This window comes from Rhinopithecus roxellana, chromosome 18 (genome assembly GCF_007565055.1).
Source record: "Rhinopithecus roxellana isolate Shanxi Qingling chromosome 18, ASM756505v1, whole genome shotgun sequence".
In the NCBI taxonomy this organism is placed as follows: Eukaryota; Metazoa; Chordata; class Mammalia; order Primates; family Cercopithecidae; genus Rhinopithecus; species Rhinopithecus roxellana.
In genome coordinates this window covers 13,781,534-14,069,891 of record NC_044566.1, presented here as the reverse complement: position 1 = coordinate 14,069,891, position 288,358 = coordinate 13,781,534, and the positions used below count along the sequence as shown (strand labels likewise).

General features: G+C 40.9%; 3 protein-coding genes, 1 long non-coding RNA gene and 3 pseudogenes across 11 annotated transcripts; 5 read left to right on the top strand and 2 right to left on the bottom strand.

Moving 5' to 3' along the window:
- The first annotated feature begins 4,274 nt into the window (after nt 1–4,274).
- On the top strand, nt 4,275–5,123 carry LOC104668452 (annotated as a pseudogene).
- A 9,056-nt stretch (nt 5,124–14,179) lies between these two features.
- LOC104668453 lies at nt 14,180–21,886 on the top strand (annotated as a pseudogene).
- A 10,007-nt stretch (nt 21,887–31,893) lies between these two features.
- On the top strand, nt 31,894–40,130 carry GGCT (gamma-glutamylcyclotransferase). 2 transcript variants are annotated; one of them, XM_010371163.1, is made up of 4 exons: nt 31,894–32,173; nt 36,063–36,208; nt 38,840–38,995; nt 39,516–40,130. In XM_010371163.1, exons 1-4 carry the CDS (start codon nt 32,033–32,035, stop codon nt 39,571–39,573), a joined length of 501 nt encoding a protein of 166 aa, XP_010369465.1. In that variant the 5' UTR covers nt 31,894–32,032; the 3' UTR covers nt 39,574–40,130. The 2 variants fall into 2 exon arrangements, with proteins under 2 accessions (XP_010369465.1, XP_010369464.1); XM_010371162.1 differs by lacking the exon at nt 38,840–38,995 and adding an exon at nt 37,826–37,961.
- Nucleotides 40,131–53,530: 13,400 nt separating this feature from the next.
- NOD1 (nucleotide binding oligomerization domain containing 1) lies at nt 53,531–102,754 on the top strand. Of its 4 annotated transcripts, XM_030922224.1 has the most exons (15): nt 53,538–53,708; nt 55,806–55,993; nt 72,553–72,700; nt 73,348–73,436; nt 75,574–75,895; nt 77,304–77,478; nt 79,588–81,412; nt 84,236–84,319; nt 85,562–85,645; nt 86,384–86,467; nt 88,836–88,919; nt 90,434–90,517; nt 93,343–93,426; nt 97,081–97,164; nt 101,565–102,754. In XM_030922224.1, exons 5-15 carry the CDS (start codon nt 75,695–75,697, stop codon nt 101,635–101,637), a joined length of 2,862 nt encoding a protein of 953 aa, XP_030778084.1. In that variant the 5' UTR covers nt 53,538–53,708; nt 55,806–55,993; nt 72,553–72,700; nt 73,348–73,436; nt 75,574–75,694; the 3' UTR covers nt 101,638–102,754. The 4 variants fall into 4 exon arrangements, with proteins under 4 accessions (XP_030778086.1, XP_010369466.2, XP_030778084.1 ...); XM_030922226.1 differs by lacking the exon at nt 55,806–55,993 and having other exon boundaries at nt 53,531–53,708; nt 85,562–85,597; XM_010371164.2 differs by lacking the exon at nt 55,806–55,993 and having other exon boundaries at nt 53,531–53,708.
- A 47,441-nt stretch (nt 102,755–150,195) lies between these two features.
- LOC104668450 lies at nt 150,196–153,376 on the bottom strand (annotated as a pseudogene). Its single transcript, XR_004054669.1, has one exon. The product of XR_004054669.1 is annotated as a 26S proteasome regulatory subunit 8 pseudogene (transcript).
- A 367-nt stretch (nt 153,377–153,743) lies between these two features.
- ZNRF2 (zinc and ring finger 2) lies at nt 153,744–244,069 on the bottom strand. Of its 2 annotated transcripts, XM_030922093.1 has the most exons (5): nt 242,560–244,069; nt 199,021–199,116; nt 167,330–167,435; nt 160,984–161,063; nt 153,744–157,385 (listed from the first exon to the last, which is right to left on the bottom strand). In XM_030922093.1, exons 1-4 carry the CDS (start codon nt 243,017–243,019, stop codon nt 161,006–161,008), a joined length of 720 nt encoding a protein of 239 aa, XP_030777953.1. In that variant the 5' UTR covers nt 243,020–244,069; the 3' UTR covers nt 153,744–157,385; nt 160,984–161,005. The 2 variants fall into 2 exon arrangements, with proteins under 2 accessions (XP_030777953.1, XP_030777952.1); XM_030922092.1 differs by lacking the exon at nt 160,984–161,063 and having other exon boundaries at nt 242,560–243,675.
- Nucleotides 244,070–248,000: 3,931 nt separating this feature from the next.
- On the top strand, nt 248,001–287,159 carry LOC115894558. 2 transcript variants are annotated; one of them, XR_004054667.1, is made up of 5 exons: nt 248,001–250,690; nt 251,976–252,045; nt 264,334–264,403; nt 273,962–274,130; nt 285,863–287,159. It is a non-coding gene; the product is annotated as an uncharacterized LOC115894558 (long non-coding RNA). The 2 variants fall into 2 exon arrangements; XR_004054668.1 differs by lacking the exon at nt 248,001–250,690 and adding an exon at nt 251,031–251,066.
- Nucleotides 287,160–288,358: the final 1,199 nt, after the last annotated feature.

Here is a 288,358-nt window from a genome sequence, read left to right as displayed (position 1 = left end):
AGGTGGTTTGGAGGGTGCCGACGAGGACTCCAAAATGGCAAACAGGAAGACCCCAGACAGGGTCAGGAAGTGGAGGAAAGTGTAAGTAAAATTCTGCATGGTGAGGTACAAGGAAGAGGGTGATTCTTCCAATCATGTGGGAAAAGTGAGTTTTTTTATGGCAAAGGAACCTTATTTCCAATTATGCTGCTTTAGGAAAATGTTCCTCTTCCTTGACACAGGTTCCCGCTGCACCATCCCAGAGCATTGTTTGTGCATGTGAGCTCTATGTGTGGGCTTCTGCCCAAGGGTTATCCTCGTGGGACTGGGAGACTGTCTGCAAAAGGAAGGGCTGTGACTTCGCTTTGCCCGGTGTGAGAGAGCTAGAAGGTCCCCACCCTGAGGTGTCTGTGCCCACCCTGGACCTCTGTTGGAGCTCCTCGGTGACATTCTAAACTAAAGTTCCGCTCTGGGAAAAGTATTCCTGCATGTTGCTGGGCTCCACTACGGGCTGTTCAGGGTATAGGGACGGAGGCCAGGACAATGCCCGCCTGTCAGGGAGGGCTGTATGCTTCCCTCACATGGCCCATGGAATCGAAGAGAGCCAAATTCGAAAAACCCAAAGCAAGGCTAAACTTAGTTATGCGCATCAGAGAATCTTCACCAAGTATTTGACGTTTTTCCTCCTTTGATTCGGGGAACCATATCTGGTATCCAGTTTAAAGGTACTTTTTATATTGTGGAAATAAATGAAGATGAACCAAATGAAATCAAGCAAAGCCTATTTATTGAGAGCCTGCTCTAACAAGGGAGTCACACGCCATCGCTTGTATTTTGGAAGAGATGCGAAAGCAGGCAGAGGAGTGGGAAAACTTCCTAACGGAAGAAAGGGGAGGCTTTACCAAACCCCAGAGCCACAGCTTCTTGCACTACCCTGCACTGTCCTCTACTGTCTCTGTCCTCAGGTCCTCTACTGTCTCTGTCCTCAAGTCGTCTTTGTATGAGAGCTGAAACAAGATCGAGGTCACCTTATTTGACCTTAGCTTGGGACGTGTGCAAGGAGTGACAGAGTTTTCACTATTGTGTATCTATCCAGGAGCCACTTTGAAAGCTCCACAAGTATTAATTTGGGGATTACTAGCAAGTAAGCAAATTTGCAAATATGGGATTCACAAATAATGAGGGTCAACTGTATTTGTAAGTGACTACTAGGACCTGTTTCATGGTAATCCCTTCCCTCAAGACTGTGGAATGTTTCTTTAGCTTCTTTGATAGTTTATTTATTCATTCAAGTCTTTATTAAATACTTACTATAAGCCGGCCTCTGCTTTAATCTGTGATGAACAAATTAGAGATTAGGGTCCTGCCCTGTGGATTTTATATTAGAGTCTGAAAGACAGTTAGCTAAGTCTAGAGCTCAGGGGGTGAGGCCCAGTTTGGAATTATAGATTCACTTGACCAAGGTGAAACCTGGTGTGCCACCTCCTACTTCACATCCCCAGACATACTTCCAGAACATTTCTGTTCTATTCTTGTGTATAAACTCTTCCTTTTGAGCCTCTCTCCATTGATGCATGTCAACTTCTACTTGTCTTTTGTTGATTTTGAGGCCACTTGCCCATGTTACTGGCAGGATATTGAAGAAGAATCATACTGACCTGGTTCTGCTACCTACCAGCTGAGTTACTTTGGTCAAGCTCTTGGACTTCTGAGCCTGTTTTCTAATTTCAGAAGTGGTGATACGATGTGTTAGGCCCTGGTGTGTTGCAAGGAAGAGGCACACACATACCACCTTTGGTGGTGAGGGCCGAATGTTAACGGGTGGAAAGTCATCCAAGCAGCCATATTGTCTCTGGCCCTAGTACTTTCAAAACCTCACAGAACATTAATTTAGCAGTATTTAGGATTGGATTTGAGTTCTGAAGACCTATAGTGTGGTTATTTGTTCATATGGCTGTTTTCCATACTAGATCATGAGCTCCATGAGGGCAGGGTCTACAGTTTCATCTTTCTATCCTAGGCATTCAGTTCAGTGCCTGATACATAGTAATAAAGGCACAAATGTTTCAAAAGTTGAGGAATTTTCAACTCTTCCTGAAAGAATAGGAAGATATAAAGGCTTCTCAGAGATGGTATTATTTAAGTTTTTTGTTGTTTTTTTTTGTTTGTTTGTTTTGGTTTTTGTTGGAGATGAAGTCTCATTCTGTCACCGAAGATGGAGTGCAATGGCACGATCTCAGCTCACTGCAACCTCTGCCTCCCAGGTTCAAGCAATTCTCCTGCCTCAGCCTCTCAAGTAGCTGAGATTACAGGCATCTGCCACCAGGCCAAGCTATTTTTTGTATTTTTAGCAGAGATGGGGTTTCACCATGTTGGGAAGGCTAGTCTTGAACTACTGACCTCAGGTGATCCACCTACCTTGGCCTCCCAAAGTGCTGGGATTACAGGCATGAGCTAGCATGCCCGGCCTATTTAAGCTGATTCTTTAAGGGTGAGTAGAAATGTTTTCCAGGTGAATAAAACCTTGAGACATTATTCCAAGCAGAGACCAGCAGGTGCAAAGACACAGGGATATAGAGATGTTGAAGTTTACCAAACACTGCTAGATGAAGAAAACAAAAAAGAAACAATCAAAATCAAAACTTAAAATTAAAAATCCCATAAAAAAATTATGAATGGGCTTGGCAAGAAGTCACGTCGCAATTGCGTTAACTATGACCGTAGACACTCAGTAATGGATGGAAGTTTTAGAGAAAAAACATAACATTCTCAGGTTGTTGGCAGAGTATCTAGAACAATTTAGAAATACAGGTATTGAATTCTGGGAATAATTACACTGTAGTGAAATCATTTCCTTGTCTGCGTATGAAGCATGTATGTGTCACACATTGTTCAAGGTGCTGAAAGTCAGACTCTTCTCAAGCAGCTCATGAGCAATCAAGGGAGATAGATGGGTGAGCAACTGATTATCATATGACAAGTGAGGTAATAGAGATATGACTAAAATGCTATCTAAAGAAGAAGAAAGGAATTATTAATAATATATGGAGTGCTGAGGAAAGATTTCAGAAATGAAGCCGGCCGGGCCTGATGGCTCACACTTATAATACCAGCACTTTGGGAGGTGGAAGTGGGAGGATCCAGGAGGATTTAGGAGTTCAAGACCAGCCTGGTCAACAGAGCAAGACCCTGCCATTTCTATATTTGAAAAATAAATAAATATTTTTTAGTGAAGTGTTATTTGAGCACTCTGGAGCACCATACAAATATAGGACAGACTGAAGGAATATATGCAGCTTAATTTAATGTTTTTTGAAATTTTATATTGCAGAAGTAGTACGTATTTACTGTTGTGAAATTAGAAAGAATTGATCGGCAAGGAGGGCGGTCTGCAAAGTACTCCATAGATCTACCATACTGAGACAATGCTTAATGCTTTGATGGATTTATTTATTTTGTACTTTCTATGCATATGCATGTATTGTATACATATGTATGCATAGTTAAATAGAAATGGTTCTTCTTGGTGTTCCATTTATCCATTTATTGTTATGAATGTACCCCAAAGAGTATGTTTGCTTTGTCCGAGGGAGTCTTTTGCTACATACTGCTGTACATAATGAAAACTAAAAAAGGGGCTAACTTTTCAGCCTCATGACCTTGTGGTGATTCAGAGGCTTCATCAAAGGCAGATTCAGAAATGAACTTGGTGTGTGTAGGTGGTTATGCTTGGCATTTCTGTTTGTAATAGTATGATAGGGATGATTTTAGTAAAATAGGGATGGTATCAGTGTCTGCCAACAGGAAAGTGGTTAAGTAAACTGTGGTACATCCAAATGATGCATACTGTGCAGTTGAAAAAAGAATGATAAAGACCTCTGTACTCATGTAGAAGAACTCGGATATATTGTGTGTGTGTTTAAAAAGAAGAGGAAATGGTATCGTATGTATGGTATGCTACTTTTTGTGTTGAAAGAGAAGAGTAGGGGTGCGGGGGGACGGAGGGACGGAGGGAAAATGGCGGCAGAGGCCAGATATTGGCGCCGCCTCCCCCAGTCCCGGAGCCGGCTCAGATGAGGCAGCTCGGCTGGGGCCAGCGGCGCTTTGGAACCCGAGGTGGGGGGACCCTGGCGGTGGGGTCTGGTCCCGCTATATGCCGGCGCCTACGCTAGAGTGAGTGGCGGCGACGCCTCTTTCCTCCGGCCACCACGTCTCGGCGCAGTTCTGGTTCATCTTGCAATTCTACACGACGGGGTACTTTTAGTGATCAGGAACTTGATGCACAAAGTTTAGATGATGAAGATGACAATATGCATCATGCAGTATACCCTGCTGTTAACAGGACAGGTTTTCACCATCACCACGCAATTCACCTCGACCGTCACCCAAGCAGTCACCCAGAAATTCACCTCGTTCACGATCTCCTGCTCGGGGAATAGAATATAGTAGAGTGTCCCCACAGCCTATGATTAGCCGCTTAACAGCAACCTCGCCTTTCACTTCAAGGCCATCCCACAGATTTACAGACAAGCAATGTTAAAAATGAAGAAAAACTAAGACGCAGTCTTCCAAACCTGTCTCGAACATCTAATACACAAGTTGACTCAGTGAAAAGCAGCAGAAGTGACTCAAATTTTCAAGTGCCAAATGGAGGAATACCTCGCATGCAACCTCAGGCTTCAGCCATACCTTCTCCAGGCAAATTCCGTTCCGCTGCAGCACCATCTCCTTTGGCTCTTCGGCAACCAGTGAAAGCATTTAGTAACCATGGCTCTGGTTCTCCTGGTAGCCAAGAAATAACACAGCTCACACAAACCACCTCCTCACCTGGGCCTCCTGTGGTTCAGAACACAGTCTCAGCAAATCCTCCCAGCAATATCAACAGCGCTACTCTAACCAGACCCGCAGGGACAACTACAATGAGAAGTGGCTTGCCCAGACCCAGTGCCCCCTCTGCTGGGGGCATACCAGTGCCTCGCAGCAAACTTGCACAGCCTGTTCGCAGATCCTTGCCAGCTCCTAAAACCTATGGTAGCATGAAAGATGACAGTTGGAAAGATGGCTGTTATTGACCAGCAAAGACAAGAATGCAGAAGTCCACGGCTTCATGGATACCCTTCACCGGGCTAAAAAACAACTTTTATATGCAGACTGTTCAGATAAGACTCTTGGGATTTATAAAATCCCAGCCCTCTCTGTCTTAATTACCACAAACTGACAGAGATCATCAAACAGCACTTTAATGATATTTAACATCAGATGTGTTTGGTAATCATACAATCACTCTCCATAGAATCACTTCTAGTTTTGTTTAATAGAAACTAGGTTGATTTTTTAAAAATATTTGACAGAGGCCAATATCTGGGCAAATACTTAATGGATGCCAAAGAGAAATGCCCATTTGTAAATGAGAAAAATGCCCATTTGTGCACAAGAAAATGGTGAATTCAAGCTATCCAAAACTTCACATTCAACCTAATTTACTGTATAAATAGTATCAATAAATATTTGTGTTAATGAGAAAAAAAAACAATTAAAAGCGTTTGGCTGTGGAAGGAGAATAAGACTGTGAATGGGATTTTGCCACATATTTTATAGTTAGATTTAAAAATTTTCTAGACTATGTATTTATACACATGACCCTTTTAAAAATAAGTGAATGAAGGAACGAAGTAGGATTATGAGAAAGAGATAAGAAAAAAGGATCTAAGGAGCTGCCCATCTTTTTAGTGTCCAGTGAATATTAATACATAACAACAGCAGCAAAAATTGGAAGAGTAGCCCCAGTAGGGTAAGGAGTCAGTCTTTCCTTTGTCTTTTCCTCAATTTCATGTATTTAAAAAATACTATAAATTTTTTATATTTATAATATAAATTTGAAATAAAACAATAAAACAATTTGAAATAAAAATGTCTTAAGAGCTCTTAAAATAAAAGGAAGATGGGGCAGCTTTATATAGTGCACTTCCCAGAAATGGGCTTGTTTCCCTCAAGAGGCAGGGATGGGGCCTACATGGGATACCTAAGGGAGAAAATATAAGAAAAAGAAAAGAATTTTAAAAATAAATAAATGAAAATAACGCTTCTCCCTGATTATAAAGGAAATCACATTCTTTTTGTAATAATTTGGATGACAAATATTAAGAAAAATCTTTAATTTGCCACTCAAAACATTCTGGTTTGTTGCTTTTTATACTTTTTTATGCATGTAAACATTTTAAAAAGTAGAATCATAATAGATAGTCTTTTGTCACTTACTAAATTTTGGGCATATTTCTGTGGCAGTAAATATATCCTGGCATTATCATTTTTAATAGCTGGATGTATATTAAGTTAATCATTGCCACCACAGAGGTGAATTTTCTTATATATACATTTTAATGGACTCAAGCAAGCATTTTTGGACTGAATTCATAGAAGCAGAATTTCTGGAGGGTAATAATTTTTAGGGTCTGTAATAGAAATTTTCAAATTTTATCCTCCAGGAAAAGTGGCTCAGTTTATACCCCCACCACGAGGGACAGAGCTCCAGCTTCTGCCTTCCATTTGTCATCTTTGCTGGCTTTATACAGAAAATATCATTGTTTTCATGACATTTCCTTGATATCTAGTGCTTTTGAATCTTTTTTATCTACCTATTGGCCATTTTGTGAGAAAGGCCTGTTTCTCCATATCCCATTTTCTGTTGAAAATCATTTGGTTTTTTTCTGAGTAATTTAAAAGATTTCTTTATAGGCTAAGGATACAAATCTTTTATTTGTCATTGAGGTTACAAAAACTCCCAGCCTTGTGTGAAATTCAGGTAACAAGCAGTACACAGTGACATAACACAATTCTTGGTTTTCGTGATTGCAAGTCATAGCCAAGTATCAAGTGAGAAATTCAGTTTCATTTGCAAGGCTTAAAGAAGCCAGGTGATTCTAGAAAAATAGGCCTTCTATTTGTTTTAAGTTGTTAAAGAGCTTTGAGTGCTTATTAAAAGCAAAGCTTTTTAAATTTATTTTGTATTTTATTTATGTATTTATTTATTTATTTTTTTATTATACTTTAAGTTCTAGGGTACATGTGCATAACGTGCAGGTTTGTTACATATGTATACTTATGCCATGTTGGTGTGCTGCACCCATCAACTCGTCAGCACCCATCAATTCATCATTTATATCATGTATAACTCCCCAATGCAATCCCTCCTTCCTCCCCACTCCCCATGATAGGCCCCAGTGTGTGATGTTCCCCTTCCCAAGTCCAAGTGATCTCATTGTTCAGTTCCCACCTATGAGTGAGAACATGCGGTGTTTGGTTTTCTGTTCTTGTGATAGTTTGCTAAGAATGATGGTTTCCAGCTGCATCCATGTCCCTTCAAAGGATGCAAACTCATCCTTTTTTATGGCTGCATAGTATTCCATGGTGTATATGTGCCACATTTTCTTAATCCAGTCTGTCACAGATGGACATTTGGGTTGATTCCAAGTCTTTGCTATTGTGAATAGTGCCGCAATAAACATACGTGTGCATGTGTCTTTGTAGTAGAATAATTTATAATCCTTTGGGTATCTACCCAGTAGTGGGATGGCTGGGTCATATGGTACATCTAGTTCTAGATCCTTGAGGAATTGCCATACTGTTTTCCATAATGGTTGAACTAGTTTACAATCCCACCAACAGTGTAAAAGTGTTCCTATTTCTCCACATCCTCTCCAACACCTGTTGTTTCCTGACTTCTTAATGATTGCCATTCTAACTGGTGTGAGATGGTATCTCATTGTGGTTTTGATTTGCATTTCTCTGATAGCGAGTGATGATGACCATTTTTTCATGTGTCTGTTGGCTGTGTGAATGTCTTCTTTTGAGAAATGTCTGTTCATATCCTTTGCCCACTTTTTGATGGGGTTGTTTGTTTTTTTCTTGTATATTTGTTTGAGTTCTTTGTAGATTCTGGATATTAGCCCTTTGTCAGATGAGTAGGTTACAAAAATTTTCTCCCATTCTGTAGGTTGCCTGTTCACTCTGATGGTAGTTTCTTTTGCTGTGCAAATCTCTTTAGTTTAATTAGATCCCATTTGTCAATTTTTGCTTTTGCTGCCGTTGCTTTTGGTGTTTTAGACATGAAGTCCTTGCCCATGCCTATGTCCTGAATGGTACTACCTAGATTTTCTTCTAGGGTTTTTATGGTATTAGCTCTAACATTTAAGTCTCTAATCCATCTTGAATTAATCTTCGTATAAGGGGTAAGGAAAGGATCCAGTTTCAGCTTTCTACTTATGGCTAGCCAATTTTCCCAGCACCATTTATTAAATAGGGAATCCTTTCCCCATTTCTTGTTTCTCTCAGGTTTGTCAAAGATCAGATGGCTGTAGATGTGTGGTATTATTTCTGAGGACTCTGTTCTGTTCCATTGGTCTATATCTCTGTTTTGGTACCAGTACCATGCTGTTTTGGTTACTGTAGCCTTGTAGTATAGTTTGAAGTCAGGTAGCGTGACGCCTCCAGCTTTGTCCTTTTAACTTAGGATTGTCCTGGCAATGCGGGCTCTTTTTTGGTTCCATATGAACTTTAAAGCAGTTTTTTCCAATTCTGTGAAGAAACTCATTGGTAGCTTGATGGGGATGGCATTGAATCTATAAATAACCTTGGGCAGTATGGCCATTTTCACGATATTGATTCTTCCTATCCATGAGCATGGTATGTTCTTCCATTTGTTTGTGTCCTCTTTGATTTCACTGAGCAGTGGTTTGTAGTTCTCCTTGAAGAGGACCTTTACATCCCTTGTAAGCTGGATTCCTAGGTATTTTATTCTCTTTGAAGCAATTGTGAATGGAAGTTCATTCCTGATTTGGCTCTCTGCTTGTCTGTTACTGGTGTATAAGAATGCTTGTGATTTTTGCACATTAATTTTGTATCCTGAGACTTTGCTGAAGTTGCTTATCAGCTTAAGGAGATTTTGGGCTGAGATGATGGGGTTTTCTAAATATACAATCATGTCATCTGCAAACAGAGACAATTTGACTTCTTCTTTTCCTAACTGGATACCCTTGATTTCTTTCTCTTGCCTGATTGCCCTAGCCAGAACTTCCAACACTATGTTGAATAGGAGTGGTGAGAGAGGGCATCCCTGTCTTGTGCCAGTTTTCAAAGGGAATTTTTCCAGTTTTTGCCCATTCAGAATGATATTAGCTGTGGGTTTGTCATAAATAGCTCTTATTATTTTGAGGTACGTTCCATCAATACCGAATTTATTGAGCGTTTTTAGCATGAAGGGCTGTTGAATTTTGTCAAAAGCCTTTTCTGCATCTATTGAGATAATCATGTGGTTCTTGTCTTTGGTTCTGTTTATATGCTGGATTACGTTTATTGACTTGCGAATGTTGAACCAGCCTTGCATCCCAGGGATGAAGCCCACTTGATCATGGTGGATAAGCTTTTTGATGTGCTGCTGAATCCGGTTTGCCAGTATTTTATTGAGAATTTTTGCATCAATGTTCATCAGGGATATTGGTCTAAAATTCTCTTTTTTTGTTGTGTCTCTGCCAGGCTTTGGTATCAGGATGATGTTGGCCTCATAAAATGAGTTAGGGAGGATTCCCTCTTTTTCTATTGATTGGAATAGTTTCAGAAGGAATGGTACCAGCTCCTCCTTGTAGCTCTGGTAGAATTCAGCTGTGAATCCATCTGGTCCTGGATTTTTTTGGTGGGTAGGCTATTAATTGTTGCCTCAATTTCATAGCCTGCTATTGGTCTATTCAGGGATTCAACTTCTTCCTGGTTTAGTCTTGGGAGAGTGTAAGTGTCCAGGAAATTATCCATTTCTTCTAGATTTTCTAGTTGATTTGCGTAGAGGCGTTTATAGTATTCTCTGATGGTTGTTTGTATTTCTGTGGGGTCGGTGGTGATATCCCCTTTATCATTTTTTATTGCGTCTATTTGATTCCTCTCTCTTTTCTTCTTTATTAGTCTTGCTAGCGGTCTGTCAATTTTGTTGATCATTTCAAAAAACCAACTCCTGGATTCATTGATTTTTTGGAGGGTTTTTTGTGTCTCTATCTCCTTCAGTTCTGATCTGATCTTAGTTATTTCTTGCCTTCTGCTAGCTTTTGAATGTGTTTGCTCTTGCCTCTCTAGTTCTTTTAATTGTGATGTTAGAGTGTCAATTTTAGATCTTTCCTGCTTTCTCTTGTGGGCATTTAGTGCTATAAATTTCCCTCTACACACTGCTTTAAATGTGTCCCAGAGATTCTGGTATGTTGTATCTTTGTTCTCATTGGTTTCAAAGAACATCTTTATTTCTGCTTTCATTTCATTATGTACCCAGTAGTCATTCAGGAGCAGGTTGTTCAGTTTCCATGTAGTTGAGCGGTTTTGATTGAGTTTCTTAGTCCTGAGTTCTAGTTTGATTGCACTGTGGTCTGAGAGACAGTTTGTTATAATTTCTGTTCTTGTACATTTGCTGAGGAGTGCTTTACTTCCAATTATGTGGTCAATTTTGGAATAAGTGTGATGTGGTGCTGAGAAGAATGTATATTCTGTTGATTTGGGGTGGAGAGTTCTATAGATGTCTATTAGGTCCACTTGGTGCAGAGATGAGTTCAATTCCTGGATATCCTTGTTAACTTTCTGTCTCATTGATCTGTCTAATGTTGACAGTGGAGTGTTGAAGTCTCCCATTATTATTGTATGGGAGTCTAAGTCTCTTTGTAAGTCTCTAAGGACTTGCTTTATGAATCTGGGTGCTCCTGTATTGGGTGCATATATATTTAGGAGAGTTAGCTCTTCCTGTTGAATTGATCCCTTTACCATTATGTAATGGCCTTCTTTGTCTCTTTTGATCTTTGATGGTTTAAAGTCTGTTTTATCAGAGACTAGGATTGCAACCCCTGCTTTTTTTTGTTCTCCATTTGCTTGGTAGATCTTCCTCCATCCCTTTATTTTGAGCCTATGTATGTCTCTGCATGTGAGATGGGTCTCCTGAATACAGCAGACTGATGGGTCTTGACTCTTTATCCAGTTTGCCAGTCTGTGTCTTTTAATTGGAGCATTTAGTCCATTTACATTTAAGGTTAATATTGTTATGTGTGAACTTGATCCTGTCATTATGATATTAACTGGTTATTTTGCTTGTTAGTTGATGCAGTTTCTTCCTAGCCTCGATGGTCTTTACATTTTGGCATGTTTTTGCAATGGCTGGTACCGGTTGTTCCTTTCCATGTTTAGGGCTTCCTTCAGGGTCTCTTGTAAGGCAGGCCTGGTGGTGACAAAATCTCTAAGCATTTGCTTATCTGTAAAGGATTTTATTTCTCCTTCACTGATGAAACTTAGTTTGGCTGGATATGAAATTCTGGGTTGAAAATTCTTTTCTTTAAGAACGTTGAATATTGGCCCCCACTCTCTTCTGGCTTGTAGAGTTTCTGCCGAGAGATCTGCTGTTAGTCTGATGGGCCTCCCTTTGTGGGTAACCCGACCTTTCTCTCTGGCTGCCCTTAAGATTTTTTCCTTCATTTCAACTTTGGTGAATCTGGCAATTATGTGTCTTTGAGTTGCTCTTCTCGAGGAGTATCTTTGTGGCGTTCTTTGTATTTCCTGAATTTGAATGTTGGCCTGCCCTACTAGGTTGGGGAAGTTCTCCTGGATGATATCCTGAAGAGTGTTTTCCAACTTGGTTCCATTTTCCCCCTCACTTTCAGGCACCCCAATCAGACGTAGATTTGGTCTTTTTACATAATCCCATACTTCTTGCAGGCTTTGTTCATTTCTTTTTCTTCATTTTTCTTTTGGTTTCTCTTCTCGCTTCATTTCATTCATTTGATCCTCAATCGCTGATACTCTTTCTTCCAGTTGATCGAGTCGGTTACTGAAGCTTGTGCATTTGTCACGTATTTCTCGTGTCATGGTTTTCATCTCTGTCATTTCGTTTATGATCTTCTCTGCATTAATTAGTCTAGCTGTCAATTCTTCCACTCTTTTTTCAAGATTTTTAGTTTCTTTGCGCTGGGTATGTAATTCCTTCTTTAGCTCTGAGAAGTTTGATGGACTGAAGCCTTCTTCTCTCATCTCGTCAAAGTCATTCTCTGACCAGCTTTGATCCGTTGCTGGCGATGGGCTGCGCTCCTTTGCAGGGGGAGATGAGCTCTTATTTTTTGAATTTCCAGCTTTTCTGCCCTGCTTCTTCCCCATCTTCGTGGTTTTATCTGCCTCTGGTCTTTGATGATGGTGACGTACTGATGGGGTTTTGGTATAGGTGTCCTTCCTGTTTGATAGTTTTCCTTCTGACAGTCAGAAGGACTGTCTGTTGGTCTGTTGGAGATTGCTTGAGGTCCACTCCAGACCCTGTTTGCCTGGGTATCAGCAGCAGAGGTTGCCGAAGATAGAATATTGCTGAACAGCGAGTGTACCTGTCTGATTCTTCCTTTGGAAGTTTCCTCTCAGGGGTGTACTCCACCTTGTGAGGTGTGGGGTGTCAGACTGCCCCTAGTGGGGGATGTCTCCCAGCTAGGCTACTCAGAGGTCAGGGACACACCTGAGCAGGCAGTCTGTCCATTCTCAGATCTCAACCTCCGCGTTGGGAGATCCACGGCTCTCCCCAAAGCTGTCAGACAGTCTTTCGCATCTGCACCAGCCCCCGCTGCTTCCCCTGTTGGTCTTCAGCTTTGCGCTGTCCCCAGAGGTGGAGACTACAGAGACAGGCAGGCTTCCTTGAGCTGCTGTGAGCTCCACCCAGTTCGAGCTTCCCAGCGGCTTTGTTTACCTACTTAAGCCTCAGCAATGGTGGGCGCCCCTCCCCCAGTCTCGCTGCTGCCTTGCGGATAGATCTCCACAGACTGCTGTGTTAGCAGTGAGGGAGGCTCCGTGGGCATGGGACCCTCCCGGCCAGGTGTGGGATATATTCCCCTGGTGTGCCTGTCTGCTTAAAGCGCAGTATTGGGGTGGGAGTTACCCGATTTTCCAGGTGTTGTGTGTCTCAGTTCCCCTGGCTAGGTAAACGGATTCCCTTCCCCCTTGCGCTTCCAGGTGAGGCGATGCCTCGCCCTGCTTCAGCTCTCACTGGTCAGGCTGCAGCAGCTGACCAGCACCAATTGTCCGGCACTCCCTAGTGAGATGACCCCAGTACCTCAGTTGAAAATGCAGAAATCACCCGTCTTCTGTGTCGCTCGCGCTGGGAGTTGGAGACTGGAGCTGTTCCTATTCGGCCATCTTCGTATTTTATTTATTTTGAGATGAAGTCTCACTCTGTCACCCAGGCTGGAGTGCAATGGCGTGAGCTTGGCTCACTGCAACCTCTGTCTCCCAGGTTCAAGTGATTCTCCTGCCTCAGCCTCCTGAATACCTGGGATTACAGGCACCCATCACCACACCTGGCTAGTTTTTGTATTTTCAGTAGAGACTGGGTTTCACCATGTTGGCCAGGCTGGTCTCAAACTCCTGACCTCAGGTGATCCACCACCTTGGGCTCCCAAAGTGCTGGGATTACAGGTGTGAGCCACTGCACCTGGCCCAAAAGTTTTGTGTTTTTACAGATATTAGACATGTTTCTTGTTTAAGAAAAAATATCTTAACAATAATGTAAGAAAATAAGAGAAATGTTTTTCCAGAAAAAAGAAATCAGTGTGATTATTTCATCTTATTGGAATGTTGGATAATATAGTCTACTTCATTAATCATCAAGCGTGCTATAGATTTTCCATTTTTATAGGATCTGTATCTCAGTTAAGGTAATATGGGTATTTTTGCACTGTATTTGAAGATGAAAAATACAGGCCAAAATCATAGACCTTGCATAGAAGCTGGGTAATGAAGAAAGCTCTGGAAGAACACATAGATACACATACACAGACACACACGGATATATATATATATATATATCACACATATATTTTTTAAAGTTTCAAAGCTTTTAAAGCAAAAGCTGGTCCCTTCCCTCTCCCAGAGTGGGTGGGGACAGCAGTTTCATGGGCAGCTTTCCTTGTGAGCCACAGGTCCCCCTGGACACACTGCTGCCTGGCCATGCCCCCTTTCCCTTTCATCTTTCTCATTGACCAATGGGCTTGGAGCATTAAGGCCACGCCCCTATTCTGCATTCTACTGGGGCCCTGTTTACACCTCCTCTGGCTCAGTCTCGCAGCTGCCTGGTGGGTGACTGGAGGCATTATCAGTGCTGGCTGGGATTTCGCTGACATTGCCCCAACCCTGCCTCTCTCCCCACTCCATGATGGCAGAAGAAACTCGACAGAGCAAATTGGCCATAGCCAAGAAAAAGGTAAAAACACACCACAACCCAGCCACAGATCCCCTCCAATGACAAGACCGCTGCCAGAGTCCACACAACTCCTGAGGCACACTGGACTGGGCCCCCAACCCTGGTGCCTCTGGGCTCCCCCCACCAAAGTCTTGTCAGTCAGCTCCATCCCTTCAGCAAGCAGCCCAGTCCCTGCCCTCACCAATCACCCCAGAGTGACTTTGGGTAGGTGAATCCTGGGGCTTCCCGCTCCATTACTGTGCCCTCACCTCCTGCTGCCCCAAACTCGACCACCCTGGGCTCTTTGGGCTTTTGTCTCCAAGGACCTGGGTACCCCAGCCCCAGGCCCTCTCCTCACCAGTTGTCCCTGCATGACTTTGGGCTGGTGGCTCCTGGGGCTCCCTGCTGCAGACTCTGCCCTTCCCTCCTACTACATCATGGTCGACCTCCCTGGGCTCTTTGTGCTGGCGTCTCCAAGGACCTGGGTCCCAACCCTGTGTTTCCCTCCCCCATCATGGAGCGGCGACTTGGACAACGCACTGATGTGGTCCCTCCCGGCAACCAGGAGGAGTGGAATGTAGTGATGTCACAATCTGCCTAGGAACTGTCATTACTGCAAGACCGGCCTTTGATCTTACGACCCAGTCCCCTAAGTGTTGTCACCTCATTTCTGGTTCCTCTGGTCACAGCACAAATTTCCAGCTGGAAGGGGAATGGAGACTATGGGACCTAGGAAGAAGAAGTTTCAGGCTGCCTCACTCCCTTAACATAGATATTGACAGTGGGAAAAGCCTACACTTCCCCCAAGAGCTCAAAACATTGACAGTATCTCTGGGTGGCAATGGGAGAATGGGTTGGTTTGGTTTTCTCCCAGGCTTCTACTTTCCAGGGAAATCTTAACATTTTCTTCTGAGTTCTCCACCTCATATTCTAATTCTCCATGGTTCTGGGACGAGACTGCCCTTCAGTCAGTGGTCTCTGAAGTGAGATTTGCTCATCTTCTGTGGAATAGACCTTGGGAAACTGAACTTGATAGCTTGAATCTTCCTCATACTATCTCAACCTGGGGTACTTTGAGTGCCACAGGATAAATGTGGGACATCTTTCTGAAGCTTCGGTTTCCCTTGATTCTCTTGAGATCAAGAGAAAAACATTAATATACTTAAGGATAACAGTCACATAGGTTTCTAAGAGTATACCAGACTTCTCTCTGAAATGAGGCCTGGGTTGTCCTCTTTCTGATAAATACCCAGATTTATCAGAAAGGCTGCCTTCTGCCATGAGGACACATTGATATAAAAGTTTGAGAGGTACTGGTGCACTTCTTCACACTAACAGACGTGTGAGGATGTATGACTCTAAATCACATGGCATACAGTTCCTGCCTACTTAATGTTTAGTTTTCTACCTCTGCCTCTGGTTTTGGTCCTTGGCAGCTGCTGATTCTTGGCAAAACTGCAGAGCTTGGAGTCAGAAGACTGGGTTCCAAAGTTCCAGTATCGCCTTTTTCTTTTTTCTTTTTTCTAGCCATGATAGCAATCCCTCTCAGTCACTAAATGACTGTGACAACACCTTGTACAGTTGTTGGTATCATTAAATCAGATGGTGTATAAGAGTGTTTTGTAAAAACTGTAAAGGAGGATGTGGCTGTAGGAGTTGATAGTTCTCATGAGTATTACTGCTCTTCTTTCCCACAGTTAAAAGAATATTGGCAGAGAAACAGCCCTGGTGTTCCAGCAGGAGCAAAGAGGAACAGGAAAACAAATGGCAGTAGCCCTGAAACAGCCACTTCTGGTGGTTGCCACTCACCTGAGGATGTGAGTCTTGCCTGGCCAGGCTCCTGGAGACAGGGGGCCCAAGGGGCAGTAGAGGGTAATTGTTAAAATTGTGGATGGACTGTTGGGTACTGGTTAAGAATTCTGGGTTTGGCAAGGCACAGTGGCTCACACCTGTAATCCCAGCACTTTGGGAGACTGAGGCAGGTGGATCATGAGGTCAGGAGATCGAGACCATCCTGACTAACACAGTGCAACACCGTCTCCACTAAAAATACAAAAAAATTAGCCAGGCATGGTGGCGGACACCTGTAGTCCCAGCTACTCGGGAGGCTGAGGCAGAAGAATGGCGTGAACCTGGGAGGTGGAGCTTGCAGTGAGCTGAAATTGCACCACTGCACTCCAGCCTGTTAGACAGAGTGAGACTCCATCTTAAAAAAAAAAAAAAAAAAAAAAAGAAATCCTGGGTTTGAATCCTGCCTTTCTGTCTGCTAGGGATATGATTTAGGGCAAGTTGCTTGAGCTCTTTGGGCCTCTCTTTTTACATCTGTATAGTAGAGGTGGTATTGTTTGACTTCCATTTGTGAAGTTTAAATGAGATTTGTTATTGTTGTTTTTATGTTAATCCCTAGTACATGGCCTGCTGTAAACACCCAGGATACCCAGATATGGTCATTGATGTTTGATTTTCCTCATCCCCAGTCATAAGGGGAAGCCAGGACAATGAGAAGAGCCACTTGCCATCAGGAGTCACCGAAAGGGCCCGAGGGTGGGATGGTGGGGAGATAAGAACCATGAGAGAAGTTGGCACAAAGGAGTTATGGGACAAAGCGTCCAAGATAGGCAGAAAAGAAAATGTTGTCAGTTGATGGGGAAGTAAGGAAGTCAGAGGGCTTAAACACTGAGGGGGACAGAACATCTCCATGTACACTCTCATCTCCTGTTGTCAGCAACAGGTATCCATGGGAGGACCCTACATCACCTGCTACCCTGAAGGATCTGGAGGTAAGAGGCTCTGGGTGGAGGTGCAGTGACCCTGCCGGCCAACCCTCCAACCTCCTCCCACAGCGGGGAATGGGTGCCCCTCTGCCAGCTGAGAAAGCCCACACACACCTCAGCCCTAATGATTGTTCTCTCTACCTCTCCCCTACTCCTCCTCCACCTCCTCCTCTCTGCATGAGCCTCAGAGCCTGTGCCAAGAACTAGCAGTAGTCCTGGACTCAAGGTCCATAAAAATCAGTTAACTGAATAACACTGTAACATTTTTGGTACGAGTCCAGTGGGGCCCCCTGATTCCATGCTGCCAATCCTGGGCTCCAGTTTCCCCTTGGGACCCTGAAGAAAGGGGCTGGGGGCCCCTGGTGCCAAGGACAAATAGGGAGTTGGGGTACCCAGGCCTCACCTGGAGGGACCCCAGAGCATGCAGCATGACTTTTCTTTTGCTGCCCTCTTTGCTGACTCTCTCCTCTCCAGACACCCCTGCTCGAGTCCTTGCTACACACACCCTGAGGTGGTTGCCTCTCGGGGAAGTGCTAGCTTGACTGGTTGTCAGGGGCCCCATATTTCTGCCATGACTCAGTCCCTAATTTGCTCTTTGATTCTGGACAAGCCACCTCTCCTTTTTGGGTTCATGTTTCCAGAGGAGGTAGTGAGTATCAAAGGTCTCTGTTAGCTCTGAGAGTCCAAGATTTAAAGGACCCCTAGAATGGAAACCTCAGGGACAAGGGCTCCTGTCTGTCCTTTTCTGTCCTATATCTGCTGTGAAGAACCATACCTGGCCCATACATTCTCAGTAAATATTTATTGAATGAAGGCACTTTTCTAAATCAAAGCTGGCAGAAGCGGGGGGCCTTTCTCAAACTCCATCTCTAGAGGTTTATGTTACTGTCCTCTCAAGAGATTCCAGATTCAGACTGAGTTCTGTGGCTGTGGGCAAAAACTAACAAAGACCCAAATCCTCTGTCCTTGGGAGCCTGAGGAGACTTTACCAGTTCATGTTCCCATTATGTCTGAGAACTTTGCCTTTAAAATCCATTCCTGGCCCCTGCCTACCGCTTCCTGGTCTGGGGAATAGAGTTGAGGGGGCTACCCTCCGTCACTTTAATTTGACTCTCCCCACAGAAATAACAGAAGAAACAAGTGGAACATCAGCTGGAAGAAGTAACGTGATTTATTTGTTTCCTCACGACATGACTGCTGGGTTTAGGGGGCACTCAGATGTAGAGGCCCCAGTCTTGTCTCGCCCACTCCCAGCCTGGGGAAGAAGGCTCACCCCTCAGATTCCACCCCATCCCCATCCCCATCCCCACAGAGTCTCTGATAACCTGGTCCCATGGGTGGGCCTGTCCTGGGGCACTGGTGGCATTCCAGGGGCGTGTCTCTTGCTGTGCCATCTCTGCTTCCCCCTGGTAAGAGCTCTGCCTTCTTCTTCCTATAGGAAAAGAAGGCAAACAATGAGAAACAAAGCTGAAAGGGAGCTAGATGTGAGTGGAGGGTGTGAAGTTTTCTCCTGTCCTCCGGAGAATGTTTCTTTCCTTCTCTTTCAGCACTTGCTTGGTTTTTCTCCCAAAGATTCAAATCCAGAGATTGAATATACAGAAAGAGAAACTAAATACAGACCTGTATCACATGAAACGTTCTCTCAGATACTTTGAAGGTGGGAATCTGGGCACCCTGTCATCCTTCAATCTGGCACTTTGGCAGGTCTTTAGGGAGAGTCCTTTAGGCCCCATCTCAACTCTCTCATTACAGAAGAGTCCAACGATCTGGCCAGCCCCCTGCAATATACATTGCAGTGTATAGGAGAGTTAGAGAGGGCTCTCTCTGCTGTCACCGCTACACAGGAGAAGAAGGAGACCAGTGTGAGTTCAACCACTTGCCCCATGCCCTGGGAGCCCACTTCACAGATGGAGGAGTGAGCCTAAAGGTCCCGTCTGCAGGATGGAGTGTCCTGCCCAGAAGGCAGTATGGCTATTTCTCACTGCTTTTGTGTATGGTTGTTAGAGGCAGCCTGGGGCTGAGTCAGCTACTGTGGGTGAGCTGGGGGGCACTGTGGGGAGAGAGCACTGGACACAGAGCTTGTAGGTCAAGTGCCTGCCCTGTCCTTACCTGACCGTGGTCTTGGCCAAGTCCTAGATGGGGTATTGGGTACTTGCACTGTGAAGATACAGAAGAGTACCTTTAGTATGTTACCATTTCTGTAGAGACAGGAAAAGTGTGTGTGTGTGTGTGTGTGTGTACATACTATGATAACATACATAAAACATGTCTGCAAGGGTTCATAAAAAATTCAGGAGAGAGCAACAGGGTGACTGGGAGATACTTCTCTTCTGTACCTTCTGAGTTTTGGACTATGTGAATGTATCATCCTTTCAAAAAGTGAACAAAAGATTAATTTTCCCCTTCCTGTCTGTGCCCCCATCCCCAGCAAGAAAAATGGGCTTAGAGAATTGGATAGACCTGGGTGTTCAAATCCCAGCTCGGCCTAAGTGATCTAGACAAGCACTTACCCTCAAATACTCCATGTTTTTTCATCTACACAATAGACGTAATCATAGTAACTGCCTCCTATGGTGGTTGCAAGGATTAAATGGGATTGCTAGCATGGTACCTGGTGAAGCACTCCATAAAGGTTCAAACAGTGGTAATAATAACAGTAACAACAATAGCAACAGTATCTGATCTCTCTGCACCTCTGTTAGCCAGCTGGAAATTTGATCTCTTTCCCTGTCCCTTCCAACTTAACTGAGTTCTTTTAAAAACCAGACCATGGGCTTGGAAATGCCTTGATCTTTACTGACCGAGCTGTATATTGAGCCTAGCCCTAGCCCTTTTAAGGGGCACTCTGTGGAATGGCCCAGGCTCCCCAGATCGAAACTTCTCACTCTTCACCATCCAGTTCTCGAGCCGCAGTAAAGCACTTATTGAGTGGCAGTTAGAGCAGTCCATACAGGAGAAGGCATGGCTGAAAGCACACCTGACACGGGTGAGGTTTTGCAGAGGGTGGTATGTGGAAGGAAGATGACCCCGGGTGGCCAGGAGCAGGAGAGGACCAGTGACAGCCCTTCCTAACTTCTGTGCCCATTCTTGCAGTTGAAGGAGTTGCTTAAACAAGTCCAGCTAGAGAGAGATCAATATGCTCAACATATAAAAGGAGAGAGGGCCCGGTGGCAGCAGAGAATGAGGAAAATGTCACGGGAGGTGAGATCTGACCCTTCAGCACGCCCCCCTGCCCCACCCCCACTTAGATAGGTCACTGGATCGTTCTGGGCATCTGTAAAATGGGAATAGTACAGCCAGAGGTGATCATGGGTCTAGGCTTTGTGGAGGTGGCGGCAGAGAGGGAGATGGTAGCCTGTCCAGCCACCAGCCCCTCTCTCCAGGCCTCTTTCCCTCTGTGCTTTGGGCAGGTTCACACATTGAAGAAGGAGAAGCAGCATGATATGCATCAGCTAGAGAAGCTGGAGAGGAGCTTGTCCAAACTCAAAAACCAGATGGGTAAGATGGAGCTAGTGTGACCTGGGAGCAGGACTGGCATCAGAGGGCCCTGGGGGTGGCTTAGAATGCCCCAGGGAGGTGGGTGGATGGAAGGGCTTTGAGGCAGAGGGAAAGAGGTCTGTGCCAGGAGATGGCAAGTCTTGTCATCTACATGAGCTTCAGTGTCCCCATCAGCAAAGAGGGCCCATTGTCAGCCACCCACAGGGCTCTCTATCTGAAAGTGGCTTGGAAGATTGGCTACCATCTGGGTGTGAGGAATCATTAGCCGTGAGGCCAAAGTTGGGGAGTCTGAGAGGAGCTGTGCACCAAGAGGAGGGTTTTTTTTTGTTTTTGTTTTGTTTTGTTTTGTTTTGTTTTGTTTTGTTTTGTTTTGTTTTGTTTTGTTTTGAGAACCAGAGGCCCTTATTGTCGGCTTCCTTTCTCAGCTGAACCCCTGCCCCCGGAGTTCCCAGCAGTGCCCTCTGAGGTGGTGGGACTGTGTCTGGGTGGTATAGTAACATTTTGGTTCTTAAAAGTAAAAATAAAGAACAGAGGCTCATTCCTCTCTGGGGAGGGGCTGGCTCAGGGTTACATAGTGAGGGTGGAGGCAGAGGTGGGCCCACAGTACCTCCCTTATTGGGTTGTCTGGGGACCCCTCTGGTCACCTGCCACCAGGAGGTGGAAGAGGGCATCTGGACAGTGAGGAGGAGGAGGCACCTTGTTCCATGCCGAGCGTCCCAGAGGACCTGGAGAGCTGGGAGGCCATGGTGAGCCTAACTCCCCCTGCACCCCTTTTGCCACCTTCCTCTGTGGTTCCTCCAAGACCCCTTTATGCTCTTAGTTTCCCTGCCTTCTGATTTCTCTAGACCCTCACCCCTTCCGGGAGACAGTGGTCAGACACCATTTAACCTGTGACCAACAGGTGCACTCTCTGAGGCCCCAAGGGAAGGGGCTGCACTCCACCTCTCTGCCCCATTTGTTCTGTATATGCCCCTACAAGAATGCTTACATCTTGCCTTCCAGTGGCATTTTTCAAGTCCGCTGGAGCCAGTGCCCAGGAGGAGCAGGCACAGTTATGAGAGCAGGTGAAAGAGCAGACGGTGTGCTGCCAGCACCTGGTTCACCTGGTGGCCTTGGCCCAGAAGGAGCCAGAGGCAGCGGTCCCAGCCCCAGGGACTGGGGGCAAGTCTGTGAGTGGGGAGACCCACCGGGCCCTGCAGGAAGTCATGGAGAAGCTAGAGGTGAGTGAGTCCTGGCATGGGCCAAGAAGCGCAGGGGTGGGGCAGGTCGCTGCCGAGATGCGACCCCATTATGTTGACTCCAGAGTGGCTTTATGGAATTCCCAGAGGAGAAGGCAGACCTGAGTGAGCTGGTGGAGAAACAAGAACTTCAATTCATCCAGTACTGGAAAGAGAGACGCCATCAGTGAGTGGGAGGCCAGGGCACGGCAGGGGTCTTGCCATTTGCCTAGGCTGGTGTCAAACTCCTCAAGTCATCCTTCTGCCTCGGCCTCCTAAAGTGCCAGGATTATAGGCATGAGCCACTACACACCGCCTGGAATTTTTTTTAAAAGAGTCAATTAAAGTGCTTCATTTAAGTGTATGTCTCTAAGACAATTTAATAATTGATTAAATATTGTTGAATAGACTGAAAACACAACATCCAAGCACATTAATTAAGCAAATAATGCAAGTGTAGCTCTCACACTCCATAAATGTTTTCTAGGTGTCATTCCAAAGCCATTCTTTTTAGAGGATCTTTAAGAAAATGCTTGGCTGTCATCTAATTATTATACAAGATATTAAGAATTTACTGAGTTTACAGTTCTTTCTATGAAGGAAAGAATGAAGTCTACACCCGAGAGAAACATTGGAATTTTCATTTAAGTAAATCTCTATTCTCATTTAAAATGTTACTAGTGCTCTTGTCGGCAATAGACACATGAAGCAAAAATTTTCCTTTTACATTTGAATTTCAACTGCATTTAAAGTGCTATAAATACCATGAATACATAAACTAAGGGAATGAATGTATTAACTCTGATCCAGTTTGTCAGGTTTTAACAGTAGTGAATCTTGGGATCGGTACATCTCAATTCAGTATAGCTATGGTAAATGACATAGAGATCGCTGAATTGTTGTATTTCCAGGACTTTTCAAAAGTGACTATTAAGGTTGGCCATGGGATCTAGCAAGGTATTGTCCTAGAAGATTTGTGGCCTTCTCCTAAACCAGACTGGGAAAATTCTGGTTCTTCTATTCACTGACATCTGAAAGGGCAAAGAGGGAGGCACCATGAGATTCTGCAGTTGCAGGCCTCTCAGGATGAGACTGTATTTTTCCATACAGCAAGGTTGATTTGATCTGGCCTAATTCTCTGATTGATGTGCTGAGAGGCAGGACTACTTGGGAATGTATTCACTGTGCCTGATTTCTCTCTGGGCAGTTTATTTGGCCATCAATCTTTTTATCCTCTTGACATTTGATTTCTAGATATTGGCCCAAATTCCATAAGATAGAAATTTTTGTTCTGAATTTTAATAATATACATATTTTAATTAATAGTATATTTTAAAATAAAATACAACAAAAAGAAAAAAAAGACAAAAAGAAACCTAAGAATATATGCTCAAAAGTGCCAAAAATACAAAAGAATACAGAATTTTTAAAATAAAAGCTTTTTGTTCGACTTGCTGCTCTTCTTCCCACTTCTTCAATTCCATTTCTTTTCCTATAGGTGATCATGGCTAACATTTTGGTATTTGTCTTTCCAAAGTGTATAGTTATAGATCTGAATAGAAATGTAGATACAGAGTTATCAAAGACGAGCATGGGCCAAGCACACAACAATAAACTACGTTGGGTCTACTTTTCAAAGTTACTTTCAAAACAAGAATACAGATTGTCTGTTAAATATACTGGAATTTTAATACATTCTTTTTTTTTCCTCCAGAACATTTCTGATTTCATATATTCTGGCATGTTTCCTGCCATGTGGCAAACCATAAGCTGAAAGAGATATAAATATAAATAACACTATGTCTAACAAAATTTGTTCAGTATATGCTAAAGCATTAGTATAAATGTCTACATCTTAAGTCAGAGCTAAAGAACAAGTTTCTCTCAGTAAATCAAGGAAAGCTGGGGGAAAAGACCATAGAGAAAAAGGATATGGGTGCCTGTATGAAGCAAGGGAGGTTTTTGACTCTGGTTCAGCTAATTAGCAAACATGTATCATTCATCTGTGCTGTGGTAGGCACTGTAGTATGCATAAATAGAAGGTGTGGTCTTTGCCTCCAAAGGGCTTACCATCTACTGAGAAATCCGACTAGTCAGACAGGAGAGACTCAGATAATGAAGGCTTGCGTAAGAGCCTGAATTTGATAAAGTAATGAACAAAAGACAGCCTTTACAGGTTTTTATAGATATGAGTGAGATGATAAAATCAAATTTAAACAATGTGTCTTTACACCCTTCTGGCCTTTCATTTCCATTCCATGAGTGCCACCCTGGCTTAGGCTTCCATGACTTTGCCTATTTGCAGTGACCTTGTATTCAGCACTCTGCCATCTCTCCCACTACTTCCTCCCAAGCCATCCTGAACACAGCCACATGTTTGATTTTCCAATGGTGCACAAGGGAATGTCTCTGTTCAAAAGCCAAAAATGACTCTTCTTTGGTCACCAAATAGTCCGAACTTTTCCGTGCGAAACTCAAGAGCCTCCCAGAAACGATGTTAATTTCCTTCCAGACTGTCTCCCATTTCCTAATATTAACTCCTTGCTCTGTTGAAATTGAAGCCATTTCCCAAGGCCACCTCTGTGATGTCCTTATGTGATTCCCACCCTCTTCTTGTCCTCACCTTCAACCCCATCTCCATAGAAAAGCAGTCAGAAAAACCACCTCAGAAACTGTTGCAGTAATCCAGGAGTGAGATGAGGATAGGAGGGAGAGGGTGAGCGTGTGGGGATGAGGAGGAGGGTGGCACACAGGAAGTAGCCACAGACCTCATTGACTGATGGCAGATAGGGTGTGAAGGAGAGAGGTGAGTCAAAGGTAACTCATTTTCGGTTTTAGGCAACAAATACAAGTCTTTCTCAATAACTGCTCATCCCACATCCCTGTGGCTATTAGAGGTTGATATTTATTTCATACTGCCCGTAAACCTGGGACCATATATAATTAATGATGATTTCTCTGTATTCTAGATCACGAATATATATATATGTGTGTGTGTGTGTGTGTGTGTGTGTGTGTGTGTGTGTGTGTGTGTGTACCTTAATGCAGGCATAACCAAATACTTTACTTTGGGAGCCAGATGTCTTTAAGATACACTCTAAAATATTATTGTGGAATTAGATACAGTGCTTTCCACATAAACCATTAATAGATACATTGAGTAAGAATCTTTATTCCATTCCCAGTGTGATTTGGAGTGTAAGACTTAGGAAAGTGTCTGTGAAATCCACAGTGAGAAATTCCACTGGGTATTGACAGCTGGAGTGGGCACTCAAATGTGCCCAGGACTGTTTCTCTCACTCCCTTCTCTGCTTGAGCTGTGGTTTGCTTTCTCCTTCTCTGTAGCTCAGATCATCTTCCTCCACTTCTCAACCCACATGTCTAACATGACTGGGACCAGCTCTGAGTGTTTCAAATGTGTAGGTGCTCAGAGAGAGAGGGCCCCAACCCTCTTAGACTCAGGTACACATTCTCAGGGAAGAAAACTGGAACCAGCAGAAATATCAGATCCCTATGTTCCCTGACCAGTGCTTCCTTCTCTAGAAGGAAAACCTACCAAGAAGAAAAATTACAGCTGGAAGGTTGTTTGATAAGCAGGGAATCACCTATTTAATCTCTCAGCAAGTCTCAACTGCTCTACAATTAAAAAAAAAAAAAAAAAAAAAAAGGCAACCCAAATCCATCCTTTTCCCAGCTTCACTCCCTAGTCCAAAGCCACCATCCACTCTTGTCAAAACCTCTGCAGCACACTGTCTTTGCTTCTTTCTTTCTTTCTTTTCTTTTTTTTTTTTTTTTTTTTTTTTTTGAGACGGAGTCTCACTCTGTCGCCCAGGCTGGAGTGCAGTGGCGCCATCTCGGCTCACTGCAAGCTCTGCCTCCTGGGTTCACCCCATCCTCCTGCCTCAGTCTCCCAAGTAGCTGGGAGTACAGGCACCCGCCACCATGCCCGGCTAATTTTTTATATTTTTAGTAGAGATGAGGTTTCACCGTGTTAGCCAGGATGGTCTCCATCTCCTGACCTCGTGATCCGCCCACCTCAGTCTCCCAAAGTGCTGGGATTACCGGCATGAGCCACCGCGCCCGGCCCCGTCTTTGCTTATTTCTTAACTCTTATTTTTATCCCCTTAGAATTGATTTTCCACTCAGCATGCAGAATTATTCCTTTGAAATTCAGATCATATTCCTACCTAAACCACCCCCAATAGTTTGTGATCTCTTAGAATCCAGATTCCTTAACATGGCCTCAAGGGCCCACATGACCCGGCCCCTGCCTATCTCTCTACCTCATCTCCCACTGCTTCTGCTTTTATTCCTTCCACTCTAATCATTTGACCTCCTGACCTCAATCATGCTAATAAACTCATGCCTCATGTGGATTTATTTTCCTAGTGGAAGAAAATGCATTGATCTGTGAACACAAATACATGGTTTATCTGTTACAGTTCTCATTGCACATCAACAAACTGACATTCTGATGTGTACACCCATCTCTTAAGAGTTGGCTTAGTGTGAATCTGCCCCCTCTGGCAGAACCAACAAGATTGTGTTTCTCAGCCCACAGAGGTAAGACACAGACTCATGAGACCCAGTCTGTGTCTATACCACTAGAGTTCTACTGCCCCTGAATGGCATTGCCTGCACAGGTAGCTGGCCCTCCTCAGCAGACACACAGCCTTTGTACCATACAACTCTTCAGACATGCTATGATGTACAAATGTCTTTCCTTGAAATGCTCTTCTGAAAATGGCAAATGCTAAAACTGATTACAATGCTATTGAAAGTGGATGAGCAAGTTGATCTGAGATGTGAAAACAAATTCTATTTTAATTTTTAATCTAAAATATTAGAAAGAATTTTGCTTTCCTATACTTTACTATATTTAGTAAATAAACACTAATATAAGAATTTTGCTTTACTATAACAGTAGAACCGTCAGTTAACCAGGCAGTCATCATCTGTCACATAAAATGTATCCTGAGGAGGAATGGGAGTGCCTCCCCTGGGGAAGAGGCTGATGGTGGCTCTGGCTCTCAGTCAGTCACTTTCCTTATCTCAGTATTTACTGTCATTTATCTGTGCTTAGCTAAACAGATTTATAAAGAATTAACTCTCACAAAACAGGAACATAAAAGATTTCTGCAAAGAATTGGACAGGCACTCCTGTTAAAATTGCAAGCAGAAGAAAAGAAAAAAGAAAGGGACAGAGTCGACATTTCTCATACTTCTGGTACAAGCTCCTCATCATATTCACTATGGTGTAAAAATAATGGTGATCTAGTAACATCTGACAAGGTCAGCCAAAATGATACATATAAGAATTTAGTTCTCCACCTGGGAGGGCTATTAGCAATACAAATTTCCATCTACTATAACTTGTAATTAACTTTGACCTATATGTGTATTTCCCTTGAGATTGGCCAATGACTGATTGAAATTACCACAATTAATGACAGATAAAATAGCTTTTTTTATTTTAAAATTTCTATTTTGTGGGTATTATAGAATGTATTTTATATATTAACATACACATAATTATATACTATCATAATCATATATTAATATTAACATATAATTATGTGTGTTCAAAAATTTTTAATGGCACAATCAAAAAACTTTAAAGCCCACTGGATTAAAAGATGGCATTTGGGGCCCAGCACGATTGCTCAAGTCTGTAATCTCAGCACTTTGGGCGGCTGAGGTGAGGGGATCGCTTGAGCCCAGGAGATCAAGACCAGCCATGGGCAACATGGCAAAATCCCATCTCTACAAAAAACGCAAAAATTAGCCAGGCGTGTCGCACCTGTAGTCCCAACTGCTCAAGAAACTGTGGTGAGAAGATCACTTGAGCCTGCAAGGTCAACACTGCAGTGAACCATGATTGCACCACTGCACTCCAGCCTGGGAGACAGAGCAAGGTCTTGTTTCAAAAAATAAGAATAAAAGATGACATTAAGAAGAAATCTGGGCCGGGCGCAGTGGCTCAAGCCTGTAATCCCAGCACTTTGGGAGGCCGAGACGGGCGGATCACGAGGTCAGGAGATCGAGACCATCCTGGCTAACACGGTGAAACCCCGTCTCTACTAAAAATACAAAAACTAGCCGGGCGAGGTGGCGGGCGTCTGTAGTCCCAGCTACTCGGGAGGCTGAGGCAGGAGAATGGCGTAAACCCGGGAGGCGGAGCTTGCAGTGAGCTGAGATCCGGCCACTGCACTCCAGCCCGGGCGACAGAGCGAGACTCCGCCTCAAAAAAAAAAAAAAAAAAGAAAGAAAGTGGGCTGTTAATCACTAGATAAATCTAGAGCACCAAGGTTTTACAACTGTTAAAAATTTGACTTAGAGTCAGACTGCATGGCTGAATTTCTGCTTCAGTCATCGCTAACTGCAACCTGGGGCAAGTTAGTTGACCTACTATGCCTGTTTCCTCACTGTAAAAGGAGAATAATATCAGTACTTTCCGTATAGAACTATTTTCAGGATTAAATGAGCTAATACATTTAAGAATTTAGGCCAGTGCCTGGCATTTAAGAAGTGCTCAATGAATGTTAACTAATATTAACCAGGCTTTGGTTAAATTTGAAAAAACAAACACAAAAACACAACTAACTTTGTTACCTACTGCCCCTTGCTGGCCAACCCGGGTTAGTACACTGCAGTCTATGTGGGGAAGCTAAACAAGTGCTTGGAGTAAGGAAAGATTTTCAGTGTTGAGGGTAATATCAATGCTAAGCTTATGAATATTTTTGCAAAATAGTCTTGAGAAAAATCAATTGTCATGAAATTAAGTAATTAGCAAGAAGTATAGGAAGAGAAATTAAATATCTGTAACAATAATTAAATAATAAGCACATTTAGATTCTTAAGAGCAGTTGAAAAGCAAGACATTTGAAATTGCAGTGCTCTGAAATAGGACCCTTGAGAATTTATAGTGCAATAGAACATGATTCATCAAGAAAAGCAGCTTGCTGCCTGAAATGACCAAGTATGTGTTTCAAGTTCTGCCTAGATGTTTGAGGGGTGGGAGGAGGTATTATCTTCCTATTCGCAGATTATATAATAATAATAATGCTATTGCTTATTGAGTGCCCACTATATGGCAAGGGCTTTTCATATATCACTTTTTTCCTTGTTCTTTTTTTAACATGAAAATATTCAAACATAATATAATGAACATCTGTGTTCATAACTCCGTTTAACATTTAACACTTTCTATATTTTTTGTTCTGAATTATCTTAAAATATAGATATTAAATATTTCAACCCTATATATGCCAGTATGCATGTCTAAAAATAGAGACATTTTTCTACTGAAGCACAATACCATTATCACACCTAATAACAATTGCCTAATATCATCTAATACCCCAGTGAAAACTCCGATTTCTTCAGTTGTCCCCGAAATATCTTTTGTATCTGGCTTATTAAACCAGAATCAACAGAGGACAAGCCATGCATTTGGTTATTATGTTTGTTTGTTTATTTATTTATTTTTTTTGAGATGGAGTCTCGTTCTGTTGCCAGGCTGGAGTGCAATGGCGCGATCTTGGCTCACTGCAACTTCCGCCTCCCAGGTTCAAGCGATTCTTCTGCCTCAGCCTCCCGAGTAGCTGGCACTGCAGGCATGCACCACCAGGCCCAGCTAATTTTTGTATTTTTAGTAGAGACAGGGTTTCTTTTTTTTTTTTTTTTTTTTTTTTTAGGCGGAGTCTCGCTCTGTCGCCCAGACTGGAGTGCAGTGGCGCAATCTCGGCTCACTGCAAGCTCTGCCTCCCGGGTTCACGCCATTCTCCTGCCTCAGCCTCCCGAGTAGCTGGGACTACAGGCGCCCGCCACCTCGCCCGGCTAGTTTTTTGTATTTTTAGTAGAGACGGGGTTTCACCATGTCAGCCAGGATGGTCTCGATCTCCTGACCTCGTGATCCACCCGTCTCGGCCTCCCAAAGTGCTGGGATTACAGGCTTGAGCCACCGCGCCCGGCCTAGAGACAGGGTTTCACCTTGTTGGCCAGGAAGGTCTCCATTTCTTGACATTGTGATCTGCCCGCCTCTGCCTCCCAAAGTGCTGGGATTACAGGCATGAACCATCACGCCTGGCCATGTTTTTAAAATTTCTTTTAATCTAGAGCAGCCATCCCTCAGTCCAGCTTTTTTTTTTTTTTTTTTTTTTTTTTTTTTTTTTTTTAATGACACTGACTTATTGAAGAGACTGGGCCATGCGTTCAGTAGGGTGTTCCACCATTTATTCTAGGTTTTTCTGGTTGTTTCCTCTTGATGTCATTTTATTCTTCTATCCTTGCAGTTCCTGAGACAGGAAGATAGATTTCAAGGCTTAATGATGTTGAGGTTAAAATTTTTTGGAAACAATACTTCAAAGATGATGCTGGAGCTTCATACTGCATCAAATTGGGAGACATTTAATGTCAGGCTGGGTCACTTTTATGGTGATAAGATTGATCTGGGTTAAAGTAGGAGGGGCAAGATTTTCCTGTGTTGTAAAAATGTAACCAGCAGTAGGCTGGACGCGGTGGTTCACGCCTGTAATCCCAACACTTTGGGAGGCCGAGGCAGGCAGATCACGAGGTCAGCAGATCGAGACCATCCTGGCCAACATGGTGAAACCCTGTGTCTACTAAAAATACAAGGGTTCCTATAGTCCCAACTACTCGGGAGGCTGAGGCAGGAGAATGGCATGAATGCGGGAGGCGGAGCTTGCAGTGAGCCGAGATCAAGCCACTGCACTTCAGCCTGTGTGACAGAGTGAGACTCTGTCTCAAAAAAAAAAAAAATTGTAACCAGCAGTAATCCCTGGGGGAACAATTTGGCATCAACTGAATATCCTGTTCCTTATCACCTTTTCATCAAATGATATCATTGATGATCCTGGCATGAATCAATTATGAAATTCCATTATTCATTTATGATTACTTAGTTGGCATACTTTTGTAAAGAGAACTGTTCCCTCATCAACTAGTGCTCATCTATCAGCTGTATTTCGGTTAGCCCGAAATACAGCTGCTACTAGAAAGGTGAATACCTGTTGGTTTTCTTAAATTATCATTTTGCAGAGTAAAGAGTTAGTGTAATAGTCATCACCAATAGTGTGGCAAATGAAGTTAATTTTTTAAAATTTGGATTACTCTTTGGGGGCAGTGACTTTTTTATGTTTAAAGTTTCCAATCATTTTTCAATTTGCAGTCATTGTTATTTTTGATTCTCAAATTGTTCTAATTTTGGCCAGTTGGCGACTTCAGGCTGGCTCCCATGTCCTTGCTGACACAAATTGTCCTCATTCACTCCCAGCTTCTGACCTGGCATCAGTCATTTCTCAAAGGAGCGCTTGGTACCTTTTAGTGGGGGGTGGCATTTAGAGATTAATAGCTGGATGTCAAGGATAGACAATGCTCCTACACCCTTCATATTCATATTTTCATTCAAAAATTAACAATATAGGTTTTTTAAAAAAATACACTCAGGATGTGTGTGGGGGGGAGGGGGAACCAAACACAATATAGGGGTTTCTACTGTGACCCTAACTTATATTATGATCCCAATTTTTAAAAAGAGGAAACGGAGACCAGAGGTGCCCAAGGTTACTTGGCTAGTAACTGGCAGCATCGGAATTTAAGCCCAGGCATGTTAATTCCATCAGGGAAGGGAGTCCCAGGGCTCCAGCAGGCGACGGATTTGTGGAAAGGGGTCAGGTTGATGACCAGGGCTCGGCATGAGGGAACTAGCAGAAAGGTTTAACGGACCGTCTGCCTGACTCCCCTAGGCCAGGAAGGCAGGACAGGGCGAGCTGCCGGGTGAGAGAGCCGTTGATGGAGTGGCCAGGGCCGCTGTTTCGCCTCAGATCTGACCAGAACTCCCTAAGGCGCAGAAAGTACCAGAGAATCACACGCGCGCAGCCTTGAGCAGAGAAACCAGTCACGCGCCGAGACCTTCAGCGGGTGCCCATCCGACCCGGCCTGTGAGGAGTGCTTGCCCACCCCTCAATCAGAGAATCAGAGGAAGCCTTGAGCAAGGAGGGGCGGGACATCACTGGATCGTGTCTAATGAGAAGCCAGCGCCGGGTCGCTTCGGGACAGAGTATTTCTGAGTCTCAGCGGAAGGCGGAGAGAAGGCCGTGCGGATGGCCAATCAAAGGGGGCGACTCAGGTAGGTGGGGACCGGCAGCCAATCAGGAGAGCGCTCGCTTCTGACCGGCCCACGCTTCCCGCCAGTCCCCTAACCCTGAGGCTGCGGCGCGGCTGTCACTGCGCCGGAGTAGTGGGCCGCAGTGCTGCGCTCTCTGGCCGCTCCTTACAGCTCTGCTCCAGGCTCCCGTGCAGACGTGTAGTGGGACATGGCGAACTCGGGCTGCAAGGACGTCCCGGGTCTGGATGAGGAGAGTTTTCTGTACTTTGCCTACGGCAGCAACCTGCTGACCGAGAGGATCCACCTCCGAAACCCCTCGGCGGCGTTCTTCTGTGTGGCCCGCCTGCAGGTGAGTGCCCCCGCCCGCGCTACCCACTCCGGGGCCGGGATGCCCAGAAGGCGCTTCCTCGGGGGCACACGTGGCCGATCGGGTCAGGCATGCAGTTCTTCCTGATGAGGGTAGTAGGACGAGGCTTCGGCCTCCTGGGCTGGTCCACCTCCTCCGCTGGGCCCACTGCCCGGCGCTGCCCCGGCCACGGTGCCTTCTCAGGCTGCCCGGAGCTTTCCCCCTCCTGGCCTTCGCACTGGCTGCTCGGTCTGCACCGATTTGGCCTCTCGTCCACTAACTTAACAGAGTGCATTCAGTGGGTACTTCTGAGGAGCCTTCTTTGACCCTGGTCTGGGAATTGGTTGCCTTCTGCTCTGTCCATACCTTTGTTACAGCACTTCTCACCTCGCATTGTGAAAATCCATTTACCTGCCTTTCGCTCCTCCTCTGAGAGGTCCTGAAAGCTGGGACCATGTCTTATTCGTAATAATGCTGTGCTCAGTTAGGTCAAGGGCCTGGATGAACTATTACCAGTGTTGGTAAATCATTGCTCTTCAGCCCAGTCCATTCATTCACTTAGCACATATTCTTCCAGCACTTAACACTAGGGGTATAAACATGATTGAGTAAAGTGACTGTTTTGAGGAACTCTCAGCCTGTAGGAGAGAGGTGCAATAGAGTATGTACAAAACTTTTTGATAGCGTCCAACCAGATAAACATGATCTCTGCTAACCTCGTCAGAGTTCTTAGTTGCAAGCAACAGAAACTGGCTGATTTAAGCAGAAAAGAAAAAAAAAAGAATGTGTTGAAAGGCTATTGGAGAGCTCACAGAATGACCAGGAAGGCAGGAGTACAAAGCTGACAAAACGGACAGGCATAAAGGGAGGCACAGCAACTGTAATACAGTGGGCATCACACAACAGAACCAGCCCAGGGAGCCTCTTCTGCACCACTGCTGAACTTAGTAAGCATGGATGCTGTATTGTCTACCACCACCACCACCTGCCCTGGACGCTGCCTGCCTCTGTACATCCCTGCAGTTCCTGAAACCCGAATGTGTCAGCCACTCTGGAGTCCCTGCTGTCTTGGGCACTAGCTTCTAATTGAAAGCCCCAGAATGTCTTGATTGGCTATGTTTTGGCCACATACCCATGCTATGACTTTAAGCAAAACTGAGAGAACCAACTTCTAGCCTTTGAAGCCTCAAAAATGGGAGTCAGGCTCTGGTACTCCCTATTCCCAAACTCGTAAAGTAGGGAATTTCCCAACTGTAGGAAGGGAGTCCAAATGCTTATAGTCAGGGCAGGGGGAAGAGATATCAAACAAGGGATTATTCAGTTACAGGTATATGGTCCATCTTTAAAAGGAGGCATGCGAAGTGAAATGGGGTGTATGACCAGGGTACCTGACCTAACCAGGATGCTCAGGAAAGCCCTGCCTGAAAATGTGACTTTTAAGCTGAGACCTGAATGATTGCAGAGGTGGGAAGCACACAAAACAGGGGACAGCATCTTCTGCAAAGGGGCTGAAGAAAGGAAGCTGGATCTTTCAGTCAGTGTGGCTGGAATTTAGTAAGGGGAATGTGGCATGAAGACTGGAGAGATGTGGAAGCGCCACATCTTCCAAGACCTCAGAAGCCAAATAAGACACACTGCAGAACTAAAGCACATGAAAGATGAGATTTCTATCTCCCAAAGCACATTCTGGTCACATGGAAAATAGATTTGAAGGAGGGAAGACTGGATATGGAGAGTTCAGGAAGTTTTTATAGCAATTTATGCCAAAGATAATGAATGGCATCTTGAACTAGGGTGGTGGCAGGGCAGGGTCGATGGATTTGAGAACTAATTTGGAGATAACATTGTTAAAGCATAGTGATTGAGTGTGAAGAGAATATCAAAGATGACTCAGGTTTTTGGCAGCAGATAGATGCAGGTGATGTTTGCACAGAGAAGAGGAAAATCCAGTTGGGGAGGAGAAAATTGTAAGTTCAGTTTGAACATTTTGAATTTGAAATGCTTGCTAAACAGTCAAGTGAACAGAATAATATTAGCGAACATTTATCAAGTGCTTACTGTGTGCTAGGCCCTGTTCTAAGCACTTCTTCTGAAGCTCAGAAGAGAGATCTAGTCTGGATTTAAAGATGATCAGAATATTTGAAGCCATTGTAGGGGATGAGAATGTCTTGGGCAAATTGCCAAATGAATAGAGAAAATGGCCTAGATCATGGGTGTCCAACCTTTTGCTTCTCTGGGCCACATTGGAGGAAGAAAAATTGTCTTGGGCCACACGTAAAATACACTAAAACTAATGATAGCTGAGCTGATGAGCTTAAACAAACAAACAAACAAACACAAAAGGCCATGCCTAATTTTCATGATGTCCGCCACCACAGGTAAGCAAAAAAATTCTTGCATTCAAAGGGTTGGACACCCGTGGCCTAGACTAAGCCTTGAGCAACTCCAACATTTAAAAATCAGGTAATAGAGGAGGAGTTGGCAAAGGGGATTGAGATCAAGGAGCAGCCTGAAAATCAGGAAAGAGGCAGATCAGGAGAATATGGTTACCTACATTCTACTGAGAAGTGGAACAAGATGAGAAATGAAAATTGTTTATTGGATTTAGCAATACACAACCAGTTAGTGTGAATTGTAACTTTTATCAGATCTCCTGGTGTCCTGCCAGAGACACATTGTCCTAGAAGAACATCTCTTATGCTGAATAAAGGTACTGGTCGCTCCAGCCAACCCTATGCCTGAGATGTCTGACACGTTTTTCGAGAAAATACAAGTGACAGGGGTAAAATATAAACCTGAAAAGGATCCTAGAATGATCACTTAGTTTAACCTTTTAAATTTGTCTATAAGGAAACTAAGCTCTGGAAAGATGGAAAGAAATCTTCCTAGGCCAAATAAGCCATATAAGGATTCTGTTTTGTATTTGTTTTGTTTTTGTTTATTTTTTATTTTGTTTTTTCACATAAGGATTTTTAATCTTCCCCAGGACTCTGTCCCCTGATTGCCCAGCTCTGTGAGGAAAGAAGTTAAGCTAGAAACCTAGTTTCATTACTTACTAGTTCCAAGACCTTAGGCAGGTTGCTTAATCTTTCTAACCCACAGTGTTTATTGCCGTAAAATGGGTATAAGAAAGTTGTTAGCAAAAAAAAAGGGAATGGTCCGTATAATGCCAATAGCACTGAGTATAAAAGGATCCACCCACCACGGCCTCCCAAAATGTTGGGATTACAGACGTAAGCGACTGCACCTGGCCCCCAAAACACACTCTTTTTATCCATGCCTTTGGGCATCCTCATCCCCTGCTTAAATGTCCTTCCCATTCGCAGTTAGTGTTAGCTGCTCTTATGATTATTGTAGATAAATTAGTATAATTCATGAGTATTAGTGTTCATAAATACACAAATCATTCATCCTCAAATGCCAGGTCTCTCAGGGCAAATTTGGTGATATACGTTGGTAGGATACTCCACAGACATAAAAGAAGAGAGAATATTATAACTCACATGTAGCCATCACCCAGCTTGTCTCTAAGTAAAAATTTACGTGTATGTAAGAAGACTGGGAAGTAATTTGCAAAAATGGAAACAGTTGTGTTAAGGCATTGGGGTTATGGGATTTTTTTTTTCTTTAAACTTTTTGTTTTTGTTAAGATGTCTGTACATATTCAGTATATGTTTCATTTTTAAAGAAAAATATAAAAAAAAACATAGTCCTTGGGATCTGGGTCCTTGTCTGTTTAACTTTATATTTTCCACAGCTTCTTAGGCATAGAAGGAACTCTGTTTATTGAATGTTTTAATTGTATGGAGTTCAAGGTAAATCCTTTTTATTTTGAGGAGGGAAATTTGGGTTCAAGTGGATATTGATCATATCACTTTGATTTCCTTTGTAGGATTTTAAGCTTGACTTTGGCAATTCCCAAGGCAAAACAAGTCAAACTTGGCATGGAGGGATAGCCACCATTTTTCAAAGTCCTGGCGATGAAGTGTGGGGAGTAGTATGGAAAATGAACAAAAGCAATTTAAATTCTCTGGATGAGTAGGTGGCTTCTAATTATAAGTTAAACAATAACTAATTCAGAAAGCAGATTTATATGTGAGGATGTGTATCTGTGTGTTAGTTTTTCAAAACCACATACTACAGACATATTCATTATACTTTTAGAGTCAACATAAAAGGAATGATAATGTGAGTTTGCTAAAAAGTCTAGAAGGGCTACACTTTCTGATAAAGATTTAGGGGGATGTTTGTAATCTCTTATGTAAAAGATGGAAGCCCTTATTTTTCATTCTATTATCTTTTATAATTTGTCTTTGTAGTTTCATACTGGGAAAAGGCATGATGATTTCTGTAATTGTTACATATTTTGTTGATTTTGAAAGTTACTTGAAATCAGTTTCTAAAGAACAATTATTTAAGATGGCAGGTGAATCAATAAATAAGTAATACTTTGTAAAAGCATTTGACAACATGTTAGAAATGCTTTGATACTTTTTATAACTACAGCTCTCAGAGTTGTGTGGCAGAGCATTTCATACAAAGAAAAGTTGCAGAAGAGGCCTTGAGAAGAGAGGGTTATCTGACATGCTGGATACTTTACCTCACTTGTGAAGGAGAATGAGCCATCCTCTATACCTTTTTTCTAGGTAGATACTCTCTTGCTGTCAGAACACCATCCATTTTTTGTAGCCCAAAGAACAATGTTTCAGGGGTATAAAGATGAAAAAGAAAAAAAAAACTACATTGAAGCCTCTTTTAAGACAAGATAAATATGGAGAGTTATGTTAGGACTGTAACAAGTAATATTATGTCTCAGGCCTTCTAATTGAAATGCTAAGCTAAGCTTACTTTTTTTTTTTTTTTTTTTTTTTGAGATGGAGTTTCGCTGTTGCTGCCCAGGCTAGAGTGCAATGGCACGATCTCGTGCTCACCCCAACCTCCGCCTCCCAGGTTCAAGCGATTCTCCCACCTCAGCCTCCCGAGTAGCTGGGATTACAGGCATGTGCCACCATGCCGGGCTAATTTTGTGTGTGTGTGTGTGTTTTTTTAGTAGAGATGGGGTTTCTCCATGTTGGTCAGACTGGCCTCGAACTCCTGACCTCAGGTGATCACCCGCCTTGGCCTCCCAAAGTGCTGGGATTACAGGTGTGAGCCACTGCATCTGGTCTTTTTTTTTTTTCTTTTTGAGATAGAGTCTTGCTGTCTCCCAGCCTGGATTGCCCTGGTGTAATCTCGGCTCACTGCAACCTCCACCTCCGGGGTTCAAGTGATTCTCCAGCCTCAGCCTATTGAGTAGATGGGATTACAGGTGCCCACCACCATGCCTGGCTAATTTTCATATTTTAGCGGAGATGGCATTTCACCATGTTGGCCAGGCTGGTCTTGAACTCCTGACCTCAAGTGATCCACCTGCCTCTGGCTCCCAAAGTGCTGGGATTACAGGTGTGAGCCACCGCACCCAGCCTAAATGCTAGGCTTACTTTTAATGTGGTAAATTTATATATTTTTTATCCCAAATACATAGGGAGCAAGTATGTTCATATGTAGTTAAATGTTTAATCCCATACCCCGTCTTGACTATTATAAAAAGACCTTACCCAGTGAGCTAAATTGGCTAGGTCAAATATGGTTAAAATTTGGCTGTTCTGGTTTCAGGCAAGAAGGGGTTAAAAGTGGAATGTATGTTGTAATAGAAGTTAAAGTTGCAACTCAAGGAGGAAGAGAAATAACCTGTCGAAGTTATCTGATGACAAATTACGAAAGTGCTCCGCCATCCCCACAGTATAAAAAGGTAAGCTATTTACAGACTGGTGGTGATTACTTTTTAAATTTCACTGAGAGAAACTAAAGAATATATTGTTTTTAAAAGACTTTAGGCCTGACGTGGTGGCTCACACCTGTAATGCCACACTTTGGGAGGCTGGGGTGGGCAGATCACCTGAGGTCAGGAGTTTGAGACCAGCCTAGCCAACATGGTGAAATCTCGTCTCTACTAAAAATACAAAAACTAGCAGGCCGTGGTGGCGGGCACCTGTAATCCCAGCTACTTGGGAGGCTGAGGCATAAGAATAGCTTGAACCACGGAGGTGGAGGTTGCAGTGAGCTGAGATCAGGTGATAGTGAGACGCTTTCAAAAAAATTTTTAAAAAAGAAATAAAAGGCTTTGTATGTTTTAAATTCTGCATATTTATTTTAATAAAAATGTCTTTAAATATAAAAATGATAGTTATTTACCTAATGTACAGATTCAAAAATATTATTATGTGTAATGATTGAATTATGTTTTTAAAACTATTTATTAAAAAGAATTTTAGAAATGTATGTGAGTCAGAATTCTATACATGTATTTTCTTCCTTTCTTTCTCTCTCTCTCTCTGTCTCTTTCTTTTGCCTGGCAATAAATTTTTGCTTCATTTTTATGATGTAGGCATGTATTGAAGTAGAAGAGAATATTTATAAGTGTATTTTAACAGATTTAGTATCTCTCTCGTGCTCTCTCTCTCTCTATATATATGTGTGTGTATATATGTGTGTGTGTGTATGTGTGTGTGTATATATATGCTTTTGTAATGTTTTTCTCCCCATAATACAGTATTTTATGAATACCAAGATTCATTTTCATAGGGGAAAAAACATACTCTCTACTGCTGAAATGTTTTTCATCCCTAGGTGGAGAAAGAAACATCACACTGCCTTTCAGAATCAGGGAAATCACCCTTGCAAGCACAAGACAAGAATGTGGGATAGAGACCCCAACATTCCTGTTCAGAACCCAAGCTTAGCTGTCTGTTGGCAGGCCCAATCAGGTCATGGCACCTGTAATAGGTAATCTGGTGTCTAGGCCTCGTCTGGAATTTTCTAATATGGAACCTAGAGAAATTAACCTGGTATAGATCTTGAAAGTATCACTGAACACAGTTGCCATTTATTCCCCCATGTCTAATTCAGAACAAGGGTAAACTCTGGCATTGTAACCAAAACTGCTCTCTGTAAACTTTAAATTTTTTTGGAAGAATGGTATTTTTTTTTTCTTAAAAGACCATACAAATTCTATATAGATATTTTTGTCTTAATATTAAGATATTTAAAATCACATATTGAGAAAGTTGATGTTCCATGAGGATGCTTCATTTGGCTTTGAAAACTCCATACGCATTCATGCTCAGTGTGAGAGGAATGGTTGTATTCTATTTGTTATATACCTGTTTATTCTAGAGTTATCTGAAAGCTAATATTTCATACCTTGAGAAGGCAAATAAAGCTGTGGTATGGTACATTATATTATATTCCTAACTAAAGGGTTTTTTTGTTTTTTTGTTTGTTTGTTTGTTTTAACCATTTCCAGATTATTTGCATGGGTGCAAAAGAAAATGGTTTGCCGCTGGAGTATCAAGAGAAGTTAAAAGCAATAGAACCAAATGACTATACAGGAAAGGTCTCAGAAGAAATAGAGGACATCATCAAAAAGGGGGAAACACAAACTCTTTAGAACATAACAGAATATATCTAAGGGTATTCTACGTGCTAATATAAAATATTTTTAACACTTGAGAACAGGGATCTGGGGGATCTCCATGTTTGATCCATTTGCAGCAGTGCTCTGAAGGAGTATCTTACTTGGGTGATTCCTTGTTTTCAGACTATAAAAAGAAACTGGGATAGGAGTTAGACATTTTAAAAGGGGCGTATGAGGGCCTGAAATGTGTGACAAGTGAATGTGAGTACCCCTTCTGTAAACACTGAAAGCTATTCTCTTGAATTGATCTTAAGTGTCTCCTTGCTCTGGTAAAAGATAGATTTGTAGCTCGCTTGATGATGGTGCTGGTGAATTGCTCTGCTCTGTCTGAGATTTTTAAAAATCAGCTTAATGAGAGTAATCTGCAGAGAATTGATAATAACATTTTGAGAACTGGAAAGATGGTATACTGTTTTTAGAGGAATAAACGTATTTGTGGTTTAACCTGTTGTCTCTACTAAAGTACTTCATTTCATTATGTTGTTAAATCATCACACATGCTGGGTCTGGTCTTGGCCATGCAGCATCTGTAGTAGAGTAGTATTGTACAGACTCTGGAGCCAAATAGCCAAGGATCAATTGTCTGTGCCACCATTTATTCTCTGTGTCTCAGTTTCTTCACATATAAAGTGAGGATAACCAAAACGTCTACATCTTAGGATTATTTTGAGGATTAAATGAGTATACACACACACACACACACACACACACATATATATATATGAAATCTTAGAATAGAAAGTGGCATATGGTAAGTATTAGCAATTCTTATTTTATTGAAGAATTAAATGTGTCCAGGGCCATCTTTGGAACAGGATTTTAAAGTAGGAGAGTCAGTACTATGATGAAAAAAATGTGGGGCGGCAGAGGCACTTGGATTCTTGGCTTTTCAAGAAATAGTGACCTTAAATTTATGTACTGAATAAATGAAGAAAAGAAGAGTCATGCATATTAGTTATCAAAAATTCTCTATGTCTCTGTGGAATGCAGTGAGCTGTGCCTTCTGAGCTGGAATGAGGCTGAACTAGTTGCAGGAGTATAAAATAAAAATGTGTTCTCTTATGAAAAATGTAAAAGGAATTTTCAGGTTACAGCTGCAATTCTGTAGTGAGGCTGTCATAGACTACAGGTTAGACCATATTTCATAGCTATCACAGTTCACTATTTCCCATATATCCTCTCCCATATTCTAGTTTTCTCCTCGTTCTTAATTCCTCCCAAGAAAACCAAGTTTGTCAGTGAGCAAGAACCCACTTACAAGGCTTATAGTAGTATAGTGAACAAGGCTCAGTTTTGCTGTAGATACTAAGAATTGAATATTATTCTAATAATCTCTCACATAAAATGACAACTTTGGCTAAAGAATTCAAAATGCTAACAATAAAAACCTTCATGTCTGCCTTTTAAGAAAAATCTGGGGCTGGGCACGGTGGCTTACACCTACAATCCAGCACTCTGGGAAGCAGACGTGGGAGGATCACTTGAGGATAGAAGCTCAAGACCAGCCTAGGCAACACAGCAAAAACTTGTCTCTACAAAATAGTTAAAAAATTAGGTATGGTGGCACATACTTGTAGTCCCAGCTACTCAGGAGGCTAAGTTGGGAGGATCACTTGAGCCTAGGAGTTCGAGGCTACAGCGAGCTATGATTGTGCCACTGGATTCCAGCCTGGGCAACAGAGCAAGACCCTGTCTAAAAAAAAAGATGAAGAAAGAAAAGCCTAATAATCATGAGAAATACTGGTTTTTTAAATTGTTTTCAAGGTAATATTTAAAATGCAAATGTTATATGTAGGAGGTTTCCCTTTCTACCAGTGATTTTGGCCCTCTAAACACAACACTGACAGATCCTGTATAAACTATAACAAATAGTTTTTGAAAACCACGTCTGGACTTGCAAGGAAATAAGGAAAATCTTCAGGGTGTACCAATTCCTCCTCCACAAAAAGAAGAAAGATGAACTGTGAGCTGGAAGGACAAAGTACTGGTAAACAAATGATCCTGATGTTCTTGGGCACAAATGCCAATAATAGCTCTGGATTTGAACTACTAACCCTGGAACGCCCTTGCTGCAGGACAGGAAAGCGGAACCTGAAGACTCTGTATGAAGCCAGGACCCTTAAAGAGAACTAAAATGGTCCCCAGTTGGTAGCCCCAGCAGCTCCTGGCAGAAACAGAAGCAAATCCTCTCTGGAGAAAGCTTAAATTTAGGTTCTCAGGACTATCCTTAAAAATGTAAAAGATAATAAGGAAAATGATACATCATTAATGAGAGCAGAAAAAAACTGATTTGTTATGAAAAAACACATTTAGATCCCCAAGGTTTTAAGATACTGAAATGATTGGCTGGGCACGGTGGCACACGCCTGTAATCCCAGCACTTTGGGAGGCCGAGGCGGGCGGATCATGAGGTCAGGGGATCGGGACCATCCTGGCTAACATGGTGAACCCCCATCTCTACTAAAAAAATACAAAAAAAAAAAAAAAATTAGCGGGTGTCATGGTGGCCGCCTGTAGTCCCAGCTACTAGGGAGACTGAGGCAGGAGAATGGTGTGAACCCAGGAGGTGGAGCTTGCAGTGAGCCGAGTCCGTGCCACAGCACTCTAGCCTGGGCAACAGAGCGAGCCTCCATCTCAGGAAAAAAAAAAAAAGATATTGAAACTATTTAAAACAATATGAAGTAAGTATGTATGGAGACTGGCTTCTGTGAAGATGAAATAGGTATGTTTTTCCCTATTCCTCTAGTTAAGAGCAACTAAAATCCTTGAACATTATATATAAAACAAACAGAAGAAGACTCTGAAAGGTGGAGAGAGGACACACTATTCAGGGATCTCAGGACCCAAGGCACAACATGATGCTGAATTCTCAGTTTTCTTTTGCTTCATATATCTTGTACTTGCAAATTAAGAAATCAGCAACTTTTACTCGGGAGGCTGAGGCAGGAGAATGGCGTAAACCCGGGAGGCGGAGCTTGCAGTGAGCCGAGATCGCGCCACTGCACTCCAGCCTGGGCGACAAAGCGAGACTCCGTCTCAAAAAAAAAAAAAAAAAAAAAAAAAGAAATCAGCAATTTGAAAGCACCAATGAGCACAGACACACACACACCCCAAAAGAAAAGCCTGCTCTCGTCAAAGAACCAGGAAAAGGACAACCTAGTATGACAAAGATTTTAGAGAATAATCTATTCCAGTTATACCACAGAAAAAATTGTGGATGCCAGTCTCCACTCATGCCAGCAAAGGTCAAGAGGAGAGCCTAGACTTCCACACTTGCCAGGCTATAATGAAGAACCCTAACCTCACCACCACCAGGTAGGGTCAGAAAAAGCTAAGTAGGGAGCCTTCTGGCAATAACAAGACTCCCTCCCTCAAGATGTTGGTGGAAACCATGTGGGGAGCCTGGGCTTATACCGCCATCTGGCAGTAATAGTACCCCTGGCCCTTCCTACTGGGTTGGGATCAAAGTTCAAGTAAACAGTCAGGACTTTCACTACCTCTCAGTGGTAACTAAGCCACTCTTTTTGTGGTGTTGGTGGAGGTCACATGGGAAGCAGTAACAAAGCATTCCCACTCCCAGCCAAGAAGGTATCATTAGAGAACTAGTGGGCAATTGAAAGTTCTACCCCTCCCACCCCTACTGTTACTCCTAAGTAACAAGGTACATTCCACCCACCCCACCCACTTTGGTGACAACAGAAATTGAGTGGGAAACCTGAACTTCTACCCGCACCTGGCAGTATTGAAGCAGTGCCCCCTCACTTTCTCCTGCTGAAGTGGTTTCAGAGTAAGCCAGGTAAAATAGTAAATTTAAATAAGATGTAGAATCTCATAACAATCTCCAAAATGCCCAGGTTTTGATTGAAAAATCACTCATTTCAACAACCAGAAACATCTCAAATTAAATGAAAAAAGACAATCAGTAGATGCCAAAACTGAGACAACATTAGAATTATCTGACAAAGATTTTAAAGCAGCCATCATAAAAATATTTCAGTGAGCAACGAGGAACATGCTTGAAACAAATGAAAATATAGAAAGTCTTGGCAAAGAAATAGAAGACATAAAGAAGAACCAAATGGAAATTTTAGAACTGAAAAAATATAATAACTGAAACTATAGACTCAACAGATGGGCTCAACAACAGAATGGAGGGGGCAGAGGGAAGAATCAGGGAACTGGGAAGATAGAGCAGCAGAAATTATCCAATTTGAACAATAGACATAAAATATACTTGAGGGAAAACAAAACTATGAGAGCCTCAGGGACCTGTGGGACTACAGTAGAAGATCTAATGCTTGTGTTATGGGAGCCTCCCCAGAAGAGAAAGGGCAGGCTGAGAAAGTACCCAAATAAATAATGACTAAAATGTCTCTCAAGTTTGGCAAAAGACATAAACCTACAGATTCAAGAAATGGAGTGAACCCGTAACATAAAGAAATTCACACCAAGTCACATCATAGTTAAACTTCTGAAAACTAAAGACAGAAAAATTCTTAAGAACAGCAAGAAATGACACCTTACCTATAGGGAAAAAAACTATTCGAATGACACCAGATTTCTCATCACAAACTGTGGTAGCCCAAAGGAAGTGGCACATTTTTCAAGTGCTGAAAGAAAAGAACCATCAACTAAGAATCCAGTAAAAATAGCCTTTGAGAATGAAGGAGAAATCAAGACATTCTCAGATGAGGGAAAACTAATAAAATTTGTTGCCAGAAACTTTCCCTAAAAGAATGGCTGAAGGCTGTTCTCTCAACAGAGAGAAAATAATAAATGCAGGAACATTGGAAATCAGAAAGGAAAAAATGATCATTGTGAGCAAAAATATGGGTAAATACAATAGACTTTACTTCTCTTGAGTTTCTTTAAATATGTTTGATTGTTGAAGGAGAAATTATAACACTAATGGTTCTAAATATATGTAGAGGTAATATTTTAAATGATTATGAAAGGGGAGAGCTAAGGGAAATAAGTTTTCTGCATTTTATTTGAACTGGTAAAACGATGATACCAGTAGACTGAAAAATTATGTATATATACTACCTAGAACAACCACTAAAAAAGTATACAAATAGATATACTCAAAAACACAACAAATAAATCAAAATGGAATTCCAAAACAATGCTCAAGTAACCCACAGAAAGGCAGGGATAAGAAAAGAGAGAAATTAAAAACAGAACAAACAGAACATAAAACATGAAATGGCGGGCTTAAACTCTAACATATTAATGATTACATTAAATGTAAGTGGTTTAAATACACAAGGTAAAAGACAGACATTGGCAGAGTGGACTAAAAATCATGACCCAAATTTATGCTGTCCACAGGAAACTTACTTCAACTATAACAATATAAGCAATTTGGAAGTAAAACTGATGGAAAAAATATACAATGCAAACATTAACCAAAGGAAAAAACAAGTGGCTATACTAATATCAATAAAGTAAATTTTACAGCAAAGAAAATTACCAGCGACAGGGAAGGATATATGGTAACCCCTACCAATTCATTTAATGAAACTTGCATTATCCTGATAGCAAAATCAGAGACAATACAAACACAAGTAAACAAAAATAAGCCAATGGATCAATATCTCTATAGATGCAAAAATCCTGATCAATATATAAGAAAATAGAATTCAGGAGTGAACAAAAACAATTATACATCATAACCAGGTGGGGTTTATTCCAGAGATACAATGCTGGTTCAATACTTGAAAATCAATCAAAATAAGCCACTTTTTTTTAATAGGCTAAAGCAAAGTTATATGATCACATCAATTGGTGCAGAAAAAGCATTTGGCATAATTCAACACCCATGCATGATAAAAATTCTCAGAAAAATAGGAATAGAGGGGAATTTCAATAACTTGATTAACATCATCTATAAATTACCTAGAGCTAACATTATATTAATACATAATAATAAAAGACTGAATGCTTTCTACCTAAAATTGAGAACAAGATGAGGATGTTTGCTCTCACCAGTCTTTTTTTTTTTTTTTTTTTGAGACACTCTGTTGCCCAGTCTGGAGTGCAGTGGCACAATCATAGCTCACTGTAGCCATAAACTCCTGGACTTAAGCAATCCTCTTGCATCAGCCTCCTGAGTAGCTGGGACTACAGGTGCACACCACCACACCTGGCTAATTTTAAAAAATTTTTGTAGAGATGGGTCTCACTATGTTGCCTACATTGGTCTCAATCTCCTGGTCTCAAGAAGTCCTCCTGCCTCAGCCTCCCAAAGGAGTGGGATTACAGGCTTGAGGCACTGCACCCAGCCTGCTGTTACCTATTTTATTCAACATAGTGCTGGAAGTTCTAGCCAGTGCAATAAGGTAAGAAAGGGAAATAAAAAGCACACAAATCAGAAAAGAATAAATAAAACCATCCCTATTTTCAGATGACATTATTATCTATATAGAAAATCCCAAAGAATCTACAAAACATATCCCTTAGAACCAGTAAGTAAGTTCAGCAGCATCATGGGATACAATATAAACACAAAAAATCAATTGTATTCCTATATATTAGAAATTAATATATGGACACCAAATTTTAAAATGCATTACCATTTACAATTGCATTTTGATTGTATATTTACTTATAAGATGAAATTCACGTCACATAACAAAATTAATTTTAAAGTAAACAATACAGTAGCATTTAATAAATTCACAATATTGTGCAACCACGACCTCTACCTACTCCAAAAATATTGTCATCACCCCTAAAGGAAACCACATACCCATTAAGCAGTTACTGCCCATTTCTCCTTTCCCCAGACCCTGGAAACTACTAATCTGCTTTTTGTCTCTATGGATTTAGGTATCCTGGGTATTTAACATAAATGGAACCATACAGTATGTGACCTTGTGTATGGTGTCTCTCACTTAGCATAATATCTTCAAGCTCCATCCACATTGTATCATGTATCAGTATTTCATTCCTTTTTATGGTTGAATAATATTCTGCTTTATGGGTATATCATAAATTGCTTATCCATTCATCTATTGATGGACATTTAGATTATTTTCACCCTTGATCATTGTGAATAGTGCTGCTCTAAACATTTATGTACATATGCTTGTTTCAGTACCTTTTTTCAATTATAGATTCGTACCAAGGAGTAGATTGCTGGGCTATATGGTAATTCTATGTTTAACTGTTTGAGGAACTCCCAAAATGTTTCCCACATTGGCTGAACCATTTTACATTCCTACCAGCAATATATACAATTGCTTTAATAAAAAAAAAAAAAAAAAGAAATACGTAAGTGTAACTCTCACAAAACATGTGCAGGACTTGTATGCTAAAAACTATAAAACACTGATGGAAGAACTCAAAGAAAATCTAAATAAATGGAAAGGCATGTCATGTTCATGGATTGGAAGTCTCAACATAGCAGAGATGTCAATTCTCCCCCAGATTGATATGCAGGTTTAACAAAATTACTCTCGAAATACCAGCATAATTATTTTTCTAAAATGTATATGGAAAGTAAAGGGAACTAAAACCATTTTGAAAAAGAAGAATAAATTGAGAGGGATCACTCTACCCAATTTCAAGATTTTATGTTATTAGCATGGAGATAAACACAGAGATCGATGGAACAGAACAGAGAATCTAGAAGCAGACCAACACAAATATACTCACCTGGTTTTTTGGAAAGGTTCAAAGGGAATTTAATGGAGGAGGGACAGTCTTTTCAACAAACGGTGTCAGAGCAGCAATTAGACATCCATAGTCGAAAGAAAAAGAAGAAGATAACCTTGACCTATGTCTCACGCCTTATACAAAAATTACCTCAAAGTGTATCTTGGGTTTAAATGTCTGACATAAAACTATAAAACTCCTAGTGAAAAAATAATAAATAAATAAACATAGTCAAAAATCTTTGCAATCTAGGGCTTGGCAAAGAGTTCTTAGATTTGACACCAAAAACATGATCCATAAAGGGAGAAATGGATAAATTAGACTTCATTAAAAACCAAACCAAAAACAAAAACAAACAAAAAAAACACCTTTGCTCTGTGAAAGAACCTAAGAGAACAAAAAGACAAGCTAGGAGTGGGAGAAAACATTTACACACCAAATATAGAACTCTCAAAAGTCAACAGTAAAAAAGTAAACAATCCAATCAGAAAAGGAAGCAAAGAGGCTGGGCATGGTGGTTCACGCCTATAGTCCCAGCATTTTAGGAGGCCAAGGCAGGAGGATCACTTGAACCTAGGATGTGGAGGCTGCAGTAAGCCATGATCATACCACTGCACTCCAACCTGGGTGACAGAGTGAGACCCAGTCTCAAAAAATAAAAAACAAAAAAAAATGAAGAAAAGCCACAAAGATACATTTCACCCAAGAGAAGACACAGCAAATAAGTGCATGAAAAGATGTTCAACATCATTATTAGCAGATTAAAACCACAATGATGTATCAGTAGCTCTATACATATATCAGAATGGCTAAAACCAAAAATTATGACAGCACCAAATGCAGGTAAGTATGCTGTGAAGTTGGATCACTCATACATTGCTGGTGGAATGTAAAATAGTACAGTCATTCTGGGAAAACGTTTGTAAGTTTCTCAACCCAGCAGTTGCACTTCTGAACATTTCCCAGGGAAATGAAAACTTATGTTCACACATCAACTTGTATATGAATGCCTATAGTGGTTTTATTCATAATAGTCCAAATCTGGAGATAATGCAGATGCCTTTCAACAAACTGTGGTAATTCATACCAAGCAATACTACTTAACAATAAAAAGGAAAGAACTACTGATACATGCAACAGCCTGAATGAATCTTCAAAGAATTATGCTGATGGAAAACAACTATTCCAAAATGTTACATAATGTATGGTTCCATTTATGTATGATTCTTGAAATGACAAAACTGTAGAAATGGATAACAGATAGTGGTTGCCAAGAGTTAAGTAGAGGATGAGGCTGTATAAAGAGCAACAATGAAGGAGCTTTGTGGTGATGGAAATGATCTGTATCTTGACGGTATTAAAGTCTATCTTCTGGTTGTAATATTGTATTATAACTTTGCAAGATATTACCACTGAGGAAAATTGGGTTAGGATACATGGATTTCTCTTTCTTGCAACTGTATGTGAATTTATAGTGATCTCAAAAAAGTTTAAAAACAAACCAAATACATATATGATGGAATACTATTTGTCCATAAAAAGAATGAGATCCTGTCATTTGCAGCAACATGGATGGAACTGGAGGTCATTATGTTAAGTGAAATAAGCCAGGTACAGAAAGACAGATACTGCATGTTCTCACTTACATGTGGGAGCTAAAAATAAGTTAGTCTCATGGAGGTAGAGGGTAGAATAGCATGAGAGTTACCACAGGCTGGGAATGTGGGAAGGACAGGTGGAGGGGTGATAAAGAGACATAGGTTAATGTGTACAAAAATAGGGTCAGAGAGAAGAAGTAAGTTCTAATGTATCAGAGTGGAGTGACTATAGTTATTGATAATGTATTTTATATTTCATAAGAGCTAGAAGAGAGGACTTGAAATGTTCCCAATACATAGAAATAATGAATACTCGGCTGAGTGTGGTAGCTCAAGGCTATAATCCCAGCACTTTGGGAGGCTGAGGCATGTTGCAGGAAGTCAGGGACCCTGAATGGAGGGACCAGCTGGAGCTGTGGCAGAGGAACATAAATTGTGAAGATTTAGTTTTAATATGGACACATATCAGTTCCCAAAAGTAGTACTTTTATAATGTTTTATGCCTGTCTTTACTGCAATCTCTGAATATAAATTGTGAAGATTTCATGGACATTTATCAGTTCCCAAATAATACTCTTATAATTTCTTATGCCTGTCTTACTTTAAGCTCTTAATCCTGTTATCTTTGTAAGCTGAGAATGTATGTCACCTCAGGACCACTATTATATCAAACTGTACAAATTGATCGTAAAACATATGTGTTTGAACAATATGAAATCAGTGCACCTTGAAAAACAACAGAATAACAGCGATTTTCAGGGAACAAGGGAAGACAACCATAAGGTCTGACTGCCTGCAGGGTCAGGCAGAATAGCGCCATATTTTTCTTCTTGCAGAGAGCCTATAAACGGATGGGCAAGTAGGGAAGATATCATTGAGATAAAGACTGAAATATGCCCCAGTCTCTTGCAGTACCCTCAGGCTTATTAGGGTGGGGAAAAAAACCCACCCTGGTGAATTTGAGGTCAGACCGGTTCTCTGCCCTCAAACTCTGTTTTCTGTTATTTAAGACATTTATCAAGACAATACATGCATAGCTGAACATAGACCCTTATCGGGAGTTTTTGATTTTGCCCTTTGCCTTGTGATCTTTGCTTTGCCCTTTGCCTTGTGATCTCTACTGGCCTCAGAAGCATGAGATCTTTGTTCTCCTTTTTGCCCATTGACGCATGTGATCTTTGTGACATACTCCCAGCTTGTACACTCTCTCCTCTTTTAAAGTCCTTAATAAAAACCTGCTGGTTTTGCAGCTCAGGTGGGCATCAGAGTCCTACTGATATGTGATGTCACCCCCAGAGGCCCAGCTGTAAAATTCCTCTCTTTGTACTCTTTCTCTTTATTTCTCAGCTGGCCAACACTTAGGGAAAATAGAAAGAACCTACATTAAAATACTGGGGGTGGGTTCCCCTGATAGAGGTGGGTGGATCACCTGAGGTCAGGAGTTCAAGAGCAACCTGGCCAACATGGTGAAACCCTGTCTCAACTAAAAATACAAAAAAACAGCTGAGCGTGGTAACGGGCACCTGTAATCCCAGCTACTTTGGGAGGCTGAGGCAGGAGAATTGCTTGAACCTGTGAGACAAAGGTTGCAGTGAGCCAAGATTGTGCCACTGCACTCCAGCCTGGGCGACAAGAGTGAAACTCTGTCTCAAAAAAAAGGAAACAAAGAAAGAAATGATAAATACTTAAGGTGGTGGACACTCCAAATACCCTGACTTGATTATTACAATCTATGCTTGTAACAAAATATCACATGTACCCCATAAAAATACAAACATTATGTCTCAATAATAAACTTTTTTAAAAGCAAAAACAACTATGAAATAGTTTTTAAATTATAAAATCAACAAAGAAAAGGAGACTATTAAAAATGACCAAGAAAGCTAGAAATAGACCAAAAAAAATCTAAAAATCCTAGAAAATAAAGATATTATTGTTAAAATTAAAAACTTAAATAGATGGTGTGTTACTTTCCTACTACTGCTATAACAAGTTACCATAAATTTAGTGTCTTAAACAATACAAATTTATTATCTTAGGGTTCTGGAGGCTAGCATTCCAAAATGGGTCTCAATGGGCTAAAATCATAGTGTTGGCAGGACTGCATTCCTTCTGGAGGGTCTGTGGTACAATCCATTTCCTTGTCTTTTGCAGCACTAGAGGCCACCTGCATTCCTTGGCTCAGTCTCATTCCTCCATCTTCAAGCCAGCAATGTTGGCCAAGTCCTTCTCAGGCTGCCATCTCTCTGGTTCTCCCTCTTCTGCCTCCTTCTTCCACTTTTTAGTTCCCTTGTGATTACATTGGGCCCACCTCAATAACCCAGGATAATCCCTCCATCTAGGTCAGCTGATTAGCAATCTTAATTCCACCTGCAACTTTAGTGCCCCTTTGCCATATTCACAGGTTCCAGGTGTAGGATGTGGACATCATTGGGGGGAGATTACTCTGCCTGCCACAGACAGGTTAAAAAACAGATTCAAACATCTACGAAATAATTACTGAGTCAAAAGACAGAACTGAAGTGACTCAGAATGCACCCAGAGAAACAGGATACGGAAAATAGAATGAGAAGTTACTACATGGAAGGTAAAGTTCAGAATCCTAGAGGAAAAGGAAAAACAAGTGTCTAATTTTTCTACCATAGTCTCATGTAAGGATAGACTGGAGGAATTAGTATCTGTGAAGGAAAATAAATCTTGGAGCCCCAAAATCACCAAGCTAAAGGGAAAAGTCAAGTTGGGGTATGCTTAGGGCAAACCTGCCTCCCCATTCTATTCAAAGTCATCCCTCTGGTCACTGAGATAAATGCATATCTGATTGGCTCCTTCGGAAAGGCTAATCAGAAACTCAAAAGGATACGTTTGTCTCTCACCTACCTGTGACCTGGAAGACCTCCCTGCTTGAGTTGTCCCGCCTTTCCAGACTGAACCAATGTTCATGTTACATATATTGATTGATGATGTCTCATGTGTCCCTAAAATGTATAAAACCAAACTGTGCTCTGACCACCTGGGGCACATGTCAGGACCTCCTGATGCTGCCTCAGGGGTAAGCATCCTCAACCTTGGCAAAATAAACTTTCTAAGTTAACTGAGACCGCCTCAGATATTTGGGGTTCACATATCCTAGCCATCATTCCAGTTCTTACTGTCACGCACGTCCATGTGAAGAGATCACCAAATAGGCTTTGTGTGAGCAATAAAGTTTTTTAAGTAAAGGGAGTTAGGGGTGAGGCTTTTTTTTTTTTTTTTTTTTTTTTTTTTTTCCTGAGATGAGTCTCGCTCTGTTGCCCAGGCTGGAGTGCAGTGGCGCAATCTTGGTTCACTGAAAGCTCCGCCTCCCCGGTGCCTGCCATTCTCCTGCCTCAGCCTCCAGAGCAGCTGGGACTACAGGCGCCCGCCACCTCACCGGGCTAATTTTTTGTATTTTTTAGTAGAGACGGGGTTTCACTGTGTTAGCCAGGATGGTCTCCATCTCCTGACCTCGTGATCTGCCAGCCTTGGCTTCCAAAAGTGCTGGGATCACAGGCGTGAGCCACCACGCCCTGCCAGGGTGGGGCAGTTTTATAGGATTTGGGTGGGTAGTGGAAAACTACTCTCAAAGGGGGTTGTTCTCTGGCAGGCAAGGGCGGGGGTCACAGGGTGCCGGGTGGGGGAGCTTCTGAGCCAGGAGAAGGAATTTCACAAGGTAATGTCATCAGTTAGGGCAGGAACCAGCCATTTTCACTTCCTTTGTGATTCTTCAGTTGCTTCAGACCATCTGGCTGTGTAAGTGCAGGCTTGGGCTCAGAGGCCTGACCTTCCAAGTTGGCACATTTGATCCTATCAACTTTACGTCTGCAGTTTCACATTTGATTTAAGAACATACTTTCTCTTTCTCAGAAAATAGCCTCTGATGGGAATTTTAATACTCACAAGCATTAGTGGCTATATGATTGAATGTACTTCTTCAGTGTGAATAAGTGACAATTTACCGTAGCATCAATATCCTTTATGGACAGGTTCCCCATTCAAAATGTTTTAAACTATTTTATTGGGGACATTTATTAGTACGTTAAAAACTCCTTTACAACTTATTACAGCATATACATAGAACATAAAATGTGCACTGCCAAGAACAAATTTAAGGATAGGAAGAAAAGCTTAGATTTTTAAAAAAGTATAAATTGAAATGTATGCAGTGTTATTAAAATTTGATTACACTAAGCTGGATTTCCTCAGGACCACGTGTCGCGTATTAACAAGTCTCCCTATCATGTCCAGGCCTTGGCTCTGGTTGCAGGTGCTGGGTAGGCACTTTTAGGGGGACGGGCCTGGCACGACGAATTCCCAAGTGTGTCACATCTGGGCGAACTTGGGCCTGTCCACTCGGCCTTGCGCGGTGGCATCGGCTGCTCACCCTCTCGCACCGGACGCCCCTCTGCGTGCAGCTTTTCTCGCCCCCCCGCGCCCGACCCGGACGAGCGGCAACAGCAACACGGTGGGACCCTGCCTTGACCGGCCCCGCCCGACCGCGGCCTCTGCCAGCAGCCGGCAGGCTCTTGGGCGCGCCGAGAGAGGGGCGCGGCTGAGGCTGTTGTCGCGGCCAGTTCCCGTTCCGGGCCCGCGAGGCGGCCGCCCTGGTCCTGCCCCTCCCTCGCGCAACTGCGGCCCAGCGCCCTCCCGGGCCACGGCGCTCCCTGGCCCCGGCGCCCCCGGACCACGGCGTTCTCTGGGCTCTTCTCTAGCTCTCAGCGGCTGCGAAGTCTGTAAACCTGGTGGCCAAGTAAGTCCCAGCGACTGGGGATTCGCGCGGGGCAGACGCTCTCTGGGATCCTGGGCGCTGCGAGCCAGGAGGCGCAGGGAGGCGGGATCTGCGTGCGGGCGGAACGCAGCGCGGCTCTGGAGGAGCTCTGGGTGGAACCAACCGGAGACACCCGCGAGTTTGAAGAATGTAACGAAAGTTGAGAGGGATGAACTTCACCGTCAGCGGAATCGTTTATCCCATTGTGGTCGAAGGCAGGGGTTCTCAATCGTGCCAGCATCTTAGAACCACCTGGGGAGCTTTTAAAATCCAGATGTCCAGGCTGCACCCTAGATCAATTCCGTCAGAATTTCACGGAGTCAGACCCAGGACTCCGTATCTTTTAAAAGCTCCCCAAGTGATTCCAGTGTGCAGCCAGCGTTGGAGGGTTTGTGACCAAAGGCTGGAAGGGCAGACAGGGGCCTTCATGGAGTCTTCATGGAGTCCCGCCTGCAGACGGGACAGCTGCTCCCAGTGTCCTGCTTGGTCCTGGAGACAGGGTGAGAACTTCCCTTTGGTTTCAAGCTCCACAAAGTAAGGAAATGAGACAATGCTTGGCAAGGTCGCCTGAATATCACATTCAAAAAAGCCTCCAATGTGCGCAGTGGTTTTTGCACATTGTGAAAAACATAGGAAATGACAGATGATGATGTCCCATTGGCTCTGCATTCTAGGAAAGGTTTCGGTTGTTGGTGTTTGAAATTAAGTCTGGGGAAGCTAGTAAACCCATGGCCTTGATGACTTCTGGCCTTTCTGCTTTAAGGGTGAAGCCAGGGCTGGGCGCGGTGGCTCACGCCTGTAATCTCAGCACTTTGGGAGGCCAAGGCAGGCGGATCACCTGAGGTCGGGAGTTCAAGACCAGCCTGGCCCAACATGGTGAAACTCTGTCTCAACTTAAAAAAATAAAAATAACAATAATTAACTGGGCGTGGTGTCACGTGCCTGTAATCACAGCTACTCGGGAGGCTGAGGCAGGAGAATTGCTTGAACCCGGGAAGCAGAGGTTGCAGTGAGCCGAGATCGCGCCATTGCACTCTAGCCTGGGCAACAGGAGCGAAACTCCGTCAAAAACAAACAAACAACAACAAAAAGTGAAGCCAGAAGCCGTGCTCGCCAATGTTGAAGATTGAACTATCACTTTCAGGGAAGAGTAAAAGAGTAACTCCACGATGCATCTTAGAGAGGAGTGGATACCCTGTTCTCACCCAGGCGTAGATGCCAGGGGCCAGGTAGCTGAAATCCAGGCAAGCCAGGCATTGACAAAGTACAGACTTCTACCGAATATGCCAGACAGATAAGCAAGCTATGTTTAAAACAAACAGCAGTGTGGTAGAAGAGGGGTCTTTCAAAGATTGTAAGAAGAGTAGGTTTTATTTTTGTGGAGTGGAGAAATAAGTTCACACTTTGGAACCCATCAAATCTGGATCCAAACTTGGATTCTATCACTTCTATGCTGTGCCTTTGGGCAAGTTCCTTGACCTCTCCAAGCCCCTGTTTTCCCACCTGTAAAATGAAGAGCAACTCTCTCCTGAGGCTAGCATAGTTCAGCGAGATGATGTGCATCACACACCTGGAAGGTGGTGGCACTGGCAGGTGCGCTGGCAGGTGCTCTGGCAGGGGTAGTTATTAGACACTGGAGTGGCAGTTTGTGCCTGTCAATTGTTTACTTAGTACAGCCACCATGAGGAAGAATGTTTGTATAAAATGTCCCCTTCAACGCTCCATTCCTTCTCCCACCCTGCTGCCCAGCTCAGGGCCTTAGCAGGCTTTAAGTCTGGAATCTTAGGCTGCAAATCCCCTCACTCCCCCAGGGCATATTAATGGCTCTGGAATACAGTTTTACTGCATGTGATAGAAATGAATGTTTTGACACACACACAGAAAAACTGTTCTTAATATTGAGACTTCCTCCCTTCTGTTGCCACATATATATCTTTTAAATGACTTTCCAAGAAAGCTGGGCTGTGGACAGGGTCTCAGAATTAGTGTATGTGCACACACACGCATGTTGCTCCCTGCTGGCAACATCCTCACACCACACCCTTGATGTTCCTGTTTTGCTCCTGACTCTTGGCCTAGGGACAGTGAATCTTTCTTCAATGACCAAGGACAGTCAGGGATCTGAGGAAGGGAGAACCCAAATTCTACAATTGCTGATGCCTGCGTCCCAGCTGGAACTTTACCCTGGTACATGCTCTGTGCATCACGGACGGTCACTTTGATCCTAACAGCAGCGCTGTTTGGATTAGACATCAGAAATAGAAACAGTAAGTAATATAGGCATAAAGATCAAGTGTTTTTCTAGTGTATGTGTGATCACTGATATTTGCTTACACAAGACTATCAAAGTCTTATCTCTCATTCAAAGAAAAGGATTCAATATTTGCTCAAAATCTAAGATATGAACGTAGAATTTAAGGTTTAAGTTACTAGTTTCTTCTATCATTCTTATTATTGGGGGGGTTTGTTTTAGGCGAGAAGAAATTAGAAAAGCTAAAGTGTGTACTTATGCTGAATTTTTGTCATGCAGAGGCTCTAGGTATCTTGCAAGTTTTCAGAACTCCTGTTTTCTTTTATCTTCTGGGGACAGTCAGTTGCATGTCACACAAAGGGCCTTCTTTGATTTACCCAAAAGGTCTGAACTGGTTTCTAGAAAAACTCTTTAGTGCATCAAATACTCGCTGAGGGCAAGTGTTGTTTCTAAACTTGACTCTTGTGGTAAGAGGTGAGTAGTCACTGGCATGTCAGTTAGTTGACATTTTTTACCCACACTAGAAAGTTCATCCAAGCAAGACTTCCTGGCTTGAACTCTTATTTAAACATGTGTTTTATCTGGAACTGCCACAGACCAAACTGTGGGCAAAGATTCCTGTGCAGAGTTGGCTAAGGCAGGCATGCCACCACCTCTTCCCTTTGCCATCCTCCCTGTCTCTGGAGCCATTGAGCCAACTGGGGATGATGCCACTCTGAAGGGATCTTACCTTGGTCCTCTAATGCGGCAGAGTTCCCTGATGAGGCATATCCTTAGAACCAACAAGGCAGTTTTGCATTATACTGTGTGGAAATTAATAGTTACTCTCTAGTAAACTGCCGCTTTAGAATTTGTTTTACTGAAGTGTCCTTTTCCTCCAAATTATAGAACACTGTAGTAAGGGCCCAGATAATTGCAAAGTGAATATCAGATTAGTGCCAGGTTTTGGCAGATTAAGATTTTAATAAAGCATGAACATCTACCATGATTATGTTTGTTTCAGAAAGTTGGTATCCCTTGGCCTTCTGTTGTCATTGCCACCATACAGGTTAGGGTCAGAATTGGGAGAATGTAGTCACTTGGTAGATATTTTCAGAGCCACCTGCAACTGGGCCTGGCAGTCACATATTGCTAAGTAAACTCCTTACATGGTAGCAGAGCCGAGAGCAGATGATGATTTACTTCGGAGAGTATTCTTGTTCTAATTCCCAAAAGATTAAAGGTCTAATGAGTAAGAACTTCCCCTGCTTCTTGTAATGCATGCCCAGATTGCTGCCTATGACCTCAAAACCAAACCTTCTTGGAGGGAATTGGGGGAAGCTAGGCTTTTTTGGCAGGGGATATCCTAACTCCTTACAAGACAGGCCCCTTCAGTGAGTGGGTCATTCCTGGACTCCATTTAACAAAGCTAGTGTTTATTCTTTTTTTTTTTTTTTTTGAGACAGAGTCTCACTCTGTCACCCAGGCTGGAGTGCAGTGGCGCCATCTTGGCTCACTGCAAGCTCTGCCTCCCACATTCACGCCATTCTCCTGCCTCAGCCTCCCAAGAAGCTGGGACTACAGGTGCCCGCCACCACGCCAGGCTAATTTTTTTTGTATTTTTAGTAGAGACGGGGTTTCACCATGTTAGCCAGAATGGTCTCGATCTCCTGACCTCGTGATCTGCCCGCCTGAGCCTCCTAGAGTGCTGGGATTACAGGCATGAGCCACTGTGCCCAGCCTAGTGTTTCATACTTAATATGAAAACAGGCATGTTGATGATTTCAAATAGAGATGTTGGATCTATAACGTATACCAGACATGTGGGGCTGAAATGGAAGAAACAATGGGTTTTGGAGTCAGAACCGGGATCAAGTTCCTATTTTATTCCTTAATTCAGGGGTCCCCAATCCCTAGGCCATGGACCAGTACCAGTCAGTGGCCTGTTAGGAACTGGGCCACACAGCAGGAGGTGAGCAGCAGTGAGCTAGCATTACTGCCAGAGCTCTGCCTCCTGTCAGATCAGCGGCGGCATCAGATTCTCATATGAGGAGAACAGTATTGTGAACTGCACATGGGAGGGGTCTAGGCTGTCCATTCCTTATCAGAATCTAATGCCTGATGATCTGAGGTGGAACAGTTTCATCCTGAAGCCATCTCCTGCATACCCCCATTCGCCCACCGTCTGTGGAAAAATTGTCTTCCACAAAACCAGTTCCTCGTGCCAAAAAGGTTGGGGATCACTGCCTTAACTAACTGTGTGACCTTCGCCAACATACTTAGCCACTCCAGCTCTGTGTCCTCCTTTGTAGTTACAATAATGCCTTTCTTGTTGGGTAGTTTTCAGTATTTGATGAGCTAATCTATGTAAAGTGCTTAGCACATCACCCACCTTCTAGTAAGTCATGATTATGATGATAAAGATTATGATGATTACTTTGGTTCCAGGGCTGGTCTTTCCTTCTCCTAGTTGTGTGACTTCAGATAAGGTTTTTAATCCTCTTGAGCCTTGGCTTTTGAATCTGTAAAATGGGCTAACTCTACCTATCTGGAAAGATTGCTTTGAGGCTTGATTTGATTACATGAAATGATGACAGGCCTGATCTGGTAGACCCTAAATAAGAATAGTATTTACATAGACTTCCTGTGTCCCACACTGGTCTAAGAGTTTAGGGTTTTTGTTGTTTGTTTTTTAGCGCATTTTATCTTCTCAGTGACCCTGTGCAGTGGTTATCATTTGCCCTGTTTTATAGAGGAGACAACTGAGGCTCAACAAGATTAAATAACTAGCCCAAAGTCTATCCCAGGACTTGAAGCAGAGTCCCTGTTCTTAACCACTGCCCCAGCTGCTCAGTGAGTACCCCAGCCCCTGCTTATTCTACCTACCTCCTGAAGCCCACCACCTGCCATTAATAGTCAGATGTGCTTATGCTCTGCGTAGGGCCGTATTTCTGGAAAACAGAGCCCCTGCTTCCAAAGAGCAGCTTACTTAGGAAGTGAAAGTGGAGGCTTACTCCTCCTGTCACCTCCTCCCACTTCCAGATAACGTTAAACCTCATCCATTGCTTAGGCTGGTTAATCTAATATCAACTGAAAAAAAAAAAAATCTGACACTGGTACTGACTAACATTATTAGAGTGGGTTACAATGTTAGTTTTGAGATAAATGTCATCTTGATGCACTGAGATTGTTAGTCTTTGTGTCATAAAACATGCCTTTACCCAGACAGATGTGGGGGGTATTTGGAAGACAGAAACCAGGCCTAGGAAATCCCAGGTTGAGACTCAGGTGGACAGCAACAGTATTGAAAACAATATTACATCGAAGGTGCAGTGGTCTGTTCTAAGTACACCACCTTTTTTGACATTCCTTACTCATCCTCCCTCTCCTTTACCCCAGTGGCTTTGGCCTCTTCTTGAGTTCTGGCAGTCTTCCCTGAGGTCTGGGTAAGTGTCATTTGGGGGCCCAGAAAGGCAAATTCTCTGTTGAGTGAGGTGTGGCTGCTTTAGCATTCCTGAAAATGAGGTAGTAATTGTTTTTCTAACTTTCTGTGGTTGTGAAGTGCTCTGCTGGCCCCTACCCTGGTGTGGAAGGCTGTTAGAAAGCTATTTGCAGCTCTTGGTTCCTTCTGGCATTATGGGGTTTCAATTCTGCAACATGTTGGTTCAACAAATATTATCAGAAAATCTTGCTGGTGCCAGGAGTCTACTAAGTACTTGGATTACAGCAATGAATGGAACAGACCCAGCCTCTGACCATATGGAATTTGTAGGCTGGGGGGTGGAGAGGATGTCCTAGTCAGCTTGGGTTGCTAAAACTATCATAGACTGGAGGGCTTAAGCAACAAACATTTATCTCTCACACTTCTGCGGGCTGGAAGTGTGAGACCTGGTTGCCAGCATGGGAGTTTGGTGAGGACCCTCTTCCTGGTTTGTGAAAGAGGTCTCTCATGTCTCTTGCTATAAGGTCACTAATCCCATCATTGGGGCTCTACCTCCCTGACCTCATTTAAACCTATTCACCTCCCAACAGCCCTATCTGTAAACACCATCAAACTGGGGGTTCTCCCTCACCATGTGAACTTTGGAGGGACATAAACAACAGTCCATAAGTAGGAGGTTAGGGCAGTAAGCACACAAGTAAATACATAATTATAACTTGTGGAAAGTGCTTTAAGTGAAAACAACAGCATGTCATGAGACAGGAGATCAGAGTGGAACTAGAATTAGGAGAGTCTGGGGATACCTCTCAAGGAATGAGCCTTTTCAACTAGGACTTGGGATGGAAAAAAGAGTGAAATCATGCTGGATGCAGGGAACAGTGGGTTCAAAGACCCAGAGGTGAATGGGAAGCATGTGGGTGTGTTGAATGGCTGGTGTAGTAAGGCCCAAGCCCAAGAGGGTACAGAGCTAAATAATGAGACATACTTAGGCCAAGCAGGGCCTCCTGGGCTGGGTAAGGATTTGGGGTTTTATTCTAAAGTGCAGAGGGAAACTTTGGGGGAATTTCCCCTCCTGACTTTTCCCTGTCATTCATAATATACAAGAAAAAGATCATTAACCACCTCTGTTTATTCAGATAATGAACAATCTGTACTTCTTAAGCTATATAAACCTTGTCTTAGTGTGTAAAATAATTCTGGAAAGTATGGTTTTCAATCTCCAGATGAGGGAACTGAGGCTCAAAACAAAGTGAAAGAAGGCAGAAGCAGGATTTGGAGCCAGTCTGCCCAGCCCACAACACCTGTTCCGTAGTTTTCTGGGACAGATGAGTGTAAATGGGTGTGGGCCTTCTAGGCACCCAGCATCCTTCATCTGGAACTTCAGTGGATGGACTAGGGTGGAGTCCAGTCCTTCCTGGCTCTTTGGAAACAGGAACAAAAGACCCCGAAGAGTGGAGGGAGGTTGGGCATGTGTAGGTCAGGGGTTCAGAATCTGCAGGCACCAAATGTCAGGGTCCCCTGACTATGGGAAGGGCTGTCAGTTTTTCATGCTAGTCTGTTCTGCTCCTCCTAGCTATTGCCCAGAAGTCCCAAAGGGGGTGCCTTCCAGGCTCTGTTCACCTTTGAAAATCGGAATTCATCATTTGCGTGCACTTGGGAGGCCCAGGGTTTGGAAAAAAGAAATTCTTTATTGGGAGCTTTCAGGTCACAGGAAAAGCCTCCACTGTGTGGGGCCCACATCCTTAGCACCGCATGCTGGCTGCTTCCAGGCATCTGCACTGACCCTGTTTCTCCTTCCTTGCTGTGAAGCGGTCATGAGGTTGCAGAGCCAGATGTGTTGCAGGCCAGGTGTATCTTGGCTGGTTGGGCCTTCTGCTTAACATGGGACCTCACTTAGTGAGGGAAGAGAGCAGTCTTGGCCCAGGGGGTGCCGTGTCTGGGGCAGATACTTTAGGGGTTATGGCTCTGTCATCTTCTCAACCTCTCAATGCCACTCAGGGTCACCACACATAAATCCCTGGGTACTCTCCCACTTAGCTCTGTGACAGGTTTGTGTCCTAGATGCTTGCTGACTGTGTATACATGTTCAGTGGGGTTAATAAAAGTCTTCAACTAAGCATTTTGGCCAGCGATCAGCAGAGTGTTTATTTGCTGCGGGCCCAGTTTCAACTCCCACTTCGGTGGTGACTAATATATTTTGTTCTTGTGGAGTGCTTTTCATTTGATGAGCCCCAGACATTTTCTGTGTCAGTCCTAAATTCCACATCCAGATGTCCTCCAGCTTCCAGATCGGCCACTTCTGTGGCACTTTCCTCTGCATAAACACTTCAGCCCTCTCACAGAGTGGAGTTCCAGGAAACCGGTTTCCACTTCAAGGTTCCGTTGTTTTCTGCTGGCTTTCTTCATTAAGATATTTTTATTCACTGGCCCCTCAGAGATGAATATCAAGTGCAGTGTTTTTAGAACTTTGTTTTTCATAGCCTGCATAAAACCAAGAAAGTGTCAAGCAGTAGGTGATTAAGTACCAAGTCGCACAGGCGATGCTTTTGAGATTGACAGCTGGGCTCTGGTTAACCTTTGAGCAATAGAAAATATTGGTGATGGAAAATTGAATTTATTCACCAATAAACTTGGTAAGTGGCATTCCCTAAGTGAGCCTGTGAATTATGAAAATCCACATATCAGTGGACATGATGAAGCACCTGCTATTCGCAGTGTACAGGGCCAGATTCATTCATTCGACGGTTCCTATCTAGCACCCTCTATGTGCTGGAGATATGGTGACTCACCAGATGGACACTCTCCCTTGTCGTCAGCGCTGGCCTTGAAGATGACAGATGGAAATGCTGGCCTAGGCCACCCTCTTGTAGGTCACAGCCAGTGCTTACTATGTGACCAGTGCTGTTCTAAATACCGTACACATGTGTATTAACTCATTGCATGCTCACAGAGATCCCTACATGGGGTAGGTGCAGTTATTATCTGTACTTACAGAGAAGAAAACAGAAGCACAGAAGAGAGCATTATTTGTCCAAGTCACATAGCTGGTGATTGGAACTAGATAGCCTGGCTTTAGAGTCTGTGCCCTTCACTGCCACTACCAACCAATGTGAAAGGGAAATAATCAACTTAGCACACAAAGTTTCACGCCCTCTGAAGCAGGTGGGGATAGAATACCATGGGCCCTCCCAGCAGGGAGAGATGGGCTTAGGGGAGAAACAGAGTAAGGTGGGAACCCTACCCTTTTCCCAATCTGACAGGTGATATCCCCGCTTGGGGGGATGGAGGAAATGTTTGGCTACTGAGGGGGCTACTCTGGCCAGAAGTAAACAAAAGAAGCAACTGTCTCGGGGCCAGGAGACTTGGATGCTAGTTTTGATTGATCCAGACAAGTTCAGGGCCCTGCCCAGGGCCTCTGTTTTCTCATCTCTAAAATAGGTGGCTTGGACAACATTCTGTATGACCTCAGGAGCCCAGGATTTCAGCAGAGAGGGGAGGAGCTGGCTCTCTGTGCACTCTGAACAGAGTTTCCTGACCAGAAGATGTTTGGCTCTGAGAGATGTGGGGGCAGGCATTGGACTTCCCAGAAGGCCCTGGCAGCTATGAAAGGACATATGCATTCCACTGTGGTCCCACCCCAAATGCTGACGTTGGCTGTGTCTGCATTCCTTTCTTTGTAGGCAGGGTGGCAGTGTCTGTGTGTCCGGAGCTCACACTATAAGGTACTTTGTATGAGAGACAGAGGGAACTAGAGGGAGGGAAGAGGGAGTAGGGAGGGGAAGGGAGCCGGGAGGGAGAAGGGAGATACCGAGAGGGACTGACTTCCATCTGCTTTCAAATTCTGAGGGATTAAGTGCTTTCAGATACTTAAAGTCAATGAGTGTTAATGGAGTTAAAAAGCTTCCAATAATAATTGTAGCTTCATCCATCTGCTAAATTTTCTCCAGAGTCGGCTGTCTATAGTATTCTGGTATGGCAGAGGCACACATGACCAGGCTTCTTTTCCAGGTTAAGTTCCTTAAGAAATTGTAAACCAAGCAAGAAAAACAAACAGACAACAACAAAACACAGATTGTTGTGGATTGTGCAGCAGAAAAAGTAGGACCCTGTTTGAGCTGACCAAGCGTGTGTGTTCTCCATGCAGCTCTGTCGAAGCTGTGTAAAATGTGTTCGGTGCTGACTCCTGCCAGATGCGGTTGGCATGGCTTCATCTGCCCAGCTGGCTGTTGGGTACCTTGCAGAATGATGAAGCCTGTTGTTCACGTCATCACCACAACCCTGAACATCCAAGCAGTGCATGTCAACGAGTAGAGTATAATTATCTTCTTTACTTGTAAAACTGTGGAGCCTGCGGATTAAATTCACCAAAATGAATCATATTCAAGAGAAGTCATTTCCCAAAGGAGAATTCAGATGTGGTCCCCACATTCATGGATATATGTGTGCAAGTTATGCTTGGGGTTGGTGGAGCCCACTCTAATTGACATTTACAATCTGGGTTATATCACCTCTGAGGTAGGCAGGCACCTACGTGAGGAATGATGGCTTTAACTTGGTTCATTCAATAAATGAATATCAGTTATCTATTCCTAATGTCCAGGATGGTGGTGGGCAGAATGTCTTAGAAGCCCATATTGTGTATAACAGGTTGTGACTTTACCAGAGATGGCATTTGCTGGTTAAACTTTAGTGATAGGATGTGTTTTTAACAGAAAGGGAAACAGAATCCGAGCTAGTTTTCTTAGTAATAATAACCATTTGGGTTGGGGAGCTGATACTGGGCGGGAGAATGTGAGGCCCCTTCGACATCATCCGTTTGCTGCTGAGAAATCAAAATTAAAACATCCTTGGTGTCAGAATGTTCCAGAAGGCAGTTGAGCTGCTAATGTGTTAAAGTGTTCAGAGGTATGTGTTATATGAAAAAAAGAGGAAATACAAGACAAAGGAAATGAAACGTTTGGCAATCATTGAGTATTTCTTCAATATGGTATTTCTTGTGGCTCTGGGATTTTAAAAATCCACTGGAAAGCCAGTGTTGTTGACTTTTGCTCTGTACTATTTTTGTGGGGACTGATTATTTTTCACTTTATATTCCTTATTTCTGACTAGGCTTAATGGTAACACCCTAAGTTGATGGCCTTCTACTAAATTTAAAACAAAATACAGGCCGGGAGTGGTGGCTCACTCCTGTAATCCTAGCACTTTGGGAGGTCAAGGCAGGAGGATCACCTGAGGTCAGGAGTTCAAGACCAGCCTGGCCAATGTGGTGAAACCCCGTCTCTACTAAAAATACAAAAATTAGCCGGGTGTGGTGGCAGGTGCCTGTAATCCCAGCTACTCAGGAGGCTGAGGCAGAAGAATCACTTGAAACCATGAGGCGGAGGTTGCAGTGAGCCGAGATCACGCCATTGCACTGCAGCCTGGGCAACAAGAGTGAAACTCCGTCTCAAAACAAACAAACAAACAAACAAACAAAAATAACAACAACAACAAAAAACTGTTCCTACCCACATTCCCATCAGATTTACTGTGATACTTTTGCCAAACAGGAAGAGCTTTTTATTTATGTACAGGTGCACAGAAAGTCTTAACATCTCATCTGAGTTTGTTTGGTCTTAATGAACCATCATTTAGTTTAATGAGACCAAACATTTTTTCTCTAGGGCAGATGGGCCCTTTGAGTTGAAAGTCACAGTTCCTCAAAAGAAGGCAGTCACTGAATGTTGTGCTGGCCTGCCTCGAGATGTCCTGAGATGCCCTCATGAGGAAAAGGCTCTAAAATATTTTAATCATGCAAGTGTATAGCCTTCTTATAAAAAATAAAACATTATGAATAAAAGTACTACCCTACTCCTGGTGTCCTCTACCTTTCCAGAAGTAATTTTTATTCTCACACCGTGTGTCTTTTCACAGATAGTTTTCTTGGCGTTTACATTCACGGACATATGCCTATGGAAAATGTGGAGTGCTTTGTGTATTTGGAGGGCAGGGGATGTGGGCAAGCCATATAAATGTTATTATACTCTATATTTCTTTCTGCAACTTGCATTTTTCAATTGACAGGATGTCTTGAGGATCTTTCTATGTCAGTACATACAGCTCCACCATGTTCTTTTTCATCACTGGTCTGCTTGGCTTTTATGGGTACCCACCCAATAATTCTAACAGAAATGATGGCTGTGGTTCTGTGGGGCCAAGTGAGGGGTGGAGTGAGGTGTCAGGACCAGGGACCCAACACCAGTTGGGAGAAGGTGAATGATGTAACCTCAGGACAAACAAAGAAGGTGCATGTTCTGCCTATTTTTCTTCCTAGTAAAGTAGTATCTCCCTATATAGATGACTGCTAAGTCTGAGGTAGACAGGGAATGGTGTTATATTTTATCCTCAATTTTGATTCCATAAATACTTATAGTATCTGAAAAAAGGTTGTAGCGACTTTTCTGTGCTAAGAGGGGTCCTTTACTGTAGTGGGCTCAAACAACCAAGGTTTTTTGTTTTGTTTATTTTTTAAGAAACAGGGGTCTCACTTGTCACCCAGGCTGGAGTACAGTGGTGTGATCATAGCTCACTGTAGCCTTGAACTCTGAACTTCTGGGCTCAAGTGATCCTCCTGCCTCGGCCTCCTGAGTCGTTAGGGCCATAGGCATGCGCCACCATGCCTGGCTATCAAACAATCAAGGCTGATTTCTTCCTCATATCTTATGTCCATTGCGAGTTGGCAAGAGCTACTCATTGTGGTTATTTGTGGGCCTGAGCTGATGGAGCTGCCCCCGTCTTGTGCTAATCATAGTGCCAGAAGAAAAAAAAAAAAAATTGCACATTGATAAATTATGCAGTGATGCCTAAAAGCCTCCTACCCAAAGCAACGCGTTCCACTTCTGCTCGTGATTCGTGAGTTAAAGCCTGTAACTTCAAGGGGGTAGGGAAGTGTAATCCTACCAGGTGTCTAGGAGAAGAACCTGAACTGTTTGATGAGCAGAGTACTTCTACCACTGTGCTGGTTTTCAAGGAAGGGGTGGGAAAGTCTCTGAAAACTCTCCTATGACCCATACAGTTATATCCTAGAAGCCAGTCCTTTCTGTGTACATAAAATCACTGGCCTTTACCTGTGGCCGCCAAGGTGGCAGAGAGCAGAACTGTTTGGGAACTCACTTCAAGAAGTGGTCAGAGCTTGAGGAGGGAGGGTCAGGACAGGAGCAGAGGCAGATGGCATGGCACTGGGCCAGGTTCCATATGACCTGGATGCCAGCAAAGCTGGCCTTGGTTTTGCATATGCTTGTATTTGTTTCCAACCTATATAGCAAGTATCACAGTGGAAAAACTTACAGAATGGCCTGACTACACAGAGCTCACTGGTGAAGAACACTGGGCTGTAACTCTAAGAGAGCATCTGCTACATTGCTACAGAATGTTTTACAACAGGGCTTAGATCTGTTAGGAATCTTAGCTGCTACTGTTGCAACACCAGTTTGTGGAAAGCTGTGTTATTTATTTTGAAATATAAACATTAAACAAAAGAGCAAATAATGATTCCCAACAATTGGATGCCTAAAAAAAGAGTGAAATCATGAGGCCAGTGTGGATGATGGGAAATGACTTTCTTGAGGTTTCTGTTCTCAATCTGGCCCCATCAGTTGGGATGGAGTCCAGTCTTGTCTGCTCATCCTGGGAGGAAGGCACTCATAGTCACACTGGAGCAGGGAAACCTCTGCTGGGTGATTCTGCACAGCATGAAGCTCCTGCTAAATGGATCATGTGTGCTAGTGTTTTTTAGGCTGCAGAGAACAGGGGCGCACTAGCCTCTCTATGTTCATGGGGGTTTATTATAAAGATACACAAAATAAGGGAAGCTGTGGCTGGTGGCCTCAGCTGTGGGAAGTCAAACCCACATGTACTGTGGGTTTTTGGGACTCAGCATCTCTCTAAATGGCTCAGATTTAAACTCCCTGAGAGAGGAACTCTAACCGTGTCTCCCTGTCACCTGCCATTACAGAGGGCTGCAGTGGAGCAGACTCCTGGCTGGAGCCCAAGGAAGCTCTTGAGAGCCACAGCACCCCCCCTGCCTCTCTCTGCTCATTTCTTCTACCACACATTCACTGTACTTGTGATTCCTTGTTCTGTGTATGTCGGTCTTGCCCGGTTGTAAACTCTGTGAGGGCAGGGAGCTAATTGACTTCTGTGTGCCTCGGTTTCCTCATGTGTAAATTGGTGGTAACAATGACCCCTGCCATCTAGGGTTGTTGCAAGAATTAAGACAATAGAAATTAGTAAATGATTCGCTCGTTACTGAGTGCCAGCCCTGGACTAGGCATTTTGTGCCTATTAACTCACTTAATCCTTACAGCAACATTTTGAGGTAGGAACTCTTACCTCGAGGCAATCACAGCACAGAAAGGATGGCTAACTTGCTAACAAGTGATGATCCTTATAATGAGTGATCTTATAATAAAGTCCCATGAACAGACATAACCTGAGAGTGCCCCTGTTCCCCACAGCCTAAAATCACCAGCAAACACGGTCCGTTTAACAGGAACTTTCCTCTAATTTGTTCATGAGTCAGAATTTGAGCACTGCTGTCTCTAGAGATCCCAGACACCACGGATGTAACCCTTATGTTGTCCTGCCTCTCACCATGTGTATAAAGCCTTAATATCCATGCTGACGCCCTAGTAAAACACTTGGTGTTAGCTATTATCAGACTAGGCCCTGCTGGAGCCCTTGCACAGCGCAGGCCCAGACATGAGGAAGTGCTCAGTGGATCTCTGTAGAAGGAGCGAACAAGGCTGCAACCTCATGGAGTTGTCCCACCACTCTCTGCCCCTGCCCACCCCGTCGCAGCTATCCCGTGGGTCACGCTGATGGTAGAGCACTGTCATGTGACTCGCAGCTGGCAGAGGCTGCTGGGCAAAATGTCCAGGTTTGCTGTAGCAGTTCAGGCAGGCAGGGCCGGGCCGAGGAAAGGGAGACCATTTGCCATTATCTTTGAGCCTCTCTTTGGCACGTAGAATTTCTCAGATGCAGAACTTTAAAGCAGCAGAGTGGCAGGTGAGTTCTTACCCTTTTTTATAAAAGAAAAACCAGGGAAAGCAAAGCATTCTGCTTTCTAGAAGCCAGGTCATCTGGAAGCCAGCTTCTGCAGCTCAAAAGAGGGCCTTAGCAGTTACAAAGAAACACAAGATAATGGTAAGAGTACAACAAAAACATGGTGTGATGTCAAACATGCAAAAAGTCAGTGTAGGCGCAAATGCATGCAGAGAAAAGCTGAGAGGAAGTGCTCCAAAATGAGAATAGTGGTTACTGCATATGGGTAATAGGGAACTTAATTTATTCCTCTAAATTTTTTTTTTTTTTTTTTTGCATTTCCCAAGTTTTCTACAGTGAGCAGGTATTGTATTATACTCACAGAAAAAGTTATTAAAACATAGAAAGGTACATGTAGAGAACATCTTTATAATTTTTTTTTTTTTAAATCTTAGTATCTCAGTTATAAGAAATGCACATCTCCTCTCAGAGTCCCCTGGGACAGGGCAAGGAAAGAAAGAAGCCTGGGGTGAAAGTGACACTGAGTGTGTGTGTATCTGTAGTTTCTCTGGGGCCACCCGATGATTTAGGGACAGAGTCCTGGTTGCTCTCCAGGAGGTGAGACTCCTTTTGAGGTCAATCATTTCCTGATGGGTCCTGGTGGCCTCACGAGATATTAATATAGTATAGTTTGGTCAGTACCCATTTCTGTTTCCCAGCTTATTAACACTTCCTATTGCTCATCACTTTTGTTTTTGTCTTGGGATCATTTTTCTTCTACCTGAAAAACTCTATTTAGTATTTATTTTAGTGCAGATATGGTAGCAACAAAGTCTCAGTTTTTACCTGGAAAAACTTTATTTTGCCTTTGCTTAAAAGAAAATCAATTTCATGGAAGTATAATTTCATACAATAACATTCACAGATTTCAAGCGTATGGGTTGCTGACTTTTGACAAGTTGTATGTATCTATATGTATATTCATACATACAGACACACATATGTGACTGTATAAAAGGGAGAGAGCAAGCACTGCAATCAAGACACAAAACATTTCTATCTCCCCAGAAATGACCCTTATTCCTCTTTGCAGTCAATTTCTCCCCCACTCCCATCTGCCCCCTGCCTCAGGAAACCATTGATCTGATTTCTAGATCAGATTTTCAGAATCACATGCATGAAATCTTTTTTTCTGAGATGGAGTCTCACTCTGTCATCCAGGCTGGAGTGCAATGGCACAATCTTGGCTCACCGCAACCTCCACCTCCCGAATTCAACCAGTTCCTCCTGCCTCAGCCTCCCTGGTAGCTGGGATTACAGGTGTGCGCCACCATGCCCTGCTAATTTTTGTATTTTTCAAGGAGACAGGGTTTCACAATGTTGGCCAGGCTGGTCTCGAACTCTTGGCCTCAAGTGATCCACCTGCCTTGGCCTCCCAAAGTGCTGGGATTACAAGTGTGAGCCACTGCACCCAGCCCTATGTACTCTTTTGAGCCTGGGTTCTCTTACTCAGTGTAGTATCTGTGACACTCATTCATGATGTATTCTTGTTTCATTGGCATTTATTGTTGAATTGTGTTCTACTGTATGAATATATTATACTTTGTCAATCCATTTACCGGCAGTTGTCCTCTGTGTGAGCCACAAGTTATTCTATTATAACCAGGACTGGAAGTCCCTTGTTTTTAAAAAAAAAAAAAAAAAAAACCGCAAAAAAAAAAAAAAAAAAACCCGTCAGAACCCCTGATTCTTTTCAAAAGGCGGGTTTCTAGAAGGGAAAGTTACTAAATAGAAAGTTTTCAGAGTCTGTTGACACATACTATGTCAAAGGACTTTCCAGAGACTTCCACAGATTTACATTTCCACCAGTGGTATAGGAGAGTCCTGACTCACCAAACATCAACAGCATTTTTGTATCTTACTCTCTGATCTTTGCAAGAATGCAAAGCTGCCAAATTGTATGCAGCAGTGAAGGGAATTTTACACTGAGTATAAACCAGTAGGTCCAGTATGTATTTTCTTCCTGAGTTTGCAGAATTTTCAGTGACCTCACGTCTTTAACCTCTGTCTCACTGAGTTGCCGATGAAACTGATCTGAAAAGCCAATTAAGATCATTCCTGGCCGGGTGCGGTGGGTCACGCCTGTAATCCCAGCACTTTGGGAGGTGGAGGTGGGTGGATCACGAGGTCAGGAGATCAAGATCATCCTGGCTAACATGGTGAAACCCCGTCTCTACTAAAAATACAAAAAATTAGCAGGGCGTGGTGGCGGACACCTGTAGTCCCAGCTACTGGGGAGGCTGAGGCCGGAGAATGGCGTGAACCCGGGAGGCGGAGCTTGCAGTGGGCCGAGATCGCGCCACTGCACCCCAGCCTGGGCAACAGAGCGAGACTCCGTCTCAACAACAACAACAACAACAACAAAGATCATTCCTGGCATCAGTATTTTAAATGGAAGGACAGCAGGCAGGAACTCTGACGTCTCACCACCCTAGCTTTTAGTGATTGCCCTGGAGTGGCGCTGTCCACTTAAGTAGCCCCGGTCACATGTGGCTCTTGAGCACTGGATATGTGGTTGATCCAAACTGAGATGTGAGGTTAAAACACATGCCAGGTTTCCAAGCCTTAGTATGAAGAAAAAGAATGTAAACTATCTCATTAATAAATTTTGTGTTGATGGGCTGGGTGCAGTGGCTCTCACCTGTAATCCCAGCACTTTGGGAGGCCGAGGTGGGAGGATCATTTGAGGCCAGGAGTTCAAGACCAGCCTGGGCAATATGATGAAACCCTGTCTCTACTAAAAATTCAAAAATTAGCCAGGTGTGGGGGTGTGCACCTATAATCCCAGCTACTTGGGAGGCTGAGGCAGGAGAATTGCTTGAACCCAGGAGGTGGAGGTTGCAGTGAGCCGAGATTGTGCTACTGCACTCCAGCCTGGGCAACAGAGTGAGTGAGACTTCATGTCAAAAAAATAATAATAACAAATACATAAATTTTGTATGGGTGACATACTGAAATATTTTGAGTGTATTAGAATTAAAATATATCATTGAAATTAATTTCACCCATCCATTTTTACTTTTATTAATGTGGCTACTAGAAAGTTTTAAATTACTGGGAAGCTGTGTCATATTTCAATTCATTAGAACTGCTCTGTGGTCTTCTTTTTCCCTTTGAAGATCCGCCATCCTGCAATCCCTGCTTCCTTTTCACCAGAGCAGCTTCCCTGAATCTTCTCCTGGAGGCTCTGCAGACCTTGTATTTAGTTTGGAAGATCACATTGCAGGATGGGACTTGGGCACTGGTTTCTGTGAGGAGCCTGGAGTGGTGAATTGCCCCTGGGATTCCCTTACCCTGGGAACTAACCCTCTCTGAGGGCAGAAAGCTAGAAAGAAGAGGAGTTGGGAGGAGATGCCTGTGCAAGCCCCAGCTCCCTTCAGGGCTCCCTCATTGCCCACAGGCTCTACCCCCACCTGTCTTAGCCTCAGGAGATGGCTTTTGGTGGTGGACTCACCCTCCTCTGATCTCCTCTGTTTCATTTTTCCAATTGGTGATCCATCTTTTGTTCTGCGGTGCGTCCTTTTTTTCTGGCTGCCTCCATTAGCTTGGTTTTTTTCTTTGGGTATTCCCTGGAGCTGCCTTACCAGGATCTCCAACTTCAGTCCCCATTGTCCCCATTGGTCTGCACCACTGGCCTGGGAAAGCCCCACTGAGGAGAGCAGACCCAGCTCCCAGATACCTGGCCCTGGTCCAACCTTGGTCTTCTCTTTGCCTGGAAGAAAGAACCAGACCCTCTTCATCAACTGGACCCACCCTTTACCAAGTAAAGAAAGGAAAGGATTGCCTGCCAGGGCCAGCAGATCTCTGGCTCTTTGGTGTTTCTGATAATAAGTGCCCATGAACTTTAAATTGATCTCCAGTCTCCCATGGTATGGTTTTGGTCTACCCTTAGATTCTGTTTACCAGGTCTGAGTTCAGTTTCTCTGCTTTCCTTTCCAACATCCATACCTTGTTACGTTCTGGCTGAATTGAGCTAACTCTGCACACTTGATTAAATCTTAAGCCAGGGCTCTAGAAATTATAAAGTAGCCTCCTTGCCAGATGGCTGTCATATAATATATTGCTTTATTTAGGTGATTGTAAGTCAGGAGACTTTCCTTCAGTTTCTGCCTTTGATGGCAAGAGGTGGAGATACCTGTCTATGGCGGCGATTACAGAAAACATCTGGGAAGACAAGTCGCTGTTTTTATGGGAATCGCAGGCTTGGAAGAGACAGAAGCAGTGAGTAAAATGGGCCCCTCGTGGGAGGCGGGCAAAGGTCGGGAAAGGAGGGATGAAGGAAGTTGTGCAATACCCCTTCCCAGCTTTCTAAAGAATGGAGCATGACGTTGAAAAACGCTAAATCACGAAGAGAGAAGCGACTTCTTTCCAGTTTTCTCTCAGCCTTGTGATGATCTTAAAGAGAAAGTCTCAGTTCTGTGCTACTGTGTCTTTAACATCTCTCAGATGCTTCCGAGAGAAAACAGGCCCCAACCGCAGCAGGACTAGCTGGAATACAGTAATATTGTTGTATTTCTGGTGAATTAATTTTTGTGTTACTTTCTATGCATTGCAAAGGATTTTTTTTTTTTCTGTTTCTAATGGTGACATAACATTCCTTTCAAATTATTAGCGTTTTCAAAACTCAATTGAAAACAAAAAGTTAAGCAAATAAAGTACAGGTGTGTCTCAATTATGGCAAGAACCACCAAAAAGTGACTATAGTGGGGATGTTGAACGTTTGGAAAACACTGTCCTAAAAGAATAAGGTACAGAGAGTAGTCTGATATCTGGGAATACTAGATTTTAAAATTATTCTCTTGCCAATTTTATTCATTCATTCACCATGTGCCACAATGATTTTTTTAAGTCTTTGTTTGATTTTGCAGATTCCAGAAAGAAATTGGAAATTGAAGATTTAAAGAATGTTGTTTTAAAATATTCTAACTTCAAAGAATGATCCCAGAAACTTAAAAAGGTATTATTAACTGCTAATTTAAGTTTAATATTGTCAACTGGTATGCTTTAAATGAGCCAATTTTTTAAAGCTAAGGATCCTAAAGTGGGTCATAGAATTGACCGCCATGGAAAATAGCCGGGTGTGGTGGCTCATGCCTGTAATCCAAACAATTTGGGTGGCTGAGGCAGGCAGATCACTTGAGGTCGGGAGTTCAAGACCGGCTTGGCCAACATGGTGAAACCCTGTCTCTACTAAAAATACAAAAATTAGCTGGGTGTGGTGACACACGCCTGTAGTTCTAGCTACTTGGGTGGCTGATGCAGGGTAATTGCTTGAGCTCGGGAGGCAGATGTTGCAGTGAGCCAAGATTGTGCCACTGCACTCCAGCCTGGGCCACACAGTGGGACTCTGCCAGAAAAAAAAAAAAAAAAAGAAAAGAAAAAAGAAAAAGGAGAAAAGGCTGGATTAGCATTTAATAACTTTTATTGGAACAATAACCAATATTTTCATACCTTTAAATTTTTTTGGTGAGGATCTCTTGCTCTTCTGTTGCTGATAATTTGAAATTGTACTCTTTCCTGCTCTATCATTTGGGTTCTAAAAAGAAAGCAATTGCGTGGGGTCTGGCATTTGATAGGTTAAAAAAAGAAAACATGGAAGCGTGTCAAAGAGCAGGAGACTCATGTGCCCTTGGTGGAAAAAAAATTGAGAACCACTGGACCTGAATGTTAACAGATGTGGCTTGTGAAACATATTAATGATGTGGATAGTGTTAAAAGACCTATGAACTTTTTTTTGAACTACAAAAAAACTTTTTTTTTAAAGTCTCTCTCTGAAATGCATGGGTTTTCCTGCCTAGACAAACGACAAAGTGGCCAATTCCAGGCCTTTCCGCTTCCAAGATCATTTTACACATGCAAGTATGCCTGGACAAGAAGAGGCTGAAGGGTCTGCTGTGGGATTTTTTTTAAAAAATTATTATTATTATTTGCTGTTACTGTTACAAGAAAGGTAGTGAGTTCAATTTTGGGATAACTCAGATAAACCCAAGTGTTTTTTAATGCCCAAATAAAATAGCTTGGGTCCCTGTTCCTACCCAGACAAGAAACTCAGCACTTGTTTTCAAGGGTTTCCAGAGAGATGCCTCTCTTGGGAATCTAATCCCGGGAACTCCGTGCCTGCTCTCCCTCTTCCTCCTGTACCTCTGCCCTCCCTCTGTCCCGCCTCATGCCACGTGGGGCCATTGCTTCTCCCTCCTTCCCCAGGGTGCTTGTGTATAACAGACTTTGCTGAAGGTCAAGGACACGGGGGAAGAGGTTATAGCACAAACCAAAATGGGCAACAGTGACTGAGACATCACTGTCCCCAGGTTCCTTGGCTCTGGCTACCACAGGAGACTTCATGCTGTGGTCTCTCTCCTTAGGCTATTTTGTGCTGAGACCCTGTCTCCCACCAAACCCCACAGGTCCTTCTTTCCCAGTTCTGGGCCTGTTCCCTGCTTGGGGAATGCAGAAACCTGCAAGCCCTGTTAACCTTATTATGTAAAATAATACACCTTTCCATCTCTATCTCAGTCTAAGATCGAAGCACACTTTTGCTTTATAGTAATAATGAAGAAGTTTTGATTTAAAAATAAAAAAGGGTTGGCTATCTCTGGTCACCTACTCTAGTGATATAACCCTCAAGTGCAAACAATTAAATTATGATTTTTTTCTCTTTAACGCATCTAAGATAAAAATTTTGTTGCAGACAGGACCTTGCTCTGTCACCCAGGCTGGAGTGCAGTGCTATGATCATAGCTCACTGCAGCCTTGAACTCTTGTGCTCATGTGATCCTCCTGCCTTAGCCTCCCCAATAGCTAGGACTACAGGTGTGTGCCACCATGCCTGGCTAATTTTTTTTATTTTTTGAGAGATGGGGGTCTCACTATGTTTCATAGACTGGTCTCAAACTACTGGCCTTACTTCAAGCTATCTGCCCATCTCAGCCTCCCAAAGCACTGGGATTACAGTCATGAGCCAACTTGCCTGGCCAGATAAAGGTCTTAAGCATGGCTCCTTCCTGCTCTAGGTAGAGAAACCCAGGACCAGTGGGAGGTGGGGTGGGCTCTTTCTGTAGCTTTTGCTTTGCTGATGATGTCATTGGTCTCTTCAGGATATGCACAGAGTAGCAGGGGCCCTGGAGGGTAGGGCCTGAATCCTGATTGCCCTACTGCTGGGAGGACACACGCAGCCGAAGATGAATTTGGGAAAAGTAGCCACTTGCTACTTTAACTATGGAAGAGCAGGGCCACAGTGAGATGGAAATAATCCCATCAGAGTCTCACCCCCACATTCAATTACTGAAAAGCAACCGGGAACTTCTGGTCACTCGCATCCGCAACACTCAGTGTCTGGTGGACAACTTACTGAAGAATGACTACTTCTCCACCGAAGACGCCGAGATTGTGTGTGCCTGCCCCACCCAGCCTGACAAGGTGCCCCGGGGACAGGGATGGGCATGGGCATTGTATGGACCCCGGGAGCTGGAAGAGGCCTCTCCCTGCTGATCTGAGTGAAGAGCGTGGGAGTTTAGTCCAGGGGGCAGGGCTGCACTTTGGGGTACTAATAGCACACAAATGCCTGGGTTAGCAGGTTGCACAATCAGGTCTTTCACTCCTGTGTTTGTGTCTGGAGCAAACCCTGACATCTCAGTTCTCATTGCTGTGTGTATTGGTTCCCAGACACTTCATTTTTGGATCCTCTTTAAATTAGGAGGGAAAAAGAACATAAGCATAAAAGCATCCCCAGCAGCGATGTTCGTTCAGTGCCTCTGAAGACTGGAGGGTGCTCGCTGCTGGGTGAGACTCGGAGGGGAACCGCCTCAGGTTCAGGAATGATGACATCCCACGGTGGTTCCACAGCAAAGGATCTTCCCTGCTCCACTGTGGGGTGCCTTAACAGCCCTTACTTTCACTGAAGTTTTGCATTATCTCCTGAAAAATAAAATGGAGACCACAAATTCCTTCTTGGTTAGAGGAATGACACAACCCGTTTATGACATGACCCCGCTGGGATTCAGAAGAGACCAGGACTGTTTCTGGGAGAAGCAGTAGCACACTCGTGTGCTTTGTTCTCTTCTCTTGATTTGTTTTCCTGCATTTTTAACAAGAAAAAAAGCCATTTTTAACGTATGGCTTGTCACCCTCCTGCTGTGTGGCCCAGGTACCCACCTCATTATGCCCAAGGGGCAGCTCTCCCCTCTCCATTCTCATTCCTGCATGGCAGTTGTGTCAGGTTAAGAGGGACAAGAAGGCTGGGCACTATGGCTCATGCCTGTAATCCCAGCACTTTGGGAGGCCGAGGCAGATGGATCACCTGAGGTCAGGAGTTTGAGACCAGCCTGGCCAACATGGTGAAACCCCGTCTCTAAGAAAAATACAAAAATTAGCCGGGTGTGGTGGCAGGTGCCTGTAATCCCAGCCACTTGGGAGGCTGAGGCAGGAGAATCCCTTGAACCTGGGAGGTGGAGGTTGCAGTGAACCAAGATTGTGCCATTGCACTCCAACCTGGGTGACAGAGATAGACTCTGTCTCAAAAAAAAAAAAAAAAAAAGGGAGAAGGAGGAAGAGAGAGAATTCCATAGCTACTTGTCTGTCCTTTTTATTTTTCGGCTCATGGAAACCTCCTGGTTCCTTAGAGCTGGGTGGTTTTATTTCTTGCTCAAGAGGTCATTTTACAGATTTTAGGGCTCCAGCATGTTGACTGTCACAGCAGCTGGGGGGATGGCATAGCTACCAGCTGTAGTAAGAACTCAGAGCCCTGCCCTGAGCCTGCCTGAGGGTCCTTACGGTAGGAGGATGCCTCTCATGCCAGCCCATGCCCTCATGCTTGTGTCGCCTCCAGGTCCGCAAAATTCTGGACCTGGTACAGAGCAAGGGTGAAGAGGTATCCGAGTTCTTCCTCTACTTGCTCCAGCAACTCGCAGATGCTTATGTGGACCTCAGGCCTTGGCTGCTGGAGATCGGCTTCTCCCCTTCCCTGCTCATTCAGAGCAAAGTCGTGGTCAACACTGACCCAGGTAGGAGTCAGCCCCAGCGAGACCGCAGGCACCAGTGCGAGCAGGGCCCTGGGGTTTGGTAATGGCTGGGCCAGCCCTGAGTGCCACCTCAAGAAGCAGGCCCAGGTGCTATTTTGATTTTAGAAAGGAACAGCTGAACCCTGTCACCCAAGTACAGCCCAGGTGGCTGCTATTGAACTGCCCACACCTCGATGGTCTGGTTTATAGAAGGGCCTGTGGAAGTGTGGGAACGGCCTCTGTTCTAACCCCTTGCTTTCTTCCTATTCTGACATATGTAGACATTTTAATGGTTGCACAAATTCAAGGTTGTATTTTTTTTTCTTTAAAAAAAATCTTTAGCTGGACATGGTAGCACACACCTGTAGTTCCAGCTACTAGGGAGGCTGAGGCAAGAGAACTGCTTGAGCCCAGGAGTCTGAGGCTGCAGCAAGCTGTGATTGTGCCCCTACACTCCAGCCTGGGTGACAGAGTGAGACCCTGTCTCTGAAAAAGGAAAGAAAAAAATTAAAAAGCCTTGCCAGTTTTGATTCTAAGCAAGGTATTCTGTCACCCTTGGGTGCCAGTCCTTATTTCCAAAGCACCATGGGAGACCCCATTAGTTAATTGATTCGTTCAATAAGTATTTTTTGCTGTACCCACCACATGCCAAGACCCTACCCTGTGCTGAATGTCAGGGAGACAGTGGTGAGCAAACACAGATAGGGTTCCTGCCCTCAGGGAGCTTCAAGTCTGCTGGAAGAGACCACCAGTCAGCAATCTCACAAATGTGCCCTTGCAAATGGCAGTCAGGACAGCAGCAGTCCAAGGCACATGAGAACATATCATTGGGGCCAGGATCTGCTCTGGGGCAGGAGTCTTCTTTCTCTGCTTTTGAACTCTCCACTTTGAGACAGCTGTTGGTAACATACCAGCACCAAGGACCCAAATCCTGCCTTTTAAAGAATCCAAGATGTCATTGGAAACAGAAGCACAAGACAGGTGTGTGCTTAGGGGAAACAAGGCCAGCCAACAGAGTGTCAGGGCTAGGCTCCGGCTTCCATGGTCCCTGCAGGTGCCTGCCAGCCACTGCCAGCTTCTGACTGTCTACTCCTTCCTGCCTCCCCTTGTTTCCTTCCCCCATGAAAAAAAAAAAAAAAAAAGGAAAATATTCCCATGAGGAATCATTCTTTTGAAAGACTCTGTTGGTTCCATTAGCCAGCTACTTTATTAGCTTTTAAAGCGTAATTCACTCTACAAGCAGCCTCACACAAAAGACTACATATTGTATGATTCTATTTATATGAAAGGCCCAGAAAAGGTAAATCTATAGACAAAGCATATCAGTAGTTGCCTACGGCCCAGGGATTGGCTGCAAATAGGCTCCAGAAATCTGGGAAAATGGTGATGTTCTAGAACTGGACTGTGGTGAGCTTTGTACAACTTTGTAAACTTACTAAAAATTATTGACGAATATATAACACTCCCTAACACTTTGGGAGGCCGAGGCGGGTGGATCGCTTGAGCCCAGGAGTTTGTGACCAGGCTGGGCAACATGGCGAGACCCCATCTCTACAAAAAACACAAAAATTAGTTGGGCGTGGTGGCATATGCCTGTGGTCCCGGCTACTTGGGAGGCTGAGGTGGGAGGATTGCTTGAGCCTGGGAGTTTGAGACTGCAGTAAGCTATGATTGGGCCACTGCACCCTAGCCTGAGTGACAGAGCAGGACCCTATCTCTAACAATAAAAAAGCGATGTTGGTGGAGGAGGGCCAGAATGGCCATCTGACCTGGCCCTCAAGTGGGAGGGCCTTCAGCGTTTAACTGCAGTTCAGTGATGACACCATGCAGAGGAATAAGGGTGGCCTGTCTCAGACACTGATCCCAGTTGAAGTTTGTCACCTTCTCTCTGGCTAAATCTGAGGTCAGGCAGAGGGGTGGAAGCCCAGGGCCCTCAGGGTCAGGAATGCTGGCTCTGTGATGCTCCCCAGGTCTGCATCTGAGGAGTGGCTGCGCTGGCCTCAGGGTCCAGGTTGTGAATTTTGTTTATGCACTCGCCTCTCCTCTTTGAGACCTCCCTGTCTGATGCTGTTTCTGCCTCTCTCCTTCTCACTCTGCTGCCGTGCCCTCCAGTGAGCAGGTACACCCAGCAGCTACGACACCACCTGGGCCGTGACTCCAAGTTCATGCTGTGCTATGCCCAAAAGGAGGAGCTGCTGCTGGAGGAGATCTACATGGACACCATCATGGAGCTGGTCGGCTTCAGCAATGAGAGCCTGGGCAGCCTGGACAGCCCGGCCTGCCTCCTGGACCACACCACGGGCATCCTCAATGAGCAGGGCGAGACCATCTTCGTCTTGGGCGATGCTGGGGTGGGCAAGTCCATGCTGCTGCAGCGGCTACAGAGCCTCTGGGCCACGGGCCGGCTAGACGCAGGGGTCAAATTCTTCTTTCACTTTCGCTGCCGCATGTTCAGCTGCTTCAGGGAAAGTGACAGGCTGTGTCTGCAGGACTTGCTCTTCAAGCACTACTGCTACCCGCAGCAGGACCCCGAGGAGGTGTTCGCCTTTCTGCTGCGCTTCCCCCATGTGGCCCTCTTCACCTTTGACGGCCTGGATGAGCTGCACTCGGACTTGGACCTGAGCCGCGTGCCTGACAGCTCCTGCCCCTGGGAGCCTGCCCACCCCCTGGTCCTGCTGGCCAACCTGCTCAGTGGGAAGCTGCTCAAGGGGGCTAGCAAGCTGCTCACCGCCCGCACAGGCATCGAGGTCCCGCGCCAGTTCCTGCGGAAGAAGGTGCTTCTCCGGGGCTTCTCCCCCAGCCACCTGCGCGCCTATGCCAGGAAGATGTTCCCTGAGCGGGCTCTGCAGGACCACCTGCTGAGCCAGCTGGAGGCCAACCCCAACCTCTGCAGCCTGTGCTCTGTGCCTCTCTTCTGCTGGATCATCTTCCGGTGCTTTCAGCACTTCCATGCCGCCTTCGAAGGCTCACCACAGCTGCCCAACTGCATGATGACCCTGACGGACGTCTTCTTGCTGGTCACCGAGGTCCACCTGAACAGGATGCAGCCCAGCAGCCTGGTGCAGCGGAACACACGCAGCCCGGTGGAGACCCTCCGCGCCGGCCGGGACACTCTGTGCTCGCTGGGGCAGGTGGCCCACCGGGGCATGGAGAGGAGCCTCTTTGTCTTCACCCAGGAGGAGGTGCAGGCCTCCGGTCTGCAGGAGGGAGACATGCAGCTGGGCTTCCTGCGGGCTTTGCCGGAGCTGGGCCCCGGGGGCGACCAGCAGTCCTATGAGTTTTTCCACCTCACCCTCCAGGCCTTCTTTACAGCCTTTTTCCTTGTGCTGGACGACAGGGTGGGCACTCGGGAGTTGCTCAGGTTCTTCCAGGACTGGATGCCCCCTGGGGGGACAGCGGCCGCGTCCTGCTATCCTCCCTTCCTCCCGTTCCAGTGCCTGCGGGGCAGCGGTCCATCGCGGGAAGACCTCTTCAAGAACAAGGATCACTTCCAGTTCACCAGCCTCTTCCTGTGTGGGCTGTTGTCCAAAGCCAAACAGAAGCTCTTGCGGCACCTGGTGCCGGCGGCGGCCCTGAGGAGGAAGCGCAAGGCCCTGTGGGCACACCTGTTTTCCAGCCTGCGGGGCTACCTGAAGAGCCTGCCCCGAGTTCAGGTCGAAAGCTTCAACCAGGTGCAGGCCATGCCCACGTTCATCTGGATGCTGCGCTGCATCTATGAGACACAGAGCCAGAAGGTGGGGCAGCTGGCGGCCAGTGGCATCTGCGCCAACTACCTCAAGCTGACCTACTGCAACGCCTGCTCCGCCGACTGCAGCGCCCTGTCCTTCGTCCTGCATCACTTCCGCAAGCGGCTGGCCCTAGACCTGGACAACAACAATCTCAATGACTATGGCGTGCGGGAGCTGCGGCCCTGCTTCAGCCGCCTCACCGTTATCAGGTGAGGCTGCCAGGCAAGGGGAGCAGCAGGTGGGCCGGGTGGGCCAGGCTCAGGGGGCACCAGGATTGGCATCATGGACCAGGATCCCGTAGGACTCACGACCATGGGCCTTGGAATGTCCAGACCTTTTCTCTCTCAGCGGGGCGGAGGGCAAGGTGCAAAACTTCGGGGCAGGTGGACCTGGATCAGCCACAGCTGGGTGCCCTTGAAGACAGTGCTTAACTCTCAGAGCCTCCCTGCCCTCATCTGGAAAAAGAAGATGCTCATAATCTTGTCAGTTATGGTCACAAGGACCAACGTTAATTGAGAATGGGTGAAGTACGTTACAAATATCACCAATGGAATGTTCTTTACAACCCTGTAACTTAGGTACTGTAATTGTCTCTATTTTGCCAGATGAGGAAGTGGAGGCACAGAGAAGTTAATAGCTTGATTTAGGTCACACAGCTCAGACATGGTAGTGCCAGAATGCATAAAGAACCTTCCTTTTAAGATTAATGTAAGGCTCCGAGATAGCCCTCAAAAAGTTTCTGGAATATGGGAGCTTTTATTACTGCAGCGAAAGCAGACCTTGTGCCAGTTGGCACTGGTGACTTTCTGTGATCAAAGCCAGCAGCCCTTCGCACTGCTAGAGATCTCAGTTAAAATGCTAACTCGTGGTTGTTTTCCTGTTTCATAGTTTAGGGGAAACAGAGGCCAGTCTGTTTTCTTCTATTAGCATTTCCTGTGTAAAATAAACCTTGTAAATTTCTACAGGGGGTTAAATTCACCATTACTTGACTCATGCATTTCTGAAGAGCAGTAGGGATTTAGAACTGACTCCCAGTGCCTGTCACACCAGTGTCAGAGTGTAAATTGCACGGGGACATGTGGTGCAGGGGGCCGAAGGCTGCCCTAACCTGGGAATTAGAAAACCTGCAGTCTGTTCTCTGTACTCTCAGCCAGTGACTCTCCTCCCTCTGTAGCCCTAGGCAGTCTCACACTCAGTGCTACCCTCTGTCCATCTTTTTTTTTCCCCCGCCCCAGATGGAGTCCTGCTCTGTTGCCCAGGCTGGAGTACAGTGGTGCGATCTCAGCTCACTGCAACCTCCGCCTCCTGGGTTCAAACGATTCTCTTGCCTCAGCCTCCCGAGTAGCTGGGACTACAGGCACACGCCACCACATCCGGCTAAGGTTTTTGTATTTTTAGTAGGATGGGTTTCCCCTTGTTGGCCAGGCTGGTCTCGAAATCCTGACCTCAGGTGATACGCCCACCTTGGCCTCCCAAAGTGCTATGGTTACAGGCGTGAGCCTCCGCGCCCAGCCCCTCTGTCCATCTTTTAAATGGGAAACTCCACACCAGTGTGGTGGCCCTGCCCTTCCTACTGTCCCCAGGTGAAGCTTTCATTCATACCAGTGAAAGAAAAAGCAGCTTGTAGGAAAGCAGAGGGTATGGGTAATCACGGGAAGCACGCTCAGCTCTCTAGCTGCATCAGTTAGGATTAATTTTAGCTGACAGAGAAAACCCCAAATCTTGGTGACTTACAAGCTTATTTCTCTCATGTAAAAGTCTAGAGGTAGGTAGTTCAGGACTGGTATGGAATCTCCATGACCCTCCGGAGCCCAGGCTCTCTGCCTTGCTGCTCTGCCATCCTCACTACCTGGCTTTCACATCTTGGCCCAAGAGGGCTGCTCAAACTCCAGCCATCTAGTTGACACTCTGGCTATCAGTAAGAAGGAAGGGCAAAGATTGAGGGCATGCCTCAAAGTTTTAAGAACACTTCTTGGCTATTACTAATTATACTGCTGCTTCGATTTCAGTACTTAATAGTATGGGCAGAACTTCATCAGATGGGCCCAGCTAAAATATGGGGGAATCTATTGCTAAGAAAGTATAGATATTGGGAATGTCCAGTAGCCTGTGCTATCTTGGGCTGGCCATGCCGTGTACATGCACGCTATTTCCCAGCCCAGGCTGGGGACTCTGAGGGGAAGGGTCCCGAATGTCTGACTTGATCATTTTGATGTGGCCTAAAAATCAAGCTTTTAATTGTTCAGCATTTTACTTGTTATCAAGGTCAGCTTGTGGGTCTAACTGGGCCCATGGCTTGTGTTTGTAAGTCAAGGTTTGTTGGAACACAGCCATTTATTTACTTACTGGCTGCTTCACACTACACAGTTGAGTAGTTGTGACAGAGACCACATGGCCCACAGAGCCTAAAATATTTGCTGTCCGACACTTTACGGAATGACATGAGCAGTCTCCTTTGACAAATGGACCCATAGCCTTTTCCAGTGACAAGTCAGGGTTAGCCCATGTGTTTCTGGATGGGGGGAGGCTGTTGGCATTTTGGGTGCAACAGTTCTTGTGAGACCTGTCCAGCATTTTGCAGGACACCTAACATCAGTGGCCCTGCCTGCAAGATGACAGGGCACTCCCTCCTCCAGTCACAACTGCTAAAAGCAGCCCCTGATGTTTCCAAACCCATGCCCTCCACCATATGAGAACCAGGTACAGGGTCTGGTTGACACATAGGCCACACGCAAAGGGTGGATGTCAGAGGTGGCTGGCCTCACGTGTCCCCCTTGTGTCCCTCATGGTTATGTGAGGAGCCAGGGGCTCTGCTGCAGCCTCACACATGGGCTGGTGCAGGACGGGTCTGGTGGCCCCACGTTGGCCAGTCTTTGTAAGGGGCTCTTTGGCTGATTGCTGCAGTCATTCTCCAGGGCCGTCTATACTGGGGAAAACTCCAGGGCCTGAAGGTTTCTGGATCTTTGTAAGATTAATGATCCTTCATAATGAGTGCCTGCCCTGACTCATAATTTTTTTGCTGTTTGTTTCAGACTCAGTGTAAACCAGATCACTGACGGTGGGGTAAAGGTGCTAAGCGAAGAGCTGACCAAATACAAAATTGTGACATATTTGGGGTATGTCTTTCTCCAGAACACTGGGCCAACTACCTAGTAATAATACAGAGCTGCAGGGAATTCACATTCCTATGGGTCTCTGGATGATCCGCATGGATGGGCCAGAGCTGGGGAGAGCACTGGCCCAGGAGTTGAGAGTCCTGGGTTCTCTTTGTGGCTTGGCCAGTCATGAAGTCTTGCTGAGCCTCAGCCTCCTAACCTATAAAATTGGGATCCCAGTATAGGCAAGAAGGTTTACAACTGGTTATTGGGGGATGCAAAGAGAATATAAGGGGATATGTTTAATAAATGTTAGAATCCTGTTTACATATTAGTCTGGACTATTTTGGGTCCAGAATCCCTCATCCAGAGCCTTTGGGGCAAGACCCGAAAGGGGATTCTGAGTGCATGCTACGGCATGATGTGGCCACAGGGGTCTATGGCAGTGCCCCATTTTCAAACACTCATATTTCTCTCGCAGAACGGATGAAACAGTCAAACAAAGTGTGGTAAGAAAGACTATAAATAGCTCCACATCAGTTGCCAAAAGAATTGTGAGAAACTCTGGGCGTTCAGAGCCTTTGAGGTTTTGGAGCCTGAGACAAGGGATTGTAGGTCAGCCCCACAGCACTGGTGGCTCTGCAAGCTGGAGCAGTTGTTCAGTTTCTTGGGGCCTCAGTGGCCTTCAATGTGAATGAGGACATGGATGCAAACGACCCCAGGCCACACTTGGCTCCAGGGCTCTGTGTGGCTGTGGAACCCTGGAAGCCTGAACTTAGCTGCCTTTCAACTTCCATCTGCTGTATTATTGAATTGGCATTGAGTGGTGAGATGGCTGAAAGGTAGACATCGAGAAGTTTCAATATTCAGAATCTTTTCTTCTCAAGATGCTGAATGTAATCTTAGTTGTAAATACCCACCACCTGCCAGTCACTGAGCACTCATGCACTAGGGCTTTGCGTTATGTCCTAAGATCCTCAGAACCACCCTGCAAGGGGGCTATCGTCATTACCCCTGTATTACAGATGGAGAAACTGAGGCACAGAGAGGTGAGGTGACTTGTCTCAGGTCATAAAGCTGGGGAAAGTAGTGGAGCTGGATTGAACCTGGGCCATGAGACCTCAGAGCCCTGAACTCTGGTGCCTGTGTGTTCCCCTTTCAACCCAGACTGGAAATCAGTAGACAGCATGTGCTTCAAAAAATAGGGGCTATTAAAATGACATCAGGAGCCAGAAAGTCTCATGGCTGTGCTTTCTCTTGAAGTTTATACAACAACCAGATCACCGATGTCGGAGCCAGGTACGTCACCAAAATCCTGGATGAATGCAAAGGCCTCACACACCTTAAGTAAGTGGGGTAGGGACCAGGTTCCTTAGTATCTTCTCTTGGTCACCCCCTTCTGCTGTTCAAAGATTACATGTCATGATAAAGAGCTTTCATCCTAAAGCCTCCCACTAGTCCCAGGGCCATGTTGGTCAAATAAGGATACCTCTGTGTGATCCGTGAGGCTTGGATTCTGGAAGAGCCACCTGTCGTTGGTAGGGGGAAAGGTTGGCATTTTGATTTCAGTAACTACTAGCCCGAAGAAAGGACTAACTCTCACCCTTTCTGGTGGTCTTTTTGCCCCAAGGGAGTTTCCTGTCTGGTTGCAAGAGCTTGGGCCCTTGCCCTGCTGTAGATGTGCCCTGCCCAGGGGGTGACAGTGTGCCAGGCTTGGAGCCTCTAGTCCTGCCCTGACAGTGGCCACATACCTTAACCCTTGGCAGTCAAAGTGGGACCTCTCAGGTCTCCCAAGGGAAGTCAGTGATGCTGCTGAGGTGATTAAGAGGACCCCAGGGAGGGCTCAGGTCCCTGAGCTTTTGCAGAGACTGTGGGCCAGCTCCTGGAGAGGAACCCTAACTGACTGTCCTCAGGGTTTCAGGTCCCTCCCTGACAGGAGGCCCAGGGCATGGCTCTTGTGGATCCCAGAAGAAAGTGCACAGTTCCCAAGATGGGGCTGGAAGGGGCTCTGTGCTGGGGAGGAGAGTGGCCCACGTTGGAGCCCCTGCATAGCTGGAGGCTGACTGTGCGTGACTCTCTCTGCAGACTGGGAAAAAACAAAATAACGAGTGAAGGAGGGAAGTGTCTCGCCCTGGCTGTGAAGAACAGCAAATCAATCTCTGACGTTGGGTGAGTACAAGGGGGCGGAAGTATGTGGTATAACCTGCTGTGTGTGTATGTGGGCCCCTGCTGTTCTTTTCATACATCAGTATACCAGAAGGACCGTTGGGGCTCGCTGTCAGGGAGAGACAGTGGAAAGTTTTCACCATGCTGCAAAACTGAAACCGTGCCCATTAAGCAATAACTCCCTGGCCCCCTCTCCCCTGCCCCTTGCAGCCACCCTTCTGCTTACTTTCTCTATGGTTTTGACTACTTTTCCTCATGTAAGTGGAATCATACAGTATTTGCCTTTTGGGGATGGCTGATTTCACTAGCATCATGTCCTCAAGGTTCATCCACGTTGAAGCATGGGACAGGATTTCCTTTTTTTTTTTTTTGAGAGTCTCACTCTGTTGCCCGGGCTGGAGTGCAGTGGCATGATCTCGGCTCACTGCAACCTCTACCTTCTGGGTTCAAGCAATTCTCCCGCCTCAGCCACATGAGTAGCTGGGATTACAGGCACCTGCCACCGATCCCAGCTAATTTTTATATTTTTAGTAGAGACAGGGTTTCACCACATTGGCCAGGCTGGTCTCAAACTCCTGACCTCAAATGATCCACCCACCTTGGTCTCCTGAAGTGTCAGGATTATAGGCGTGAGCCACCATGCCTGACCAGGATTTCCTTCTTTTTTAAGGCTGAGTAATACTCCATTGTGTGGCTATGCCACATTTTGTTTACTCATTCATCCAAGAACAGACACTGGCTTGCTTCTATGCTTTGGCTATTGTGACTAATGCTGCTGTGCACATGGGCATACAAATATCTCTTCAAGGGACTGCTTTCAATTCTTTTGGGTATATATCCAGCAGTGGGATTGCTGGATCCCATGGTAATTTTTAATTTTTTGAAGAATCATCATACTGTTTTCCACAGCAGCAGCACCATTTTACGTTCCCACCAACAGTGCATTCCAGTTTCTCCACATCCTTGCCAACACTTGCTATTTTCTCTTTTTGACAATACCCATCCTAATGAGTGTGAGGTAGTGTCTCATTGTGGTTTTGATTCTTGAGGCTTTTTAAAACTTTTTGTATCATTATAATTTTTATTGGATTATAAAAGGAACACAGGTAATTTTATTTGGAAACTATGAAAAATAATACAAATGATCTTCTCGGAAAATAATTCTTGTTAACATTTAAGCTCAGTTAAGCTCTCTCACTTTCTCTTTCTTCCTCTCTCTCTTTGTACCACTTTAAAAAAATATAGTAGGGGTCAGACTGTATGTACAGAGTTTTATCCTTCCTTTTTCACTTCATCTCATGCCTTGAGTAGCTTTCTACTTTATTAAAAATGTGATACCATTCAATCATATAGTAAATACATATATTTAAGCAAAACACTGAAAACGCTTATTCTGGGTTCCAGCAAGCCATTCCTGGAATGGTGTAAGCAGGTAGTTTGCTTGGTGCGAACGTGTTGTTGAGGCAGCCGCCATTGTGTTGTGAGTGGGCCACACGAACTTGCTTCGTTGTGTGTCGACAGTGCATGCTGATCCTATTGGGAACAACCAACACTTTGTGCAAACCACACACTGTTCTAAGTGCTTTGCATCTGTTAACTCAATGAATCCTCACAACAACTCCATGAGGGAATGCTCTAATTATCTCCATTTTATAGACGAGACACTGAGGTCCAAGAGACTACATAATTTCCCGAAGTTCGCACAGGTAGCAGATGGCAGAGCCATCTTACCATGCAGACTGTTTTAGCCAGGGCCTCTCCGGATGTGCTCTAGGGGAGAGAATACAGCTTTATTTCCACAACTCTCCACCAAGATGGCCACAGCTGCAGAGCTTAGTTGGGTAACGTCCTCTTTATGTGACAGGAACATTACTGATAGGGTTTCTGAAGGTACTTCCTGCTCTTTGTCTCCTGGAAGACCATGTCTTCAGGAATGTCTCTGACCCTGCCCAGAGTTGAGCAGTTGCTGGGAACCCAGCACCTGCACACAGCCTTCCCTCCAGGACTCTGCGGACCTCTGTGCTCCACAGGAGACATACAGTTGCTTTGTCTCATGAGTTCAGGCTCCCAGGCTGACCGCTCTCTGAAGCTCGTGGTGAGGCTCGGTCTCCAACTGTGCCACTTGCCGATGGCCTCTGTTCACAAGGCTTCCCCTGCTCTTCAGTCTTGCATCAGTCCTTGAATTTGAAATCCAGAGCAGCCCACTCAGAGGCCAGCGTGAGGAATTAGTGTCCAGGCCACAGATCCAGGGACTGGGCACAAACATCTGTCTGTTGAGGAGGAACTGAGCTGTGGCCATTGGCATAAAAGGAGGGGTGAGTGTGGCTGTTTTTGGGGGAGCTAACATTCACTATCTTGTCTTCTCCCTCAGGATGTGGGGCAATCAAGTTGGGGATGAAGGAGCAAAAGCCTTCGCAGAGGCTCTGCGGAACCACCCCAGCTTGACCACCCTGAGGTAACTGCGGCCCTACTGTCTCCAGGGGCCAACCTGGTCCCTCCTAGCTGCTCTAGGTTTGCTGGGGAAGGGTGATTGGCGCTCCTAATAGAAGAGGGATTGCATGTGTGATTTTCCTTACTCTTGTCAAACCTTTTTTTGATGCATAAGAGGCCATCTAGTAAAGCACATTCTTTTTTTTTTTTTTGTAACTTTAAGTTCCGGGATACATGTAGAGGATGTGCAGGTTTGTTACATAGGCAAACGTGTGCCATGGTGATTTGCTGCACCCATCAACCTGTCATCTAGGTTTTAAGCTCTGCGTGCATTAGGTATTTGTCCTAATGCTCTCCCTCCCCTAGCCCCCCACCCCCCGACAGGCCCGGGTGTGTGATGTTCCCCTCCCTGTGTCCATGTGTTCTCATTGTTCAACTCCCACTTATGAGAACATGCGTGTTTGGTTTTTTGTTCCTGTGTTAGTTTGCTGAGGATGATGGCTTCCAGCTTCATCCATGTCCCAGCAAAGGACATGATCTCATTCTTTTTTTTTTTTTTTTTTTTTTTTTTTATGACTGCAATGGAATACTTCCATGATGTGTATATGCCACATTTTCTTTATCCAGTCTATCACTGAAGGGCATTTGGGTTGATTCCAAGTCTTTCCTATGTAAATAGTGCTGCAATAAACATACGTGTGCATGTGTCTTTAGAGAAGAATGATGTATAATCCTTTGGGTATATACCCAGTAATGGGATTGCTGGGTCAAATGGTATTTCTGGTTCTAGATCCTTTAGGAATCACCTTAAGTATTTATTCAGCTCAGTGAATTCTGCATGTGTCCCACACCAGCCAACCACCACCCCCATCAAGACAGAGGACATTTCCAGTCCCTCAGCCATCCCTGCATGCCCCTTGCTGGTAGAGGGAGGGTTTCCTAAGTGCAGGTAAAACTTAACAAGATGCTGGCCAGCAGATTCCTGCCCCTTCCTTGTCCTCAGGATGATGCTAGAAAAGAGGGACTCTTCCTCTCTATAAACAGGGATGCTTCTACCCAGCCCCCACTTAGGCTGCTGGCCAAATCTTGAGGCCTTGGTATGTCCAAGGCTCTGCTGCTGTCCTTCCTACCACTGAAAAAGAGTCCAAGAAGGTGGGGTCAGTAGCAGAAGAGACTTCACCAGGTCTCGCAGATGGGGTCCCTTGATGGGACCAGCCTTTAGAAGCACAGCTTGCCAGGCCTCTCCAGCCTCCTGCCCATGTGCAGAAACCTGAGGCACCGACCCCAGCCCACCGTTGTGTGAGCAGGCTGTGCTGATGGCCCGGTTTTCATCCGGCCTCCCCTTGTGCTCTCTGTGTGGGCTCTGGGGCAGCAACGCCTGGGCACTGCCGCTTCAGCTGAGTCCTTCTGCATCCTGCCCCGAGGGAGTCTGGGCTGGGGCCACGGCCAGGCAGAGGCTTCCCAGCTGTTCTGATGTTGAAGCTAAGACTGAATGTAGATGTGTCTCTAATAATTCACCCCAAGCATGTTCCTTCCTAGTCTTGCGTCCAACGGCGTCTCCACAGAAGGAGGAAAGAGCCTTGCGAGGGCCCTGCAGCAGAACACGTCTCTAGAAATACTGTGGTAATAGCTCAAGTCCTTTCATTTGTTTGTTTGTTTTTCTGAGATAGGGTCTCACTTTGTCGTCCAGGCTTGAGTGCAGTGGCGCAATCTCGGCTCACTGCAGCCTCGACCTCCCAGGCTCATTCAAACCTCCCGCTTTGGCCTCCTGAGTCGCTGAGACTATAGGCACGCACCACCACGCCCAGTTAATTTTAAAATTTTTTGTAGAGATGGGATTTTCCTGTAACCCAGACTGGTCTTGAACTCCTGGGCTCAAGCAGTTCTCCTGCCCTGGCCTCTCAAAGTCCTGGAATTGCAGGCGTGAGCCACTGCACCTGGCACAGAGTCATTTTGGAGGGTTTGGGTCTTAGAAATTATCCCAGGGGCTGCAGATGGCCTGGAATCTTAACAGAAAAAATGTCTCCCAATTGGAAAGGCTCTAGGCCTTTCAGTTAAGTTGATAACTTAATTTCCTCCTAGAGAAGAAAATAGCCACTTCCACAAGCATAGACAGGTACAGGAGGGGGAAGTGGGCTCCAGGAGCCTGGGTCTGAGGCCTTGGCCTTCTAGGCCCCAGGAGAACCAGAAGGCTGGCCATGCAAGCTATCCAGGTATCCTCAGATACCTTCAGATGTGCTTGGCAGAGGCCAGCTTCCATGCACTTGGCTCAAAATTTTCTCCCTTCTTCCTCTTCACTTGCCTCCCCGCAGGCAGCCTCCTCCTTCCCCAGGTCTTCACATTGAGGTTTGGCCTTTGTGCTCCATCCAGCTCACCTGAAGCCCACAGTCCTCGCTCCCTCTCTGCACTCCAGGGCACTTACTAAGTGGATGTGGCCTCCTGAGGGTGTTTTTTGTTGGTGTTCCCTTTTTTATGGTCACTTAATGTTTTATTTTGCTTTATTTGAATTTTATTTACATCCCTGTATCATAAATTCCATGCAGGTGGCTGGGTGCAGTGACTCATGCCTGTAATCCCAGCACTTTGGGAGGCTGAGGTGGGAGGACTGCTTGAGGCCAAGAGTTCGAGACCAGCCTGGGCAATATAGCAAGACCCTCTATCTACAAAAAAAAAAAAAAAAAGGAAAGCAAAAAATTCCTTACAGGTTAGGTGAGGGAGCTGTATTACACCCCTCCCTATCATCTACTCAGAGCCCAGTGCTCATCTGATCTTGCTAAATTACTGAGAATAATGACAATGTCATCTTTAGGAGAGAGTTTTGACACTAGGCCTGCTGGCCAGTAAGTGCATTTTAAATTCTTTCCCCTCAAAAAATCATTTAACATTTTGAAAAGTAATATATGGTTTTTGGAAAAAATGTAAGACACTAAAGGAGGACGTGAAAGTACCTCCTAAAGTTCCTCCTAAAAGGAGGAAGTGAAAGTACCTCCCGTAGTGTTTTCCAAAATAACCTTTCCTTTCTAGCCTTTTGTTCTATGTATGTTCAAAGATATGCAAAATAGAATAGCATTCAACCAGTGACTCTAAAAATATCATAGTCATGGATTACACATATTTTACATGTCTCCTTTAGGGTTTCTCAATCTTGATGCTGTTGACATTTTGGTCCAAGTGATTCTTTGTTACAGTAGGGCTGTCCTGTGTAGGAGGTTTAGCAGCGTCTCTGCCCTGTACCTCCCAGTGGTGAGGATCAAAAATGCCTCTAGACATGGCCAGGTGCCCCATGGAGAGCGAAATCACATGGATAGCAGTAATGTCAACACCTAGAAGCCCTCAAGTGCTGACTACATGCCATGTGTTATTCTACACTTTTTCCCTGTGTTAACTCAGCCTCACAATCACTCTATACGATCTATACTATTAACATTCACCAGGGAGAAAACTCAGACCCAAAGAACTTAAGCCCCTTGCCCAAGGTCACCCTGCTCGTGGGTGATACAAACCTGCCCAGGCTGAGTCCGGAGCAGGTGTCAATGCTGTGTTCTTCTCCCTCTTCATTCTACCTCATTCTCCCTACTAGCTGCACATCATCCATTGAATAGATGTCACAATGTATTTCATCAGTTGTTTCTGATTTAAATTTGTTCAGATTTTACATTAGGATAATACTACAATGCATGCTGCAATGTGTAAAGCTTTGTGTGTATATCCTTGCACACTGTAGGGTAAATTTCTGGAAGTCTAATTGTCTTAAAATGAAACACATTTAAAATTTGGACAGGCACATCCAAACTGCCCTTCAAGGAATGATTTTTTAAAATGTTCTTTCTGTTCTATTCTTCCTAATGATTCTTTCGTCCACTGGCACAAGTGGGTCCTACCCTATTTACACTGAGGAACTTTGGTGCTTTATCCAGACCACTTCTGGTTCTAAGGGCCATTGAGAGGCTTCCTGAACTGTTAGTCACTTAACTTGGGTCCCTCACAAGTTAACTAAGAGCAAAGCACTGAACACATTTTAATGTGCAGGCTGTTTCAGGTCTTCAAACTGACTTGGAATAACACACTGTCAGTGGTGTTCAAGGGACCTTGGGACTAGAAGAGACCTGAGAAGCAGGCAGTGGGCCCCCATCTTTATTTTCTGTGGGCCCCCATCTTCCATGAAATCTGAGGGCTCAGCAAAAGTGGGGAGGGAAGGTGGGCTCCTCTACAGGTAGCCGGGCTAAGAAATAGGAGCCTGGGTACAGGATTTGCATTAGAAATGAGTCCCATTGACCTTCCGTGCAGCTGACAGGCTGGGCTTGGAGCCTGGCTGTTTTCTGGGTTCTCAGGGTGATCGTCTGTGTAGCTGGAGAGCCTTGGGCTGGGTTCCTGCTCCTGTGAACTCTAGAACAATGTCTGCCAAGTAGGCTCTCTTGAGTAAATACTTCCTTTTTTTTTTTCCCTAGGCTGACCCAAAATGAACTCGACGATGAAGTGGCAGAGAGTTTGGCAGAAATGTTGAAAGTCAACCAGACGTTAAAGCATTTATGGTAACTCAGAGAGCCTTAGAATTTCAGACCGTGTTGCTTTTCAAAAGTATTTTTTGAGATAAAATTTACATACTGTAAAATTCACTCTCTTAAAGTATATAATTCAGAGGTTTTTAGTGCAACCATCACCACCTAATTCTAGAACATTTTTACTTCCCCTCCCCACTCCAAAAAGCCCCTGTATCCATTAAGCAGTCACTCCCTATCTTTCTCCTTCCCAGACCCTGGCAACCACTAATCCGCTTTCTGTCTCTATGGATTTGCCTACTCTGGGCATTTCACATAAATGGAATCAAGCAATATGTGACCTTTTGTCTCTGTGTTCTAGCATGTTTCATTCCTTTTTATGGCTAAATGATAATTCACTCTAAGGAAATTTTGCAGTTTATTAATCAGTTGATGGGACATTTGGGTTGTTTCTACTTTTTGACTATTATGAATAATGCTACTGTGAACACTCCTGTTCACGCTTTTGGGTGAACATATGTTTTCATCTCTTTTGGGAATATACCTGGAAACAGAATTTCTGGGTCATATGGCAATTCTGTAACTTTTTGAGGAACCACCAAACTGTTTTCTAAAGCGGATATACTATTTTACATTCTCACCAGCAACGTATGTGGGTTCCAATTTCTCCACATCCTCACCAACACTTGTTATTGTCCATCTTTTAAAATCTAATTATACTAGTGGGTGTGAAGTAATACTGTGGTTTTGATTTGCATTTCCCTGATGACAACAATGTTGAATGTCTTTTTATGTGCCTACTGGGCATCTGTATTGCTTCTTTGGAGAAATGTCTGCATATCCTTTGCCTATTTTAAAATTGGGTTTGTCTTTTTATTGCTGAGTTATAGGGTTTCTCTATATATTCTGGGTGCTAGACCTTTACTAGATACAGGTTTTGCAAGTATTTTCTTTCTTTCTGTGGAGTTTTTCCTCTTTCTTGATAGTGACCTTTGAAGAACAAAAATTTTTCACTTTTTTTTTTTTTTTTTTTTTTTTTTGAGATGGAGTCTTGCTCTTGTCACCCAGGCTGGAATGCAGTGGCACGATCTCAGCTCTCTGCAACCTCCACCTCCTGGGTTCAAGCGATTCTTCTGCCTCAGCCTCCTGAGTAGTTGGGATTAGAGGCACGAGCCACCACGCCTGTCTTATTTTGTATTTTTAGTAGCGATGGGGTTTCACCATTTAGGCCCAGGCTGGTCTCGAACTCCTGACCTCAGGTGATCCGCCTGCCTCAGCCTCCCAAAGTGCTGGGATTATAGGCGAGGAGCCACTGCACCCTGCCAATAGTTTTTAATTTTGATGAAGTCCAATTTATCTATTTTTTTCTTTGGTTACTTGTGCTTTCACTGTCTTATCTAAGAAATGATCGCCTAATCCAAGATCGCAAAGATGTCCACACAAGTTTTCTGTTCAGTGTTATAATTGTTTCCCCTCACATATAGGTCTGCAATCCATTTTGAGTTGATTTTTGTGTATAGTGTAAAGTGAGGGTTAGCCTCATTCTCTTGCACATGATATCCAGCTGTCCCGGCAGCACCACGTGTTGAACAGATTATCTTTTCCTATTGAATGGCCCTGACACCCTTGTCAAAAATCAATTGACCATAGATGTATGGGTTTATTTCTGAATTCTCTGTTCTGGTCCATTGATTTATATGTCTCTCCTATGCCAGGACCATTGCTGTAGCTTTGTAGTACATTTTGAAATAGGAGGTATGAGTTCTATTTGTTCTTCTTTCTCAAGAATGTTTAGACCATTCCAGGTTCTTTGCATTTCTTATGAATTCAGACTCACCTTGTCAATTTCTGCAAAAAGACTAGACTCTGCTACATACTGGTTTTTCTTTGCTTTTTAGCTTGCAAAATTATTTGATCCCATTCCCTAAGTGCAGGCCAGCCTCTCTAGGGAGAGCAGAGCTAGGACAGGGCCAGAAAGATGGTCTCGGCTGCTTTGTGCATTCCCAAACTGCACTGGCCCTAGTGAAGGCAGCCCGAGTGGGTGGATGTGCCTGGACACTGCAGGCTTTTTAGGGGCATTAGGTGCTCTCCTTCCTGGCCTCCTACCAAGTCTTGGTTGGAGGCTGCTTTTCCTGTCTTCAACAAAGCCTAAGTGGTGACTGGAAAACAGCAGAGTGTTACTGAATATAGAACTCGGTGCCCACTTCCTGGTTCTATTTTTGTCCCTTTTGAAAGGGAAGGTCATCACCTCTGCCACTGAACCAAGGGGCCCTAGCCCTTGTGGATATGGCTGGGAGTACCAGGTCCTGGCTACAGCCCAGCCACCAGTGGTCCCGTGTGCTTGGGCAGTAAGAGTGACAAGAGCTCCCTTCCCCTGGACACTATGCCTAATACACACCCTCCTCTTGAAATCTCACACACCCAGTAGATGGGGGGCACTCTTACAGTTATTCTCATTTTACAGATGACACAACTGAGGCACAGACAGATATGTTTATTTCTTCAAGGTTCTGTAGCTGAAAAGTGAGGAGGGAGGGTTTAAGAGTAGCTGCAACTGCTCTGCGATACTGCCTCTCTCGAGGGAGTCCTCTTCACTCACGATAGCATAGGGCTCTCGTCTTCCTGGTAAGAGCTTCCTTCTTGGGTTAGTGCCAGGATTTCTAGGGGTCAGGTTTAGCAGGAGCCTATTCTACAAACAGCCAGGAGCAAGGAATGACTCTGTGATGAAGTGGAGACACCACAGCCTCTTGATGCATTTATTTCCTGGTTGGGTTGGAAGCATAGCTGCCCAGGGGAGCATTTCAGGAGAGGCCCGGCTTCCTAGCGATTGCTGAAACCTTTGTTTCATTTGAATCACTGCTACCCAGAACAATGGGGTGCATTCTCAGAGGCCCCATTATTAAAGCTTTTCCATTGAGCCCCATGAGAACTGTTCATGAGAACTATTTCATGGCAGCATAACTGTTTCTCCCTGCTCCCTCTTGCATGTTGGTAGCCTCTTAACTTTAAAACCTGCCTTGCCTTTCCCTTGCTACCTGGAAGGAGACGTCAGACTTCCTGTTCCCATGATGTGTTTCTTAGAATTTGTTGTTCAGATTAGTGGTCTCCAAAATATATATACATATTGAAACGGAGTCTCACTCTGTCACCTGGAGTGCATTGGCGCGATCTTGGCTCACTGCAACCTCCACCTCCCGGTTCAAGCAATTCTCCTGCCTCAGCCTCCCTCCTGAGTAGCTGGGACTACAGGCATGTGCCACCACGCCCAGCTAATTTTTTTGTATTTTTAATAGAGACAGGTGGGCCAGGATGGTATCGATCTCCTGATCTCGTCATCCACCCACGTTGGCCACCCAAAGTGCTGGGATTACAGGCGTGAGCCACCGCACCCGGCCCCATATATTTTGATTATGCACCTCTGCAATGAAAAATGCAAACACACACATCTGTTCATGTATTACATTATGTTCACTATAAAAACAAACAGAAAATTTAAAAAATGTCAAGCTATCCTTTACTCTAGTGGATCTGATCTAGACACTTTTAGCCAGATACAAAGTCACATGGACTCGGTTCTTCCCCTGACCAACTTGTCTCTTATCCCAACACACCCTTACAACTCCCTCACAAAGGGGTCAAATTTGATCCAGTATTATGGATTTTATACAAGCTATGTTCTTCTTTCAGGCTTATCCAGAATCAGATCACAGCTAAGGGGACTGCCCAGCTGGCAGATGCGTTACAGAACAACACTGGCATAACAGAGATTTGGTAAGATCCCAGCGTTTGTCACAGTAATAACACCAGTGACTGTTTACTCACCACCACTGACTATGTGCAAGGCACGATGCAGGGTGGTTTCTGTTTATTCCTCCAGCAACCCTGCACAGTAGTGGTATTACCTCTGTTTTACAGATGTAGACAGAGGCCCAGACTAGTGAAATAAAGTTACCCAAGGTCACCACAAGAGCTAGAATTCAGCCCAGGATGCCTGATTCCATGGTCTGTGCTCTCCTGCCCTGGGCCCCTGCCCCCATCTACCTTCACTGGGTGGGAGGGGGGAAGTGGCCAATGAAATGATTTCCTAGTGGAAGTAAATCCCCCTGGGACTCAGCGATTGAGAGATGGATGTGTTGGCCAGGAGTTTGGAGCTTGTTCTTCCCCTTTTCTGGGCTCCGTGAGACATTTCCAGGCTGACTTGAACTGACTCATGCTCTTTGTCTACTTCTTTTTTCTGCTTTGAGAACTTCCTTATGCTAAAAGAAGAAAAAAAGTTTGCTTTACTGTGACATTGAGTGCCATGCCACTTCTTTCTTGCCTCCCATAAGGCACAGACACTTCCCACTCAGCAGCTTCCTTAGCAACTTAATTGCCTGGGTGAGGTGGGACTGGGTGGATGCTGGGAGAGGCGCCTTGTATTAGTCTGTTCTCATGCTGCTAATAAAGACATACCCGAGACTGGGTCATTTATAAAAGTGAGAGGATTAATTGACTCACAGTTCTACATAGCTGGAGAGGCCTTACCATCCCATGGCAAAAAGCGAATGAAGAGCAGAGTCACATCTTACACGGCAGTGGGCAAGAGAGTTTGTGCAGGGGAACTCTACTTTATAAAACCATCAGATCTCATGAAACTTGTTCACTACCATGAGAACAGTATGTGGGAAACTGCCCCCATGATTCAATTATCTCCACCTGGCCTGTCCTTGACACGTGGGGATTATTATAATTCAAGGTGAGATTTGGTTGGGGACACAGCCAAACCAAGTCAATCCTGTAGTGCATGCATGGTGTGTCCAATAGAAACAACGGTCTCCATGTTTGTGCACCTGCTTCATGCCAGGCACTATGTTAGGGGCTGGAGATGCGGCAATTAATGTGACCAAAGTGCTGGCTGACCCAACCTGAGCATGGAGGGCTCAGGATACCTCAACCCAGACTCGTAAATGCTCTGGAAACTTGTTTTGAACCTCAGAGCCTGAGACACCCCTTCCCAATGTGAAGCTTCAACCCACGTGGAGACTGGCAGAAGGCAGAGCCAGTTTCTGGTAAGAACACAGGAGCTCCTGAGCCCACTGTGGCTTCTCTAAGCTCCAAGGGGCAGTCTCACCATGGACCCAAACCCTCAGCTCAGGTGCCCATTCCTCATTAACTATGTCCTCCTTTCATGACTGCGGAGAATTTCATAGCCAATTAAAAACAAAAAACAAAAAACGGCTCCTTGGCCAACATAGGCTCCTCATACAATGTTTTTTAAACTTTGCTTTAGAACTTGTTTGGAACTTGTCATAAAATCAGATCAGTTTGGTGAGTTGCAACCAACAATATTTAAAAAGAAAGCAGAACAGAACAGAATATCAGGATGCAATGTGCGTGGTGCGGAAGTATTTCATTCATCTTAGTTCATGCTTGCATGTGAGTGGGTATGTGTTTGCATAAGCGTTGGTTCACAATGTAAAATGTAATTCTTATTTGGGGTTGTAGACAAAAGTTTTTTGTTTTTTTTTTTTGTTTTTTTTTTTTTTGAAAAACATTGTTGGCTAGGCATGGTGGCTCATGCCTGTGATACCAGCGCTTTGAGAGGCCAAAATGGGCAGATCTCTTGAGCACAGGAGTTTGAGACCAGCCTGGGCAACATGCAAAACCCTGTCACTACAAAAATTAGCCCGACATGGTGCTCTGCGCCTGTAGTCCCAGCTACTGAGGAAGCTGGTGTGGGAGGATGGATGCTTGGGAGGTCAAGGCTGCAGTGAGCCAGGATCATGCCACTGCAGTCCAGCCTGGGTGTTTTTTGTCTTAAAAAAACAAACAAGAAAGAAAAAAAGAAAAACACCATCATAGAGAACAGAGCCCAGATCCAACCAGACACCATGGCCTGTGTGCCTGCGAGGCCCAGCCTGCCCAGCAGCCTGGGAAGCACTGGAGGGCACTGGAACTGTTTGCATGGGTCTTTGCCCTCAGGTCACTCCATTTTTGCTGATTCTTATGTTTTGAGGACAGCAGGCAGAGCGGGAGAGGAAGGAGACTGCCAGACTACAGAACAGTTTGCAGAGCAGTTGGCTTCCATTTTTCTCTGCAGCTGGTCAGGCGGGTCGTAAAGACCTACAGTTGCTTTAAATTCTGTCAAGTTTCAAAATCTGCATTGCGTCCCTCTTGAGGGCCACCATTCCTACACAAGGAACCATTTGAGTAGGGCCAGGAGCCTTCAGCTTCAAGGCCTACACCTGTGTCAGGGTGGAGAGGGGAACTGGCCATCAATTCAGAGAGGGCAGGACAGGTGGCCTGGATGTTGGTCTTGGGAGTGTCTTCACTTAGTTCCCTGGCTTGTTCTGGGAGCCTCCAGAGCATGCTCCTGTGTGTGTGACTTCATGGAACTGGGCTCTGAGAAGGCCGTGGCTTTGTTGGCCCTGCCAGGGACAGCCACACCAGGCCACAGGGCTGTGGTCGAGCTGGCCGGGGAGCCAGGTTCAGGGAGCAGCTCTGCTTGGAGCCAGCACTTACAGAGTGAGTCTTCTCCTTGGACTTACTATCTGTACTGACACTTATTTCTACCTCATTCCTTTCTGAAAATAACTTGGAAGTCTGAAGTCCCTTGGTGAGTTCTGCCTTTAGGAACAGAAATTAGAGGTGTACAATGAACACTATAAATTATAGAAATGTATCCCACTCCAATATAACAGCTCTCTGTGAGGCTACCTCCAGACTGTGGCTCTGGGAGGGTGGGGCCTGAGTCAAGGTCGTTGCTCCGGTCCTAGGGACTAGCACCGTGTCTTCATTTATTCCTTGAATAACGAAATGCTTGACCATCAGGGACTGTGCTAGCACCAAAAATCCAGTGGTGAACAACATGGCTTCATGGGTTCACTGTCTAGAAAGCGAGATGCACATTAAAAAAAAAGAAAATCATTTGCGTCATTATTTAATTACAACTGTGATGGGTACTATCACAAAGGGAAGGCCAAGAGGGAACCTGATTTAGATGAGGTTGCAGGGAAGGCCTCTCTGAGGAAGCAGCACTTACAGTAAGCCATGAAGGATGAATAGGAGCTAGACAGCTGAGGTGAGTAGGGAACAGCATGTGCAAAGGGTCTGGGGCAGGAGGGAGTGTGAAGAACTGCCAGAAGCTGCTGTGCCCTGGGGTTCAGACAGTGTGGAAGGGGGACTACAGGAGGCTGAGGAGATAGACAGGGACTGGACCATAAAAGATCTGTGGGTCATGATGCGTGTTTTGGTCTTTATCCTAAAAGTGATGGAAAGTTGGTGAACAGTTTGAAGCAGGAGAGGAATGTGATCAGATTGCATTGCAAAAAGACCAATTCTTGGCTCTTCTAGGAAACTGGACTGGAGAAGGCCAGAATACGTGGAAATGGCCTGTCAGTAGGACATTGTACTGATCCAGGGAAGAGATGATGGGTGCTCAGACCAAGACGGTCGGCTGAAGATATAGAGAGGTTCCAGGGAGGCATTCTAGATGCTTAGGAATTAGGACAGAACTTTGTGATACAAGGAACATGGGGATGAGAAAGAAGGTGTCCAGGTTGACCCCCAGGTTACTAACCTGCACAGCGGGATGAGAGTGGTCCATTCACTAAGCCAGGAGACCCTAGGACATGTGGCTACTTTGAGGTGTGGGGGAGAGGTCCAAGTGAGGATGCCAAGCAGGTAACTGCCTCCACTGACAGATGAACAAGACTGTGGCATTGATGAGATCAGCTGGGGAAAAGGGCTTAGCCCCAAGCCTGGAGGAAATCTCAGATGTCGAGGTCACATGGAGGAGAATATAGGAAAGGAAACGGAGGTAGAGTGCTCAGATGCGGGAGAAAAATCAGGGCATATAACCAAGCCAAGGGGAGGGAGTTCTTCAAGAAGGAGGGAGAGGAAAGGTTAGGATAGCCAAAATCCTGTGAGGGCCAAGAAAGCCAAGACCTGGAAAATGTCATTAAATTCAGGCTTATGGAGGCTACAGGTGACCTTAGTGAGACTCAGTGAACAAAGGGATGGCAGCTGGAGAGGATCCATGCTAATATGAAGGAACTATCTGAAAAGGGTATGTTCCTTAATTTCAGGGTTGTGTGATGCACGAGTGTGTGCTATGAACACACCTTGGGAAGGAGTGTGCCAGAGTCCTTAACATTTTATCTGTGTACTTTTGTCTTCCTCCTTTTCAACAGCCTAAATGGGAACCTGATAAAACCAGAGGAGGCCAAAGTCTATGAAGACGAGAAGCGGATTATCTGTTTCTGAGAGCATGCTTTCTTTCCTGTGCATGGGGTTTTTGCCCCAGAATCTCAACAGCGAATGCCACTCCGGGCAGTCTTTTGTGTCAGTGCCTTAAAGGGGCCTGCGGAGGCGGGACTATCAGGAGTCCCCCGCCTCTATGATGCAAGCCAGCTTCCTGTGCAGAAGGTCAGGTTGGCAAACTCCCTAAGTACCCGCTACAATTCTGCAGAAAAATAATGTGTCTTGTGAGCTGTTGTAGTTACAGTAAATACACTGTGAAGAGACTTTATTGCCTATTATAATTATTTTTATCTGAAGCTGGAGGAATAAAGCTGTGACCCGAACAGAGGAGGCCAGCCTCAGCTCATTCCAACGCCTGCCATAGGGACCAACGGGAGCGAGTCGGCCACTGCTGTTTTCATTGAAGAGTTGAGGATGTGGCACAAAGTTGGTGCCAAGCTTCTTGAATAAAAGGTGTTTGATGGATAAGTATTATACCTGAAATATTTTCTTCCTTCTCAGCACTTACCCATGTATTGATACTGGTCCCATTTCACAGCTGGAGACACTGGGGTATATGCAGTGTGGGATTTGACTCCTCCAAGATTTTGTGGAAAGTTAGTGTCAAGGAAAGGACGCACCACAAGCTTTTAATTTTAATCCTGGAGTCTCACTGTCTGCTGGCGAAGATCAGAGAATGCCCTCTTAGCTCTTAGCTGGTCTAAGAAGAATGACGATGCCTTCAAACTGCTGCTTCCACTCAGGGCTTCTCTGCTAGGCTACCCTCCTCTGGAAGGCTGAGTACCGTGGGCTACAGTGTCTGGCCTCGGGAAGAAATGATTCTGTCCCCGCAAAGAAACAGGGCATGGCTTGCCTTTGTGGCCCTGGCATCCAAATGGCTGCTTTTGTCTCCTTTACCTCGTGAAGAGGGGAAGTCTCTTCCTGCCTCCCGAGCAGTTGAAGGGTGACTAAACTGGTGCCAAGACTTGGGGGATCAGCTGGGAACGGGGCCAGCAGAGCATGTTGGACACCCCTCACCATGGTGGGCTTGTGATGGCTGCTCATGAGGGTGGGGTGATATTACTAGATCACTTGTCCTCTTGCCAGCCCATCTGTTAATAAAATACTGAAAACACTCTTACGGTTGAGTCTGGAGTTTTTGAAGGGACTCGGCCTGGTAAGCACTCTTTGACTCCTGAACCCCATGCTGACTCACTCCGCAGTGGGGAAGGGGCTCTGGGGCAATGTGCTGTGAGGAGAGCCTGACAAAGGCCAGAGGTGTTACCAGTTTGATCCTTCACAGGCCTCTCTGCCTACCAAGAGATAGGAAGAGGCTGCGGCAGCCTCTGAAGTCTCTCCATCTGGCCTCTGAATCTCTTCAGGTGGCTTCTCAGAGGAAATAACTTGTGAGTAGGGGGTGGCTGGTGCCAGGACAGGCCAAGTGAGCCAAAGTTCATGCCTTCATCACCATGCCATGGTAGGGCCAGCAGGCCAGGTTCGACGTCCACTACCTTCCTCGGCTGTTCACTGCTGAGTGGAGGACCCAGGTAGGCCTGTGGCAAGAAGCACCAAGCTGCCAGGGGCAGCACGTGAAGGGGAAGGCGTGCAGGGCCTCCAGTGGTCCACCTCTGAGTTCTTAGAGTCCAAGCCTGGCTTTGTAGAGCAGCCTCTTAGGAAGGGGACCGTTGCGGGGGGAAATCCTGTACAGTTAACAACTACATGGTGGCAGTTCCCTTAAAGGCTCAATTTTGGTGGTTCCTACCATGTCCCTCCCAACCCCAGACCTGAGTATTCGCATAATAATCACCCCAAGGCAGCAACTCTCTTCTTACTGCAGAATCTGGGCAGCAAATATGCCCAGAAAGAACGAGGGAATGAGTATGGCCCCACTGAAGGTCAAAGGGGGAATGCCACAGACCTCAGACTTGCCAAGTCTTACCACGAAGTTCACTTCTTAGCAGACGAAATTCACGTTTTATTAAACTGCTAAAACTAAACCCTTGAGAGTCTAAAATTTACTCAGAAACTACCAAATGTTATTGCTTCTAGAGACTATCAAAATTAAAACTGCTGCCTCTAGGGAATTAGAATTTGTGTGGTATTGACTTAAATTCTATTTGGAAATACTCTGATCGTCCAGATGGCAAATGGTAGATTTTCTTTTTTGTTTTTTGAGACGGAGTCTCGCTCTGTCGCCCAGGCTGGAGTGCAGTGACACGATCTTGGTTCACTGCAAGCTCCGCCTCCTGGGTTCACGCCATTCTCCTGCCTCAGCCTCCGAGTAGCTGGGACTACAGGCGCCCGCCACCACGCAAGGCTAATTTCTGTATTTTTTAGTAGAGATGGGGTTTCACCATGTTAGCCAGGATGGTCTTGATCTCCTGACCTCGTGATCTACCTGCCTCGGCCTCCTAAAGTGCTGGGATTACAGGCGTGAGCCTCCGCGCCCAACCGGCAAGTGGTAAGTTTTCTATTCCTCCTGTAAAACTGAGATCAGGCTCCTAATTCGATGGAAAGGTTCTCTTATTAGAAACAGCTGAGGCCGGGCGCGGTGGCTCAAGCCTGTAATCCCAGCACTTTGGGAGGCCGAGACGGGCGGATCACGAGGTCAGGAGATCGAGACCATCCTGGCTAACACGGTGAAACCCCGTCTCTACTAAAAATACAAAAAAATTAGCCGGGCGAGGTGGCGGGCACCTGTAGAACCAGCTACTCGGGAGGCTGAGGCAGGAGAATGGCGTAAACCCGGGAGGCGGAGCTTGCAGTGAGCTGAGATCCGGCCACTGCACTCCAGTCCCGGCGACAGAGCGACACTCCGCCTCAAAAAAAAAAAAAAAAAAAAAAAAAAAAAGAATGGTGGGATCCAAGATGGCAGCTCACTTGACCTCTGAAGAACCTCTAACTTCATTATAATCTAATTTCCATGCTAAATGACACTCCCCCCAGTGCCAAGACAGCAGACAATCACCATGACAATGGCCAGAAGAAGCCATAAAAGGACAAAAAAGGGGGACAAAAATTCTGGTTCTAAAAAGTTATCTACCTAATTCCCAGAAAAGACATGAATATTTTCCCCCTTGCTTTTAATTCCCCAACCCCTTCATTAAAGATGCTCCATATCTGTGACTTCCTGGCTCACATCAGGGATGTCCTATATTTGTGATTTCTTGGCTGTCATAGGGGGATGCCCTATCCCTCACAGGCTGAGAAGTTGATTTGTGAGTCAGGTTCCCACATCTCATTTCTATGGGCATCAAATAAAGCCTGCACTGCTAGACACACGCTTTCGATTTTGTGTATTGGCTTTGTGGCACCAAATAGGAAAATACTCCATTGTAGGGGGGATTGGCCTTGTCAATAATGTCATAAAGGGAAAAATGTTTATAATAACACAACACTAACACAGCTATTTTAATTTTTGTATGTAATCTTCCATGCTTTGCCTACTTTGAGACATCTTTTTACATAGCTATAATCACAGAGTACATTAGCAGTTATTTTTGTCATTTTCCCACATTGTTAGTCTTTATAATTATTAATATATTCTACCAGTTTCAGAATTTGCTTAATAATATTCCAGATATTCAGGTTAGACCTTCAAGTTTCCAGGCTGACTGTGGTGGTGGTCACTATAGACAATATTTCTATGGAATTAAAACATTCTTTATAGTGATTTCTTTGGAATAAGATTATCAAGGCAAAGATTCCTGCTATTAATTAGCTAGGTATGGTGATGTATAACTGTGGTCCCAGCTACTCCAGAGGCTGAGATGGGAGGACCGCTTGAACCCAGGAGGTCAAGCCTGTAAGGAGCCTGGGTGACAGAGACCCTATCTCAAAATACAAACAAAACCAGAAACAAAAAAACCCAGATCCTTGCTATGAAATATTATTTTTTTAACCTACATCAAGGGTGTAATAAGTTTGGAAGCAAGTGAAAATTAGAGACCAATGTAATGTGAAGCCAGCAGTGTCTCCTTTGAATAGAATAAAACTCCCTGCCCTAACCCTCACACTCATACCAGACTAGTGTTCAGGCACTGCCCACACACATACATGTGCTATGCCAATGACTGACTGCAGGGAAGAATAAATGAACACATCAACATCTGTTTTAAAATGGCACTGTTGAAGATAACCACTTACTAGTGGGCAAGTGTCAGAATCTTAAAAATCAGTTTTCCTTGATTTAAAACCTTTTTATTTATAAATATGTGTATGTGTCCTTGCTTTGCCTAAACAAACCCAGCCTGGCTAAACCCATGAACATCAGGCCAAATAAAAACTTCTTCCTCCCAACGACCCTGTGAAGTAGAATTATTTCCTGAATGAAGAAACTGAGGACTAATAATATGAATATGTATCTTATTAATCAGGATTTGTATAAAAATAAAAAAAGCAAAAAAAAAAAAAAAAAACTCTTCAGGGAAGGGATCTAGGCAAATGCAGAATGTTTTGCCTGGCAATATCTAAGTTTTCAATCTCCTCATTCTCCCAGTGAGGAAATTGGTGTCAGAGAGCAAAAGATACTCACTCAAGGTCACTTTAACTACTGGTAGAACAAGAACTAGAACACAGGTCTTCTGTCTGGTTTTATTTTCCCTCTGTTCTGATAGGGTTTGTGAACTTCAGTTCACTCTGCAACTGATCACCTTTCTGCCAAATCTATTACTTGGTGACACAGGATTTTTTTCTTGGCCACTTTGCAAGCCAGGGACCTCTAGCTGGAGATGCCCCACCTGGGCCTTGTTCAGTCATGGTACCTGCTGCAGAAGATGGCCTGCCTGGGACAAGTCTTGCTTGTGCACTGGTTCCCGAGTGCTTGTCCCATGCCCAAGAAGAATGAGGATATGCTGACAATCGGAGAGTGAGCAAGGCGAGGAGTTTGAGTGATGAAACAGCTTTCAGTGGAGAGGGGATACAGGGGTGGTCCCCCTACCCGAAGGTGGGAAAGCCCCCCTACTGTGACTGAGTCTGGGGCTTTTATGGACTCAGAATGGGAAAGGGGCAGGTCATAGGTAATATTGGAAAAGGCAACATGCGACTGGTTAAAAGGCATTATTCAGAAAGAATCAATCAGGAAAGGGCAGGCAAACAGGAACAGAAGTTCTCACTCTCGGTTGTGGGTTTCATCAGGGACCAGCAATCCAGTCTTTCACCCCTCAGGCCGTTTTTTGGCTTTAAGGTGGGGTTTCACCTGGGACCTGCCCCATTTGCCTAGGCATTTGGCTGCCTCCTGTCACTATCACTGGTTCCAATCTGCTAGGGCAAGTTAAGCAAGATGGAGCTCTTTCCCCAAGGACACAGATGGGGTCTCTTTAATGTTCCTTCAGGAAGCCTGATCTTTTCTCCTATATCCAGGTGCTAAAAGTTGCAGGACTCTGGGGTCAGGTCTCATGGCTGGAGTCACAGCCTGAGAGCACCCTGCAGAATGGCAGGTGACATCTTAGCTCTACAGAGCCAACAGCTTCATCACTGCTACAGATCCTCCATCCCCCAACCATGAGACTGGAACAAAGGAAGTAAGTGGGTGCATTCCAGAGAAGGAGAGGTTGCAATTGAGTGACTTTCATCACAAGAGGGCAGCATGTGTCCAGTAATTAATCCATTATGTAAGTGGCCAAAGGATTCAACTGTGCATGGGGTCTGGTGACTGGCACATTGTTCTATTTAAATAAGACTCAAACCAAAGTACATTGTGTTAAAAACAATTTTAAGCCCATTCATTCATGAGTTCAAAGATATCAATAAGTGCAAGAGTCGGCTGAGGGCACATTAAAAGAACACTATTGTGGCAAGTTCTCTGGAGACTGAGGATCTGGGTTCAAATCCTGGTGATACCAGAAGCCGTGTGACCTTGGACAAATGACTTAGCTTTTCTGTATCTGAGCTCCCCATCCATAAGAGTTTATAAAACAGTGCTCTCCTTGCAGAATTGTCTGGTTGTGAGTAAATGAATTAATAGGTGTAAAGCACTTTAAACAGCACTCGGTAGCAACTCCTATTACCTAATGAGACCTTTTTCCTCCAGCACTGCCTTAATGAGCATCAGGGATAGGGTAAGAAAAAAAGAGAGACTCTGCCAGGCCATCCTTCCTAACTTTAAGAGCCCCTCCACGACACTGCCATTTTCAAACTGATAGCAAAGTCTGGTCTTTTAAGCCCAGAGACCAGAAGTCATTTCCAAGGCTGAATACCTGTGGGACTGGAACTAACTATTGTCTATATTTGAAATTGTCTTCAGTCTTATTCTGTTGAGCCACGTGTCCCAGTGAACACATATCCAGAAACATAGATTAGGAAAGTCATAAACCGATTTGCATTTTGATTTGATTTCATAGATGTTAGAGTGTATCATCTGGCTTTCCACACTAAAATCATATGATTGAAGATTCTTTCTTTGATGTCAGAATGTGGTTCTCTTTCCAGCACTCCTTTCATTCACTGATGAACATTGCTCCTGATTTCCCTGCCTGTAGTAAAAATGAATGAGCAAGCTGGAGAGAAGACTAGGAAGGAGGGAGATGAGAACAGAACAGAAAGGGAAGAAGGAAGTGGGTGGGCTAATTCCTGGAATCTTAGCTTCCACCCTCTATTGCCACTATCCTACTGGTGTGTCCGGGGACTGGCCTGGTGCCTGAGGCCATCAGCTGCATCCCAAGCACACTGACGTTTCCTGGAGCCAGTAAGCTCATCGCCTGCCGAACAGCAGTGGGAACAGCTCAGCTGCCTACTGCTGCTTTCAGATTCCCAACTGGATATTCATTAGGTGATGTGTAAGATCTTCTTCCTTCTGCTGAGAAAATGTGCTTAGCTTGTTTCCAATTCACTTTCCCAGGAGGACGCAATGGTGGTCAAAACTCTTTCACTTGAATCCTCTAGTCCATTGCTTCTCATTATCACCCCTGTAAGGAGATATTTTAGATATATTTTCCCCAATCTCTCTCCCATCCTGAAATTGTAATACCACTGATATACTGTGTTTCTGTTTATGTACAATTGCAGCCCTCTGAAGGCCACAAACCATCGAATATCTAGGTTCCTTTTTGTCTCCCAAGAATCAATTTTGCTCCTGTGGGGATGATAAAGCTCTTGCTGAAAATCTCATCAAACCCTAGATAAGTCTTCTCACACTTGCTGTCTTCAAGAACCTTTCTATCACCCTCTCTTTCTGTGAAGAGCGATTTGCTTTCTGCACATTATTCAACTTTCAATACATCTTAATAGTTATGAATTTAACATTCTTATTCTCTTTTCACTCTATCCTAAAGACAGTTTTATCTATGTGTAAGAACAGTGCTTATGTTAGGAAAAGCAGTGCTGTTTGTGAAAGGGGAACAGGCCCTCCTAGTGGGGACAGTTGTTGTCTGAAGTTTTCTGGTCCCAGCTGCTTCAGAGATGAATTTCTGCAACATGTCCCGAATTACTGCCACCTGGCCTTTGGGGAGAACTTGAGGCTAACTTTGGCATTGCTGCTGTGCCAACTTCCCTTTCTCACTTTCCAGTTCCCCCTCCCGAACTCCCCCTCTAAGAGACCCAGGGCTACCCAGAATTCCCTTTTAAAATAGCACCCAGGCCTCTGCCATTCCGGGCTGCCTACTTCCCACATTAGCCCACCCCATGCCTCATTGCTGAGCTTCGCTAGGTGTTGGGGACATCAGACTCACTGAGCTAATTCAGAATAAAATGCAACTGTTTCACAGGACTATCCATGTCAGATAGCTTAATATCAGAAGAGGAGCTGGCTGATTCAAAAACTTTACTTAGAAACACAAAGGATGAGAAATTTCAGGTCAAGATCATCTTCAGTTCTCCTCAATTGTCTTCCCCAGAGTTCCAGAATCATTCCAGAGTATGGCTGGCATTTCTGAAAGGGTTTGATCCCTGCAACACCTTAAGCAGAGCTCAAAGTCCATCCACTTTCTACCTATCCAACCATCCATTTGTTTCACAAATAAATACTGAACATCTGCTTTAGGTCAGGTACTGTGCTGGCTGATAGGAAATGGTTAGTGTCATGTCTTTTCACCCTACTTGCAAGTTAGTAAGTTAGACTGTTACTGTTTTGTGGATGCTGGCACAGGGCGCAAGCCTCCTGGGTCGGAAGTGCAAGACTTTATGATCCACAGAATGGTAGACAACATGAGCACGAGCATGTCTGCATCAGCCCCTGTGCCCCGTAGCCCACGAAGACAGTGTGCTGGGCCACAGGTGGATGCTACGCATACAGTGGCTTTGCATGGCAGCTGAAAAACACTGAGCTTGAGGAACCTGCCATTTTATAGCAAGCAGCAGCAAGTCTGCTCTCTGAACTGGAGGGAGCTACTACTTTATCCTCAAGGTTGTCTGCTGCAAACATAATGTCTGCTGAGAAGCAGCCTGAGTAGAGTGGTCAGGACCTTGCCTTGTGTGCATACCCAGCAAGAATGTGCTGGATGCTCAGGACTCAGGGCAGATCACCTCTCTCAACGGTGAACTAAAAACATGCAGAGACCTTACCCTCACAGCATGTACAGTCTAGCGGGGAAGATGGATATATTTATTCAAACCACCAAGTGGATAATTGCCAAACTGCAACCATGATGAGTGCCCGAGGAGAGGTGCAAGGGCTTTCAGGGCCTATCATAGGTGTACTGATCTCCCTTGGAATCAAGGACACGATCTGCAGGGAGGACAGTGAGGTTCAGTAAATGAACAGCATGGGCCAAGGCCCCATGGCTCTGAGGAGCCTGGCCATGAAAACTGGAGCACAGAACTCAAGGAGGAGCATGGCATAGGTAGAGCTGGGAAATACAAGGTAGGGACCCACCCCAAGAGAGGCCAGTGTTTCTTAAACTGTATACTGTGACCTACTAGGAGGTTGTGAAAGCAATGTGGTATACGCCCAATCTCTGTTTTTAAAAAATGAAACAGAATAGAATACCAGAGTCCACCACAGAGTAGCACCAAGAAGCAGTGACAAGCACGGGTCTGGACCCAGACTGCCACTCATTAACTGTACAACCTCAGACAAGCAACTGAACTTCTCTGTGCCCGAGTGGCCTTAGCTTTAAAGTGGTCATAAGAACATGTGCATCGCATGGGTTCTTACGGGGACTAGAGATGAATTACTACTCACAGCATACCAAGAACAGTGTCTGCCAATCAGTAACTGCCATGCAAGTATTTGTTAATCAAATAAAGGGTAAGTATTGTCTTACGACACTTTTATAAAATACACATCAAGTGTACTGAGTTTCAATATAAACTCTTATTTCTTATTGTGAGTAAAGGTCAGAAAAGTTTAAGGATTTTGGTCTTTCACAGAAATGCGAAGCCCCTGAACGATTTCATCAGAGAGGAGAGGCACCATCAGGTTTACATTCTGAAAAGATGGCTTTGGCTGTAGTATGAAGAATGGGTTGAGGACCTCATGAGACAACCAGGTGGAAGGCTCTCGCAGAAGTTGAGGCAGAGATGATGGTGGCTTATGGGCAGGACTGAGAAACGGCCACAAGGACTCATGGGCACTGATATTGCATGCAGAGATCTTAAGAGCTGTTTTGTGCATTCTGTGGCTGAGTCTTCGATTAGTGGAGAAAATTTTGTGATGCCATCTGAATCCACCTGGAACATCAGTGCCTGTATTGGTCACGGCTTTTCTGGTGGCAAATAATAAAACCCTTCTCTGGGTATCTTAAACAAATGGGGGCATTTATAGGATAAATCTACTGGGGGCTAGCACACCAGCATGGAAAATGTGGTGGGGCAGGAATCAAGATAATTCTGGAAGGCTAAGAAATACACGAAGCAGGATCAACACAGCCAGAACTCCACTGATACATTCATGAATGACTTCTAATAGTACCTTCTTGGTTTTACTCTCACTATGCAAAGTTCTTGGCAGACACAGTCAATCAACCAAGGTCAGGTCACAGGCAATGCTTCAGCTGCTAGGAGACAGAGAGAGGGAGGACGTTAGCCCCTTTATCTTTCACAGTGGGAGCTGGGGCACTGTCAACCACCCAGATGACTCACGGTGGGAGATTTTCCCAGAATAGAAAGGGGCCCAATGGGAATGGGTGATGGATGGCACAGGGGGCAGTGATGGTACAGGGAATCAAGGATGATTCACAGGCTTTTGGATTGTGGGGTCATTCTGAAACTACTAGAAAAGAACTGGATTTTGTTTGGAGGGAAGGGTGAGTGAGGAGGAAGCACAGGGTCGGTGTGGACATAAATCGAGTTTGAGGTGCCCGTGAGATAAACAGCTGGAGATACACAGGGCTGGGGCTTAACGGAGAGGCCCAAGGTAGAGAAACAAGTTTGGGACTCAACAGGATATAGATGGTATTGAAGACGTGGTCAAAGATGAGGCCAACCTAGGGCAAGAGCAGAGTGAGAAAAGACCAAGCACAGAGTCTTGAGGAGTTCTGTCACTTAAAGACAAGGTAAAGGAGGATAACTCTTCAAAGGAAACTAAGACAAGGCCAGAAAAGTTGAAGGAAAAGCAGAGGGATGGTGGTGTGGTATTGAGAAGAAGTCAACCACCAGTAAGAAAGTTTTGTGCCTATGGATTTAGTGACAGGAAGGTCATGGGTCACCCTCTTAAGAGCTGTTTTCATGAATTAATGCAAGGAAGCCAGACTGAAAAGGATTGAGAAATAACTGGAAGATGAGGATATCCTTCAAGAAATACAATGTGGGCTGGGGCGGAGTGGCTCATGTCTGTAATCCCAGCACTTTGGGGGCTGAGGCGGGTGGATCACCTGAGGTCAGGAGTTCAACCCCAGCAAGACCAACATGGTGAAATCCCATCTCTACTAAAAATATAAAAATTGGCCGGGCGTGGTTGTGGGTGCCTGTAATCCCAGCTACTCAGGAGGCTGTGGAAGGAGAATCTCTTGAACCTGGGAGGCAGAGGTTGCAGTGACCAAGATCGTGCCATTGCACTCTAGCCTGCGTGGTGACAGAGCAAGACTCTGTCTCAAAAAAAAAAAAAAAAAAAAAAGGAAAGAAAGAAATATGATGTGAAGGGGACAGGATATGACAGTAGCTCAGAGGGGATATGGAGTCTAGGGAGGGTTACTGCATCTGACTTAAAACAAAGGGAGCTCAATGTTAATGGCAAAGATGAAACTGGGTTCATTTCTTTAAATCCCAATTCTACTAACCTAAATGTATGATGTATTGGTAAAATATTTTATTCTCATATATAGACCTGAAAAGTAAAAAATAAATGATTATCAGATATTATTAAATAGAACTTGATTCAGGGGTTACGAAAACAGTCTCAGAGTGGGATTCTGGTATTAAATATGTGACTAAGATGTCATATATATGTAAATGATTTGCCTAACTCTTGTACATATGGCAGATTGCTGCAGTAAATAGTCCCCCAAAAATCATACTCCCCTCTACACAGGTGACTCACACTGGATAATGGCACATCAGCAAACATGATGCAAGTAGGAGCTCGAGACGTACTTGCAGATTGGGGTTTGCCCTCTCTTGCTGCTGGGAACACTTCCACCAACATGTGAAAAATCTCAGGCAGGTCTGCTGGAGACTCACGGTCCAGCTGGCACCTATTTCCAGACATGTGAGTGAGGCAATGCTGGACCAACTAGCCCCCAGCTGCCCACCTGCTCACTGTAGCCACATGAACAAGCAGGGGCAAAAGCCCAAATTTCTGACCCACAGAATCATGAGTTAATTTAAGACTGTGGTTTTAAGTCACTAAATATTGGGGGTAGTTTGTTACCCAGTAAAAGATAATTGAAACAGTACACAAAAGTTAAGGAAGTCTAACTGCTGTAATAATAAATAGAATGCTAAAGATACAATGGCTTAAACACAATAGAAGTTCTTCTCTTGCTCATGTGAACAGTCCAAAGAGGTTTCGGTGGCAGGGGGGCTCTGTCCCATACAGTCACTCAGAGACTCAAGATGTCAGTCTTTTCCATCACCAATGAGTGGTTCCTAAGGTCACCTTGGGCATCATCAGCCAGACAGCAAAAGCAGAGAGAGCAAAGAGGACAGCCAATGGGAAGTTTTATTGGGCCCAGCCAAGAAATATGCCATGTCTTCTACTCACACTCCATAGGCCAGAACCCAATCACGTGACCAAGCCTAAGTGCCATGAAGGAGTAGTTGCATGCCTAGGAAGATGAGGAAACAATATGATGAACAGCAGGTACTACAGAATTGTACTGTTTTTTTTCAGAAAACAAAAATCATGTTTGTTAGATGCAGCATGGCATAGTGGGAACAGGCTGAGGGCCAGAAAGATCTGGGTGAGATTTTGGTTCCACACTTGTTAACTGTTTAACCTGGGAATAATACTTAATCCAGGTAGACCTTCATTTCTTTATCTACAAGATACGGAAATACTTTTTTATTGGGTTATTGTGAAATTAGTGTAGTTTAATCTCTACACTTGGTAGAGTGCCAAGTACATGATCAGCGTTCAATAAACAGTAGCCACTGGCATTAACTAAATTGAATGGTATGATAAACAAATAAACAAATATGGAGAGAAGAGTAACACTAAGCTGTCCAGATAGCAGGAATATTAGTCATGATGCTTCCAAATTAAAATTACTGAAGTTCAACTCAGTGTAATCAAAAAAGAGGGGATTTATTAGAATGATACAAAGAGATGAGGTGACTCTCAACATCAAAGGGAGACCTTTGGACTGGAACCCCTTTCAGGACTTCAGAGACTCAGTTTTTGTTTGTTTCTCCTGTTCTATGTCCACTTACATTCTTTGCTTCATTATCCCCATTTATAGACACACCTTTTGCCTCCAGAACTGCTAATTTTAAAATGTGTGATAATGGTATTTTAGTTTTTTTTTTAAAGAGTCCCTTTCGGCTGGGCGCGGTGGCTCAAGCCTGTAATCCCAGCACTTTGGGAGGCCGAGATGGGCGGATCACGAGGTCAGGAGATCGAGACCATCCTGGCTAACATGGTGAAACCCTGTCTCTACTAAAAATACAAAAAACTAGCCGGGCGACGTGGCGGGCACCTATAGTCCCAGCTACTCGGGAGGCTGAGGCAGGAGAATGGCGTGAACTCGGGAGGCGGAGCTTGCAGTGAGCTGAGATCCGGCCGGCCACTGCACTCCAGCCTGGGTGGCAGAGCGAAACTCCGTCTCAAAAAAAAAAAAAAATAAAATAAAATAAAAAAAGAGTCCCTTTCCTGTAGAGATACACATTGAAGCAGTTATGGATGAAATAATATCAAGCTTTTGCTTTAAAGTAATACATTTTAATATATTTGGGGATGGAGAGTGCAGATGACAAGATTGGCCATGGGTTGATAATTGCTGAAGTTAGGGGACAGGTGTGGCATTTCACTACATAGCCCTCTGTAGGGTTCTGCATCTGCGGATTCAAATCAGATCAAAAGTGTAGTTAGGTCTATGATGGTTGTGTCTATACTGAGCATGTACAGATTTTTTTCTTGTCATTATTCCTTAAACAATACAATATGACAACTATTTACATAGCATTTACTTGGTTTTAGGTACTATAAGTAATCTAGAGATGATTTAAAGTATGTGGGAGGACGTGCATGGGTTATATGCAAATACTCTGCCATTTTATAGCAGGGACTTAAGTGTCAGCAGGCTTTGGTATTCACAGGGGGTCCTCAGACCAATCCCTCACAGATATTGAGGGATGACTGAACCATCCTCTCTACTTTCGTATATATTTCAAATTATCCATTAAAAAATAAAAACAAAGGCCCAACACTCATCTCGTCTTGGCTTAGCAATTCAAGAAAAGAAACAAATCAGGTTGGTCCATCTTATGTCAATATTTTAGCTGTGATTTTCTGCCTTGGTGAAATTTTTATGTAGTTAAAAGGTAAAAGTGATCAGCATTTTCATCCATTTGGGTATGACCTTTCTGGATTTTAAGAGAAATGAGTAAAACGATATACAGAAATCAGTTGAACTCACTACAATCTTTTCATGACCACTTTGCTAGAATGCTTTTCCCATTTTTCTTACATAACCTTATGAAAGGCAGAGCTATTTTGGCAGTGTTTTCCTCAAGCACCATTGTATTTAATAGAGTCTCAGGAGAGACAAGTTCAGAGAAAAAGGCACAAGGACTGCAAAAGTTATGGATCTATTTTCTAGTGATAGAGATAATAAGCTTTCAGAATTGTCATGTGTATACTGAAGGTATCTAGTCACAATGTCCAACACATCAGAGATCTTCTGGCCAGCAGCACAAAAGAAAAAGAGAAAGAGGTTGAGAACTGTTACTATTGCTTTCTTGTATGATATATTTTCTAAAGGGAAAAAGGCTCTCTGTTTCTCTTTATTACACTCAAGGTGTGCATAGGTTTTGTAATCATGTTGTTTGAACTGGTTGATCTCATGTATTATGTTGATCACATAAAAAATAAGGATCAAGGGGAAGAAGGTATTGATAATCTCAGAAATAAAGCCTAGGGGTTGGGTGCGGTGGCTCATGCCTGTAATCCCAACACTTTGGGAGGCCGAGGCGGGCAGATCATGAGGTCGGGAGTTTGAGACCAGTCTGGGCAACATAGTGAAACCCCATCTCTACTAAAAATACAAAAAATTAGCCGGGTGTGGTGGTATGTACTTGTAATCCCAGCTACTCGGGAGGCTGAGATGAGACAGGAGAATCGCATGAATCTGGGAGGCGGAGGTTGCAGTGAGCCGAGATCGTGCCACTGCACTCTAGCCTGGGTGACAGAGTGAGACTCCATCTCAAAAAAGAAAAAAAAAAAAAAAAAGAAAAAGAAAAAGAAAAAGAAAGCCTAGGGATATAGGGAGCCAGAATTCCTTGGCTATAACCTAGTCTTTGTTCTTTGGCCAAAATAAACAAAAAGTATATTTGGAATTTAACTTTTATAATTAGACATCTTTGCTAATCATTCTCAATTGTTATAACCAAATCAGACTTTTAATTTTCACAGATGTGCCAAATTGTCTGTTCCAAAGATGGGCATCACATACATCCCATTCCATGTGTTTCTCTTGCTGTGCAACACTGACACTCCTTCCATCAGGTGGTAGAGTCTAGGAAGACCTTCATGTCCTCCTTGACCAGCAGGGGATGGTGGAAGTGACTCTGTGTGACTTGTGAGACAAGATCCTAAAAGTGATGCACTTCTGTCTTGTTCTCTTGGGATAACTGCTCTTGGAACCCAGCCATTGCAGTGAGGAAGTCAAGTAGCTCCATGGACATGCCACGTGTAGGTGTTCCGGCAAACAGCCCCAGCTGAGGTTCCAACTGACGGTCAATGTCAATTACCTGACGAGAATGAGTCTTCCAGCCCTGACCTGCTGAGTCATCGCCAACTCCAGCTGACACTATATGGAGCAAAGATGAGCTGTTCTGCCAATTAAGCCCAAATTGCAGATTTTTGAATAAAATAAATGACTGTTATCATTTTAAGCCACTAAGTTAGGAGTGCTTTGTTATGCAGCAAAAAATAATTAGAAGAACAAATATGACATTATTAAATTAGTAATGTTTTTGACTTTTAGTACACGGGGGATAAGTAAAATGTTGAATAAATATGAAAAAAGTGGAATTTTTCTGAAGCAGAGGGATGAATTAGCCATACATGCAGCAACATAAGTCGATTTTAATATATAGTGAAGAACTAATCATCGGAATACTATACAGGCCGTTTTCCCACTGCTATTAGGCCGTTTTTCCACTGCTATAAAAAAAAATACCTGAGACTGAGGAAAAAAAAAAAAAACCCTGAGAAGAGGTTTAATTGGCTCACAGTTCTGCAGGTTGTACAGGAAGCATGGTGCTGGCATCTGCTTGGCTTCTGGAGAGGCGTCAGGGAACTTTTACTCACGGCAGAAGGCAAAGCAGGAGCAGGCATGTCACATGGTGAAAACAGGAGCAACAGAGGGCAAGAGGAAAGATGCCTCGCACCTTTAAACAGCCAGATCTTGCTAGAACTACCGCAAAGACAGCACCAAGGGGATAGTGCTAAACCATTCATGAGAACTCTGCTCCCATGATCCAGTCACCTCCCACCAGGCTCTGTCTGCTTCCAACACTGGGAATTACAATTCAACATGAGGTTTAGAGGGTACGACATCCAAACTATATCAGACAATAACCATTTATAAACATGTAAAAAATTTCTCAAAGAAATCTTAGGTATTTTTGAAAGATTCATAAAAATCTAATTCAATGTATAGAAGGTAGATCAGAAGGACATATGTTAAATACACTAGGGTATGTAGTTAAATAACTATAGGATCCGGAATGGGAATAAAGGGAGAAAATTTTTAAAAATCAAAAACAAGAGAGTGTTATGTAATTTCCAGACTTGATTGCCATTTCTTTCTAAGTCACACAGCTAAAATTTATTTCCCAGCCTTCTGTGCAGTTAGATGCGGCCATATGATTTAGTTCTAACTTTTGGAATGTGGGCAGAGGAGATGTGTGTTATCTCTAAGCCAAGCCCCTCAGCAAGGAAAAATGGCCTTGGCAACCAATAAATAGATACCAAGATGGACCACATCCCATCCTGGGTCATATAAAACAAACCTTCACAAATTTAAGAGGACTGAAATCATAAAAAATATATTATCTGTTCATAATGAATCTAACTGGAAATCAATAACAGAAAGATACCAGGAAAATCACAAAACAATTAAAAATTAACCCACTTTTAAATACTTAAATGGTCAAAGAGAAAGTCTCAAAGGAAATGTAAAAATACACTGAAAGGAATGAGAATACAACCTATAAAAATCTTTGGGATGCAGTTAACGCAGTTCACTTTTAGAGAAATTTATAAATTTAACACTAAATGCTTATATTGGAAGATGGTCTCAGATCCATAACAAAGCTTCCACCTCAAGAAACTACAAGAGGAAGAGCAAAATAAACCCAAAGCAAGTAGGAGGAAGGAATAAACATAAGAGTAAAAAGTCAATGAAATTGAAAACAGAAAAACAATGGAGAAAATAAAAACAAAAGCTTATTATTTGAAAAGATCAGTAACATTGATCAACCTTAAGCAAGGCTGACAAAAGATGGGGAGAAGAAGAGAAGGGGGAAGGGAAGAGAAGAGCAGAGGAGGGGAGACAGGAGGTTAAGAAGGGGGAAAGTGCAAGAAAGACATAAATGATCAATATTGGTAATGAAAGAAGGAACACTATTACAGACCCAGCAGACATTACAGGATAATAAAGGAATACGACAAACAACTCTATGCACATAAATTTGACAATTTAGATGATATGGACCAATTCTAAACTATAAAAACACCCAAGATAACAGATAACTTGAATTGTCTCATAACTACTAAAAAAATTGAATTAATAGTTTAAAACCTTTTGATAAAGAAATCTCCAGGCCCAGATGGTATCACTGCTGAACTGTAACAAACACTAAAAGAATAACAGTAACTTTATACCATCTCTTCTGGGAAACAGAGAAAGGAACAACTAATAAGTGAGTTAACAGGGTTGCAGGATACCAAGTTCACACACACACACACACAAATGGATCTTATTTCTATACGCTAGCAACAAATGTGTTGAAACTGAAATTAGAAACACAAAACCCTTTATACAGTTGCTCCAAAAAATGAGATAACTTCAATCTAAATCGAACAAACTATGCATAGGATTTGTATGGAGAAAATTATACAACTCCAATGAAGAAAATCTTAAAAGACCTAAGTAAATACAGAAACAAACTGTGTTTATGGATTGAAAGATGATTCAACATATTGAAGATGTCAATTCCCCCCAAATTGATCCAGAGGCTTAATACCGTTTTTATCAAAACCTCAGAAGGACTTTTTGTAGATATGAGAAATTTTTAAAATTTACATGAAAGCATAAAAAACACAAAAGAAAGAAATAAATGCTGGTGTAATCACACTATCTAGTCTTCTAATACTATACAGTGACAGCAATTAAGGCAATGAAGTCCTGGTAGAGGGACAGATATGCAGATCAAAGGAACAGAATAGTGTGTCCAGAAATAGAGCCACACAAGTGTGGCCAACTGATTTTAACAAAACGGCAAAACCAATTCAAAGGAGAAAAGATTTTTTCAACGGCCGGGCGCGGTGGCTCAAGCCTGTAAGCCCAGCACTTTGGGAGGCCGAGACGGGCGGATCATGAGGTCAGGAGATCGAGACCATCCTGGCTAACACGGTGAAACCCCGTCTCTACTAAAAAATACAAAAAACTAGCCGGGCGAGGTGGCAGGCGCTTGTAATCCCAGCTACTCGGGAGGCTGAGGCAGGAGAATGGCGTAAACCCGGGAGGCGGAGCTTGCAGTGAGCTGAGATCCGGCCACTGCACTCCAGCCTGGGTGACAGAGCGAGACTCCGTCTCAAAAAAAAAAAAAAAAAAAAAAAAAAAAAAAAAAGATTTTTTCAACAAATGGTGTTAGAGTAACTGTACATTCTTGGTCATAAAAACAAACCTAACCCTAAACCACACAGCTAATACAAACATTAACTCAAAATGGATCACAGATCCAAATGTGAAGAGTGAAACCATAAATCTTTTAAATATTAATAGGCTAGGATTAGGTGGAGTTCTTAGACATGATGCTAAAATCATGACCATAAAAGAAAAGCATCAATAAAGCAGACTTTAACAAAACCAAATCCTTTTGCTCCTGAGAAGGGCCATGTTAAGAGGATGAAAATACAAGGTACAGACTGGGAGAAAACATTTCCAATTTGCAGTTCTGACAAGGGGCCTATATCCAGAATATATAAATAACACTATAAATGCAACAGTAAGAAAACAAAAAAATCCAATTAGAAAACGTACAAAACCAGACACTTTACTAAAGAGGATATTCAAATGGTATGTGGTATTCAATGTTAAACACAGTCGTTTAACACTGTAGCTACAAAAAAAATGCAAATTAAAGTCATGATGATATAACCACTATACACCTATTAGAATAATATGTAGAAAAAAACCCCCAAGACTCCACAACAGTGTTAGTGAGGATGGAGAACAACTAGAACTCTCATACCCTGATGGTAGGAATATAAAATGGTACTCTGAAAAAGAGTTCAGCAGTTTCTTATAACGCTAAACATAGACTTGCCATAAGCCTTCTGGGTATTTATCCTACAGAAATAAAAACACATTTCCACACAAAAATCTACACAAATGGTTATAGCAACTGTATTTATAATAGCTGAAAGCTAGAAATAACCACAATGTCCTACAATAAGTGAATGGATAAGCAGTGGTTCGTTTATACAATGGTATACTACTCAGCAATAAAAAAGAAACTACTGATGCATGTGACAAGCTGAAAGACTCTCAAGGATACTTGCTGAGTACAAAAAGAAAAAAAAAAAAAAAGCCAATTTTAAAAGGCTATGTATTGTATGATGCCATTTACCTAACACTATTGAAATGGCCAAATGATAGTGATGGAGAACACATCAGTGGTTGCTGGGGGGTCACATCTGTGAAGGTATGATTATAAAACTGTAGCATAAGAGACTTTGTGGTGATAGAATATTTTGTATGCTGATTATGGCAGTAGTTACCATGCATCTGTAACATAATTAAATTTCATATAAATATACACTGGAAAAATACATGTAACAAAATTCAAATAAAGTCTGCGGTGTAGTTAACAGCATTAATCAATGCCCATTACTTAGTACTGATAATGTATCAGGGTTACCTAAGATCTTGTCATTGGGGCATCTGGGGAATCCTGGGTAAAGGCACACAGGAATTGGTAGTATTGGCTTTTGCAATTCTTTATGAGTATAGTTTATTTTAAAATACAGCTTAAATATAATCCAGACTTTTACTCTTCCCTAGACGACTGTACTTAGGCCAATAAAATAAGAAAAACTTAAAATCTGCCTTGCTTGCTGATCCACCCAAATACTGTTCCACATTTTTCTGTTTGTATCTCTCATCTTCCCTCCTCTTCCTCCTCCACCTCTGAAATATACAGTCTAACTCAAAGTCCCTTAAAATGGCAGTCTCCATATGAAGAAGAACCCAGGTATTTCCCAGTACGTCCATGTCTAATGCAGGCTGTATTCAGAACTTTGTGCCACTGCTAAGGATTCCTGAATCCTGTCCCGGCCCACCCACTCCACAACCTTCTTGACCTCTGTCAAGCAGCTCATCTTTTTGTGGGTCCGGGATACAAAAACTTCATACTGTGAATTTAAAGTCACTGGAAAATGGTTCCATTCTAGTCAAGACGAGAAAGAACCAGAAGCCTCTGAGTGATTATAAAAGGGGTCACCAAAGGGGTACTGTAGCATCCAAATTTCAACGATCCACTTAGCCCAAGAAGATAAGTATCTTTAATAACAGGACAGAAACAAACTCTTCAAATTGACATGGGTAATACCGTGAATCCCACAATTGTATTTATAAGATTCAATTTTTCAGAATTATAGCATTTTCAGGTGGTAACTTTTGCCCTGTCTGACCTGCCCATAGTTGGCTGTAATTTTCCCCCTTCTACTTCTCTGTCTCCTGCTCTTAGAAAAACATGTGAATTAATAAAAAATTATTATGATGTTATTTACATACTCATACAGTCCAGATAAAATTCAAATGATTTTTTAAAAATTGTCAAGTTTTACTGGCATTGGTTCTGTAAATTTTTCTTCCTAAAACTAATACAGGAGAAAAAAGTTAACTGTTAGTTTGAATAATGGTCTTGGTTACTAGGTTATAAGACACAAAAAGCAGGAAACTTAAAAACTTTTGACATGATTTAAAATTTTGGTTTATGAATACATAGTTTCATCATGTATCAAAATTGGAATGAGTTCTATTACAACAGTTCATGTAACATTTCTGATCATATCCTTTTGGACAAATTGAAATGATTTTAGTTTCAAGACAGCTCTATATTGTCTCACTGAATTTACCATCATGTAAAAACATTAGTACAAAGTGCTAGTTTGTACAAGAATTGGATTTAATGTTTTTAGGATTTAAAATCTCTAAAATTCTTGCACTGGTTTATGGGTCAAATAGATTTAATCATGTGAAATTCTTATTAATGCTGCAAACCATAAAGACTTAATATGAGTTTTAGTTTCCAGATCCCTAGTTAACTTTACAAATTTAGATTAATATTAAAGAGTTAATAAACAATATTTAGATACTTTGACAATTTCTAAGTAAGAAAAATATACAAAACTGGTCATGAAACCTGGTTTTATACTTGTCCCCTATTTTTATACATTATAATTATAGGATGAATAAAAAGAAATTAAGTGCAAATGCCTTTGGATAACATTATTTTTACTGTCTTAAGATTTATAAAAGATATAAAATATATACTAATGGAGAAAAAAATTAGACAGTTTTTGGTGTATGTATTCCAGTTCTCTGTGTTTAGAGGAAAAGAGTTATTTTCATTGAGGTAGTAACTGACAAAGCAGTTAAGATAGTAACATAGTTATAAAATAATACACTTCATACATATGAGATAACAAATGTGGCTTATTTGTTTATTAGAAAAACTTAATTTGATTAAGATGGTAAATTCAGTAATATATTTTACTTAATATGTTCATAAAGGTAATTGTATTTTAAAGTTGAATTACAACTTCAAATGTATTACATTATTTACATATTACATTAAACAAATATTTAGGAAGGTACATTAATGGAAGAAAAATCCTTCAGAGCAAATCATTATTTGGATGATAGAACAAAAGAGTCAAATTCAAATTAGGATTCTCTTCCTGTAAAATGACCTATCTCATTCTATTCCCAGAGAGTTTCTTTTCAAAAATAAAAGTATGAAATCTCTAGCACACTCTTCAATCATTTTAACATAAAGTTCTTTTTTGAAAAAAATTAAATTTCTTATCACCATCATTCTTACTGTTGCTATGTGTTCATGATATTATAAAATTTTTTTACAGTTAGTACTTCTTTCTTACGTTCATATTTTGTCTGCTTGTTAACTCTTATTCTGCCTTTTCCAACTTGAGAATAAAATTGCCAGTATGTGGTGTACAACTAAATGTTCTTCAGGTATCCTAGAAAGGCCACAAGGCAACCCTGAGATTTGCCTCTTGATAGCCTTGGGTGTGATGGCATGTATGAAAATGGTTCCTCAACTATTACTGCTCTATTCAGTTAACCTCAACTTTTCTAAGACTTTTTTTTTTGAAAATAATCATAACACACTTCAGACTTTTCTGTGAAAATAAATGAACATACCAGAAGCCATTTTTTACACACAGGGCGGGGGGTGGGATGAGGAGGAAGCTAAGAAACAATTAATTTTTTTGGTATTTCCAAATTTTAATTGCCTTAAAACTTATGAAAAAGCTCTTTTTAGTTGTCTAAACATAGAATAATAAAATCTGAGAAATCACATGGGAAATTTTAAAGTCATTTAATATCAGAAAATAAAATCCCCTTTGAGTCTTGATGAAATGGACCTTTTCAGGAGATCTTAAGCTCTTGAGTCTTAATCCTCTGGGAGGAGATGATAAGATGAAGGCCGCTATAACCCAAGACCCTCAGATTGAAGAGATGGTGACACAAAGTAGACGGTGTCTACCCGACACAGAAGAACAAGATTAATTTTCTGATAGTTCTGCTTTTATTTTTCCCATCTTACTGCTAATCCTTTTTTTTATACTTTTAAACATTTCCTTACTTTAAATACATATATATATATTTTATTATTATTATACTTTAAGTTCTAGGGTACATGTGCACAACGTGCAGGTTTGTTACATATGTATACTTGTGCCATGTTGGTGTGCTGCACCCATCAACTCATCAGCACCCATCAATTCGTCATTTGCATCAGGTATAACTCCCAATGCCATCCTTCCCCCCTCCCCCACCCATAACAGGCCCCAGTGTGTGATGTTCCCCTTCCCGAGTCCAAGTGATCTCCTTGTTCAGCTCCCACCTATGAGTGAGAACATGCGGTGTTTGGTTTTCTGTTCTTGTGATAAGTGTGCTGAGAATGATGGTTTCCAGCTGCATTCATGTCCCTACAAAGGACACGAACTCATCCTTTTTTGTGGCTGCATAGTATTCCATGGTGTATATGTGCCACATTTTCTTAATCCAGTCTGTCACTGATGGACATCTGGGTTGATTCCAAGTCTTTGCTATTGTGAATAGTGCCGCAAGAAACTTACGTGTGCATGTGTCTTTATAGCAGCATGATTTATAATCCTTTGGGTATATACCCAGTAATGGGATGGCTGGGTCATATGGTATTTCTAGTTCTAGATCCTTTAGGAATCGCCATACTGTTTTCCACAATGGCTGAACCAGTTTACAGTACCACCAACAGTGTAAAAGTGTTCCTATTTCTCCACATCCTCTCCAGCACCTGTTGTTTCCTGACTTTTTAATGATTGCCATTCTAACTGGTGTGAGATGGTATCTCATTGTGATTTTGATTTGCATTTCTCTGATGACCAGTGATGAAGAGCATTTTTTCATGTGCCTGTTGGCTGTGTGCATGTCTTCTTTTGAGAAATGTCTATGCATATCCTTTGCCCACTTTTTGATGGGTTTTTTTCTCGTAAATTTGAGTTCTTTGTAGGTTCTGGATATTAGCCCTTTGTCAGATGAGTAGATTGCAAAAATTTTCTCCCATTCTGTAGGTTGCCTGTTCACTCTGATGGTAGTTTCTTTTGCTGTGCAGAACCTCTTTAGTTTAATTAGATCCCATTTGTCAATTTTGGCTTTTGTTGCTGTTGGTTTTGCTGTTTTAGTCATGAAGTCCTTGCCCATGCCTATGTCCTGAATGGTACTACCTAGGTTTTCTTCTAGGGTTTTTATGGTTTTAGGTCTAACATTTAAGTCTCTAATCCATCTTGAATTAATTTTTGTATAAGGAGTAAGGAAAGGATCCAGTTTCAGCTTTCTACTTATGGCTAGCCTATTTTCCCAGCACCATTTATTAAATAGGGAATTCTTTCCCCATTTCTTGTTTTTCTCAGGTTTGTCAAAGATCAGATGGCTGTAGATGTGTGGTATTATTTCTGAGGACTCTGTTCTGTTCCATTGGTCTATAGCTCTGTTTTGGTACCAGTACCATGCTGTTTTGGTTAATGTAGCCTTGTAGTACAGTTTGAAGTCAGGTAGCGTGATGCCTCCCGCTTTGTTTTTTTGACTTAGGATTGTCTTGGCAATGTGGGGTCTTTTATGGTTCCATATGAATTTTAAAGCAGTTTTTTCCAATTCTGTGAAGAAAGTCATTGGTAGCTTAATGGGGATGGCATTGAATCTATAGATTACCTTGTGTTATTGTACTGTGGTGCCCCCTAGCAAGCACCCAAAGGCTTCGCAGATTGTGTTTACATGTTCGCACTGTTATAATTTCATTCTCCCATGATCCTTCTATGCCATGCAAAAAAGGCAAATTCTCGTTTGTTCTTCTCAGTCTGTAGCTCCTGCTCTACAAATCTAAATCAATTATGGCTGGATTTTTTTTTTTTTTGAGACAGAGTCTTGCTCTGTCACCCAGGCTGGAGTACACTAGCACGATCTCGGTTCACTGCAACCTTCACCTCCAGGTTCAAGTAATTCTCCTGCCTCAGCCTCCCAAGTAGCTGGGATTACAGGTGCTCGCCACCACGCCCAGCTAATTTTTATATTTTTGGTAGAGATGGGGTTTCTCTATGTTGCGCAGGCTGGTCTCGAACTCTGACCTAAGGTTATCTGCCTGCCTCGGCCTTCCGAAGTGCTGGAATTACAGGCGTTGGACTGTTTTTATCTACAACCTGACCTCACTGATAAAAATTAACGGCTGTTACTTTAAATAACTTAGACGGCTGATTTTCTTCTACAGGTCCCTTCCCATATTCGAGGCTTCCTCACGTTTGTTAGCCCCAACCTTCAGACTTTTAAAACTTGGAACCTAACCCAAAGTCAACAAAATAATTCTGCTGAAAACATTTTAGTACGGCTTACTAGGAGTGGAAAAATCCTGGGGCTAGCCTTGTGGTCATGGTCAGATGGTTCTCTTCAGATTCTTCAGTCTGATTTGCAAAAACTGTTTACATTCAATCAGGAAATCTGCCCACCTCAAGGCACAAGTAGTTGGCTCATACCTATTGTGATGTATGTTACTGTATTAATCTGTTCTCACACTGCTAATAAAGACATACCCAAGACTGGGTAATTTATAAAGGAAAGAGGCTTAATGGATTCACAGTTCCAAATGGCTGGGGAGGCCTCACAATCAATGGCAGAAGGCAAGGAGGAGCAAAGTCACATTTTACATGGCAGCAGGCAAGAGGGCATGTACAGGAGAACTCCACTTTATAAAACCATCAGATCTCATGAGACTTATTCACTAACACGAGAATAGCACGGGAAAGACTCACCCCCATGAATGAATTACCTCCCACGGGTCCCTCTCATGACATGTGGGGATTATTACAATTCAAGGTGAGATTTGGGTGGGGTCACAGACCCAAACCATACCATTTATACTACCAATACAGATGACCCCACATTCCTACATGTCTTCTTTTCAACTAACAAATCAAAATTTGAGAGATGCGGCTAAAGCAGTACAACAGATTATAGAGGAAACTTTATAGCATTCTATACAAACTCTTTCAGAAAATGAAAGAGGAGAGAACACTTCCCAACTTTCTTAATGAGCCCTCCATTACCCTGACACCAAAACCAAAGATACTACAAGAAAACAACAGACCATGTCCTTCACAGACATAAATGTAAAAAATCTTCAACAAAATGTTAGCAAATTGAATCCATAAATACATAAAAAGTTGGGTCAACATTCAAAAATTAATCAAGGAAGTCATCCTATCAGCTGATTAGAAAAAGAAAAATCATATGATCATTTCATCTGATAGGGGAAAAAAAAAATTAGCCAAAATTCAATATCCAGTCATAGCAAATCCTCTTAGCAAAAGACTGAATGCTTTCCCTTTAAGTTCAAGAACAAGCAAGGTTCTCGGCTGTTAGTAGTGAGAGCTATTCATATTAGCTAAAGTAATAAGGGAGAAGTGAGAGAGGGAAGGGGAGAGAAGGGACAGAAGTGGCAAGTGACACATGAAGGGAAGGAGGAGCAAACAATAAAAAGAGAAAATAAGAAAATAAAAGGTAAAGAGATTAGAAAGGAATAAACGGTTTCTATCTGTGGACAACATAATTGTCTATGCAGAAAATTTCAGAGAATCTATTTTAAAAAAAGCTACTAGAACAAGTGACTTTAGGAAGATCACAGGATACAAAAGGAAATATACAAAAATCAATTGTTTTCATATAATAGCGAACTGAATATTAAAAACTTTAAAACAGTATTATTTACAATAGCACTAAAATTCACGAATACTCAAGTATAAACCTATCGAATTATGTAAAAGATCTGTATATTGAAAACCATAAAACACTGATGAAAGACACTTTAAAATACTGAAATAGGCTGGGCATGGTGGCTCACACGTGTAATCTCAGCACTTTGGGAAGCTGAGGCGGGCGGATCACGAGATCAGGAGTTTGAGACCAGACTGACCAACATGGTAAAACCCCACCTCTACTAAAAATACAAAAATTATCCGGGTGTGGTGGCACGTGTCTGTAATCCCAGCTACTCAGGAGGCTGAGGCAGGAGAATCACTTGAACCCAGGAGGCGGAGGTTGCAGTGAGCCAAGGTCGTACCATCGCACTCCAGCCTGGGTGACAGAACGAGACTCTGTCTCAAAACAACAACAACAAACCCCCAAAAAACAAAAACTGAAATAAATGGTGAGATATACTGTAATTCACTGGCAACAGGACTCAATATTGTTAAGATGTCAAAATTGACCTATAGGTTAAATGCAATCCCAATCAAAATCCCAGTAGGAAGTCTGGTAGTAATTAACAGGCTGATTCCAAAATTTATATGGAGGGGCAAAGGAGCTATAAAAACTAAAACATTTGAGGAAAAAATAATAAAGCTGGAGGACTCACACTACCCAATTTCGAAACTTACTACAAAGCCACAATAATCAAGACAGTATAGTCATAAAGAAGGGGCAGACACAGATGCAGAAAATTCAGAAATAAATCCACACACATGAATAACTGCTTTAAAACAAGCTGTAAAGATAATACAGTGAAGAATAGTCTTTTAAACAAGTAATGCTAGAATAAGTATATATACATACACAAAAACAAAAACAAAACTCTCCACCCATTGCTTGCACCACATAAAAAAATTAACTAGAAATGGATCATACCCTAACTGTAATACCTAAATCTTCTAGAATAGGAGTTAGCAAACTAAGGCTCATGGGCCAAATCTTTATCTGTTTTTGTAAATAAAGTTTTACTGAACAACTATTCATTTATGTATTTTATGGCTGCTTTCATTCTACAACAGAGACTATGACCTGTAAAGCCTAAAATATTTTCTATTTGGCCCTTTACAGAAAAAGTTTGCTCACCTCTCTTCCAGAAAACAGATCTTTGTAACTTTGGGTTTGCCAAAGATTTCTTATATTTGACACCAAAAGCACAATTCTAAAAATAAAAACCCAATAAATTGAACTTCCATCAAAATTTTAAATGTCTGCTCTTCAGAAGACATTGCTAAGAAAACAAAACAACAAGTCACAGACTGGGAGAAAATAGAAAATAGAAAATACATGCAAGTCATATATATACATATGTCATATATAGGTTTATATTTATATATATAAATATATATAACATATATTTTTTATATACATATATAAAGACAGGGTCTCACTCTGTCTCCCAGGCTGAAGTACAGCAGCACAATCATGGCTCACTACAGTCTCAACCTCCCAGGTAGCTGGGACTAAAAGGCGTGTGCCACCACGCCTGGCTAATTTTTTGTAGAGATGGGGTTTCACTATGCTGCCCAGGCTTGTCTCGAACTCCTGGGCTCAAGTGATTTGCCCACCTCGGCCTCCCAAAGTGCTGGGATTACAAGCATGAGCCACCACACCTGGCCAAAACCATATTTTTGATAAAGGATTTGTATCAAGAATATATAAAGAATTCTCAAGTTTCAGTAAGAAAACATACAATCCAGTTTTTGAAAAATGTGCCAAAGGGTTGAACAGACACTTCACTAAAGAAAATATATCTATAGCAAAGGAGAAAACGAAAAAATACACAACATCATTTGCCCTGGGAGAATGAAAATGAAAAACACAATGAAATGCACCGTATACCCATGTCAAAACAACAAAATAGCAAAAACATCAAAACCGCAGACAATACCAAATTCTGGTGAGGATGTCAATCACCTGGAATTTTCATACATTGTTGGTGGGAATGCAAAATGGCACCACCACTTCGAAAACCTGTTTGGCAATTTCCTACTAAGTAAATACACATATTTATCATATAACTAGCAATCCCATTCCTAGGAACTCAAGAGAAACAAAATCTTTGATTCACACAAAAACTTCTAGGTGAGGCCGGATGTAGTGGCTCACGCCTGTAATCCCAGCACTTTGGGAGGCCGAGGCAGGCAGCTCACGAGGTCACGAGATTGAGACCTTCACCAACATGGTGAAACTTAGTCTCTATTAAAAATACAAAAACTAGCTGGGCGTGGTGGCACGCACCTGTAATCCCAGCTACTCGGGAGGCTGAGGCAGAAGAATCACTTGAACCTGGCAGGCGGAGGTTGCAGTGAGCCAAGATCGGGCCACTGCACTCCAGCCTGGCGACAGAGACTCCATCTCAAAAACAAAACAAAACAAAAACAACTTCTAGGTGAATGTTAACAGCAGCTTAACCACTGTCACTAAAAACTGGAACCAACACAGATCTTCCACTAGTAAATGGATGAGTAAACTATGGATTGCCACTCAGCAATTAAAAGGACCAAGCTGCTGATAAACATGACAACATGGATGACTCAAATGATTATGCTAAGTGGAAGAAGCTAGGCTTCTGTGATTTTCTACTCTCATTCATATTCAAGTTGCTTGCATAACTTGTAATCTTTATTGCTTGCTGCACATTATTCTTGAGTAAGTATTTAACGGGAGTCTCCTGACGTTTGAGATGAGCCCTCTTCCAGAGAGATCTTGCTGTGCTTCTGCCAAATTCAGATTTTGAGAATCCTTGGCCCAACCAGCTATGTATACTTGAGAAGCTAATCTTCAGGAAAGCAGATATGCACAGGCCTTCCAGGGAAATTGTATTTTCTATTTCTTTTCCTCCCTCCTCCAAGAGCACCAAGGTAGCCGCAGTTCATTTTAACTGCTGGGAAGAAGGCACTGGTTCAGCTCTGACTCCTCCTTACCTTTGGCTCCTTGTTATCCGATTCCTGTTGGTAGGGTCTCCTGCAAACACCCTGTCTTGGGTGGGCACTGTGCTTTAACATGTTTTTTTTTTTTTTTTTTTGGCTCAGCAAGGCCACAGAAACAGCAGACAAGTGTTTGTGGTATCAGTAACTGCTGTCTCAGCACAGGCAGCTTTTTGTTCCAATATTCCATTTCCTTCCCTGGTTATAGACTTTTATCCAAAAACTGGCCTGGAAGTTCCTCAATGTTTTTTTAGTTCTTCACTTTAAAAAATCCATTATTTTGTTTCTGCAAGTTTTCATAACCAGCCATCACCAGAAACTGGAAGTCCAAACATGCTCTTATTATTTAAGTAATTGGTGTACATGGTATAAATTCAAATCTTACAGAAAGACACAAAATGAAAAAAAGCAGCCTCTCCATGCCTCCTCCTCCCAATTCCAGTCCCACCCACTCCAAGTAAAGCAAAAAGTGCTTTACTTGTATTTCTACAAGTTCCTACCACAGGTATCTATTATTTTGCAATGGGGAAAATTTTACTTTAAAACATCTCCGGAACTTCTAATCTTCTGAAACTTATAACCTCCATATCTCCAAATAACATCCTTCTATCTCTGTCTCTTGGTTTACAAACTCCTATGTCCAATATCTCCCACCTAAAAATGATATCCTTTATACTCCCCTTGAAAAAGTGGAGTATACTTACCTCCTTGTGACGATCCCAGTATGTTAAGTCTCATTATTTCTTAGCTTACTGAGTGCCAACTATGTGCCAGGCAGTGTTTTAGAACCCACGGATACAATAGTGATCAAAACTAACAAAGTCCTTGACTTCACAGTGCTTATATGCTGGAAGAAGAGTGATAATAAACAAACCTAAGATTTGTCAGATAAATGTTACAGAAAAATAGAACAAGGTAAAGGAAACAGGGAATGCAGGGGGGAAGGCAGATTCATGAACTTATTTTGTATTGTATGGTTAAGGAAGGGTGCTCAGATAAGGCGGTATCTGAGCCAAAGCAACAAAGGAAGTGAAAGAGGAAGCCTGTGGATACTTGGAGGAATTGTTATAAGCAGAAGGAAGAACAAGTGCCAAGACCCTGACATAGGGGCTTGCTTGCCTGGTGTGTTCTAGGAATAGCTTCAGGGGAACAAGTCAGGGGTGAGCAGGAGAAGATGAGCTAGAGAAGCAGGAGGGAGTGGCATGTACATGTCTGTGTGAATGTATACATGCATACTCCAGATGGCTGAGGGTATTTTAGATCATGGTAAAGACCTTAGCTTTGGCTGAGTAAGATGGGAGCCATGGGGGATTTTCAGCAGAGTAGTACCACGATCTGACACTGTATTTGTTAACTTATAACGACCCCTATATTCCTTGATCCATCAACTTTAGACCAAAATATTCATCGAAACATTTTTTATAACAGTAAAATACTGGGGGAAATTATTTGACCACAAGCATTGTCTAAAGATATTATGGTACAACTACAAAATGGAATAGTATGCAAATACAAAACATGATAAATGGAATGTTAGCAATGTGGTTCTAAAATACCACATATAATGTTATCCTGTGAATACATATGCATTGAAGAGTATGGAAAGACATATGCCAACAAATAAGGAGAAAAAAGTCTCTGGGGAGATGGGAAAAGGAGAAATATGAAGGTATTTTTTCCTTTGTGCCTTACTTGTGTTTCCAAAAGTTCCTACAACACATATCCATTATCTTGCAGTGGGAAAAATTTTACTTTAAAACATCCAAGGCCAGGCGTGGTGGCTCACGCCTATAATCCCAGCACTTTGGGAGGCCAAGGTGGATGGATCACCTGAGGTCAGGAGTTCAAAACCAGCCCGGCCAACACAGTGAAACCCTGTCTCTACTAAAAATACAAAAATTAGCTGGGTGTGGTGGCAGGAGCCTGTAATCCCAGCTACTTGGGAGGTTGAGGATAGAGAATCGCTTGAACCCGGGAGGTGGAGGTTGCAGTGAGCCGAGATCGTGCCACTGCACTCCAGCCTGGGCGACAAAAGCAAAACACCATCTCAAAAAAAAAAAAAATAAAAATAAAAAAAAAAAAATCCAAAAGATTAGAACCATAAACTAATCATTTTCTTTGTTTTAAGCTCAAAACAATTATATACAACTCCTATGAGAATCATCAATACTGAATATCAGCAAAATGACACGCATGTGGCTAACAAGTCTCTCGAATGACTTTCAGTGACATTCAGTAAAAGCTTAAAGAGCACAGGGTTAAGTGCCATGCTGCACTATTTCCCTTCTTACTTGACAAAGTAACACCTGCTGATGTAACTGTGCTTGCCAAGTTTTTGATAGTAATTCTATCATGTCTCATAACTTTGAAGAGTCTCAAAAGTGTCAAGATCCTAACACAGGAAAACTTCTGGTAGCTAAGAACCTCTGGTTAATAGGGGGTTTGGAGAAAGCACATGCAATGGGCACAGTAGAGAAGCAAACAGCAAACATGGAGATGTCCAGGACCATCCTGGCACATGTTCTTCAGTGTTTCTAGGAAAGAGGTCTCTGGTCTAGTTATCAACTGCTATGTAACAAACCATCCCAAACTTAGTGAGATAAAATAACAATCATATATTATCTTCTCTCACAACTCTGGGGGTTGACTGGACTCAGCTAGGCAGCTCTCCCTCAGGTCTCTCATCCAGTTCTAGCCAGATGGTGGTTAGGCTGGAATCATCTAGAAGGCTTCCTCACTCACATGTTTGGTGGTTGACATGGCCAGGGCTTTCTCACACAGCATAGAAGCTTGATTCCACGGAGAACCTTCCTGAGAGAAAGCCAGTTAGAAGTTGTATTACCTATTCTAACTAAGCCCTAGAAGTCATACAGCATCACTTCTGTTGCATTCTATTAGTTGGAAACAAGTTACTAGGGCCAGTTCATACTCAAGATGAGTGAAATTCAGATTTTGCTGCTGCTTTTTTTTTTTTTTTTCAGATAGAGTCTTGCTCTGTCCCAGGCTGGAGTACAGTGGCATGATCTCTGCTCACTGCAACCTCTGCCTCCCAGATTCAAGCGATTCTGCTGCCTCAGTCTCCAGAGTAGCTGGGATTACAGGTGTGCACCACTACACCCAGCTAATTTTTGTATTTTTAGTAGAGACAGCGTTTTGCCACGCTGGCCAGGCTGGTCTTAAACTCCTGACCTCAGGTGAGTGCTCCAAAGTGAGAGCCATCACTATTATCAGCATAATCTCATTTACACAAATGAGATTGCATTGATAAAAGCATAGTATCAAAAGGCTGATGTGAACTGCTTCATTAATAATCTTATTTTTATCATCATTAGGTGTGGTCCACCTATGTCCCTGGCATTAGATGACTCCACAAAGTTTTATTTTATATTGAATTATATTCTCCTACTGCCTTTTTTTTGAGACAAGATCTTGCTCTGCTGCCCAGGCTGGAGTGCAGTGGCACAATCATGGCTCACTGCAGCCTCAACCTCCTGGGTTCAAGTGGTCCTCCCATCTCAGCCTCCTGAATAGCTGGGACTACAGGCATGCCCCACCCATGCCTGGCTAGTTTTTAAAACTTTTATAGGGATAGGGTCTCACTATGTTGCTCAGGCTGGTTTTGAACTCCTGGACTCAAGTGATCTTCCTACGTCCCAGGGTTTACAGGCATGAGCCACTGCGCCCAGCCTATTGCCTTCTTTTTAAGTCATAATTTCAGAGCTACTAATGGATGTATGTCTTTCACACAACACTTTAACAGAAGTTAACACTCTGAAAAAATACCACAATAATTTTCTAAATATTCAGTCATTGATTTAAATATTTATAGATGACTATTATGTGTCAGAATCCGTTCTGGGTTCTGGGATACTGCAATGAACAAGAAAGAAAAATCACGCTTTCATTGACTCTGCATTCTTTTGGGAGAAGGTACATAAGATAAACAAGGAAACAAACATGATGAGGTAGGCAGTGCTAAGAAGTTTAACAGGGAAGAGGATGCAGAACAATGGGGGTGGCCTTCTTCTTTAGACAGAATGATTAGAGAGAGGCTATTTTATAAAGATGGGGTGGCCACAGGTGGCCTTTCTGAGGTGTGACATTTATGCAGAGGTCTGAACAAAGAAAAAGCCAGCCAAATGAAGACTTGGAGGAAGAGCATAAATATCATAATATAAAAAACTGTATCTCACATAGATAGATTAAATGTTTTTAAATATGAACCACATATAAAAGTTCCAGGAGAAAATACAAGTGAAAGTTTACGTAAACTTCAGATAGGTAAAATCCTTCTAAGCATGACCACAAAGTTCAAAAATATAGAGCAAAGATTGAAAAGTGTGATTATTTTTATAAGAAGGCAAAAATATTAGACAGCAACAAAATACATAAAAACACCTTAAGAAGAAAATACACTACCATGAAGATTCCAAGATAAACGGCAAACTGAGAAAGCACATTTGCAACATATATTAAAGATTAACAGTCTAACATTTAAAAATATATAAAAATAAATCACTAAGGATAAAAAGAACAGGCAATAGTCATAAGCAAGTAATTCACAAGGAAATACAAATGGCCAGGACACTAATGAAAAGACATTCAATTACAGTCATCATAAATGAAATGCAATGGAAACTTATTTTTTGCTTACAGTATAGCAAAGATAGTAAAAGGGTGACAAAACTCTGTTTTGCCTCAAGTATGAGGAGACTTTAATTCACATGTTCTGTTGGTGGGAGTATAAACTAGAAACAATTTAAGATTTCATAGTAAAAACTATTAATGAAATTATATGAAATAGTATAGTTCAATAGTGGTTTAATGCTACCATCAAAATCATGAAGTAGACCCACATTTAATGTCAAATATATTTGTGACATACTGTTGAGGAAGCAGGTTGAAAGACAGAATGTATGGTATGACAGCATTTATGTAAAATTGTGATTGCACAGATTACTAAGTGAAAGTACATTCATCAAGTATTAACAGTGGTTATCCATATACAGTAGGATTTCAGGTAGTATTATTTTTCTTTGCATTTGTAGGTACTTATATTTTTGCTTTTGTAGTTTTCCCAAAGAAAGATTTTTCAAAGAGCTACTGGCTTGACTGTCAACTAACAATTCAAATACTTACCAGCAAAAATCAACATGGTTTGAGTTCTCAGTTGGTCAGTCAAGGGAAAGCACAGCATAGTTAATGAAAATTCTATAAAGCCAATATGGTGATCAACTCCTATTAAAGAATGCCCAACTGAGGTCTTTCCTGTCATTGATATTATCACCATCATTTGCTATATGTAAAAATATAAATCTGCATTGCTACGGTTTGGGTTGTCTCCCCAAACCTGATATTAAAATATGATCCCCCAATATTGTAGGTGGGGGCCGAATAGGAGGTGGGTTTGGGTCATGAAGGTAGATCCCTCATAAATAGATCAATACCTTCCTTCAGGCGTGAGTTCTTCCTATATAATTAGGTCCTGTAAGAGCTGGCTGTTAAAAAGAGTCTGACACACACACTCTCCTTGCTTCCTCTCTCACCCTGTGACACCTGCACACATAGGCTACCTTTCACCTTCCACCATGAGTGGAAGCAGCCCGAGACCCTCACTAGCTGCAGCAGCCAGTGCCATGCTTCCTGTACAGCCTGCAGAAACATGAGCCAAATAAACCTTGCTCTTTTTTTTTTTTTGAGATGGAGTCTTGCTTTGTCGCCAGGCTGGAGTGCAGTGCGCAATCTCGGCTCACTGCAACCTCCACCTCCTGGGTTCAAGCGATTCTCCTGCCTCAGCCTCCCAAGTAGCTGGGACTACAGGTGTGTGCCAGCACACTCGACTAAGTTTTTGTATTTTTAGTAGAGATGGGGTTTCACCGTGTTAGCCAGGATCGTCTTGATCTCCTGACCTCGTGATCCGCCCACCTCAGCCTCCCAAAATGCTGGGATTACAGGCGTTAGCCACCGCGTCTGGCCTTTTTTTTTTTTTTTTTTTTCTTTTTCCTTTCAATAAACTACCCCGCCTCAGGTATTCCTTTATTGCGATATGAAACTGACTAGGACATATATAAATACTTATGAATTGGAATGATCTAATCTCTAGGTCAAACACCATGGAAAATTCTTACATTTCTCAGCCCAAGATCACTTTCCAATCTCAAAACGTATTACTAAGATGTAGTCATCAAGACTGTATGCTACTGGCATAATAGATATAACTCAATGGAATAAAATTAACAGTTCTGAAGTAAATTCATACATTTACAGTCAATTGATTTTCAACAACAGAGGCAAGATGACAGTTCATGAGGAAAGAATAGTTTTTTCAACAAATGATGCTGGAACACCTGGACATCCATCCATATGCAAATATTAAAGTTGGACACCCCCACCACACTTCATACCATACATAAAAATTCACTCCCGATGTATCAGCGACCTAAATAAGAGCCAACGTTATAAAATCCTTAGAAGAAAAGAAAGGTGCAAATCCTAATGACCTTTGATTAGGCAATGGTTCCTGGATGACACTGAAAGCATAAGCAGCCAAATAAAAATTAGATAAATTTGACTTCATCAAAATGAGAACTGCGCTGCAAAGGTCGCTATTAAAAAAGTAAAAAGACAACCCACACAAGGAAAATATTTGCAAATCACATATATGATAAGCGCCTAGATACAAGTTTGTCTAGTCCACCTTATTTTGTTGTTATTGTTCTGTTTTGTTTTGTTTTTAGAGTTTAGCAGCCTGAAGCCACGGTTTTTAGTTTCCGTCTCTAGTGATAAGCGGGAAAGAGGGATGAGGAAGGGGCTTTACTGGCCAACCAGAAACAGAAACTAAGAACACATGACTGTATTCTCTCCCTTGGACACCCCTGGTGACTCTAGAACATATAAAGAACTCTTAAAATGCTACAGCAGAATTTTTAAATGAGCAAAGAATTTGAATAGACATTTCTTCAAAGAGACATATAAATGGCCAATAAGTATGAAAATATGCTCAACATAGTCACTAGGATATGTAAATTAAAGCCATGAGATGCAACCTGATAGCTATTTTATTATAGGATGGCTGTAATAAAAAAGATGGACAATAACAGGTGTTGGCAAAGATGTGCAGAAACTGGAACCCTGATAATGACATTGTTGTTGGGAATGTAAAATGGTGGAGTCAAAAGTTTGGCAGTTTTCAGGAAGTTAAACACAGAGTTACCATATGACCCAGCAAATCTACTCCTAGGTATACGCCCAAGGGAAGTGAAAATACATTCACACCAAGACCTATACACTAATGCTCATGGTAGCATTATTCATAACAGCCAAGGAGTGAAAACAGTCCCAATTTCCATAAACAAAATGTGGTACATACAATGGAATATGATTCGACCATGAAAAAAATAAAGTATGAACATGAGTTACAACATGAGGGAACCTTGAAAACATTAAGCTGAATGAAAGAAATCAACACAAAAGGCCACCTGTTGTATGATTCCATTTAATAAAATGTCCAGAATAGACAGATCCATGGAGACAGAAAGTAGGTTATTTTGGGGCAAAGAGGGAAGGGGGAAATGGAGAGCGACCATTAATGAGCATAGGATTTCTGTTTAAAGTGATGTAAATGTTCTGGAATCCATGGTGATGGCTGTACAATCGTGTGAATATGCTAAAAAAAACAAAACAAAAAAACCCACTCTGAATTGTGCACTTCAAAATGGTGAATTTTATGGCATATAAATATCTCAATTAAAAATGACAAAAAAAGGATAATGGCAAACTTCTTGTCTGAAGCTATGTAAGACAAAAGAGTAGAACAACAACTTTAAAGTGCTGAAAGAAAACACAACAAAAACAAAAGACAATCTAGAATTCTAGGCCTAGCAAAAATTTCTTTCAAAACTGAAGGTGATTATTTCAAGATTTACTGTGATTCTACAGTAATCAAGGTAGTGTGATATTAACATAGACATATAAATTAATGGAATAGAATAGAGCCCAGAAACAGGTCTACACACAGAAGGTTATCTGATTTGAAACAAAGATGGAAAGTTAATTCAACAGGGAAAAGTTATTTTACCAAATGACGTGGAACAAACTGGAGGGTGATATGGTTAAGCATGAACCTCGGCCCTTATCCTCACAATAGACAATAATTAACTCAAATTCTATCACAGATCTGAATCTAAGAGCCATAGAGAAAATCTTTTTTGACTTTATATTAGGCAACAATTTCTTAGGACATCCCCAAGGTTATTTATAGATTCAATGCCATCCCCATCAAGCTACCAATGACTTTCTTCACGGAATTGGAAAAAACGGCTTTAAAGTTCATATGGAACCAAAAAAGAGCCCGCATTGCCAAGACAATCCTAAGTCAAAAGGACAAAGCTGGAGGCGTCACGCTACCTGACTTCAAACTATACTACAAGGCTACAGTAACCAAAACAGCATGGTACTGGTACCAAAACAGAGCTATAGACCAATGGAACAGAACAGAGTCCTCAGAAATAATACCGCACATCTACAGCCATCTGATCTTTGACAAACCTGAGAGAAACAAGAAATGGGGAAAGGATTCCCTATTTAATAAATGGTGCTGGGAAAATTGGCTAGCCATAAGTAGAAAGCTGAAACTGGATCCTTTCCTTACCCCTTATACGAAGATTAATTCAAGATGGATTAGAGACTTAAATGTTAGACCTAATACCATAAAAACCCTAGAAGAAAATCTAGGTAGTACCATTCAGGACATAGGCATGGGCAAGGACTTCATGTCTAAAACACCAAAAGCAACGGCAGCAAAAGCCATAATTGACAAATGGGATCTAATTAAACTAAAGAGCTTTTGCACAGCAAAAGAAACTACCATCAGAGTGAACAGGCAACCTACAGAATGGGAGAAAATTTTTGCAACCTACTCATCTGACAAAGGGCTAATATCCAGAATCTACAAAGAACTCAAACAAATATACGAGAAAAAAACAAACAACCCCATCAAAAAGTGGGGAAAGGATATGAACAGACATTTCTCAAAAGAAGATATTCATACAGCCAACAGACACATGAAAAAATGCTCATCATCACTGGCCATCAGAGAAATGCAAATCAAAACCACAATGAGATACCATCTCACACCAGTTAGAATGGCAATCATTAAGAAGTCAGGAAACAACAGGTGTTGGAGAGGATGTGGAGAAATAGGAACACTTTTACACTGTTGGTGGGATTGTAAACTAGTTCAACCATTATGGAAAACAGTATGGCAATTCCTCAAGGATCTAGAACTAGATGTACCATATGACCCAGCCATCCCACTACTGGGTATATACCCAAAGGATTATAAATTATTCTACTACAAAGACACATGTACACGTATGTTTATTGCGGCACTATTCACAATAGCAAAGACTTGGAATCAACCCAAATGTCCATCTGTGACAGACTGGATTAAGAAAATGTGGCACATATACACCATGGAATACTATGCAGCCATAAAAAAGGATGAGTTTGCGTCCTTTGTAGGGACATGGATGCAGCTGGAAACCATCATTCTTAGCAAACTATCACAAGAAGAGAAAACCAAACACCGCATGTTCTCACTCATAGGTGGGAACTGAACAATGAGATCACTTGGACTCGGGAAGGGGAACATCACACACTGGGGTCTATCATGGGGAGGGGGGAGGGGGGAGGAGGGAGGGATTGCATTGGGGAGTTATACATGATATAAATGATGAATTGATGGGTGCTGACGAGTTGATGGGTGCAGCACACCAACATGGCATAAGTATACATATGTAACAAACCTGCACGTTATGCACATGTACCCTAGAACTTAAAGTATAATAAAAAAAAAAAAAAAAAAAAAAAAAAAAAAAAAAAAGGCAGGAAAACGGGAAAGAATAAACTAATACATTTGACATTGAAATTTAAACCTTTTGCTCTTTCAAAGGCACTATTAAGAAAACAGAAAGGCAAGTACAGATTGAGAATGCATTTGCAAATTACATACCTAAAACCTGTATAAAAAACAAAGAACTCTTACAACTCACTAATAAGATATACAACTGCAACTTCAGCAAAGTCTCAGCATACAAAATCAATGTGCAAAATTCAAAAGCATTCTTATACACCAATAATAGCCACATCATGAGTGAACTCCCCTTCACAACTGCTACAAAGAGAATAAAATACCTAGGAATACAACTCACAAGGGATATGAAGGACCTCTTCAAAATAAGAGGACACAAACACATGGAAAAACATTCCATGCTCAATGGTAGGAAGAATCAATATCGTGAAAATGGCCATACTGCCCAAAATAATTTATAGATTCAATGCTAATCTCAGTAAGTTACCACGGACTTTCTTCACAGAATTAGAAAAAACTACTTTAAATTTCACATGGAACCAAAAAAGAGCCTGTATAGCCAAGACAATCCTAAACAAAAAGGACAAAGCTGGAGGCATCACGCTACCTGACTTCAAACTATACTACAAGGCTACAGTAACCAAAACAGCATGGTACTGGTACCAAACAGATATACAGACCAATGGAACAGAACAAAGGCCTCAGAAATAACACCACACATCTACAACCATCTGATCTTTGACAAACCTGACACAACCAATGGGGAAAGGATTCCCAATTTAATAAATGATGTTGGGAAAACTGGCTAGCCACATGCAGAAAACTGAAATTGGACCCCTTCCTTAAACCTTATACAAAAACCAACTCAAGAGGGATTAAAGACTTAAACGTAATACCTAAACCCATAAAACCCTAGAAGAAAACCTAGGCAATACCATTCAGGACACAGGCATGGGCAAAGACTTCATGACTAAAACACCAAAAGCAATGGCAACAAAAGCCAAAATTGACAAATAGGATCTAATTAAACTAAAGAGCTTCTGCATAGCAAAAGAAACTATCATCAGAGTGTACAGGCAATCTACAGAATGGGAGAAAATTTTTGCAATCTATCCATCTGACAAAGGGCTAATATCCAGAATCTACAAGGAATCTAAACAAATTTACAAGAAAAAAACAAGCAGTCCCATCAAAAAGTGAGCAAAGAATATGAACAGACACTTCTCAAAAGAAGACATTTATATGGCCAACAAACTTACGGAAGAAAAAGCTCATCATCACTGGTCATTAGACAAATGCAAATCAAAACCACAATGTTACACCATTCTCATGCCACTTGGAATGACGATCATTAAAAAGTCAGGAAACAACAGATGCTGGAGAGGATGTGGAGAAATAGGAACACTTTTACACTGTTGGTGAGAGTGTAAATTAGTTCAACCACTGTGGAACACAGTGTGGCAATTCCTCAAGGATCCAGAACTAGAAATACCATTTGACCCAGCAATCCCATTACTGGGTATATACCCAAAGGATTATAAATCATTCTGCTGTAAAGGCACATACACACGTGCAACACCATTCACAATAGCAAAGACTTGGAACCAACCCAAATGTCCATCAATGATAGACTGGATGAAGAAAATGTGGCACATATACACCATGGAATACTATGCAGCCATAAAAAGGGATGAGTTCATGTCCTTTGCAGGGACACAGATGAAGCTGGAAACAATCATTCTCAGTAAACTAACACAGAAGCAGAAAACCAAACACCGCATGTTCTCACTCATAAGTGGGAGTCGAAAAATGAGAGCACATGGACAGAAGGAGGGGAACATCACACACTGGGGCCTGTCGGGGGGCTAGGGGAGGCATAGCATTAGGAGAAATACCTAATGTAGATGATGGGTTGATGGGTACAGCAAACCATCATGGTCCGCGTATATCTATGTAACAAACCTGCATGTTCTGCACATGTATCCCATAAAAATAAAAACAAAAACAAAAAAGCATCCTAATGAGATTTCAGGAATGTCTGACTAATGAGTTTGGCAAATTTTCTCCCCAAAAAGCAATGATAAAACTTGACAAAACTGTGAAAATACTCATTTCAGAATTCTGAGAACTGACTAATGCATGCAACAAGCTGATTAACATTTATTCAAGAAAACCTACTGAACCTTGGTTAGAACAGTGGGAGTCTGTGGCATTGTAGTCTGAGATTGCCCCCATCTCACTCTCTCCCAGTCCTTCAAGTTCTGTGGCACTATAGTTCTACCAGGGTGGGCAGGCTGTCAAGGCCTGCAGCCTCCCTGCTGGAGGGGACTGAACTGATATGGAGCAGAATGTGGGAAAAATACACATGCAGGAGTGTTGTCAAAAACAATATCGATCTGAACAGCAAACAGGGAAGGCCAACATTGTACCTAGATTGAGATCCTGGCTGGGGCAAGCCACAGATAGGCAAAACAGTCAGGAATTTAATAGACCTAGGGAATAAGATAACAGTGAGCATTGCGTATAAAGCTGCACACATATGACCCAGCAATTGTACTTCTAAATACTTACCCAAAACACATGAAAACATATGTCCAAACAAACAACTGAAGGCAAACGTTCATACAAGCATTATTCATAAAAGCCCCAAAAGTGGAGACCATTCAATCCATCAACTGGCAAGTAGATAAACAAATGTGGTATACCCATACAATAGAATGGATTTTTAAAATTATTTTTGCTATTCAGCAAAAAATAAGGGAAGAATTACTAATGCATGCTAAACATGGGTGATCTTCAGATACAATTACGTTAGGTGAAGCCAAATGCAAATGACTCTATTTTGTATCATACCACTTATACATAATACCTAGTCAAGGAAAATTTATGGAAACAGAAAGCTGGTGGTTGCCTAGGGCTAGAGGAAGGGAAAATTGAGGGTGATTGCTAATGAGTATAAGGTTTCTCTAGGGTGATATAAGTATTCCAAAACTGATTATGCTAAGGACTACAACTCCAAAAATATATGAAAAACCATTTAATTGTATATTTTAGTGGGTGGATTTTTATGGTATGTAAATTAAGCCTCAATAAACCTGTTAAAAATAATAGTATAAACAACTGACCTTTCACCAAAGAAGCTACAGGAATGGCAAATGAGCATATAAAATGATGATTAATGTCATTAGTGGTTAAGTAGATTCCAACTAAAACTACGAGATACCACTACAGACCCACTAGAATGTCCAAAATTAAAAAGCCCGACACCAGCATGTATTGGCAATAATGTGGTAAAATTGCAACCCTCATACATTGCTGGTGGAAATGTAACACGCCACAGCTACTTTGCAAAACAGTTTGGCAGTATCTTACAAAGTTAAACAAATACTTACCACATGACTTGGCAATTTCATCCCTAGGTATTTATTGAAGAGAAATGAAATCACATGTTCACACAAAGATTTATATTCAAACTTTCATAGTCGTTTTATTCGTAATAGCCACAAACTAGAAACAGCCCAGGTGCCCACCAATAGGAGAATAACAAACTGTAGCATACTCATTGAATGGAACACTACTACTGATTCAAGCAATGTCCTGCGATGATTCAGGCAACATCATTGCATCTGCGATGTTTCTCAGACACTATGCTTAGCAAAACAAATTTACACAAATAAAGTACATACTGAATGATTTCATCTAATCTACAGTGACACAGAGCAGATCAATGGCTGCCTAGGGCTGTGGGGTGATGGGTGGGAACCAACTATTAAGAGTCTTGAAGTAATTTTTGAGGGGTGATGAAAATATTCTCTATTTCGGTTGTGGTGATAGTCACACAGGTATATATGTCTTGCACAAATTAATCAGACTGTACATGCATAATGTTTTTATTGCATGTAAATTGTAACTTTATTTAAAGTTGCCTTTACAGAGGTAGCAGTGAGCTAAGATCTCGCCACTGCACTCCAACCTGGGCAACAGAGCAAGACTCTGTCTCAAAAAAATATTAATTAATTAATTAAAAAAAATAAAGTTGCCTTTACAAAGCAATGAAGAAAAAGCTGATTAGAAATGTAATACTGTTCTTACTGAAGAAATAGCCCTCTAAAAATGGAAACAAGTTAGGAAATCTGTGTCTGGCTGGCTCTACCTCAATCCTAGTGTTTGAAGTACTTTTACCTACTTTCTCCTTTGTTTTAGTAGCACTAACACACAGGAAGGTCTGGCACAAGGTATGAAAGTCCTACTAAATGTAGAGTCAAATAAAGGGTTTTCCAATGACCTTAATAACCTCATTCCTTGTAAGAACTGACACAAATACTTATTTAAGAACCAGGTTTCAGACAGCCTGCTATTTATATATTTGTGATACTATAAATGATTAAGCCCCATTAGGGCAGGCACTATCCTTTTCCCCATCAATGTATATGTGATGTCTCACACAGTGTTTTTCATCTATCAAATGTTCAAGAAATAGGTGCTAAATGAATGAATGATAGTGCCTGCATTCTAGTGCAAATAACTCCTATACACATTCTTCTCCAGGGAAAGACTTCTGAAGATTACCACATAACTCTAAGAATGAAAATCAGACTAGAGTTACATATTTAGGTTTCAATAGCTTTCTATCGATTGATGTGAGTGCAGCAGAATACTATTTTTGAACATTTTTCATTCCTAGCTCGTGTTCCTAGTTGCTCATGGCATTTTATTCAATGACTCATTGATGGTCACTGCTTCAGGAGGGAGAGAAAATGAGGACAAATCAAAGATATTATTTTGAATGTCAAAGTCAAGTTCTTTAAATCCAAAGGAAGAGAAGTGTCTGGAAGCCAAAGGCTTTTGATTTGTCAGAACCATTCTGGAAGTAAAAAGAGCTTTTGGGAATCCACAAATTATTTGTGAAAATTAAGGATTGGAGCCTGGCTGAATTAGACATTGTCCTATGAACCAGATTTGGGTAGAATGCATGATGATGCCAGAGCAGTCTTCTCATCCAAAAAGAGTTAAGAGTTCGATCAAGTAGGAAAGAAAATTGAAAGGAATATAGCTACAGCTTAGTTGCAGAGGTCTGAAACATTCTTGGCACCCTTTCCTCTTCATAGGTTCACCCCTATTTTTGAGGTGTATGAGAAAACCTTTGATAGGTTGTACACTGACTATACAACAGAATCTCACTAGATTAACTCAGAATCTCTGGGGTGAGGTCAAGACCTTAATATATTTAAAGGGATGCCTCTATATGTCTTTCCTCCCTCCTGAGTTGACCTAATGTTTAGGCAAGTATTGAGAACCACTGGCTTATGGGGATCCCAAAGAAGACATATGTAATGTCTGTCTTTCCACTGTGTATGCCAACCTCATAGACAACCTCCCTGCCAACACCTGCCCGCTGACTCCATTCAACATGGCATCTGAGCACAGAATCTCTAGGCAAACTAGGGAATATCTTACTGAAGACAGTTTAGACTTGACTACTGGTGCCTCTTATGCTGGATTTTGAAGAGTCAGCTTTATGAATTGAGGGTTTGGTGGACAAGTTTAACAGTTTAAGCACTGACGTAGGCAGGAAGCCAACTATTAGCTGGAAGGTCTGAAACCCATGAAAATGTCCCCCATAGAACTCAACACAAGGGACGAATCTGACTAGAACTATTCACCAGCATCACTCACAATTCCTGATGATTATTTGGCCAAAGCCTCACAAACTGCAATTCCTAACTAAAACACTGACCAGGTGTTCAAAGCTCGTGTGCCCTCACCAAAAACCATAATCACAATGAAAGCCAATGCTATCTATGAATGTACATGAAGATGATTCATTAGACCCTCAACCTTTTAAAGATATTTCCAGCTCTTTCATTTAAAAATGAGGAAACTGCCTCAATTTAGTAATAATTTAGGAAAAGTTCTGCTCATGTGCAGCAGTTAAATAAACTTTGAAAAAGACCCAAGAGTCTTCATGAAGTTGGAATTAGAAGGCCTTCAGAAATATTCAGGTAAGGACAGATAGGAGTAGAAAAGCCTCCCAGAGTCATCTGGACCTGTGCTGCCAGCACAGTAGCCACTGGTCACATATATAACTCCTGACAACTTAAAAAGTGGCTATAGTCCTGAATAGAGATGTGCTATAAGTGTAAAACACAACCAGATTTCAAAGACTAAAAAAAAAAAAAAAAAAAAAGCAATATTTATCACTTTAGAGTTTTTACATTATTAAATATATGCTAAAACAATAGTTTGGATATTAAATACCTTTGGCCTTTGCAACATTTGATTTCCAACAACAGATGAACTTTATATATCGCTTTTATATATCGTTTGATGGATATCATCTATTTGGATAATATCCTTAGTATTTACAGATTTAATAATATTCCAAGTGTTAACATGCTACCTTGAAAGGCGCATACAGGCTTTGATGATATACAGTTATTTGATATTTTTCTGAAATATAAATTTGTATTTGCTAACACTGTATAGTCTGTGTTCAGTCACCCAACTAGTTATCTTGCCACCAAATGATCAAGCCAATTGGAAAGCATTAAATCTCAAGGTGACTTTGTTGGAAAGGTATTTTTTAGTTACATACTCTTTAAATCTCTTAATACACATTAAATTCAAAGGTTCATAGAAAACATTACTATAAAAATAAGGCACTACATGGCAGAATTTTAAAACCCTGCTTTATAATTACAGTGTCATTAAGGTATTGCAGAAAAATTATTGTTATTTTTACTCATTTTATGTGGGAAGGTAAATCTTAAACCATGTGGAAATATTTGTAAAAACAGGGGCTTTGGCATCTTTGAATATCTCCGTCAGGTATTAAGTTTACAACATTTTCACAGGCCTTGCATTGTAGGAATTCTTGGTCTAGGAAATCGTCTTAAGTGAACTTTAAGAGAAACTTGTGAAAACTTGAATTGGCATTTCCATGAGTATGCTGTATCAAATTAAATTAGGGAATCCATGAGGAGAGTTGTCTCCTTGACCCACAAGGATATCCCAAGGTTTCTGCTGCTCTTCCAAGACATGTAAGTGTACCAGTATTCATTTCCCGACTTTTGCTAAACAAAGATTATGATGGGGCCAGCGGCAACTCATAGCCTTCCAAGAAATCATAAATCTCTTCTGGTCCTCCTTTTACCTAGGCCAACCCAACCTATTTTTACAGCAGCATCCTTCAGGACAGCAGCCTCTGTTTTTCCTATATGTCTACTTCTACAAGACTTTGCTTCCAACAGATTTACTTTTGTTGTGAAGATCTGAGAAGACTGGTATAATGGAAAGAGTATGGGACAAATGAACCAAAGGGAAAACCTCAAGAATGCTTCAGAGTGCATCTCAGCATTTCACTAAGCAAACTCAGGAAAGCATGACTGCATTCCAATAGGCAGCTAGAGCTAAGCAGGGAGGGGACATGAAGAAAAGTCCAACCCAACCAACCTAGATATCGCTAAACTAGCTCAACAATCCCACTTATCACATACTTACTGACACCCTAAACATGTGGGTAGAGATATCTCCTACACCCTAATAGACACTGCTATGATCTGAATGTTTGCCCCCACTGAAATTTGTGTTAAAACTTAATTCCCAATGTATCAATATTAAGAGGTAGGGCCTTTAAGTGGTGAATGGATCATGAGGGCTATCTATGTCTCTAAAAATGGATTAATCTATGCATGGATTAATGGTTATTATCAAGGGACTAGGTCAGTTATCACAATTGGGTCTGTTAAAAAACTAGTTTGGTTTTCTCTTGTGAACTCCCTCACCAAATGAAGCACTGTGCTGCCTCTGGACTCTGCAGCACTGGCAACAGAATGGACAACTAGAACTTGTCCCAGATGGGTCAATTCTGCTCTCTAAATCTGTTCTGTTCTTCGGCACTTGCTTTCCCTATTTTCATTGCTTTAGTTCTGCCCCTCATCATCTTGCCTGAATTAGTATAAATGTTCTAACAGGTCTCTCTGCCTCTAGTCTCGTACCTCTCTAATCTTAAGTATAAATGTGATTATCTTTTTCCTGTTTCAAATCCTTCAATTATAGTTTAAGACATAAATCTCTTCATGATTTATCACCTGTTTACCTCTCTAGACATAGCAACTTTCTTCTTTATTTTTGGAGACAGAGTCTCACTCTATTGCCCAGGCCAGAGTGCAGTGGGACGATCCCAGCTTACTGCAATCTCCGCCTCCTGGGCTCATACCTCAGCCTTCCAAGTAGCTGGGACTACAGGCGCACACTACCGCACCCAGCTAATTTTTGTATTTTTAGTAGAGATGGGGTTTCGTCATGTTGGCCAGGCTGGTCTCAAACTCCTGGCCTCAGGTAGTGATCCACCCCGCCTCGGCCTCCCGAAGTGCTAGGATTACAGGTGTGAGCCACCGTGCCTGGCCAACATAACAGCTTTTTTTTTTTTTTTTTTTTGAGACAGTCTCACTCTGTTGCTAGGATGGAGTGCAGTGGTGCAATCTCAGCTCACTGCAACCTCCACCTCTCCACCAGGAGAATTGTTCAAGCAACTCTCCTGCCTCAGGCTCCCGAGTAGCTGGACTACAGGCGTGCACCACCACGCCCAGCTACTTTTTTTATTTTTAGTAGAGACAGGGTTTCACCGTGTTGGCCGGAATGGTCTCAGTCTCTTGATCCGTCCGCCTCCGCCTCCCAAAGCACAGCAACTCTTTAGGAGTGTCTCACTTTCCTCCTATGTTTGTACGTGCCAAGCTTTTTGCCTTGGGAATACTCTTCCCAAACTTTCCACTTTGCATGTTTCACATCCCCTAGAACTATGATCTATTTGTTCTTAAATACTTAAGTTAAATCACTCTCTTGCCTAGTCTAATTTTCCTTTGTACCTCTACAACACCTTGTACATATGTCTATCAGAGCTTTTATTGTTCTCTATTACATGCTTGCTTGCTTTACCCACTAAAAATTCAGTCCTAGAGATCGGCTATCTCATTTCTACATTCTTGGTCCATATAATCTACAGAATCAAGTAGTGCTTTATAGTAGCTGATATAGTAAAATCACTGGGTTTTAGTGAGAGTAGAAATTAGCACCCATGATGTTCTCTATTATACCTAGGTTTCTTTAAACACTTCAGTTAAGGTCTTAGGTATTACTACTACACCTCATGACTGGAGAGAATACTAAAATTATTCATAAGTGGGCACAAATATGTTTGTTTATACTAGCCACTAACATTATTAAGTGCTTACTATGTGTCTGGTGCTTACATACATGTACTTTTCTAATTAATTCTCACACCAACCCTGATGAAGGCAGCATTCTCTCTTTTTACAAACAAAGTTGGTTGGCGGTGAGGGGGGAGGGGTGCTCTATCTTGCCCAGTGTCCCTAAGACTGTTTCCAGAACTCATGTTCTTACACTAGGAAACTCAGTATCTTTTACATCATGAAAATTGTGCTTCAAAAGATTTTTTACTTTTTTTCAAAACATAATGAAATGTTACTAAATACAAGCTAAATTTTAAAAGTTATTGATTATACACTAGCAGATCATCCCTCCCCAAAACTTTTTCTTTTTTTTTCTTGTTCCACTGAGTTTTATTGTAGGGATACACACAAAGGATGTCCACTCAATTCCATAGTTTCTTGATGGACATGTTTTTCCTCACTGTCCTTTGGCATGAGATAGGACTTTGTACTATCTCAAAGTCCTTCTGAGTGACATGGACTCACTGTTAACTCAGAGCATACAGGCCGGTTTCTGTGCACACGCCCTTCACTTCAGCCCGATGCTCCTGACATATGCTCAGCAATTTTTCTCAGGTTGATCCCCTGGGTCAGGTTGATTTCTGAGAATGAATCTTGAAAGAGTCGAAAGTGTCCAGTCAGGCCTCCTCATTGCGGGGTGGGAACTCAATTCTTCTGTCAATGTGCCCTGGGCAAAGCAGTGCCGAGTCCAGGATATCAATCGTATTAGTAGCCGTGATAAACTGATACTCTTGGTAGCCTCAAAGCCATCTTCGAAGCATCGTCTGCTGCACTTCACTGGTCCCTCCAGCAACCCCTACCAGCTGGGAGGTGCCAATCGAGTCGATTTCATCCGTGAAGATGACAGATGAGCATTTTCTCTGCCATCACAGAAATTCCCCAATTTCTGTACCAATTCAGAGCCAGAGACATGAATAAAGGTACAGTCCCTATGATAAGCCAGAGCCCAGGCCAACAGTGTCTTCCAAGCAGCACTCCCTTGGGCTGTGCAATGCCCAGTACTTTGAAGAGCTGGGGATGCTTAGCAGGCAGGTCGATCACTTCTTTGATCTCCTTGATCTGCCTATCCAGTCTACCAATCAATTTATAAGTCGAATCTGGCGCTTTCTTCACCATCATCAGTGACACCAATGAGTCCACCTTGTTGGGTAGGATCTTGTACAAAGTGTAGCTGTCATTTCTTAGAACCACCAGGGAACTGGGCGTCATGTCACTGATGCTGACATTTTTGTCCACATCTACGACAAACTTGTTCTTGGGATGCACCTTGACCAACACTTTCTTCTTATCCATGGCCTGGACTACTTCCCCGACATAGGAGTCCTGTTCCTGCAGCAGCTGCAGCTCCTCCTGCAATCGGCACACTTTAGCATTTAGTTCATTCCTGTGCACCTGCCGCCTCCAAAGGTTTGGGGTCTTATTCAAAATCAGCTTGCATATGCACCTGGAGTTCAGAACTGCTCCTTGTGGCTTTCCCCCATCCAATTTATATTGCAGTTGACCCTGGAGTTCTTCAATCTTGAACAGATAATACTGGCAGAGTCCACTGCCTGCCTTTTCCTCTTCTGGCTCCATCTGCTGTGGTCTGTCAAGTGCCATCTTGTCTTTTCAGCAGAGAACGCCGGCATCTGCTTCCCTCCCCAAAACTTAACAGTTGTCCAATCATATTTCAATTACAACATTTACATATAGGTTTTACATCAGAAATGTCAACGTACATCTTTTACTAATGGTTAATGTAACAAAGAAAGACTTCTTTGCCCAGTACTAATACACGCATTATTACTTATTATAGAATTTTCATTAATAATTTTAAATTCAATTTGTGGGAATGGATATACAAAAATAAAGAAGCCATAACATTAATTCATGGTATTTTTCAGCATACAGCTATTTCTTAGTTTTATTGCAATTTATTGTCAACTTCTAGATAGAAGGGAGAGTATGACAAATTTCCATGAAAGCACTCCTCTCTTATTTTCTACTTCTAAATAATGGGATAATTTAGCAAGATCATTTGGGAGCTTTATTTATTAAAATAGGAATAATGAGCTTTTTCATTTCAGTTTAGAATATACTAATACAAGTTGTTCCTAATACATTTTCTCTGTCTTGTGATTGATGCTTTTGATATCTTATTTAACAGGAAAATACCTAAGAGAGAAAATTAAGGTGGTACAGAAAGAGTTGTGGAAACCATGAATAAAGCAATAGAGCCACGATTTTCAATGAAACTCACATAAACAGTTATTATAAAGAAAGAAAATGTAATAGGCTAGTGTTATAAAGACCAATAAATATCACCAAATTCCAAAATCTCTTTTGACCTCTATAAGGGTCTGCTAACTGTATTATATGAACACAGGTACTCAAAATGCTACTAATAATCAAACCTTTTGAGATTTTGGTACCAGAATTACCAGTAACAGGATACAAGCAGAACTTTATCAAACATAAATCATTAGTGCCTACCAATTTCAACCTACTAAGTCGGAAAAGGAAGGCATTAGAATTTAGTAATAGGAGAACTCTGTCATTTCTAGTGCCAAGACTAGGGGTCCTGACAGGTACCTCATTGTTCAGGTCAGAGCTAAGAAACACAATGTTGGTTCATATACAACGCTGGTTCATAGAAAACACAATTTTATCACTTAAATTTTTTCATTTATTTCTGGGATGTAAGTTTATGCCATGCTGTTCTTTGTCTCTCCATAAATGAGCAACCAAAAACCGCTCTTATTTTTAGCCATTGGTCTAAAATTAATGATAGCTTAAATATCTAAAAATAAACCAACCCCCGCTCTAAGTACAGTAATGTTGCATTTTCAACTAAAACTAAATATTAACATATCTGGTTTCCTTCAGTGCCTTTTATTTTCCACAGAGAATCAGGTGACCTTGGAGACTGTGTGCTTCACATTTAATACAGGAATTCTATGATTTAAAAAGAATATTCAGTTTCCTAGCTTAAGCAAGGCATTCACAAAATATGATACTCAAAGTATTGTTCGGATAAGTTATTACCTAGAAAGGTTTATCAGCTATTCTTGAATATGAATCACTATGAGTACACCATGTAGCGATTTCCTCTGAAGAAAACCAAGCAATTTAGTTTTAGAATGAAAAGATCTGGGGAGAAAAGAAAAGTAGATAGTAAAACAGAGAATTTAACTACTGTTATTCACAACACAGCAAAGAAAAAATCAGAAGTTACACACTTTAGAAAAAAGGGAATAGGCCAAAGACAAATGTTGGCATGCTAGAATTTTTTTTTTTTTTTTTTTTTTTGAGACGGAGTTTCGCTCTGTCGCCCAGGCTGGAGTGCAGTGGCCAGATCTCAGCTCACTGCAAGCTCTGCCTCCCGGGTTTACGCCATTCTCCTGCCTCAGCCTCCGAGTAGCTGGGACTACAGGCACCCGCCACCTCGCCCGGCTAGTTTTTTGTATTTTTTAGTAGAGACGGGGTTTCACCGTGTTAACCAGGATGGTCTCGATCTCCTGACCTCGTGATCCGCCCGTCTCGGCCTCCCAAAGTGCTGGGATTACAGGCTTGAGCCACCGCGCCCGGCCTTTTTTTTTTTTTTTTTAACTAAGAAAATACCTGTACAAGAACAAGGGACACTGAACAAGGGCACTTCGCATTTAACCATTCATTGCCAATAGATACTGAGTTCACCTCAGGATCAATCAAAATTGTTAGAAAATGGTCCAAATGAACTAGAAGACTTCCAGCAAGTAACAAACTATACTCATATTTAATAAGCACCATTTACCTCTATGTAGTTTTATATAGTTCTCAGCAATTTGATTTATATGAGAACTTCCTCAGTGAAAGAAAAAGATGATTTGGATATTACTATCAATGCACAGTACAGATGTCAATTAGATGGTAAATTCAATTATTCTTAAATTTTAAAACAAGAGTTTCATGCTTTGTTCAAATATAGCTTATTTTTTTTTAAATTCCCCTCTTCCACTCTTATATTAGGTAATATTTACAATGAATTTACAGTCTTTTTCATTTAAAACAATATCAGTATATCTTGCTATAAGATACTAATTTAAGTGACTGTTTTTAACTTCTCTATACCCAAACTTAGCAATATGGCTGTGAGTCAAAGAAACTTTGAAAAGGAACTTGCCATTTTCATTAACTCATTCAGACTGTAATCTTTGAAATACATATGGCAGATATGCTGAGGCTATTTGGGGGCTACACTTTAGTAAAGTAGCTAGAGTGAAAACTGAAATAACTACGTAACATTTAAAAGAAATATAAGAGTTGCACTAAGAAACCAAAACCTGCATATTGTGTAACATAACCTTTTTAATGTTGTTCTTACTAACACAAAAAAAGTTATGCTGTTATTTATATTTCAATTACAACATTGCTCTTAAAACACAATCTATAATACGTCTTGTAACCAGATCTGAAAAACACATATTAAGACTATGCTTAGTCTGTATCTCTGGCAAAAAGCCAAAGTAAAACAGAATAATTTTACTTTCTCCTAAACATTCTGGCAAGGAAAAAAAAAAAAAAAGCCAGATCAAAGTAAGGTGAGGATTCAAAATTGGCAATAAATCCATTATGGACAAACAGTGGCACTAAAGTGAACTTTCAGAATATATTGCTTTCTACATATGCATGTGTGATCTTATTTGAACATGAGTATTTACAAAGATTCTAGAAAGCTAAAACCAACTTGATAACCTAGGCTTTCAATCTTTATTGTGTCCCTCATAATAATTAGTTGTCAGTAGTTTCAGCTTAGTATTTAAATATCTATTGTGATTTTATACCTTACTTATACTATTCAGTGTTTGCGTAATAAATTTACAAATATTTTAAGTGACATTATATAGAATATTACTTGTATTTTCCAGAATAACGACTTTGATTTTGAATAAAAACTGGAACATTTGGGCTTTAAAAACATTTTTTTCCCTCAATTTCTAAGTTGTTCTTTTTAGGAAGTCACTGATAGAGATTGAATTTAAAGTAAAAATGTCAACTTTGTAAATTTTGTCAAAAAAGGGATTGCTATAAACAGATTTAAGTGAATACTGTTCCAGAAAAATATAATAATCAAGTAGCACTTGACACTGACAAACACTGAACTGTCTTTAAAACCATAGGAGCTTCTATTGTAGCAAATGCAGCACAGAACCTTATGACAAAGAGGGGCTAAAAAGTGAATTTAAGCCAATATAGGTTAAAAAGTAAACAAGGGAACTATTAAATTGGTGCAAAAGTGATGGCAGTTTTTGCAATGACTTTTGCATTAACCTATCACAAAATCAACTTCCAGGAGAATATAGTTAATTCTCACAGCTGTAATAAATCTCTTCGTTTAAGAATGGAAGACAACAAAACAATTCTCATCACAACAGTATACCAGTAATAGGAAATGAATCAATTATTCACATTCTAAGAGGTTTTACTTGAGGAGGCTGGGCAGGAGGGTATGAAAGCTTACAAAATCGAAAACATGAAATAAAATTAATTCAAATTAAGACTTCATGGTAACAGAAAAAAATCAGAAAAAGAATTGTTTCGTTAAGGGACGAATATTTTCCATAACTAGTTAAAAAGCACCTATTAAACTGTGCCTTCAGCTGTCAAAATGGAGGTTTTGGATTCCTTTAGCAATTGCAGCATAACAAAAGGCATTTCACAGCATAACTTCAGGGAAAATGTTATCTGATCTGGAATCATACAGAAAGCAATTAAAAACTCTTTTAATTATTTATAATACACAAATCTTTCTGGGTAGCAGCAGTTGCTCCTGTACTTGCCCTTTTAAAAAATGTGAAACAGAAGCAAGAAAGTAGGGGAAAAAATTTAGAGAAGATTAACAGTAGCAGCGTTAAATAAAACAGCAAATTCTTAAATACATTAGGAGTAAAGAAAGATTAAAACAAGGAAACAGTACTTACTGTGCAACTTTCAATTACACCAAGTAAAGTGCACCACCTAGTCACTGATAACATTTTCCCTATGTTGAAAACACAAAACCTACTTATCGATATTTTTGATATTAAAAAAAAAAAAGACATTCACTATTGTAGCCCTGACAACTCTTCCAGTATTTTTAACCATTCAGATGTATTATGTGGGAATATTTATTAACATAATTTTGTTTAACACATTTATTTCTATACAAACTGAATTTAAAAGTGTCTATAACATTTTCAATTACAGTAATAACAAATGAATAAATTATAAATTAACAAAATCTTCATATCTACTTTAAAAAAATCATTTATCAAATGCTAACCTCCAGATTATCTGGAAAATTAAAGATGCAAATTGTTATAAATCTGGCATCCCAATTAAATTACAATTTTTTAAGGTATATAAAATCTCCCTCAAATTATTCCAAGTTTCACTCCAGAAAATTTTATTTTACCCTTTTCTTAAGTTTATAGCCTGCTGAACATTTTACCCAAATTTGAGAGAACTGCCTGGAGATGCAAAGCACAATAAAATAATTACATGAAAAGAACAAACAAAAGATACCCGTTAAAACAGTTATTTTAGCTGGCAGCACTTAAAATTGGTAATCTGTAATTTTTTTAAGTTGCATAGCTGCAAGATGATTCACTGCTGATTAACTGCTGAGCAGTTTTATTTAAGAGGATAAGAATATTTAATAAATTGCAATTCAGCAGAATATTCTATATTTAATTAAAATGTAATTATGTAATGTGATTTGCTCTTTGGACTGCATTCTGATATTAAACCTTTAATTTAAAAATATTAACATATTTTAGCTTTCCTATGTAGAAGTCTATTTTCCACTCTTGGGGGAAAAAAATGGAAGAACTTGAGATCATGGTCTACATTCAGAGAATGTTTTTACTGCTTGATTACATTTCTTGGTTTCACATTTAACACTTTAATTTATAAGAAGTAAATTATATGTTTTTCAATTTAAGAACAGATGAATGCAGAAACATTATGTTGGGGAAAACAAAGAGACCCCCAAACTGAAAAACAAAACAAATCAAAACATAACTAGTTGTGCAGCTCTGGAGAACTTAATAAAAAGTAAATCAACTTTGAAATCAGTTAACTTTGGCATCTGAATACAAAATGTTTATCAGTATTACCTATGTAGATGACTGTTAAGGGATATGCAGCATTTTCAAAATCCCTGTGTGTCCTTTGTATGCATGTTTGGTACACTGAGTTCTGTGGTCACTGTCCTCTCTTCAGCAGGGTTTTTTACCCCAGTATGATTGTCCATCTCTGTATTACCAAGTCTCACAAAACTCAGATTTCTGGCTGAGTATGCCTGCATTTTTGTTTCTCCAGAGACAGATCTTCATATCCTCTTGGTTTTTCAAGCATCTTGTAAAGACGAGAAAACCTGTGTAAAAATAATTTCTCCATGAACATTGCTTTAGTTACTGTAAGTTTTCATACCCTTACTTACTGTTCTGAAAACTCATAAAGCCAGTGATCTGGAGAAGAACAGATTAAGATACAGAAGGACCAATTAAAAATTAAAGTTTAGTCACAAAAAATACATAACGAAGTCATCCCCCTTTCACAATCAGGACTACACCCAAGTAAAGAATACACACACACGGAGTTTTAAAATATTTCTCCTAAGTAACTAAAAACCCCCCAAAAAGTACAGCAATTTTCTAACTAATCAAGACCACAAATATTCATGTCTCTCTATTTTGGGTTGATTGTTAAATTCTTATGCTGAAGGATATCAAAAACGTTGAGCTTTATGGCTACATAGTACCTTACAAAATGTTTTAACAACACTGAATCCTCCTCAAACCCATATACCTTTAATCTAGGACTATTAAAAGGTATACAAAAATGTATCACTTGATAAATAAGGTCAGGAGAGAAGCAAAAATGTACAAGAGTCAAGATACTCCATGTCTATAAATTCTTAAAAATGACTCTTCAAGACCCACAGAAGCAGACTCCATTGGTTCAGATTTCTGTAGACACCTGATGAACAGAGCATGTAGTAGGCTAGTTTCAAATTCAGGTTCTATATATGAAAACAAACAAGCAAATATAACACTCATATGTAACATAAGAAAATGGAAATGTTGTTGAAGACCAACAGACATATGCATTTCAGCTATGAGATGAGATGTATGCTCCACATATCCCATAAGCTCACTGTGACACTAAAGGAAAAATTCAGCTGATGAAAGAAAAAAATTGTATACGACATAATTTCACCTCACAAAAAAAAAAAGCTTATCAGCTCTATGGTCTAAATGTTTGTGTACTCCCAAAATTCCTATGTTGACACCTAATCTGCAGTGCTATAGTATTAAGAGGTGGGGCCTTTGGGACATGATCAGGTGATGAGGGCTCTGACCACATGAATGCAGTCAGTATCATTACAGAAGCTTGAGGGAGTCTGTTGTCCCACCACATGAGGACACACAGAAGGTGCCATAAATGAGGAATGAGCCCCCATCAGACACCAAATCTACTGGCTGGCACCTTGATCTTAGACTTCCCAGCTTCCAGAACTGTAAGCACTATATTTCTATCATGTATAAACTACTCAACTAAGGTATTTTGTTATAGCAGCCCAAAATGCACTAAGAAAGAATAAAAAGACAATTTTACCTATAGAGGAAGGATTTAGATGTATTAGTTGGACATGTAAAATACTAAGACAAAAATTTCATTTTGTTAGCAACAGTTTTCAGTACTTCCCTTACAATGCTTCTATAATGTTAGCCAGTTTCACTTTGTCTCAAACGTAAGGTGACAATGAAGGCATCCCAAACCTTTTCTATGGTGAAATAAAAACATACGTGCACATATATTCAAAATACCACTCCACCACTATACTTCTCTTACCCAGTATTCTTACTTCCATTCACATTTTATTTATTTATCTATTTAGACAGGGACTTGCTCGGTCACCCAGGCAGGAGTGCACTGGTGTGTTCACAGCCCACTGCAGCTTCAAACTCCTTATCTGAAGCAATCCTCTGGCCTCAGCTGCCCAAACCTGAGATTACACTGTGAGCCACAGTGCTCAGCCTCAAATTCATATTTTAAATGTGTCAAGGCATATTCTGAGTAAGTTCGCAGGAAAGGTTATAATCTGACCGTCTTTTAGTACTCTACAGTTTACCAAGGCTTTCACATTTCACATGCACATGCATAGTCTTATGAGACTCAACTGCAGTTCTCATTTCAGGTGCTATTGCTGCTATTATCCCAAATCTTCTCTGTCAATATTCTAATCTGCTACTCTTAAATCATCTTCCACAAATACAGCAACAGAATTCCTTGACTGTGTTTATTACTTCAACACTTTTATTCTCAAATTTAAGAGAAGTTATTGAAATAAAAGGAAATGGGGGGACCAGCACAGGACTAGACCTCAGGACGTCATCTGGTCTAGTTCCTTGCCATCAGTCTCAGCCTCCCAGAAAAGTCCGCTGTTACTGTCTTGAGTCCCTGAACAAAGAGACTCTAACTCATGAAATTTAGCTAATTCTAGGATTAGCTAAAATGCTCTGCCTTGATATAACAATCCAATGCTTTATATCATCTCTGCAAGTCTTTTCATAAAAGCTTTTCATATATTTGAAGATAGCAATTAACCTTTATTTTTTCAAAGCTAAATGATGTCAATTTGATGTACTTATCAAATATGAAAAAAAAGGCCTATGAAAATACCCAACTGAAGTCAACATTCAATTCACTAAACGTTTTCAGATAATGCAGAACCACGAAAAACTTAAATCAATAGAACAAAACTAGTTTCTTTCTTTTCAGTTGTAAAATGCAACTTTATTTTTTGCCTACTATATAGACAGGCACTTTATTACATGCTAAAAATATAAAAGTGAATGATTAAATTGAATGAATAAATTTATGATGTGACTTTTTGAAGAAAATGTTCCTACCTAAAAAGAGTGAAATTGCTAAGAACAATCTTTGGAACCAGAATGCCTGGGTTCAAATTTCATCCCCGCCAACAAACGAGTTATCTGACCTTGAAAAGTCAAGTTTCTTAACCTCTCTATACTTAACTTCTTCATCTGTGTAATAGGAATAGTAATGGTACTGAGCTCAAAAGGGTTATTGTAACAATTAGATGAGTTACTAACAGATGTAAAATGCTTACAACAACATCTGGCACATAATACTACTAAAAGATTAGAACTATTATTTTTTGGTTTGGTTGTTTTTGAGAGAGTCTTGCTCTGTCGCTCAGGTTGGAGTACAGTGGCTTGATCTCGGCTCACTGCAACCTCCACTTCCTGGGTTCAAGTGACTCCTTTTTTTTTCTTTTTTTTTTGAGACAGAGTCTCGCTTTGTCGCCCAGGCTAGCGTGCAGTGGTGCAATCTCGGCTCACTGCCAGCTCCGCCTCCCAGGTTCACGCCATTCTCCTGCCTCAGCCTCCTGAGCAGCTGGGACTACAGGCGCCTGCCACCATGATCGGCTAATTTTTTTTGTATTTTTAGTAGAGATGGGGTTTCACTGTGTTAGCCAGGATGGTCTCGATCTCCTGACCTCATGATCCGCCCACCTCGGCCTCCCAAAGTGCTGGGATTACAGGCGTGAGCCACCACGCCTGGCCTCAAGTGATTCTTGTACCTCAGCCTCCTGAGTAGCTCGGATTACAGGGGTGCACCACCATGCCTGGCTAATTTTTGTATTTTTAGTAGAGATGGAGTTTCACCACGCTGGCCAGGCTCGTCTTGAACTTTTGGCCTCAAGTGATCCACCTGCCTGAGGCTTCCCAAAGTGCTGGGATTATAGGCATGAGCCAGCGTACCCAGCCAACAATTAGAATTATGTAATATTTTTAATGTAAGTTTTCTATGCAGTAGCCTAAGTGTCTGAAACATACACACACACACTCATGCACCTCAATGAGTAAATGAACAAATAAAAATTATAGTTTAGAATGTATAATTTGGGCTAATGCTTCAAAAAGTAATTACAAAAAAATTACCTATAAAACAGGAAGCTGATGCTTAATCTGAAGGGTGCTCAGGGCAAGATCTATTTACTTCAAACCATTCATCTATGCAGCTAGAAAGGAACAAAACCAGAAAAATTGAGATACTTATACTAATGTATATCATGACAGTCACAGTAAAAATACTTACTTCTTGACTTTAATATATTTTTTGCAGGAAAAAATCAGCATTTTAAATTATATTTGGCATACATAAGTAACAGATAAGAATGTTTATTATATTTTGATTCTAAGCAATTAAGAAAAAAAACTTTGCAAAAATATGCTATAAAGTACTTTAAAGTTCAAATGGAACTACTTCCAAAAGATAATCTGAAGAACTAGCACTTACTAATATTCAAAACTGAATGACAAATTCGGATAATTTCTCTTTTCAAAACAGTTATTCATTTATGCACATTATCAACCTGTTCATGTCACCTATAAATGTAATAAAAAACAGCTTTTAAATTTTAATCCTTGCTAATATTTCATCATTTTTAAAGCTATATTTATATGCAATTATTGAATATTTAAATTCTATCTCACCATGTAATACATATACACACACAAATAAATATACCATAAATCATTTGCATTTATGAAGTATTTCATGATCTTATTTTATTAGAAACTAAATATTAGGGTGCATATGATCATCGTCATTGTAGATCTGTACTGTCCAACAGAGTAGACAAGAGCCACATACTGGTTATTTAAGATTTATTTAAATAAAATTTAAAAATCCAGTTCCGCAGTCACACCAGCCACATTTCAAGCGCTCAACAGCAACATGGCTCACGACTACTCTAGGAGACAGCATAGATATAGAACATTTCCATTATAGTAGAAAGTTCTATTTCACAGTACCATGACAGATGACAAAATCAAGGTCTAGTAACTGGCTATTACTTTCCTAACAGCTAGCAAGTTATCCAAGCAGGATTCAACCTGTTCAACATTTTCACTGGTGACATATTTCAAATTTGGATATGCTGCAAAGCAACAAGGCTTGGTTAATATACTGAAGGACAAAATTAACATTTATCATCCTCATGTCCAGAGAGGTTGGTTTGGTAGGTAAAAGTGATAGATGAAATTAAAAAGAAAAAAGGTAGAGTACCACATCAACAGGTTCTTTCAAATATCTGAATTTCAGTTGCCGTTAAGACTTTTGTTCTCTAAATATATACCAGTTTGGCTTAAGATGGTGTTTTCAGCCTGCTCTCTACCACTTGGCCCTGGAAGTTCCATTGTGTCTACCAGAAAATCTCTTAAAACGAAATTTTGAGAATCAAACAAAATACTCCAGATGTGTTAATTCATAATATATCTGAATAGTATCTATTTGCAATCTAACATGAGTACTCCTTATTTTACAACCAGGTAATTCTGGCTCATCATGAGAAAGTAATCATTTAAAACTCCAGGTCCTCTTCACATAAATGTCTATCAATCTACTTATGTTCCATTCTAAGCTATATTTATTTGTTATTTACATGATTGTATTACCTTCTCTCAGATCCAGCAGGAAAGCACTATCCTCAATTTGGTACTTTTCATTCCTAGGCATCTTATTACTCTATATAACTATATGTGCGTATATTCTAAAACAACATATAGTACTGTTTCCATGTTTAAAGTTTTATATAAATGCTAGCATAAAACAGCATTATGCCTTTTGTAACTTGCTTTTTTTGCTCAATTTGAGATTTGCAATTGTTAGTAGGTCTCTTGTTTTCACATTTTCACTTTTTGTTTTTTGAGACAGTCTTGCTCTGTCACCCAGGCTGGGGTGCAGTGGCAACATCTCGGATCACTGCAAACTCCACCTCCCGGGTTCAAGCAATTCTCCTGCCTCAGCCTCCCTAATAGCTGGGATTACAGGCTCCACCTGCCACACACCCAGCTAATTTTTTTTTTTTTTTTTCCAGTAGAGACAAGGGTTCACCATGTTGGTCAGGCTAGTCTTGAACTCCTGACCTCAGGTGATCCACCAACCTCAGCCTCCCAAAGTGTTGGGATTACAGGCGTGAGCCACCGCACATGGCCTGTTCTTACATTTTCATTGTGCACAGCATTCCATTATATAAATATACACAATTTACATATACATTCTTTTACTGATGGATATTTTCAATGATGCTATGAATATTCTTTGAGATAAGGAGTTTGTACCCAAATACAAGTTAATTTCCTCATTAAGCACACTGTTTCAAATCACTTTAAAAAAATCACAGCAAGGCTTTCTCAATGAAAGAAGCACAGTGTTGACTTAACTGGCAGAAACTCCTTATTGCCTTCTGGACTTGCACTTTGAATAGTAGCACTGTCTTATAGCAAAAGACCAAAGTTTCTCTAGGGCATACATGTAGAGGTGGAATTACTGAGTTGTAGAATATGTACTCCACACAGCTATTACAGAGTTATCTACAAAACATGCCTATTTATATTATTTATTGGCCAATTGAGGGTCCTTTCTTCTGAATTGACTGATAGTTTTCTAGGAAACTATTATGCAGGTATTTCAGTTATAATATATAGGTTTTTGACAAACACTGCTTTCCACAAAACTGTAAGCTAAAAGTAACAGGGCTTGGGGGAAAAGTCAGGTTAAAGGCAGACTACTCAAATAACACAATGTTATCACCAGAACAAAGACATGCTCATTCCTAATAAATAGAACACTACTGTAAATATGTTTTTTTTTTTAAATGGTGAAGTTAGCTTTACAGAAAGAGGATTAAGGTAGGGTTGAGACTGCTGAGTTACGAAGGAAAAAGCTAATGCACAAATTGTGAGAACTGTGAAATAAGGACTCCACAACAAAGCCCATGGTCTAATTAAACTAAGAGTAAGAACATGGGGAGATGAGTATACTGTATTCTTACATAGCTCATTGTTAGCACAGATGCTTTCCTCTGCTGTTACCTGATGAAGCAGAACATTAATGTGCTGGAAAATCTTAGGTAGAACCAGTAAGATCCTGATTATATTGTCTTCACTCTCTCATTTACCAATTGCAATAAGTTCACTGCATTACAGAAAGTCATAGAGGGAGAGTATTATTTCCAATACCAAACCTCTTTTATTATGTGTGTTGAAAAACAATCCTAGTATAAAGTCTATTTATTTTACTTTTTTGCTGTGTCATGATACAAATACGTTTTAAATTTTAATAGAGTCAAATTTATTAATCTTGAAATTATTTCTTGGGGAGAAGTGTATCCTAGACAAAAAAATAATTCCCTACCAAGAGGTCAAAAACATTTCCACTATTTTCTTTCCTCACCACTTTAGATTTTGGTTCTCAGAGGCAGGTGTTTAATCAACCTAGAATCGACTTTTATTTCAAATGCAAGATAAGGACTCAACTGTTTTTCCATATCAATGACCAATTGATCCCAGCACCATTTATTGAATAATTCATTATTTCTCTCCTATACTGTAATTCCATCTCTGGCAAATCAATTTTTTTCATTTATTCAACATTTATATAGCATCTATTATGTATGTGTCAGCACTCATTTATACCTTACAGTCTATGAAGTTGTTTCTATTGTCCTCATCTTATGAACTGAGAGAGAAAAAAACTAACTTGACCAAGATCACACAGAGAATTAGTGGAAGAGCTGGGATTCTAATATTGAGTGTCTTGACTTCAAAGTCCATGCTCTTAACTCCCATGCTATGCTTTCTCTCCAGATAGGCACAAGTGTTTATGGACTCCATTCCGTTCCACTGGCTCACCTGTGCCATTTCCATACTGTCTTAATCAATATAGTCTTATAATAAATCTGTACAGGATAAGTCCCACCAACATGGTGTTCTTCTTCATGAGTGTCTTAACTGTTCCTGGCCCTTCACTCGTTGGTCCCCATGTAGTTTTGGCAGCAACTTGTCAAATTACATGAACTAACCAGTTGAGATTTGACTTAGGTAGTATTAACTATATAGATCAATCTGAGGTAAAATGACATCATTATGACACTGAGTCTTCCTATCTACAATATGGTATATGTCCAGATTTATTTCAGATTGCCTATATCTTTCAATAAAGTTTTCAAATGTTATCTAAAGTCTTACATATCTTTTATAAAATTTAATCCTAATATGCCTTATAGTCCTTTTAGTCTCTGTTGACATTAATGTTATAGTTTAAGATATATTTCCTTTTTTCTTGTTGCAACATGAATGCAACTTATTTCCATAGGTTGATCTCATATCTGGCAATCCTGCTGAACTCTCATGAATTTTAATAATTTATCCAGTATTTATTGTTAGCTTTTATTTTTAAATCATTAATATGCAAGGACAGAATTTTACTGAAAGTTTTCTCACATTTATTGAGCTAATGTTTCTTTAATCTGTTAATGCAGTAAATTACATCTACACATTTTCTATCTTACAGTATCTTTGCATTCCTACCATAAATACAACTTGGTCATGAGGCATTATTTTAGATATATATTGTTAGATAGTTATTGTTGAGTTGGGTTTGTTGATATGTTTTTGGACTTTTATATATATGTTCATAAATGAGAGTACTTCCTAATTTTCTTTCCTGTACTGTCATCTGAGTTTGGTATCAAGTGTATACTTTTCTCATAAAATAAATGGGAGACCCTTCCATCTTTTTCTACTTTTTTGAAGAATCTAAGGTTGTTAGCATGGTGTTCTCTGGATATCTGGTAGAACTCATTGTTGCATTGTCTCTTCAGGCCTGTTTTTTCTCATTATTTTTAATTTCTACTGCGTCTGAATTCACATTCCTCATTTTTTCCCTCTAGAGCCATCCTGTTCTGAACCAACTGGTGGTTTGTGGGTCTCTAGTATGTCATTTTAAAATTTATTTTCTTCTCTGATCTTCATTATTTTCTTCTATTTTCTTTGTGTTTATTCTGCTGTTACTTTTCTAATTTCTTAAGTAAGAAACTTGGCTTATTGGATTTTCAGCCTTTCTTTCTACTGTAACATGAACCTTCTGAGGATCACTCTAGGTACTTGTCAAAAACATCACTGTAATTCAGTTCTGAGTATTTCCTGCATTCCATGATGATTTTTTCTTTGATCCACAAGTTACTCAAAAGTATTTATGAGGATTATTTACCTTTTTATTAGTGACATCTAATAGTAGTCAGTGTACAGCATCCTATATGGCACCAATTCTTTGTACTTTGCTGCGATTTACTTTATGGTCTAGGACATGATCAATTTCTATAATATTTCATGTGTGGTTGAAAAATATGTATTCTCTAATTAATTGATGGACACAGATACAAATATATATACAAATCAATTAGATCAAACTTGTTAACTGCATTGCTCTGTTTTTCTAGGTCTTGATTCATTTTTTGTGTATGTGGCTTGACTCAATGAAAGGTATACTGAAATGTCCCATTATGATGATAAATGTGTCAGTTTTGTCTGAGGGTTTTATAAATATTTTGAGCTGTTATTAGATACATAAAAATAGAATGTCATACACTTTTTGTCATTCTATAGGAATTCTACCCCTTATAATGCTTTTTGCTGTGAAGTTTGCTTTGTCTAATACTAGTTTAGCTTTGCAGATTTTCTTTTAGTTAATATTTGCCTGGATATAGTTTTCTATCCTTTTACTTTCAAATGCTATGTATCCTTATGTTTAAATGTGTTGTTTATCAACTACCTATCCCAACCTTTCAATCTGTTTTTCAGCTAGTGGGTTTGTTCTATGTATATTTATTATAACTGATGTCTTTGGATATATTTTTGTCTCCATATTTTGTTTTATTTACTCTGTTTTCTCTAAGTTTCCCCCCACCCCATCTTTAAGTATTAAGTACCATATTTTCCTCAGGTTGAAAGTTATAGTTTTCTTTTTGTGATTACCTTAAACTTTTTTTAACCCCAAATTTTTTCTGTATCACTCTAAAAGCAAGAAGACCATATGAGAAAGCAGACAGGTTTTGGAGTCAAGCAGATTCCAAATCTACTGCAATCTCAGCTCTTGCCATTTACCAGCCTTGTAACCATGGGGAAATTCCATACTGTCCCTTAGCTTATTTCCTCAATTGTAAAATGCAATGGTTACAAGGCTTACATGAGATAATCTATTTAAGAAGCTATGGACAACAGCTGGGTCATAGCAAATGCTTTAAAAATAGTAGCCTTTTGTATACAAACAGATGTGGGTTCAAGTCTTAGTTCAAGTAGAGAAAAAAGATCATTAAGTTTTAAGAAGTGTGTGTGAGACAGGGAGGGGGTGATTTCAATGAAGATTCCTTTTCAGCCCTAATTATAATGTTAGAAACTGTGAGAATAATCTTTTACTCTAATACCAACTTGGTGAACTTACCCTTTATGATATATGCATAGACAAGGCAGTCGTGCTATAGTATCTCCCTGCTGCAATTCTTCAAGGCATATTGCACATTCCCCAGCATCTTTACTCAGTACATCCTCTGAAGAAAGATAAAATGAATTCAGGGCAATAAAATTATCCATCAAATTGAAAAAAGAATTATGTGAATGCTAATTAATAAAAAGTTGTGATTCTATCTTACTTGGCATACCTTTTCATCAGAAATACATAAAACTCAGCACGTGTATTTGAAATACCATTCATAAATGACTGAATAATGTTCACCTTTACTTCCAGTGTCTCGCGTTTTCATTTCTATTTTACTGAAGCATTTCAGTAAGAAAAAACAGTACAGAATCACCCAAATTGTGCAGATTTTGCTCTATAAGTTTATCAATAAGCTAGTTATTTGTACCGTGAATTTCTTTTCCTTTAATGTGATCAAGATAGTTCAAAGAATTTTACAGTGTAATGTGGTGAAAAAGACATGAAAACAAAATACTGTAATTTAAAAAATTACAAAATAATAAAATTGGGTAAGTTCAAGAAATCACCGCGAATGTGGGACTTTTAAAAAGTTGCTTAACTCAAGAAAATGAAAGGAATATCAAAAGTTTTGTGTAGATTCTGAAAGAGACTTTTGGAACTTTGATGATTTCAGAATTGGATGCAGCAATTCTTCATAATCTTTCTCCATGACAATGCCAAGCCTACTCCAGGCATTAATTAGAGTGGCTTCCAAAAGATCTGCGGGGTATTTAAAAATGAAACAAACAAACAGACAAACAAAAAACTCTATGGTATGCTTAAAATCTCCAAGGGTAAATCTCTTCATAATGCAAATTTTTCTTTTAAAAATTATATTCTAATGCTAAATTTTAATTTTTAAAAGCAGTTTGCTTAAAATAGAGTATGTAAGCCAGATTTACTTTGTTACTCTTTTTTAAATGCGGAACAAAACATGCCATTACTGAAGAACATGGATAAACTGCTCCAGAGTATATGTTCTTCGTTTAGAGAATGGAAAACTAAAGCAGGAACATGCAATATGAATTTATACTATAATTAACAAATTATTGCTTTTCAAAATAAAAAATCAAATATGCTAAATGGGAAAGACTGCATCAATCTCTACCTAAATTCTGAAAGATACAGAAAGGCAGGGAAGTTTTCTGAAGTTACGTATTTGTTTGATATGCCCATTCTTCCTATAAAAACCAATCAACAAATTCGATTGTGTACATTATCTGCAATAGTACCTTGCAGAAAAATTCATTCTATAAGAAGTGGTTCTTCCCTTTAATTATTCATTTGAGACTGCACATTAAGAGGGAACACAGACTCTATTTGGTCTACATAAGAGAAGTTACCAGGAGATGATTTACTCAGAAGGCTGGAGGAGGTAACAGGGCACCTTCTGCAGAACAAGCAAAGGCCTCAGCAAGAAGGGTTTATATCAGCTGAACAGACTGAATACGTTAGGAGTGATTTCAGCTAACTACTGGGCAGCTCACAAGCTAATATATTACAATCAGAAACTTAAGCAGGTAAAGATTTCTGGACAAGCAAAGCTGGATAAATGGAAAATGTTATTACCACTTCCCTGAAGTGCCCTCCCTTTCCCCAGTTTTTTTTTTCTCTTGGCCCTAGAGATCCTACCCACTACTTCCACTCCATCCTGCACCCCATGCCTTTTCTCATCCTCTTGATCTCCATTTTTCTCTTATTGTTCTGGTATCTTTCAATAGGAGATTCAGATAGGGAACAAGTTTAATGTAAAGCATCTTACTGATAGCAGTGAGAACAAAAAGAAAAAGGATCTAAAGGAAACACTAAAAAAACTTGGTAAAGGTCTATAATTCCAAGTAATATGGTATATTCTCACCACTTACATATTTTTTCATCACAAAGATATACCATTCTTATAAAAGAATTATGTGAGAATAAGTTTCACAACCAATTTTAAAAAGTCAACCACCACTTTTTATCAAACCTAAAACATCAATGGTCATAATATGCACCATTAGCTTTATATACCACCAAGTAAAATAAAAAAACGCTTCCATTAAACCATGATGCAACATCGATTTTAGACGCATCTCATTTTCAGAGCTCTTCAAAATCTGAGATAAGAATATTTTAAAAGGTCTAAATTTTATCCTATTTATAAGAAAATTTATAGTACAACAAAGACAAATCCAGCCTACCTATAACTAACAGAATGATACATATTTTAAGAACACGATGCTTAAAATTGACAGAGACGAGACTTATCCCTCAGATGCTTTGCAGGTACTAAACATTCTTTTTAGTATAATTCAGAATGCTGGGTTAAAGTCATTTAAAAGATAAGCTCCCTTAAACCCTAGCAATAAAATTAATCAGAACTGTACTTCAGAATTGTATTTTCTGTTCAAGAAAAGTATACCTGTACACAAAAACATCCCGAACACACTGATTTCAGTGCAGAAACAGCCTAATATCTACTAAAAATAGCTTTTAGTGAAATAATCTCTGCTCAGAAAATTAAATGCTAATGTTAACATATTGTAGCCACTGATCAGTTGCCTTTTGATAAGCAATTCTGAGTTAGAAGATAGTTCACTCTGACTTTAAAACCTCATGATTACAGCTTCAAATAGCAAATGCTTACTTTTCACATCTTAAAGTCTTGTTTCCACTAGAATGTGTCTTTGTAGGTTTAAAAACACTTTCAGTTTTGAAAATTCACTGTGGAATGCGATTAATTTTTGCCTACCTGAAGGTTTGCTAGAGTAGTCCCCTCTCTCACCCCTATAATGACACTTTCATTCAAAGAAAAGTTTTGAGCTTTTGCCTTCATATAGGTAACTAGGTTTCACAATTTTGAAAGACTTGTTAGTAATGTAATACATTCATACTTAAAAACAGGACCTGGAAATACCACTAAACCCAGGATACTAAAGCATCTTCAAGACAGTTGGGAAAAGATAAAAAATCTAAAGATCAATCAGTTGAAAACATTCATGAAGCTATCACCCACAGGGATTAAGAGTCACACTTTGGAACCGGAATATCTTGGAGTAGACTACTAACTAGCTAAAAGTGGTATTAAAGAAGCAGAGAAGGGAACACCCACAGATTTAACTACAATAGTTGGCTAGTCTGGATTCCTCCTCCACAAGCAACTGTCAATGGAGACACGCGAGACTGTAAATAGGGAACTAAACGTGTTGCTTTTTAAGACATCTTAACATCTACAGTACCTCAACATCTAAAGTAGTAAACGTTAAATCAGCGCATTGCTTACCAATTTAGTGCCTTGTCTTATTCATGCAATCTATGCATTAATTTAGATGTACTGATTACAGGAAAAGAAAAGTTAAAAGACTGGAAAAGAGCAATGATTTTTAACCAGAAGTGGGCACTAGAATCACTTCAGTGGGTGCATTTTCAATATTTAACAAAAAATTGTATGTACCTGAGCCCCATCCCTGGAGATTCCGAAATATATGCCTGCCTCACAAATGCGATTGCTATCAAAGAATAGCTTAAGTAGAAAAAGCCTAAGATTTAAAGTTGAAAACTTAATATGAATTTCCATTCTCACGAACAAAAATGTTCATCAACCTCAAGTTCCCTTTTATTCTTCTGTTAAAGGTACTCAAAATATTAGAGATGAAATTTTAAAGAATTGTATGAAAAAAATGTTTAAGTTATAAAAAACACTATATAAAATGTTACTTATTACCAGATAGTATTTCATGCACCTCTCCAAAAACAAAGTCAGTCATCTTCCTATTTCTTTTGCTCTCCATCTTGGTATTCCACTTGTTTCAAAATTAAACAATGTCATCAAATAACTCCATGAAGACCAGGAACTTAGGCACCTATTATAACAGCCAGGTTGGGAACAACTCCAAGCAGATGACACTCCCTAATTAATTTATGTTTTGGCTTCATTCCATATTTTAAAAGGATTAAAAACATGCACTTCTTAACGTGCTTTTGACATATTTAAGTCACGTTAATCCTATGAAGTAATAACTATTGTCACCTTCATTTTACACATAAGGAAACTGAGGCTCAAAGAAGTAAAGTAACTTACCAGAAGTTACTAAACTAGTAAGTCCTGGGGTCAGGATTCAAATTTAGACTAAGTCCTTGGCATTTTTCCTACTTCATGAATTCTGCTACAAGAAACAATTTCACTTTAAAGTAACACAAATATCAAAGCAACTGGACTGTTTTAAACAACTAAGTTTTAAATACTCAAGCTATATATTTAGAGGAAGTACTCTCAAGACTGGTCACACGCTTTATCTTCTGGATAAAACAACTGAAATGACCTTACAATTAACTGTTTACACAATTTAAAACAGCTCTGTACAACAGAACTATGGAGGGCAATGAAAAAACATTTTTTATCTGTGCTGTCCACAATGGTAACCACTAGCCACATATGGTCTGAAAACAGCACTTGAAATGTGGCCTGTGAAACTGAGAAACTGAATTTTTAATTTAATTTTGGTAAAATATGAAACTTTAAAATATATAATGGGTAATGAATATACATTTATAAACTAGTTACAAACTTCTATTACTTGATATTTCACTTACAGCTTCTCAAGCTCTTAAAATATGCATTGTCCGAAGAAATTACTTAAAATTCAAGCAGCCAAATATGCAAAATTAAAATACTTAGCAGGTCCAAGCACATATCCATATAGTTATTGCAGATCAAGACAACATGAAAAAAAAAAGAAAGCAAACAGCCAAAATTCTTAAAAAAAAAAAAAAAAAAAAACAACAAATCAACAAATAAGACTGAATTTGTTAGGCAGCCAAGGAAACTTCATGCGAAAATTTCATAATCATCACAACTTTATTTTCAGATCAAGCATCCAAACAGGTATATGATCTTTCAGCAAAATACAATGCCAAGCACTATTATGGATCAGGCATTTTACCTGAAGACTTATTTTTTGTTCTTGAACCCTCAATGATAGCAGTAGAAAACAAAAGCAGCTGAAATGTGAAATAATCCCTAGAAAAATCAAGAATTAAAAAAATGTACAACATTAGTAAAAAGCAATTACTCAAAGAACAAAAAGTTGGGGCTCACAAGTTTTAATAAATACTTTCATATATTAAGTTATCTCTTATAGGTATAAAAGAACGTAACATTAATTCTTTCAATTACAGATCCATGAGCTATTACTGTACTCAAATATAAATAGGCTTATAAATGATATTTAACAAAGGGAAGCTGCCATTTTCACTGTAAGATAAATATATCAATAAAAATATGGGAATAACGTTTATTAATCTGGGCTTCTCTGCCTAGATGCCACCGAAAATTACTTTTTCAATGCTTCTCTAGTTTAAATGTAACCAAGAATTGATCGTTAAACATGTAGCTACCCTTCATCTGCACTGCTATAAACTGAATGCGAAATTAAGACATTCTTTAGGAGGAAATAAAATTTGTTTTGATGACTTTTTTTAAAAAGTTTATACTCTTGGGGATATTCTGGAAATCGAAATTTGGTGAATTCACCAAGAAAATGTAACTAAAATAAAATGGAACACAAATCAGAAACTCTAAAAGCTACAATATACAAAAGGAGCACTAACTCCACACTTTGACATAGCTTTCTTGGGGCTTTTTGCTCCTAACTTACCTTAAAAAGCTAACTCAGGATTAAGTATTTTATAAAGTTAAATACCTAACAAGTCACAAGTAGTCACACAAGTTGTCTAGGAAATTATTAGATTACCAAGTTATTTCCCAACCATCAAATCAAACTAAGATAATTTTCCTATGCCCTCTAATTGTCATAAATCAACAATAAACCAAAACTTAAAAACAATTACACTGATTTGTTAAAACCTAAACAAATATTTTCCTAAATGAGTTGTCCATATGAACAAGGAAAAAAAAATAGAACTGCTGAATACAAACCAAAATAGAATAAAGTATACTTTAAAGTAAAATTTCAGGTTCATTTCTCTTCAATCGCTATGGAGAGAAAAGCATCAGTCCTGAAAAAACAACAAAGCTAATATCCTTATCTGATTTTCAAGCTTATTACTGTGTACTTTTAAAATTAGACAAATGTTTACATTTTAATGTATGTAGGCTCATAGTGGCAATGAGAGTCCAGCAATCTGGGTAATACGTAGCAATTTTTTTAAAAAAATTTACAGTTTAGTTTCAAACTCCAACTCTTCCAATTTATTCTGGAATACAATGGAATAATAGTACCTACCTCACAGGGCAGTGGTAGAAATAAATAATATCTCTCAAATGCCTAGCGAGATACCTGGAACAGAGCAGGTATGTTCTGAACACTAGCTGCGTGATTATTGGCAAGAAGGGAGTCTGAGCTTGTTTTCTGCAATCTGAAGTGCTAATAATGATAAAACCTGCTTGACCTGTCTCTTAGGATCCTTGTGAAGATCTAAGGAGATAATGCAAATGAAGGTAGTCTCATGGAAGAAGAACAGGTTTGAGCTTTGGACAAGTCACAAACCTCTTTGAGCCTCATTTTCATACAATAAATTGCAAGTCATAATACCTACATCTCACATGGTCTTTAATACTGATGATTACAAATAAATCTAATGAACATAAAAATATATAAAAGGCACTAAATGTTAGCTGAATGTAAACAAAATTTTACTACAGCAATATTGAAATAAGCTGGAAAATGCCAATTCACACAGCTATTATAACATGCAACAATAAATATCAAATGTTACATCAGAACTATCATTAGATTTATAAATCAGGATTTGATATCATTTTGTCAGAATGAATTTGAGGAGTAGTATTACAATGTGCGTATCTACTACTGCTTTTGTTGAAAGTCAAGTATGTAAGTAAGGCTTTTTCTCTTCTGCTTCTTCTAGAGGATGTGAGATAATTAGCAGGCTTATAATCAGTATGCACGGGTCACAAACTCAGATGCCGAAAGATGCAGCTCATCTTAACTGTTTTATAAGAAAAAAGAATAATACAAGTGTAACAATAAATGCCTGTTGAATTTGGTCTTGGTTTCAGGGAATTTTAGAGAATGGAAGCAAACTGGTACATGCAGTCCTATCAAAAAGGGGCAGCTGCTGTTAAGAGTGTTAAGAGTGCCATGGGAAAATAAAGGCCCAGGATGGCCAGATGTACATTTAAAGCAGGTGGAAATGTATATTCATCTGAATACTTATATTCAGACGAATATTCTCATTTGCAAATGCTCAAAAAACATTTCTGATACTGTGTAAGCAAAATAAAACATGGTTGTGAGCCAGATGTGGCCAATTCTTTGCCACCTCTGTATTAAAGAAACAGGGTAAATTCTATGAGAGCAGAGGACCTTGTAGATTTTGCTTATCCCAGCATGCAGCATAGTGTTTTGCACATAGTAAGTGCTTAATAAATATTTTTTGAACAACTAACGAAGCAACAGATCTCATAAGACTAAGGAAAACACCAAGCAACAAGTGAAGAGCTAATGAATAGAGAAAATGCCCCAAAGCAATGGGTTGTTGTTGCCACTGACTTGAGCACTTTGACTGCTTGTGGTTTTGGTGACTCAGCTGAAGTCAGATCTTTTTTTTTTTTTTTTTTTTTTTTTAATTTTTAAGTGTATTAACTTCTTTATCCAGGAAGTTCATATCAGCCACTCAAGCAAAAAGTACTGAATATACAAATATGTCAAGTTTATCAATAAATGCTTGCATGTTTATTATTATATATGGGTGAAGTATTAAAAGTATGTATGAACCAGAAAAATATTTAAAATGTCCATTCCTGAGATATTAAGGCAAAACATAAAATTCTAACATATTTAGAAAAATCAAGTATCTAAGAACCAGCAGCTCTGGCTAAATTAGAACTTATGCAACATGAACTGAGAATTCTTTCTTGATCCCCTTTACCTTGCTCCTAAACTACTAAAATAACTGTGACTAATCGCTGGATCCTGAAGAATATAAATCCAGATTCATCTGAAACCTCAGGTAATGTAACCATGTGAAAATCAAGAAACAGTAAGTATGAAGTGAATTTTTTTTTTTTTTTTTTTTTTTGTGAGACAGAGGCTTGCTCTGTCACTTGGGCTGGAGTGCAGTGGTACCATCTCGGCTTACTGCTGCCTCTGCCTCCTGGGGTCAAGCTATCTCCTGCCTCAGCCTCCAGAGTAGCTAAGACTACAAGCATGCAATGCCACGGATTTTTTCTTTTCTTTTCTTTTCTTTTTAATTGTTCTAAGGAAAGGGTGAAAAACACACTGATTTGGAAAAACGTTTATTTTTTTTTCACTGGACTTGGTCAATGTCCTCTAATCCTTAAACTGCCCAAGCAGTCCACAGTACCTGAGTGAATCTAACAGAACAGGAAGGAAGGCTGCTCTCACTGACACTGAAAGCACTGGAAAGAAGCCAGGGTTGGGCTGAAAATGAAAACTCTCCCTGCTCCAAGGAACAATTTCAAAATTCAAACAAAAAGTCTTCGTGTGACAAGCTGCTGACCAACAGGCTCACAAAAGAGAAATAACTTTCATTCTATCTTTTTCTATTTGAGAAAAAAGATAACAGTATGACCGACATAGGTAATGGCAGATCCTATAACTTGTAACATTACATAACTGAGAAAGATCATTAACTATGTAAGCATATGCAGGGATGGATGAGGGGGAATCACACCAAAAAATTTAAATAGGCACCTACTATAGGGCCAGAATAAATGAGGGAAGACAGGAAGGAAGGAGACAACAATGATGACAACTTTAGCAGTAAAAGTTCCTAGAACTAAAAAACCCGTAATTTTTCAATTTAATATTTCAGAGGCAGTGAAAAAAATCACTGCAAATAACGAATTAGTGGTCTAGAATAAATATCATGTAAGTAACTCCAAAGAAACCAAAAATCATTAATAAAACTGTAAGAGAACAAATCTAGAAACTCTAAAAGTAAAATTATAGAAGTCACAGGAAGAATAAAAGGAACAAACAAAAAATAATCAAATAAATACTAGAAGAAAGTAATCCCTAGGCTGAATAAGACTTGATTTTAGACTGAAAGGGCTTATGAAGTCTCAAGCAGGATGAATTATGAGATAGGAATAGGGTGAAAAAACACTTAAATAGATGCAGGATTAATTAGAGATGGGAGTACAGTGAAAAAACAAAAAAATTCTGGCTTTCAAAAATAGAAATTATGCTGTAAGCTTCCAAATGGAAAGACCAGGTTACTAAAATAAAAAAAATGAGACAAAGCCAGACTTCTTATCTACAATACTGTGATTTAAAAAGTAGAATAACCTTGGCCAGGCGCAGTGGCTCATGCTAATCCTAGCACTTTGGGAGACCGAGGCAGGCGGATCACCTGAGGAATTGCACAACAGCCTGGCCAACATGGTGAAACGCCGTCTCTACTAAAAATACAAAAATTAGCCAGGCGTGGTGGCAGGCACCTGTAATCCCAGCTACTCAGGAGGCTGAGGCAGGAAAATTGCTTGAACCCAGGTGGCGGATGCTGCAGTGAGCCAAGATCGTGCCACTGCATTCCAGCCTGGGCAACAAGAGCAAAATTCCATCACACACACACACACACGCACACACACACACGTTTTAGACTTAATGGAAAAAAAAACACTGAAATTAAAAATCCTATATTCACTCAAGATAGTATTCATATATAAAGGCAAATGAAATAATATTTTGGGCACCTTTCTCCATGAAAAATTACTCATGAAAGAGCTCCTAACAAACAAAAATTATAAGAAGAATGAAGATCTCAGTGAGAGAAAAACAAAGAGTGTAAACAACAGCAGAGAGCAAGAAAACATGTATAAGTGAAATTAAATCTAAATAGATAATGCTGTATCTAGAACTGTAATGTAACTATGGGTTTTTGAAACAAAAGCAATATTCTGCCAGTAAAAACTTAAAGTCTAAATTATCTCCTAATAACTAGGACTTGAAGAGAGAGGCAGTGGAGGGTGGGGGAAGTAAACAAGCATATCAGGGGAAGAACTCAGAGACAATCCCTCACTCTGACAGAATAAAATAACCATATGTTTAATGATACACACTAAAGTAAGGTAACCACTAAAGAACAAAAAGGTGCATAGTAGAAGTTCTAAATTAATCTGGAGGAAAGGGAAAGCAACTTGATCTAGAAAAGGCTAGGAAGAACAAAGTAAATAATAAATAATAAAAAAATAAGAGAAGAATACCACCAAATTTACTGGTTAAAATACAAACGTATATGTTCTGTATGGTATATCCAACCTCAATAAATCAACATATTTGCCATGAATACTAAAGAAAATAAACAAGCAATTGTCCAAAAGCACGTACAAAGAGGAGATCACAAATGAGGATGAAACCTGAAGGAAAGAGAAAAAAAAAGCTATTACAAAAATGAAGGTAAACCTAGAAGGAGCACTAGAAGAAATCACAGGAACATGAAAGGGTGGAAATGAGAAAAATAAATAGGAAATGAAGAGTTAAGAATTAGAGGGAAAAAATGTTCTCTACAGAAGACAAGAAAAGGAAATGCAATAATGCCTATCTACAGTCAAAAATAATATTCAAGAAAACATTACAGAAATAAAAGCAGATCTAGATCTACATATTGAAAGGGCACACCAAGTCCTGAAAACTGACCCAGAAAAAAATCAACACAATTTCAACCCTAGTAGATACTGGTCATAAAGCCCATCAGAAAGGATTTCTATGAGGATGAACTTCAGCTAGCCAAGAGATGTCTGAAAAAACTAAAGCAAAAGGATTAGCAGTGGGAGCTGAATCTTTATAATGGTAAGATTAAAACAAAAGTGGGAACGTTGATTAGATAATGTATAAAGTATATACCTAGCAAAAATTAAAAGATCAGGTAATATAACAACTAAAATTAGAACACGGGAAGGAAGGAGAAAAATAGGAAATACACTAATTTCATTATTGTTCATAGACAAAACCAGTATCTAAAAATATGGGGTATTATATAAAATTATAGAAGTAATCACTAAGCATAGAAATACAGTTATTAGAAATGCAATTAGAAACACAATTAGAAATAACAGCTATTTCTAATTAAAAAAACAACACAGTTATTTCTAATTTTTAAAAAAGTTAAACAAAGAAGAGCAGGGGCCAGGTGTGCTGGCTCACGCCTGTAATCCCAGCACTTTGGGAGGCTGAGGCAGGCAGATCACCTGAGGTCAGGAGTTCGAGACCAGCCTGGCCAACATGGTGAAACCCCGTCTCTACTAAAAATATGAAATAGCTGGGCATGTGATGGCGGGTGCCTGTAACCCCAGCTATTCGGGAGGCAGGGGAATTGCCTGAACCTGGGAGGCAGAGGTTGCGGTGAGCTGAGATCACGCCACTGCACACCAGCCTGGGTGACAGAGCAAGACTCGGTCTTAAAAAAGAAAAGAAAAGCTGGCCACTTAGTGAAACATTTTTAAAAAGTCATGAAACCAGAAAGTATAATGACAGAATTAGCACTGACTATATTAAGAAATACAAATGGGCTAAACCAACAAAGAACAAACAAAAAAGATTAGATTGGATTACAAACAAAATCTAACCCTGTACTGTATACAAAAAGCATATATGAAACAAAAAATATTTAGGAAATGAAAACGAAAAAAAACTTATCAGTCAAAAACAAACTGAAAGAAAGAATGAATTACAATCTTACTATTGACAAGGTTGAACATAAGGCACAAACATTAAAGGAGACAGAGGGGCTTTTATAATATTAAAAACTGCAATTTGCACCCAAGTTATAATAGTTATGTTTATACCCATATAACAGCAGCAACATTTGTAAAGAAAAAAATACATATGCAATATAGAGAAAAACAGAAACATGAGTAGTAGTATATTTTAATTCACCTTAGCCCACGAGGGTCAAGTGAATCAAAAAAAGATGAATGTTAAAGACCTTTTTTTGAGACAGGGTCTCACTCTGTCATCTAGGATGGAATGCAGCGGCATTAAATTTTATCTATGTCTTTTTGTTTATTCAGAGACAGAGTCTCGCTCTGTCATCCAAGGCTGAGGTGCAATGGTGCAATTATAGCTCACTGCAGCCTCCAACTCCTGGGTTCAAGTGATTCTCCCACCTCAGCCTCCCAAGTAGCTGGGACTATTGGCATGCACCACCACACTTGGCTGATTTTTCTATTTTTTTTTTTTATAGAGATAGGGTCTCACTATATTGCCCAGGCTGGTTGGGTCTTGAACTCCAGGTCTCAAGTGATCCTCCTGTTTTGTCCTCCCAAAGGACCTTTTAAATTACATATGAATAAGAAACATTTGCCAAAAGTGACCTTAAACCACAAAGAAAAAATAATAAATTTTGATAATATAGAACTAGTACAGACAACATCCTCTGATCACAATGTAGCAAAACTAGGAAACAAATAGCTAAATCGGGGAAAAAAGTCCTCTACACTTGGCTATTTAAAGATACTCTCAAATAACTTTTGAGTTAAAGACACCCTAAATACAAAGTACGTCATCTAAAAAAAAAAAAGTAAAAACCATAAAAACACTACTTATCAGAACCTTTGAAACAGAACTAAAACATCGTTAGAGAAAAATGCATAGGCTTGCATACTTATGCTGAAAAAAAAGGAACAAAAATTAATACCCCCAACACAATAAATTCAGAAAACACATACCTAAGGAAAGCACAATAAATAATATAAATAAAAGTCTAAATTAATGAATTAGAAAACAGAAAAATGACAGACTAACAATGGATCTCTCTGCAGAAACCCTATAAGCCAGAAGAGAGTGGGGACCAATATTCAACATTCTTAAAGAATTTTCAACTCCGAATTTCATATCCAGCCAAACTAAGCTTCACAAATGAAGGAGAAATAAAATCCTTTACAGACAAGCAAATGCTGAGAGATTCTGTCACCACCAGGCCTGTCTTACAAGAGCTCCTGAAGGAAGCACTAAACATGGAAAGGAAAAACCGGTACATGCCACTCCAAAGACACAACAAATTGTAAACACCATCGACACTATGAAGAAAGTGCATCAACTAACAGGGAAAATAACCAGCTAGCATCATAACGATAGGATCAAATTCACGCATAACAATATTAAATTTAAATGTAAATGGGCTAAATGCCCCAATTAAAAGACACAGACTGGCAAACTGGATAAAGAGTCAAGACCTATCAGTGTGCTGTGTTCAGGAGACCTATCTCACATGTAAAGACACACATAGGCTCAAAATAAAGAAATGGTGGAATATTTACCAAGCAAATGGAAAACAATCCAAGTCTCTGATAAAACAGACTTTAAACCAACAAAGATCAAAAAAGACAAAGACGGGCATTACATAATGGTAAAGGGATCGAGGCAACAAGAAGAGTTAAGTATCCTAAATATATATGCAGCCAATACAGGAGCACCCAGATTCATAAAGTAAGTTCTTAGAGACCTACAAAGAGACTCAGACTCCCACACAATAATGGTGGGAGATTTTAACACCCCACTGTCAATATTACACAGATCAACAAGACAGAAAATTAACAAGGATATTCAGGACTTGAACTCAGCTCTGGACCAAGCAGACCTAACAGACATCCACAGAATCTTCTACTGCAAATCAACAGAATATACATTCTTCTTAGCACCACTTCGCATCTATTCTAAAATTGACCACAAAATTGGAAGTAAAACACTCCTCAGCAAAGGCAAAAGAAAGGAAATCATAACAAACAGTCTCTCAGACCACAGTGCAATCAAATTAGACATCATGATTAAGCACCACTACATGGAAACTGAACAACCTGCTCCTGAATGACTACTGGGTAAATAACAAAATTAAGGCAGAAATAAATAAGTTCTTTGAAACAAATGAGAACAAAGACACAACGTACCAGAATCTCTGGGACTCAGCTAAAGCAGTGTTTAGAGGGAAATTTATAGCACTAAATGCCCACAGGAGAAAGCAGGAAAGATCTAAAATCAACACCCTAACATCAAAATTAAAAGAACTAGAGAAGCAAGAGCAAACAAATTCAAAAGCTGGTAGAAGGCAAGAAATAAACTCAGAGCAGAACTGAAGGAGATAAGAGACACAAAAAAACCCTTCCAAAATATCAATGAATCCAGGAGCTAGTTTTTTGAAAAGATTAACAAAATAGGTAGACCCCATCCAGACAAAGAAAAAAAGAGAGAATAATCAAATTGACACAATAAAAAATGATAAAGGGGATATCACCACCGATCCCACAGAAATACAAACAACCATCAGAGAATACTATAAACATCTCTACACAAATAAACTAGAAAATCTAGAAGAAATGGATAAATTCCTGGACGTAGATACCCTCCCAAGACTAATCCAGGAAGAAGTCGAATCCCTGAACAGACCATAACAAGTTCTGAAATTGAGGCAGTAATTAATAGCCTACAAACCAAAAAAAAAGCCCAGGACCAGACATTCACAGCCAAACTCTACCAGAGGTACAAAGAGGAGCTGGTACCATTCCTTCTGAAACTATTCCAAATAATAGAAAAAGAGGGACTCCTCCCTAACTCAATTTATGAGGCCAGCATCATCCTGATACCAAAACCTGGTAGAGACACAACAAAAAAAGAAAATGTCAAGCCAATATCCCTGATGAACATCGATGCGAAAATCCTCTATTAAAATACTAGCAAACTGAATCCAGCAGCACATCAAAAAGCTTATCCACTACCATCAAGTCAGCTTCATCCCTGGGATGCAAGGCTGGTTAAACATACACAAATCAATAAACATAAACCATCACATAAACAGCACCAATGACAAAAACCATGTGATTATCTCAATAGATGCAGAAAGGCCTTTGATAAAATTCAACAACCCTTCATGCTAAAAACTCTCAATATTAACTAGGCATTGATGAAATGTATCTCAAACTAGTAAGAACTATTTATGACAAACCCACAGCCAATATCATAATGAACTGGCAAAAGCTGGAAGCATTCCCTTTGAAAACCGGCACAAGACAAGGATGCCCTCTCTCACGACTCCTAGCCAACATAGTATTGGAAGTTCTGGCCAAGGCAATCAGGCAAGAGAAAGAAATAAAGGGTATTCAAACAGGGAGAGAGGAAGTCAAATTGTCTCTGTTTGCAGATGACATGATTGTGTATTTAGAAACCCCGTCTCAGCCCAAAATCTCCTTAAGCTGATAAGCAACTTCAGCAAAGTCTCACGATACAAAATCAGTGTGCAAAAATCACAATCTTTCCTATACACCAATAACAGAGAGCCAAATCATGAGTTAACTCCCATTCAGAATTGCTAGCAACAGAAAAAAATACCTAGGAATACAACTTACAAGGGATGTGAAGGACCTCTTCAAGGAGAACTACAAACACTGCTCAAGGACATAAGAGAGGACACAAACAAATGGAAAAACATTCCATGCTCAATGGTAGGAAGAATCAATATCGTGAAAATGGCCATACTGCCCAAAGTAATTTATAGATTCAATGCTATCCCCATCAAACTACCAATGACTTTCTTTCCAGAATTAGAAAAAACTACTTTAAATTTCATATGGAACCAAAAAGAGCCTGTATAGCCAAGACAATCCTAAGCAAAAAGAACAAAGCTGGAGGCATCACACTACCTGACTTCAAACTGTACTACAAGGCTACAGTAACCAAAGCAGCATGGTACTGGTACCAAAACAGATATATAGATCAATGGCAGAATAAGCCTCAGAAATAATACCACACATCTACAACCATCTGATCTTTGACAAACCTGACATAAACAACCAATGGGGAAAGGATTCCCTATTTAATAAATGGTATTGGGAAAACTGGCTAGCCATATGCAGAAAACTGAAACTGGACCCCTTCCTTAAACCTTATACAAAAATTAACTCAAGATGGATTGAAGACTTAAACATAAGACCTAAAACCATAAAAGCCCTAGAAGAAAATCTAGGCAATAACATTCAGGACATAGGCATGGGCAAAGACTTGATGACTAAAACACCAAAAGCAATGGCAACAAAAGCCAAAGTTGACAAATGGGATCTAATTAAACTAAAGAGCTTCTGCACAGCAAAAGAAACCACCATCAGAGTGAACAGGCAACTTACATAATGGGAGAAAATTTTTGCAATCTATCCATCTGACAAAGGGCCAATATCCAGAATCTACAAACAACTTAAATTTACAAGAAAAAAATGAGCAACCCCATCAAAAAGAGGGCAAAGGATATGAACAGACACTTCTCAAAAGAAGACATTTATGTGGCCAAGAAACATTAAAAAAAGCTCATCATCACTAGTCATTAGAGAAACGCAAATCAAAACCACAATGAGATACCATCTCATGCCAGTTAGAATGGCGATCATTAAAATGTTAGGAAACAAGGCTGTAGAGGATGTGGAGAAATAGGAACACTTTTACACTGTTGGTGGGAGTGTAAATTAGCTCAACCACTGTGGAAGACAGTGTGGTGATTCCTCAAGGATCTAGAACCAGAAATACTATTTGACCCAGCCATCCCATTACTGGGTATATACCCAAAGGAGTATAAATCATTCTACTATAAAGATACATTCACAGGTATGTTTATTGCAGCACTGTTCACAATAGCAAAGACTTGGAACCAACTCAAATGCCCATCAATGATAGACTGGATAAAGAAAATGTGGCACGTATACACCATGGAATACTATGGAGCCATTAGAAAAGATGACGTTATGTCCTTTGCAGGGACATGGATGAAGCTGGAAACCATCATTCTCAGCAAACTAACACAGAAACAGAAAACCAAACGCCACATGTTCTCACTCATAAGTGGGAGTTGAACAATGAGAACACATGGACACAGGAAGGGGAATATCACACACTGGGGCCTGCCGTGGGGTGGGGGGCTAGGGGAGGGATAGCATTAGGAGAAATATGTACTGTAGATGAAGGGCTGATGGGTGCAGCAAACCACCATGGCACGTGTATACCTATGTAACAAACCTGCGTGTTCTGCACATGTATCCCAGAACTTAAATTAAAAAAAAAAAAAAAAAAAAAAAAAAAGGCACAGCATCTTTGGACAGGAATCTGGCAAATACTTACCAAAAATAGAAATGTACATAATTCCCTGATTACTAAGGAAGGCCTCAAGGACTACAACCCACAGACATACTCATACACACACAAAATACCAGAAACAGTTTAAATATCCATCTATGGACACAAGACTGGTTAATATATTGCAGTTTATCTACCTATGAAATATAAGACAATTGTAAACAATGATGAAGGTCATCTGGAATAACTGCTAGCATATATTAAGAAGGTTCAGAATTGTGTACAGCAGGGTATAACAGTGTAAAAAGTAGTGTGGGAAGAATATATGTGTCTTTGCATATACATTAAATATCTCTGGAAGGATCACAAGAAACTGGTAGTACTGGCTACCTCTGTTAAGGTGATTCAGGCGAGAGGGAGAGTTTTCACTGGACATACTTTGTATCTCTTTGTATAGGAACCATGCAAACATATTATCTATTCAAAAATAAAATTTAAATTAATTTAAAATGGAGAAAATTATTTTATTAATTTATTTATTTATAATAAAGCAGCAAAGATAGCAAGCAAATGCAAAAAAAAAGCTGGGGAAGACAATTCTCCATGGGTGTCTCATGTTTCTGCAGGTTTTAGACCAATTTTCAAACATGTTTGTAAGAGCAAATAGCCCTGGAAAATAGAGACAGTGTCACCTCCAGAGAAAAGAACAGACATGTTTACTTCCCAAGATAAAAGATCTAGTTTCCCAAAGCTCAGGGGTTCCCTCTTCGGCAATGCAACTCACTGAGTGAGGAGATGTCACCTGGCCCTCTTGCGGCTTAAGGAACTGATACAAGAAAATGCTGATATTCTGGCTACTGCTATTGCTACGATTAATGAAGTTCCTTGATTTTGATTAAGGAGTCTCATATATTCTGTGGGAATCCATAAAAACGTAGCCAGGCTAACTTGCTGGCTTGCAAGTAGGCTATAATCTCAGACCCTGGGCGGTTTCTAACAAGCATAAGAAAAAAAAATAGATAAAGTGAATATAAGGCTAAAAGCCTTACATGGGATAGAGATAAATACTTTATAACATAAAAAGATTCAATCCAAAAAGAATATAAGTCATAAATATTTGTGCAAACAATATAGTTATGAAATCTATAAAACCAGAAAACATTGCTGCAAGGCAAATATTACCAAAGCAACCAAGAGACTTTAAAAATAAAAAAAAATTGATAAAACCACAGTCACAGTAGGGATGCTTTAATAAACGTTTCAAATTTGTCAGACTATGTAGACCAAACAGAATAAAGGATACAAAATGTTTCAATAATACAACCAAATTCAATTTATGGGAAGTACACCCACATACACGTATGTTTTCTAATACATACATATATACACACATACATGTCTATGCATGTGTCAGAAAAAAGCAGATTTTACACTCTACAGAAGAAAATATATATGCTTCTCTTATATTCACAATTTCCAGAACTCAATGATGTACTTGGCCACACAGAAAACATCAAAACATTTAAAAAATATAGAGAAGTATGGTCAGCTTTCTCTAATACCAAGATCAAAATGATTTCCCATTACACATCTCCCTGCTCCCCTAAATTTTCTTTGCAATTATAAAGTATCTTTTCTACATAATCTCTGAATCAAAGAAAAGGTTAAAAATTAAATGAGAAACTAGCTAGAAATTAACACAAAATTAAAATCTCAGATAACTAAAGCTGTAAGAAAAACATCTCTATGCCTAAAATACTTTCATTATTTTCCTTTATTACTTTTGTTACCTTAAAACACTTAAACTATTAAGAATTAAATACAGTTCCCCTCAAAACAGAGCCATTGTGTTAATATTGCCCTCCCTGAAACCAAACTACTCAGTGGCTGAGAAGATACATCTTATGGCCTCAGATACTCTGAGGCAAGTCCAAGGCAGTGCTATGGATATCAGGGCAATGTTGACTTAAGGTGGGAGGAGGAGCACTTTTAAAAGTTTTATGCAAGTAATATGTAGTCATTGGAAAAATATTCACAAGCCATTTCTTTACCAATCTTCTCTAAAATGTTTCCTGAACTCAACAAAATATATAAGCATCCTTTGTAATATCTTTACTCCTTCCTTTAGAAAAATCATTAAGAATCACATTTTATGATTTTCACATTTGCAAAGATTAACACCTCTGGCATACAGTTTACAACAGCTAGGTACTCTCATAATTTCTTTAACCCTGAATTGAGTCACCCCACTGCTAACCTTCAAGTCGTTTCCAGCACTCAGTAAACACAGCTCACTCTTTCTTTATAATGCCTCTGACATTTGCCTCTTTCCCCTTCCAACACATCACCTACACCCTGAACATGTAAAGTAATGAACCTATCTCCAAACTCATCTTTAAAGAAATTATTTTCCTTACAAATACTTTTGCATACTAATATAAGATAAATATTCCAAGTTCCAAATAGTTTATAAAAGAACTTCATTATACAGCTATAATTCATCTTTCTGCCTTCAATTTTCCTTTAGCATTCTCTCTTGCCCCAAACTACACCTTCCTAGTTATCTCTAAACGTGGCCTCCCTTTCTTTCAAATCTTCATCCTTTTAAGAATAAAGACTAATTTAAGAACTAATTTATTTTTACTATATGTATACATATATGTATATATATGTGTATATAATAATTTTGTAAAAGGGTAAAACTGCAGACAGATGTGGGCTGAGTCATAGCTGTGCTCCTTAATAAAGGAAACACAAAAATGAGATAAATTTGGAAAAGTATTTTCACCCTTTAAAATCAGATTTCACCAATACCGCATCTTAACGAAAATAAAAACTATGACCAGGAGAATAAAAGCTTTTAAAGTGTGAGGACAGCTATGCTGTTTCACTTGGTCTCTTGTACTGTTTTCTCTCTTCTTTCCTTTTAAACTCAAGAAAGCTTTCTTGGAATGCTGGAATGATACAGAAGTCAACCTTATGAAAGTCACAGAAGGAAAATGAGAACCCTCCCAAAAGGCAGGGTTAATAAAAAGGTTTAAAAAATGATAAGGTAAATTAAGAATCAGTAAACAAAGAAAACAAATGTCATAGTCCTCAAACGTTAATGAAATCAGAAATAGAACCTCAATCCTACTTCAGGCCTTCTAGATCCATCAGGACTTCCTTCTTTCTCATCAAACTAAGTATTTTTATTTTAATTTCTCTTCTATGCATCTTCTTTTAAAATAACCCATAAAGAAAAAAAAGTACCTCAACATACATTTATCCATGTACTTTTACAGTATTTCTATTTCTATATAGACTATAGAAGGTTCTATGCTTCTTACAAAGATTAATATCTGCTAGAATCCTAGTAAGCAATCTGTCTGTCATCAAATCTTAACTTCCTAAGTCAGCTGTGTAGGCCACCACATTGCTTATAAAAAGCAGAAATATTACATATTTTATATAATATATATAATATAAAATATATATTTTATATAATACACTATATATTATATATATTTTATATTTTATATATTATTTAATATATATTTAATAATATATTTTATATAATATATAAAAAATATTATATATTTTTCCACTAAACTGTAGCTTTAAGTTGTCACATATGATAGCAGTAGTTTTCTAATTAACCTCCCACTCCCTACACCCTTACATATTATAGGACTAATGCTGTCATGCAAGACTTACAGACTTCTAACTTGGAATTAAATAACTATGAGATTTTTAAATAACATATTGAAAGAAAAATTTTAGATTTGTTAGCATTTTAGATAATAGAGTCCTCCCCCAAAGCAATCTATACATTCAATGCAATTCTATCAAATTACTAACGTCATTTTTCACAGAATCCAAAAAATCTGTTCTCAAATTCATACGGAACCAAAAAAGAGCCAAAGTAGCCAAAGCAAACCTAAGCAAAGAGAACAAAGCCAGAGGCATCACATTACCTGACTTCAAACTATACTACAAGGCTATAGTAACGGAAACATCACGGTGCTGGTACAACAATAGACACAAAGACCAATGGAAAAGAAGAGAGACCTCTGAAATAAAGCCACATACCTACGATCAATTGATCTTCTACAAAGTCAACCAAAATAAACAATGGGGAAAGGACACCCTGTTCAATAAAGGGTTCTGGAAAAACTGCCTAGTCACACGCGAAAGAATGAAACTGAACCCCTACCTTTTACTATGTATCAAAATTCACTCAAGATGAACTCAAGACTTAAATGTCAGACTTCAAACATTTTAAAAATCCTAGAAGAAAAACCAGGAAAAACTCTTCTGGACATTGGCCTAGACAAAAAAGTTTATAGTAAGACCTCAAAGGCAAACGTAACAAAAATAAAATTGACATTTGGGACTTAATTAAACTAAAGAGCTGCTTCACAGCAAAAGGAATTCCCACAGAGTAAAAAGACAACCTACAGAATGGGAGAAAGTATTTGTAAGTGGTGCATCAACAAAGGACTAATATCCTGAATCTATAAGGAACTTGAATCAACAAGCAAAACCAACCCCATTAAAAAGTGGGCAAAGGACATGAACAGACACTTCTCAAAAGATGACATACAAGCAGCCAACAAACATATGGAAAAATGTTTATCACCACTAATCATCAGAGAAATGCAAATCAAAACCACAATGAGATACCACCTCACACAAGTCAGAATGACTACTATTAAAAAGGCAAAATATGGGCCAGGTGCAGTGGCTCATGCCTGTAATTCCAGCACTTTGGGAGGCTGAGATGGAAGGATCACGAGGTCAGGAGTTGAAGACCAGCCTGGCCAACATGGTGAAACCCCGCCTCTACTAAAAATACAAAAATTAGCCAGGCGTGGTGGTGGGTGCCTGTAATCCCAGCTACTTGGAAGGCTGGGGCAGGAGAATTGCTTGAACCTGGGAGGCGGAGGTTGTAGTGAAGTGAAATGGCGCCACTGCACTCCAGCCTGGGCAATAAGAGCAAAACTCTGCCTCGGGGGGGGGGGGCGGGGGGAGGAGTCAAACTATGGCCAGGCGCAGAGGCTCAAGCCTGTAATCCCAGTCCTTTTGGAGGCCACAGTGGGTGGATCACCTGAGGTCAGGAGTTCAAGACCAGCCTGGCCAACATGGCAAAACCCCATCTCTACTAAAACTACAAAAATTAGCCAGGTATAGTGGTAGGTGCCTGTAATCCCATCTACTCAGGAGGCTGAGGCAGGAGAACCGCTTGAACCCGGGAGGCAGAGGTTGCAGTGAGCCAAGATCAAGCCACTGCACTCCAGCCTGGGCAACAGGGAGAGACTCCATCTCAAAAAAAAAAAAAAAAAAAGTCAAAATATAACAGAGGTTGGTGAGGATATGGAGCAAAGGCAAAACTTACACACTGTTGGTGGGAATGTAAATTAGTTCAGCCCCTATGGAAAGCAGTATGAAGATCTCTCAAAGAACTAACCCAATACTCAGTACTACCATTCAACCCAGCGATCAATCCTACTACTGGGTATCCACCCAAAGGAAAAGAAAGCATTCAGCCAAAAAGACACCTGCACTTGTATGTTTATTGCAGCACTATTCACAACAGCTAAGTCATGGAATCAACCTAGGTGCCTATCAATGGTAGACTGAATAAAGAAAAAGTGGTACATATATACCATGGAATACTACACAGCCATAAAAAAAGAATGAAACAATATCATTTGCAGCAATATGGATGCAGCTAGAGGCTATTATTCTAAGTAAATTAACGTAGAAACAGAAAATCAAATACGGCCATGTTCTCACTTATAAGTGTGAGCTAAACAATGGGTACACACAGACATAAAGATGGAAACAGGCGCAGGGAACTCCAAAAGTGGGGAGACAGGGAGGGGGACAAGGGTTGAAAAACTACCTATTAGGTACTACGCTTGCTACCTGGGGAACGGGTTTACTAGAAGCCCAAATGCCAGCATTACACAATAGATCAATGTAATAAATCTGCACATGTACCCCACCTCCTCAACTGAAATTTTTTTTTTTAAAAAGGGAACAGGGCATCTACAGCATGTTTACCTCTCAAAGTCAACAGTAATATTTCTTAGTATTAGCAACAGGTCTTGTTAACTTTAGCACTCATTACCTGTGAAGAACTATGCATGATTTCTCATTTGATTTTCACAGTAACTCTATGACGACAGGTACTATTTCTAGTCTCATTTTTTATAAGAGAGAAAACCAAGACTAAGATTACACTCCTGTTAAGTGACAGAATTAGAATCTGGACTCAACAAGCTGAATTTAAAGCTTGAACAAAATACTGCTATACTTTGTAACAATTTAAACACAAATTGGTGCTACTTTTGGGCAGCTATGTGTATTTATAGAAGGGAAGTAAAATTGAATTTAGTGCCATATAAAATGGGCTTACAATTTTGGTAACTGGATGAGACTGTAACTCCTGTCAAGTTTCTTATATGACCATTTCTGATCCATTATCTTTATAAAGTAAACATCTGCTAAATTTCTAATTACTCCATAAAACAAGAAGCATTTTAGAAATGTTAACACTAATGGAACAAGGTAAAATATTATTTTTTGGGTTACAATAACATTTTTCTCTTTTTGTTTGGTATTTGTGGTTTATGGTGTCTCTAGGTACGAATTTATTTTTATTTATGCCAGTTAGGATCACTGTGCTCTTTCCATCTGAGAATTTCTAGCTTTCAGCAATTCTGTAAGGTTCTCCAGCATTTCCCTTCAAATAATGCCTCTCCACAATTCCATTTCTTTTTCTGCGATTTTTATATGTATGGTGGATGCTTTCATTCCAGGCTCCATGCCAAGTGCTCTCTCATATTTTCCATGCTTCTCTCTGTTATACTCTGTGTAATTTCCTCAGAACTACCTTATACTTGACTAATTCTCCTTGCAGCTCTATCTAATCTGCCACTTAACCTATTTATTCAGCAAGACTCTAATTTCAATGATTAATGTCTAGTTAAATCTGAATCTTTTTCAAAACTTCCTGTTCTTTATTTACAGTGTCTTATTTTTTCCCATATTTCCTATTCATGTTTATAATTTTAACAATTAGAAAATAAAGCTGTTCATTTTAAACATTCTTGGGGGTAATAATTCTTGTATCTGCTTACTCTCACTGCTTATTTGTCATTTTTCATCACAAGTTCACCATTAATAGAGACTGTATGTTAGTAAAGGAATCCCATATGGGTTGACGAACAGTTTTGGATTTGTTTCTGCCAGGCTATTCTGGTATATCACCTACTTTGAGATTTTTGTAAGGCAGTAAAAGGGATTTGACATTTTCTATTGCCTTTAACATTACTCCATGGAGAACAGTTAGTTTGTAATATAAAAAATAGCTCTTCAATTCTGCCTCATAATGTAAGCTTTATCAAGTTACTTAAGACTACAATTAGGGATCCACATTTAAGTTAAAACTCAACCATAGAAACCACCAATGTACATAAATGAACAGAGACATCAAATCAGAGAACAGAAACCTGCCACAGAAGGCAAAGTTCACACATGCTCAGGCAGCGATAACTTAGACTTTCTTATTTAAAATTCTGCTTAGTAGCTGGCAAGTTTTCTTTTCTTTTCTTTTTTTAACTTCAGTTTAAAAAAATGCCAATTTCAGAAAGCATCCTGAATTCAGAAAGATTAAAATGTGTTTTGAGGGGAGAATCTTAAAACCAAGAAAATGTAGTATATAAGGCAGAAGGCAGGCTTATAACTTGTAATAGTACCTCAACTCCCTGGAAGACCAGATTATATCTACAGTGGGAAAAAATATGCTCTTTCCTGCAAACGTGTTAGACAGGAACCCAGATGATTAGCAGGCTGCATGTGCACACTGGAATCAAAGTGCTGATACAATCACCTGCAATATTTGTGTGAGTTTGACAAAATAGATTCTCCCATAGACAGTGTAGAAATTGGCAGCTGTTTTCATCACTTTTACTTCAGAACAAATTGCCTTCCAACTGGCTCAATCTTTCTTCAAATATGTTTACTTTAACAGGGTAACAGTCACATCTTGCTCCGTCCATAGAGTTGGTCTTCTTTCTGATGATTCTGAATAGCTGTTTCGATTCACAAGTTTATAATTTAACTGCCAGAAGACAACTTTATTTCAAGTTGTACCTCTTCTAAGTACACATGCACAAACATGGTACCAACTACAAGTAAAACAAAGATTCCTTAAATATAAATAAACCTTACTGCCTTGAATCACAGAAGTCTACAGTAAAAACCAAACTTTATATGATATAAAGTATACCATGATCAGGTATGGTTTAAAGACCAATACAATCAAGACTAAGACTTTGCTACAACAAAGCTACAGTAAGATATGATCTCACCCCAGTTAGAATGGCATTTATCTTTAAAAAGACTGGCAATAACAGATGCTGGCAAGGCTGTGGAGAAAGGGGAACCCTTGTACACTGTTGATGGGAATGTAAATTTGCACAGCCACTATGCAGAATAGCACAGAGGTTCCTCAAAAAATGAAAAAGAGAACTACCATATGATCCAGCGATCCTGTTACTGGATATATATCCAAAAGAAAGGAAATCAGTATATCGAAGAAATATCTGCACTCCCATGTTTACTGCAGCACTATTCACAATAATCAAGATATGGAATCAACCTAAGTATCCATCAACAGATGAATGGATACAGAAAACGTGGTAACTATAAACAAGGGAGTATTATTCAGCCATGAAAATGAATGAAATCCTGTCATTTGCAACAACATGGATGGAACTGGAGGACATTATGTTAAGTGAAATAAGCCAGGCACAGAAAGAAAAGTATAGCATATTTTCACTCATTATGTGGGAGCTTAAAAAACAAAACAAAACAAAACTGATCTCATGGAGACAGAGAGAAGAATGACGGTTACCAGAGGCCGGGAAGGGTACTGGGGAAGGGGGGATATAAAGACAGTTTGATTAATGGGTACAAAAATACAGTCACATAGAAGGAATAAGACCTAGTGTTTGGAAGCACAATAGGACAACTACAGTTAACAATAATTTATTGTGTATTTCAAAATAACTAGAAGAGCAGAACTGGTATATTCCCAATACAAAGAAATTATAAATGCTTGAGGTGATGGATGTCCCAATTATCCTGATTTGATCATTACACATTGTACATTTGTATTTGAATATCACATGTACCCCCGTAAATGTACTATTATGTACACATAACAAAACTTCTTTAAAAACTAAGAATTTGCTAATAATATTTAATTCATTTTGGCTTGTCTGAAATATCCTAGAAGATAAGGAGCAAGGAAATGAAGAGTCTCTATACTCATAAAATCTGTATTAGGTTCATAGACTATACAAGGAATTACTAGGTCCATAAACTCAACAATGAAGCACATGAAAGAGAGAAAAGTATATGAAACAGGCAGTCCTTGACATGAAGGCAATCTATGTTGATGAAGACTCACTGTGGCATTCTTAATTTTTTTCAAACTGCCAAAATACCATCTGCAATAGATAATGCCACCTACATTATTCAAAATCCTTCCCTGCTCTGACAGCCTTGGGCATCCCATTGGGACCTCTGTGAGCCAGCTGCCCAACCCCTGAGAGCTTCTACCTAGTCAGCCAATTTCTTCTCCAGGTACTAGGATGTGAGTGTTCCGATACATTGTGCATTTAAAAAAATAAGGTTTTGGTGAGCTAGTCTGAATAACCAATATTTCAAATATCATCTCTGTGAGAAAGGGTCTGAAACTCTAAACCATCAATTTATATTTGAATTTCTGGAACTCATCCAATTCAGGAGCTTATCTATATAAATATATCCAGTCTGAAGAAAATAAGCCCCACTATTCTTGTGTTATAACTATGAATGTTTATAGACAGTTAACAATCACTAAACAAACTTCAAAATTTCAGATCTAGCTACTTTGGAAAAGGCTGCAAAAAGTGTAAGTTAAATAAGCACTATGCTGAAAAAAAAGTTCTTGTTTGAGCACTAACACAATTTAGAGGCCCAATATATCTGATGCATCTCTCTATACAATCAACATGCAGGAATTCAAATACAAAATTGTGAGGAATCCAGTTTACTAAAAAGATTCAGTTTTAGAGATTCTCTGGCTTTACCTTGTTCTACTTTATGATAATCCTAGATGGTTTGCTTAGGTATTAAAGAGGCCAGTTTCCATTTGGACTCATCACCTGTGACAGACTTTTTTTCTGGGGGGTGGGGGGGGTTCTGCTTTAAAACAAGGCGGTATTAGAATTCCCCTTGCCTATGATAGGAAAGTACATTATTAATCTGCCACCTCTCTGTAACCCTCCAAATCAGTCCAGGCAAAGCTCCTTTCTCTTTCACTTACTCATAACTGACCACTGTCCAAGAGCTAGTTTTAAAACCTCAAAAACTATACACAGTTTTTATTAAGAGGCTGTATTTGCTTCTTGCTGTGAATGTTTACACAGTTAATACATACTTTGAATTTTTTACCTCTACAAAATAAAAAATAAAAGAAGCCAGGCATGGTGGTATGTACCTGTAGTCCCAGCTACTTAGGAGGCTGAGGTAGGAGGATCACTTGTGCCTAGGAGTTTGAGGCTGTAGTATGCCATGACGGTGCCTATAAATAGCTACTGAGCTCCAGCCCGGGCAACAAAGCAAGATCCTGACTCTAAAAACAAATATATATTTTTAAAAATTTTTAAAGGTTTCAGTCAGCAACTTTAAGAATGCCTATAACTATTTACTTTACGTATTGCAAGAAATGTATTAATTTCTAGATTGAAATACTGTCAAATATTTAAAACTCAAAATATTTGGCTGTTACAGTATCCCCAAGCAGAAGGTTATATATTAGTTCTTAAGACACCAAACAAGTGATCTAGCAGAAAAGTTTAATGACTTAGGCAGTCAAATCAGGAAATTAAAAACTGTCAAATATCCAAATCTGACCAAAAACAAGCAATAGGGAAAGGATTCCCTATTCAATAAATGGTGCTGGGATAACTAGCTAGCCACATGCAGAAGACTGAAACTGGACCCCCCCGCACCCCCCACGCCAACTTCCTTAAACCATATACAAAAATTAAGTCAAGATGAATTAAAGACTTAAATGTAAAATCCAAAACTATAAAAACCCTGGAAGACAACTTATGCAATATCATTACAGACATAAGAACAGGCAAAGATCTCATGACAAAGGCATCAAAAGCAACTGCAACCAAACCAAAAATTGACAAATGGCATCTAATTAGACTAAAGAGCTTCTGCACAGCAAAGGAAACTATCAACAAAGTGAACAGATGACCTACAGAATGGGAGAAAATTTTTGCAAACTAAGCATCTGACAAAGGTTTAATATCCAGCATATATAAGGAACTTAAACAAATTTACAAGAAAAAAGCAAATAACCCCATGAAAAAGTGTGCAAAGGAGATGAACACTTTTTAAAAGAAGACATAAATGTGGCCAAGAATCACATGAAAAAAAGCTCAACATCACTGATCATTAGAGAAATGCAAATCAAAACCACAAGGAGATACCATTTCAAGCATCAGAATGCCTATTGTTAAAAAGTCAAAAAAATACATGTTGGAGAGGCTGCGGAGCAAAAGGAACACTTAACACACTGTTGGTGGGAGTGTAAATGAGTTCAACCACTGTGGAAGACAGTGTGGCAATTCCACAAAGACCTAAAAACAGAAATACCATTTGACCCATCAATCCCACTACTGGGTATATACCCAAAGGAATATAAATCGTTGTGTTATCAGACACATGCATGCATATGTTCACTGTAGCACTGTTCACAGGAGCAAAGACATGGAATCAACCTAAATGCCCATTAAATGATAGATTGCATAAAGAAAATGTGGGTCCATATACACCATGTGAATACTACACAGCCATAAAAAAGAAGAAGATCATGTCCTTTGTGTAAACATGGATGGAGCTGGAGGCCATTATCCCCAGCAAACTCACGCAGGAACAGAAAAGCAAATTCCATGTGTTCTCACTTATAAGTGGAAGCTAAATGATAAGAGCACATGGACACAAAGAGGGGAACAATACACACTGAAGGCTGGAGAGTAGGAGGGAGAGGATCAGAAAAAAATAACTAATGAATACTAGGCTTAATACCTGAGTGACAAAATATCTGTAGAACAAACCCCCATGACACAAGTTTACCTATATAACAAACCTGCACAGGTACCCCTGAACTTACAAGTTAAAAAAATTGTTAAATATCACAATACGCAAGAAGACTGTATTCTAGGTATATTACACAAAAAGTAAATGCACAGAATACTAAGACTGTTTGTAAATATATCATTATATGGTCAAATAAATTTGTGATTTTCAAATTGAAAGAGGCTTAAGATTTATGTATATTTAAAGGCACTCGTATTAAACATAAACAATTATAGAGTATAAGAAGATAGTGGAGCAAGTATGAAAAACAAACCTAAATACTTTTAGTCTCAAATTTTGAAAGAGAACACTTTCTATTTCTTAAACAACTAAACTTGAAGTAGACAATGCAAAGTAGCCAATTCAATTTCATAATGCAAAGAGGTTAGGATATAATCAACAGATACATTTACTATGCCAAGTAATTGCTAAAAACCACTTTCACATTTCATCAGCAAATGATTGGGAAAAAGTGCCCTACTGTCAACCCTATAATAGGGTGGCTGAAGCACCACCATACTAGAAAAAGTGAAGGAGAGGGAAGAATTGGGAGACTGATTCTTAAATCAACTTACAAAACACTATCCAAAGTAATATGCTCATTTCAATGTTAAATTCTATCCCTCCCAACATTTTGGTTACCTGAGGAGAAATCTCAGGTAAGTGTTGCTATATTTACTAAATTTTTCATAGACTACTTTTATTTAACCAATTAATTCTTAGCTCAAAGAAATCAGTGACTATTACTATTAGTAGGCTGTAAGCTCCATTTCTTTTCATTCACTGCTATATCTCTAATTCCTAACACAGTACCTCGCACATAATCAATGCTCAAAATATTTGTTGAATTTAGCCAAACTTTCAATTGGCTATAGTGTTTATTGGTACCCTTTCTACACATTTCAGGCCAAAAGTTACATTTTTAAAAAATGAAATTTCTCTTAAGCTTTTGAAGTCTGTTTCTTCATAACATTTTGAAAAAAACTTTCATTTTTCCTTTATCTTATTCTATTCATTAGTTAGGACAGAACTCCTTGATTTTTTTCCCCCAAGTCTATTCCAAAGTATGCCAAGGCTACATTTAAAATATTCCCTAGGTTTTGGAATATCTAGAGATTTTGGTCAGGAAAGAATGGAACAGTCTGAAACACCAGACCTAACAAAAACACCAGTTAGCTCCAGAGCTCACAGACTGAATTTGTCTGTGGGAGGAAAGACAGAGACACATATGCACAGCATAGGTAGAGTTTTGGGTTTCTCTTACTGACTTTTTCTCCCATTAGGCATCTATTTACTATTGAATAAACTTTTATCCTCCCTACTCCTAAATATGTTCCCTTCGTTTACTCTTTACTCTTAAACAAAAAGAAAAAAGTTGCAATTTCAACCATGCTTACTTACTTTTGAAAATGGCCATGATGAACATTACATTTTACTTAGGCTTAACCCAAAATATTTTATTTCAATGCAGCAGTTCTCAAGGTGTGGTCCAAAGAATCTTGTAGAGTAGGAGAAGTGGAAGAGCCTTTGAAATCCTTTTGGATCAACAAACTAAAAACGATTTTCATGGTAACACTAAGACAGTATCTGGCCCTTTTTCTTTTTTTTTTTTTTTGAGACAGAGTCTTACTCTGTCTCCAAGGCTGGAGTGCAGTGGCGCAATCTCGGCTCACTACAACCTCCACCTCCTGGGTTCAAGTGATTCTCCTGCCTCAGCCTCCCGAGTAGCTGGGATTTCAGGCATGCACCACCACAACCAGCTAATTTTTGTATTTTTTTTTTTTTTTTTTTTTTTTTTTAGTAGAGATGGGGTTTCACATGTTGGCCAGGCTGGTCTGAACTCTGGACCTCAGGTGATCTGCCTGCCTCTGCCTCCCAAAGTGCTGGAATTACAGGTGTGAGCCACCGTGCCTGGCCGTATCTGCCTTTTTCATTCCCATTCTCTCCAGCATAGCAGTAGAGTTTTCCAGAGGACACAGATGTGCCATATCACCATAAACTGAATGAAAAAGCAGATACGAGAATTCCTTGTCATCAAGCCAGATATTAAAGAGTTTGTTAAAAATACAGAAAATGCCACTCGTCACTAAATATTTTGTCTTAGAAAATTTACTTTTCATTTAAACGCTGTCAACATAATTATATTTATGTTTAACAAAATAAATTTAAAATTCTAAATTGTTTTAATTCTAATATGACAAATATTGATAGATAGAACCCACGTAAAGAAAAACTCTTTGAAGTCCTCAATAATTTTTTGAAGTGTAAAGAAGTCTTCAGATCACAGAATTTGAGAACCACTGCATTAATGCACTAGTAAAAACAGAGAGAAAACAAGGTCGTTCCCTGCTTTTAAATTAAACTTGAAACATGAAATTCATAAAATGCAAGGTAATTCTAACTAAAAATATTATTTTAAAGCATTGGACTTACCATTATAGGTTATTCTTGGCTTTGTTAAACACATTACAAGATGCAAATCCATTTCATCTGAGGGTACAAATTTTGAGCATACAGGGCACTTAAATCCTAAAAAACAAAAGAAACTCAAGTTACTTAATTATTCTGAATATCCAAGTACGGCTTTTAAAAAGCATGGAAGATCAAAAAGCATTTGAAACTTCAATATTACACTTACTGCATTACACTGTTTATGTGCAACTCAAGTTGGGAAAATTTTGTGATTATAATATCTGACTTTTGTATCAGTTTATGAAGATGATCTCCTAATCAAACAAAACAAGTTCAAATGAGAGGGATGCAGTCCACTACAAACTCCTGTATCTCTCTCTAATGTACTGGCGCAGTTATTCTCATTTTTAATTTTTTTTTTTTTTTTTTTGAGACAGTGTCTCGCTCTGTCGCCCAGGCTGGAGTGCAGTGTCATGACCTCGGCTCACTGCAACCTCCACCTCCTGGGCTCACACCATTCTCCTGCCTCAGCCTCCAGAGCAGCTGGGACTACAGGCGCCCGCCACCACGCCCAGCTAGATTTTTTTGTATTTTTAGTAGAGACCGGGTTTCACCGTGTTTGCCAGGATGGTCTCAATCTCCTGACCTCATGATCCGTCCGCCTCAGCCTCCCAAAGTGCTGGGATTACAGGCTTGAGTCACAGCGCCCAGCCCATTTTTAATTTTTTATGTTAACCTGTACTCATGATTTCATGTTATTATAAGCTTTGTAATCTTACTACTCTTGTGGAAATTACCTTTACCAAGTTGGTATAGTATACTGTGAGTCACAAGTTTTATAGTTAAATAGTACCTTAGACACTATTCTACCTCAATAACTTTAAAAATTTATCTGATGCAGAATGTGAAGCCTTTCAGAACAGCAAAAACAGGTCTAGAATCTAAGACTCCTGACTTCTACTTTAATGGTCTTTCTGCCACACCATGGCACTAATGTCATAATGAAAACAGAAACTAGCATCAGATCAGGGTGCAGGTTTTTGCAGTCTGACACTTAAAAATTAGCTCGTTTCCTACATTATTCATATGCACTACCAAGTATTTGCCTGAAGCACTCCATTCAAAATAAATTAGCATAATAAAAAAGGGACTATTTGATGTATTTAGCTCTGTTCTGCCCCTTCACTTACCAAGGTAATGTCCCATCCCTGCCTTCTTCCTGCTAAGACAGTCTTCAGATATACCATGTTCCCCTGCTGTCCTACTGCTCCCTCCCCTGACACCCTTAAGGTGTTTGGAAACCTGAACCCAGAGAGCCAATTTATAGTTTGGCTAGGCACAAATCAGAAGTGGAACAAAAAGATAGCGTAGGCCAATCATTTTTTTTTTCTTGGAAACATGATTAAAAAACAGTGAGAAACTATATTGGCCAGCAGTGAAGAGCTTAAGCAGAAAGGTCAAAAGTAAGTAAAAGAGAGACAGGGGTGTCCATGACGGTTCAGGTGTAAGCTGAACTTACAAGAGAACAGAAACTATAGGCAAGCACAGGAAAGAAGACCACATGAAGACGAGGGAGCTAGAGTGTAGACAGGAGCGGAAGCACTGAGAGAGACAACTAAGACAGGTGGTGAAAGAGACGTTTTGGCAGCTCTCTAGTTCCAGCACATGTGTTCTCACAGGAACTGTCCTCCCTTCACTCTGATGTGAAACTCACTGCAACCAAATAAGTGAGGCTAGAATTATACCTCATGCCAAACTTTATAAGGACTGGGAAAAAGATTTTAGCACAGCTAATCCTCCAGGTATTCAATTTCCTAAATGAAATATATGATTTTGGACAATGTTTCTCAAACTGTATTACATGCATTTTAAAAGAAAGGAATAAAGGTATGTTTACTTCAACTTCTTGAAAACCACCAAAGAGAGAAAAAAAAACAGGAAAGAGGATTCGATTAAAACAAGCTTGTCCAACACATGGCCGAATGTGGCCCAACACAAATTTGTAAAGTTTCTTAAAACATTATGAGATTTTTTTTGCGAATTTTTTGTTTTAGCTGATCATCTATTGTTAGTGTATTTTATGTGTCGCCCACTGAAGCCAAAGGATTAGACACCCCTGAAAATGAAACTATAAAAAATGTGGCCCAAGGAAGCCAAAAGATTAGACACCACTAAAAATGAAACTACAAAAAAACTATAATGGCCAAACACAGGCTACAACGAATACAGTGAAACTGATCAAGTATAGGGAGAAAACAAAGAGATCCTACAACTGCAACCAGATTTTAGGCATCAACTAACGAATTCCTGTCTTGAAACTTGAAAAATTTGCTTCCCTGAAGTTAAACTTAGCATAAAAGAGGGCAAGAGGCAACTGATTTGAATCATCAGAACCATCTGGGTACTGGCAAACTTAAACAAAAGTGCACTATTGTGAACCTAAAAACCCTCACTTGAGAGCCATCCAACTGCCTACAAAGTAAAGCCTGAGGAGAAAAATAGTACGTACAAAGAACCACCTGGGATTTCTAGTTAAATACAGTGAACTAACCATGTTTCTCTCTCCTCCCCTCCATAAACCTACTAAAATGAATATAAATAAAATTTAATAAAAATGAGTTAAAGAAGAACTTGAAAGAAGTCGGCAGCAAATGAGGAAAAACACAATAGATGAAAGCATCAATGGCACTGAGCCAACACAGATCCTGAGTGTCTAAGTAAGCCAATTCTCATTAAATAATTCCCAAAGGACTCCGGCATCTGGAGCTCCATGACTTCCCAAGACAGTAGTGACATATGTGGCCAAAATCTAGACTGACTGAAAAACTGAATTAAAAAAACAGATCCCCAAGTCCCCAGTCCATTACAGCTAAGCAAATACCACACCCCCACTGGAGCATGAGAATGGAGATTTACTGTGGGGAAAACAACAACAAAGAATATTCAGAATTGAGAATACCAGGCACGGCAACGGACAGGGAAGAAAACAGAAGAATAAAGAACCACAAACTGAAAAAGGCCCCACTCCGTAGCCTCCATCTCTACTGAGAAATTGGTAGATTTTTCTCTTAAATCAAAAGGTCCCACAGAATGATACATCAAAATCCTTGCCTATTAATAAGCCCTATCTTTGCACATAAAGCTTCCAATCAGTTTTTTAGGGCATCTCTAAGGCATTATACAACAAAAGAAAGAAATGCATCATGGTTAAACACATTAGAAGCAAATTCAAAAGACAAATAATAAATTTAAAATATTTGCAATGTATATCAAAAACAAAAGGACAATATCCTCAATATACAAATGCTCCTTGACTTAGGATGGTAAATTGAAAATATCTTAAGTTGAAAATGCATACACCTAAACTACCAAACATTGTAGCTTAGGCTAGCCTACCTTAAATGTGCTCAGAACACTTTCAATACAGTATTCAATAAATTACGCGAGATATTCGGCTCAGCACCACCGAGTTCTGTTACGTATATTGCTAGCCCTGAAAAAGATTGAAATTCACAGTATAGTTTCTACAGAATGCATATCACCTCCACACCACTATAAAGTCAAAAATCCTAAGTTAAACATCTATGTAAAGCACTCTTAAAACTGTATAGATACACATAATATGCATGTGTGTACTACTAGTATGTTATTTACATATTTAACCACAGTCTGTCCATTTCTAAAATCTTTGTTTTGATTCATCCTTGATTCATCTCTCTTTATAGTTATCTTTCTATATATGAGATTTATTTATAAATTTATGTATCTATAAATTATCATATAGAGAGAAATTTCTGTATATATAGAAAGATCTTATAGAGATCTACATATATAACATACATAGATAATTATTTGGGACACATGGCAGAGGGGTCTTCAGAACTCTTAGAAGAAAAAAAAATGGGACTCAAGAAATGTATTATCTTTAAATATTTAGACTCAGGACTCAACCAACAGATGAATCAAAACAAAGAATTCTGGAATGGATAATCCGTGGTTAATTAAATATATAAACTCACGGACACACAAGTAGTACACACACACATGATTCTATTTAATAACAGAAATACGTGTAAACAACTATAGGAATTATCTCTACAAAACAGTAGTAAATATTACAAATATAAACAGTGTGAAAATGATCAAACTAACAAAAACTGGGATGGGAACAGCAGGATCATCTTGGATTGTATAAAAGGCCAAGAGACTGTGATGAAGAGAGTCAACAGCAGAGATGAACCAGATCATTCTGCTCTTTTTAAACAGAGAAGAAAACATATAGAGACAATGAATCACCAGTGTCATTAATCCTTCTCTTCTACCCTAAAGAACTTCTAGATGGTTACCAATATCCTGCGCTAAGGTGTCATCTTGGTCCAGGAATCTTTCTCTAAGTGCTCCACCCCAAGGTCCACTCGATCATTCCCTCCCTTTGTATCTCTTCCATACCTGGACAATACTTCCGATACTTCAATGCAACACATGGCCCTGTGTTTATTTACATGTCAATCTCCTTATTGTCCTTAATAGTCTGGTGAAAATACAGAAATTTGAGGCCTAACAGACCTGGTAAAAATCCTGTTTCTATTACATACAGACTAGGTGACCCAGGGAAGGCACTTCAGCCCTCCAGGCCTGACTTCTTCCCTGTAAAAACGGATCACATCAGAAATTTGGTGAGAAGTAAAGATTATAACGTATATATAATGCCTGCAACATAGTAGGTATTCAGTAAACAGTGGCTATCATTTATTGAAATTTTCCCCTCTTCACTTTTCAGACAACTCTTATTCTTTGTAAATTCTTAAAACAGTACAGTTCTTGACCAGGAGCTTGAGGCTGCAGTGAACTATGATCTCACCACTGCACTACAGCCCGGGCAACAGGGTAAGACTCTGTCTCTAAAAATAAAAAGTACAGTTCTAAAACAACATTCTTTTTTTTTTTTTTTTTCCTGAGACGGAGTTTCACTCTTTCGCCAGGTTGGAGTGAGGTGGCGCAATCTTGACTCACTACAACCTCCACCCCCTGGGTTCAAGTGATTCTCTTGCCTCAGCCTCCTGAGTAGCTTGGATTACAGGTGTGCACCACCACACCCAGCTAATTTTGTATTTTTAGTAGAGACGGGATTTCACCGTGTTAGCCAGGATGGTCTTGATCTCCTGACCTCGTAATCCACCCGCCTCAGTCTCCCAAAGTGCTGGGATTACAGGCGTGAGCCAACACACTCAGCCTCTATGACCTTCTTTAATAATAAAATCCAGACTCCTAAGAAAAACTTTCTGTAACTATTCAATGACACATAGTGCTGCATCAAAGTTACTTTACCAAATGCTTTTCCACTGTTGATGACTAAGGCAAAAAGATTTTTCTTTGTATCTCTAGTGGCCCAACCCTACTTTTAACTCAGTATTTGTACATTGTTTCCTCCTAGAAATCAACCACAAACAAAAAGGGGCTGATCCTAAACCTGAGACTGGTGAATATACCAACTGGCAGGAAAAATACAGGTGAGATTTTTGTTTTTTTTGGTTGTAGAAAAATTACTCCAACCATCAAATCAGATCTGTTAGGCATGACAGAAGATGAAGGCCCTATTATGAGATTTACATATCAAATCATTATTCTAAAACTGCAAACAAGTCATCTAAATGCAAGTTGATTCGTTATGAGAGTTCCCAATAACCATAAACAAAATAAAGACACCAGTAAAAATCACACAGAAGAACCTATCCTCTCAATCACTATATCTAAAAATAAAGAAAGGTAATCAGGGACTACACTAGAGACAGAAGAGATGCCAGATGTTTAGACTCCTCTATTTTAACCTTTATAATAATACAAATATTCTGCCCCTCCCCTAGATGTCATCAACCTCCCTCCTATGTCATCGACCTCATTGGCTATAAATGTTCTCTACCCAAAGCCAGCACTCTTAGTTTCCCCAAAATCAAAACCATTCCTTCATACTGTCCCTAAAACAAAGCTCCACTCTCCATCTGATCTCAATTAGGTAATTTGACTAATTTAAATAATTTCTAGAAGGAAATAATCAATAGGCTTAACACTTCCCTAGGTAGAAATGCAACGAATATGACAAACAATGGAATGAATCAGTGACAGAGGAATGTGTTCAGGAGATTTTTACAGTAAGCAACCTCCATCTGCTACACCAGGCCATACAAAGCTCTTCAGGTAATACAAAACAGAAGCTGTCATTCCCTGTCTTTGATAATGGAACTAAAGAATATTAAGTATAAGGAACCCACACTCTGTCAGGTTAAACTGCTCACTTAAAGAGAATATAGGTCTAAAGTGGAAAGACATCAAAAGTGCCAGAACTCAGCTCTTCTGAATCCTAAGCTTTGAGCTTTCTGCCACAGCATCCTGGCTGTTGGTCCTCTTTTGCATTACTGAATGCATGCAAGCACTCCCATGCCACCGCTCCCCGTACAAGGCTTTCCCACTATTTCCCACTACGAGTCTAACACAAATTTGGTGTTGCCATTTAATTCTTTTCCTCCAACAGAACATACCCATCACATCTCCATGCCTTTGCTCTTGATTAAGCCCATATTTTCATCCTACTTTACTAAAAATTTACTCCCATTCCTTCAAGCCCAGATCAAGTCTCACCATCTCAATGAAATCTTTTCAGAGAACTCAAAAGCAAAACGTCCTTCATTGTCCTACTGAATTCCTTTTACTGATAATACTCATTTGACGCATCACATATAGTACTTCTTCTGTGTAGATCTTATCTCCCAAATTTGATACCTATAGGGCAGAAATTGCATATTATTCTGTATGTTACATTTGATCACTCTGTCCAAGCACCCAGCTAGACCTACAGTCAACACGTAATAAATATCCAAATAAATATGGAAATGAACTATACAGTTGGTCTCAGTTCTAGAGGCAAGAATGGCACAATTAAAGGCAGATTAGGAAATTCTAATTACTGATGATTATAACCACAATTATAAGCACTGCTTGCAGGAATGCACTGCATTTTTTTTTTCAAATTCAGTTTAAAGGTAAAATTGTTTTAAACATGGCAGTAAAAAAAAAAAAAAAGGCAAATAAATCAACTTCCATAAGCAAAGAACTTTACAGTATATAAAACATAAGCACATGAAAAGGCCTGGAGTCTAAACTGAAAAGATGAACTTATCTCATTTACTGGTAGGATTTGTTCTGAATCTGGCAAATAAAGAATTATCTGTTATGAAAAATTTCCCAGAAAATGCAAGTCAACTAACTTCTATAACCACAGGCAGGATCAGTTGCAGATGACCTAACTTCTCTCTAAATTATCACAGTTTTCTAATAGGTAAACTTTCTGCTATAAAGGAAAAGTTGCTCAAGAGGCCAAAGAGGAAACACCTGAGTAAAATCTATACCCTTAAAAATGACAGCGACTGAATAAGGGACAAAAATATCTGAAATAAAATTAAAATAGCAGGACAGCAAATAGCAGAATGCATTCTGAAACAAGGTAGCAGGAAACGTTTTAACCTTGTTCAACAAGCACTTTACCAGGCTAAACACCTAAATGTCTACTTCTCTAATAAATCCTCCAAAGCAATCCTTAATGAAGCTATAAAACATCAGTATACAACAATTTGTATAACAGACATTCTTGAATAGCTTAGTTCACATCAGTACCATATATTCAGTCCACTAGGGAAAATCATTACTTCCTACTATCTACCTGTTTATGACAAATCTTTTTTTTTTTTTTTTTTTTTTTTTTTTTGAGACAGGGTTTCGCTCTTGTTGCCCAGGCTGGAGTGCAGTAGTGCAATCTTGACTCACTGCAACCTCTGCCTCCCGGGTTCAAGCAATTCTCCTGCCTCTGCCTCCCAAGTGGCTGGGATTACAGGCACGTGCCACCATGCCCGGCTAATTTTGTATTTTTAGTAGAGATGGGGTTTCTCCATGTTGGTCAGGCTGGTCTCCAACTCCCGACCTCAGGTGATCTGCCTGCCTCGGCCTCCCAAAGTGCTGAGATTACAGGTGGTGTAAGCCACAGCGCCTAGCCTGACAATTCTTTTACTGTATTTTTTTCATATATTCTCTTTTTAAAACTACTACTTCTGATGAGAATGGAAAGAGAACATGAATGAAGCAATTTTAAGTGAAAATTATGATCTGATTTATTTTTTGTAGCCCCAAAGTCATTAGTATGCCTCTTATGACACACACTATCACTCAAATATTTGAATGAATGAAAAGCTATCCAAAGCAGTTTTTTATGTTAGATATCAGTGTGCTATAATGACTCATTAAATGTCTTACGAGGTTTCTTTAAGTATGCCCTGTAGGTGTCTTTATTACCATCTCCCCACCCACCCTCGGCCCACCTTTTTCTTTGGTTAGGGACAAAACACAAACTTACTTATGGGATCAGACATTTTTAAGTTTTATACTATGTACCTAACAAATGCCCTCCGTGTTGTCCAAAAAGAGTTACACACTTCTCCATGTTCACTGTAATTACTCCCACGCCAGGTAGCCTCAACTTTGTGAGAATGCAAACGCACTCTAAGGCAACATCCACTCTAATCTCCTTTTACAGGTAAGAAAACTCTGTGAGGTAAAAATTCTTGCCAAAACTCATAAAACGAGTCAGGACTAGGGCCAGAACTAGTACTCTTTTCACTACACTCTGCAGTCCACTCATCTCTCTATCAGACCTCTCTCATAGCATTTATAACCAATTAAACGACTTACAATATCTTGTACATAAAAATGTTACAACCATGCAACAATCATAGGGGGTCTATTTTGAGATTTCCAAGGGATTATTTCTTGTTAATAGTGGCAAAAACTAAACAAACACACATCAAAACAAAATACCAACAGATTGAATGGCTAAGATAAAAACAGACACTTAGGTACCATGAGCAAATCAAAATCCATACTGGGACCAAGTCTTGGATATCTTAACAAATACACTTCCCACAGGCTGGGCGCGGTGGCTCACGCCTGTAATCCCAGCACTTTGGGAGGCCGAGGTGGGCAGATTACGATGTCAAGAGATTGAGACCAGCCTAGCTAACATGGTGAGACCCCATCTCTACTAAAAATATAACAAATTAGCCAGGCATGGTAGTGGGCGCCTGCAGTCCCAGCTACTCAGGAGGCTGAGGCAGGAGAATGGCGTGAACCCAGGAGGCAGAGCTTGCAGTGAGCCGAGTTTGTGCCACTGCACTCCAGCCTGGGTGACAGAACGAGATTGTCTCCAAAAAAAAAAAAAAACACACGCACACACACACATATATATATATATACACACACACACACACACTTCCCGTATTTGGAAATCTATGGAGAAACACAGAGTGATAAAGTATTTGAGATTCAACAATTCCCCCACAACAAGTGAAAACATCTGACAGCTATCGTTGAAGTCATAAAATGCAAGAAAAGCAGGCACACATTTTTATCTCTTTGGCATATTCACAGTCTTAAAAATAACACTGCAGATGCCCCCCTTTTTGCTTTTATTACTGATACCCTTTAATTACCTTCTAGCCTATCAATCAACTTTCTGTCCATCTTCTGTCTCCTCCACCTCACTCCCAAATATATCCCATTAGCTTTATTCTTCATGCTTTACTGTCTAGATCATTTTAAATATATATAACCTACAAATCTGATATATTAAAATAACTATAAAATATCTTAACAGTGAGCCACCACTGACAGGGTATTTTCCTGTCACTGTGATGCTATATTGTATAATGTTATATAATGTAATGTTACGTGTGCCCCATAAAATGTATAGAAAATAATTCGGACACAGAAAATTACAGCTTTATTAGAAAATAAAGGTCATCTTGAGCAACATGGATATTTCCCCGGGAAAACAACCACATAATATAATAAAAATTTCTCTTTTAAATTTGTTTGAATGAATTAGGAAATTAATCCATTTTACCGAATGATGTCAAATAGAGTACAATGTGATTGCTCTTATCAAACAGCTGATGAAGGGGAAGAACTAAACCCTATTCACAACGGTAGAAAAGTCAACTTAAACTATGGTAGTACAGGACAGGTCAGCTCTCATGGAAAACCAAATAAAATCCATGTAGCAATACAAATAAGGCATCCTTAATTTACAACATGAGTATGCCAATAACACAACAAGGACCTAGGGATCAGTGGTTTAACTAATACAAATGGACCTTGTAAAATCAAATATACTGAACATATTCTGCCACCAGGGAACCTCGAATGGCCACACATCACCAACTGGGGGAGGAAGGTAGTGAATGAGGGTAACATAATCATCAAAAGACAGACACAGGGAGGTTAAGTAGTTTTTTATTCTTCACTGATGTGAAAGAAGTTCACTACAGAATAGGAGGATGCCTCAGTGCCAAGGGTAACTTAGTCTACATTCTTGGGGGCAATTTTAGAAATATGACTAAGTAAGAAAGGCACTTTTAGAACTGAGCATGAGCTTTAACAGTAGTTAGAGTCTATTTGTTTGTTTTCATAAATATGACAACAGCCTCTGCTCTGGGAATTTTCTCTCAGTAGAAAGGCAGGGAGGGAGGAAGGATGGAGTAATGGCATTTGCTCCGGGAATTCACAAACTAGAGGGAGAAATGCATGTCTGAGCCACAGCTTCTCACCCGACACTAACTTCTCATATGTATAATGTCCACTAGCCTATGAGGCCATATGTAACAAGAGCAATATGTTAGTTTTACCTGGGTCTTAGATTATATTGTAGAAGTCAAATGAAGAGAAAAAAGATTTAAACAACTATGGGTTTCAGAATAATTACACAATGAACTCTAACCTCTGTGGCTACTGTTTACACTCATTGGCTTAAAGCAAAACAGTAGGAAAAATCTATACCAGCCACAGCTACAATTCTCAATTATGCTCGATGTCCCAGAATAATGTTTCTAAACAAATAATTTCCAATTCCCTTCAGTTGCAGAAATAAGACCAAAGAATGATAAGTGAACTCCAGAACCAAAGTATCCACTTGGGTACAGCTCACATGGCTTATACTTATCAACTGTTCCATTTTAGGTTCTGTCTGTAAGGTATACATATAATCCCTAAAATATTATAAGATATACAAATTATTCCTCTCTTACATTTGTTGTCTTATCATGTTTTAGCTATTCCAAAAGCTATTTACTAAATTTCAGTTTAATTTTACTGAAACTCTTACCTCTTTAAAATATAAACAAAAGTGAAATTACTGCTTTTAAAGTATAGCAACCAAGTAACAAATTCATTAGACTTAAAATTAATCCAAAAGCTACAGGTACAGTTACAGTCTTAATGAAACTATCACTTAAATGTCTTTAGGATTTTCAAATAAAAATATAAAATGTTTTAAATAATTATACTGAACTAAAAAAAATAACGAAAAATTTTAAAACATACCTTCCTCACGTTTCACATCACAATATCTGTTTACTTCATAGAACTATGTCAATGCACAGTGACATAAGTATTTATTGGGTGAATGAACAAATATATCCTTCCTCTAATATATGCTGCTTCTTGCCCAGCTATGAAGTGGTTTTTTTCTGTCTTCACAATTTTCTCCTTGGTACTCAATTGAACAAAGACAGCTCTGAACAGCTAAAAGACATTTTTAAAGCATGGCTCACTATGTTTATCTGTCTCACTTTCCACACACACATACATATGCACATGAACTCACAAACACAACAGGAGGATTTTACTATGCTGTCAACTATCAGGATGTAACCTGTATCAAAGGCAACAAATTATCTATTTAAAAATCCTCAGAGGCCTGGCATAGTAGCTCCCTTCTGTAATCCCAACACTTTGAGAGGCCAACGAGGGAGGACTGCTTGAGTACAGGAATTCCAGACCACCCAGAGCAACGTAATGAGACCCTGACTCTACGAAAAAAAAAGTTTTTAAATTAGCCAGGCATTGTGGTGTGTGCCTGTAGTCCCAGCTACTCAAGAGGCTAAGATGGGAGGATAGCTCGAGCAAATATAAAATGTATCTAACAAAATTTGATAGAATTATTTTAAATGCCCTTTTAGCAACTGGGGCCTTAAAATCTTAAATACACTTGGCTAAAAGTATTTTTTGTTATTGTCAATAATCTAGGTTTTTTTACAGCCACCATGGCAAATCAACAGGTAACAAGGAAGGCTAAATATACACTAACAGATTACTATCACAATTAGTATCTAAAGTATAGCAGTTGGGCACCTGACTGTAATCAGTATCAATTACGTAGATAAAATTCTGCCGACTACTGTTTGCACTCAAATAATTGGACTCAGTGCTACCAGTATTTTCTAAAACAACACATGCATAATATAATCCTTAAGAGTTATGTCAAAAATTAATTCAGAACTGAAGGGCTAGTTCTACAAGGATTTTCAAGCTTAGCAGGTAGCATGCCAGCTCGTAAGTATTTAAGCCAAGTTTTCTACAACTACACTAGAACCCAGCTCAACTTTCTTAACACATCTGTAGTTAGTCTGACGAAAGTTACTTTCTTTCCCATTGGGGCTCACCTATGGAAACCACTTTTCAATGGTATGTGTTCATTACCTTCTTAAAGATACTGCTCTTCATGAAATTCACTCTGCATTACATACTTCCTTAGCTATATTGCGTTTGTGGTAGTTCTGTTTCTACATCCCCCAAATTCACAAATGGAAGAATCTAATATAGCATTATAGACTTAAGCATTTATGACTCTTTAGGAATGAAAGGAATTAACATCCTATAGCCTATTTACTATCTATCTTAAAAGTTTCTCATAAAGAACTATACTTGGGGTAAAATTCTGGGGTTGGTAAAGTGCAGGTTCTTGTGCCGAACCCCTACTGACTCCAAGGGGAATGGCACCAGGTTCAAGAGGCCAAAGAAAAGACCCAGAGCCAGCAAACAAGACATGGGGTTTTACTGGAGGCTTACATACGGGGCAGAGTACAGCGGCAGTAGACGGGACAGAAGAATCACCTTACATACAGTCAAGGGGAGGCAGGCTGGACAGCAGAACCACAACAGCTTGGAAAAGGCATGTAAGTTTATATAGCATTTTCAGTTAGCATTCTCCCACTAACAACCTCCACCTGTCAACCTTCTTTCAACCCCAAACTTGGGAGCTTGATCCCCTGTACAACTCATGTTCCACAGGACAGGACAGGGGCTCGAATGTTTCTCCTTAGACAAGGAACGAATCTCCTAATTAGCCACTCCCGGATTCCCTAGCTCGGAACTCCCATTCAGTCCTGTATGCCACACAAGGTCATCCTCAAGGTACGCTTAAGATATGGCTATCAGGTGTGTTTACCCTACATAGGTCTGTAGGCCAACTGCGGCCTACCGCCAATTTTTGTACAGCCCTTGAGTCAAGAACTTTTTACATTTTTTAATGGCTGAAAAAAAAATTTTTAAAGAAGAAAATGCTATGGCATGTGAAAATTATAGGAAACTCAAATTTCAGTGCCCACTAACCAATTTTTATTGAACGCAGCTACACACATTCATTTATATATTGTCTCTATGGCTTACCCAAACTACAAAAAAAGGGAACAGAGACTAAAAGGTCTGCAACGCCTAAAATATTTACTATCTGGCCCTTTACTAGACATTTGCCAACCCCTGGATTAAGTCATTAAGACCTGTTTAAAATATCCAAATATTTGTTTCAAAAGAGGAAAGAAAACCATTTTGAAAAAGTCTGGTTATGACAAAACGTCTTACCTGTAAGCTGCCAGTAAGTTTGATTAAAAAGTTTAGTCTAGCCAAAGGGCTAAGAAACAATGAGGATGTTCCAGTCAGGCCAGTGTTACCACTGCTTTCCTGCTGCCACACCTGTTTATTCTTAAGCCATCACCCACCTGGTAGATTTTACCTCCTAAGTATCTGTCAGATTCAACCAATTCTTTAGACATCTACACCACCCTCACAATGTAGCTACTGTTATTTTTTCCTGGACTACGGCAGTAACCTCTCTATGCATCTGCTCTTGACCTCGCCCTTCCCCAAACTGTTGTCACAGGTTATCTTCAAAACACAAACCAGACCTGATCACTCCCTGGTTTAAAATACACATAAACAAATACCAACTTTTGGCTGGGCGCGGTGGCTCAAGCCTGTAATCCCAGCACTTTGGGAGGCCGAGACGGGCGGATCACGAGGTCAGGAGATCGAGACCATCCTGGCGAACACGTTGAAACCCCGTCTCTACTAAAAAAAATACAAAAAACTAGCCGGGCAAGGTGGCGGGCGCCTGTAGTCCCAGCTACTCAGGAGGCTGAGGCAAGAGAATGGCATAAACCCAGGAGGCGGAGCTTGCAGCGAGCCGAGATCGCGCCACTGCACTCCAGCCTGGGCGACAGAGCGAGACTGTCTATTCATACACAAAGCCATGTATCTTCTGTTTCCTTCCAACTCCAGCCTCATTTATCTTCCATGCCCTAAAACATTTTACAAATTTTTAATAAATTACATAACATTTTTAAATATATTACATACTACATAGCATTTAACTGAATCACTACAATGCAAAACAACTAAAAATTACCGGGTACCTTTCTGTACTGCTTAATAACAGGATAGTTTCCTGTATTTTCATTCTTATCCAACAATGACCAAACATAGGGCACACATTCAAAAAATACTCACTGCTTAATTCACTATAAAACACTGACTTCCAATGCTCTTAATTCTACTGGAAGTTTAGATGGAGATGTGCTGATTCAGGATGGTGAACTCTGCACAATACCACAGCAAATGGTTGGCAGATGTGAAAGTTTGTATGTCTGGGTTTTCAAAGAGTTGCTTCTAAGAGTAAAGAGTCAGGGTATCTTTTAGCTGTCTACTCCAGTTTCTAACTAGGACATCATCATTATACATGCTAAGTTTTATTAGAGAAGTGATAATTTCTGAGCACTCTAAACACATTCTTATCGTAAATAAGGGTTAAATAATCCCTTTAAGAAATCTAAATTTGACTCTGATTGTTGAAACAGAAAATATTCAGTATAACTATTTGACTAAATACATTAGAAGAGTTCAGAGAATGTTCAAAGACTATAAATCAAAACCTCCCACTCATGATAACCAAATAACAGCTTATATACTCTGCTTTGCCATTATTTTAGAATTTTTACGTTTTAATACGATGCCTATTCTAACTTTTTAAAATAAAAAGGCCCTCGGTAATAAAGACATTGCCATCATGTAAAGAAAATGGTGCATATTCTAGATATGCATTTATTTATACATGAGTGAAGACATCATATTTAGGACCTGTCTTTAAAATAATTCAGAGAAAAGAGATAAATGAAGCAAACATTGTAAAATATAATGAACACTGAATGTGGATGCTGGAGATATGAGGTTTTTAGTTCATTGTACTACTTGCCTCTACTTCTATGATTTATAATAATATTTTTAGAAAGTCTGTAGAGTAAATCTAAATCAATTTTTTCAGTAAATCTGAAAAGCCAAAATTCTAGTTAAAAGTGAACTGAGAAAATACTCAAATTCTAATTTAAAAAAATAAAATATTGACAATACTGTTCCAGAGGATGTAAAGAAATACAAACCCTCAAACACCAGTGTAACTAAAAAGCAATATAACCACAGTGGAAAACACTATTAAGTTGAAGGTATACATAACCTATGACTCAGCAATTCTACTTCTAGGTATATATCCCAGAGCAGTGGTTCTCAAATTTTAATGTGCTTAAGATTCATTCATGTGGAGAGCTTGTTTCAGTTTCCCAGACCCCATCCCCAGAGATTCTGATTAAAGGTGGAGTCCACAAATTTGCATTTCTCACAAGCTCCCACAGATGACAGTGCTGGTTCAAGGACCATATTTTAAGTAATACTGTCCTAAAGAAATCTGTGCACACATGCACCAGAATACATGTTAACAAAAAATTCACAGCAGCAACGTTCATAACAGCAAACTGGAAACAAACACCCAACAATGGAATGGTTTAATAAATTCTGGTGTATTTACAGAATGAAAAATGATAAACTTTAAACTACAGAATGATGACCTACACACAATATAAATGAATCTTACAAACATAAAAGAAGCAAGGCCCAAAAAAGAGTATGATTCCATTTTTATCAAGCGGGCAAAATTAAACATATTCTTTACAAATGCATATACAAATGATAAAACAAAGAATAGCAAAGAAATAATTACAAACGTACAGATTATGATTATTCTAAGAGGAAAAAAGGGCTTTATAATCAGGAAAGCAAAGGGGAGGATTTTAGAGTGCTGGCACTGTCCTACTATACATGCATGACAGGCGTATTGGTATTCATTTTCTAACTCTATTCTTCCATTTTCTGCATTTTTCTTATTTATATTTCACACAAAAAAACTTTAAAGACATTTTATGTGACGGTAAAATTTTATGAAAGTGGCTTTCCAAAGTCTACCATTTAAGTTTTAACACACCAAATCTGGCCTCATTAATCAGTTAAATTATATTTCACAATCTAAGTTTAAAGAGTGCAACATTATGCTCAATGGCAAATAAAAATTTCTTAAATCAAAATACAGTGTTGAGGCAAAAGTGTAACAGGAATTGCTATGAGAAATCCTAACATATTTATACCTTTAAAAAACACTTGAAAAGCTCCAATATCTTGAAATGTGAAACAAGAAATAACAACACAGAATTTGATAGCAAATTTAGCAGAATTAAGGGTCAATAAAAACAGTATCATTTAATGGACTTGGACTCAGTCTATAATTCTTCCCAAAGATACTAGTTTGGGAAGATTCCAAATGCCATAGGGAAAATAAAAGTAGTACAGATGTGAGAAAGACTTCTCTCCTTCCCACTCCAATCCCCCCTCCACCCCGAGACAAAAAAAAAAAAAAAAAAAAAGCAGAAAGAAGAGAAAAAAGAGACTGCAAGCTCCAAGAAAAACATCACTATGAAACACACAAACAATGGATGCCATTTGACACAGCATGCAAGGACAGGAGAACCTCAGAACTAAAGTTTTATCAGTCTACACACAAACAAGGCAACAATGAAAACCTGGGAAACCACAGAGACCAGCTGGAGTCTACAAAGTTTTCACCAAGATAGGTGAGGGTAAAAACATCCTCACTAGGTCAAAACTTTGTAAATCTTATTTAAATACTTACCATTAAACTACTGGTTCCAGAAGGGATAGAGGTAGCAGAGTAGAAAAAAGAGGGAAAACCCAATCAATACTAAGGATTGTCAACATAATATTAAAGTGTCAACATAATATTAAATCTACGCACCCAGAATAAAATATCAAATAAATACAAAATAATAAGAGATGAGGCAGCCAACTTTCTAGTAGTATTGAGAGGTGGGTTATCAATGCTCCCTTCTGCCTCTTACTCCTGTTTTACTTATTATTTGGACACTGAGCTACTTAACACCTATTGCAAAAAGTGGACTTGGGAAGGCAAAGAAAGTCTGTAATTTTAAATATGGTCAACAGGCAAGCCAATGTGCAACTTAAACTACTAAAGGAACCAGGAATCCCTTTATTACCTAAATTCTATTTCACAGCAATTGGATTATCCAGTGTTTTAGGAAAATTATCTATGTTTATCCATAATGTATGTATATAACTAAAGCAGCAGTTTAGTATTTCACTGACTAGAATAGGTGGTTTTATCGTTTGCTGTTATGGTTGATACCTAACCATTATCCTAAACAAATGAACAGTGACACTGCTTATTCTAGTTTGCTCACATGCCATAAAAGACTGAATTTTATTCTTCCTAACTTTGTTTCAATAGCTTTTATTATTTTAAGTATTTTATGTAATGCTTTACTTACTACTAGCTTTATACCCACCATTTAAGGTAACTTGCAGATAGGGGAATTTATTATTTTGATAATAAGCCATACTGAATTGTATTCTTCCTGACTTTGTTTCAATAGCTTTCATTATTTTAAGTATTTTATGTAATGCTTTACTTACTACTAGCTTTATACCCACCATTTAAGGCAACTTGCAGATAGGAGAATTTATTATTTTGATAGTAAGAGTGTTAGCTCACATTTGCAGAGCACTTTAAGTCAAACACTTTGCTAAATGCTACATTATCTCATCTAATCTTTAAAATCACTACATGAGGTAGCTACTATTATTATTATTACTTTAATATTGAGGAAAGAGTGGCTTAGAGAGTTAATATGACTGGGCCAAAGCCCCAAAGGCCCAGCTACAGATCCAAAAATCAAAACCACTACACTATACAAACAGTAATAAATAAGATACCTAGAATAATGTTTTCAATGTTTCATCTTATTTTCATTGCCATAAGTGCCAGAAACATGTATGACAGATGAATGTAACAAGAATCACAAGTCTTATGAAAAATTTCCCAATTCACTGATTTACTAAAGTACCTGAGCATAAACTTAAATACACAAGTAGGAAATATAACACTTTAATCTTACAAGAAATCAAATGTTGGCCAGGCGCAGTGGCTCAAGCCTGTAATCCCAGCACTTTGGGAGGCCGAGACGGGTGGATCACGAGGTCAGGAGATCGAGACCATCCTGGCTAACACGGTGAAACCCCGTCTCTACTAAAAAAAATACAAAAAACTAGCCGGGCGAGGTGGTGGGCGCCTGTAGTCCCAGCTACTTGGGAGGCTGAGGCAGGAGAATGGCGTAAACCCCGGAGGTGGAGCTTGCAGTGAGCTGAGATCTGGCCACTGCACTCCAGTCTGGGCGACAGAGCCAGACTCCGTCTCAAAAAAAAAAAAAAAGAAAAAAAAAAAAAGAAAAGAAATCAAATGTTAGCCCTAAGCCCTAACTAAAAATACTAGAGAAACAATATTTCTTGCTGGTAACTGGTCAACCTCATCTACAACACTGCTATAAAAACTGAATCATACACACAAACACATGTCCACATTAAAAATTGAAAAAGTCTGCTCCTTGCTAAAATGAGTTCAAGAAATGAAACTAATGACTTACAAGAAAGATAAATTGTGGGTGGTTATTTGTTATAAAGGTTTTTCAAGTATACTTTTTAAATGACAATGTTTTAAAAAACAAGGAGAACCAACTTACAAAAATACTATCTACATGCAAATAAAAGCTAAACAAAATAAGCCATATCTTTCTTGAAGCTTAAGATACCTTTTAAAACATGAGTAAAACTAGTATAGTTACCTATTTTCCTAAGAACAATTAAACTTTACGTAAGATTAGAATGCGCAAAGCTTCAGAAAATAAGTACATTTACAATGATGAAAGACAATCAGTATCTAAAACAGCAAAACGTTATATCCAGTGGTATTCGGGTAGATATTTAACAACTGTTCTCCAGCGGAAAAAAATCCTGATGTGTAGTAGTTGCTGATTTCCATGGTATAGTCTGTCCTATTTCAAGCTACCAAAGTGGGATCACTGAACACAGAATAGGAAAGAGATGTGCAATTGCACACTGATAGACAGTATCTCCACCGCACAGATACAACAGGTGTCAACAACCTCAAGAACACAGATAACAGTAAAATATAATAAACTTAGGACATAAGTTTTGAGTATTTCCTTTATTTTAAATATAATTTAAATGTAATTTATGTAATTTAATTTTAATGATGGTTACATTTAACCTTTGGCTTGCCGAAGTCCTAATAATTTATCAACTCCAGGAAGAGCTAGTTCCAGCACACCAGAGGCACAGAGCTCCCTTTTTAACTCACCCCAGTCCTTTATTTCCCTCATTTTCCTGTAACATTTTGCTGGGTTAACGAGGAAGCAAGTCATGCTATTTTCATCCGTCACCTCTCTCAATGATTTACCCTAAGCCTATATGATGAATGTCTCTTAAGTCCACCTATCCTTGCTGTTCAAACAAGACCCAACCTATGGCCCTAAACATAACAGACTGGTAACACCCATTCATCCTTTTCCCCAGTTTTATCACAGAAAAATGAAGCAACGGCTAGTTGCACCTGCTGCAAATATACTTTCCTCCACCTATTCCCTCAACATCACTATGGTTTTGGCCTGACAAGCATTTTTAAGTTTCCTAAAAGACCAAAATAATTTGCATTTACACCAATATCATTTACAAGCCATATCACTTGCAACAGTATGTTATTACTTTATTTTCTGCCAATCTGACAGGCATAAAGTGCTATCACATTACTACTTCAGTCTGCATTTCCCTAGAAAGCAATCTGGCAAAATCTATTAAATGTAACAACAGGAATGCTAGTCCTGAAATATAGTGTAAGTACTTGGACCTACCATCCTAATTAAAACAACTCAAAATCCAGAATTGTTTTTTTTAATCTTAAAATACATGAATGAGGTGGCAAGAAGCTGTAACTGCTTAGGCCAGAAAAGGAGAGGAGACTGGAAACCCAAAGAGATAAAGTGAACAGAAGCAGTTGGCTTTTGCCTTCAGCTAGGATGCCCTCAAAGGGTTATGACTTCACTGTGAAGGTAAACTACAAAATAATATTACTCTCCTTACCACCACTACCTAGACAACTTTAAGGAAAATCTATTCAATAATGACACTGGGTGGGGAAGGGACAGAAAAATCACCAATGAGAATTTGGAACCACAAATAGAGTTCCTGCTGCGTTTACAGTCTGAATTTATAATTCCTAGGTGGTTTAAATCCATTAAGCTGATATTTTCCCCCCTTTGGCTGGCATCAGAATCATCTGGAAGGCTTATTAGAACACAGACTGCTGGTACCCTTTCTGTCTCCAAGTTTTAAGTAGGTCTGGGGTAGGCCCCAAAATGTGTGTAACAAGTTCCCAGGAGATGCTGATGCTGCTGGTCTGGGACCAACTGTAACGCTACACTGGGTAATTCAGTTAATAAAGCACCCAGCCCATACTCTTTGTCATCAACACAATCATATCCTACTCTTAAGATACCTTTTTCCAGCAGAAAAACACTAACATCATAGGTTATCATAGTCTATGAGCTTACACCTCAAGGCAAAATGGAACCTGCGAGGCACAAAACAAAGGGTGAGTAGGCATCAGCAACACCTGCAAACTTGTTAGAAATGCAAATTCCCATTCCTCATCCCAAAACTACTGAATCAGAAACTTGGGAGTGGAGCCCAGCCCTCTGGGTGATTCTCAGGCCCACCAAAAGTTTGTTTGAGAGTCATAAAACATCTAAAAGATTCATGATCTAAAAAAAGGGTCAGGTTACTATAAAATTAATTTGGGAGATACTGAACTAAAATGAGTTAACTAGTTTTCTTTTTCTAATTTTGTTTTTTGAGATAGGATCTCACTTCCATCGCCCAAGCTGGAGTGCAGTGGTGTGAACTGAGGCCAAGCTGAGTGATCCTCCCACCTCAGCCTCCTGATCAGCTGGGACAACAGGTGCGCACTACCACACCTGGATAATTGTTTTCTATTTTTGGTAGAGACAGGGTTTTTCCATGTTGACCAGGCTGGTTTCGAACTCCTGGGCTCAAGCCATCCACTCGCCTCAGCTTCCCAAAGTGTTAGGATTACAGGCATGAGCCACCATGCCCAGCCTTAGACTCTTTATTACAGAACTTTAGTAGGTTACCAACTTGCTCAGTTACTGAAGTCTTCCTTCCAGGAGAATCTTATGAGACCAGTATTCTCCAGGATAAACTTTCAGTGATGCTGTCCAGAGTGGATTTTGCTCTGTGGGCACTGATAGTTAATGGCACACACCTGGAGTCAGATTGACTGGCGTATGAATTTGAGCTCTGAAAGCATTAGTAGTGGTAGCATGGGAGAAGGAGTAGTTAAAGAGTAGCAGTGATGATACCGTCACCAGTTCCTTTCTGTTTAAAAAATATATGTGTTACCATAGAAAATAAATGGCAATATACAGGAATAAAAGAACAGCAGTATTTCTACTAGTCAGAGATAACCAATTTTTAGTGTATGGACATTACCTTGTCTTTGTCTTTTTTATGTACATACATACACTAATTTGGTAACAAAATTACCAAAAAAAAAAAAACCCACAGTACTTTATAGCATAATCATTTGTTTCCAAGGCCCTGACAGATGGACACTAGAGACTATACATTTCTTAAATGTATAGACAGAAGTTTTTCTTCATCCTTGCATTCCCATGACCAGAAAGCCTCCCTAACCTATTGCAACATGCGCTGAATTATTTTTTGGCTAAATGAATAAGTAAACAAAGAAAATAAGATACAGAGACTATGCATGATATTAAAGAACATTTCCAGTTTCCTCTATGCTCAATTTTAAGTCAGCTAAAATACAAAAGAACATTTAAGCCATGTGCAGCTTGGGTTTATAAAATTCCACTATCACATATTCACATATAGAATGAAGTGCATTTTTCTCTAGTCCTTGCTACATATAGTAATTCTTAAAAAGTAAAAGTTCTTTAAAATATTAAGTACATGGACATAGAGCAAAAGCAGGAATGTCAATGGCATGGCAGACAATTTGGTCCTCAACAGACTTCAGTTTTCTGAGAAGTAAGTGTGTCTGTGTTCTCAAATTCCTCTACAGTTTCTGACTCCAAAAACTGCCCTGCGAACACCAAGGAGTGAAGCCGACAGAGCTGGTTCACCACCCCTGTGGAAACAGTGAAGCAGCCTCCTTCCCTGAACAAGCAGCAGCATGCTCCTGTCCACATGTCTCATCTCGGCTCTTTTCAGTGCACTAGCCTGTAAGAGGACCCTGCTCCAGGCTGCTGACATAATCGTCTGTTCTTATATTATACATTTAATTACCTTCTTGGAGGTATAATAGGATTATAATGGGAATTTTGCCCGCTCTAGTATATTCAAATCTAAGACACAGATAAGTTGTTTTTTTTTTAAAAAAAAAAAAAAGCCTCATTATCCTGTGGTCCATTTTGGAAAGTGAAGCCCAAGAAAGTGAAAGATGAAGGTTCTAAAGCTAGATTGATTGACCTCAGAGGACCATGGCCAGTGCCTCTTCCAAAATATTTAATATGTCAAAAGTGAATGCAGCGAACCATGCCCCAGATTGCTTTTAGTAATTTAAGTCCCTTTTCTAGCTTTTACTTATTTATTTTGAGACCCAGTCTTACTCTGTTGCCCAGGCTGGAGTGCAGTGGCGTGATCTTGGCTCACTGCAACCTCCACCATCCGCATTCAAGCGATTCTCCTGTATCAGCCTCCCAAGTAGCTGGGATTACAGGTGTGCGCCACCACACCCAGCTGATTTTTGTTAATTTTAGTAAAGACAGGGTTTCACCATGTTGGCCAGGCTGGTCTCAAGCTCCTGACCTCAAGTGATCCGCCCACCTCTGCCTCCCAAAGTGCTAGAATTACAGGCTTGAGCCACGGCACCTGGCCCCTTTCCTAGCTTTTAAAACACTCTCTTCCCATAGATACTAAAGGAATCCAGGATGAGGTTCTGTCATCCCAGGTGTTCTTCTCAATCCAGGCAACTTGATAAGAAAGGCTGTAAGAGCAGGGCAGCAGACTCTGCTCTCATCTTTGATAAATGCAGAGTCCATATTTAAGACAGTATAGTCTGATTGTTGTAACAACCATAAGAACTCCCCAGGCTCCTCTTGCACAAGGCTGAAATTTTTTTAGCCCCAGCTGTAATTTTGGATTACAGTTAAATTGTTTGATTCATTTATACTTCCTGGGCTTAAATATGAAAACAAAAAAGAAACATATAAGCAGAAAGAAAACTACATATATCTAGTCATTGTCTACCTAATATTGAAAGATTCAGACTATAACAAAACATAATAAATTCCCAACTCACAATCTTCATTCAACCATTTCTCTGTATTCCTTGGACAGTGAAATTGCTCCCAAACTTGGAAACACTTATCCTAAAAATAAAGTTCTGTGAACTTTGTCCTTTTCCTGGGGATTTGGAATTTGCAAATGAATCAACCACTATATCCCACTTTGCTGTAGTGAATCCTATTTAAAACACTTAATATCATCCAAAAACTTTGCTAATCAGATAATGTAAAATTAAAGAACAGATAAAACAGAAAGTTAGATTCTAATTAAGTTTATCTTTTATTAGAGATATCTACACACTCAAGCCTCACTTATCTATCATTAATTAAACATTTGGGGTATTCTGGCCAGGTGCACTGGCTCACGCCTGCAATCCCAGCACTTTGGGAGGCCGAGGCGGGCAGATCACGAAGTCAGGAGATCAGGATCATCCTGGCCAAAATGGTGAAACTCTGTCTCTATCAAAAATACAAAAATTAGGTGGGCATGGTGGTGTGTGCCTGTAATCCCAGCTACTCACGAGGCTGAGGCAGGACAATCACTTGAACTTGGGAGGCAGAGCTTGCAGTGAGCTGAGATTGTGCCACTGCACTCCAGCCTGGCCGACAGAGTGAGACTCTGTCTCAAAGAAAAAAAGAAAGAAAGAAAAAAAAACTTGGAGTATTTTTAGTTTTAGTGCCCACAAATTAGACTGCAGTGTTACTACACAGTAACTGACAGGGTGGGGGTTAGGGAGGTTGAGTGAAGGGGAAAGGGCGATAGCAAGAATTTTCTTAACCTTTCTAATGACTACCCTTTTTTAACCTCATTTTACAGTTGTCCAAACTCCTGACATGAAACAGTACATGCTGTATGACTCCATTTATATGAAGTTCAACAACCAGGAAAACTAGTCAAAGGCAAGAGAAATACATAATAATAATCAGCCTCTTAGCAGTGGGGCAGGAATGACTGGGAAGCAACACAAGAGACTTCCCTGAGGTAATGAAAGTAATCTCTATTGTGACAGTATGTTGGTACACCGTTTACGTATCTGTCAAAACTCTTCACATCAGGCAATTAAGATGTGCGCATTATGTTATCACTCATAAATGGGAGTTGAATAATGAGAACACATGGACACAGGGAGAACATCACACACGGGGGCCTGTCGGCGGGTGGGGGGTAAAGGGAAGGGATAGCATTAGGACAAATACCTAATACATGCGGGGCTTAAAACCTAGATGACAGGTTGATAGGTGCAGCAAAACACCATGGCACATGCATACCTATGCAACAAACCTGCATGTTCTGCACATATATCCCAGAACTTACAGTAAAATAAAGATCTGTGCATTCCACTATATGCAAATTAATCCTCAATTTAAAAAAGGAAAAAAACAGCTGCTTCCTTCCCAGTAAGAGGTCAGCAACCAGTGATGATAAAATTAAAGCTCAAGAAAAAAATTATCAAAACAGTTAAAAAAGGATCGCAAGAAGAATGTGACAATCACCAAGCTCCATGAAGCCAGGGTCCATGAATATTACACCCACTATTATTATCACCCAGTACATAGTAAAAGCTTAATATTGTATTATACGAATTTTCAAGAATTAAAAAACTATACAGAAACATCAGAGAGCTGTATTCCCAAAAATAAGAACTTCAATTAGACATGAAAAAAAAATTTCTGATCAATGGTTTGTAATTAATTTGGGGGTGACAGAATCCCCCTTGAGATTCTAACGAAAACTATAAATTATTCCTCTAGAAAAATGATCATAAAACACAAAATTTTATATACAATTACAAAAGCTTCATGGACCACCTGAAGTTTACTCACTGACTCCTCGAGGATCTTCTCACTGTAACCTAAAAACTTCTTTCTATAACTAAACACAATCTTAACATTTTGCTTAATATAAATAAAAATAAAAGACAACTCTGCTTTGTATTATTCAAGTTAGGAAATAAACCAGATGATCACTGCAGTTTTTTCTTTTGTTTTCCTTTTTTTCCAATTCTGCAAGTCCATTGATTTATACTGTGTTTCATAGAAAGTCATTTAACATTCCTTCAGAGAAAGAACTCATAACTTTCTTTCAGGTGTTTAACAGCTAATGGCTCACTAAAGTTTACTCAAATTATCTTTTCTTTTACAGTTTAATCTCAACCATTTTTCTTTCTCTTCTGATAACTCACTACGTAATAAAAAACCCTGCAATTTTTCTTATACAATAAGGATACACAAGAGTTATCACAGTGTGGTAGACAGAATGGCCTCCCAAAGGTGTCTATATTCTAATCCCTGGAACCATGTTAGGGTACATGGCAAAGGGGAATTAAGGATGCAGGTAGAATTAAAGTTGCTAAATCTACTGATCTTAAAATAGGGAGATTATCCTAGATTATCTGAGTAGGCCCAAGGTAATCACAAGGGTCCTTAAAACATGGAAGAGTCTGGCAAAAGAGTCAAAACCAGAGATGGCAGTGTGCTAAGTGTTGTCTCAATGTTGCTGGCTCTGAAGATGGAGAAAGGGGCCAGAAGCCAAGAAATGTGGGTGGCCTCTAGAAGCTGGAAAATGCAAGAAAACAGGCTCTCCCCTAGAGTCTCCAGAAGCAGCCTACCAACACCTTGATTTTTGTCCTGTGAGACTCATTTCAGACTTCTGACCTCAAGAACTGAAAGGTAACAAGTTCGTGTGGTTTTAAACCACTGTGTTTACAGTAATTTGTTACAGCATCAGTCGGAAACTACACTCATTGTGAAACGAAAAAAAAAGCACTGGACTGATTCAGAGTTATTATGAGTTACACTACTTAAAAGTCAAATTTCTACATAGCTCAGAGACTCAGTTTTCTCATTTATAAAGTGGGGAAATTATGTTCTCTGCCTTTTGCAAAGTGTTACTTGAAGAATTTAATTAGAGGATATCAATATGCTTTTGTAAGCCATAAAGTATCTACAGATGTGAACAAGTATTATTATTATACAAGATCAATATGAACAAAATAACATTCATGCTGGCATATTAAAATACATTCAAATACCATATACAATGAAGAGTTCTAGAAACAAAGCTTCATTAATATTTGCTGAAGCTACTTCTAATATGTATTTTTGAGGGTTTTATGACAAAAAAACCCAGCATTTTAATCTCTAGAAAATCTCATAGAAATTGGGGTAATAAAATTTTGAATATAAGAATTAAGTCTTCTATTACATACTTCCATATTCCATACAGAACAAAGTACAGAATTTATCACACAGTAATTTGTAAAAACTTCTAAAAGGTATGAAAATATTATATACAACAAATTATAATAGAGAATTTGATATTTATAGAATTATGTAACTTGGAGTATGGCCAATTCTTAATCACCTTTAACAAAACAAAGTGGGGTGATCTGGATAAATAACATCCACAGAAATTTTAAGTTAGTTATCACCTTTAGACTTCTCCCATCATACTGCCACAATAAATATTCTTTCTCTTCTTCCTTCCAACTCTTAAGGAGTTCAAATGTTCCAAAAAATAAGGAGGGAGACAGGAACCTATGTAGTTTAAATTTCTATGGAATTCAATCCAACATATCTAAGCTAGCTAAAATCACAAAATGCTTTGGCAATAAAGGCCCTTTCTTTGTTCATGGGAAGCAACAAACTTATAAATACCATTTTAATTTAAATTAATAACCTTCTACCATTAGAATTAACACAATAAATCTAATTTGTAAAAACTTAATTTTAGAAACCAATGGCATGGGAGGAAATACTTAAAACATATAAACACAGAAGACTAACATATATAATACAGTGCTATGGTTTGGATATGGTTTTTCTGGTGCCCCTTGGCCCACTCCCAGTCTCATGTTGAAACCTAATCCCCAGTGTTGGAGGTGGGGCCTAACGGCAGATGTCTGGGTGTGGAGACAGATCCCTCATGAATGTCTTGGTGCCATTCTCTCAGGAGTGAGTTCTTACTCTTAGTTCCTGCAAAAACTAATCGTTGAAAAGAGTCTAGCGCTCCTTCCTCTTTCCCTCTTGCTCCCTCTCTCACCATCTGATCCGCACATGCCAGCTCCTCCTCGCCTTCCACCATGAATGAAAGCAACCTGATGCCCTCTCCAGAAGCAGATGCTGGTGCCATGCTTCTTGCACAGCCTGCAGAACCATGAGCCAACTAAAGCTCTTCATAAATTACCCAGTCTCAGGTATTTCTTCACAGCAACAAAAAAGGGGCTAACACATATATAACAAACTACAAATCAATATAAAATAGATGAATAACCCAATAGAGAAATGGGCAAACCCAATGAATCGGCAATTGAAAAAAGAAACATGTAGCTAATAATAAACACATGGGAAAACGCCCATTTTCACTAGCAATTGGAAAATGTATCTAAAAAATCAAATTTTTCATCAAGCAACATAGAGGAAAAGAGAATAGAATACCATCTAATAACAGGAAAGTTATAGGAAATTATACTGCTGGTACAGAATAAATTAGTATGCATTTGTAAAGGAGAGTTTTCAATATTTATTAAAAATTGAAGTGTGCCTACCGCTCAAGCAGAAAATTCTACTTCTAGGTATCTGTTGTATAATAAAGAATTTGTCTGGTTCCTGGCACAGAACTTCAAAAACTCTTGAAATTTTCCAAGTGATGGGGTGTCTTTGTTATTCATGAAGTTCTTGGATCACACCTGACTTTAAATAGATAATTCAGAATGCGAGCTAGTCACCAGAAAGACCAACCATGTGATTAGAGGGCTGGGACTGTGAGTCAGCCCGATCTCTGGGGAGAGGTGAGCTAGAGATTGAGTTCCATCAATTGACTGGCCAATTTTCAGTCAATCATGCCTTCATAACGAAATCCAAATAAGTCTGGACACCTAGACTTGGAGGAGTTTCCTGGTTCGTGAACACACAGATATGCCAGGAGGGATCCACAGCCTGATTTCACAAGGAGAACAAAGGAAAGCTCTGCATTCAGGATCCTCCTGCACTTGGCACTGTGTCTCTCTTACTTGGCTGATCCTGATCTATATCCTTTATAATAAAACTAAATGACAAGAATCATAAGTATCATATTTTCCTAAGTTCTGTGAGTCGTACTAGTCAACTATCAAACTTAAGGCGTAATGGAATTCCCCAAATTTTAGTCTGGTGGGCAGAAATGCTGGTGCCCTGGAGACCTCTGAGGTGTGGCTGGCATTTAAAGTGCCACTTGAAGAAAGCAGCCTTCTTGGGATAGTGTCCTTCCCAAAAGCACCTGTGGCATCTGACACTAATTTCAGGTACTTCGTGCCAGAATTATACTGCAATATACTTGTTGGTATCAGAATAGTAATCATCCTAGAAAAAAAAATCATACACATGTACAAAAACGTATTCATAAAGATGTTTACAGTAACACTGGAAAAGTAGAAAATTATAAACATTCTAAACATTTACTAATAGAATGGTTAAGTAAACTATGGTGCATATGTACTATGGAACAGCAAGTACAGGACACTTAAAAAGAAGAGTTGTGCCGGGCATGGTGGCTTATGCCTGTAATCCCAGCACTTTGGGAGGCCAAGGCAGGAGGATCACGAAGTCAAGAGATCGATACCATCCTGCCCGACATGTGAAACCCTGTCTCTACTAAAAATACAAAAATTAGCCAGGCGTGGTATCGAGCGCCTGTTATCCCAGCTACTCAGGAGGCTGAGGCAGAAGAATTGTTTGAACCCAGGAGACAGAGGTTGCGGTGAGCTGAGATCGTGCCACTGCACTCCAGCCTGGCGACAGAGCAAGACTGCATCTCAAAAAAAAAAAAAAAAAAAAAAAAGATGTGTTGTATTTGTATGTTCTCCTATGAAAAACTCCTCTAAATACATATTATGGAGAAAAAGTAGGTTTTAGAGGAACACAGTATGACCACATTCTTGCCAATAACAGCCTCCATCACAAAAATCACATACAAAACGAAACTACTTTTTTCTATGTACTTAAAAGTATGTAAATGAGTTAAAACGGAAGTATACATATAAAAAAATAACAGTTACATCTGGGAAGACAACGGGATCAGCAAAGGAAGACTGGAAGTGACTGCCATTTTATCTTAATTATCTGATTTTTATAGGGGTTGATTCCTATTTCTTTTGCAATTAAAAAAAGAGAACTTCCAGTTAAAGAGGACTAGTTGAACATGTTCATACCAGAGGACTGAAAGTGACTTTCACTTTTATTGCATCATCTGAATTTCTTTTTTTTTGAGACATAGTTTCGCTCTTGTTGCCTAGGATGGAATGCAATGGCGCAATCTCAGCTCACTGTAACCTCTGCCTCCCGGGTTCAAGCAATTTTCCTGCCTCAGCCTCCCGAGTCACTGGGATTACAGGCACGCACCACTATGCCCGGGTAATTTTTGTAGAGATAGGGTTTCACCATGTTAGTCCGGCTGGTCTCGAACTCCTGACCTCAGGTGATCCACCGGCATCGGCCTCCCAAAGTTCTGGGATTACAGGCGTGAGCCACCACGCCCAGCTGCATCATCTAAATTTTTATAGGAGTGAATTCTTATTTCTTCTGCAATTAAAAAAAGAAAACCTCTAAGTAAAGATAACTAGTTGTACACATTCATTAGTTTCTGCTCAGTCCAAACATCCTACTAAAATGATAAAAATGTAATTTTTAAAGGGAATAAGCCTAGAAAAAATCAAGAAAATGAAATAAAAAGCAGTACCTTCAGACTCTGGAAAGAAAATTAATGAGTAATAATTTTCACTGCAGAACTAGGAAAGCAGAGAAGCAAACTGATTGACAGGAGGCAACAGAATTGGCAAGCACAAGATATCCCTGGAAGCAGGGGTGAAGGCAGGCCTCAAAGAGAAAGATTCATTGCCAGTCCCTGTAAGAAGCTGTGAGATCTCCCAGTTGTCCTCCCTGACTTGCAGCAGCTAAGCAACCCCAACCCTGGCACTACACTAAAAGTTTGTTATTTGGAGAGGGAAAAGTTTCTAGACTTGCAGACAACAGGAATAGCTGAAGGCAGAAGTCCTGTATTGATACTAAATATGGAGATTAAATGAAAGCATCATTTTGAGTATTAGGACTCTCAATCTTCTTCTCACTCTGCTCCTAGATCACTAGCATAAACGACTGCATCTTCCAGGCAAGAAAAGCGATTTCTGGAAAATATGACCAGCCCAAGAGAAAAGACAGTAAAACTCCCGAGAAAATGGCCCAGTTAGAGGACACTACATGCACAGAGAGCTTCCAATTTGCCTTTTAGTGATCTCCCACTTTAACAGTATCAGGAGTTAGCCAAAGATCACCAAACATTTAAGGAAAATATCTAACAAAAGAATGAAGCTAAACAAACAGAAAAAGCAAGCGGGAAGAAATTGAGTCATGAGGAAACGGAACAAAGCATACACATACATATACAAACCTGCACATACATAGATACCCAAACAGATGCACATGTAAATACATATCAGTAATATTCTTAGAAAAAGATACTGTACCCACAAAACAAAAATGGAATATATGAAAACACACTTTTTTAAAGACCTCAGAAATTTTAAAAACATTAAAAATTAAGTTAAAAATTAAAATTACAGAAACAAATAAAAATTGACAGAAGAGTTATAAGATCATATTTTTAAAAGTCCCTATCTGGGCATGGTGGCATGCACCTGTAGTCCCAACTACTCAAGAGGCTGAGGCAGGAGGATCCCTTGAGCCCAGGAGTTCAAGGCTGTTGTGAGCTAGGATCACACGACTACACTCCAACCAAGGTGACAGAGCCTCGAGACCTTGTATTTAAATAAATAAATAAATCCCCCAAAAGAAAAAAAGAACAAAAAGCAAAGACATAAAAAAAAGAAGAGAAAAAAGAAAAAGCAAAGGATTACTCTAGGTGTACAACATCTAAATCATGAAAGAAAAAAATGGCAAAAAAAAAAAAAAAATCACAGAAAGCAGCCAACTTGAAGAGCCTACCAAATATGTTGCACAATGAATGAAAACAGTTCCCTCCCAAGGCATGTAATAATGAAATTTTCATACAAAGGGTCAAAAACCATAATGACATCTATGTGCTCGACAGCAACACTAGAAGCCAGCAGGCAACAAAGCAACACATTTAAAATTCTAAGGGAAAATAACTTCAACCTAGAATTCTATGTCAAGTCAAAGTACTAATCAAAAATGAGGGCAGAAATAAAATATTTTCAGAAATGGAAGCCTCAAAACATGTTTACCTTACACGTATTCTTTCTCAGTAGGAACTACGGGATTATATCAACTGAAAACAACGGAGAATACCAACAAAGAAGACACATAAATTCAAGGAACCAGGAAACTGAACGTAAGAGAGAGGCAGGCAAATGCAATTTCCAAGATGATGATGAACAAAAAGCGATCTCATAGGATAATCAATTCAGAACACGGTAGGTCAGAGGGTCCCAGAAGAGACTTTAACAAGAAAATGACATTCAGGCAATACTCATTATATGAATAATCTGAGAGGTGATTTATACAAATGAGGGAGGGTTATAAAACTAAACAATGTTTTTAACTAACAATTTTTTAAAAGACAAAAGAGAAAACACAAAATTGTACAGGAAAAGAAAAGCAGCCAAGTATGAAAAGGACTCTGAATTATTAAAAGTTAATTAGATTCTGTACATTTCACAACTAAAATATAGAATAACTCACACTTAAAATACTACAAGTGGTTGATCTAACTTCTGAGTCTCATCTTTGGATAACAGCTAAAGAAATTATCTACTCTACCACCGACTTCTTATGACATAGACTCAAAACTCTTATGAAGTAACTATCCTAACACATAAATTACTATATAAAAGTGACTGTATTAGTTTTATTTCTTAATTTTATTTGGTTTTAAAGAAAGTAACAGCAATCCTCCAAAAACCTCTGTGCACGGTAAAGTGGTAGGAAGAGTGGACAAAAGGAGTTATTAAGGAACTGAGAATTCAAGGTGACCAGATACACTGTTTGTGAAGAAGTGCTATGATAGACAGGAAATCTGGAGAATTACAAATCAAGACTTCAGGACTCTCAGACTGAAGGGTGCTGAAGCACCAGCAAAGCAGCGAATTGCTTTAGTAAATGCCATGTCATCCAGGTTGCCTGAGATGCAGTAAAATCATGTAACTAAAAAAAAATCTAAGTTTTTCAAGCCTTTGCCCTGAAGTAGCAGCACGCACTTAATGAAAACACTGACCTACCTTATCAACCATCCTTCCAACCATCTTCAACCACCCACAAAACACACTCACATTGATAACACTTCGTAACACCTTCAAATGGTTATAAAAGAGCTATAAGCACAGTATAATTTTACTTCTAAAGCTATTTTATAACTGCCTCCATTTATATAATCTACATTATACCTATTTGGTTCAAAAATTAATTTATCTATATTTACATTATACAAATAAAAACAAAGCCTACCACTTCTTTCTACAGCAATACATTTTTATACATAATTTAAACACAGCAATAATTCTGATAATAATCTTATCTTAAAACATAATAAGGTAGTTATCAAATACATTTTGGGAAACATTCAATATTTACAAAGTTTTTACCATGTGTTTAGCACGGTAAATGTGCTGAAAAACTCAATTTAAATGTTCAGAGGAGAATTCTGTAAATACAAGGAAGACACATATTATAAAAATAATGAAAACTGGACTGTTTCTGCAGTCTGAGCAGTTGGCAAGTGAAAGGAATATGGTATCAGAGTAAAGCACATGGTCTTTTGAGGAGGGTGAGACTGGAAGTGGGGCATAAATCTTGGATGTTTTAACTTTTTCATTCATTGAAGAGGTTCGTTCAATAGAAGCATAAAGGTATGAAGTATGTGGACTACTTTAACCCTCACAATACCACAAAAGCAGGTTTTTGCTTTGTTTTGAGACAGAGTCTCGTTCCGTCACACAGGCTAGAGTGCAGTGGTGTAATCCTGGCTCACCGCAACCTCAGCCTCCTGGGTTCAAGCGATCCTCCTGGGTTCAAGCGATCCTCCTGCTTCAGCCTCTGGAGTAGCTGGGACTAACAGGCACACACCACCACACCTGGCTAATTTTTGTATTTTTGGTAGAACCGGGGTTTCCCCATGTTGCCCAGGCTGGCCTGGAACTCCTGAGCTCAAGCAATCGCCCCCTCGGCCTCCTAGAGTACTGGGGTTACAGGTGCAACCTGGCCTGTACAGGTGCAACCTTGTACAGGTGCAACCTGGCCACTGCACCTGGCCTGATTCTAGAGATGAGAAAACAGAGGTACAGAGGAACTAAGAAATTTGCTTAAGGTCAGCCCAAGAAACATGACTTGAAGATTTAAACTCTTCCCCACAATAAGAGAATACAGCCTGGACATAAAGTGCATCCCATCTCTGCTTTTGTAATTTATGGACAGACACAGAACTCAAACTGAGTTAATCTCAGTCCTTTCTGCTGGAGGTAGAGAAAGGTACTCCCTTCAGGCCTGAAAGATAGCATGTAGTTAAAAGTACAGAGTCTCAAGGCCCCAGCTTAAAGAAGGCCCATACCGCCTGGGGGCAGTGGCTGACACCTGTAATCCCAGACACACACACACACACACACACACACACACACACACACACACACACACACACTTTCTCTCTCTCTCTCTCTCTCTCTCTCTCTCTCATCCTCCCCCACACCCCCCTCTCTAAATTTCAGCCCCAGAGGCCTTGGTTCCTGCATTTGTTCCTTCAATTCTCTAAGTTACCCTAGGATTCTTTTCAGTAACTTGAAACAATATATAGTTTTTCCACCTAATGTTATTTTGAGTTATGCTTCTATCCTTTACAACTGAAAGACTTAAGATTCTCTGACCATGGTGCAATACTTTTTTCTATTTTTTGAGCAGGAGTCTTGCTCTGTCACCCAGGCTGGAGTACAGTGGCACGATCTCGGCTCACTGCAACCTCCACCTCCAGGGTTCAAGCAATTCTCCTGCCTCAGCATCTCCTAGTAAGCTGGGATTACTGGCACCTGCCACCATGCCTGGCTGATTTTTGTATTTTTAGTAGAGATAGGCTTTCACCATGTTGGCCAGGCTCGTCTCGAACTCCTGACCTCAGATGATCCACCCACCTTGGCCTCCCAAAGTGCTGGGATTACAGGTGTGAGCCACCATGCCCAGTCACAGTACAATATTTCTAAATTAACACTAGAAGTAACGAAAGGGTAGTAGTAAGGACAACCACAATAAAGCCACACTTCAAAATAACTTCCAAGTAAAAGAAAATTTCAAAATGCAGTTAACATGATTATTCCTTGATAGAACTGACTTTTCAAAGAAAAAGAAAATGTGTACTCAATGATTATGAAAGTGTTAAGTATCCAAAGCTATGGGAAGTGACTATATGTAACAAGAAGTAAACACAGTCTTAAACACTTTTATCATTAAAAATATTAAATAAAAAATAAAAGAACTAAGAAGCTAGGAGAAAGAACAAAATTAACTTTACAAAATGAGAAAGAACAGAATAGAGGTTAACAGTAGGAAAAAATTAAAAACCAACAAAAATAGCAAAATTTATTGTCCAAACTGAGCACTGGCTCTCTGAAACATATTACACATAATAAATAACCCATTATGTATATCTGGCTTCTTTGTTCTTTTTTTTCCTCAGTTCACATATAAATAGGTAAATTAAAGAACTATTACAGACTAATCACAATCAAGCAAAAATTAGGATATTCCACATGGTCAGAACTTATGAAACTGAAATGACTGAATATACCTATAATTTTCTGACACACTAAATATTTTCATTGCAAAAAAAAAAGGGCTCTAAAATGAAATAATGACTCTGATAGGTGATATTACTCAAAATGTATCTACCAATCTGTGCTTATAAATATCAAAAACCACACAAGTTTTTATGGGTTAAAAAATTTTACATAGTCCTAAAGATTATACCTTGCTAGAAGCTGTTTCCATTTCTAATGAGCAAACTGGCAATAAAGATCAAATGCCTTGAACAAAAGCATATCTTTGTTTCTGGCAATCCCATGTCGCTGATAAATTTTTAAGAACTGGCCAGGCACTCACGCCTGTAATCCTAGCACTTTGGGAGGCTGAGGTGGGCGAGTCACTCAAGGCCAAGCGTTTGAGACTAGCATGGCCAACATGGTAAAACCCAGTCTCTACTAAAAATACAAAAATTAGTCAGGCATGGTGTGCACACCTGTAATCCCAACTACTTGGGAGGCTGGGGCCCAAGAATCACTTGAACCTGGGAGGCAGAGGTTGCAGTCAGCCAAGATCGTACTACTGCACTCTAGCCTGGGCGACAGAGCGAGACTCCATCCAAAGGAAAAAAAAAAAAAAACTGTAAAAATTTGCTTACCAGGATGTTCACGGCAACAGTATTTTATTATAACTGTACCAAACTGCAAACAAGCTAAATGCTCAACCATGAGGAACAACTAAATAAATCCTTGACTCTTCATTTTCTCTCATACCTCCACATCTAATCCAGGTGGCTCTATCTTCAAAACACTGGATATCCAGAATCTGGCCACTGCTTAGCACCTCCAGCACTGCCACCCTACTCCAAGCCACTGTTATCTTTCATCTGGATTTCTGCCTCCTTGCTGACTCTTGCCACCTCACACAATAGCCAGAGTAATCCTTTAAAACCCAAGTCAGATTATGTCAATCCTCTGCACAAAATACTCCAGTGTCTCCCCATCCCTCTTTCAAACAAAAGCCAGAAACCACAGGTCAGTGGTTACAAGGCAGTTTATGATTCTGTCCCAATCTCATGGCACCCCACTATGCTGTGATCTTCTACAGCCCTCTGCACTCCAGCTGTAGTAAATCTACATATCAGGTACACTCATGCCTCAGGGCCTTTACAGTTACTGTTCCCTGTGCCTGAAAATGTTTTTCCCCCAGAGATCCTCCAGGCTTGCTCCTTCACTTTCTGCTTGAATTGTCACCTTGTCAGTGAGGTCATCCTTAAAACCCTATTTAAAATAGCAACTATACACAGGGCTCCATCCCAGAATCTCTATCAGCCTTTGCACTCCATTTTTTTCCATTACACTGAATGCCCTAACACACTATGTATTTTACTTGTTTGTTTACTATCTCTCCCAAATAGAATAATAAGGCCCCTAAAAGCAGGGATTTTTATCTTATTTCTTCACTGCTGTATCTCCAGAATAGTGTCCAGAAGAGCGGGTCCTCGTTAAATATTTGAGTGATTTTTGGAATACTGGGTAATAATTTAAAATGCTGTTATAAAAAATTTTAATGGGATGTTAGAAACTGGTGGAAATAGAAAGAGCACGTTATCAAAGAATATGTAACCCATGGATCAAGAAGAAATCATATGGGAAATTAAAATACATTTTTCACTGAATGTTAACAAAAACACTTCAAAATCAGTGGGATTCAGGTAAAGCAATTCTTAAGAGGAAAAATTGTAGCTTTAAAACTTTGTATTAGAACATCAGAAAGGTTAAAATCAAAACAATATAAAAACGAATGTTCCTAATTTTGTGTCTAAAACAAATACATATATAAAAGACATTAACACTTTTTTCTGGTTATTTCTGGTGGTAAGATTACAAGTGATTTGCGATTTTTATACATGCTTTTCTGTATGTTAATTTTTCTTTAGTGAACAGGTATTATTTTTATAATTAAAAAAAAAAAAGGTTTTAAAAAACTTCCTTTCCCTGTGGTTGAATTCTAATTGCTGGCCTCTTCCTCTGCCTGTCTCTTAAAATACTTGCTTCTCTGGATTCCATCCTTGTCCTTCGTCAATTTATATTCATTCCTTAGGAATCTTACCCACTTTCTGGGTTCATTTATAACCTGCAAATTGATTTCTCAATTTTTTGTAATATCCTGAATTAGAGACTCATGTTTCCAACCACTTAAAGGATACTTTTATCCAGATGGAAATCCTATAGCCACTCAAATTTAACAGGCCTAAAAGGAACTCATTATCATTTCCTAAAACTTGTTCTTTTCATCTTTAATACTGGTTAAAGACATCACTATGTACCATGGTTCTCAATTCTATCTGTTCTACCTTAGAAATCTCAATCAAATCTAACTTTTCTTCTCCCTCACCAATGCCATGTTTTCAACATAGGCATCTTCTATCAGTTATATTCTAAAAGAATCCTAACTTATCCTCCTGCAATCACAGTCTCCTCCTTAAGAACTGAATCCTGATCAGGGTTGCTGCATTCAGCCTGAAGTCTGCACCACTAGAGAAGGTCGCCAGCCATGTAAACTACAATTGTTAATTGTGCCCAATGGCCTAATCATGATACTCCCCCTGCTTTCAAACTTCATAAGATAAAACAAACCTATAGCACTACAAAATCCTTCAGCTGGCTCCACTTTCTATTTTTCTAGCTTCAGGTTCTCATCATTCCTCTATGCACCCTACAATCCAGACATATTTAACTTTTCAGTATGCCCTATCAAAACCCACGCTTCTGTGGATTTCTCTTTAGTCTATAATGCCCTCTCTCCATAAAACTTCTAAATCCTTCAAACTACAGTTCAAATGTATTTTGAACTGTATTCAATGTATTCAAAAAACCTTCCTCTGGGAAGCATTTTTTGACTAGCCTAGACAAAGATACTTCACTAAGCATTTTGCTAACAGTTCTATTATATAATTTGTTGCACTGTATAATAATCACATACACCCATCTCTCAAATTCAGTGGAGAGTTGAGCAGTGCATAAAGAAGCTCCATATGTGAACCCTCAGTAACTACAATGCGCAGCCCCTAAAAGGGGCTTGATTCATGTTTATTAATGCTATACTTACCATATGCATTAGGACAACTTTTTAAAAGTAAATAAAAAATGAGTTTCACAAAAAAGTTACATGTTCAACTGTCAATCCAAGTCTATAATCCATGTGGCAGACAGAACTGATGTGACTATTCTTGATTCCTACACTTCCTGGTGTTTAAACCTTTGTATAATTCCCTCCCCTTGCACGTGAACTGGACCTATGGCTTGCTTCTAATCAATAAAATACAGCAAAGGCAATGGGTTGTATGTGATTACATGTACATGATTATGTAAGAACACAGCACCAGTTCACCTTTGCTAGACTCTCTTCCTTTGCTGACTTTGAAGAAGCAAGCTGCTCTGAACCTAACAGACACAAAGAAATAAATTCAGCCAATAACCCAAGGAAGTCTGGGGGTAGATCTTTTCCCAGTTGAGTCTCTAGATAACAACCCAGCCCTGGCCAACACCTTGACTGCAGTCTTACAGAGGACACAGCTAAGTTGTGCCCAGCCTCTTGACCCATAGAAATTGCAGGGTAGTAAATGTGTTGCTTAGAACCACTAAATTTGTAGTCATTTGTTAATAAGCAGCTTAGAAAACGAATAAAATCAGAACCTAAGGCATTTCTGAACCCCTTTTTCACAAAAAGGCCTATGTTTTGTCCAATTTCTAAACAAGTAAATGTCATGTACATGCAAAATTAAAACACAGACTAACATTTCAAATAAACAATAGTTCTTAAGAATATTTACATAAGGTAAAACTTAGGAAGTAATTTGCTATATAAAGCAGTTCCCACACTCTCTTTTAACATATTTGCCATATACCCAATTTTACATAATACTTAGTAGAAGTAATAAGTGTAACAAGGCAATTCTCCTTACAAACCCAAACAATAATAAAGAGTTTAAAAGTTGGTATCTAATTAACGATATTTGGTAATCAGAAGAACTTACTTACTAGTCATCAGGCAAAGCAATCAAACTGGAGGACAGCAAGGGACTTGCTGGAGATGTGCCTGAGGGAGTAAGACACTATCTTACAACAACAGGGCTCTTACTCCCTCAGGCACTGCACCAGCCAGCAAAGCATCAAAATACCAGGTTCTTAGGTCATGCTGCTCTCAGATCAGGTGATGCCCTGTGCAACTCACCAATCCTCCCCACCTTGCAGTCAAGAATAGTTCCAAAAAATTCCCAAAGCAGAAACTTCCATGACACAGGCCACGCTTACACACAGCAAAGCATATAATACGAAGGCACGAAATTACAAGTGAGAAACAATAACCACCAAAATTCTTGTTACTTCAGGAGTGGCAGGGGTTGTGGTTAGAAGGCTCATTTTTCTTAGAAAGGCAAACATTCCTCTTCTGCCACTCCCCGTAAAAGCCTTCAATGGCACAAAATAGAGTAGGAAATAAATTAATTACAATATCCCAAATTCAAACATTTTGGCACTTGATATTGGTAAGAAGTGATAACTGAGACCAATTCAATAATGGTTAATTGATGAAGACAACCTAACACCATAAAACTTCACATCTGCCTTACAAATTAAGAGAAATCTTCCTAGAAATACAGGTCTTCTTCAACATATTCAGTTTTAAGAGATCACCCGCACTCCTTCAATATAAGAAAACATGTTTCACAAGTAACAAGGCACCTGAATGACAATCAGACTACTGAACTACTCAAGAGCAAGCCACACCCAAAAAGCTCAAGAAAATCAGGAGGCCAAAAGCAACCCCGCACCACTGGTTGTCTGACATTAAGTCATTTTACATTTTCACTTCCAGACTCAAGGAGACATTATAGAAGTCCACACGATTTCTCTGGAAATAATCTCCATTTATTGGTATATTTCTATAACCCAATTCATCTACCCCATCCTTGCCGCATCAATAAAGGCTATTTTACTACTCATATTATGCTCTTATGCACAAAGCTACTTGACAGTGGAAAAAAAGTAGACATAAATTAAAGCCAGACAAACCCCTCTAAGATACTATCAAGATTTTTAAATATTAGGAAATACCCTTAAGACCTGTTTTAAAACAAAGGTGATGAACAATACTAGCAGTAGTCAAGAAAGCGTCTGTTCACTTTAACACTCCCCAGTCTGAAAAAAATAACAAAGACAAGATTTACTTCACCTAAAAACTCCCATATAATCATATTCTGATGTCCAGCAACTCAATTCTAGGAAATTTCTACAAACTGAAATATCTGGATTAGACATTTTTCTTCCAGTCTCTAGAGAGAATAAGAGCGTATATAGCCAAAATAGATGTCCAAAAGACAGCAAAACATAAAACCAACACAGAAAACTTCCTCGTTCAATGTGGCAATTCATTGTGAGGGGACTACTAACAATTCCACTTGCTAGACTCTTTAAGTGTTAAAAATAAAAGGGGGGGGACTGTTTTTCATTTTCTATAAATTACATGACAGCTCACAAGAGAAAAATTTTGAATCTTATTGGTACCATATTTTCTTATTAGGAGACGTGAATAATATAAACAACAATTAAAACAACAGTTTTACAAAAAACAATATGAACTTTCCATTAATTCTGAAATAATCCTTTTATCAATTTTCAGATGGAGTTACTTGTATATAACCATTTATACAATTTGTAACTGAATAAACACAATAATGCTATAATAGATACTAAAAAAATTAAGTAAATGTGAAGTATAAAGTCTAATTTTTTTAATTATGATTCTTCATCTAGCTCCCTAAATCTCAAGATGAGGAGAAACATGCTTCTATTATTTTCCTAATAACCCGTCCACTAAAATATAGGTAAAAATCTCAGTAAAGCACACCACTAAGATGGGTTTTTACATAAGTGTATTCCATCTCCCTGTCTCAACAAAAATTTCAGGATGTGGCACTTTCATCTGATCCTGTCATATAAGAATAGGTAGTTTCTCCGATCCCTTTCCAGCAATTCTCAACTGAGGTTCCTCATCTGAATCACCAAACACAGGAAATAATTTCAGTGACTGTTTTCTCAACTGTTTCAAGAATGATACATAACTAAAACCGTCCTAAATGCACTGGAGCTAAAAGGTAGAATGCATTGCACACTACAGCACAATTCTCTGCACAAAGCCGGTTGAGAAAGGCTGCTAAAAGTTCCTCAGAAACTGTCACTGTACTACTAGGTCCCAGTCACCCAACCCCAACAGCACTAAAAGAACTATAGTGAGTGCACAAACCTAGAACTTAGATAAGAAAAAAGATAAATGCTTTATCTCCAACTTCAAGCAACTAGGTATTTTGATTTACTCATTTACTAGGAAGCATGGAGCTCAACTGTTTGTCCCTTGCTCCGAATGGAATGCATTTACTTAACAAAATAAATCCACAGAAATATAACGTTTCTCAAAGGGAATTATCAACTCTTAGAAAATGAATTTTTAAAAATCAGCATATTAAATATTAACTATTAACTTGACAAGGCTTTTCCTATTCACCCTTCTTTAGCAAACTTATTCACCTTTTTATAACTGCTAAATGCAAATTTTCACTTTAAAAATATAAATATTAAAAACCAGTTTGCCCTTCAATCTCACACTAATCACCAATTCTCAGAAACTGCCTTTTATATTCTTCAATGTGGACTACAGCAACTTCAACTGGTAGGTTAGTTGTGATCAAATCACTTTAAGGACACCAGGAGAGTTCCTTTACTCAAAAGCAAATGACTTTTAAAAATGGCCCAATTTTAAGAGGGATGAATATTTTTAAGAAGCAAAAATTACTTTAAAACAAGGTAGCTAATTAAAAGTCAAGCGTCATTCCATATTGAATGTGCAAAGCGTTACTAAAAGATGGGAAAAATTAAACATGACATTCTTATTTTTAATTTATGCTGGCGTGTATGCTGATAGTACAGAACATTAGAACAGATAAATTACCACGTATTCCACTTTACTAAGTCTCCAAAGTTCCTACGTTTACAAATACATGAGTAAAAGAGGCACAAAAATGTAGGGGATGCTGTTTTCGCTGTTTATCTGCGCTCAGCTGCGAATTCTTCTAATATCGGATGCACAATGCGATGAAATGGGAATGCTTATCTTCTATACTTCTATTTATTTTCATAAATCGGGGAGGGGATGTGGTCTTGATTCACTTACTATTAGCGTTTTGCAATAAAGTGGATCAGCATAAAACAGAACTGAAGAAGTAGAATTCACTTTTCCCAGGACAACGCACCCTTCCTCCTGTTTCTATAGTAAAGCACATCATTTTGCTATTAAAAATGTCCATTTTCCACAACTGACTTTTCCTTAACTCTAGTCAACACTGCTCTTCAAAAGAACTTAGCCAATTACTGTACCTTGTAGGCTGATTTGCAAAATTTTTACTTCCTTAGGAAACTTTTCCATTTTTTAAATGCTTTCCAAATTAAGCAAGACTCAAATTAAATGTGATCTTAAGTAGCGGTTTAGTGAGGTTTAAAAACAAACTTTTCATTAACGCATTCATACAATTAAAGTGACATAGTAAGTGGGACTACTGACACAGATTTAAGGATTACAGCTTTATATTAAAAGTCGGTCCAAAGATGGTAACTCAGCGTTCATTCGAGACCCTCTGACTTTTGGCCTTTAAAAACTGTTCCCCACTGAGTCCCCAGATAGAACTACATTTAGCAACGGGTCTCCTCCTGACTTCCTGGTACTAAAAGCCACAACCACAAGGGCTGTTTCGTCGGTTTGCTGTAAAACATTTGCTCCAGTCATCTCTCTGGAAAACAGACTTTCTCTATTGGGGAGCCGCTGAGGTGAGGGTGCTCACGATGTTTAAAAACAAAACCACGCGTCTACACGGTAGCGGCACCGCAGGAGTTAAGTGCCAGGGGTTTCTTCCCAGGATGAAGACCAGCGCCGAGAAAAGGAGAAGGGTAAAAATAGTCGGCGGCCACGACCCACGTGCAGCCGAGGGCGGACTGAGTGCGGGCGCGCGGAGAGGGGTCCCTACCTCCAAACATGTGCGGCGAGAGGTGAGCTGGTAAGGAGCCGATCACCAGGCGCGGCCCGCCGGGGCTCCCGTCCACCGGCCGGTCCCGGCCGCCGCCGCTGTCTTCAGGGCTGCTGTGCACCGAGTCCTGCGAGCCGTAAGGGCCGCTGCTGCTGTTTGGGATGCTGAAGGAGGACTGCGCCGCGCGGGCCCCCGACGCCACGCTCCCCACGGCCCCGCCGAGGGAGCGGCTGCGCGGGGCTGCTGGGGCCGCCGCGGCCGCCGCGGCGCCGCCTGAGGCGCTGGGCTGGTGAGCGCTGGGCACCTGAGTCGGGAACCTCCCGGCGGCGGCGGCCCGAGCGCCCCCGCCGCCGCCCGCGGTCCCATTGGCCCCTCCACTGCTACTGGAAGGTAGATCCGAGCCCGAGTAGGCGCGCGTGCGGCCGTTAGCGGCGGCCGGGCCGCTCTGCTTGGCGCCCATGTCCGCCCTGCCCCTGGCCGGGCCCGCGCGCTGCACCCCGAGAGCCGGGAGGGCGGGAGCGAGCGCAGGAGCTAGAGGGCAGGGCCGAGGCGCCGCGGCCGGCCCAGAGGGACCCCCGCACGTCCAGGGCCGCCGCCCGGCGCCCCGAGGGGCAGTCGGCGCCCTGCGCGCTCTTCTCGGGGCGGTGGGCGAGGCCGGCGGCCTGACGCGGGCGCAGGAGACGAAGAGACGCGGAGAGGAAGAGGTCCCGGCTGCTGGCACCCCTCGCTGGCTCCAGCAGGAACGGGCGGCTCAGGTGGCCGTGCGGCTGCCGCTGGTTTCGGTTCTGGTGCGCCACGACGGGCTGCTGCCGCTCTCTGCCGCCGCGCTCGGAGCCCCGGGCCTCGGCACCGCCTCCTCTCGGGCGGCCGCCGCTACCGCCGCCATCCTGCGGCTCCCACGGCGGCTGGCGGCTGAGTGGGAGGCGCCGGGCCAGACTCCGCCAGGGCCACCTTCCCTCCTCCCCCAGCCACCCAGCTGTTATTAACGGAGAAAGAGGAAAAACGGGTGGCGCGCGAAGAGAGGACGAAGAATGGGAGGGAGGGGTGGCGCGCGCTTCCCGGCAACCGTCGCCTCGCTCCCCCTGCGAAGGAGGGGCCGGGCTGGCGGGAGGATCTGGGCCGCGAAGGTGGGGGTGTCCGGAGGGGAGGAGGTTCCCCGGCCCTCGCGCCGGAAGACCGCGGAGCGGCGCGGCGGCAGGGTGCGCCCAGCCCGTGTGTTTGGGTCGCGCGCGGTGACCCCGCCCCCGCCCCCTCGCGCCGCCGGGCCAATTGGCTCCCGCTGGCCTTGCCCCGCCTCCCCTGGCCGCGACCTGCCCGGCTCTGCTCCGCCTCGCCAAGGTACTGCGGTGTGGTAGGTGCTGCCACCCGTGGCCTCGGTGATGGACAGGTCTCTGGCCCCGCCCTGCCAGCCAGGGCGAGCCCGAGTCTTCCTCGCGGGGCCTAAGCCGATAGGAGGGACGGACACAGGGCGCCAACCAGAAGGCCGCCCCTCCTCCCGCAGGTGGCCCGCCGACGCTGGAGGAGCCTGTGTCAGCTGCAGCTTTTCCTGGCAGGGGGCGTGAATGGCTGTGTCCTGTGCCCAGAGCCATTTGGTTTTGGTGGGTGTTGGTGTTACACACTGATTTAAAAAAAACAATCTCAGAAGCCAGCTTGATCTGAATTAGACTCACTCATGAAACACCAACCTGGGAGGAAGCGCAGAGTTGGAAGAACTTGGGATAGTCCAACTTGACCCTCTGTGGTAGGGCAAAAACCGTCGTGCCAGGAACGCTGCACCTGACTCACAAAACCTAGGATCTAGGCCCAACACCAAACTAAATTATGTGTAGTGAGCAAATTATTTTACTTTTTTGGACTTCAGGTTTGTTTTTGTTTTTGTTTTTGAGACCGAGTCTTGCTCAGTCACCCAGGCTGGAGTGCAGTGGTGCGATCTCGGCTCACTGCAACCTCCTCCTCCCGGGTTCGAGCGATTCTCCTGCCTCCTCCTCCAGAATAGCTGGGATTACAGGCACGTGCCACCACACCTGGCTAATTTTGTATTTTTAGTAGAGACAGGGTTTCACCATGTTGGCCAGACTGGTCTCGAACTCCTGTCCTCAAGTGATCCACCTGCCTCGGTCTCCCAAAGTGCTGGGATTACAGGCGTGAGCTACCACACCTGGCCGACTTTTTGTGTTAAATCCTAGGGCACCTGCATCTTTAAGATCCTGTAACTTCTCTAAAATGGAATGTAATAAAATTCTCTTCAGTGCATTCCTCGGTGTTGGTGTGGTCTCTTCAGGGCAGAGCAGGGTCTGGATACCCAGGGAACAGCCTGCTCTGAGACTCCTATTTTGAAAATGTCTAGTCACTACTTGAAAATAATAGCAAGTGGTGTTTTATGAAACTACAGAAATAAATACTTTGTCATTTTTTCACTATTTGCAATAAGTCGTTTATGTAATGATTTTCATCACTCTTAGGGGATGGGAATCAAGTTTTTAAACAAATGGAGAAGAATATATGTATACATACAAAGACATGCATCGTGTATCTATGTACACAAACACACATATTTAATGGAAAAACAAAGGTACTCAGTGCTTTATACGCAATATGTTAAGATATGGTCATTATTTTGGTTAAGTGCCCTCTGCAGATGTTTCCTGCCACCTCCTTCCCCATCCTAGCATCACAGACTGACTTCAGTGTTCCCACTCAGTGCTGTACAATAACTCCTTCATAGCTCTGATCATGTTATTGTTATTACACATCTTGCTTGTCACTAAATAATTGGCTCCATGACAAACTTCATGTCTGTACCTCCAGTGTTTAACATAGTGTCTGGTCTTGCAATGTTACAAAAAATGTTTGGTGAATGAATGAATGAATGAGTGAGTGAATACATATATCTTCACCAGTTGTACTAAAACGATTATTTCTTGAATGTCACTCATTAACTTACGTTCTTATTCTCCTTGACATTTCCCTTGTGGTGGATGCCCCTTCCGCCTCCTCTCTGGTGGGCCTTTTTGTTTCTTTCCCCACGAGGATTCTGGAGATAAAATGCTGGGCTTCTATGTTCTTTCCTTGGCCCTCTTTCCTCTCTCCTCACCCTTCTCATCTCTCTCCAGTCACCAGCATGAAGCTTTCGATGTATGTTATTGTCAACCAAACAGTTCTGCCTTCATTGAAAATGTGTCGCTTATGTATTTATTTATTTATTTTGAGATGGAGTCTTGCTCTGTCGCCAGGCTGGAGTGCAGTGGTGGGATCTGGGCTAACTGCAACCTCCGCCTCCCAGGTTCAAGCGATTCTCCTGCCTCAGCCTCTGGAGTAGCTGGGATACAGGCACGTGCCATCATGCCCAGCTCATTTTTTTGTATTTTTAGTAGGCTTCACCATGTTGGCCAGGATGGTCTTGAACTCCAGAACTTGTGATCTACCCACCTCGGCTTCCCAAAGTGCTGGGATTACAGGCGTGAGCCACCACGCCCAGCCGTCACTTCTTTATTATACCTACCAGTTCTTCAAAATTTAAAAGTGCTGCTTCATCCAAATGAGTACACACAGGTATACACATATGTAGAACTGCAACAGGTTTTTGAGATAATACCCATGCTACCTGAAATGCACTCTGCTTTCTATTTGACTTCACTTTTGTAAAATGCTGGTCACCGCTTATTGGATTGATTTTATAACCCCCTAATGGGTTGTAATCTGCACTTGGATAAACAGTAGTCTAAATCAGTGCTTTGCAAACTTTAGCACACACAAGAATTACAGGAAAACCTTGTTAAAACAGGCTGTTGAGCCCCACCCTCAATGATTCTCCTTCCATAGCTCAGGGTTGGGCCTGGAGAATTTGCATCCTAACAAACTGCGCAGTGATGTTGCTGCCATCAGACTTCAGACTCTTGTTTGGAGAAGCACTGGTCTAAATGGCGCTTTCCTCTACAATCAGAACTGTTGTTTTAATGCCTTCATGACCTTATTAAGAGACGAGAGCCCAGCTCTTTAAAATGTTTCAAATTTGAAGGTTTCAAAATACACTATATTCCTCCTGATGCCGTTCAATGATATGTTGACCAAAGGCTTTGGGGGTGCAAAATTAGATATTGTTAAAGCACTTCACACTGACAAAATTATTGGCCACAAACCCACACTAGAACAGGTAAGCTACTTCTGGGCTTTCAATAAAAATGCCTGACCCAATCAGTTTGTTGTTGTCTAGTTTGAAGTTTAGTTGGGGCGAGCCTCTTCCCTTTGTATTCCCTTACTCTCCTTTGCGTTCCTCTTTCCTCTCTTGGTTTCTCTTTTAAAACTCTCCTGGATCAGACCTTTGATGTGTGGGCCAGCAAATTTGCATAGTGACACCCATTAGTCCTCTCAGTCAGGGACCACAGCCTCTGTACAGGGCTGTCCTGCAGCCAGCACTAGCCCTACATATTTTGCTAAGGTTTTGCCATCCCACTTTTCCCCTTGTTATAGGATTTAAGAGATGGTTGTGGCTTTGGTTTTTTGTTTTTTGTTTTCAAGTAAGTGTTCATACACTACCTCATCTCTACCAAAATAGGACTATATGTATAATTACCTATTTTTAAATAGGCCTATTTTCCTATTATTTTACTTTTTAAAGAAACAAATGGACCATCTAAATATTAAAATGAATCTTAATACATCCTACATATGTGTTAATACATCCTACATACACTGTCCAAGATCTTAGTGGTGATTAGAAACTTACATCTTAAATTCAAAAGCTTAGTTTGTAGTATTTAGGAATCACATTGTTGGGTAATTGTTCAGAAAACATCAAAAGTTTATGTAATGTCTTTAACAAAATTTTGTCATCCCTCCCCTGTACTTGCATTGGTTTTTTAATGAGAAGCAAAAGACAAGAGCCAATCATGACAGGATTAAAAGTACATGCCATGAAGTGGTTGAGCTCAAGCTGGGGTTAGGCCCTGGCTTTGTCTAACACTGGCTGTGGGATTTAGGGCAAGCCACTTAACCTGGCTAAACCTGTTTCTTCTGTAAAACACGGATGATCATATAGTAATACCAGTCTCACTGAGTGGTTATGATTCTCAAAAGATTCAGTCTCTATTTGAGAGTACTTTGAAATGTGTTAATAGAGAACAAATTTTAATCTCAATGTTATTATTCCTAGCAGATTGTAATAATTTCCATATTATCTCCAGTAGGTTGTGACATTTTACAGTTCAATATATACTAACACTCACTGGAATTGATTTTATCATTTTGTGAAATTTTTATACATTATTGATGCATAAGGATGTATTGGTAATAATTAGCAGTAGTTTACTAATAAGTATTTACATCACTGCTATAATGATGATAGCGCATATGTCATGATGACAAATCTATATCTTTCCACCATGGGATGGATGGATGTGTGTGGGGGGGGGGGGTGTATACATACTCATAGATAACTAGATAGATGAAATTTGAAAGGAAATTATCATTAAGGTGTCAGAGACTACCTATTTGAAATCTCCAATATTTAAACCCTTAAACATTTTTTTTCTTTTGATTCCACAGGGCAGTTAACACTTTGGCTAAAGAGTCTTTGGGTCCTAAATAGGCTTAAATGTGTCACAAAAGCATTTCGTGTTGATTAATCGATGACCGAAGCCCTATGGCTATGTTTAACATAGATTCCGGAATCATTTTGCTTTCTAAAAACAGCTTGAGATACAATGTCAGCACCTGCTAATAAAAATAACTTAATTTTTGCTTACCAAAATGGTATGTAGTATTATTAAGAGCTTAAATATTTATATCGTGTTCTATTCTCAATTAATTCACTTGGGCTTTCAAACATTTTTTTTTATCTTTAAGAGCCCTTATTTAAAACCTCTTAATACCAACCAACCACAACCCATGATGCTTTTACTCCATTATAAAGGAAACTCTCAGATTCCATACATAGTGTTTTGAAAGGAATCCAAGATCTTTACTGGGGACATACTGTTAAAAAGACATAAAATTTAGTGGGAAAAGTGTATCATGGGGTCGGTACCGAGGGGATTTTCCCAGCCTACAGAAGTGAAGACTAGCTTGGAGAAAAAATAGCTCTCTGCTACATAATGCATGTGGTCCCTCCTCCAATGCAGATGCACCCTCCAAACTGCCTCCTGTCACTTCCTTAAATCATGAATACTGTATGTGAATAATTGTTGCACATGTATGATTAAAATGTATTATGAGACATTTTCTCTTACCACTTCCTCCCTCAAAGGTAGCCAAAAGCCCCCATAAAGGCAAGCCCTACATTTTAGGACTAGATTGTTTAAGCCTCCCAAGTACAGGAACTCTATTTCTGCTTTATTTTTAACTCCCCACAGTGCCTGCTTCTAGAGAGCCTGAAGACAATCTATATGCAAGAGACTTTGAGTAACAGCTATGGCTCGCTAAGGGCAGGCAGCAGTGATTAATGCATGTCCGGAATTACTACTGACTTAACAGACTGTCTTCACCACCTTAAGTTTGTGTGTGAAGTTGGCTGTCCTTCCCACTGTTCAGCCAGGGCAAGTTTGTGCCTTAGGGGGCCAATTCCCTTTGAGTTGCTATTGAATGATCTATGCCCCCAAGTTAGGCCAGGTTGGAAAGGGTAAGGTCATAGTTGGGGGACTGCCTTTCCTCTACCATGAGAAGATAGAGCAACAAGAGCTCCTGGTCAATTTACCCCACCCTCTGTTTCCCAGAAGCTAGCTGGGCTCTGGCTGAACTCTAGGGATACAAGTCTAAACGGGGTAGGTTTTGGAACATAGCCCTGAGCTGGGTCATTCCTAGTGCAGGGAAACATCAGAATACCTTAGGACCCACACTGGAGATATTTTCATTCTTTAAATAAAGTGGCTGAGCATCTGGGCGTGTAAAGTTAAATCAAACACCATATAGCTTCAAAAACCTTATAGCTTCTAGTCAAGGGACTTAGATAGAAATGAAGAGATGATCAGAGTACCATGCGGTAAAGGCATACTGGAGCTGACTGAAGGGATGGGGACTGGTGAAGGACAAAGATGTAGTTCGAGAAGGGACGCTGGGCTGAGTCTTGAGAGACTTCTGGCTTCAGCACCCATAGGCATTCCAGGCTGAGGGAGCATGAAGCAAGAGAGAGCTTTGAGTAGCTGAAGAACTTCAAGCAGTTAATTATAGCTGGAATGAAGAGTAACAGGTGAGAGGGTGAGAGAATAGGCTGGAAAGCTGCATGTAACCGGCCTGGTGTACTGAGCTAAGAAGTTGAAATTCATCCAGAAAGGGAGCTGAATTCAGCTTTACATAGGCAGGACAAAACCAGCCTTGTAGTTATGGCAAGGCATGGGGTTAGGTTCTCTTGGCTTTGGGCCTCCAGCTGTATGTTGAATTTGCACAGGGGTATGCACTAGGTTACCCTAGTCTGGTCCCTCAGTGCACTGGATTTCACTTTGTTCAGTGCTTCTTGGTGTGGGAATCATGTCTCCAGCTCTCTCTGTATGTGTTCACCCTGTGCCTGCTCAGTGCTGTTCTGGGAATGGACACCCTGAGCATAGGGGTCAACAAAGGAGTGGAGTTAGTGCTCAGTTCAGTTGGAAGGTGACCAAATACGAATGCTGGGTGTGGCAAATTAATTTTCATTGTTATCACTCCATAAGCGAAGGAAATGTAGCCCTTGTTATTTTCCAACATAGTCTCCAATAGAAACAGTTGTTTGTGACACTGAATTAGTCTGTTAAAAAATTCATCACCTGAAAAATTGCATCATGTATTACTTTAAAAGTAATGACTGTAGTAGGCAGAAAAGTGCCGACTCCGCCCACCCAGAAATGTCCATGTCCTCATCCCTCGAACCTCACGGAGCAAGAGAGACATTGCAGTTGTCAATAAACTCAGGATCTTGAGATAGGGAGCTAGTCCTGGGTGGTCTGTGTGGTCCCAGGGTGCTTACAAGGTTCCTTAAAAGTAAAAGAGGGAGGCAGGGTCAGAGTGGTTCAAAGAAACCCTCAAGGTTATTGTTGGTTTTGAAGCCTGAAGAGGGCCACCAGCCAAGGGATGCAGGTGGCCTCTAGAAGCTGGAAAAGACAAGGAGAGGGATTCTCCCCAAGACTCCAAGAAGAACACAGCCCTCCTGACACCTCGATTTTAGGTGAGTCCACTTGAGTCCCATTTCAGATGTCTGACCTCTAGAACAGTAAGATAAATTTGTGTTGTTTTAAGTCACTGAATTTATGGTAATTTGTTACATCAGCAATGGGAAAATTAATACAAAGACTATTCTTCAAGGTTTCAGAAGGCAGCTGATTGCAAACTACTTCAGAAAAAAACCTGATAAATATGGCCACTAAATCCCTATATGGCTAATCACATATACTTTTCTCTTTTTTTTTTTTTTTTTTTTTGAGACAGAGTCTTGCTGTCACCTAGGCTGGAGTTCAGTGGCCCGATCTTGGCTCACTGCAACCTTCGCCTCCCAGGTTTACGAAATTCTCCTGCCTCAGCCTCCCAAGTAGCTGGGATTACAGGTGTGTGCCACCATGCCCAGCTAATTTTTGTGTTTTTAATACAGACAGGGTTTTGCCATGTGGGCCAGACTGGTCTCAAACTCCTGACCTCTGGTGATCCACCCGCCTCAGCCTCCTGTAGTGCTGGGATTACAGGTCTGAGCCACCACATCTGGCCCTAATATACTTCTTCTTGACTTCCTGTCCCTATTCCTGAGCCCTGGTAGTGTAAGGAGCCACACTTTCTTGAAGCTAGGCCTGCAGGTATCTGGCCATGCTGCTGTTAAAAGACCCTACATGGAACTTTCCATTGCTGGCCTTGGAACATCCTTGTAAGCAGGCTTCCAAATGTAAGCATTGAGATTAGAAGGGCACAGCATTAAAAAGAACAACCTTTGGTTCAAAGTTTCTGTTTGTGTTTTCTAGAACTCTTAAAAGTCAATATATGTAGGTGGACAAAATATTTGGTGAAATTACAGTTCTGAAAATAGCCTTATGTTTGCCAGAACTTGAGGAAGGCCCCCAAGTGATGTCTAGTCCACCTCCTGCAAAGGCAAGAAGATGGAGGTTGGGAAAGTCCACACTGACATCTAGTGATACAAAACTGCACTGCCAAAGGCTCCAACCACAGCTATTTGCAGCAGTGGGCTCCTCAATTCTGATGCACCTACTCTACTGCCCCCCAAGAGGACTGAAGACTCAGTGCACACCAACCAATTTGGCCCTGGTGGGGGCCAAAGCAGTTCAGGCTTCTTTATTTTCACTTACAAACTTAGTTTGGTCATCTAAGAGTTTTGCCTTTTAGTTTTTGAAATGATCATTTCAGCACATTTTAAAGCTATAGAATTTACTTCTGAAAGCTTCTTTGTGCTTCCAGTGGCCAGACCCTTTAATGCCAAATAAATTTTTTTATTTTCTATGTGTTCTCAGAACAAATGCTTGGGCCGAAATGTCCTGAACAAGGAATGATCTGCAGCAGGGGATGGACCCAGTACAGCAGGTACTTGTCCTTTTTTTGCCCTGAGAACATTGTCTGCATTTCATTTTCAGCAACTCAGAAGTCTAAGGTACAGAAGAAATGACAAAGAATGCTTCTTCTGTCTTTCCATTTTTCTTCTATACACCAATGAAAATAAGTCAGCAGAGATACAATTTCTAGTTCCTTCCTTAATGGCGGCACAATTAGAAGCAAGACTGCATTTTTAAGGTTGTTTCAGTAACCCAGGTACAAAAAATGAGGGGGCTGCACAACAATGTGAATGTACTTAATGCCACTAAACCATTTAAAATTGGTTAAAATGGTAAATTTTGTGTTACGTCTATTTTACCTCAATTAAAAAAGTAGTGAAGGCTGGACAGCATCAGTAACAGTAGGAATGGAAGAAGCTTCTGCAGGACTGATCAAATGATTGGATGCAGATACATTTTCACATCATTCTCATAGGCACAATGTACACATGAACAAATACTAAACTCTTTAGAATACTAATGCCAAAAAACTTCTACAACCTCCACATCGAAATAAACAGACCTAAACATTAGGAAATAATGAGATTTTACAAGGAATGTGTTTTTCATACACTTTGGACATTTTCTTTTATAACATGTAAATATCAAAACCTTCAAGCAAATCATACAGATGAGAAAACAAAATGTGCTGCACTAAAAACACACAGATTTAGCAAAGAAAGAACAAAAACAAAAAACAAAAAACCTCGTAAGGCAGTTTTGACTCTCAGAAATATATGAGACAGATAAAAACACAGAGAATTCAGTTGCTTCTGTGAAGCAAGCAAAAAAGGGGAAGATAAATAACTTTTAGGAAGGCACTCCAGGCCTGATCTGTACAAACAGCAAATTCAAAGGGTTTGAAAATAATGAGTTTTTACTTTTTAGAGTCTGTAATCAATTGAAATAGTAATTCATTGACATTCCGAAGAGGCATTAGAAATGACCTAGAATTTCTTTGGTAAAACGTAGCATTTCAATACGTTTTGAGGTACACGTGTCTGGTTTCTCTGGTACAGTTTTTAACAGATGGCATATTAACAATAAATCTTGCTCTGTTTCTTGACACCCCCCCCCACAACTACTAATGATGGGGTGAAAAAGTGAAAAATACTGTCTAGACCAATATTAATAAAGAGAATGACAGCTACAATTAGGTTTTCATTTTAATACCGCAGGATTTTTATACTGAATTAAATGTTCATATATATTTATTTTATAATAACTCATGAATTTCAGCAGTAAAAAAAATTTCTTCTGGAGCTCACAAATGGGATGAACAATTAAAAATAAATAAATAAGTCCCACCATGCAGAAAATTTACTTAGCTTGACACATATGAACTTGAGAGGAACGAGAGTTTTGGAAAGTGAGGCCAGCTTCTCTAGGACTTTGGGAAACTCAGTCATCATGCAGAGGAAAGAATGAAGCAAGTGCCTGTTACCTTCAGTGCTCAATACTAGAATGATAGCCATCTATGGCCAAATTTGGAATGGTGATGGCTTGAGAAACTAAATGATAAGAACTGTCTTGTTTTTTAGATTTAATGTAATCTAGCTAATGGCTTGTGTATAATTTTCCAGATGACTTAATGGATATTTTTATGATTTAAAATAATTGTCTTCCATGTCAGTCAAGACATAAAGAATAAAAAATTTCCACACTGGAAGAATGAATAGCCTCAGGAAGAAGTTTATATCTGTTGGAGCAGTAATTCCAGGCACTGGTCTACAGACCACCACCGGTCTGTAATAAAGTGTTCATAGTGAAATCAGAAAAATTAGGACAGTACAGTAGCTTTGTTATCTATAAAAAGTTAAATATATTTCATGCACAAGACTATCTTTAGTCTAAGATTATATTCTTCCTACCTTTATGATAGTTGTAGATGACCATAGATTTGGGGAGTATTTGGTTTTTTGTTTCTTCCTTTTTAAATGTAGATTTCCTTTTTTGGGACAAAGAAATATTGGCACCCTGATATTGATTCCTAAACTGTTTTCGAATTTTTACTGACCTGTGAAATCTAAAATGTTGGAAACTGTTGCTCAAGAGATCAGCAGTTCTCACCTTTGTTTTCCCTGCCTGCCCCAACATACTGGAGAGATAGATACACCCCCATCAGCTCGAACCTCGATAAGGCTTGTTATCAGCAGAAACTTAGGCTCTTGAAGAGGAAGGGTGCACATCAGAATGGCTGGAAGTCCTATATATACTAGACAAAGGCCCCAGGTGGTTCTAATAGGGCCCAAACCCTAGCTAAACTGACATTTTTCATTCAGTAATACTGATATATCCAGTGGGCCTAGAAATTACCCAGATGCCTCATTTATTAATTTGCCATCTTGCCCTCTCTACAGGACTGTATCTTCACTTCCCAGAAAAATGAGTAGGATTTCTCCAGAAGGCAAGTCCCTCTGAAGTATCCACCAACCAGTGCCATACAGGTTTTCTTCGTCTCTAACACCAGTCCTTAACACTGGAACTTGGACACACTTTTCTTTACTCTCTCAGGCCATGCCATGTAGTTATTCTGGGTCATCGTTTCCTCAATGAAACATTGAAAGGATAAGGTCCAGGTCTTTCAAACTGCCCACTGTGACCCGTTAGTGTAGCGGAAAATGAATCCAGCTAAACATGACCAGTATTTTTTTCTTTCTAATGAAAGAGAATAGTATTGAAATACTAGAAAATATTAAAGTAGGCTGGATGCAGTGACTCATGCTTGTAATTCCAGTGTTTTGGGAGGCTGAGGTGGGAGAATGGCTCAAGGTCAAAAGTTGGAGACCAACCTGGCCAACATAGTAAGGCCTCATCTATACAAAATAAATAAATAAAAATATCAAAGTGCATGGAATTTAGTGAAGCTAAACATTGTTTTATGAAACTTTATATATATTCTGAGCTGAGACATAGAATATTTCTCCTAATGTAGGTTATAGTTTTTTAAAAAGTTGGCTGGGTGTGGTGGCTCATATCTGTAATCCCAGCACTTTGGGAGGCCGAGGCAGGCAGATCACCTGAGGTCAGGAGTTCGGGGCCAGCCTGGCCAACATAGTGAAATCCCATCTCTACTAAAAATACAAAAATTAGCTGATCATGGTGGTACACACCTGTAACCTCAGCTACTTGGGAGGCTGAGACAGGAGAATTGCTTGAACCCAGGATACAGGTTGCAGTGAGCCGAGATGGTGCCACCACACTCCAGGTGGGCGACAGAGTGAGACTCTGTCTCAAAAAAGAAAAAAGAAAAAAGAAAAAAAAGGTTTGAAAACTGTTAGATTCATTAGACAATCTCTATAATCTATGACAGCTTAAAATTCTATGAATTTCACTTTGGTAATGAGCATAGAACTCTCCCTTCTCCCACCCTGCTCAACATAGCACTCAACAAATCCAAGAGCTCCTCTTTGTCCTTGAGCCTGAGGTCTCATCTGGTATCTCCAGGCAATCTGACTTGGCATCAGGCCTTCCTCTGGGTGCCCCTGGCCTTTGGGATGGTGGTGACCTACTACTTATGATACTATATTGTAATCGTCTATCTCCCCAGCAAATTGTGCCAGGGTGCACTTGAATGAGTGAAGGAAGGAGGCAAACAACAGTGTATTTGCTTAAGGGAGTGGTTCACAACCTGACTTCGTATCAGAATCCCCTGGGAAGCTTTTAAAAAGCCCAATACCCAAACCGTACCTGAACAATTAAAGCAGAAGCACTGTCAGTGGTGTCCAGGCATCAGATTCTTTTGTTTTGGCAGGTGACAGGGAGAAGGAGTCTCACTCTGTCCCCCAGACTGGGGTGCAGTGGTACAGTCTCAACGCGCTGCAACCTCTGCCTCCCGGGTTCAAGCGATTCTCCTGCCTCAGCCTCCCGAGTAGCTGGGACTTCAGGTGTGTGCCACCACGCCCAGCTAATTTTTGTATTTTTAGTAGAGACAAGGTTTTGCCATGTTGCCCAGACTGGTCTGAAGCTCCTGGTCTGAAGTGATTCCCTGGCCTTGGCCTCCTAAAGTGCTGGGATTACAGGCATGAACTACCGTGCCCAGCCAGCATCAGATTCTTTAAAGCTCCCCAAGGGGAGTCCAATATACAGATGAGATTGAAAATGACTGATTTAGACCAGGTCCTTGGGATCTTGTGGAAATGCAGATACTGCCTCCCTAGGCCCGGAGTAGGGGCACAAGATTGTTTCTAATGTGCTTCCAGGCGATGTTGATGCTGACAGTCTGCTGGCCACATCTTGAGAAAGGAGGGAAGAGCCATCTGATGGATTCTCTGGCAACATAAAAAGAGCTGAGATAGCAAAGTCAGACAGACCTGGAGGAGAGTCAGGGTAGTGACCAGTCATAAGATTACTGGAGTAAATTGCCTGGCACCCTTTCTTCCTAGTGATGTGACCTTGGGCTAGTTATTTAACATTGCCTCCATCTGATGATGGAGATATAACATAATATAATATATAGGGTGGGTGTGAGAACTGAGAAGCACACCACAGACACCCTGGTACGCACATGTTAGTTATTAGCATTATTATTACGTATCCCAATTCCACCACTTACTAGCTTTGTGCTGTTGGTAAGTGTATTTTAGTCCATTCTCACACTGCTGTAAAGAACTACCTGAGACTCAGTAATTTATAAAAAGGAGGGTTAATTGACTCACAGCTCTGCGGGCTGTACAGGAGGCATGGCGGGGAAGGCCTCAGGAAACTTACAATCATGGCAGAAGGTGAAGTGGAAGCCAGCATGTGTTACGTCGTAGGAGCAGGAGGAAGAGAGAGCAAAGGGGGAGGTGCTACACACTTTCAAACAACCAGATCTTGTGAGAACTCACTCGCTATCACGAGAAAAGCAAAGGGGAAATCCACCCCCATGATCCAATCACCTCCCACCAGGTTTCTCCCCCAACATTGGGGATCACAATTCAACATGAGATTTGGGTGGAAACACAGAGCCAAACTATATCAACAAGTTACTTAACCTCTCTGAGCTCCAGTCTCCTCCACTGTAAAATGGGGAATCATAATATCCATCAATCTCCTTACAAAATTGGAAAGATAAACTACATGTAAAATTCTTAGCACAATATTTGATCCATGTGCATGCTTAGTAAGTGGTTATTTCTCAAATTAGTTTCATTTGTATTGGGATAAAGCATTGTTCCCTCCGATAGGTACATTTTCTATCTAACCATCTGCCAGTTCTCGGAATCTTCTCCTGCCCCCACACCACACAGGCTGCAGATTGTAGGGATAGATGACAGAGGATGAGAGGCTCATCTCACTCTCTATTTCAATACATTCTACTTCAACAGCAGGGCTTGTTTTTATTACCTTATTGAGTTCACATGGGTAGCTTTTGGCAGCAGCAATTATTCTCCTTATTACTCTACAGATGAAGAAATAGACTTGGCTCTGACATGTTGGATTTTCTCAAGCAAGTCCCATATGGAAAATAAAAGCTTTTAATTCTAATCAGAGACAACCGGGGGAAAAAAAAACCTCCTGGCTTCATGCTTCTTGAAAGCCTCTCCAGAATATTTTGAGGACCTGCAATGTGCCAGGTGTTGTACCAGATTCAAAGTAGAATACGTGACAGAGAGTTGAACAAATCACTACAGGATCACTGGGGAGCAGGGGACGGAGGGGAGGCTCTTGACAGATGGGAATGGGGCAGACAGGATATGCTGTTTCACATATGAGGTGCTACCTTGGCTGGGCGGTGAAGGTTAAGGAGGAGTTGAGAAGTGGCAAATGCGGGAACGGTGTTTAGGAAGAGAGAAGAGCATGGACAATGACAGTGAGCTGGGAAACAGCCTGGCGTGTTTGGGGAATGGCAGTTAAACAGGATGGAAGAAAGATGGCAATAGAAAGTTAGCTTGGGGACAGATTGTACGCCAGGTTAAAGAGTTTGGATTTTAACCTGTTGCTCTGTGATAGGATGATCACAAAATTCATCATCCAAATGGGCCACTTTTGAGAGTTAATGGGCATGCTACCCAGATAGAATAACTGAACAGTCAGCAGAAAACAGCACTGTTCTAGGCCAACAGAGGCATACAATCACCCTAGCTTTGGGAAACCTCTAAGGACTAACATTCATCAAATTTGTTTATTGTAGAGGGAATTCTGGCAGCAATGTCGATTGGAAAAAAGAGGAAGCTCCTGCAGTCAAGGAGACAGCTAGGAAGGCAGTGGGAATGAAGAGGAGAGAGATAGAGGAATGGTTTTGTAAGAAATAGATTGAACCTGGAGACAGAGAGGGAGAATAGCTAATGATGACTCCGCACTTCCAGCCTGGGTGCCATGTGGCTGGGAAGACAAGAGAAACAGGTTTTAGGGAGAGAGTTTGTATAATTTGAGGCATGTTGAACTGGAGATATTTGCTAACTATCTATGTCAGCATCCAGTAGGCAATTGGAACAGGAGGCGTAGAGCTCACAGGTGTGGATTGAACATGTAGATTAGGTCGTTAGGTGGAAGTTGCTCAAATTACTGAGGGATAGATGGTACAGAGGGAGACAATATGAAACCTAGGATGGACTTAGAGGAAATGGCAAGGAGCTGCTGGAGGAAGAGGAGCCAGGGAAGGAAGAGGTGGAGTCAGAGTTGTAGGAGGAAAAATAGAGAGAGGTATCCGAGAGGGTGAAAGAAAGGGAAAGTTTTGGGGATGAAGGTCAGTCATTCGACACTGTCAAAAGTAGGAAACAGGTAGGGAATGATGAAGATTGGCATCATTCTTGAGCACAGCATCCATCAGTGTTGATCTTTTTTGAGTGGTGGAGATGGAAGCCAAGCCACTGCATGTTGCAGACTGCATGGGAATGAGTACTAGATGGCAATTACAGGCCTCTCTTTCCAGAGGTTAATAGCGACAGGCAGGAGAGGGAGTTACAGCAATTTGATGGGGAGGCAAAGTTTCCCTGCTTGATTTTCCTCATGCTCTTTACTGCTAGGTCTTGTGTGAACATGTGGTTGGAAAATTAGAGAAAAGGCAGCTGAATCCACCCTGGGTCCCCTGGATTCTGCTTTCATAGTCTTGAGAGCTGAACTTCAAGTGCTTTTCACAGTCATGAGAGTTGAATCCAAGTGATGGTGGCTTTAAGCAATTACATTGAGAGTGTGTTTTCCAGCCCCAAATCTTGATGTCTTGGTTTGTATTCAGACATAACTTGGCAACGTCCCAGTTAGGACATTTCAGTGTATAGTGCTTTTTACACATTACTGTTGTAGGCTGCTATAGCTTAGAATTTTATGATCACAGCTATTATACATTGTGAAAAGATTGATTAAAAGAATTTTACATAATGAATACTTAGGATTCTGTGTGTAAGACCAAAGATGACTAAATCAGTACCCTCGGAGCCTGCAGAAAACATGGCTTTCCAAAAATAAACACAGTGTGTGGCTCTTTGGAATTCTCTAGTCCTTCACTATCCTTGGCCTAAATGCAGGTCACCAATCTGATCCTTATGGCGGGTCATCTCCAGCAACAGGGACTTGTGGTCCCTAACGTGATGTAAACTCAGAGATAAAACAGGTAATATAAGCTCAGAGAAAGGAGACTCCCTTAAAGAATGAAGAGAGACTGGGTGTGGTGGCTCACACCTGTAACCTCAGCATTTTGGAAGGCCAGGATGGGAGGATCACTTGAGCCCAGAGTTCGAGACCAGTCTGGCAATGCAGTGAGACCCTGTCCTACAAAATGTAAAAAATAAAATTTAGTCAGGCATGGTGGTAAGCACCTGTAGTCCTACCTACTCAGGAGGCTGAGGTGGGAGGATCACTTGAGCTGTGGAGATCAAGGCTGCAGTGAGCCGAGATCATGCCACTGCACTCCAGCTTGCGCAACAGAACGAGACCCTGTCTCAAAAGAAAAAAAAGATGAACAAGAATGAAGACAGAGGGTGAACCACAAGAAGATGCATCTATCAAGGGCTGCAGTTCTTGCCTTCACCTCCTGATTTATGGAGAGATGAGTGAAAATAGTTTGTTGGCACTAAGAAGTTTTTCTACTGGTAGGCCATATTAATTAAATTGACAACAATCCTCCCTACTGGTAGACCACATTAGTTAAATTGACAAAAATTCTCCCTTCTTGGTGTAAGATATCTAGTTACATATCATAATTATCTTTTGAAATTTATTGTTCCTCTTCAGTCTTCAGAATATCTCTGCCACTGTTTTCCATACTGGCTATGCATGTGACAACTTTCATTTCCCAGCACTGACACTGCCACCATCCATCAATCTCAGGTCACTCCTGTAGTCAGGGAGGACTTAGGCACCTGGTTCAGTCTCCTTCTCCCATCAAGTAGTATCCTGATCCTGGAGGATTTCAGCCTCCATGTGGACACCCTCCCATCAGTCTGGCCTGAACATCCATTGCCTGCCCCTTCCCGCAGCAGTGACCTTCGCTTGCACTCCATTTCAGGTGTCCATTCCCCTGGCCTTACCCTGGGCCCTGTCATCACTTGAAATGACTCCACCTCTGACAGTAACTCCAGCACTGCTTTTTCACACAACTCACTCTCTTTCTCCATGAACACTTCATTAGGATATTGTTGGCAAAAATGTAAGTATCTCCAAAACTTCTCTCCTCCAGGAAAGCAGTGAGAAAATCAGCAAAAATAGTGAGAATCAACTTTTTCAGAACTCTGTAAATTAACCCAAGGCTTGCAGCAATCCAGGGAGTGTTTTTTCCAGAAAAATGGTTGAATCTCAGTACGAGCAGCAAGCTTAACTTGCCCTGTTCCCATCACCCATCTCCTCCAGCTCTGTGGTAGCCTTGAAAATCAACAGTCCACAATTACAGTAAAAGCCAACAGCCTGGCAGCTACTGGAGGACGCACGGTAGTGTCAGATAGAGTTCCTTCAAAACCTCATTCCCACACATCTGTCAGGATTTGCCCTCTCTGGGAGTTCCCAGGAAGACATTGATTGCAAGCCAGTCTTTATTTGACTTGACCTGAAGATCACCTGCTGCAAAAACCCTTCTTCCTGGGGACATTTATTGAAAACATTTGGAGGCAACTATTTAATTTCAAGGTGCTTGAAGTAGTGGATACTAGCTGGCAAACAATAGGCTAACCAAAAAGCTTTCAAGGAAAAGCCAGGGAATGAGATGTCTGTAGGAACTCGACATATTCCTAAGAAGCTAGAAGGCCACATGCCTGCAGAGGGCTGTGCATGAGCCCAGGGTTGTGTGGATGCTTAGGAAAGACCTGAGAAGGCCCTAAGTTCTCACCTCTGTGCAACATATCCTTGAAGCTGTGTGCAGGCAGGCAGTGAAGGCTCAAACAGAATTGTCAAGGCCCTGGCTGAGTGTCGAAGGCTAGCCCCAATTTACTCACAGATCCCCTTTGCAAAAACTGGGAAACTCACTGGTCCCTGGTATTTAAGGAAATCTGTATCCAATTGCTACCTGACCACTAAACTAACTATATGGAGACTTCACCAACCAAACATGACAAAGAATACAGACTTTACAGACTATGTCAGAAAAGTCACTAAACAAACAATAACTGACAGCAACTATGACAAGCCCTGGGGAAGGGTGAGAATCTAATTTCCGCAGTTGCCACATTATAGCATTTTAAATGTGCAATTTTCAACAAACAATTACAAGACATTCAAAGAAACAGGAGTATGGGCAATATACAGGAAAAAAGCGATTAATAGAAACTGTCTCTGTAGAAGCCCAGGACTTAAGATGTTCCCTCACGTATACCTACAATAGTGTTTGACCAAACAGCTAGCCACCCCATGGCTCAGTCAAGGTGGCACAATTAACCATCACACCTTTTACAAAAAATATGAGGCCAGCCACGGTGAGTCATGCCTATAATCCCAACACTTTGGGAGGCCGAAGCAGGCGGATCACGAGATCAGAGATTGAGACCATTCTGGGCAACATGGTGAAACCCCATCTCTACTAAAACATAAAAAATTAGCCAGGCGTGGTGGTGTGTGCCTGTAGTCCCAGCTACTCGGAAGCCTGAGGCAGGGGAATCACTTGAACCTGGGAGGCAGAGATTGCAGTGAGCCGAGATCGTGCCATTACACTCCAGCCTGGCAACAGATTGAGACTCCGTCTCAGAAAAAAAAAAAAAAAAAAAAAAAGAGACTCACATGGCCATGATAAAAAAAAAAAAATCAAAAAATAATAGATGTTGGCATGGATGTGCTAACAAGAGAACACTTTAACATTGTTGGTGGGAACGTAAACTAGTACAACCACTATGGAAAACAGTGTGGAGTTTCCTTTAAAAACTAAAAATAGATATACCATTTGATCCAGCAGTCCTACTACTGGCTATCTACCCAGTGGAAAAGAAGTCATTATATAAAAAAGATACTTGCACACACATGTTTATAGCAGCACAATTCACAATTGCAAAAATATGGAACCAGCCCAAATGCCCATCAATCGACAAGTGAATAAAGAAAATGTGATACACACACACACACACACACATATATATACACATATACACATACACACACCATGGAATACTACTCAGCCATAAAACGGAATTAAACAATGGCATTTGCAGCAAACTGGATCCTGGATGGAATTGGAGACCTTTATTATTTATTTATTTATTTTTTAGACAGAGTCTTGCTCTGTGGCCAGGCTGGAGTGCAGTGGTGTGATCTCAGCTCACTGCAACCTCTGCCTCCCCGGTTCAAGTGATTCCCCTGCCTCAGCCTCCCAAGTAGCTGGGATTACAAGCACACGCCACCACACCTGGCTAATTTTTTGCATTTTAGTAGAGATGGGGTTTCACCATGTTGGCCTGGATGGTCTTGATCTCCTGACCTCTTGATCCGCCCACCTCAACCTCCCAAAGTGCTGGGATTATAGGCCTGAGCCACCGTACCCTGCCTGGAGAACATTATTCTAAGTGAAGTAACTCAAGAATGGAAAACCAAATATCGTATGTTCTCACTCATAAGTGGGAGCTAAGCTATGATGATGCACAGGCAAAAGAATGATACAATGGACTTTGGGGACTCAGGGGAAAAGGGGGGTGAGGGATAAAAAATGAGTTTCACATCCATTAGGATAACTATTTTTTTAAAAAAAGGATTGATGATGATGAGTAGAAATTAGGACCCTGGTCCATTGCTGGTGGGAATGTAAAATGGTGCAGCTGCTATGGAAAACAGTATGGTGTTTCCTCAAAAAGTTAAATATAGATAAACCATAGAATCTAGCAATTTCTCTTCTGGGTGTATGCCCAAAAGAATTGAAAGCAGGGATTCAAACAGATACTCCTACACCCATTTCATAGCAGCACTATTCTCAATAGCTATAGGGTGGTAACAATCCAACCAACAAATGAATGGATTTTTAAAATGTATTATATACATAAAATTGGATATCATTCAGCCTTTAAAAGGAACAAAAATTCTTTTGCATACAAAAGGATGTATGTGATTTTAATATATATCATAACATTGGTGAACATTGAAGACAAAAGGATGTATGTGATTTTAATATATATCATAACATTGGTGAACATTGAAGACACTGTGCTTGGTGAAATAAACCAGACACTGAAGAGCAAATATTGCATGATGCTGCTTGTAGAACAGACAAATCCATAGAGTCAGAAAGTAGAATCAAGGTTGTAAGGCACTTGGGGAGGGAGGAATGGGGAGTTATTATTTCATGGGTACAGAGTTCTATTTGGGATGATGAAATTTTCTGGAAATGGATAGTGGTGACTATTGCACAACGTTGTGAATATACTTAATGTCACTGAATCGTAGACTTAAAATAGTTGAGGCTGGGTGCAGTGGCTCATGCCTGTAATCTCAACACTTTGGGAGGCCAAGGCGGGAGGATTGCTTGGGTCCAGGAGGTTGAGACCAGCCTGGGCAACATAGTGAGACCCCATCTCTATTAAAAACAAACAACTAACTAAAAATAGTTAAAATGGTAAAGCGTATGTTATTTTACCACAATAAAAAGGGGAGAAAAGATCTGAGATCTGAAAATCATATATATATATTATGTATGTGTATATATATAAATGAAATTCATGCTTCTTATTAAAAGTTAAAATAGTTGGTAAGTAACATATTCACTGTTAACAGTTTAATCTGCTAGTCAATGTGTGCATGCTTAGTTTGTTGTTGCTATTATTTTGGGGTTTTACAAATGAGATCAATAGCATGTCCTGATATCTCCCTGTTCCTATACATATGTAGCTACAAGGTTTAGTACTAGAATACTTAGAGAAAGAAAATCCTATTTTTTTTTTCATTCTGTGTTTAGGAATATTACAGCGAATGAGTCTTCTTTGGTGGTCCAGCGACACCAGCCCTTATACTTCACAGCGTGAGTGGTATGTTAATTGGTGATAAACCCAGAATGATAGTCCTGGTAGCAAAGGAGTTGTGGAAGTTAAAGCAGATGTCCCCAACCTTCTCCTGAGGATACCTTTAGTGTAGTGTGACATGGTGATAGCTTGAGTTGGGAAAGAAAGACCCAGGAGTGGTGGGGAGGGGAGACGTAAAGAGAGGGGAAGGGAGGGTGAGGCTGGCACTGGAGAGAAACTACTTCTGTTTCTCTCCTTTATTGGGAATTCTGTCTCCAGCCAGGAAGTCAGAGCAGAGACGGGAGGTGGGGCATGGAAGCAGTGTTTGTCTTGGATGATAAAGAGGTAAGGTTTGGGTTAACAATTTGCTCAAAGTTGATCCATTAGCTAACATTTGCTATCTCCGGGCAAGGGAACTAGATGGCTGGATGATGAACTAAGAAAAGATTTTATACCATGTGCCTTTTACTTTGGAATTTTGTACCATTTGACTTCACTAAGCCAAATGTTATGAGAGTTTCCCAAGATAAGGACTTAGAACTGTGTTTTTCATTGTCTGATATAGAGCATAACAGTAGATCTAAACTCAGGGACATTCCCAAGGATCCAAGATGTGGAGGGATCCCAACAGATTACTGGGTCTACACATTGCCTCCAGCCATGGCCCTAACTGTATAGACCAAAAAAAAGCAACATATCATGGTAATTCAACATGTCAGCTCTGGAACAGGCTGCCTGGATTCAAGCCCTGGCCTTGCTGGTCATTAGCCTTGTTATTTGGGCAAGTTATTTAATCTTTCTGTGACTCAATTTCCTCAGTTATAAGTAAGGGATGATTATAATAGTAATAATACTTACCTCACAGGGCAGTTGTAAATTCATGTTAAGAGCTTAGTAATAAAAGTGTTGCTACTATTGTTGTTGTTGTTATTGTTGTTGTCAACGTACCTCAGTAACTGGGGAAAGGACTCTGGCTTCCTAGTGCTGTATCTTTCCCACCATGCTGCTGCTGCTGCTAATAATAATAATAATAATAATAATAATAATAATAATAATAATGGCTAACATCTAATGAGCACTTACCATGTTCCAGACACAATCCTGAATTACTTTGCATACATTCACATTGAATCTTTTTTTTCTTTTTTTTTCTGAGGCAGGGTCCTCTATCACCCAGGCTGGAGTGCAGTGACATGAACATGGCTCACTGCAGCATCGACCTCCTGGGCTCCAGCGATCCTCCTGCCTCAGCCTCCCAAAGTGCTAGGATTACAGGCGAGAGCCACCACTCCCAGCTCCTCATTGAATCTTCTCATGGAGTCTCAGGGAGTAGGAATTATTATTACGTTCATTTTAGAAGTGACAAAGCTGAGACTTAGACAGATTCAGTAACTTGCCCAGAGTCACAGTGCTAAGTGGAGGAGTCAGGAATTGAAATCAGATATAGCACCTGAATTTCAACATTGGATTAACAACTCAACAAGCAGAATTGTCAGTTCACTTTAACAAAAAGCAGTTCAAAACGGTCCTCCTCCCCAACCCACTGCAGTTTCCTCTGTATTTCCCCACGCAGTTCCACCATGATGTTTTCTACAATTAGCAATAGGAATCGAACCACTTATTGTTCTTTTTAAACTGAAAACATCATTATTTTGCTAAATGTTAATAATTCTTAAAGCTCTCTATTTTCTCAACCCAGTAGCACAAGCACACCAACCCCGCTAAAACCCAAAGCACAAAACGTTCAGGTCAAACTCTTTTATTTTATTTTATTTTTTTTAAGAGGAGTCTTGCTCTGTCACCCAGGCTGGAGTGCAATGGTGCAAACTTGGCTCACTGCAACCTCCACCTCCCAAGTTTACACCATTCTCCTGCCTCAGCCTCCCAAGTAGCTGGGACTACAGGCGCCCACCACCATGCCCGGCTAATTTTTTGTATTTTTAGTGGAGACGTGGTTTCACCATGTTAGCCAGGATGGTCTCCATCTCCTGACCTTGTGATCCGTCCACTTTGGCCTCCCAAAGTGCTGGGATTACAGGCGTGAGCCACGGCACCCAGCCAAACTCTTTAGTGTTAAAAAAACTTGGTTATATTATTAAGGATTGATGTTTTCTAATGAAAACACACCTTGCAGAAAGGAGGGTGTTACAGACTAAGTGTTTGTGACCCCCTCACATTTCTAGGTGGAAGCCCTCACCCCCAATGTGATGGTGTTGGGAGGTGGGCCTCTGGAAGATTATTAGGTTTAGATGAGGTCTTGAGGGAGGCCCCCATGACGGGATCAGTGTTCTTGAGACTGCAGCTTGCTGTCTTCCCACCAAGTGAGGACACAGCAAGAAGGCAGCTGTCTATGTCTAGAGGCTGTGGTGTTGGCCCTCACCAGGAACTGAATCAGTCAGTATCTTGATCTCAGACTTCTCAGCCTCCAGAACTATAAAGATACACATTTCTGTTGTTTCATCCACCCAGTCTACGGTATTTTGGTATAGCAGCCCAAGCAGACTAAAACAGAGGGGCTCCCTGAAGATAAAATTCATTCTTTTTTTTTTTTTTTTTGAGATGGAGTCTTGCTCGGTCACTCAGGCTGGAGTGCAGTGGCACAATCTTGGCTCACTGCAACCTGTGCCTCCCGTGTTCAAACGATTCTCTCGCCTCAGACTCCCAAGTAGCTGGGAGTACAGGCGTGCACCCAGCTAATTTTTGTATTTTTAGTAGAGACGGGGTTTCACCGTGTTGGCCAGGCTGGTCTCAAACTCCTGACCTCAAGTGATCCACCCGCCTCAGTCTCCCAAAGTGCTGGGATTATGGGTGTGAGCCACCATGCCCGGCCAAAATTCTTTGATATTTAAGGAAAACTTGATTTTTTATAATAAGAGCAAAGAGCCAGGCAGTGTAGCAATAAGGGAGTGAGGCAAATGGCCTGCCTCTAGCATTTGACATCATGCAGCAGGACACAGCTGGGGACACCAACTCCCTCAAGTAGTGCAGATATTTCCAGAGAGCTCAGTTATACCTGAAAGTGCTGGTGACGGCACAGTCACAGTTCATATCACTCTGTCATGTCTTCTGTGAGAAGCCCAGAATGAATGTCACAGATCCTGCCACAGTCATGATCCACTCCAGAGGATTTGAGGGTGACAGTTGTTTCCAAGGCATGGGAGAACCTGTGTATTGGACATCTGTTGCAAAGAGAAAAAGTGACTACACAGGGATGACCAACTTGTAGAGACTTCCCTGCTCATAGTTTCTAGAGACATATGCTGAGTGGTGTTTACTGGTCATTAGCTCAGGTACCTCTGAGAGATTCTGCCTAAACTACTATAAATCTCTTATTTGAGCAGCAAGTAGATAGCCATGAATATGCTTGAGAAAAGAAATGCTGATATGTGTTTCCGAAAATAAAGATCAGCAAAAGGCCAAAAAGTTCAAAATGTAGCCACATGTCCACCAGAGCATGGCTGACAAATATGCCACACACACCCTTCCTGGGCCCCTGGCAGACATCAGTAATCAGTCATTGCAGATATCACTGCTGAGGCTGTCTGTGACTGCAGAAATTCTTCCAGATCAGGACTCCAGGGAGCCACTAACCCATCCTTCAGACTTAACTCTCCTACAAAAGTTTTGCCAACCTTGTCCTAGTTTCACCAATTAGTTAGGGACACCGTACTAAGTATTTTTAGCTGTATTCTCTCCTCTTCCTCCTGCCACCTTGCCTCAAGTTCCAGCCCTCTTTTCTCAGGGAATCCTTTATACACTTCACTCTTTGTGACCTTCCATGGTCCAAAATAACCTCAAAGATAAACTTGCCCAAGAGGCACTGTCACAGTTAGGGATGACATTAAGTACAGGCATACCTCAGAGACACTGCAGGTTTGATTCCAGACCATCACAACAAAGTGAATAATATAATAAAGCAGGTCACACACTTTTTTTGGTTTTCCAGTGCATATAAAAATTATGTTTACACTATACTGTAGTCTTTTAAGTGTGCAATAGCATTATGTCCAAAATAGATATGCTTTAGTTTAAAAGTACTCTATTGCTAAAAAATGCTAACAATCTGAGCCTTCAGTGCATCTTAATCTTTTTGCTGGTGGAAGGTCTTGCCTCTTTTGACGGCTGTTGACTGATCAGAGTGGTGGTCTGAAGGTTGAGGTGACTGTGGCAATTTCTTAAAATAAGACAATAATGGACTTATTGATGAACTCTTTTACAAAATATTTCTCTGTAGCATGCAATGCTATTTGATAGCATTTTACTTACCCACATTAGAACTTCTTTCAAAATTGGGAGTCAATCCTCTCCAACCCTGCCACTGCTTTATCAACTAAGTTGATGTAGCATTCTAAATTTTTTGTTGTAATTCCAACAATGTTTACAGCATGTTCACCAGGAGTAGATTCCATCTCAAGAAACCTCTTTCTTTGCTCATCTATAAAAAGCAACTCCTCATTCATTTAAGTTTGGTCATGAGACTGCAGCAATCCAGTCACATCTCTAGGCTCCACTTATAATTCTAGTTATCTTGCTATTTCCACTATATCCGAGGTGACTTCTTCCACTAAAGTCTTGAACTCCTCAAAGTCATCCATGAGGGTTGGAATCAACTTCTTCCAAACTCCTCTTAATGTTGATATTTTGGCCTCCTCCCATGAATCAAAAATGTTCTTAATGGCATCTAGAATGGTGAATCCTTTCTAGAAGATTTTCAATTTATCTAAATCCATCAAAGGAATCACTACCTATGGTAGCTATAATTGTATAAAATGTATTTCTTATATAATAATATTTAAAAACCAAAATTACTCCTTGATCCATAGATTGCAGAATGGATGTTGTGTGAGCAGGCAGGAAAATAACATTAATCTCTTTGTACATCTCCATCAGAGCTTTTGGGTGACTAGGTACATCATCAATGAGCGGTCATGTTTTGCAAGGAATCTTTTTTTTTTCTGAGCTATAAGTCTCAACAGGGGGCATAAACTATTCACTAATTCACGCTGTAAACGGATGTGCTGTCATCCAGACTTTGTCATTCCATTTCTAGAGCACAGACAGAGTAGATTTAGGATAATTCTTAAGGGTCTTGGGATTTTTGTAATGGTGAGTGAACATTGGCTTTAATTTAAAGTCACCAGCTGCATTAACCCGTAACAAAAGAGTCAGCCTGTCCTTTGAAGGCTGACTTGAAGCCAGGCCTTGAGTTCTCTTTTCTGCTATAAAAGTTCTAGATGGCATCTTCTTTCAATAGAAGGCTGTTTTATCTACACTGACAATCTGTTGTTTAGTGTAGCCACCTTCATCAGTTATCTTGGGCTAGGTCTTCTGGATAACTTGCTGCAATTTCTACATCAGCATTTGCTACTTTACCTTGCACTTCTATGTCATGGAGGCAACTTCTTTCCTTAAACCTCATGAACCAACCTCTGCTAGCTTCCACCTTTTCTTCTGCAACTTTCTCACTTCTCTCTGTCTTCAAAGAATTGAAGAGAGATAGGGCCTTACTCTGGACAAGGCATTGGCTTAGGGGAATATTGTGACTGGCTTGATTTTCTATCCAGATCACTCAAACTTTCTCTATATCAACAATAAGACTCTCTTGCTTATCATTCATGTGTTCACTGGAGTAGCACTTTTAATTTCCTTCAAGAACTTTTTCTTTGCATTCACAACTTGGCCAACTGTTTTGTGCAAGAGGCCTTGCTTTCAGCCCATCTTGGCCTCCCACATGCCTCCCACTAAGCTTAATAATTTCTCCCTTTTGATTGATAGTGAGAGATGGGGTGGGGCGTGGTGGTTTATGCCTGTAATCCCAACATTTGGGGAGGCCAAGGTGGGTGCATCACTTGAGGTCAGGAGTTAGAGAGCAGCCTGGCCAACATGGTGAAACCCTGTCTCTACTAAAAATACAAAAATTAGCTGGGTGTGGTGGCACATGCCTATAGTCCCAGCTACTTGGGAGGCTGAGGCAGGAGAATTGCTTGAACCTGAGAGGTGGAGGTTGCAGTGAGCCGAGACTGCACCACTGCACTACATACAGCCTGGGCCTCAGAACAAGACTCCATCTCAAAAAAAAAAAAAAGAAAGAAAAAAAGAAAAAAGAAAATTAGATGTGCTCCTCTTCCTTTACTTGAATATTTAAAGGCCATTGTACGATTATTAATTGTCCTAATTTCATATCGTTGTGTCTCAGGAAGTAGGGAGGGCCAAGGTAAGGGAGAGATAGGGGAACAGCCAGTCGGGGGAGCAGTTAGAACACATACATTTATTAAGTTCTCCATCTTATATGACTCCCCAAAACAATAAAACAGTAACATCAAAAATCACTAATTGGCCGAGCGCAGTGGCTCATGCCTGTAATCCCAGCACTTTGGGAGGCTGAAGTGGGTGGATCACTGGAGGTCAGGAGTTTGAGATCAGCCTGACCAACATGCAGAAACCCCGTCTCTACTAAAAATACAAAACTAGCCGGGTGTGGTGGCGCATGCCTGTAATCTCAGCAACTTGGGAGGCTGAGGCAGGAGAATCGCTTGAGCCCAGGAGGCAGAGGTTGCAGCAAGCTGGGATCATGCCACTGCACTCCAGCCTGGGCAACAAGAGAGAAATTCCGTCAAAAAAAAAAAAAAAAAAAAGAAAGGAAGAAAGAAAGAAAGAAAGAAAGAAAGAAAGAAAGAAAGAAAGAAAGAAAGAAAGAAAGAAAGAAAGAAAGAAAGAAAGAAAGAAAGAAAGAAAGGAGGGAGGGAGGGAGGGAGGGAGGGAGGGAAGGAGGGAGGGAAGGAAGGAAGGGAAAAAGAAAAGAAAAAAAAATCACTGATCATAGTTCACCATAACAAATATAATAATGGAAAAGTTTGAATTATTGTAAGAATTACCAAAATGAATACATGCTGTTGGGAAAATGGCACCAATAGACTTGCCCGATGCCAGGTTGCCACAAACGTTCAATTTGTTAAAAAAAAAAAAAAAAAAGAAAGAAAAAAAAAGCAGTAAACAGTATCTAGGATGTGCAACGAAGCGAAATGCAATAAAACAAGGTATGCCTGTATATCGAACAACTGGTTCAGCCCAGGTGTTGATCAATGAGAATTGTTCTCTGCCTATAAACAGCCATGAAGATAGCCATGCACACAGAGCGCGTTACCTTGGAGAAGCATGGCAGCCAGCCAGAGAGTTGGCATTTGCAGGCAGCATTCGGAAGATATGCTGACTTGTATACTCGATAAAAACAGAACTGTCTGTAAATGCTAAAGGACTTTTGAGTCAGTGCAACTGCTTCGTGTGGATTTATGGACTTCACACTGACAGTGCCCAGCACATGCTTTGTCCTTAAGAAAGGCATGGGTCAGGGTGTCCTCTCTTGGCCCATGAGGACACCTTGGTTCTCACCTCTCCCCGACTTCAACCCTCTGGACTCTACAACTAAGGCTTCTTCAGTTTGGTCCATTTTTTTGTACTAAAACATATCCTCCAAAAAGTGATTATTTGGAGGCTTGTGCAATTTGTTCTCAGCATGTAGGGTCAACAAGGTCTATTCTTAATCCCTGTCGGTTAGAAAGAAAAACAATAAAGGAAAAGTGTCCAGCCAGCCCGTGATGATTATATATGCCTCTTGAATGAAATGTGGGTATCTTAGAACTGTTCCCAATGTGTGTTCCTGGATCTTCTGCCTACTTTCAATCCCCAGGTTTGATTCCAGGACACCCCCATGAGACCTACAGAATGGGAATCTTTAGCTAAAAAGACCAATACTCTACTTTTTAAAATAAGCTTTGCAAACTTGAGGCTTTGGAGCATTTGGTCATTCTGCCCAAAGACTTGGCCTTTCCTTGAACAGATTTCTTAACAATGAAATCTTGAAAATTCAAAACATTAGCTTTCTTAGTCACCTTCATAGTGGAATTTAATCACAGACAAAACAGATATGAGATAAAGAAGTAAATACTGGCACAAATATCACTGAATACAAGGCTGATTGCTGGTTACAGTCCTGGAGGACAAACGATTCCTTTGCTTCTGTGTCATTCAGTCCAGTCAACATTGATTATTCCTATGATAGAAAATCAAGGATAGATGATATCACAGAAGAGATAATCGAGGATGTTTCAGGCTGATCTCTGGAATGCACTCAAGGTCACAGTGTGACTCAGGCACTTGGTCTCACTGTGTCCCTGGCTTTGGCTCCTCTTCAGACTCTCACAAACTCAGCAGATAGGAAGGCGTCATGGATGAAAGAGTCCTGTTCAACCCAGATCTATTTACAGTAAGTCCCTGTATCCAAAGTCTTTTAATGTTTTCTCTGTAGGTCTCAGAATTAAAATGCCAGTCTCCAAATGGCTTTCAGTTGATACAAGTATATTCCAGATGGAAATATGAGTTTTGAGGTTTTATTTTGGGAATTAGGCTAGTGAGGTTAAAAACTATGGACTTTGGGCTCAGACAAACTGAGTTCAAATTCAGAATTTTATGGTTAACAACTGAGGACCTTGACCAAGTGGTTTGTCTTCTTTGAGCTTCAGATTTCCCTTATTTTAAATGGCTATAACACTTCCAACCTCATGGATTTCCTAAGAGGATTGAATAAAATAATGTACATGGAAGCACCAAACACAGTTCCTAGCACGCAGTGTACCCTTAGTAAATGTTAGTGCACTTCTAGTTAAGAAGCTGAATAAACTTCCAACACTTACCATTATCTCTTCTAGCCAAAGTAAGTTAATCATTGACTGTCAAAAGCAGGTCACAGAAGATCTAGCAAACAATAACAGGGTTGTCCTTCAGCTCAGTGTTTTAAAGCAGACTTTGAAATTTTATGACAAGTATGTGTTATGGACATTGAAAAAAAAAAAATTCCACACCAAAAAATGGGAAGCACATAATCTCAGAAGAAAGAACAATCGACAATGTGAACATTCACACACTCACACACTCACACACAGACACACAAACATGTGCACCACATTATTTTTATTTTTCTCATTGGCTACAGATCAGACCAGATTGGACTTGATCTGTGTGGAGGCACTATTCTAGAAGTAGCACCGAATCTGTCTTCTCCGGCACAGGAGTCAGGACATCTAGCAACCTTCCCTGGGACCCAGCAAGAGAGGTGTCATAAACTGCTGGCAAGCCTGTGCCTCCATACTGCCCAGAGGCCAGACATCTCCATGGAACTGGCATGGCAGCAGTCACAAATTCTAACCACCCTGTGCTAGATTTCTCTGGGCATACGGAGAGCCACGTACTCTTTCCATTTCACATGTGAAAAAACTGAGACGTAAAGAGGTTAAAGGATTTTTCTAATTAACATTGATTCAGTGGTGAAAATAGGACAAGAAAGTATATTTTAAACCTGGGGCCATTGTTCAAAGAGTTGAGGGCAATCTACCCAACCACCTATCCACTCTGCAGGCAAGAAAAACAGAACAAGTAGGGCAACTATAAATCTGCTGGCATCAATCAGCACAACAAAAATAGCACTACTAGTGCCTTTTTTATTTCCAAGAAAATGTGTCATCTATAGCCAATTATTTAAAGAAAAGTTCACGTGAGTGACTTTTTTTTTTTTTTTTTTTTTTTTTTTAGATATAAACATCAAGGCCAGGTGCAGTGGCTCACACCTGTAATCCCAGCACTTTGGGAGGAGTGAAGTGGAGGAAGAGGTACGTTCAACTACAGAGGAGGAAACTGAGGCCCAGAGGGGAAAAGTGACTTGATTGACAAAAATTGGATTCTGGTCTTTGTTCTGCCAAAGGTTCGTTGTGAGATGGGAACAAGTTTCAGCCTTACTGTCTCAATTTAATGTTTAAACCATTGTGCTTCACATTCTAAGGACTGCTGTCACCAACATGCTTGCTCAAATGCAAAGCGAAATGCTTTGAATTCATGTAAAGAAAGATTTGCAGTGAGTCAAAGCCTTATTGTTGACAAATAGTTATAGGCCAAGCTACATTTGGGAGTGATGATATTTTCTGCTGCTGGTGCCCATCCTTCAGGAGTCAGGTGAGCACTGCAGGTGGAGATGAGAGGCAAGTTTCACCTGCTCAAAAATGTATCTTTCCCCCATCGATATGTGCCAGGACCTGCAATTCCCACCATCTGTCTCATCTTTGGGTTAAGACAGTGCTTTCATTCATTTGTTCATCCATGTATTTAGCCAACAGTTATTAACCTGAGCCCCTGCTGTGTACCAGGCAGGTACCAGGTGTACAGTGGCACAGTGCCTTTATGAAATCTATCATCCACTGAGGGAGATGTTTGTACTTTCTGGTAAGATCTATGACGGAAAAGAGAATAGCAGAGGGCTCAAATGGGGGAAGAGACTTGGAAGCTGTTGCTGAAGGGCAGAAAGGAGTTAATAGAGTGCTGAGTGGAGAAGCTTTCTGGGCAGTGGCAGCAGCATTGGCTAGAGGCCAAGGCTGAGGGCAGTGAAGAGCTTGGTTAATTCCAGGAACTGCCCTTGAGGCTGAAACAAAAAACGTGAGAAGGTAAGTTGTTGTAGGAAATAAATTGGAGACTTTACCAAGGTTGGTATCTGCAGAAAGTAAGTTTTTACCATAAGAATGTTGCCTTGAGTGTGATATATTCAGCCACCAGCTAACTTGGCAGGAATGATTGCCTCAAGTTGACTGGTCTCAGCAGGCAAGTGACAAAGGGTAGATCTGAGGTGGGCAGAAGGAGAAGGGAGGGAACACTGGGAAGAAGCTCCACCCCACCCAGAGGGCCTACGTGTGGAGTGAAGACTGGTGCAGCAAGGAGTGGGAAGCCTGATGGGGTGTGAGCCCCCCACTGACATGGCTGTGTCACTTCCTAGACGGGACTTACTGAGGCTGTCTAAGCAACCACACACTCCATGGGGCCTGGTTCTGAGATGGAAGTATAGTCATGGCATCTTGAAGCTGACCAGGGAGACAGTCTAGTCCAAGTGGCTCATTTTACAGGTTATGACTCTATGACCTAATTCAGGTGAAGTGAAAGTCACAGCTGGCTGTGGTGAGCTTTGAAGGCTGTTCCCCGACTCTCACGCACCACGCCATCTCATCACTGATTGTGAGCATCTCCATGTAGTTGGAATCAGCTCTCAGGGGCAAGTGGGTCATATATGGAGATAGTGGGTACCCAAGAAACACTTGTCAAAATAATGTGTTTCTCCATATCAGTTTCCTTTAGTTTCTTTTAAAGTGTATGCAGATTGAAGTCTAAACCAGACCACTATAGTCCCACACTCATACGAACTTGTGATTCATCAACATTCTTCCCAGAAATTGCCATTTTACCAGTGTGAAAACAGTATTTTAGATTAAGAATATTTAAGAACATGAAGTACACAAAATGCATCATTACACCCATCAAAGAAATTGACCAGGATCTGAAATAGGTTTCTAAAAAATTAATAAACTATAGGCATTGAAATCTACAGTATGTTCATTTAGGGGTGGGAGAAAAATTGGAGCTAGGTGAAGGGGCAAATAATGAATTATTTCACTTCTAGGAGAGCTTATATTGAAGAAAAACCTAAAATCAGTATTTTTAACATCATAACAACAGAGATAATAGATAACAAGTGGATAATAGGAATTAGTAAAATTCTGGCTCTGAACATGTCTTTTTAGAAGTATAAAGATCACCAGAATGTATTAACATACAGTGTGTGTGTGCATGCATGTGTGTGTGTGCATGCGTGTGTGTGTGTGTGTGTGTATGCACTCCTGACACATGAGAACGGTGCTGTTTCCATGGCAACGGGGGAAAGTATGTCTTGCTATGAAGCAATCTTCTTAGATTCAGACACACTTATAAAGATCATGCGCTGGAAGCTGTGAGGGATATATTTGATTCTACTATTCTTTGAGATGAGTCAGGCTGTTGTCCCTGCCTCCCCCAGCCATTCTCCTATGCTGGACCTCCAAACTGAGCTTTGAGTACATGTTTTCAATTGTTTCCCCCGATCCAGCCTAATGACCTCCATCACTGTACCATCTACTGTATCCGTTGGGGTTTCTCAAACCTGGCAGTAGGTTATGACAAAGAGCCCCCGTTGTCGTTGCTCCTGAAGCACTGACTCTCTCTCTCTCTCTCTCTCTCTCTCTCTCTCTCTCTCTCTCTCTCTCTCTCTCTCTCTCTCTCTGTGTGTGTGTGTGTGTGTGTGTGTGTTGTAGTAGTAGTAGTAGCAGTAGGAGGAGGAGGAGGAAGAGGGAAAGGAAGCATCAGCATAGAGTTTTACAATGTGAGAAATTTGACTTTATATCCAAGGCTTTTATAATAGTGGTCCTTGGTCTGTAATGTCTGGCTTCCTTTTGAGACAGTTAAAAAATAAGAGTTTTCATTTTCAGCCCTTTGTTTTTATTCTTGGACTTGAGGTTCACAAACCTTTCGCTTTCTTCTAATCCCATTTTTGGGTGTAGACAAAGTTCAATATAATAGTAAATGTTCCTTTGCCTTAAGTGAGCAAGTTGATTTCTAAGGCTCTGCCCAGACAGGGGTGATTGTGCCTGGGCTTTTTCTCAAAGACATGTAATGTGATTTCTAGCAGTGGCTTCTGATTGAACTTTTGTTATTTTTAATAATCTCACAAATAATTATAATGTGGTTTGCTTATTTCATTCTCTTGCCTCTTAGTGGCTAGAACTTCCAGAAATAGTGATCCTGATTAATAAGAACGCTTCAACTATTAGGCAAAAACCACAATTACTTTTGTACCAACCTAATATTTAATCATATTTTGAAGAGGCTAAGCTTAGGCCTTTATCCAGAGTAGTTTTCTGATAGGAAACTTTCATCATATGCTTTCTTAATCAGGAATCTGGTAATGGCTGCACAACTAGCATTCTAAGTGATCTCCTAATATTCAGAACTTAATCCAATGCCAGAGTCCACTTTTTTTTTATTATTATAATTTAAGTTCTAGGGTACATGTGCATAACGTGCAGGTTTGTTACATATGTATACTTGTGCCATGTTGGTGTGCTGCACCCATCAACTCGTCAGCACCCATCAATTCATCATTTATATCAGGTATAACTCCCAGTGCAATCCCTCCCCCCGCCCCCCTCCCCATGATAGGCCCAGATGTGTGATGTTCCCCTTCCCGCGTCCAAGTGACGTCATTGTTCAGTTCCCACCTATGAGTGAGAACATGCGGTGTTTGGTTTTCTGTTCTTGTGACAGTTTGCTAAGAATGATGGTTTCCAGCTGCATCCATGTCCCTACAAAGGACACAAACTCATCCTTTTTTATGGCTGCATAATATTCCATGGTGTATATGTGCCACATTTTCTCAATCCAGTCCGTCACAGATGGACATTTGGGTTGATTCCAAGTCTTTGCTGTTGTGAATAGTGCCGCAACAAACATACATGTGCATGTGTCTTTATAGCAGCATGATTTATAATCCTTTGGGTATATACCCAGTAGTGGGATGGCTGGGTCATATGGTACATCTAGTTCTAGATCCTTGAGGAATCGCCATACTGTTTTCCATAATGGTTGAACTAGTTTACAATCCCACCAACAGTGTAAAAGTGTTCCTATTTCTCCACATCCTCTCCAACACCTGTTGTTTCCTGACTTTTTAATGATTGCCTTTCTAACTGGTGTGAGATGGTATCTCATTGTGGTTTTGATTTGCATTTCTCTGATGGCCAGTGATGACGAGCATTTTTTCATGTGTCTGTTGGCTGTATGAATGTCTTCTTTTGAGAAATGTCTGTTCATATCCTTTGCCCACTTTTTGATGGGGTGGTTTGTTTTTTTCTTGTAAATTTGTTTGAGTTCTTTGTAGATTCTGGATATTAGCCCTTTGTCAGATGAGTAGATTGCAAAAATTTTCTCCCATTCTGTAGGTTGCCTGTTCACTCTGATGGTAGTTTCTTTTGCTGTGCAAAAGCTCTTTAGTTTAATTAGATCCCATTTGTCAATTTTGGCTTTTGCTGCCGTTGCTTTTGGTGTTTTAGACATGAAGTCCTTGCCCATGCCTATGTCCTGAATGGTACTACCTAGGTTTTCTTCTAGGGTTTTTATGGTACTAGGTCTAATATTTAAGTCTCTAATCCATCTTGAATTAATTTTCGTATAAGGAGTAAGGAAAGAATCCAGTTTCAGCTTTCTACTTACGGCTAGCCAATTTTCCCAGCACCATTTATTAAATAGGGAATCCTTTCCCCATTTCTTGTTTCTCTCAGGTTTGTCAAAGATCAGATGGCTGTAGATGTGTGGTATTATTTCTGAGGACTCTGTTCTGTTCCATTGGTCTATATCTCTGTTTTGGTATCAGTACCATGCTGTTTTGGTTACTGTAGCCTTGTAGTATAGTTTGAAGTCAGGTATCGTGATGCCTCCAGCTTTGTTCTTATGACTTAGGATTGTCTTGGCAATGCGAGCTCTTTTTTGGTTCCATATGAAGTTTAAAGCAGTTTTTTTCCAATTCTGTGAAGAAACTCATTGGTAGCTTGATGGGGATGGCATTGAATCTATAAATAACCTTGGGCAGTATGGCCATTTTCACGATATTGATTCTTCCTATCCATGAGCATGGTATGTTCTTCCATTTGTTTGTGTCCTCTTTTATTTCACTGAGCAGTGGTTTGTAGTTCTCCTTGAAGAGGTCCTTGACATCCCTTGTAAGTTGGATTCCTAGGTATTTTATTCTCTTTGAAGCAATTGTGAATGGAAGTTCATTCCTGATTTGGCTCTCTGCTTGTCTGTTACTGGTGTATAAGAATGCTTGTGATTTTTGCACATTAATTTTGTATCCTGAGACTTTGCTGAAGTTGCTTATCAGCTTAAGGAGATTTTGGGCTGAGACAATGGGGTTTTCTAAATATACAATCATGTCATCTGCAAACAGGGACAATTTGACTTATTCTTTTCCTAACTGGATACGCTTGATTTCTTTCTCTTGCCTGATTGCCCTAGCCAGAACTTCCAACACTATGTTGAATAGGAGTGGTGAGAGAGGGCATCCCTGTCTTGTGCCAGTTTTCAAAGGGAATTTTTCCAGTTTTTGCCCATTCAGTATGATATTGGCTGTGGGTTTGTCATAAATAGCTCTCATTATTTTGAGGTACGTTCCATCAATACCAAATTTATTGAGCGTTTTTAGCATGAAGGGCTGTTGAATTTTGTCAAAAGCCTTTTCTGCATCTATTGAGATAATCATGTGATTCTTGTCCTTGGTTCTGTTTATATGTTGGATTACGTTTATTGATTTGCGAATGTTGAACCAGCCTTGCATCCCAGGGATGAAGCCCACTTGATCATGGTGGATAAGCTTTTTGATGTGCTGCTGAATCCGGTTTGCCAGTATTTTATTGAGGATTTTTGCATCAATGTTCGTCAGGGATATTGGTCTAAAATTCTCTTTTTTTGTTGTGTCTCTGTCAGGCTTTGGTATCAGGATGATGTTGGCCTCATAAAATGAGTTAGGGAGGATTCCCTCTTTTTCTATTGATTGGAATGGTTTCAGAAGGAATGGTACCAGCTCCTCCTTGTACCTCTGGTAGAATTCAGCTGTGAATCCATCTGGTCCTGGACTTTTTTTGGTGGGTAGGCTATTAATTGTTGCCTCAATTTCAGAGCCTGCTATTGGTCTATTCAGGGATTCAACTTCTTCCCGGTTTAGTCTTGGAAGAGTGTAAGTGTCCAGGACATTATCCATTTCTTCTAGATTTTCTAGTTGATTTGCGTAGAGGTGTTTATAGTATTCTCTGATGGTAGTTTGTATTTCTGTGGGGTCCGTGGTGATATCCCCTTTATCATTTTTTATTGCGTCTATTTGATTCTTCTCTCTTTTCTTCTTTATTAGTCTTGCTAGCAGTCAGTCAATTTTGTTGATTTTTTCAAAAAAGCAACTCCTGGATTCATTGATTTTTTGGAGGGTTTTTTGTGTCTCTATCTCCTTCAGTTCTGCTCTGATCTTAGTTATTTCTTGCCTTCTGCTAGCTTTTGAATGTGTTTGCTCTTGCTTCTCCAGTTCTTTTAATTGTGATGTTAGAGTGTCAATTTTAGATCTTTCCAGCTTTCTCTTGTGGGCATTTAGTGCTATAAATTTCCCTCTACACACTGCTTTAAATGTGTCCCAGAGATTCTGGTATGTTGTATCTTTGTTCTCATTGGTTTCAAAGAACATCTTTATTTCTGCCTTCATTTTGTTACATACCCAGTAGTCATTCAGGAGCAGGATGTTCAGTTTCCATGTAGTTGAGCGGTTTTGATTGAGTTTCTTAGTCCTGAGTTCTAGTTTGATTGCATTGTGGTCTGAGAGACAGTTTGTTATAATTTCTGTTCTTTTACATTTGCTAAGGAGTGCTTTACTTCTAATTATGTGGTCAATTTTGGAATAAGTGCAATGTGGTGCTGAGAAGAATGTATATTCTGTTGATTTGGGGTGGAGAGTTCTATAGAAGTCTATTAGGTCCACTTGGTGCAGAGATGAGTTCAATTCCTGGATATCCTTGTTAACTTTCTGTCTCATTGATCTGTCTAATGTTGACAGTGGAGTGTTGAAGTCTCCCATTATTATTGTATGGGAGTCTAAGTCTCTTTGTAAGTCTCCAAGGACTTGCTTTATGAATTTGGGTGCTCCTGTATTGGGTGCATATATATTTAGGATAGTTAGCTCTTCCTGTTGAATTGATCCCTTTACCATTATGTAATGGCCTTCTTTGTCTCTTTTGATCTTTGATGGTTTAAAGTCTATTTTATCAGAGACTAGGATTGCAACCCCTGCTTTTTTTTGTTCTCCATTTGCTTGGTAGATCTTCCTCCATCCCTTTATTTTGAGCCTATGTATGTCTCTGCATGTGAGATGGGTCTCCTGCATACAGCAGACTGATGGGTCTTGACTCTTCATCCAGTTTGCCAGTCTGTGTCTTTTAATTGGAGCATTTAGTACATTAACATTTAAGGTTAATATTGTTATGTGTGAACTTGATCCTGCCATTATGATATTAACTGGTTATTTTGCTTGTTAGTTGATGCAGTTTCTTCCTAGCCTTGATGGTCTTTACATTTTGGCATGTTTTTGCAATGGCTGGTACTGGTTGTTCCTTTCCATGTTTAGGGCTTCCTTCAGGGTCTCTTGTAAGGCAGGCCTGGTGGTGACAAAATCTCTAAGCATTTGTTTATCTGTAAAGGATTTTATTTCTCCTTCACTTATGAAACTTAGTTTGGCTGGATATGAAATTCTGGGTTGAAAATTCTTTTCTTTAAGAACGTTGAATATTGGCCCCCACTCTCTTCTGGCTTGTAGAGTTTCTGCTGAGAGATCTGCTGTTAGTCTGATGGGCTTCCCTTTGTGGGTAACCCGACCTTTCTCTCTGGCTGCCCTTAAGATTTTTTTCCTTCATTTCAACTTTGGTGAATCTGGCAATTATGTGTCTTGGAGTTGCTCTTCTCGAGGAGTATCTCTGGTGTTCTCTGTATTTCCTGAATTTGAATGTTGGCCTGCCCTGCTAGGTTGGGGAAGTTCTCCTGGATGATATCCTGAAGAGTGTTTTCCAACTTGGTTCCATTTTCCCCCTCACTTTCAGGCACCCCAATCAGACGTAGATTTGGTCTTTTTACATAATCCCATACTTCTTGCAGGCTTTGTTCATTTCTTTTTCTTCTTTTTTCGTTTGGTTTCTCTTCTCGCATCATTTCATTCATTTGATCCTCAATCGCTGATACTCTTTCTTCCAGTTGATCGAGTCGGTTACTGAAGCTTGTGCATTTGTCACGTATTTCTCGTGTCATGGTTTTCATCTCTGTCATTTCATTTATGACCTTCTCTGCATTAATTATTCTAGCTATCAATTCTTCCACTCTTTTTTCAAGATTTTTAGTTTCTTTGCACTGGGTACGTAATTCCTCCTTTAGCTCTGAGAAGTTTGATGGACTAAAGCCTTCTTCTCTCATTTCGTCAAAGTCATTCTCTGACCAGCTTTGATCCGTTGCTGGCGATGAGCTGTGCTCCTTTGCAGGGGGAGATGCGCTCTTATTTCTTGAATTTCCAGCTTTTCTGCCCTGCTTCTTCCCCATCTTCGTGGTTTTATCTGCCTCTGGTCTTTGATGATGGTGACGTACTGATGGGGTTTTGGTATAGGTGTTCTTCCTGTTTGATAGTTTTCCTTCTAATAGTCAGGACCTTCAGCTGTAGGTCTGTTGGAGATTGCTTGAGGTCCACTCCAGACCCTGTTTGCCTGGGTATCAGCAGCAGAGGTTGCAGAAGATAGAATATTGCTGAACAGCGAGTGTACCTGTCTGATTCTTAGTTTGGAAGCTTCCTCTCAGGGGTGTACTCCACCCTGTGAGGTGTGGGGTGTCAGACTGCCCCTAGGGGGGGATGTCTCCCAGTTAGGCTACTCAGGGGTCAGGGACCCACTTGAGCAGGCAGTCTGTCCGTTCTCAGATCTCAACCTCCGTGTTGGGAGATCCACTGCTCTCTTCAAAGCTGTCAGACAGAGTCGTTCACGTCTGCACAGGCCTCTGCTGCTTCCCCTTTTGTTATTTAGCTGTGCCCTGTCCCCAGAGGTGGAGTCTACAGAGACAGGCAGGTTTCCTTGAGCTGCTGTGAGCTCCACCCAGTTCGAGCTTCCCAGCGGCTTTGTTTACCTACTTAAGCCTCAGCAATGGCGGACGCCCCTCCCCCAGTCTCGCTGCTGCCGTTTTTTTTTTTTTTTTTTTTTTTTTTTGAGGCGGAGTCTCGCTCTGTCGCCCGGACTGGAGTGCAGTGGCCAGATCTCAGCTCACTGCAAGCTCCGCCTCCCGGGTTTACGCCATTCTCCTGCCTCAGCCTCCCGAGTAGCTGGGACTACAGGCGCCCACCACCTCGCCCGGCTAGTTTTTGTATTTTTAGTAGAGACGGGGTTTCACCGTGTTAGCCAGGATGGTCTCGATCTCCTGACCTCGTGATCCGCCCGTCTCGGCCTCCCAAAGTGCTGGGATTACAGGCTTGAGCCACCGCGCCCGGCCGCTGCTGCCGTTTTGGTTAGATCGCAGACTGCTATGCTAGCAATGAGGGAGGCTCCGTGGCCGTGGGACCCTCCCAGCCAGGTGTGGGTATAATCTCCTGGTGTGCCCGTTTGCTTAAAGCGCAGTATTGGGGTGGGAATTACCCGATTTTCCAGGTGTTGTGTGTCTCAGTTCCCCTGGCTAGGAAAAGGGATTCCCTTCCCCCTTGCGCTTCCCAGGTGAGGCAATGCCTCGCCCTGCTTCAGCTCTCGCTGGTGGGGCTGCAGCAGCTGACCAGCCCCAATTGTCTGGCACTCCCCAGTGAGATGACCCCAGTACCTCAGTTGAAAATGCAGAAATCACCGGTCTTCTGTGTTGCTCGCGCTGGGAGTTGGAGACTGGAGCTGTTCCTATTCGGCCATCTTGCTCCGCTCAGAGTCCACTTTTAAGAGTGAGCTCCATTGAGGAGAATGCTCCCTTAATATAAAACCATTAATCCTGTAGCTGTTTAGAAAGCAAGATCTTCATTCAGCTGTGAACATTAATGATGGTGTGCACCTCAATAAAGAACACTGTCGGGCTGAATTAAAAGACTATAAACGGGGTATACAAAGGAGAATTAGACAGTAGCAGAGTGTTGGCACATAGGAGTCAAGCAGTAAATATTGTTGATGCTCATCTTCTGCCCACACCCACCCATGATAAAAGAACAAGTGATGATCCACCAAGTCTTACCAACAAAACACTTCCCGTGCTATATAGAGAAGGTAAAAAAAACACCAAGCCAATGACAACTGCCTATGTACAACTCATCTTCCTTTAGAGCGATGTTAATCAAGTTCATCTAGCCACTTTGTTCTCCACGTTAGCATGTAATAGATGAAGCCCAGAAGAAAAAAGCCATTTTTCTTAGGATTCTCATAATCCTACAAAGTGTTTGTAGTCATAGGAATCAGGAATGATCCCCATTATTTTACTTCCTTTTCTCCTGTTATTTGTATTTCCCAATGGAGTAAAACAGGGTTCAGCTTGGAAAACAAAGAAGCAATGGTTCTTAAAATACTGTTAACTCTGTCTGGACTGTACTCACAGCACAATCACAAGGGCAAAGTCATAAATGATGTGGCTTTGTTAGTGAGGCTTGCTTTATTTTTGTGAATACATTGAATTTAATGAAATAAGGAACAACAACCGGAATGTATGTTTTCTAGTTGTCTTATTGTCATGGTTTCTGTTGGGTCTAAGTATAGTTCTTTCCTAGCACTAAATTTCAGTATTCTAAGTCACCATTCATAAAATCCTATGTTCTGTTCCTCTATTATGAAAACCGTTTTATTAACTCTAGGTTTTTTGAAACTCCAGGTTTCAGTTGATTTAATGACTTGGTAGTCTTGCAATGTGGCTCTACATTCAAAACACCCACAGAATCTGACCACTTCTTACTACCTTCACCACTGCCCAGCCTGAGCCAGCATTATCTCTTCCCTAGATCACTGAAGTGGCTCTGACCTGGTCTCCCTGCCTCCACCCTTGCTACATTAAAGTTCATCTCAAAATAGCATTCAGAGTGGTTCATTAAACACAAAAACCAGAACAGACCATTCCTCTGCTCAGAGCCCTGCCAGGGCGCTCCATTTCACTCAGAGTCTTCACAGTGACATGGGGGCACGTCGTGACTAGGTCCTCACCATGCTGTGGCCACATCTCTATTGCTGTCTCTTCCTCACTCACAGTTCTGGCCACGTTACCCTCTTGCTGTTCTTTCAACATGCTGGGCACTGCCTCTTCCCTCTGTCTGTAATGTTCTTCCCTATATGTGGACATAGTTACTTCCCTCATTTCCTTCCATTTTTGTGTTTGAATGCCACCTTCTTAATGAGACCTCTCTTGGCCACTTTATTTAAAAGTGTACCCTGTCTACCCCCACTCCAGCATTCCTGGTCCGCTTTAATATGCTGTAAGTTTTCATTCTTCCATAGAGTATATCACTTGCTAATATACCATGTGATTTTCTTAAATATATTCTGTTTCTTGACTGCCTGCTCCAGTAGAACATAAGTTCCAGGAAGGCAGAGAGCTTTGTTCACTGATGTACCCCAAACACAAAACAGAACCTGGCATGTAGTGAGCACTCAGGAAATACTGAAATATTTGTTGAATGAACGAATGCATCACCAGTGTCTAGAGCTATACCTGGCACACAGTAGGTTCTTAATACTGGTCGAATGTCTCTCCCTGGGGGACGAACAGGACTAAGTGTCAAAGAGACCCAGGCCACATAGCATAGTGATTCAGAAGACAACAGGCTTTGCCTCAGCTGGAGTGGCTGTGTCCTACTGGTATGACCTAGGCTGTTTACTTAACCTCTCTGAACCTCAGTTTTCTCATCTGCAAATTGGGAGTGATGTGTACCTCCCTTACAAGGTGGTTATGCAAATTAAATGTGGTCATTTGGATAGTAAGTCTGGTAAATGCTCAATAAATTTGAGCCATTATTATTATTATTATTATTATTATTATTATGACATCTTATTCTTTTACCTCTTTTTTTTTCAGGGAAATAACTTCCATGTCTGTTCTTACCCATCAGGATTATTGGGAGGAAAAATATACAACACCGTAAATGAAAGCCATTTTGAAAACCTTATACCACTCCCCGGATGCTGGGGATCAGCTGCACATGTAAGAGGTGCCCCGTGGACACTATTGACTTACTGCTCTGGGAAGTCTACAGGTTGTGGGAAACAGTCTTAAGTTCTGAAAAAGGAAATTACACTGGCTCTAATCAATAGCTAGGATCCCTTCTGAGATGCCCCTTCCCCGTGGCATCATGGAGGCGGGAGAAGGGCCAGGCTATATTTCAAAGCCCCCCTCCTTCTCTTCCCTCTTTTTCCCTAGGCTGCCAGAATCTTAGATTGTAGTGCAAGAACAACCATATTGCTGGAAGTGAAATTTGCAGTCTGCTCTATCAGATGGTTTCTGCGCATGGTCTGTTACTATGTTCAAAGCATTAAACTGCCTGAAAGTGGATTATTTACAGAGCTTCTCTCTTCCCAGAGCTGCTGATAGGTGGCAACTCAGCCTCTTCACCCTAATGCACACTTTCTCACTTTCCACCGAGACTTTTTGTTTGCTGACAGCATCTGGCTATCCTGGGTACTTGCCTCAGCTGGCACAGTTCTCTCCAATCCCTAGAAGAAACAGCCTTCACCTACACACCAGGGATGAAATAAGATTTCAGCTCAAAGCTAGCAACCTTTCTCTGAAATGGTGTCACACCCAGACAGAAAAATAAATGTGCGTTTCTTCTTAGATGATGAGAAGTCAGTCTTTCAGGCAGACTTTTCACACAGGGAGGATCAAGGTTTGACTGCCTTTGATTTGCAGAAAAAACAGCACCTAATTGGACAAAGGAAGAAAGGAACCAGCTGCTACTGTCATCATTATTTAAACACCCATCCACAGTCAAAAACACTGCATTGTTTCATTACAAGTGAAATTTGATTGCCAGTACATTTCCTGCTGGCCTCCCCTCTATGCAAATTGGGGAGAAGAAAGAAATTCATAAGGCATCAGAACCCATTTGGCTTCTAAATGTACTGTTTGCATATAGACATCAGCAGCCTGAATAAATCCTAGCAAGGAATGTCAAACAAACAACACTGGCTATTTTTCTATTGTTCTCCCTGAAAACATCGTTTTTAACATATTCACAAAGGCAAGCTGGATTCTGTTTTACCAGTGTTTTAGTAGAAGACAAGTGCATGGTGGTTCAGTTGTGGGTATTGGACATTAACGAAAACTATTCTGGGAGAGTTCAGTTTATAAAAGATTAAAATAATTCATCAACTTGGAAAAAAATTGTTCTAACCCTCTCTGTTGACAGTCAATGTTTGTGCTGGGGGCTGAGTATTATATAATAATTTGTACAGCAGTTTATAGTTCCTAAAACATTTCTGCCTTGGGTCTGTCAGAGGACATGCCCAAGGATGCCATGAGTGAGGCAAGGGCAGTTTCCTTATCCTCATCCTGCAGATGAGAAAGCCAGATCTTAGAAAGATGGGGACTTTTTATTGTCACAGAACATGTCCCATCCCTGGGCATTCACCTTGCAATGCAGATTCCTCCTCATCCTTCGAAGCCCAAATACATCTCACCTTTTCTGTAGTATTTCCTGTTCCCTCCACCCCCGCTGCCACCACCACCACTGCAGAGGAAATTGTTAATTCATTTATCCAGAATCAGTGAAAAACCACTGTGTCATGGGAGGAGATGCAGCAATGTCAAGGTCATCGTGGGTCCCGTGACAAGGTGAAATCTCTCCTCAAGGGAAGCAAAGATGGAGACAGTGCCCTTGTGTAACACAAACCCAACTGGGCTCTCTCTGTGAGCTCAAACTGGGAACCTTAAGATGGAGAAGAACCAGTTGGGGTTCTTCTGCATGAGATCCTGCCTCTGCCACAGCCCCTGTATCTGCTGACAGCATCTCTTCTGCTGCTTCTCCACAATGTGAGACCCTCGAGAACAGGGACCATTTCTCTACCAGGGACCAGTGAAAGCCTAGCACAGGACGGTGACCCATCATTGCTTCCTGAATGCACCTCTAGCGTAGTGATCCTGCCAGGTCACCAGAAAACAAGGCCAGAGCTCACAGGTCTAACTCCTGACTTGGCACAACTTCTTCCCTAGGCTGCCTTATGGTGATAGCAGCAACAGCCCATCTAGAGTGGCTGCTCCCAAGACACTGGCTGTAGTGGGAAGGTGTGGCTGGGTCTCCCACTCCAGGGAGCAGGCAGAAGCCCCACTCCCCCCAGTGCTGCTGCAACTGCCCTGGTGCAGCTCCAGACTGGGCGTCTCTGTGCCTTGGGGGCCCAGGAAGGACCCCCTGCCCCCAACAGGCTCAGAAGTGCCTGCTCCCACTGCCTGGCCTCTCCCTGCTCCCAGTGCCTGCTCTGATCATAGAGCAAGGTTGGGGCCACGCCTGGGTACTGTTGCAGCCCGGCCAGGTGGACGCATGCTCAGGACAGTGCTGACACGCCAGCCTCCTGCTCC

Coding starts and splice junctions, on each gene's coding strand:
- GGCT (XM_010371162.1), top strand. CDS start 32,033: ATGGCGAACTCGGGCTGCAAGGACGTCCCGGGTCTGGATGAGGAGAGT. Junction 32,174..36,062: donor TCTGTGTGGCCCGCCTGCAG/GTGAGTGCCCCC, acceptor TTTCCTTTGTAG/GATTTTAAGCTTGACTTTGG. Junction 36,209..37,825: donor AATTTAAATTCTCTGGATGA/GTAGGTGGCTTC, acceptor TTCTGGTTTCAG/GCAAGAAGGGGTTAAAAGTG.
- NOD1 (XM_010371164.2), top strand. CDS start 75,695: ATGGAAGAGCAGGGCCACAGTGAGATGGAAATAATCCCATCAGAGTCT. Junction 77,479..79,587: donor CGTGGTCAACACTGACCCAG/GTAGGAGTCAGC, acceptor CGTGCCCTCCAG/TGAGCAGGTACACCCAGCAG. Junction 85,646..86,383: donor AAAGGCCTCACACACCTTAA/GTAAGTGGGGTA, acceptor CTCTCTCTGCAG/ACTGGGAAAAAACAAAATAA.
- ZNRF2 (XM_030922092.1), bottom strand. CDS start 243,019: ATGGGCGCCAAGCAGAGCGGCCCGGCCGCCGCTAACGGCCGCACGCGC. Junction 199,117..242,559: donor CTCGCCGCACATGTTTGGAG/GTAGGGACCCCT, acceptor TTTGTTTTTTAG/GATTTAAGTGCCCTGTATGC. Junction 157,386..167,329: donor CTATGCATATATCATAAAGG/GTAAGTTCACCA, acceptor ATTTTTACACAG/GTTTTCTCGTCTTTACAAGA.